General features: G+C 44.8%; 1 protein-coding gene across 2 annotated transcripts; it reads right to left on the bottom strand.

The window, feature by feature from the left end:
• Positions 1–63,694: 63,694 nt before the first annotated feature.
• LOC138491775 (complement C1q and tumor necrosis factor-related protein 9-like) lies at positions 63,695–212,222 on the bottom strand. 2 transcript variants are annotated; one of them, XM_069618479.1, is made up of 3 exons: positions 211,898–212,222; positions 66,673–67,266; positions 63,695–64,888 (listed from the first exon to the last, which is right to left on the bottom strand). In XM_069618479.1, exons 2-3 carry the CDS (start codon positions 67,262–67,264, stop codon positions 63,960–63,962), a joined length of 1,521 nt encoding a protein of 506 aa, XP_069474580.1. In that variant the 5' UTR covers positions 67,265–67,266; positions 211,898–212,222; the 3' UTR covers positions 63,695–63,959. The 2 variants fall into 2 exon arrangements, with proteins under 2 accessions (XP_069474580.1, XP_069474581.1); XM_069618480.1 differs by lacking the exon at positions 211,898–212,222 and having other exon boundaries at positions 66,673–67,292.
• Between the last annotated feature and the right edge of the window lie 76,136 nt (positions 212,223–288,358).

Genomic DNA, 288,358 nt, shown 5'->3' with positions numbered 1-288,358 from the left:
GAAGATCAACATTAGAAGGAAGGGTGGAAAGAGTCCTCAGATCATGACCAAAGCCATTCATGCACTGCACACTTTGTGCACTATGATGGAGAGGGGGATCACAGAACAAGATTGGTTTACATCTATGTTTTCATGGGTACCATGTGTTTTCATGGGTACCATTGTGGATGGATAATATATTCAAGGTGCTGACTCCTTTTCTGTTGCTTATTATTATTTGCACCTGACAGCTGTGTATGGATTGCTGCAGAAAGACAGTAGCCATTGCATGGTTAGAATAGTGCATCCGATTGGTCTACCAGGAACACGTTTAAATCCCCCTCCAACCCAGAGAGCTATTAGGACGAATACATTGATTACACAGGGGATAGAGATTGTTGTTTTCTAATGTGTATCCCAGAGGAATATGTAGAGCAAGAAGGCACCCAACGTAATGTTAGTAAGATATGGGTATCAAAGACTGATGTTGACAAAATGAAAGAAGCATACAAGATAGTTAATGAATTAACTAAAGGGGGGAACAGTAGGATACAGGTGAAATACCCAAAACATGTAGGGAAGTACACACTGCAGAAAGTTTACTAACATGAAGATGTGGTCATTTTTAGTGTTAGTGTTTTGGTCATTTGTTGCAGCATTCCAGACCATTTTTGAATAACATTTGGTTTTGCCACATTCTAGAGAGCACTAGGTTACCAAGTATGTGGTGGAATGATGGGCAGCAAAAGATATTGTTGCTGGTTTCCATTAGTACAAGGGTCTCTTGCCACATTAGCCATAGGCCTATCATTTTGAACTAGGCCCCATCAGAGTTGTAGATTTCTGCCATTAAGTGCACTAGGCTGCAGATCTGAGCCTCTGTCTTCAATTTAATTAAACTGTATTCCTGCTTCCCCCAGTGTGCCAAGGTCCTTGGAGGAAAGGCGAGGAGCAGCACACATATTAGTTATTGTTGCAGGACCTAGCTGTTCTCAGGAGCTTTGAGTGAAATGTAGAATAACATTTTGTGTTGTCGATGATAGCTAAATACAATTGTTAGTGAAGGACATATTTTGGTGTGAACGAAGCCTTGAGTGGAGACATTGCCAAAGCGCTAAACTAGCTCATGGTAATACTGCCCCATAGGGAGGTTTTGGAAAAATGGGTCTGCAATAGAATGGCCTGGTAGTATGAATACATGGAGAAATTAACTTCTGAAGAGTGGAGCCTCAGTTACCTTTTTATGGAGCCACATGGTTCCCATGAGATAGCCAGAAGAATGAATGCCAGGGATAGCAACATGCTTCAAAACGGGAGTTGCAAAAAGTGTTGCAGAGTAAACTACTATAAGGCGTGGAAAATGTCTGGATCGTCAAATTGGCTGAGCTCATGGGAGAGGATGTTACTGTGGCGAATTGTCTGACTTCACTGTTCACACTCACTACATGATTGGGTTTTTTCAGTGGGACTGCACATCAGAAGTTTGAGCGTATGGCCCTTGGAACGTGCATCTGCATTGGATGGGATTACACCGGAATAACCGGACAAACTCAAAAAGATGGCAACTTGCTGTTTTATTAGCAATAATCTAAAACAGGGAGTTTACAACAAACATCAATGGATGTACCCTCATTTTCTCAGCGATTTTCAGAAAAAATACAATTATATACTTATTTGTGTATCAGAATAATGTCATGCTACATGGCAATAGTGAAAAACCTATCAAGCATTGGGATTGGTTAAAACACACATCTAGATATACAATCATATAGGAGCAAAGTTTGTTATTGGCTGTCTGATATCAGGTGGACAACTCATGAATACCTCTTTAACGTGTCATTTTAAGAAAAATCAGTTGCACAGTGTTTCATTGGTTTCGCAAGCTATAAGGTCCTTCGTTATATGGACTATACAATTGGTTTGACACTCTTAAGCCATGTCTGGAAAATTCGGTTGAATTAGCAGCACGTATGCAAAGACCCAGGTGCAAGTAGATAGGATATGAGGCTGCCCTACCAGCCAATTAGCCCAGAATCTCTCAACACATGCCTTCTGCCATGAAATTGTCTTTGTACTTGGCCTTGCAGAGTATTCTTGTCCTGTGAATGCAATGGAAATGAGGGCATCGGTATCGTGTCTGGAACTCCACGTTTAAGACCTATTTCCATTCTCGACTCATGTGACCAGAGACCACGATTCTCTTTATTCTGCAAGCTTTTAAATGCTTTAAATTATTTAAGACTTGGCATCCTTTGTGTGCTTTCTTTCACCTTAACGTGAGAGGATTCATCCTCCACACACATGTTTCTCTTCAGTGTAGACAGTTGACCTCAACTTCTCACTTCTTGACTTCAGGCCAGACAACCTCCCAATGCAGATCCACTAACCTGCTATTCTATTGCAACACAGCCTTTACTTCCTTCTTCATGTTTCCTTGGCTTATTGTTTCGTGATACTAATGTCCAGTGTCTGTACAATGTTGGCTCTCCATGCATTCTATTCACTACTTGTAGCTAGCATATACAATGACTTGAATTATCTTGGGTTTTAGCTTACATATGATGCCATCAGACCGTTTTCTTAGGTCTTTCTCATATTCCTTCAGGGAGTTCCTCCTGCAGGCTGTCATCAACTCGAGGGTACATTCAATATGGTTGTCTTAATTGATATCATCTTCCACACACTCGCTGTGGTATTGATACACCAGCTGGTGTTAGATAGGGCATGGTGTCATGACTCCAATACAGGAGAGTTAGGGGGTAGGATCTCCTACAGATATGTATGTCTGCTCCTCTACCTCCCCCCCTCTGGACCAGTCCTCTACCACCTCCTCAAGATTTCCTGCTTCTCTGAATCTTCTCTTGAAAAAATGTTTCTTTTATATCCATATCTTCATCACGCCCCGCAGGGTGTCCACATTTTTAATATGTTCGGCCACACTCCAGGTCATGTAATCGCATTTGCATTCACGTTCATGGACCTGGAAGATAGACTTCGAATGAGATGGCGCCTCCAGTCCAGTATCTTTGTGCTGAAATTTGGCTTCACATTGATAATATAGACTCTGCGCAGCTAGTTGTTCTAGTGGGTGAGAGCAAGACTGGCATCTCATGAACAAGACTCGAGCAGCGCACCTTACTGAGACGCTACACTTTGGGCCTCATTACACGGTAGGCGGTGAGCCATGGCGCTATTGGCGCCATGGCTCATGCCGGTAAAATACCGGCACCGCCTTGGCGGAAAGGGGATTTACCGCCCCATCCCAAGGTTGGAGGGGCGGTAAATCCCCCTTCCGCCATTGCCCTTCCCCATTCCCATTTCTGCCCCATGGGGCTCTATGGGAATGGGGAAGGCGCTAATTACGGCACCGCAATTTTGCGGTGCCGTAATTAGCTCCGAGGTCCCTTAGCAGGTTGGTATTTAACGCCTGCAAAAAGCAGGCGTTAAAGCTCCAACCCGCTAAGGGACCTCGCAGTAAGGCGGCAGGGATTTACCGGTACCGGTATTTTACCGGTACCGGTAAATCCCTACCGCCTACCGTGTAATGAGGCCCTTTGTCTTTTGCAACACGGGTCAGAAGATTGGATATTACACAAGTGCAAATTAATCAGCATTATCCGGAGTTGGGACATGACAGTCGCCTGACGTCTGACAAATGTGAGCTGATCAACTGTGATGCGGCCCGAGAACATACAGTGCCTTACTCTGAGAGTTCACTATCAACCACCAGACAGGTGGAGCCTGTATATCACTTTAGTGATGAATAATCTGGCTTTATAATACAGAAGCTGCCGCATGCTCTGGATAGCCACTAAGGGGAAGCTATCTTTTGGAGTCCTCTGTCTAGAGTTCCCTGAAAGTAAAGATTGGAATTTCTATGAATTCAACCAATGCACTTTGGCCTTGAGTAGATCCATTGAATGGAAAAGTATCAAGTCACTGCTACTATGCAACGATTCCAACTATAATTCCGCCCCTGATGAATTTCCATGGATTAACCCCAGTAACAGGATGAGGAAAGAAACATGTTGGGCTTGTTTTAACTACTGTTTAAATGTATCATGTGTGAATGAATGAATAACAATTCATGAGAGTGTGTGTGGTACGAATAACGATGAGTGGGAGAGTGATTAATTGAAACACGTTTATGTGATATTATAATGCATAAGCCACTTAACCATCTAGGCCCCCAATGTTGGGACTTACTTGTGGAATTGCTTTGCATTAGTTCTGTGCTGTGATGTTTTCTTCAATCTTTTTATTAGCCCTCTTTTGATTAGTTATGTTAGAGGGTATTTGTACTGTTTATGCATTTAATTTGTGAAATGTACTTGTGTATAATACTAATTAAAATATGCAATTGTTTTAGATCTATCCACAGTGTCTTCTTTCATCTTTGATGAATTTGATATGATTTGAGGACGTAACATAGTCATTCCCGTTACCCCAAGAAAGCGGTAATCTTCAGATTCACAAGCCTTATTGCTGTTGTAACAAGGGTTCTGCCCTTAATGTGAAGGTTTGCTTGGGACTCCATTTTCTCTCTCAACCTCCCTGTGTTCTTTCATGTAATTGCATTCTCCAATTGGAGTAGAGAAGATCCAACGTCCCACATAATTCTTAGGATCTCTTGGATACAGAAACTTTGTTCCCTCAGGTGCCACAATGCTTGCTTTTATGCGGTCTCTAATGGTAGTTTCAGTCTCTGCATTGGTTTCTGTTTCATCCTTTACATCAATCATGATATTCATTCCCACTGCTTTCTTTGCTGTTTTCTGGCATTGTCCAATTATTATCCTTATAACACAGAATCCGAACATTATCATCAGCAATATTGCTCCAAGAAACTTGAATATACTCGCTATCCAGTCGGGAATCCAGGAAAATAGGTATGAGAACCAATCGTCATCTCCAATTGCCTCTGTCTCCTCCTCCATTTTTGTGTGCAATTATGTAAAAATGGTTTTAGCTCCCATCAAAGTCCTTTTCTCACCATCATGAGATGGAAAGAAAGTACAGCAAGAAGGCCCGACCTTGGCGCAAACACTGCCTTTCATTGCTGTAATCTTGTCAAGGATATACCTGTTCTGGAGGGTGATTAACCTTATGGCCCTCAATTCTTCCTTTATGGTGGTAAATCCTTTTATAGTGGCATTGATTGTCTGTAACAGCTCCCATCTGGTAATCAGCAGCCATTTGACATTCATATGGAGTCTAGGCATACATATAGATGTCATTATCATAGCAGTAATGCTGAACAACTTGTGCTCATCAGGAATGTCTTCATAAGGCTTTATTGATTTTGATGAGAAATAATTCTCTTTTCATCCACCGGAGTGCAAACAACCTTCTTTTTCTCAAGTGCTTATCCACTTATGGAAACCCCTTGATCTTCAAGTCACTCTGAGGAATCATCAAGGATGGAACATGGATGAGTACAATGGAACACACTCCTCCGCAGTTCCTGGGCAACATCATAAATGCTCTGGATCCACAGGCCCAATATCGATTCATCTGGACAGCAGTCAATTTCCTCATTCCTGGGACATCAATTGTGTTCTTAAATCCTTTATTCTCGCCAACTCAAACTTTACCTGCTTCAAAAGCAAATTGACGCATTAATCAATGGCTCCACAGCCATTGGTCCTGATTTGTCATCCACCCACGTAAGTAGTTTAGAGTTCTTGACCCGTGATTTTAGGCACTCATAATTCACTTTGTGCACCATGTGCACTGGTAAATGAGCTGCACAGGACTTCATCCCATATTCCCATCCTTTGGTCATAATCACCTGCCCATAGATTCACATATGTGAGCACTCCGAGCATCCAGGCATTCCAGTTTTTTCAGTTTTATCAGAGCAATTCATCCTCTTCATTTCTTCGATTATCACTTTCTCGTGTCCCGTACAAGGATACACAAGCATTTGGTCTGTCCATCCAGGCTCTTTTTCCATTTGCTGTGTCTTGATGTAGTCATCCTGGTATGGGATCGACTGTCTTCATCACCATCGCAGGGTTGCCCAGCTCGCTTGAAACTGTGCTCTGGTAGTACATGCTGCTAGATGGATGAGGCACTTTGCAACATGTGCTAGCATTTCTTTTGAAATTAACGTTTTTACTGTACTCATGGTATAGGGGATGAGAGAGCAGACATAGCCGCTCTCACCGGATACTCTCTGCCCCACCTTTTCCATATATTGGTACCAGAAATTATTCCTCAAGTGAGCTGAATTATCAAGATAGGTATTTATTCACTGGTTATTTTCTTCTGCATCCCTCTTTTGTCGTTTGACATGCCCAAATAGGTCAAAGAAATTATTATCATTTGTACTTATTCTGGGAAAAATCACGTGTCATGTTTTCAATTGTACCATCAGCATGATAAAGACTTCAAAATGTAAGATACTGAAAGAAAAAGAGAAAGCACATGCATATGTATTTCATGCTGGAGTCTAAAAAACATTTTGCGTGCTATGCCATTTCCCGTTGAATTGTTGGTTTCTCTGCAAATTCATTTTCTTTGTCTTGAATCATGTTTAATACAGGTGCTCAAATCACTTTCATAGTTGCACAATCTGCTCAATTATTGCAATTAAAGGTCTTCTTATAACTGGTCCATTCTTTGGATCATGAAGAAGCATGAGAATATTAACATCTCACCTAACACGGGTAGGGTATGACTGGAATATAAACACAAAAAATGCAACTACAAGCCTATGTGTGTCACTATCAGCTGGTGTCATGTATTATTTTTTAAATAGATATGTTCCCAAAAATGAATCTGGGTTTTGAGCTCTCTTCCAATTTCTAATAATTAAAGTATATGATTTTACTTTTTCAAAGAATCTTTAAAAAGTATGTTTAAGCTCGGGAATTCTCTGCTATTCCATGCTCCCCCTGCTAAATTCCAAGGAATGTCCAATGAATTCAAGTCCAAAAGAAATGTTTTTCAATAGCACACTATTTTTTCGTCCTTCTTCCGGGTCATCTATCGAGTCTGCACATGCAGCAATTCCTCTTCTTGTCTTGCTTCTCAATCCATGGGTACTAGAGGGAGGGTCTTGCATTTGTAGATCTTTACGTCACCCAAATGTAACCAAGCTCTTCTTCCAGCCACCCTAACTGCAGTAGGGGAAACTTCCTCTACTCGAAACGGTCCATTAAACCTTGGCTCATGCCATCTATAGGTAACATTTTTAATAAGCACTTGATACCCAACATATAACTTTAGTGGTGGTAATAGTTCACTTGGATTGGTTACTGGGACATCCTCTTCCATGTTCCTTAACCTCTCCCTCCAATGCTCGACTTGATCTGAAATAAAAGAAACACTGTTAGTCATATATGTCAAATAATTGTGCATCTCATCACATAGAGTGTGCGCTACGCTCTGGTTATCACCCTGATGCTAGATGGATGCATAAGGGGCCTCCTCATGCAGTGCCCTGTTACTAATTCATGGGGTGTAAGATGATGATCTGAACCTGGTTGATTTCAAAGGACATAAAAGGCCAGGGTTAGGCAATATAGCCATCCGTTTTTCAAAGTTAATCTGATCTTTGCTATTCTTTCCTTAAGGAGGCCGTTGAGCCTATCAGATATCCTGTTTCCTTGTGGGTGATATGCATATGAAAATATATGCTACATGCTAGATAAAAGCCCTATTTGTTCAAACGGCTGATTGACAATGTGTGGCCCATTATCTGACCTTAATACTTTGCGCACACTTCATCTTAGAAAGACTTCCCGCACTAAGAACTTCGCTTTGCTGGTGGCATCAGGACGTGTACAAGAACCTGATTCACTCCATCGAACAAAGGGGCACACCACCACTAATACCTATATCCATTACATGTCTGCAGCATGTCGATGTAGTCGATATGTAAATGCTGAAACGGGCCATTTGGACAGGGTATTTATTACTCCTCTGATTGTTGTTACTGCATACCCATCTGTAAACTTTGGACACACAATGCCATTCACAATGAACTGTGTAACGTGTTCCAATAGATTGGGAACAAACCAGTCCTCTTCAATAGTGGCAGCAAGACTTTCTCGGGATATATGCGCAGGGTAATGCAGCTGCTCAAGTGCAACTTTTAGTAATGCTGCTGGCATCACTGGCTTTCCAGTGCTTTCCTGTCTGCATAGTGCTTCCGTGGGGGATAATAAACACCCCCTATGTCTCCATAGCTCCTTCTCTTCTTACGGGGCTCTACCGTGAATCTCTGTTAGTTGCGTAATTGACAGCATATTAAACCCCTCTCATACCAGCATGCTTCTATTCAATACTTTGTTAACACTTTCAGTTTTGCAACTCAATATTTCTGAGGAATACGCAACCCTTTTGGCTTCTAATTCTGTGGCTTTGTTTCCGTGAGAAATAAAGTCTGTTTGTTTAGTATGTGCCTCATTTTACGACTGCTATGGCCACTGGGAGCTGTAGTGCCTTAATAAGCATGTCCAATAAAGACACATGTTGCACCAGTGTTCTGTCTGCATGAAGATAACCCCTCCTTTTCCAATCTGACAGCCCTGCTTGTATGGTTGACGCCACATAGGCAAAGTCACTGTACACCGTCACTTCCTGACCTGTGTGTTTCTAGAGCGCAACAATAAGTGCTACCAATTCTGCTGTTTGTGCTGAAAAATGGGACGGTCGTCTGGCACTCAACACTACCTCAAATTTCACTATTCGGGATCTGACAACTGCAGATCCCGAATGCTTCTCCCCACTAGTTTGGTAAATTTGTGTAGAACCATCAATAAAGAGACTATCCCCTCCCGCTAAAGCATTTTCTTTCACATGGGGTATATCATCATAAAATTCAACATTGTTGGCACAATCGTGAACATGATCACCTTCATTATACGTTTAGCTACAAACATGGCTGGACTCACTATGTTGCGTTTTACAATTTTAATTACTGGATTAGAAAGCATCACTTCATATGCAGATGCTCTTTGTGATGTCAATGTACCTTTGGGTTCCTCTAAAATGGCAAATAAGGCATGCTCCACATATAGCGTCATTGCACAGCCCATGGTAATACTTGTCGACTTCGCAAATGCAAATGCGGCCGCAGCCAAAGATTGTTCGCATGGAAAATGGTCTCTCATGACTGGATCTAAAGTCCCACTATAATACGCCAAAGGTTTATACCCCAGTGTCGTTCTTTGTGTAAGTACTGCTGTCATTACTTACCCATTAGTATGCAAAAACAAATACAGTTCTTCACTATAATTGGGGATTCCCAAAACTGGAGCTGTGCAATTTGCTTTTTTTAATTCCTCAAATCCTTCTTCCATTTCTTCAGCCCATTCTATCTTCTCCTTACCAACTTGTGCTTTCTTAAGTGCTTGCAAAAGTGGTTTTGTATATGCGCTGTAGTCGAACACCCAGGCCCTGGAATAATTGCATAAACCCAGAAATTGCTGCATTTGCCTTACTGTATTTGGTTTTGGTGTTTTCATAATAGGCTCAGCCCTCTCAGTTTTCCTTCATGTGAAATTTACTGATCTACGTACAACACCTCTTCCTGGCAATACTGTAATTTCTCCTTGACTACCTTGTATCCCTTGTCTGCCAATATGGTCATTAGCTGAACAGAGTCTTGCCTACATTCATCCTCTGTTTCACTACAGATTCATTTGTCATCTACGTACTGAATTACTGCACTCTTGAATTTGATGTTACCTAAATCCATCTGTAGGACCCTATTACAAATTGACGGGGACTCACAGAACCCTTGAGGTAAACAAGTATGTTTAAGACTCTTTTGGCTGAACGTAAAGGAAGTAAGGTCTTGTGAGTCTTTGTGCAACAGGATTGAGTAGAAACGCATTTTTCGAATTGATCACCGTGAAGTACTTAGCTTCAACTGGGAAGCTACACAATATTGTTGCAGGATTTGGAATTAATGGAAACTCTTCTTCTAAAATCTGATTAAGAGGGCGCAAGTCCTGGATAAATCTCCATGACGCCCCTTTAGATTTCTTAATCGGATAAACCGTCGTATTGCACGGGGACTCTGATGGCACTAGGATTTCTGTTTCATCAATGCTGAAATAGTCTCAAATATGCCTTCATCAGCTTCTTGAGACATGGGGTACTGTTCTGCATCGGGTAGAATTGCTCCTGGCTTCAGTTTTATTTTAGCCTCCTCTATTACTTTTAATATTCCAACATCACATGGGCCGTAGTCCAAAGGACACTTGGCACCTTTTCTATGTCGTCCTGAAAAAACACGGGTCTTTGCCGCATTAGTGCCATTCGCTGTGGGATTTCCCTTTTCTCAATCTTTATACAATATGTTATGCTTATAAAAAACACTACCTAATCATCTATACGTTCATCTCTGAACATAACTTCATCTGTTATGTCAGTCAATCTGTAGCCTCCTCAAGAGCTATTACTGTTCTCCATGTTCTGCCCTCGTCATCTACTCCTTCAAGCATTTCTATTTTCCATCATACTATAGTTGCTTTCAATTCTATAGGAATAGTCTGCCCTTCTTCCTCATTCATAGGTGCATGTGGTGTAAATAAAAATTCATCAGTTATCCTCACAATTTTCCCTACTAATCCAGGTATCCATGTCAATAAAATGCTCACTCCATACTAGAAGACTTCTGGATCTACCAGGACTTTTCCTAGAACCACTTGTCCTGTAAATGCCAGTATAAACTCCCCTACATTTGAATAGCGTATTCCTGGAGTGGAGCACACTATTCTTTGATCATTGAATGAAATCATCATATTAAGTTTGTCATCAAATCTCTACCCAAAATATTAATTGGCGTTTGTCGCAAATATAACAAGTGGACAGACATGTCAGATTCCCCTATAGAAACAGGTAATTTATCAGTAAAATGAACTAAATTCATAGATCCAGAGAACCCTTGAGCATTCATGCGTAAAAGCAAAAAGAGAATATCGAGGCTGAGTACCCCAAAAGGAAATACACCAACACGGGTTTACAAAGATACACAGATCTTTGTTCTACAACTGAACATTTTGCAAAGCACAAAGTAACAGATAGCTATCAGGCCCTCGGTACAACACAGTGAATACCAGTCCTGTTTGGTGTGTGAAGTGAGTGGGACTGTACATCAGAATTTTTGTGCTTTTTATACAATTTGTAACATGATGTCCAGCCCACTTGCAGGTTAACCATTTATCGGGCTAGGGGTTCATTCCGAGTTTGTTCCTAATTTATGCATCTATTCATTTATGGATTATCCTTAATACATACTCCAATAGTTTACAATAGCAACAGTGTGTCTTTGGATTCAACATTAAGCCTTCATACATATTCTATACAATGCCGTTAAACAAGTGTTCACCTTCATCGTTAAAACAGTATCGTGCTTAATATATGTTCATGGATTAGGTTGGCACAGGTAATCCTCGATCTGCAGGTCAACAAATGACAAGGTCTCATTACATGACCCTAACATTTGGCCTACGAGCAGTTTAAGCATTAACTCATGTACAGAGGTCAAGACGGCCATGTTACAAGCAGAACAACACTGTCCACCATTTTAGAACACAGGGTGACTTTGGAGTGAGAATCAAAATGGCGGATGAACCTAAAATGGCAGCTTAATCGATCTAAGGTCAGAACCTTGAAGTGCTGATTTCCTCGCAGAGCAACTATGCTTAGGCCAATATATACCATAAGGAAGGGACAATATGGTTTCCCATCTAACACATGGCAATACCTGACATTAGGTATTTTCCCTCCCTTATACAAGAGTGAGTTGCCGTAGTGTCTACAAGAAGAGAAAAAGATTTGCCTCCTATCATCACATCGACGCTTGCTTCCTCTTGGGGGTCTGTTGTTACTGATAGTACTGAACACATCAAGTCACCCTGTGAGCTGTCCTATTGAGGGTAAATACTTCATCCCTGTCCCTGTCGAAGGATTCCCTCCTAGCACAGTGACTCCCCCTATCCTAGGTGTTAGTATTTGTCCTGTGTTCGCATTATGTTGGGTCTGCATAGGTGCTTTTTGTGATTGCCATTGCTGTGGGTGCATTTGCACTGACTCTGCTGCTGTGTCTGCTGTTATTGCAGCACCTGTGTCTGATAGGATGTGTGATGCTGGGCTTAGCCCTCTTGTGTTTGTGTACTCTATGGTGGTTGATGACCTGTCCCCCCCTCTTGAATTTTGTCCATTCTGTTACATGTTTCCACGGCTTCTACATACACGCACAATATGTTATCCCACAATTCCAACACACTGGGGTGGCCCTCTGGCAAACCCACCATTATTTCCTCCCTGAGTATTCTGACTTCCACCATGGGCATTTTGAAATCCACCTTGGGTGTTCTGAAATCCACCTCCCTTTCCTCTGAATCCTCTACATCTTCCACCTGGCCAAAACCCATACCCACTTTGTCTAGGGAGGTTAGCTCACGGGTAACCCAGGTTCGATCCCCGGGTCCATGCTTAGAAACCTCTGGGTATTAAGCGTGTTATAAATAATCTATCATATCCACTGGGAATACATTATTCACCTGCGATGCACCTGTTATTTCCTGCATTCCTACTCCTTCTCCACTTGTAAATAGCACCCGTTCTATAGCAAATTTCAATATTTTTTTCTGTACTGACTTGGCTTCCTCAACCTTTCTGTTCTCTTTTTCTTTCTATTCTTTTCTTGTAATAATCAGCAATAATGCACAATAGTCAACAGTATCTCAGTCCATGGCTTCGCTTCCATTTCTACATGTTTTTTCATTTGTCTCTGTACTGCACCTGGCAATCCCTGATACAAAATACGAAAGAAACGTGCCACTTTTTTTTCCCACGGTTCACACGTCTCAAGCTGCCATCTCTCTTAAATATCCTGAATATAAGCAATAGGGTCTTCACCTTCCTTCATTTTACATGTCATAATTGCACCATATCTGACGTATCGGGATACTGTACCCTGAGAGCCCTCCAAACATCCACCCTGCAATTATTAAATGGCGCTCCATCATGTGCTGCTTTGTGCTGTCACACTTGCATATCCTGCTAGTCTCCAAATGTAATCAGATCTCTCTCCAGGAATAGCTGCCAATAAACCTTTTATGTCCCCTTTAGCTATCGTATTTCCCCGTCATTTTCTCTAATTCATAGATCCATTTTCCATCGAATATATGGCAGTCTTGCTCCCCCCTTCTCTAGCAAGGGGAACTGAGAGAACCCATCCCATAACTGGATCCCATTATTTGTTTACCCAATGCAGAGGTAATCTCCCTTATTCGTCTTCATGTTGGTAACAACCTTAACCTACTCACATAAGATGGAGTTGTCCTCTCGCACTGCATGATCGCCTTTGGGGAAGTTTGGGGTATGGTGTAGGATCTGGTGTTCTTTCCTTAGGGTGTTCCAGATCTGACCATCTTACCTCCTTATCCAGATGTTGACTTCTCAAGGGGACGCATGTACCCTCCCCTTCTATCTCACAAACTGACTCCCTTTCTTCGTCTGACATTGCTCTACTCTAACTGGTATGACGATCAATCTCCTCTTCTCTATCTAAATTTAATCTACTCAAAGACAGTGATCTGCATTCATCACTAAACATGTTTTCCTCCTCAACACATGGTTTTGGTATTGGGATCGTCTACCACTCCCTTGAGTCACATACTCACTGTTCTGCCTCATTTGTTGATATATCTTATCAGTCCTCTCTCCAATCCTTTCTGCTTCATATATTCCCTCTTCTTGTGCTACTTTAGGTATTTCTTGAGCCATTTCTCTCATTGGGAGAACTTTTCTTATCATGTCCCATCATCCCTGTATTTCATCGTTTGGTATTAGTAATTCTTTAAGAATGAGACTCGCGTTAAGACCTCACTGCCTTCTATTCTGGTTTATTCCTTTGTCTACTTCCATTTACTCTCTTGCGTCTCTTCTTGTCCTCTCTTCTTGCTTTCGTGCTTCCCTTCTTACTGCTTGTCTTTGTTCTTCTTCTTCTGTTCGGTCTTCTTCTTCTCTTCTTCTATGTAATCTTTTTTTCTTCACTCGTTGTGCATCTTCTTCCTCTCTCTTTCTTTCTCTCCTATCCCTTTCTTCTATTTCTTTCTTCCGACTGTCAAACTTCCTTTGTTCCTCTGCTAGCATTTCATCTTTCTCTTGTTCATCTCCATATATCTTTTCCTGTCGTTCCCTGCTTTTCCTTTCTTGCTCATCCTCCCTCAACCTCTTTTCTTGTTCCCTATCCTTCTTTTCTTGCTCGTCTTTGTCTTCCTTTTGCCTAACCTCCTCGATGCTTTTCCGATCTAACTTGAGCAATATCTGTCCTCCCATCCATTCGTTCTTCACAAGCGTTACCACATCTGCCCTATCCTTTTCTCCTTCCATCTCTTAATTTCTCTGTCTATATCTGTTGATATACTCATTCTCTTGCCTAGTTCCTCTTTATCTCATATGAACCTACACTCGTCGTCCTACTTTTTACTCTCTACTGGACTGCCACTGCTACTATAAGCGAGGGTCCATAAATTGGGTTACTATACCCCGCCGCTGCTTTTAATTCTTTTAAATGATAAAATCCTGTCTCTGCTGCATCTACGTTCTTAGTCTTGGGTGGAGAAAGAGGAGCAAAGGGCTCGATGCCCACCCCTTTATGCTGATAAAGCATCCACTCCTCCGGTAATGGGACCTCTTTCTCCTCTTGGCAAATTTTCCAAAGTTCTAAAACTGCCAGTATTTTCTCTAATTTATTTCCCGTGTACGCAGCGTTCACATATGTGGTCATGTGTTGTAATACTGCCTTTGACAATGATCCCCCATGTGACCATGGCATGAACATTTTATCAGCTGTGCCCTTTACCCATTCTGCACTGTACTGTTTGAGCTTCGGCGCATGTCATGGTAATGTTTTCCAAAGGTGCATAAGAGGAGTGTCCTCCATAATGACAAGTCGCAACCAACTGTCGATACCTTGTTTATATTTAATAAATCTCTGCTTATCTCAAGGCTTATTGCTCAACACTTTTAATCTCAAAAACAATAAATATGAGCAAACACCATCAATTGGTGCTCAATCCTCTTTTGTCTCAACAACCTATCTGTCTTCTGACTGGCACTAATCGTTTACTACACTTAACTCAAACCTACTTCACTTTCAACTTTCACAATTTATCACGTTTCAGAACTTCATACATCAACTAATAATCAAAATGATGAACACAATACACATTAACAACCCCTGTGATCACCTTCTCTTTTCCCTATAATCATTTATAGTAAGAGGTATTCTTTCCTGGCCTCCAATTATATTACCGTGTGTGAAGTTTAAGACGTCATCTTCCGTGGTCCTGACTGTGTGTATTCTCTCTCTTAGTATTCCGACTGGAATTTGAGACGTCTTTTTCTATAGCACTTGAAATAGGATTCCCTAGGCGTTCATTTATCCACACAAAATCTCCTGTTACCCACTGATTTTCATAAAATATTACAATCTTGCCCTGTTATATAGCAATTTCCCTTAGTCTACTTACATCCGTTTAATCGAATCGAGGTCTTCGTTATCGACTCCTCCTCCTATTTGACCATTATGCATTCCATCCACAGAGAGCCTGTGGAAACCGAGCTGGGATTTCTTCAAAGAGGGACCTGCCCACGGTCTCGATTCTTCTTGCAAGTTTAGTTCTATCAGCCGCTCTCCACAGGAAACTCCATGATTGTTCGGCTAATTGCGGAGGATGCCGAACCGTCTGAAACTCTGAAGCCAAACTAGTTTAGATTGAAACCATCTGCACTGCTACCACATGAGCTTATGGCCCTTGGAACATGCATCTGTATTGGATGGGATTACACCAGAATAATTCTGAGTCCAAATAACTGGGCAAACTCAAGAAGATGGCAAGTTTCTGTTTTATTAGCAATGACCTAAAACATGGAGTTTACAACAAACATCAACAGATGTACGCTCATTCTCTCAGCGATATCCACAACAAATGCAATTATATACTTCTTCACGCGTCAGAATGACATCATGCAACGTGGCAATAGGGAAAACGTATCAAGGCTTGGTATTGGATAAGGGACACATCTAGATATACTGTCATATAGGAGCTAGGTGTGTTACTGGCTATCTGATATCAGATGGAGAACTCATGACTACCTATTTAAATGTGTAATTTTAAGAAAAATCAGTTACAAAGTGTTTCATTGGTTTCTCAAGTTATTAGGTCCTCCGTTATATGGACTAACAATTGGTTTGGCATGTTTGTGCCATGTCTGAAACATTCGGTTCAATTAGCAGCACATAAGCCAAGACACACGTGCAAGTAGATAAGACATGACACTGTCCTACCACCCAATAAGCTCAACGTCTCTCATCACCCATGCCTTCTGCTGTGAAATTCTCTTTGTACTTGCCCTTGCAGAGTATTCTTGTCCTGGGAATGCAACAGGAATGAGGGCACTTGCTATCGTGTCTGGAACTCCAAGTTCAAGCCCTATTTCCATCCTTAACTCATGTTACAGAGACCACGATTCTGTTAATTCTGCAAGCTTTTAAATACTTCAAATTAATTAAGATTGGCATCCTTTGTGTTCTTTCTTGCACCTTAATGTGAGAGGATTCTTCCTCCACACACATGTTCCTTTCCAGCGTAGATAGCTGACCTTGACTTCTCAGTCCTTGACTTCAGGCCAGACAGCCTCCCAATTCAGCTCCACTAACCTGCTATTCTATTGCGACACAGCCTTTCATTTTTCTTCATGATTCTTTGGCTTATTATTTTATGATGCCAATGTACAGTGTCTGTACAATGACGGGTCCGCCTGCATTCTTTTCACTAGTTGTAGCTAGCCTATACAACGACCTGATCTAGCATGCGTTTCAGCGTATATGCATTCTTTATACTTTGGTTTTATGCAGCATATTTTACAGTGTAATGTTCTTCTTTTACACTTAAAGGTTCACTTGATTCGTTACTTTGTCATTTCTCCTCTAGGATCCATCCATTGTCTTCATTCAGTATTTTAGGACGTTGTGCACACTTTCTTATGACGTCATCAGTCCGTTTTCTTAGCTCTTTCTCATATTCCTTCAGGAGGTTCCTCCTGCAGGCTGTCATCAACTTGAGAGTACATTCAATATGGTCATCTTAATGGTTAGACAGGGCATGGTCTCATGGCTCCAATACAGGGGAGGTAACGGGTAGGATCTCCTGCAGATATGTACGTCTGTGCCTCTACAATGAGGGCATGCCATTTTAGGGAATGTTACATGTATAACTTTAGCCAATCAGAATGGAGAATTTTTTGCTGATTGCACAATGAGGTGATTCGTAGGGGGCTGTACTTAGGATGGTCATGGGTAATATGCTAACCAATAGAGCATGATAGTGTAGGTTGTGCTTCGATTTGTGTATAGGTGCAAGCACATAAGGAACATGGCATTAACATGTACTTGAACCTTGCAATGTATTCAAATGTTGTTGTTTTTGTCTTTAAATACTGTAACTCAAAGTGGGCGGGTAAAGAGCGTTTTCAGTTTTCAGTTCTAAGGAGCTGGCTGGCCCTCTCAGATGTAATTTGCATGTATTAAAGCAGTTTTTCTTGCAAATTGTGCACTCCATTATTGCTCCCCTGGATTGATTTTTCCAATCGGTTTTTGGGCCTGAGGTACAATATCAAAATGGTACGTCCCTAATGATGGCCCAAAAATTGCTTGTGAACTGGTTGTGGTATTTATTGCGTGCTTGTGCTTTGGGTCAGAATTGGCCAGGAGCAGGGTGGTGTGGCACTGTGGGTTGTTAGTGGTGCCACGCATCTGCCATGTATCTGCCCGATTGATTCCCAGAAGTGTCAGCCAGAGCTGGAGTGGAGGGGTGCACCATTTTCAGCCACTTTGAAGAGCTTTTTTGAAAGGCTCCTTCTTTCTTTTTTCTTGCATTCACCCCCCCTTTCGCTTGTTGGGCGCTGGGTACGCAAACTGCCAGCCACCAATCAGACAGAGGTTCTGGTGAGCGGGCAGGAGAATGTGGTTGGCAGCGCAATAATAATTTTTGTGGACCCTAGAGGCCAGTTGGGGAGGGCACTGAAGGATTGTAAGGGCCTGCCTATAGCATAGGTATAGGTTACAGAGTGTAACCAACCATCAGAAGCGGCCATATTGTGCATAGTTTGCTCCCAGGCTGTAGGCTGTAGATTCAGGCTGGTGTCGCTTGACAGTTAAAGTTGTAGCCCCTCCAAGTCCCATCTGTTTTTTTAGGGGTATATACAGTGCTATGGGGGTGAAACTTCAGCCACAGAAGTCTGTTCAAGCAAACGCAAAAAAAGGGGGCTCTGCAGTTAGATGTCTAAGTGCGAGATCTACAGGGTCATGCAAACAATCAAGGCAATCAACAATCAACTGGGTGTCATGCAGCCAGAAGGCCTTGAGCACGGTGGGGACATGTTCTATAGTAATGACCACCGGTGCAAATACAGCCAATGCTGATGCTGATGCTGATACAGATTGCACAAGCTGTTCTATTTTGACTGGTTTGGCCAGTATCTTGTTGGATCTGGTGGTGACCAGTAGGGTGCCAAGCCCTTCTTCAAGTGGGATGAAATCATCCCTGGTGGTGCCAAGCTTAAGAGCCAGTACATAGGCATCTTCTTTTTTACTGACAAATCCAGCTAATATATTGTGTGGCCCAGGGCAAGGTGATCACAGGTACTGGTCCTTTAACAGGCTCCTCTGAAAGATTGATCCTGGAGGCACTACAATACTCTATTGACCATTATTATGAAGAAAACTGTCTGCAACAATTTAACCTAGACACATTGAAAAAAAACAGACAGCCTCCTGGAGTGGGCATAGAAAGAATCACCACCTGTGAGTCAGCCTCTAATTCTGAACCGGAACAAACTAATTAATACAGCAGGTGTCTTAATACAAAGCAAATGATTTGATGGTAGTGAACAGCCGGGGGCTGGTCCTAGAGTGTTTAAAACACTCTGATGATTCCTAATATAATTAAGGACTTATGTGTGAATAGACCTACTTCTGATTGCTGCAACGAGGAAGCAATACAAGAATTACAGGGGTCCAAAGAGCACCTCCTGCTGGACCTCGAGCACACCCCGGACGGCCATCTTCTTACTTAGCCCATTGGTCCAGCAGGGACTCCTCGGTCAGGTAATTGCACCAGTCTGTTAAACTCTGAAGGTTCAGTGAATATTAAAAATTCCAAAGGCAAATCAGAACCAGACACAGATAGGAAGATAGATAATACACCATACCTGGTCAACTATTTAAATAGGCTCTCTGCTATATATATGGATCTAAAAGATTAATTAAGGCTTCTGCAGGATACACGAAAGAGAGATGCTGGAACAATTGATATCTTTCTGGAGATTATTAGTTCCTTAACAAATATGTGGACAAATATCCTGGCCAGTGACTGTGTAATCAAAGAGAATATGGAGGCTTGTGTGGTGAATGGCAATAGTGGTAAGCAGGCACCTAAGGACTCTAAAGATAATCCTGAAAGACAGAACTCTAATGTGGCATCAGAAGCCCCGGGAGATGGTATAAGGGTGAGTGCCGATGGGTCTTGCAAAGTTCCATCATGCAGACCCACGCAGGGTTGGTGCATTATTGCAGATCAGACTACATTGAGTGGTGGCAATATCCCGGTGGAACAAAATCAACAAAGAGGGCCTTGCAGCATGAGCCACAACCCAGACATAGACGGTTTATAGTCTCAAAGTTTGGCTGCATGCTCCACAGGCACTCACATGAATCCACCCATAAACAGGGCAAAGAAGGCCATGCCCAAGGAAGACCCCCTGGCTGAATGGAGGGAAACACAGTTGATATGTTGCTTTAAGGAACTTACACATGGCAACAAAAATGCCTGTAAAAGAACAATGGTGAAAGCCTTCTGTGAAACCCTAAGTGTGAATAAACATATTTTTTAAACCTTTTGTAAGTATTTGCAATTTACCGGATTGAATATTTTGTAAGGGCTGCAATGTTCGTTTTTGTTTTTCTAATCAGAATTTCCGTTTGTGCATTCTAAATTTTTGTGATGCCATATCAGCCAAGGGAATTGAGGTCTTTAAGGATAATAATTTGTACATCTGCCTATGCATGATTCTTGGTATACTTTGTAATCTTCTCTGGAACATGCAGAGGAATTTGGTAAAGGTGACAGGTGCCAGGTGGTGAATCCCTATGCTGCAGTGATAATAGATCCTAATTGCCTGATTATTGATTTGACAAGAATTGGAGGAGTGGCTCAGCCAGTCCTTTCTCGCAGATGACTGTGTATCCAAGCAGGCATCAGAGAAGGTCTATGCACATGTTACACAGGTCCCACTGACAAATCAGCTCTAAGGGCATGCATGCCTGTGGTGGCGAATATGAATGTGACTGGCCTATTGGGCTGTCATTGGGGCTAAAGGTAAACTGGCATATACCGAAATTAAAGTCTATTTTAAATAGTTATGCCCTTATTCTGTTGCAGGAACCATGGGAGGGGGGGAATACATTTTGATGGTTTTAGGGCCTATCAAACAAAAGCAAAAAGAGGAGGAGAAGGGAGACCCTATGGAGTGATGGCGTCTCTCTTTAAGGGATCTCTCAATTGTAGGATAACAGAATTGGCCAGACATTCAAAGGTTCCAATGAAACTTTTTGAATTAAAATTTGAAATGGGAAAACCATTATATGTTTCAAATATGTTATTCAAAAATAATGTTAATATGTGGTGGAGAATTTAATATTAAATTGGGAAATGGCCCACCAGAAGGTCTACATGACCTTGTGGAGGATATGGTGCTAGGCATTCCATTGCCTCACATGCGGGACCCTAGATATTGTGCAGAGGGTATGACCTTTTGGCATTGGCTAATAAAAATAGGGACAAGTTCGACCAATGGTAGGTTAGGTGATGACATCCCAGGACTAGTAAAGTGTAGGAGCAAAAGAGGTAGTTTCACCATTGATGAAACTACCATTGCTAATAAATCATTGATAGAGCAACTATTGAAGCAAAATATGCTGACATGGTTGACCTTGTTTAATGAAGAGGAGAATCCAGTGTCAACAGTATTAACATTTAGGGAACTTACTAGGGATATTCAGGAATTTTGTGTGACCAATAGCACAACCTGTATTAGAAATGGGAAAGTTAAAGGCTGGTTTGATGACAGCTGTAGATTTGCGGGAAGGCACTGTTGACTTTATTGAAAAAAGAAGATGCAACCAGGATTGAAATTGTTTGTACTAGAGCACAGTATACAAAATCATTGGAGAATTGCAAAAACAGAACTAGATAGATTTGCCTGGGAAGCGCTGGAAAAAGCAAGCAAGGACAAGAACTCCAAGGAATTCTGAGAGGCTGTGAGTAATGCGCTATTGTATAAGGTCTAATATTCTGGACTGGAAACCATGATCGTAGACAGCACTTGGGTGGTGCATTTCTCCAAATGTTATAATGGCATAGACAAGAAGGAATGAGGGAGGTAATAGTCTATAGTAATGCAGGGCATAACACAGATAAGGTTTTCAGAACAGATAACAATTGCCCACTGAAATGTACATACCACGAGATTGTAAAAGCCATCAATTATTCAAAAAGAAATAGAGCTTCTGGAACTGACGGAATTCCAACAGAATATTACCTGGACTAACAATGTTCTTGAATGCGATACTAGAGAGCAGTATAATACCAGATGAGTGGAGAAGGACAATTATTGTTCCCTTACTTAAGAAGAGGTGCAGAAATGTACCCCAAGCATATCAGACTATTTCTCTCCTAAATACAATTTGTAAAATATTTGGGAGATATCTTTGACTGTTGTAGAAAAAAGTGCGCCATCAAATGCAATTCTCTCTCCAATTCAATTAGGGTTCCACCCATCACTGGGAACTATGGAGCAAGGTTTGAACCTGTTTATGATAATTGCCCACTCCTCATACATAGGAAAGGAACCGGTGTACCTTGCATTTATGGACTGAGCACTGTTAAGTTAAAGTGATCAGAGGCAAGTTATGGCAGGTGCTCAGGTCATATGAATTTCCAATAGGGGTTTTGAATATCCTCATTTCAATGCATGCATGTATATAATGAGACATGCATAAGGTCTGGGATGAAAGGACATTACACTTCATGGTTCCCCATACGGGCTGAGGTTAGACAAGGGTGCGTTTTAGCCCCGTTATTGTTTTCCGTGCATATTAATATGCTTTATAAAGTACTGCTAGATTGCCACATAGACGCACCTAGAGATAGGAGGCATGTCAATCCCGGTATTGGTATATGCAAATGATTCCGTACTTATTGCGCGCACCCCAAGAACCTTGTAATGTCTAATTAGGAAATACACAACACTCATGGCAGATCTGGACCTACAGGTCATTTCCCAAAAATCAGCGGTCATGATCTGCCATCAGACAAGAAAAAAGGTGCATTTTGCTACAATGTGGAGCAATGCTGATCCTATCCTGAGAGATAGCTCCTTTGACTATCTGGGAATCCGCTTTTCAGAAATATTTTCACCAGAAGCCCACTATAAAAACAGCTGCTATCAATGAGGCAACATAAGCAGCAACCAATGAATATGATCAAGACAATCTATCTCGGAAGAACTTGAGGGGCAGTCAAATATGGAGCAGCATTATCCGGCTATATGGAACAAATGGCCATTCAAAAAGAAGAGAAGGTCTTTCTAAAAAAGGTGTTGGCTTTACCGAAATCTGCACCGAATTATGCCACTCATAATGGGGTAGGTTTAATTTACATCCAAGAAGAATTAGCATTGGAAGCTATCCTTCTATGGATTAGGGTCTGGGCTAATTGGAATGCCTCACTGATCCATCACATTTTGAAAAATGTATTAATGAAAAAAAAGTGTAGAGAAAAGGAAATGGCTGTCATATACGAAGATAATGTTTCATAAAATTCATGCTGGGATACATTTCGAGGATGAAAGCCTATTAAACAGGTCGATGAGTTGTGACATGAAGGAAAAAGCCAAAATCTGTATAAATGAGAAACGTGAGATGCTGGAAATTGGCAATATAGCCAACAGGCGTTTTATGTTTTTACTAACAAATAAAATCAAGATTTATTTGGTATGATCTTCCAGTAAATTTCAAAGGTGTCCCATTACAAGAGTTAATTTTGACTGCCTAGCGCTGGGCAAAGTACTGGCAAGAAAATCAGGTGTGGGTCACCAAGCAAGGTGCCCTGTGTGGAGCAGAGGTGGAGGTTCTTGCGCATTTCCTCTTCTTCTGCCCCGCATATGCAATATATTAAGAAAGCAGCTGTTGGTGCCAGTTTGTAAAGAGAATAGTTTCATGGAGTACCGCCCGGTTTTATATCTTCTACTATGTGCGAAATTGCCACTCATAGCTTGGGCTGTGTCACTCTTTAGATACAGAGCACTACAAGTATGGCAGAGGGAGTTGACCGAGCATGATGTTATTTAAAAGCTAGGTTGCATTTTAATGTAGCTGTTTAAGTATGTGGCGAATACAATGCTTAGAATAGTTTTTGTCGGGGAGGTGCTGTAGATTGATGATCATGCCTCTCCATTGTTTTCTGGCATGTTGTATGTTATGTATTTTATCCATGTCTTCTTGGCAGGGGTTTACAATGGTCTCAAAGAAACCAGTTTAGAGGATGTGTGGCTTGGGCATGTTCACTCTTCGTTCCCCATTGAGGATTAGAGAAGGGTAGGATTCTTCCTTTTAGCATTTGTATGATAATTATTTTTAGGATTTTAATTATTATTTTTCTACTTTATGAGCGTATTTATATGTTTGTTTTTAAAACTTGTGATTGTTGCTGCTTTTATGGATGTGCTTATCCGAATAAAGTTTAGATGACTGACTGGTACGGTCCCTAAAGAATTCTTGAAAAAAAGGTCCATTGAACTATGTAGTGGCCCCACCAGCTAGCAGAAAATCCAAATCTACCATATAAATCTGTTGAAAGAATGGAAGGTCAAGCCACTCTTCTTACTGACCCTGACCTTGACCAACAGTTAATCCCTAACCATCTACCAATCCCCCAGCAAGAAAGCCTTTGCAACCTTTTAGACCAATTTCCAGAAGTCTTCTCTGAGCAACCAGGTAGAGTGCAGAATTTCTTCCACTACATACACGCCCCAGCCAGACAAACAGTGAATCTAAAACCTTATCGGATCCGGGAGGCAAGGAGGAAAATTATCCAGACCGAACTCAATGAGGTGCTGATGGCCAATATCATTGAGCCCCTAGAGAGTAACTGGTCAACCCCTTTGTGTTGGTAGTCAAACCAGTCAAGTCGTGGAGTTTTTGCATAGAATATAGGAAATTAAATTCCATCTCTACTTTTGATAATTACCCCATTCCCAGAATTGACAAGCTCATGGAGAAGTTAGAGTGATCTAAATACATGTCCACTCTCGACCTAACCAAATGATACAGACAGGTGCCCTTTAACCTGACTGATAGAGAACAAAATTACTTTTCTACCCCACAAGGCTTCTTCCAATTTAAGGCACTGCCTGTTGGTTTACACAGTGCCCTTGCCACATTCTAGCAATTGATGGATACATTCCATTATACCTTCTCATTTAGATGATTTTGTTATACATAAGACCTGGCCTGAACACATGCACCATCTTTATGTGATCGCAGGAGCCCTCCGGAGAGCAGATTTAACAGCCAACCCCAAAAAATGTCCTCTGACCCAGTCGACTGTAAAGTATCTGGGCTATTTAACGGGCAATGGACTGATTAAATCCCTGACAGAAAAGGTCAAAGCAGCACATGTAGTCACAACCAAAAAAGGGCTATAAGCTTTCTTTGGATTGACAGGATATTACTGAAGATTCATACTGAATTATTCCACCTTGGCCGCAAATCTTAACGACAAGCTCAAGAACTCCAATCCCCAAAAGCTTGTCTGGGAAAGTGAAGACCAACAAAGCTTTGAAGGCCTCATACACGTTCTCTTTCAAGAGCTTGTCTTAAAGAAGCCTGGCCAAGGGTTTATTCTTCAGGCAGATGCCTCTAAGGTTGGACTGGGAACTGTATTGTCACAAGAACATGATGGCTTGTAACATCCTGTCTTATACACAAGCCCAAAATTCTTCCCTAGAAAACAATCATATGCCAGAGTGGAATTTGAAGACCTACCCATCCAGTGGGCAATCCTAAACTTATGTTACTACCTTACAGAATAAAGGTCCCACCTTGTGACTGACCACTTCCTCCTAACCTGAATGAATCTGAAGTAAAATTAAAATGCCTGAGTCATGAGGTGGTTATATCGATTTTGTTTCTCGGGTAGAACAACGAAAGGGGAAGAAGAAGGCAATGTGACCTTTTTAAGATATTTCCCACTTCCGAATCAAGGCAGAGCCTCTCATTTAACGGCATCATGGTCCAGTGGGGGTGATCAGGTGGAATGCCCCCACTAAGAGACTGTACAAATGCAAGAACTGCAATCTGTTAAACAGTAGACCGGGGACAAAGAAACCTTCCCCCCAAGAGCGCGTCCTGCAGGATTAAAAAACACCTGACAGTCAGGGGCTTGGGTGAAAAGTCAGGAGCAGCGACAGAGCTAGAGGAGAAAGACAAAGGTCATGGGTTACCGTACATTGTTGTATCAACCAAAACAAAACCCTGTCACACCTCCCCTGATGACCCCACTCTTACCTGCTGTGGTTTGTGAAAAAGAGAAGAACCTACTTGAAGAAGGTGGAAATGCAGAGAGTGAAAAGCAAATCCAACAAGTTCCAAGAGTGAAAGTGCTGAACAGGTAGCCCAACCGGAATGAGGGCGCGACTAAAGTTCCAAGAAAGACAATCCAAGCCAAGGTTTAGCAGCAGAGTGTCCCAGAAGTGTATCCCCGAAAGCAGCAGAGCGTCCATAAGTGATCTTCCAAAAAAACTCAGCAAAGCGTCCCAAACTGTATCCCCTAAAGCAGCAGAGCATCGAAAAGTGATGTTCCGAGAAAAAAAAACACAGCAACCAATGAACGTTCCCTCGGTGAGGCAGAGCAAAGCAAACAGCAGATAAGGGAAGTTCTTGATCAACACAGGAAGCCTATATCCCGCGAGAAGGTCTTTGGAAGCTAACGTCCCGCAGTCACACACAGAAGAAAAAAAGAAAAGGTTGAGTGCAGGCGTGCGGCTTCGATGCTTATAGCAGAATCCAGGAAGGTAGCCTCCCGAGACTTGTAGAGGTGGAACCATGTGATGGGGTGGCACCGGGTCATGACAAATGGGAGGGGTGTATGATGAATCTGGAAAATGCTTCCCTTCTCTCCAGAGGGGAGCTAACCCCTTTAAGGCTAGGGAGGTGAGCCCGCTAAGCAAGGTCCTACCTAGAGTTCTGGGTAAATGGGACCTCACTGGTAGTAACTCCCCTCTTGGGGACGAGGACTCCCGTTCCAATAAGGAACTGCCAGTTCAAAACACACTTTCTGCCAATGTGGGTGTTTGCTATCTCCTGCTATGACTATAACCAACATAGACCCTTCTTTCACTCTATTGGCTTCAGGTAATGATGTACATCATCTGTAGTCCATAATCAAAGTAGACAGACATCTTCTTCTTATTCTGATGACGTGTATAAGAGCAGCAGTGACTGCAACTGGAGGGGAGGCACCTACGAAGGGAGGCGAGGCATCGCTACGCAGAGACATGCCTCTGTAGAGTCGGCATCCTAGAGGGTAGAAGGGCATAGCTACACCAAGCCTCGGAGTCAGCAGTGGCATGCGAGAAGCGAGACCGGTTTCTGAGAAGCGGGTGCTCAGACCAAGCAAGAGGCTCCGGTCAGGAAAGGAACAGAGACAGAAAGATAACCATCTGCCCTGTTGGCATGACCAAAGAAGAACAGTGGTGGGCCTAGCACCTGGCAACCAATGCTGAGACCAGGGCGAGAAAAGAATCCCAGGCCCCCAAACTTTACAAAGCAAGTGCCCTTTCCAGTGAGATAAGTACCAACAGGGAAGCAAATGCTCCTAAAGCTAGGACGCTACTGAGGGTTATGTATTGTGGTTTCTGAGATTGCCGAAACTGACAAAGGTACGAGAGTCTGAGAAGACGGAACGGGCACTCAACCCAGGTAAAACAGAGTGAAAGACATATGAAGATTGACTATTAAGGCTGGAGAAGCCACCAACAGTATGAGTGCTTAAGAGAACCGAAATGGGCACCCGTCCATTTCAAAAAGGAATGAAAGGGATATGTGTATTTTATGCCAAGGCTGGGAAACCTGACCAACATATGAGGAATTGATAATGTCAGATGACATACGTCCCATGTGGAACTGAGCGAACAGAGTGTGAACACACTGTAACAAATCTATCGTAGCCAACCAGGTAACGGGAACCTGTCATACCCGTGCAGGCTGAAGCCCTACGTTTATTAATTACTCTGAGAACCACTCACCCTGCCAAAGAGTCACAGGACTTTATCAGAAGACAAATCTTGGCGGGATTTGTCCATTGATAAAAATGTGGAGAGAATGCTATAAGAAGAATTCCTCTTTTCCGAAGGGGGAAGAGAAAGAGGATATACGGGTTTTAATGACCTGTGACATTTATCAATCTACTTAAAAGGAACTTTGAGATGGAGAACAAGTGACATAAGAGTTGGGCCAAGCAGAGGCCCATTCAGAGGCTGTGGTGCAAGCCTCCCTTTTTTCTTTTAGATGATCTAAAGTGGTAAGGCCAGTTGGTCAACTAGGATTTGGACTCAGGGCTCTTTTATTTACTTCAACAAGCACCCTTATATTTTGTTTTAGAAGGTAGGGAATTTCCCTCATAGTGATAGGGTTAGGGTACATTTTTCTTTTAGTATACATGAATCACACTGAAAAGAGGGCCCCAGGAATGCCCCGCCTCACCCCAATGAACATGACAGACCAAAGAGCCAGGAACACTCGAAGTGCACCCCTGCCTGACTCGTATGCAGGAAAGTATCCCCTCAAAGCCATTCTAGCCATGTCCATTACAGATCCTTCCAGATCCAGAGAGCCCATTGGAGATCATGTACCCAGACACTATAATGTACTGCCTCGATTAAGCGCAAAGAAGCCACTATGCTGACGTCATTAGTGACACCAGGACGAAGCACACTCGCAGCCCTCCACTGCATTACACGAACACACATTTGCATACACAAAGAAAATCCTTACATAGTTCTGTAGATAGAGGATGGATACATGTACACACAGTCAATGCTTTTATTACTTTTCTCATTAGCCAAATGCAGTAATGCAGAGACGCAAGGCAACCGGAGATCCTGAGCAAGCTTGCAGATGCTTATGGCAAATAACCCTATGGGATTACAGGAGTATATATGGAGCCTGGTAGGACCATGTATGACTAACATATAAGTAACATAGCACAATAGGAGCATGTAGAAATCACATTATAAGTTTAAGAAAAATTACAGAAGGCCTCAAGCCACAGACCACGAGACAAGAGGAGCTGGTTCAGGCTGCATGAAGTGCAGATCGAGCTCACAGCCAAGATAAAAAATAAACACATTCCAAACTCTAGACGACAAAGGGACCAGCTGCTGGAAAATTGAATAAATCCTCATAAATGCAAACACAAGAGCTCACTTTTGTGGTCCACAACCATGTGGTGCAGCCGAACTAGATAATGGTGGGAAGACAAGCCGATCTCAGCAACCCAGACAAAGAGTGAAACAAGTGTTGCAACATGGAAATGCACTCTCATAGGCCAAGATGTTATACTACGAGATACAATTCAGACACACAGTCATTTGACATCACCTTTAATAGGTGCAAAGAGGGATGAGAACTAAACTTGGTCCCAGGCCTGGGGAGACCAGCTCCAGTCAATCACGAGATAGAAATACAGGGGTGGATGGCAGAGGGCATGAGCCAATGTTAAACCCACTACTCTGCAACAATGTAATAGATAGTTTCTAGGGGATGGGGCAGGTCTGCCACTTGACATGCGAGGGCCAGTAGAATAACCTCTATAGGGGATGTCTATAAGGGTTACCACTCTCAGCACCCAATTAGCAATGGGGATTGTTTTTTTAGGAAGGGCCCAGGTGATGACAACAAACCGCATCATAACTGGGGAACACACATTGTAAAGTGGAGATGTACTGGAGAATCCTGATTGTCTTGTATGATCCTTGTTGTTTTTTTTCTAAAATAACACAGTACTAACATGCCATTGGCTGAGTACTCCATTTATTCTGGGGAAGAGTGTTGGGCCCTTGGGAGCCGAACGAGCCCCCAGACGACCTCTGGCATACCAGGCAACCATCTCAACAAATTGGTACCAGATTCGATGGTTGGGCTACGCTAGTCTGGCACAAAGCCGACTCTCCCGCCACAGAGCTTGCAGGGCTGCGGGACGCCTCCTGGGTTTCGAGAAGCACGCCCCGTGTAAAAGCCATCAGGAGCCAGCCTGGGAAATTTCCTGCCTGTGGTCCGTGAGAAGATAAGCAGACCAGAAGGGCGGTGTGGCAGCTTTGGGGGATGCAGCAGCCGAGCAGCATCAGCAGATCACAGAGTGCAAGTATTGACACATCCGCACGGAGAGGAGGGGGTGAGGGAAGTATCAAGCATTGTTTATTATCATAGACTATTGTCAAGTATTGTCTAGTATTGTCCAGTTTAGTAGGGACAGGACTGTAGGTAGATGTCATTTTCTGTGGTTAGGGCACATTCAGTTTCGAGGTAAAAGGTTCTGTTGAGCAACCTAGACTATTGACTCGAGTGCATGGATGACAGAAGTTATGTAAATTTTGGATTTCCATTGGGACGGGCGTTTTAGCTTGAGTCATAGATTAGGGTATCCCCATAAGGTTTAGCAAAGGGAGCTGGCCTAGATTGCAGAAGGTGATTCGACTGGTTAAGTCTCACGGAGGCAGTTACTTACAAAGCGACGTTGTAGGTACAGATCGAACACAAGAAAATATTGGTATACTCTGCTAGGAGGCAGGAAGACAGCTGTGGGGTTTGTGTTGGGGTTGTGTGTATTTTTTGGGTAACAGGGTTATAGCATTGTGCACGCTGTAAGTGATTTTTAGCACTACCTTTCTTAGTGAATTGTTGACGTCCCTCTTAGGTTTGTGCAAAAGACTTGGCGAGCACGAGGTGGGATGCAAACACTGTTGAGAAATTTGAAATTGATAGAGGATGTTGTCCAGTGGTGGTGCTCGGAAGGTGCATGCGCAAGAGTTGTTGGTGTGCATGAGGAGGCAGAGAATTGTGTAGGGGCGGTGCATGGAGCATGCCTTACAGGTTGTTGTGGAGCCAGAGAGGCTCAGAGAAAATTGAAAGCATTACCATTTTACTGTGTTTTTCCCATAAGAGCGGATTGTTGAAAACCTCGACTTGAGGTCAAGTAAAAATGAAACATAATTTATCAAGGGAAGTGCGGGGGGCAACACGCCCTTACAGCATCTATGTAAGACTCTTATGCCCTGTAAGGGCAAGATTTGTACATATAGCGCAGAATGGACGAAAAGCACTGAGGGTAAATTGACTAAGCTATCACCACAATGTGGAAGTTTCTCCAAGGATGTGCAGCAATCACTACTGACACACATACAGGGTACTTTTAAGGGAGAGAAGTTAGCAAACCACACAGCAATATTTGAGTGTTGGAGGACGTTTCAGGAGTGCGAGGGGGACACAGCAAGGCGTCAATGGATGCAGAGCCAGCAGAAGGCACAGGGGCCCGCACCCTCACCCTCCACTCCCCCACCCTTTCCTGCAAGCGAAAACTCTGAGGACACAGATGATGAGCAGGGGATGTATCCACTACGGGAGCTAAAAGCAGCAGAGGGATATTTTAACCCAATATTTAAACCACCACCATAAACCAAGGAGGAGGGACAGAAAGGAATGGGGCAAATGATCAGCAAAAAGGGAGCGTGCATTGAGGTGCAGAGGGACACGAAGAAGGGGCTAGAGGGCATAGCCACAAACAATTGGGTAGGGCGACAGATTCTCCTAAAGCTAGAAGGGAAGACAATGGGAGAGGCAGAAGGAGAAACCAAAGGAATTAAAGGCCTTAAAGAAAGCAGCGAATCAAAGGACTGAGCAGAAATAATGGAGGAACTAGAAAGAAGGGAGAGGGAAGCAGAAGAGAGATGCGAAAAAGCATGCAGAGACAGGCAAAGGGAGGAAAAGACAGGAGCAGCAAGAGAATGGGGAGGAAGGAGGAAGAAGAGATTGAGAAATGAACGGTAGCATATGAGAAGGTGAAGCAAGTGTTAGTGAACAGGGAACTAAGAAAGCAGCAGCAAAGGAGGAGGAGGAGGAGCACTTGATTAGAGACATAAAAGCACGATGGACAATGAGCACTGGAAGTGACAGAGCAGAAGGGGGCAGACGAGCGGAGCCAACAGCACGACCTCACAGGATAGGACTGTCGCCATATCAGATAGAACAGGCCTTGGGTCGTACGGGGAAGGAGGAAGGCATGACTTGTGTGACATCGACTTCATTGTGAAGCCCAACACAGATACAACTTCTAGGAGACTGAGCTCCATAGATGATTTTTGCAGTAATATGGGCCCTGACTCAGACAATGAAGCAAGAGATAATGAGGAGGAGGGAAGCAGGTAACCCCAGCACCAGTCCATGGGGAAAAGTGCAGACAAAGGTGTGACCTGGGACATGGGGAAAGTATAGGGGCATCTAAGGGAGGCAAGAATGACCGACACCACTATCACTGAATGACTTATGCAACATAGATGACCAAGTCCGATATGTTGAGAGATTTCCAGGATGAAGGAAGGGTGAGAGGGCCCTAGTATGTTTTGTCACTAGGGACATGGGGGGTCTGACAACTGTTCGCGATTGACTCGAGAAGCGCCAGTGGACACATACTCGGCCTTTAGAGACTCTGATAAGCAGATTAGTCTGACTCAAGGAGCGAGCAAGGAGATAGGGTTCACACAGCTGCCTCTAATGGAAAAGTGAATGGGGGACCTCAATATATACCATGGAAACACATTGACAAGGAAAACATGAGACGTAGGCTACCTTTGTTAACCACGGGTGTGGGGAAATGGATATACGAAATGGAAAGAATGACTGCAGGATAGAGATTAGCAGTGGGGGACATAAAGGGACTATTAGTGGCGATTCTCGTGGACACTCCTGATGAAGTATGTAAAAGAGCAGGGATCCCGGAATGACCATCCAGGGCACGGCACATGATGGTTCACTGTTTGCTAATTGTAGAGCTGCCGTATGCAAGCTCTAAGGACACAATTACCAGACATATCAGACATAAGTGCGATTATGACCCGCAAGATGGGGAAAAACCCTTAACACTATATTCAGGTGATTTAAGAGCTTTGGCGCTTTGAAACACGAGAACCGTGGGACAAAACAGCAGCTTTCTTTGACCACATATTGTGCCAAGGGGTTCAAAAAATGTGTAGGTATGGAGGCAAAACCTTGGCCAGAAATACAGCTCACGATAGTACACCATTGTAGGCTATTGCAAGAGCAAATGAGGAAGACGAGCGAGGAAAGGAAACAGGACGAATCAAAGTTAGTGCAGAAGAAATGATCCAAGTATGCCTTGGGAGAGGCGGTACTGACAAGCACAGGAGGACAAGGGACACCACAAGAACAGAATGCACCTTCAACGGTGGGGGGAGGATTCATGGGGTGGGAAACATACAGCACAGGTTTTGAGGAAGAGGAGGGACACCCTGGGGATGCGGGTATGGGCCACAGATCCATCACAACCAAGGGGGGTTCCAGGAGGGTTTCGAGGGTATGGGCAGCAGGTGCAGCAGGGCATAGGGGACTATTCTGGGGTTTTCAAGGGCAAGGGAGGGAGCCACCGCAGTGCTGGTTGTGTGGGCAGATAGGGCACATTTCGAGAGTGTGCAGCAGAAGGGGGGGTACAACAGAGTGGTGGATGCATTGCCAGCCAGCATATCAACGGGAACAAGACGAGTATTACACATAGGACCAAGCACAACAACGAGGACCGACACTGAGCGCATACTCAAAGCCACACCAATCCATGACCCAGGTAGCACAGATGCAAGCACCAATACCACAGTAGTTGCAGGTACAACAGATGCCGCAGACTCAGGGTAATACACAGCACATATACACGGCACAACAGATGCCACAGATACAGAACAGCATGCAACCAAACAATGGGACATGACACGTACAGTCTCCATAGCAATGACCCCCATTAGGAACTTGGGAGGGGTCACCATGTTAGGGAACAATCCATTTTCCTGGGAATGGGATGTCCTTGTACCCTCAATAGGACAGCCCATAGACGGACTTGATGTGTTCCATCCTGTCGAGTACATCCAACCCTGCGAAGGAACCACGCATAGTGGTATTGATAGATTACACAACTTTTTCCTTTCTTGTAGCGACATGCGCAACTAAGTCCTGCATCCGGAGGGAGGCTTTAGGTTGTCAGGCAATGCCATGAATACTCAAGGATTCGATGGGGCTACGGAAGTGGTTCCTCTCACAGACAATATTTTTCTTTCTACAGGAGAACACAATTTATCTTTGCCTTTACTTTACTCTTGACAGACACCTGTAAACATACTGGGGGAGAGACATTATGAGCAGACTTAACATGATGATTTCATTCACAGACAAGGGAATAGTGTGCTCCACACCAGGGATACATTTTCTCAATGTAAGGAAAATCATTTAAGCATATTGTGGACGCAATGTACAGAGGGGGTGCCAGTGGATGAGGAGCTGTTCCAATACGGGACTGATATTGCAATTGCATGACTTTCAGGGAGTCAAGGGTAGATGTGGCACAATCCCAAATGAGTATTTGTTCAGACCAGAGATACCACTGGATGAGGCAGAAGGGACAATAGTGTCACTAGAATTGGAGGCAGTGATTGTGGGAGATGAGTGGATAGCAGTACACAGGATGGACAACACAGGATGATCATGGCGAGCAGTGATCACTCTAGCTGAGGAGTACAAGTTGACCACAGTGACAGACGAAGAACTATACAGAGATAATATAACAGACCATGAGATGGTGTTCGAAATGAGTGTGACAAATTGGATAAAGATGCATTAGGTGACACAGAAGATGGAAATGGCGCTGAAAGCACCAACGCCTTTCTGCTAGGAGGATCTGGCCTAGGTGCCCAGCATCTTACGGACTACAAGTCCCAATGATGTGGGGCTTTTAAAGGGGTGGGAGGAGTGAAGATAAAGCTGAAGCCAGGAGCAATTCTACCCAGAGTGAAACAATACCCAATCTCAAGGGAAGCAGACAAGGGCATTAATGAGACAATTGCAGCACTAGTGAAACAGGGCATCCTAGTGCCATCAGAATCACCATGCAATACGGCTGTGTACCCCGGTAAGAAGGCAAAGGGAGAGTCATGGCATTTTATACATGACTTGCACCCTCTTAATCATATTTTAGAAGCAGAGTACCCTTTGGTTCCAATTCCAATGACAATTTTGTTCAGCATTCCAGCGGAAGCTGCCTGTTTCACGATCATAGACTTGAAGAATGACTTCTTCTCTATACCACTAGATCCAGACTCACAAGACTTGACTTCTTTTCTGTATAGAAACAAGAAGTGGAAACATACAAGACTTTCTCAAAGGTACTGTGAATCAACCTCCTTATTCAGTAGGGTCCTCTAGATGGACCTAGGCAATGTGATATGATGATATGATATGATATGTGTTTGAAGGCGCGATGAGGCAAGGGAGGGGAACAGAGGGAGGACGGACAACGATCCTACTAGGACAAGTGTCATTCAGATCACACAAGTGCGTGGGAAGGGGACAGGGACAGTGCAGTACATGGGAAAGATGATAAAAATAAGTAAATAAATAAACTGCCAGCATGTGGCAAGTGCCTGGGTAAGTGCGGGCATCAAGTGTCAAGGGCTGGGAGGTGGACTGTAGGGATACAGAAACTGTCCCCAAGTGCAGGGGTTGTCAGGTGGGCAGTGCAGGTGTGTGACGCTGGCAGGGGAGGGACCAGGGCCCGAGTTCAGAGAATTTTTAGGTAGCTAGTGCATTTCCGTTTACAGCCTGGAGGTCAGCAGAGTAGAGGAGGAGAAAAGGCAGAAGCAAAGAGAAAGGTTTTGAGGTGCTTCCGGAAGCGGAGATGGTTCTCCTCAAGTTTACGGGAGGCAGGGAGGCTGTTCCAGAGGGAGGCACCAGCCGAAGAGAGAGATCTACCACGAACTCATTGCTTGGAGAAGTGACTGACCTTGAGGGAGTTGGAGGCGAACGAGCGAAGAGCTCGATAAGGAAGATATTTAGGAAGAGAGAGTTGAAAGTATTGAGATCCCCAACACCCCAGAAGGCCTTGTGAATGATGCATAGGGTTTTAAAGTTAATCCTTGCAGCCACTGGGAGCCAGTGCAGAAATTTCAGTCCTAGAGAGATACGATCCCTGGGCTTGAGGCCAAGGACTAGTCTCGCAGTCCTGTTCTGGATAAGTTGCAGAGGGTGGAGAGTAGAAGCAAGCACATTTAGAAAGAGGCTGTTACAATAGTCCAGCCTAGAGATAACCAGAGCTCTGGAGACAGTGAGGTTCTGGGGGAGGGAGAGGAAAGGAAGAATACCTCTGAGGAGGTGTAGCTGGTAGTGAGACTTCTTAGAGACATCAGAGATGTGAGGAGAGAAGGAGAGTGTGGAGTCGAAGATGACCCCCAAGGTTTTTAGCCTCACAGGTGGGAGCAGGAAGAGGGCCAAGAGAGGCCAGCCAGAGAGCTACAGGGAAGGAGGGAGCCAGTGTGCCGATGAGGAGAATCTCAGTTTTACTGGCATTAAGGCAGAGGTCATTGGCGGCACACCACTCGTGGATCTTAGACAGACAGTCAGAGATGAGCGAGGGAGAGGAGGAGGACGATGGTAGCCTGAAAATTAGCTGGGTGTCATCTGCATAGCACTGAAAGTTGGGGCATAGAGTGGCGATGCAGTCGGCAAGGCGTGACACGTATTGGTTGAAAAGCCAGGGAAAGAGGTTAGACCCCTGGGGGACACCACAGGTAGAGAAGAAGATAGCAGAGAGGAAGGACCCAAGTTGGACCGGGGAGGGTCGGTCGGAGAGGAAATAAGTCAGCCACGCCAGAGTCTGACCAGTGATACCCAGGTTATCACAGAGACGGTTGAGCAAGATGGCATGGTTGACAGTGTCAAATGCAGAAAAGAGATCAAGCAAGATGAGGACGCAGGGGTGTTAGAGTCAAGGTTGGAATGCAGGTCTTCACAGATGTTCAGGAGAGCAGTTTCCATGCAGTTTCCATACTGATGGTCCTGAAGACAACCAACAGATTCAGTGTGGAGATTAAGCTGGGAAATGGCCAGTTTCTCCAGGAGCTTACCCAGGAAGGGAGTGATGGAGATTGGGTGATAGTTAGCTGGGCAGGAGGAGTCGGCAGAGGGTTTCTTAAGAAGAGGGTGCACAAGGGAGTGCTTCGGGGGATGGGAAGATTCCAGCGGAGAAGGAATGATTGCAGAAATCAGCCAGGGCAGGAGCCGGGGAGTCAATGTGGTCCTTGATAGTTTTGGAGGAACAGGGGTGAACCTGTTTCGAAGAGACTTTCATAGATCGGACTTGTCTAGAAACCTCATCAGCAGAGAACAGGGGAAAGGCAGAGAAGGAGGGAGCAGAGGTGGATGCAGAAGGGCCAGAGGAAGAGTAGGGGGAGGGAGTGGATAGGAGGAGAGTGAGGACAGGATGTCCTGAGTTTTAGAGATGAAGTGAGAAGCCAGTGCCATGCAGAGGGCCTGTGAAGGGACAGGAAAGGTAGAGACTGCGGTAGGATTGGCCAGTTCCTTGCAGATTTTAAAGAGTTCAGTCGAGTTGTTAGAAGCCGCAGAGACGCAGGCTTGGATATGAGCTCCCTTCTTGGTTAGGACAGAGAGTCGGTATTGCCTCTGGAGCAGGCGGCAGGACAGTTTGTCAGAGGATGTACATGAAGCACACCATTTCCTCTCGGCCACCCTGCACTTGCATTTTAGCGTGACAAGGTCTGAGTCGTAACAGGAGTTGCACTTGGCTTTGGGCTTCAGGCAGATTCTCATGATAGGGGCAAGGATATCAAGAGTATCAGATATAGCAGAGTGGAGTATAGAGAGGGCTGTGTCAGGGTGAGAGTCAGCCAAAGGGAGAGGAGGCGGTGCAGAGGTGGCGGCTCAAGCCTCAGCTGACACGTGTTCATGGGTAGGATGACTGAGAAGGTGGGTGGCAGTGATGGAAGTGGCTTGGCCTGAGGGGTAGGGAGGGTGAGGTGGGTGGAGAGGAGACAGTGATCACTCCAGGAGAGAGGAGTGGAGAGATGAACAGAGAGGGGAAGGTCTGAGGATATCAGAACATCCAGAGTGTGCCCTGCAGAGCTAGTCAGACCAGAGAGGAGAATAGTGAGTGAGAGAGAGTCACAGAGATTGCGAAAGAGTACAGAGGAAGGACAAGAGGCATCCAGGTGGATGTTGAAGTCCCCAAGAAGGAGGAGTTGAGTGGTTGAGGCCAGGAGTGAGGAGGAGAGGTCTGCCCACTCTGAGAGGAAGGAGGAGATCTGACCAGGTGGCCAATAGATAGTAGCCACAGTAAGGGAATGGCTAGGGGAGAGAGAGAGCCTGCAGACGAGGCATTCAAAAGAGGAGTAGGCCTGCGTAGGAGTGACAGAGGCAGGAATCCACTCGGGAAGATCAGGGCTACACCCCCACCAGAGCAGTTGGACCTGGGTGTGGAGAGGATCTTGTAGCCATCAGGTAGGAGCGTGTCAAAGCTAGTGATAGAGCTGGCCATGAACCATGTCTCAGTGAGACCGAAGACATCAAGGTCAAGTTCTTTAAGAAGGTGGCAGATATCAGAGGAGTGTTTGACAGCAGAGCAAGAGTCTAGAGTAGCAATATGGAGAAGGTTGCCCTCCTTGAAGAACTTCCGGGGATGGGTACAGGTCCGAGGTACGCCCTTCGGAAGGTGTGAAGGAGCCCGAGAGGGGGCAGGGAGGGAAGGAGAAGGCGAAGGCAAGGTAGCAGAGGAGGAGGCAGAAGGGGGAGGCGAGGTAGTCATGGAAGGGAGAGAGGGGACAGCAGGAGAAGAAAGGAAGTTGATGAGGTGCGGGAGGCGTCTATCAAAGAGGTGAAGGTTGGCCTGAGGGCCTTGGACCAAGACGGTCCCATTAGAGTAAACATTAATGATGACCTTAGAGGAATGAAAGGAGGCAAGGAGGGCATCCCACCGAGTGCCACCATTAATGGGAGAGGAAGAGAAAGGAGAGAGCACAGAGACCATATGAAGGGTCCATAGCTCTGGCGAAGGAACAACAAAGAGGATGTCAGTGAGAGTTTTCTTGGAGGAGGCACTGGTGTAGGTGTCAACTACAGGGAGGCCTGAGTTGGAGACCAGGATGTCCTTTTTAAACTTCTTCCTACCAGATTTAGTGAGGAGAGCAGGATAGTCAATAGAGAAGCATTCAGAAACGATAGGAGGGACAGAGATCACCATAGCGTAGGTGGGAGAAGGGAGAGGTGGAAGGGAGGGGGGGAGACACTAGAAAGGACAACTACAGCAGGCAGACAGGACAGAGAGAGGCACAAACACACATTTACATACACAAAGAACATGCTTACACAGTTCTATAGATAAAGGACAGATACATATACATACTGTCAAAGCTTTTATTACTTTTCACATTAGCCAAATGCAGTAACACAGAAACGCAATGCAACCAATGATCCTGAGCAAGCTTGCAGATGCTTATGGCAAATAACCATATGGGACTACAGGAGTTTATATGGAGCCTGGTAGGTCCACATATGACTAACATATAGGTAGCATAACACAGTAGGAGCATTATAAGTCTTAGGAAATTTACAGAAGGCATCAAGCCACAGAACACGAGACAAGAGGAGCTGGCTCAGCCTGCCCAAAGTGCAGATCGAGCTCATAGCCAAGGTCAAAGATAAACTGTCACATTCCGAACTCCAGATGACAAAGGGACCAGATGCAGGAAAATGGGACAAATCCACATAAATACAGACCCAAGAGCTCAATTTTGTGGTTCACAACCACGTGATGCAGCCGAACTAGACAAAGGGTATTCACCCGTGGTGGGTGAAGCAACACAGACGAAGAGTGAAACAAGTGTTGAAACCTGGAAACTCACTCTCATAGGCAAAGGTGGTATACTAAAAGATATATTTCAGACACATAGTCATTTCACATCACCTTCAAGAAATGCGCAGAGGGCTGAGAACCAAACTGGGTCCTAGGCCTGGGAAGAGCAGCTCCAGCCAATCACGAGATAGACATTCAGGGGAGGATGGCAGAGCCCACTATTCTGCAACAATGTAATAGATCATTTCTAGGGGACGGGGCAGGTCCACCACCTGGCATGCGAGGGCCAGTAAGATAACCTTTATGTGGGATGTCTATATGGGTTATCACTCTCAGCACCCAATCAGTAATGGGGTTAGATTTTTTGGGAAGGGGCCCAAGTGATGACGACAAACCACATTTTTTGTAATATACCACAGTACTAACTTGCCGTTGGCTGAGTCCTACGTTTATTCTAGGGAATGTTTTTGGACCCTTGTATTTGGATGGACCCCCAGACGATCTCTGGCATACCAGGGAACCATCCCAACAACACTGAAATATGACCCATTGCAGTGCTAGTCCTTCTTCCAGTTCACCACAGTATGCTCACCCCTTCGATAGAGGAGAGATATATGAATTCAGTGTCTGCTCCCACCCCTCTGAGAGAGGAGATATAAAATTCTGTATTTTTTTATTTAGACATTTATGTAGCGCCTTGGGACCATAGGCAAACAGGTGCATGTACAAAACACAAATTCCACAGACAAACATCAAACAGCAATAGCAATAGAAACACAAAGAACACAAAGAACAAAACTAACAAGAAAGGAGCCAAATGGCCAGACTAAAATTCAATAAACTATCATAAAAAAGGCCCAAAAGACATCCATCATAAGCTGGTACTAATAACACCTAAGGCATAGAATTTCAAAAAATAAGGTTCTAAAATACATTGGCGGATGGCGCCAGATGGATGTCTTAAACTCTGCCAAGTACCGAACCCATAAATCATAAAACAACGAAGCAATTAAATTTATAACACATTAACATGGCACATAAAGCACGTTCAAGGTTCTCTACCACATACCTACAACAGTTAAAAAAAGTTAATTAATCAACCACAATATTCGTGTTTGAAGAAACCTTCGTCAGAATTTCACATATACTTAAATATTAAGGACGATTACTTCACCCACAATCCACTACTATGCAGTCTCTACTAGGGGAGACCATCCATCAATTTGTACCGTTCGAAGGACTCTCAAATCATGCAGACTTATGGTCCCATGCCCTACTTTTTGATATAGCCAAGCTAAGTTAGCATCTTATTTCTTAAGGCCTCTCTTGGCTCAGTTCTTACAGGTTTCTTCACTTTAGTAATGATTAAACACAGTCTCCTATGTAACTGTCAGCGATAATAGGCATCTGGGTTTTAACCAAGTGAATATCCCTTGTAGTAGAGAATTCAGATGTTCCATGTGTCATATTTGCAGATCAAGCTGGAGATTGATGAGCCACTATAGAGCCCCAAAGGATTCACCTGAAACTGTCAATGGAGCTGGCATAAGCAATGAGGCAGTTGGGTCACCCGGCCCTTTGACACTTTCTTCCCTAAATGCCCTGTTACTGCTATCTTCTTCCAGTTCCGTTTGACTATATCTATCCTCTGATCTCAGCAGAACTTTGATTACTCCTTGCTCCAGAGATTCGAGCCACTGATGGAACACATTTAAATTGCAAAAACGATAGAATACAATCTTTGGTGAATTGCCAATTAGCTGGAGCAATCATTTCACAGCCCGTTTTAACCTATCTTGGCAGGGCATTCTGAGAGAACTTTGGAGGGGATTTAGGAGGAACCATACCCAGCCCTTTCATTAGAGGCGGCCATGAAGGACACACAATTGCATCTATAAAATCTATGAAACCTCCATGGATCCCTCATGATAGTGCACTCATAGGATGCTGTGAACCCTCTTGACAAACAACATCATTATTACCATTTGGTTTCAACTCTTCCACCTCATCAGTGCCAACAGCCTCTCTATCTAGCCTTCTTGATTCCTGCACTCACTGTCTTCTCCTGGCACTCCTCTCCAGGACTTCAGGGAAACAATTCCCCCTGGATGTACATGTGGCAGAAGTGGTAACAGGCCCTCGTAGAGCCACATTGTGAGCTACAGTTTATTGACCTTCTTTAGAATGTCCATCTCCCACATCCATAACAGAAGTCCTTGACTGGATCAAAGACTCAGCTTCAATTTCCATTGTAAAAGCACCAACATGCAGGGATGTCATATTGGTGTTATGGGATCTTGTAATAGGCATGCTAAAACTTTTTGGGGATTTGGAAGATAAGCCATACTATACCAACTTAATGGCTAATGAATTTGACAGTTTCAACAGATAGCAGCAGGAACTACCACATGCCTTCAGGTCTTCGAACAGGCCCCCCAATGTTCCAAACACTACCTCCTATTAACTGCTTCTAGCACAATGACACAAGCCAGAGGAAGGGGAGGAGAGGAGGAGAGGCAGTTGTGCCAAAAAAGTTATAGGATGTTATAAACTGAGGGGCATTCCAAGTGCAACATGCCACCTGTCTGACTATCATTGAACCAACATATCAACAGAGCTCGGCATTCGGAATCACTGCTTTACCACAGCAAGTGGCAGCAACAGCCACTTCATCATAGCGCAAGAACCCTAGAGCAACACAGCAGGGATCCTCACAGACAGCAGCAACCACAAAAGTGTGCCAGGCGGGACAACACAGGAAACAGCAGAACAGGAGAACACCAGGTACTTGGAGACAGCAAGTCACGCCGTGAGCATGCTCTGAAAGGAACAGGTGTGCACGCCAATGGCCGTTTCCACTAAAATGTGAAACATCTGCACCCCTTATGCAAACTGATTTCTGCCCTGCAGGAGTACAAGGATGGGCACGTCCATCACACCATAAATTGATGAGATCACCCGCAAAACACATTCTATGCACTTAATTCTGTGCATGATTATGCAGTACCAAAATATGGCACACGTGATAGAGCTGATTAGAGCCTTAGACCTATCTAAACTCTATTGTTGTAACTCCATGTACCCTAGGCCAACTAAACATCAAAAATAACACATCTGAGCCATAGGATCTTGGGTTTAACATGACAGACCCCACCAGGTTTGCACTCAAAGCATTCCTCTGTGTGATGAATCCTATGGAGTTATCACAGATTCCCCGGAGGTAATATTCTCCCCTGTTGCCAGGGAATGGCAGCCGCTTCCTGACCTTCGGGGGCTGCTATGTGAGGGAGGATCACATATGAGGAGACAACTACCAGGGAGTTTTCATGACTTCATTGGATGAGACATGGTATCCCCCATTTGCCCATGAAGAAGACCCCTTGATACCCAACACCCTAATGGCCTATTGCCATATATATGCCCCCCCCTTTTAGGGAAAGTAAACCATCTTTTTCTCCATAGCATTCAGATCAACCTGCCATTTGTGGCCTAAAAAGCACAAGCTCCAATTCTCCTCTTTTTAGAACCGTTTTGTTGTGTGAACACAAGTTTCCAAACGCTAGAAATCAGCAACCAACAATGGAATTCAATTCCTACAACCACCGTAGTACTGAGATGTGGAGGATGAAGCAATTGATGCCGAGCAACAAGTGTGATGAGCGTGCTAGTTACTGGATGCAGCTACCGGTGTGCGGGACCTTTAAAAATGGAAACCTAAGGAGCAACGGAGGCATCTCGGGAGAAGATGTGGCTTCTCCAGTACTAGTGGCAGACAGAATCTGAAGGCGCAAACTGGTGTATAGAGGCTGGAGGCATCAGTGTGCCGGAGCGAAGGAGCTCACCAGCAGAAGAGGACTGAAACATGGTGCGAGAGAGGTGAGCCATGGAGATGTCAGGTACCGCAAGAGGAACCCCGTGCATCCGGCGGCAAAGAGAAGCAGCGTGGTCCTTTTCGGGAACAGAAGAGAAGCCAACAAGCAGGAGCAGAGCTACTGGAGAGGTTGGAGAAATGTCGGAGCCGGAAAGACTATGGAGCAAGTGGCTGGGGAACTCCGCATAAGTGTGAGCAAGACCGGATACCACACAGAGCCGGTGAGACTGCCAGAGCAGAGTGGGGATCCTGGGCCATTTCGGCAACAGCGCCAAAGAGACTTAATCTAGTAAAGATACAGAAAGTGAAATACAACAATAATATTTGTGAAGCAAAAGGGCAGTGCGCCAACCCGAACCCCAATAAGAGGTGATTGTAAATGTTGGAGAAGCTTGAATGCGTACAAGTAGATATACCAACCCAAGAAAGTATATGCTACTTGGTTGTAAATAGAGACTATAACTATTGAGAAAGTTCTGGCAAGCATATGTCGGGCAATTGAAAGCAAAAGAAGATAAGTCCTGGCAAGCATAACCCAGGCAGTTGTGAGTGCAAGAGAAATTCGGTCAGGAGAGTATACCAGGAAGCTACAAGAATCTAAAAGGTCCTGGCAGGATAGTACAACAGGCAGTTGTGAGTGCAAGAGGCATCCTGGGAGGAGAGTATAACTGGAAGTTGCAAATATATGAGAAGTCCTGGCAGGAGAGTACACAAAGCAATTTGGAAGTGTATGAAGAGTCCTGGCAGGGGAGTATACCAGGCAAATGGCTAATCTATGAAAAAGAATAAGATCGTGTTTGTGAAACAAAGAAGGCACTTTTGTTGAAGAAGAATTAAACAGCTGTATCCCTAACAGGATTGTTGTGGGCCAAGAAACACACAACAAGCTGTTAGTCCAAGAGACATTGTTACCTCATTGCAGAACCCAGGGGAAGGGAAGCCCCTCTCTGAAACCAAGGTCTTTTCATCTTGGAGAACATTTACGTTTGAATTGTGCTATTTTATTTATGAGCACTTTTTGCAAGCATCAGGTCAAAGACATTTCCCTTTTCACTTTATTTTTTTGTTTGTAGTGTGAGGGCCAGGATACTATGTTTGGACACAAGGACCGCTTTGATTTCTGACAACCTGACACAGACAGTTCCTTAGTTTTCGAATATAGGTAGGGAAAGGGACAGAGAGGTATTTTTCCAACCCAATTCATTTAATTCAAGTCTTTAACCAAAAACATGCCAACTTTGTGTCCGGCTTTCATTTCTGACCCCTTAGAACTGGCTCAGACTTTAAGGTCAGAACCCACCTTTAAGTACAATCTCTGTCATGCCCAGCTCAACATGACTAGGATTTTAAATACATCGGTGCCCTGCTGATCCCCTACTCACTAGCCAGGAACCTCAGGTTACCAGTTGAAAATCTATTGTACCTCAGAAAGTACAAAAGGCAAAGACATAAATTCCCAAACTATGGAACAGTCCATCCTTTCCTAGAACTGAAATATATTACATATTATTCAAACATTTCCTTAAATCAACCCTTTTTAAGGCAGTCTTGCCAACAACTATATCCAACTCCCAGAGCTGCTCAACCAACCCATAGTGAGCCCCCATTTGAATCGCTTCGGTCTGGTCCTTGACGTATCTCAAGATATCCTCCAACAGGGACCCTGCCCTAACTAAACTGACCCTGCATGCAAAGCCTACTGGAATTGTCCTGCAGCCATTCAGGCCACTGTTCTGAGCTCCTGTCCTTCAGACTTTCATAATGGCCAAAGCACTTGACCTTACCTGCAGTGGCCACAAGGCATGACATGTTGCCATCCTTTGGGCACTGTAAGAGTTCCTTCAAAGAACAATGTGTTCTGCTTGAAGCCATAACCACATTTTATGCTTCACATGGCTTGGCTTGTAGCCAGGTCTCTTGCACACCAATCCTACATGCAGTACCTTATGGGCATGGCTGGGACAAGCTTGTGGTCAGACGCTTGGCACAGCGGCTTTACCTGCAATACCTTCATGGTGCCTGGAGCATGCCATAAGGCTATGATTTGGGGTCGGTGATCATACCTACAAATCCAGCAGAGAAATTCTATGCTCATGACCAGCTGCTAATTATCTTGGAGCATACCAAACGTGCCTAACTGCAGTGTCTACTGGGTCTATATGGCCACTATGTCCCAGACACTGTGATCTTATCTGCTGTTCCTGATGGGTATTTGTTGTGCAATGCTCAGTGATCAATGCTCAAAGAAGCTATGATTATCCCTTCATCAAAAAGCATTCTTACACCATGAGGACTTTAGTTACATTCCTCTAATCTCTAAAATCCCCTTGCTTGAAAACAGTCCTTAAGAAGGATGTCTCTGCACAGCTCACATATGTCAGTGAGACAGCAGGCCTGTTTAATCACAACCATTCTGTGTTGAGACCCTTCATCGCATTGAGCTCTGCAACTGCCTCCTTGTAGTGCTCAAATTGCTAATGCTGAACAATTTCTGCCTCAAATAAACAAACACTGAAATTCTCCTGTCTAGCATACCTAATCCTAGTAGGTTACCTTCCAGTTGTGTAGCACACCACCAGCCCAGGGCAAATTGCTAAAAGAAAGACACATCGACCTAAATAAGTACATGTCTTCACAAAACCCATTGAAAAGATCCAGAAACAAATATTAACAACAACAATGCACGCTGCGCATGCTCCTAACTCATGCGAAGTGCGCAGTACAATCCTTTGTAACATATTTTGATACATCAAGTTCTTGCTGTGATGAATCCCAGCAAGTCATCACTGCTTCTATGGGGGAATCCCCTTCCCAAGAGGCCAGGGAGGTGAGGCTGCTACCTGATAGTCCCCCTGGGGGTTTTACTCAGAGGTTGGATCTCATGGGGAGGGAAACCACCTATGGGAAAAGGGGTGACACCTTCCGAGATATGCAGTAGTAATCCCCGATACCCCAACCTCCATCACTACATTACCCTACATGTGACATAACCCCACACACTTCCATGTATGTCTGCAGAATAGACAAAGACACTTCCCCAAGAAAGACTTGGACAAGGAAGAACAGCAGCAGCATAGTGAGGTATAGAGACCTCACTACTGGGACGAGGAAGAGCAACATCAACATAGTGAGGAATACAGACCTCACTGCTGGATGAGGAAGAGGTATGGCTTCATATGGCAGGTTCTGCAGAACCAAAATGTGTCAACTAGATTCCATGGAATGGCTGGTGCCATTCGTCTAATAAAAAAGGAAGGACTCCCAAAAGAGAGAGGCCCTCCCAGGAGGAAGCAGGAGATTAGAACACTTGAAGTCATACAGGAGACGGGATGCTTAGGGTGCCGAGAACAGGACGCTTTCCTGCTGGCGAGATGCGCAGCTCACAGGCAGGGATTCAGAGCAGAATAGCTGCCAGCCGGGAAGAGAAGCTGTGGAAGCCTGAAGCACCCGCGAGCAATGGAGAAGAACCGGTAAGCTCTCCAGTGAGGTTGGGGAGACTGCAACATTAGCGGGAAGGCAGGAAGAAGGCAAGATCACAAATGTGATTTTGGGACTCGTACCCATTTACCGAATCACAGTCTCCACACCAACGCTCATAGTCACAGTACCTGACAGGGGAGTACTTCAGGTTGGCTGTGAGCAACAGAAGAGTACTAGTAGTAGAGAGCCAAAGAAATCTCCATGTGCACATTACCTGCCAGGAGAATACACCAGATGGGCTGCGACCAAGTAGGAGTATTAGTAGTCTTCTTTTCAGTGCAGCAAAAGCAACATTTAGCTGTAATAGCAGAACCACAAGTCTTTCACATCCTATATGTCTTCCTCAGTGCAGCAAAATCATCACCAAATCATAATCTTTTTGTTCTGGAGAGCTTGCCCCCCAGAATGGCTACTTACAGGTGGTTCTGAAGACAAAGAGACTGTCAGACATTCTCTCTTTCCACAGCAATAACCGACAGTCCCACTAAACCACAGTACAAACACTGGCTTTATTTTCTGCAGCAGAGCTATCTGTAACACAGAAAAGTGAATGGACAAGAAAACATTTACTTCTACTACTACTACACTAGGAACTAACCATGTAAGGCAGTGGTATTCAAACTGTGGGTCGCGACCCCTTAGGGGTCCGCGGGTGCATCCCAGGGGGGCCCTGAGAGCTCAGCATGAAAAAAGATATTTTTTTTTTTTTTTTTTTTTTTAGATTGGAAGAAATGGGCAGGGGTGGCCCACATGGGCGGGCCGAAGCATGAAACTGTCTCAGGCAACAATGAAAAAGTGGCCCACAGTTGTAAATGGATATTCATTCCTTTAGTCACAGACTGGGCCTCATTACTACTATGGCGGACCAGTAACAACGGTGCTGGTAAGCTACCGGCACCGTTGCTACCGTTCCGCCATAGTAAGAGTTGTGCTCGTGGGTGCTTGACAGCCCCCGCCAGGTCTGACCTCAGCTCGTCGGATGCACCAGCACCGTTATTAACGGTGCCGGTGCATCCGAGCTCCCCATTCCCATTTGAGCCATATGGGGCTCAAATGGGAATGGGGATCTACCGGCACCTTCGAAAGGGCAATTATCATGTCCGCCTAACTCGGCATGACCTAGTAATTGCCCATTCACGGGTGCCAGACCCGGATGCAACTCCAGTGGCAGCCGTGCCGGTTTTACCGGCACAGCTACCGCCAGAGTAGTTATGAAGCCCACTGTTTCAATAGTACCCAAAGCGGTGCTTTGTGTTAAAATGTAAGTAAATTGTGATATATTCAGCAACAATGGTCAACATTACTAACTGCATAGTTAAGTAACTCATCAAAATGGTCCACATTGGCCAAAATGGTGGCCCATTTTGATTGGCCCAAACTAGCATTTTACATTTTTGGTACAGGCATTGCCCTATAGGCCTGTCCGAGCCTGGCGGCTCATCCATAATGGCAAGAGGCGCCCACCCAGTGGCCCCTCACCCATTATGGTGGAGCTAAGGAGCCAGCCCAGTGAAACAGTGAGCACTCCCTCAGCTGCTTTATCCAGCTAATGGAGTGCTCCTGGGCTGGCTGAACTGTCAAAGGGAAATCGGTATCAGCTCACTGAGCAATGCAAGTGCTGGGGCGTTTTGCTTCGCCAGCATTGCATAGCTCATTGGAAATGCTGGCTGGGGCACTGCATGTCTGTATGTCCGAGGGGGAGCTCCTGCGCCTCCTCGCACATACGGACAGAGCAGCTGGAGCAGGCCGTTTCAGCACCCACACACAGGCCAATGCAGAAGGTACGTTTATGTTCATTGTTTTTATTTAAACAGGTGTATGGATGCGTTATGAGTGAGTGTATGGTGATGGATGCTCATGTGAATGATAGAGTGATTGCTGTATGAATGTGCAGCGCCTTGCATATACACATAATCATGTTCATTGTGTTAGGACCAGTGGGGCCCAGGGGACAGGGATGGTATCTTTTTACCAGACATCTATCATTCAAAACCCTCTGCCTTGTCCACAAGGCTTTCTGGGGCCTGGGTCCAAAATACCTTCAGCTATTCCTCCGCAAATACCTCCCCTCTCGAGCTCTTCACTCCTCTACCTCCAACTCCCTCAGGGTCAGTCGTTTATCAAAGAAACGAGCTGGGGGTAGATCTCCGTCTTCGGCTGGGGCCTCCCTCTGGAACAGCGCCCTGCCACTCTAAAACTTGAGGAGAACCATCTTTCTTCCTGCACTTATCAGACCTACCCTGTCTGCTGCCTTAAACGTAGCACTTGCAAATTGCTGGCTGCACTACCACTGTTTGTTGCCTTTATTATTTATTTATTGTTATTTATCTGTTTCTCCTCTGCTTCGCACTTTCCACTTCTCCCCCTTCCATGCACTTTTCCCCTCACACTTGCGCGTTCTCAATGTCACTGGGCCTAGTAAGATCGCTGTTTTATTCTCCTCTGTTCCCCTCCCTTGCCTTGTCACGCTCTGAAACACTTGTGTACGAGCGCGATAGAAATAAAATATCAATGCCTGCCCCCTGGACTCCCAGCAACAATTGCAAACTGTTTGGCTATTTACCCATTTTTTGTTAAAAGTATGCTCTACAATGCAACATTTTAACCTATTATTTAAAAAAAAGTTCACAGGGGGAAACCCCCCCGAACCTCCCCTTAATGCCCCTCCACTTAAAAAAGATTCACCAGCCGCCACTGGCCCTCAGACTGTGTTGGGAACGGGATGGTGGAACCGAGGGACTATGGTGGGAGCACAATGGGCGGGAACCATGGGATAGTGATGGGAGCAGAGTGGGGAGAGCCCTGGGTGTGTGATGGGGTGGGGAGAGACCAGCGACTGGGTAGGAGTGGGATGAGGGAGCCCAGCGACTTTGATGGGAGCAGGTGACGGCGCGCAATATATACTGTCCATTTGGCATTTCTGGGGGGTCCCGACCTGCCCAAATTTTGCTCAGGGGGGCCCTGGCCAAAAAAGTTTGAAGACCACTGATGTAAGGAGAGATTACCTTAATGTCAATGTGCTCTCTGGTGCTTTGTTAAGCATACACTAATTTCAGTGCCTCACAAATTCCTACACGTGTGTGTTTTTGTGTGTATGTGTGTAGGTATGTGCATTTGTGTATGTGTGCGTGCATCTGCATGGGTGTCTGCGCATGCATGCTTATGCCTATACACAGGTCAGGGTAGACTAAAGGAGTTCTTACAACAGGATTGTAAAACCACAGACCAAGCTTACAAAATGCCTGATCCTACCCACACAAATGCAGTTCTGCTAGCTTTTCAGGGATCTGCAGGCTTCTTCTCTGTGCTGCACATCACCTATTTAAAATGTTTAGCCATTTTTGCATAAGACCAGGGGAGTGCAGCAGCTGCCTAATTTAGGAGGATTGGGATGTACCATCTCTGACATTTCTCCAAAATATCTTACCAACTTGTGTAAAAGTTTTAAATGTAAGAGCACAATTCAGTCAACACCCCAAGTACTTCAAAGAGACATCCCCTCTACCCCTTCCATATTTTATATAGTGTTAATAGCTCTTAGTGGGTGTGGTGGAACATTCCCTGGCTCCAGGAGCCCCCTGTGGGGAACAGCTCACACCTTGCGCAATTGCTAATCCCTGACAGCCCCTGCCTACCCTTGGAAGAACAGCCCTTAGAATATGGATGAATAAAACATGCTGTCTTTGCCCTGCTCCCATCATTTTAGCTGTGGCACATGTAAGGAAAACCCTGAGACCTTTAGCTAGAAAGGTTGCACAGAGACTGCAAACTCAAGATGGCAGACTTATTGGGACGTCCATTGTAGCGGGGGCATCAAACCTCCCCAGCATTCCACCAAGATGGCAGATGCCACTCATCGAAGCAGCCCCACAGACCATAACTGGATGACATCACCAAAGTAATCATGAAGATGCAGCTTGGCTGAACACACACAGACACACACACACGCACTTAGAAGCATTAGACATGAAGCACACAAATTCCTGCACAAAGGTGCGCAGACACTTAGGCCACATTACTCTTAGGCAACGAAAAAAACATGCTTATGACTTAGTTGAACTGCTTACTGACGCTTAATTACAGCTAACATGAACAGCCATGTAAATCAAGATGGAAGCGGCAGCTGAATTGAAATGAATGGAAGACTCTTTAGAGGCCTGCCCCACTGATTTCGATGAGAAGCACAGACCAGGCTGCTAGTGCAGCTATTGTACATAACTTTGCCAAAGACACCAGGAGAGAGAAAGTTTCAAATCCACAAAAAAGATAGGACACCTGCAGGGGAAAGAAGCTGAACATTCTCATAAATGCAAGAAGCTCAAGTTTACGGTCCCTACACACATGATCTGAACCTGGGAAACAAAACCCATTTATTCAAGCCAGGCAGAGACCATTGTTTCCACCAAACTAAAGACAGAAGATACAAAAGTAACACAGCATGACGTTGGAAGCTAGAATGTCCTTGCTCATAGCCAGAGGAGTCAGAGAGTGGTAACCTTGTTGGTAAAATGTGGAACTCTGGGGTACTCCTCCCCACCCCTCATTGTGCTCATGTGCTGGTAATTTTCCCAGACTGAGAATGCTCACACTGGCCAATCCTCACCCGTCTCTAACGCTGCTCACAATTTGTTGCAGCAACCACTCACACCACACCAACATGACATGATCTCACTTGCAACATATTGCTGGTGGTCCAAAACGGAGTTACCCTATATGGCTGGATCAATTAGATCATCTATCCCTATAGAATGTATGTCTATCTATACTGTTCACTCAATCATGTTTCACCTGAAGGTTTAGAATGTATCTTTTGTGTGTGATGTCACTGGGGCTTAAAACCCCCATGAGAGGCCTGTTACTGTGAGAGAGAACTTTGGAAATCATGCGATATATGCAATATGTTGGGCTTAGCCGAGGAGGGAGGGAGGGAAGGAAGAGGTGAAAAGGAAGGTCTTGAGGAGCTTCTGGAATTTGAGGCGATCCAGCTCAAGAAAAAGAGGAAAGGGCAGTTCCAAAGGAGGAAGCCAACTCACTGTTTAGTGAAGCATTTGACGCACAGAGAGTTGGTGCCCAGAGGAACGTAAAGATCTGGAGGGGGAGTATTTAGTGAGAGTCAATTGTAGATAGCGTGGCCCCTGGTGGCCTTATGGATGATGCAGAGGGGTTTGAATTTGATCCTAGCAGCAACCAGGAGCCAGTGGAGAGATTTTAGGGCTGCAGAGATGTGGTCCCTGGGCTCCAGGCCAAGGATAAGTCTTGCAGCCATATTCTGGATTAGCTGGAGGGGTTGTAGAGTCAAAGAGGGTAGATTAAGGATTTGCTTGAAAATTGAATTTAGGTGGTTTTTACATCTGCAGCCACTGTGGTTCATGTGTTTTCAGTCTGCCTTGCTCGAAAATCGAATTTAGGCATTTTTACATCTGCAGCCATTATTGATGATTCATGTGTTTTTAGTGTGCCTTGCTTGAAAATCGAATTTAGGCATTTTTACATCTACAGCCACTGTTGACTCATGTGTTTTTAGTGTGCCTGAACATCGAATTTTGGCATTTTTATGTCTGCAGCCACTGTTGATTCATGTGTTTTTATTGTGCATTGCTTGAAAATCGAATTTAGGCATTTTTACATCGGCAGCCACTTTTTTGTCTGGTTGTGTAGAGTGTGCCTCCTGCCCCCACTCACCTCCTCTCCTTCTTTATGTCTCTTATTTTTTGTTTTGTGCGTTTTAACCTTCACCCCACCTCCCCTCTCTCCTCTCTTCATGTTTATCTCTTGCGTTATTATAAAAACCGTCAGGCACTAACACTATTCATTGTCATATGTTGTAACAGTTTTGTATTCCTCTTGTACTATATTGTACCTCTAAACACATTGCACTTGCCCATTCTGCATATCCAATGTTTATTAATAATGTAAATCCTTGTCCAGCTTCTTACCCTCCCTGCGTTGGAGCACTTTGAAACGCTTAAGTGTATAGGCACTATACAAATGACCAATAAATAAATAAATAAATAAATAAATAGGCTATTGCAGTAGTATAGCTTAGAGAGAACCAGGGCTCTAGAGACATTGAGCTTCTGGGGGAAAGTGAGGAAAGGAAGGATTTCTTTGATGAGGTGGAGTTGAAAGTGGGCATTCTTGGCAAGGTCCGGAATGTGAGGGAGCAAAGAAAGACAGCAGTCGATGATTCCAAGGTTTCTGGCTTCAAATGAAGGAGAAGGGGGAGAGCCCATGGGGGGTGGCCAGAGTGAGGTGAAGAAAGAGGGATCGGGAGTCCCAATGGGAAGCATCTCAGACTTGCTGGCATTGAGGCAGATATCATCGGAGGCACATTAGAACTGGATGGCAGATAAGCATTCAGGAATGATGGAGGAAGAAAGGAGAGGATCAGAGGACAGTTTGAAGAAGAGTTTTGTGTTGTCAGCATAACACTGTAAGTAAGGGGAGAAGGTGGAAATTAGGTGTGCGATCAGAGCAATATAGATGTTAAAGCTCCAGGGAGAATGGTTGGAGCCCTGGGGGACGCTGCAGGTAGAGATAGAAGTGGGGGAGGAGAAAGAGCCCTGGATAACCTGGGATGGTTGATCATTGAGGAACGAGGTCAGCCAGTCCAGTGCCCGCTCCAGGATACCTAGGGTGCTGTGGAGCTGTTTTATGAGTTTAAAGTGGTGGACCAAGTCAAATGCAGAGAAGAGATCAAGAAGAATGAGAACAGCTGGAGAGTTGGAATCGAGAAAAGCAAGCAGTTCTTAACAGGTGTTCAGAAGAGCAGTTTCCGTGCCTCTGGATGCTCAGAATCCAAATTGATGGTTGTGGATGCAGCCAGCTAGTTCAGTGTGCTGGGTCATTTGGGGGTTGATCAGCTTCTCCAAGAGTTTCTCCAGAAAAGGGGTGATAGAGATGGGGTGGTAGTTAGCAGGACAAGACGGGTTTGCAGAGGGGGGTTTCAGGAGGGGGCGCACAAGGGTGTGTTTGAGGGGAGAAGGGAAAGAACCCGTAGCAAAAGAGTGGTTACAGAAACCAGCAATTGCAGGGGCAAGTGAACCAATATTGTCCGTAATGGTTCTGGAGGAGCAGGGGGAGACCTGTTTAGAGGAGACCTTCATGGAGTGGACAACTCTGGTGACCTCATCAGGTGTAATAAGAGAAAAGGTGGAGAGGAAGGCAGAGAGAGAATGGAGGTCATAGGAGGCAGGTGGGTGGTGGTCAGGGAGGGGGAGGCAAGGGTGCTTAGGATTTTCACACTTTTTGCAGTGAAGTGTAAGGCCAGTGCATTGCAGAGGGCCTGGGAAGGAAGAGGTGAAGTGGGGACAGCAGAAGGATTGGCTAGTTTCTTGCAGATTTTAAAGAGTTCAGCTGTGTTGTTGGATGCACCAGAGATGCAAGCCTGGATGTGGGCTATTTCTGGAGAATCAGTATTGCCTGTGGATCAGGGGCAGGCCAGTTTGTCAGAGGGTGAGCCTGAGATCTGCACTTGCATTCCTGAGCTGCAAGTTTGGAGTCATACCAGGTTTAATGCTAGATAGAGATTGGAGTCAGAGGTAGAGTCTGCAGTGGGGAGGGGTGAGTTAAGGTAGAAGCAAAAGCAGCAGCTGACAACCATTTCATTGGGCGGATGTTCGTGAATGAGGTTGGCAGGACTGGGGGAGGTTCAGTCAGATGGCAGAGAGGACCCAAGTGAGAGGAGAAGAGAGAATGGTCTGACCAGGAGAGTGTGGTGGTGAGTGGGGAGGAGATCAAAAGATCATTGTGGAGGAAGGCATTGAGAGTGTGTCCAGCTGAGTGGGTAGGACCATAGGGGAGAATGGAGAGGGAGAGCGAAATGCAGAGGTCATGGAACAGAGTGGACGGCATGATTGAGGAGTAAAAGTGGATGCTGAAGTCTGCCAGGAGAACTAGTTTAGAGGTGGATGTGAGGAGAGAGGAGGCGAAATCAGCCCATTCAGAGAGGAACAGGGTGGTAGAGCCCGGTGGCCGGTAGATAGTGGCAATGATCAGGGAGGAAGTAGGAGAGATGACCAGCATGCAAACCAGGATCTCGAAGGAAGAGTGAGACTGGGTGGGTACGGGGGAAGAAGGGAGTGTTAGGCAGAATCCTGTGCATTGCCCTTATGGACCACTACACACAATCAAGACCACAGGTGGTGAAACTAGTTTTACCTTTGGTACAAGCCTGTACTACTATGTCATAGTGGTAGCAGTGGTGGAGCAGCCAGGCTTATCTCAAGAGTATATGAGCAGTAGCAGAGATTACAGAAAGGGACCACAATTACTGTGACTCAAGCAAACACTGACTGAAGGTTTCAGGTAGAAAAATATAAGTACATTTATTTTTAAACCATTCGTTATAAACACAACACTTCTATTAAACTTCAATAAAAACCACACGTTAAATATACCACAACTAACTAATTCACTTTGTACAGTAACTCTCAAGGTAAGTACCCTGTGTTGGAATGAACCGGTGTTAGGCACAAAAATACGTTACCGCGAATACGAATGCAATCACCTTTTGACAGTTCGGTCTACTAAACAAACGCGTATCCGTGACATGAAATGCTACTCGGGCAAAAACACACTTAGCACCTGAAATACCCAGAGGGAGTTGGAGGCAAAAATCACAGGCGATATTTTGGTTAGGCAGGCAGAATCAAGAAACGGTCAGAGACAGGAGTTCAAAAGTCAAAGGGCCGGAGCCAGGGTCGAAGACACCGGGGCCAGTTGCCGAAGATCACACTGTCTAACAGTTCACGATTCAACAGAGCCAAAAGTACTTGGATATTGTCAATGTTCAGAAGCAAAAGTTATAAGAAGGAGGGAAGACGAGGTCAAGCCTTGGAAATGAAGAAAAAGGGATTATGATATGATATGATATGGCATTTGTAACGCGTCTATACACAAGTGTTTCAAGGCGCGACGAGGCAGGGAGGGGGAACAAGGGGAAGACAGACAACGATCCTACTAGGCCAGGTGTCATTTAGACCGCGCAAGGGTAGGGGGGAGGGAAAAAGTGCAAGGGGAAGGGGGTGAGGGGGAAGTGCAATACGGGGTAAGTAGAATAAAAATAAATAATAGGGCCAGCTGGTGGCAAGTGCAAGGTAAGTGCATAGAAGTGCTGGGAAGGGGGGGCTATAGGGATACAGAGACAGTCCCGCAGTGCAGGGGTTGCCAGGGAGGCAGTGCAAGTGGAGAGTGGCTGGGCCAAGGACCGAGGTCGGTGAGAGTGGCCCAGTTGCAGATTCAGTGCAGTTTCAGTGAAAAATTTAGCAAGGGAGAGGGAGAGAGAAATCAGAGGCAAAGAGGAAGGTTTTGAGGTGCTTCCGGAACCGGAGATGGTTCTCCTCAAGTTTCAGGGAGGCAGGAAGGCTGTTCCCTGAGGGAGTTGGAGACGGATGAGCGAAGGGCTCGGGAAGGAAGATATTTAGGAAGAGGGTGTTGAAGGTATTTAGGTCCCAGGCCCCAGAAGGCCTTATGGACAATGCAGAGGGTTTTGAACTTAATCCTCGCAGCCACAGGGAGCCAGTGTAGAGATTTCAGTCCTGGAGAGATACGGTCCCTGGGCTTGAGGCCAAGGACAAGTCTCGCAGTCCTGTTCTGGATGAGTTGCAGAGGGCGGGGAGTGGAGGCAGGCCGATTAAGATAGAGGCTGTTACAGTAGTCCAGCTTCGATAGAACCAGGGCTCGGGAGACAGTGAGCTTCTGGGGGAAGGAGAGGAAGGGAAGAATACCTCTGAGGAGGTGCAGCTGGTAGTGTGACTTCTTAGAAACGTCAGATATATGAGGAGAGAAGGAGAGTGTGGAGTCGAAGATGACCCCGAGGTTTTTTGCCTTGCAGGTAGGAGCAGGAAGAGGGCCAAGAGAGGCTGGCTAGAGAGCTGCAGGGAAGGAGGGAGTGGGTGTGCCGATGAGTAGAATCTCAGTCTTACTGGCATTAAGGCAGAGGTCATTGGCTGCACACCATTCCTGGATAGCAAACAGACAGTCAGAGATGAGGGAAGAAGAGGAGGAGGCCGAGGGTAGCCTGAAAATGAGCTGGGTATCGTCCGCATAGCACTGAAAGTTGGGGCAGAGAGCGGCGATGCGGTGGGCAAGGAGTGCCAGATTCTGGTTGAACAGCCAGGGAGAGAGATTAGATCCCTGGGGGACACCACAGGTAGAGAAAAAGATGTCAGAGAGGAAGGACCCCAGTTGGACCTGGGAGGGTCGATTGGAAAGGAAAGAGGTCAGCCACGCCAGAGCCTGACCAGTAATACCCAGGTTATCACGGAGACGGTTGAGCAGGATGGCATGGTTGACAGTGTCAAAGGCAGAAGAGAGATCGAGCAGAATGAGAACACACGCAGTGTTGGAGTTGAGGTTCTAGAGCAGGTCCTCACAGATGTTCAGGAGAGCAGTTTCCGTGCTTCTGGCAGCTCCAAAGCCAGATTGATGGTCATGAAGACTACCAACAGATTCAGCATGGAGGTTAAGCTGGGAGATGGCCAGTTTCTCCAGGAGCTTGCCCAGGAAGGGAGTGATGGAGATTGGGCGATAGTTAGACGGGCAGGAGGGGTCGGAAGAGGGTTTCTTAAGAAGAGGGTGCACAAGGGAGTGCTTAAGGGGGGATGGGAAGACTTCAGAGGCGAAGGAGTGGTTGCAAAAGTCAGCCAGGGCAGGAGCCAGGGAGTCGATGTGGTCCTTGATAGTTTTGGAGGAACAGGGGTGAACCTGTTTAGACGAGACTTTCATAGATCGGACTTGTCTGTAAACCTCATCAGCAGAGAAAAGGGGAAAGGCAGAGAAGGAGGGAGGAGGGATGGCAGCAGAAGGGCCGGAGGAAGAGCCGGGAAGAGAGGGAGGGAGGTGATAGGAGGAGAGTGAGGACAGGATGTCCTGAGTTTTAGAGATGAAGTGAGAGGCCAGTGCAGTGCAGAGGGCCTGGGAGGGGACAGGAGAGGTAGAGACTGCAGCAGGGTTGGCAAGCTCCTTGCAGCTTTTAAAGAGTTCGGCCGAATTGTTAGATTCACCAGTTTCCTCAACAGAAACAGTACCTTGTTCCAATGGTGCAGCTGATGTCCTGGCAGTTGTCCCTGTTGGTTTCCCGCAGACCCACAATTCCTGGAGCTTCGTCGAGAAGGAGGACGTCTGAAGGGGGTCTGCAACACACAGGGATGAGGCCAGCAGCAGCGACATGGAATAAAAGGTGCGCTCCTTAAAAACAGGAGAGGCTCTTCAGGTGGCTATCCGGACCACTACAGCAGTGTGCAGCGATTTCGACCACGGAAGAGGATCCTCTGGCTGTAGAAGATGAGCTGGTTATCCCTACCAAGCTCAAGGGAAGAAGACTCCGAAGACTCCGGACTGGATCTCTTCTGAGTCGTTGAAGGGCAGATGGCTCAGGACTGCAGCAGGGCTTCACCGGGACGGGGTAGTTGCAGCAGCCGTCGTTCTCTCCGCTTCTCTTCGGTTCCTCGTAGTTCCAGTGGCGACTGTCTGACTTCTAGCCCAAGAGACCTGCCTTTTATGTGAAAAACCCCCATTCACACAGCCTGGCTGTCAATCACCCAGCAAGGGGGTCATCCAGCCCGGACCACTACCCTGGCCAATCATGACAAAGTGCAACTTGGGTTTCCCCTGTGCAGGGGGTGACTACACCCCTCTCTCACATTCAGCCCACCTGGACACCCAGGCGGCTTGAGGAGGGCTTCTGGGCAGCAGCCCGCCAAAAGACAGTGAACAAAGAAGGCAAACCTAGTTTTCCACGCAAAGTAAAACACAAGAGGGACTTTAACAGAAAGAAATGGTGAATAAACCCAACCGGAGCCAAAAGAAAGACGATTTGGTCAAGCGGGTTTATGGTCGAGGCTAATATAATAGCCAAGAACAGTACCACGTTTATCTAATATTATCGCGGTAGAAAAGGTAGGGTAGATACCACTGCCACCAGCCAAGTCTAAATGTTAAAAGAGCAAAACAATGCTCTAGGAGGTACAGATAAAAAGGGATACGAGTTAACCCTTCCCAGTACTCCAGGGAAGATGGGGTGTACTGGATCTGTGGTAGATTGAGTTAATGGTAACTTTACCCTTTTCTGGGGACAGTAGTCGCCTCAGAAATGGAGTCGAGGGAAGTCTCAAAGACAACCCTGTGCCACGGCACTGAAGGTGCTGTGTGACACACACAAAGAAGGGGGCTACTGAAGTGGTGTACTTCAGAGTCCACAATCAAAAAAACTGATGGAAACACATAGCAAAACACAGGTAAGAGTGGGGGAAAAGCTCTCACGCTTACCAGGTGGAAAGAATTTGACTCCAGAAGTCCAGCAAAGCTGCTGGGGGACTCACTAGGTGAGTGAAATTAGCCATAAATGAGAATCCTCCCATAACAGGGATCAACTCAGGGAAGATCAGGGCAACCCCACCGCCAGCATGGTTAGGGCGAGGCTTGGTGATGATCTTATAGACATCAGGGAGAAGGGAGTTAAAAGCAGTGACTTAGCCTTCATTCAACCGAGTCTCAGTAAGAGCTAGGATATCGAGGTCAAGATCGCAACAGAGTGTTTGATGGCAGAACGGGCATACAGGATTGATATGTGATAGCAAAACCGCAGCATGCTGCAGTTCTGTAAGAATTTGGGGATATTTTAAATTGTAAATATTTGCTGTCATAAAACAGTATTATCATATGGTATGTGCCTAACAAATATTGTCTCATTACCTAAAAGACAAAGATCATTGATAATGGCCATTTACTTGCAATAATGTAATTGGTTTTAGCTGGTGAGATTTTCCAAGCAAATACCACAGCAGAATGCATTATTCCAATGACCTCATGTCATTATGGCGAGATTCCTGCTGGACGTCTGGATGAAGCAAAATTGAAGCATCCATCAATGGGCTCTTTTCAAACTGAAAAGCATTGTCTACTTTAGAATAACCCAATCAATATATCTCTTGTTGAGAAGTGCTGTGTTTTGAGTTAGCAGTTGTGGAAAACCTTTAAAAAATATTTTCGAAAAATCTGGGACTCCTAATTATGGGGATGATCATTTGTCAATCAATGTTATGGGGGAAATAAGGGGGGCTAATTCTAATCAACTCATGCATCTTAACCTTTTACAGGTCTAACGTATCATTTATCCTATATTGTGAATGGACCTGTATCTGTTTATTCAGATGACATTCAGACCTGAATTCTTCCATAACAAATATTTCGCAAACATTATTTGGTCTGTAATTGACATATTTTTCGTTCTTCTTGAAGTTTTCCAAATAAATTCCCATTCCTGGTCCACTGTTTGTGTCATACTATTTGTGTTATCTTTTTTTTCTGTTTGGGGCCTACTTCCACATTTCTTTATATGTCTCTGATCTTTGTGAGAATGATAATGATGTTTACCATCATTAATTTTACGTCTACCACTTCGGCAATACACATTAGGTAGAGTAATAGATGATAGATGTTGATGTCTTATATGGATTCTTCTGCCATGCTACATACTGAATGTGCTAGATAGTGTGTCCTGTGTCAATTGTTACCAGGGCAAATGTATTGCATTTATTGATAGGCCCAAACAAAAGCAGAAGTCTCTCTATGGAAATGTGTTGTTCAGAAAACTTTCACAATAACATATGATTTAGCCTCAAACTATCGTCCACTTCAGGTTGCTTACCACTATTCTTGAGACAATAAATCAAAAATCTGAAATTTAAATTGCTGTTTTGATTATTAAAAATGTGGATGAAGCAACAGATTGGTCAAAAAGACGCAGTGTCAGCTGTTGTGCTTCTCCTGGATGTTTTAAATTATCGGTCGATGTTGACTTAAATAAGAGCATTTCACTATTTTCACACGGTGCAGGAAGTATCAGGACCGGGAATACTTATTTATTAACTAATCTTGTGAAACACACTTAATACCGGAGACCAGTCTCTAAGCTTGCTTCCAAGACAAACACGTTGCCCCTCAGCTATCTCCCTGGCCTGAATCTGTCAGACTTCTGAATTTGTCAGACTAGTGGCCTCAATTATCACATGAATAATGTTTGCATCAATTTCCTCAGTGGCTGCAAATTAACAGTAAGTTGCTTCCTTGAATTCCTGGGCTTGAAGTGTTTTCTTGTCCAAGGATGAGGGGATGTGTTCAGGGATGGACATCAGTCGCTTTCTCCTTTTTAGCCTGAGCCTACCTAAGGTGGTAAATATTAAAGGGTTCTTATTCTTGTTCTCCTAAAGCATGTGGTGGGCTAGAGGTGATAGAAACTAAGAGGGTCCCTCCCCCACACCCATTAGGCATCTCACACCTTCACTCTTTTTCCACGTTTCCAGAACTAGACAGAGTCGAAAGGGGCTTACGAATTGCACCGGTCACGGTTCCTTCATTCTACTATAAAATAGCTGGTTGCTATAGAATACATAGTGAATTCTAGTCAGAAAATGTCCATCCGGCAGACAAGTCTCTTAAAACATGCCTAATAATTCTGTAAAGTGCGGCAAAGAGAGTAGGAAGATCGTATTCGAATTCACTATGGCAAATTTTCCCTGCCCATTTGCAGCTCTGTCGACCTCCATGAAAAAAGATGTACTCAACAAGAAGGACAAATCGCATAGGGAAACCATAGGACTCATGGGCAAATAAGGAATGGAACATTTGCCATGTAATATTCTTTGACCCACATGTTGAGCTGGTTTGGTTTGCAAGCAATAGTTCAGGTTGGTGGATGAGTGCAAAAGCCAGCACCAAAATCATTCCTCTCATTCAGGGTGCAGTGAACCCACTCCAACTGGTTCGGGGCAGCAGAATAGGGAGCTTCAGCTGGTCTGGTACCCCGGCAGCTGTGATGCCCACTCAGATGGACAGGATGCTTCAATTTAGGGTCTGCTCTCCCATCTTTAGGAAATTCTGGTGCAGAGCGACAGGCCCTGGTACATCGGAAATGGTCACCCCAAATTTGCCCTGGGCGTGGGTAAGGGGTGGATCTCTCTTCAGCCTTGGATGGCCCCTTTTCAACTAAGGAGGAGGACTTTGGAAAGTACAACTTTTCCAAAGGATGTCCAGGGAGTTCTTCTCGGGTGAAGTTCCAGAGTGAATCTCGAGTCAATTCTAAGCCATTCTGCCTTAAGGGGTGGAAGACCCCTTCTTTTAAAGGCACAAGGCCCCAGGTGATTGGACTAAAGCTAACCTACTTTAGTGTTCCAACCCTGCCCTTCCCAGAGGTGGACTTTGGCCTTCTAACATCATGCCCAACATGCTTTGTTCCAGAGGAAGTGAAGGGGACATGAAGGAGAGAGAGAGATGCAGAAAGAAACAAAATGGCGGACGTCTCCTTCCCATGAACATAGCCTTCCTGCCTACTCTAATCCCGCCCCTGTCCCATCCCACTAAGAACAAAGGTCTTTAGAAATGCAGCACCCTGGTGTGAGGCTATTCCTTTTGAATGGGTGTGCTCCTTTGATGCCTGGGCCCAGGACAGTGTCATGCTGTGTGGCTGTCACTGACAGAGGGTGTTACCTGCCCTCACCAAGAGATCAAAGAAGAGGCATGGCCATTCATGTTCTTGCCCTGCCATTTGGCATTCTCAACCCGTCTGACCAGAATACACATCACCTTACACGCCAGACCTGGCTCACAGGAGCTGACACATGATTGATATCAATTTGGCTATAGCAGTCATCATCATAAGTAGCACCATGCACTACACTCAGGCATAGCTTTATTTTAGAGTTTTTCCTGCCACCATCATGGATTACTTATGATCATGGTAGTTTTGGTTCTGGGTAGGCATGTCTTCAATACTTCCCCTATGCTGCAGAGACCTGGCTGTTGCTCTGGCTGTTGGGGGGACACCTGTGCTCTCTGTACCTGCTCTGTGCCACTGCTAGAGCAGGTCGGTGTGGATCAGGCTAGTGATGCAGCAGAGTTTAAGCACACTGTGCTTTTGGCATGAAGCCTTCGAAAGGGGGATCTGATCAGCAGATTACCCATTATAGAGATGGAATTACCTGCATCATTTTATCTACTTATTAAAAATATTCTGGGCTTTGCACCCCTGCCAGTTGGCAATTCCATACACTATGCTTATGTGGTTGTAGATAAAACACATATGTTCAATTATGCATTCCAAAGCAGTTTGTCAATTTGATCATATCATGAAGAAAAGCTGTTTTTATCACTGTCTTATAGTATCTAGCTTTAATGTATTCCATTCCGGGTTGGCCCCAATAGTGACCTTTCCTCCTAACTCACTAGATAATAGTAATCTTCTGAACACTCCACTAGAATGATGCCATCGCTGTTTATGATCAAAATAGTGTCAGTGCAAGATCAACCCAAGGCATGGTTGATCATAGCCAACATTTTATGATCTCAGAACAGGTTGCCACAAAACATGTTTTTGATATGTTTACATCTTTCCTGCATCACGTATCTAATGTTTAAGCATCTGGTTGTTCTTTATGTTTTATACAGATAGCTATTTATTGTCAGTATGTTCATTTTAATACTTAAGCTTTATAAAATGTGTGTTCATTTTTTGTTGCTGATCCTGAAACAGATTATTTAATTTCATAACTTTACAATGACACAAACCCAAAGTATCTTGGCTTCTTCAGGAAGGTGCTAAACCTGATAAAACTCAAGCTTGCTAGGTGCTGTGTGCTGGTATGGCACCCCAGTAGTCAGGGTGAGAAAAAGGTGTATTCATCAAGATGAGAAGAAGAAGTATTGACCAGAACAAGAAGTAGATATACAACAGGCTGACAAGAAAGACACAGTATGCAAGAATGAAGTGCAGAGTTTTTTACCCGACGTACTCTGAGTGTCTTTATCACATTTGTCAAGGTTGTGGTGGTGGTCAGTGAGGTAGAAAATGAACGACTGAAAGACTATCGTCTGATAAAGAAGATTCTTTGGTTTTATTTGATGACCATTCGCGATAATTCCCAAACCCTTATGTTTATATTTCATTAATAAGATTTTGTACTTTGTTACTGTCTTTCAGTCCACTATTGGTACCTCGGCTCTTGACAGGTGATAGTCAGATGAAACTCTTCACTTGTTGGACAACTGTCAATAGATGATTTTGGATTCAGTTTGGGCTCGGCAATGATTAACATTTGTCCCCATGCTTTTTCTGTGTAAATGCCTTGAATGATCATCAAATACAAACCAAGTACGTTTTTATATCCATTGAGCATACAGTTTTCCATTTGAGTCGTGTACGCCCCATCATTGAAATTAGAGACATTACAACATTTTTAATTCATGATACATTTTTAAGTGACTTATTTTCCTGTTTGGGGCTGTCTAAAAGAAACAAAAACACAATGTTCACACGTGTTATACTTATAATTGTTTATTTCCACTTTATAATAACTTTATAACTATATAACTCTACATTAATACAAATCTTATATAACAACCTAATTAACCCCTTGTTGATGCCTTTATGTCTAGGTGATGCAGCGCGACCGTTCAGTCTCATATGCTCACCAGATATTGAAATCACTGGGATGAAGACAGCTCCATAAAACGTGCAATGGTTTATTGGCACAATACATGTTCTTAAGGTAAGATCCTCTTGTTTAGTCAGGAATGGGAAATAAGAGCATTCCTGAAAACAGTGAATCTGTGTTTGCATCTGCCATCAAGCCATTTTGGGAAGCACTGAACACCTGAAGATAGATTTCATCATCTTCATCTAGTTGAATTAGTATAGATCCACTTGTTTGTCCGAAATAACTTTCATTGTGTCTAGTCAGAGTTTGCACAACAATCTTGTTATTATGGTAGAGAGCCACCTTCAGTGGTTTGCCCGAGACACTCAAGTGGAAACTAAAAAAGTAGATTCCCTCAATGCTGGCTGTAAATATTCCTGATTTGGTGTTGTAGCCCTTGTTTATGTTGAGGAACACTTTTTCAAATAGCACAGGTGCTCCAGGTGGTGGAAAGCTTTGTTGACTTTGAAGACCAACAGAGAAGGCTATATGTTCTTGTTCTGTGCAGTCTCCCCTTTGTCCTTTTTCTCCTTTGCGTCCTGGAAGCCCAGGCGGCCCAGAGCGTCCAGGTGAACCTACTTTTCCTTGAAACCCTGGATTTCCTTTCAGACCAGAAGGCCCAGGAGGACCCAATGATCCCTTTGACCCTTTCGCCCCAGTCTCACCTACGTGCCCCATGTCCCCCTTTGGCCCTCTAGACCCTTTACGGCCAGGATTTCCTATCATGCCATTTTCACCCTTTAATCCTGGAATTCCATTAGCACCTGTTTCTCCCACAAATCCCTGAGGGCCTGTAGAACCTTTGTTTCCTGGCACACCCTTGTCTCCTCTCTCACCCTTTGGACAGGAGGTGCATGGTTCTCCTGACTCGCCTTTCTGGCCTGGAGGTCCTTGTTCACCCTTGGCTCCTATGAGTCCTTGGACTCTTTTTTCTCCTTGTCGTGCATTTGGTCCAAGCGTTCCACTGGGAGCTTCTATTGAATTAAATACTTTTTTCTCACTGAGCCCAGATTGACCTGTGAAAAAGACAAGACTGTAGTTATCATACATCCTGCTTATCAATAGTGAACAGAACTAAATACATAATTAAACATACATAATAAAACATTCTTTAAAGTCAAAGCGCTCCCAGATGTTACAAACAATGCTCTAGCCTGCACCAATATGACTTTTTTTTATATGTGATTACATTTTATATTTGATTAATATTTGATATTTTAGATTTGTGTTATCAACCCCACTTTGCGGCCTTCCAAGCTGTTATTGGCTTGTTAAAGGCAAAAACTTAAAATCCCAAAAGTCACTAACTATCGTTCAGTCTGGTAAAATTCTGATGCTGAGCAGCAGAACTGATGCTATTGAAAGCTACAGACGAACATAGTCTGACATGATTTCCAGACATTGTGCACTGATTGAACATGGACATGTAGCACCCATGCCCATGGACCATAGCAGTTTAAAATGATGTAGTCTCTTCAGCCATGCTGCCTTTTTTTTAAACAATGGATATGTGCCTACTGGAATCGTTTTATGACGCCTGACCCACTGATTAGTCATTTTTTGGCAATGCGTATGAACATGTTTTGTAATTTTAATTGTAATTTTAATTAAACAAAATGAAGTAGGTATTCATATTTGTGTGTAAATGGTTCCAGGCGAAAATGTCATTGTACTAGATGAGCTCACTGTGACACATTGGGCCTCATTCCGAGTTTGGAGGTAGCCATGGCGCTATTACCGCCATGGCTGCCTCCAAAACCGGATCCGAGTCCGGTCTGATTGAATGGGGACTTACCGGGACATTCCGACCTGTGCGGACACGGTAAGTCCCCATTCAACCAACCATTCCCCAGTCCCATTTAAGCCCCCTTAGGGCTCAATGGGAATGGGGAAGGCGCTAATTACGGGCCCGCAAATAGCAGGCCCGTTATTAGCGCCCTGGTCCCTTAGCGGGAACCGTAAAGGACGTGTGGTCAGACCACACGTTCTTTGCGGCTCCCGCTAAGGGATCTCGGAATTGGCCGGTAAGGGTTTAATGGCACCATTCGCCTTACCGGTGACCATTAACCCTTACTGCCCAACTCGAAATGAGGCCCACTGTCTAGATCTGCAAATATAATGTTGCATTTTCTAGCTGCTCTCAGCAGCCCCACCCAGAGCAACGCATGTACTGCTATGCTGAGCTGTGTGGGTAACACCCGGCATTTGTCAGCACATTCCCAACTATTCTCTTCTTCATGGTGCTATTATGGTCACTCAGTCATCCCCTCCCTATGGTGTAACTATACATAGACCCTCTACTTGCCCACCCCTGTTCCACCTTTTTGTGGCATGGAGGCCCACTGTTATTGGAGTCCCGTATGGATTCTATAGGGGGCTGCTGCATACTCTCTGTTATCTTTTGCACGAGCAATACCACAGATGCAAATCATGCCATGAATGGCAATGAGGTTGCAGGAGATGCGCAAAGCTAAAAAAGTGTGGTTTGCAGACTTTTTTTTTACAGTGAATTGATGGCAATGCTGACTGTATAAACAGTGCTTGGCTTCAGTAACAGATTCACATCTTCATCAACATGCCTCCAACTAGTCATAGGCGGAGCAGATCTTAGAAGTACCGTGCTTGCTCCTGTACTATGGATGTTTTTATATACATATATATCTTTTGATCCAGTTACATGTATCATTCTAGTATCACCTGTCATCCATCTCCAACCTTCCATTGACATCAATGTTTCACAATAAGGAGGACATCGAACCCAAATTGTTTAGCATGTCAATGCATTAAAAGGTAAGATTACCCCAATCGCCTCTTTCACCCTGGTCTCCCTTTTGTCCCTCAGGTCCTGGAGTGCTGCAGAAGCAGGGTATCCCTTCTGTACCATTCTCTTGGAGCATTTTCAAGGAAGGATCAACGTAGTCATCCAATGGGGCGCTTCTGTCCTTCTCCGGTAGCGCGGTGAAGGTGTCATTGTTTCCTTCCTCGTGAGCCGTGCCATCAGCCTCTGTAGAGGCAGTCCCTGTGTCTGTGGTACTGAATGGTTCCAAGAGGATTGGCTGTGTGGTTGCAATAGTGGGGGGCTTGAGCTTGGGCAAGGTGATATTATTTACCCCTCTATCTGCCACATTGTGTGGGAGCGAGGAGTCTGCTCGTGATGTTTCAGAACTCTGGGAATGTCCTTGGATCCCACCATCTGTGGATGGATCAGTTTCAGCTGTCAGAAGTTGCGGCTCCGGGGGAACAGTGGATGCTTGTTCTGGGTCTCCGGTTACTACACTGTTAAGTGCGTCCATTGTGAACAACGGGCTCGAAGTAAGACCAAGGATCGTGGTGGATGTTACTATACCCCAGGCACAGCACAGAAACATTGTTGTGTACCACATGGAAACCATTCCTGTCCAACAAAAAGAAAATGAACAGTGTAAATTACACATCCAGAATGGATACTCCATATGTTTTCATTGAAATAATCTCATTATCGGGAACTAGTGCACTATCATTTACACATTTTTAGCGCATTAAGAAATTGCACATTTGTCATTACACTGCAAAAAATATTTACTGCCATAATTTGAACTTTTAATACTATATGTGTCAAAACGTGTGTCATGACAAGAAAACTTTCTCAAGGCAATATGAGCTGTTCTTGGTTGTCATGCACTAGTTGCTCCTGGCTGATGTAAGACATTAATAAACAAAAGGCATTCCTATTGTAGGTTTCCCCCTGCAGAAAGCGTGGGGACACAGAAATCAAAAAAGGACATAAACAGTTCCCCAAGACAAGTGGCGGTATATCATAAATACTTTATCTCGCAAACAATATCAGTAGACATGACTAAAATAAAGTGCCGGCACTTCTTTTTGGTACTTTAATGGGGTTTCCTTTCCAAAAAGCTTTCAATTGACCTAGAGTCAATTTCTTGTACAACCAAACCACATATGTTTTGTTGGTGCATAATAGTAACGATTGCACACCTTGTGAACAATTCCCTAAGAAATAAAGAGAATAAATCATGCAATATATGTGCTTATTGGTTACTGCTACCTTTCCATACTGGATGGATTGTAGTGTGTGCATAGTTTGGTAGGCATAGAAGGTTGTTCTTATTTATGGTTAGGCCAGCGCCAGAGATGCAGTGGCCTCAACTTTCTGACATCGTCTTACATCGTAGGCCCAAGAAAAAGATAAAACGCTGCAGCGCCTCCCCCCCGCCCCACTGAGCCGACAGGGACCCCAATGCAGGAGCCTCAGTATAGTTTGTTACTCACATCTAAATGCCTATTTCCTAACAATCTCGAGCTTAGCTACATAGTAAACGGAATAAGGTGCATGCACGGGAGAAGGCAGAGAACATATATCCTACATTCATTAATGTCGTATGTATGTAGACACACCTAGGCATGAGGCGGATTTTAAAACTTATCTGAAAAGATGCTAATCTCAAAAAGACAACATTTACGCAATATCCTCATATTTACAACGCAGTTTTGAAGCAACATGGACGCGGCTGAAATGAGCAACATTCAAGCACTTATTTAGAGTCTCAATAATGGTTTCTCTCTATACCTTCATGAGAGGCTCCCAGTGGCACACGAGATCCTTTTTGACGTGGGATAATATCCTAAACCCTTGGGCAATCTATATTCCATTATAACATATTATTATTTTGATTAGTAGTATTATTTCAGCGCAGACCTAGCTTGGGGACGCAACAGGGCCCTTTACGAGTCTAAGGTGGAAGTACACGGCAAGGAAGCAGGTCTCAGGGGATTAATAGAAGGGAGTAGGGAGCTAACAATGAGGGAGCGGGAGCTAACAATGAGGGAGCGGGAGCTAACAATGAGGGAGCGGGACGAGGGCCAATTTGGCATCAAAGTATCTACAATAAATATTGCTCGAGGGTAGAGGAGCTTCCTATCTTGGGTTGATGTATGCCTTATCCTTCTGGAGGAACACTCTGCCATATGCCTGGATCTCAATGGGAGACCACTCTGTGACAGTGTCATGGGAGCGAGACTGCTCTGTTCGCCGTCGCGCATTGCGCACAAAGAAAGTGGGCGTACCGGAGGCGTATTGAGAAACCTCACACTAGAAACCTCACCCCCTCTAGCAGGTTATATGCGGGGGAGATTCAGCCATACAGGGATCCATGTCAGTTCTATATTGACTGGCCTTGAGAAAGGAAGTTGGGCACTGCAGAATTCAGTGCACTGGGAGAGAGGTAGAGTGGCTCTCCTTCGAAAACCAATGTTAGGCGTAGCTGCATTAGGTTCTCAGGAGTGGGTACGGGCTAGCCACACCAGCCTATCGAAACAACATGAGGGGTTTTTGATTTATTTTATTTTCAGTAAACCATCACCAGTATAGCCCTTGTCCTTGAATCCCCAGGGTCCCGAATCCTTCCAGAGACTGTCTGAACTAACCGCCAAAAAGTCTGTCCCTTTAGTGACTCTCCAGGATGGAGCTAGGTGCATGCCGTTGTCATTAGCATTACGGGAGTCCAGTCCCTGTCATATGTGAGAGGAGGCCTAAACACTCCAGAATGAAGATGCCCTCTGACACATGCTTACATGTGCCCTCACCTTCTGTTGCAGGATTATTCTTAACTCACATGATCACCCTCCAAATGCACATGCAGCACTCTTTCACTGTCTCTCTCTCTCTCTCTCTGGATTTAGATCTCATCTAGCCTCTATACCAGGACGCTCCTCTGGGTTTACTCACTCTTCCCAGTTTCTTAAACAGACCAGGCTGGTCCTGGGGATATGACATTATGTATGGCTTGATCTGCTGAAGAACACTTGTGGACAAAGCTAACCATTTACTCACTGGAAACACTTGTAGCTGTAATCAGGGCCCGGATTCTAATTCAAACCCCTGTGTCATGCTAATATCGCTCTTCATTGCCAAGGGGTGGGTGTGGGGATTGCGCATATTAAACTTAGACCATGTCTTTGGGAGCCTACAAACTACACCTTTAACTCTATAAGTGAACATATTTGATTTAGAAAACTTAATATCTATAACTATCAATCACTAATGCAGTGATTAGAACCTGCACCTATTGCATATGTTAAGAACAATATTTTTGAAAGCAATTACGCAACTGGGTTGCAAATGGCACACTGCGATGTAAGTCAGACTTTATGGTAGTTTGCAGGCAAATAAAGCTCCACCGTCCTGCAGGAAAATCTTCTCTTAAGTCTTTATTGCTGTTTAGTAGGTCATTGTATCGAAAGCTTTATGTAATTTTCCATGATTGGTTAAACATACCTGAAATGTACTGTGTGAAAAGGGGCTGATGGAGAAACAGGGTACTGAATTGAAGCAAATGATATATAGTGTTATCTTCAATGTTTCCACAGTCTTTGTGTACCGGGTTAATATGGCCATAGAAGAGGCCCCTTGTGCCTCTTCTCGTTTCCGTTCCTTTCAGCTCCTTGCCCCCATAAACTGGAACTCCCTACCTTTCTCTACCCTTTCCTACCCTCCCTATTCTTCCCTCTGCTCCTCACTGAAATCTCTTTTTTTCATTCCCCTCCCTGATCCACTTCCCACACTCACCCTTCTTTCCCTCTTTCTTGTACCCTTCTCTGTGTTCTCTTCATCTACCCCTGCTCTTCTAAATCTCCCTTCTTCATACTACTCATTTTACCCACTACTCTCTCTCCCCCTCCTTCTTTCTCCATCCCCCCCTCCTCTCCTCTCTCATATGTAGATTGTTCTACATGCTGATTTTCTGGTTTGACTCATGTTTACCGTTATTGCTTCTACTGTTCCATGTTTATTGTATATTTTAGTGTTAATTGTAAAGCACCTTGGATTAAGATGCTATATAAAACAATAAATACAAATTTATTTTATTTTATTTTACAAATACATAACAGTGAGTTTGAAAGTCTGTTTTCTATGTTAATGACTGTCATGTCAGTTGAGACGCTATGACGCCACACCACAGCGCGCAGCACCGAAAGGTGCGTTTCTTTTCTTTTTTTGTGGTATGAAATCTTCTTGGGTACTAAGAGGTAAGGGGAAAGCGGGGAAGGGAAGGAGAAGGGTGGAAGGTGGCGCTGGCCAGCAGCGCTCAGGCTGCTTTGAATGCAGGATTATACCATAGGATACAGCACGCATTTCGGGCATCCTGATTGGCCAGCACCCTCTTCTAGGGAGTGAATTTAAAGTACATATGTAGTGTGTCTTTTACTTGGCATAGGGTCTTACATCTGATCCATGATTTGAACAAGAAGGCGATGGTGCTATCAAAACACTAGCTCAACACAAGAGATGATTTCACAGATATTCTGTTCACTGACAAACCATGTTTTGTACTTAAACATTTCAATATGATGGCGTTTCGGAAGAGAGGTCACCTGCATAGTATGCTGTAGCAAAAACATCCAGTGAAACGTCATGTCTGGGTAGACTGCTCGAAGAATGGTCCACGTCCCAGAGTCTTCTTTGAAGGGATAATGCACACAGGTTTCCACAGAGAGAACAATGCCTTCAGGGCACTTGTGACATGTGCTAAATTTCTATGTCCAATAACAGGACACTCTAAAACTCTGGGTGATCATGGCATATGACCCAAAATGTCCCTCCACTTCAGATTTATGGAGATATATAGGCTGTCTTTTGCATCCGCATTCACAGTGAGTTGTCAACCTTTAATCTGATCAAAGTGGTCTGGGTGCGGAGCAGTGGTTCTGCAAATCATAATCACAAACCCTTGAACAGGGCTGAGTTGCTTGACTGCATCACATATTTTCTGGCATTAGCACCCTCAAAGTACATTTGTTTCAGGGCATTTGGTTTTATAAACTGTTTTCTCAGAAGTTATTGAACGGAATGGCGCTGTGATGAACATGTGATCTTGATTCCCATTCAAATATGAACATTCCAACCTCTCTGCCTTTGGCCTGGGCAGGACAACTGTTGTCATGAATGCCAATTGCAAACTTTTAATTCTCATCACATTTATTGGCAAATAAATAAGCAGTAATGTATAAAATATCACTGCCTCTTCTTGCTGAGCATACAAGAGTCACCACAAAGACCAGGCACAACACAGCACAGTAAGGTGTCATTGTAATGTGTTTCTGCTCGACACAGTCTTTTCAGGAAAGTCGAAAGATCTGGATGGATCTGGATGGAAAATGCATCATACCAAAAAAGAACATAGTTATTGCATCCATACAATCTGTACATAGTGGTCATGTACCATAATTTCATTTTCTGGGCATGCACAATGCATTACAAAAGCCCAGAAGCACAGGGATGCTCCATGTGGCATTGCCCTGGCTTGATTTCCCTCTGAGGGCTCTGCCCCATCAGGCCACCCTTCCTGAGAGTGGTCGATGCTAGACCCTTAAGGTTGGAGTGATGGGACAGATGCCTACTCTTCACCCAGCATCACCCATTGTGGAGGAGGGGTCAGGAGTAGGCCCCAGTGGACGATTCCATCCAATGGGCAGCCTTTAGCAGGCTGCCATGTCTCCTTATCTCATATAAAGGTATCCCTACACGTAACTCCACTTCGATAAAATAAAATACATAAGCAACTATATATATAAACCATAATGATTAAGTACACCCTATACAGGGTGTGAATGTTACAGTCAGCTACACTCAGGGCCCATTACACTACCTTTGTTCAGACGATTGCTCGTGTAATGGGGCTGAGACCGGGCACTATTTGTTGGCTCCTAGTGGCTGTTCCAGGCACTGTTCCTTTCATTGTGGTGCCTGGTCTCCACCACATCACCACTTGTGGCCTGTACCTCCCTAAAGTCCTACGGTGGCCGCATTCATCATATGGGGCTGCTAGTTCACTGCTATGAAATGCAGCACTTAATTTAATCCAGACATGTTCCTGTTGTCATGGGGAAACTGCATTCACCTTCACAGCCACAGGCCCGAAGTCTCAGGACCTGCACAACCGCCCCAGTGTCTGTTCAATGCAGAGGGGCAAGACCACACCCTCTCTGGTGCTCTGGTGTACCTGCTGGAGCAATTTACCTCTGCCATATATACGCGGCATCCTGGACTCGTACCCTTCACCGCCCCACCAGTCTGGCACCAGCCAGGGTGGACATGGATGACTAAGCTCCGCTCCCGCATTTTGCCCCGGCCGCTTCTCGCATATGCAAATCAGGGGGTCTTCCTCTTCTGTGTCTCCCACATCTGGCCCTGGGGCAGGCCGACAAGGTCATGGCTGTGCCTCCTGGTCTCACGCACCCAGCACGGAGATCTTGGGGTTGGACAGTCCTGTTCTTTCCCCAGGGCATCCCACACACACACACCCCACAGTCTTTGCTTCTGGGTCTGCCAAGCCTAGCCCCTGGGTGACCCATCTGCTTGGCAGGCCCCATGGGTGCCCGGGCTGCAACAGGCCAGCAGCCTGGGCTCATGGTAGATGGCAGGCTGCACCTGGCATGCTCAGCCAAGCTGATGAGATTCATTTAGCACCGGAGGGCCACCTGAGGCAATGGCCCCACCTAGAGCTAATAATTGCCACCTCCTTCCTCTTTCCCTGCTCACTCCAGACTGTTTCCAGCAGTGCTTGCTTCAATGTTCTCTCCTCTGTCCAGTCGATCCCTGGTGTAGGGGAAGCTTTGTCCAATATTCTTCTCCTTTTAGTTTTTTTTTTACATTCCATCCAGCCCTAAATGCGACTGGATAGTTTATTGCAATACAACACTAGTAAGCTCTGTAATTAAAGTAAACACATCTACACAAACCATAGAAATAAATAAAGTATTATCACACCCTGATGTCCATGTCTATTTCTTTATTCCCTCAGAGTACAAGCATGTGGCCCACCTAGATGAGAAACTGAGTGACTTTCAAGGCTGGGAAAGCCGTAAGCGTTACGGGAGCCAGGTAACCCTGAATAGAGATAAAACAAAGGTTTCAGGGGGGCAACAGTCTTTGGGGAGCCCTGGGAAACAGAGAGTCAGCACAAAATGAAGAAAGAGAGAATCTTGAGGGTTCCAGCCATTAAGTATCGAATCAGAATATTCGCAAGCCCCAAATCGGAAAAGGGGCTATCGTATGAAGAAAACCTTTGTTGCAGGAAAGAAGGAACCGTTTAGACTCAAGGTTTGACATTCAAAGTTACAGAGAGGTCGAGAAATGTATTGCAAACAATTTAAGAACATTTAAACGTCCTGTGATTAGGTCAGGCAGAAGCCTAGGACAGAGGCTAGTGCTCTTGTCTCGCCTTTTTCTGTGATTTTTCATAAGTGGTGGGGCCAGTTAGTTTATAGGATTGGGAATACAGACTATTTTCTTTTTGGACTTTGACAAGCACCCTTACTTTTAATTGTTTAGGCAGGGAACTTCCCTCATAGCAGTAGGGCTAGATAGGCGTGTTCTTGTTATTTAAATAAAGACCTATTAACACGGCACACCTTAGTCCGAGTTTTTCTTCTGGTCTGCCACAGTATACAATCTCAATATTGCGGGAGGGCACGCCATTTTCAACTAGACAAAGCAGTAGATGACAGAGTAAATTTGTATCACAGTGCCCTTTACAGCAGACATAGGGTAAAGTACTTACAGTATGAATCTAAGTATCAGAGTACATACCTAGAGAAAGACTCAACGGGCAGGCAGTAGAGCAATCTCTACAAGTGCAGACCATTTGGAAGTCAGAGTATGCAACAGAAAGCCCTTTTTGGAAAACATATAGTCAAATGAATATATGAGGCCACTGGGCATTTTACACTAAGAAGCTGCAACCTAAAGAGAGTAATTTTGCAGAATGTGTGCCTTGCGGCCTCAGCATGGATGCAGTTATTGAGGGCAGTATGACGGAGAGCAATACACAACAGCCTAAATGCTGTATATTGCATGACAGAGGCAACCCTCACAGTAAATGCTGCACAATACGGTTGGCACAGTGGCATTGTTTAATGACCTCCTCAATGTATTCAGTTTCTTTACTTATTTATTTTTTTGGAAATGGAGTTGTTGAGAGCAGGGGACATGCTTATGTGTTGAATCAAGTGTGAATAGCCACTGCTCCTAAACTCCCTCCCCCACACTACAGGCAGTTTGACTGAAGACAACTGTATGCTGTACTTGAAGGAAAGGCGGGAAGGGATGATTAATGGCCACTCAAAGCACTGAATGGTGCATCACAACCACCTTAAGATTAGACAACGTTGTTCATTTTGGATGTGGCTGAAGTGGAAAAACATACACAAGATCTGTGAGAAAACGGTCTGTGCATGGTTTACCCCCCCCCACCAGATACTGGGCTACATGTTCCTTGTGTATGTATGCCTCACACACAGAGAATACATGTGTAAACTCCATCCATGTACATGTGGCGAAACGCCACATATTAACAGGCCGATTCATGGAATCAATGTGCGCCGAAAAAACGGCGCACGCGTGCGAAAACGTGCGATTCGCAGTGAAATAGCGAAAATCGCAGTGCAAGTGCGATTATCGCACAGAAAACATCGCACATCAATTCATGGAAGTTGTGCACGCGCAAAATGTGGGATGTGCGCTGAAAAAGTGCGCGGCGCACGCTGGCGCACGCAGGCGCACAGGTCATCGAACGCCGTGCGATAAGGCCACAGCGAGTTCGCACATAGCGCGGCGCACATAACAAAAGTAGGCGTAACACGGGGCGTCACATGCAGAATGGGGAACAACTCGTGAAAATGTTGGCGTCACGGGGGAAGTACAGGAGGCAAGTGCGCAGAACGCCCACACGCTCGCCTGCAACACGTATTCATGGAATCGAATACGGAAAAACAGCGCACGGCCAAAGACGCGCACAGGCCCATACATGTCCGCCACACGAAAGCAGGCGGTAGCGTCCCTGCGCAGGAAAAAAATGTGCATTGGAGAAGGCCCACACGCGATCGGGCCTGGGGGAGCGTGTGCGGGTATCTCAGATGTGCGCGAGAAGTTTCACACCCGATCGGGCCTGGGGGAGCGTGTGCGTGTATTCCAGAGGTGCGCGAGAAGTTTCACACGGGATCGGGCCTGGGGGAGCGTGTGCGTGTATTCCAGAGGTGCGCGAGAAGTTTCTCACACACGATTGGCCTGGGCGCATGTATTTCAGGGGTGCACGAGAAGTTCCACACGCGATTGACCTGGGCGCGTGTATTTCAGAGGTGAGCGAGAAGTTTCACACGCAATTGGCCTGGGCGCGTGTATTGCAGGGATGCGCGAGAAGTTCCCCACGCGATTAGCCTGGGCGCGTGTATTTCAGAGGTGCGCGAGAAGTTCCACACGCGATTGGCCTGGGCGCGTGTATTTCAGAGGTGCGCGAGAAGTTCCACACGCGATTGGCCTGGGCGCGTGTATTTCAGAGGTGCGCGAGAAGTTCCACAGCGATTGGCCTGGGCGCGTGTATTTCAGAGGTGCGCGAGAAGTTCCACACGCGATTGGTCTGGGCGCGTGTATTTCAGGGGTGCGCGAGAAGTTTCACACGCGATTGGCCTGGGTGCGTGTATTTCAGAGGTGCGCCAGAAGTTTCACACGCGATTGGCCTGGGCGGGTGTATTTCAGGGGCTCGCGGGTGTTTTCACATGCGATCCGGCCTGGGGGAGCGGGGTACGTGTATTTCAGGGGCTCGCGGGTGTTTTCACATGCGATCGGGCCTGGGGGAGCGGGGTACATGTATTTCAGGGGCTCGCGGGTGTTTTTACAAGCGATCGTGCCTGGGGGAGCGGGGTACGTGTATTTCAGGGGCTCGCGGGTGTTTTTACACGCGATCGGGCCTGGGGGAGCAGGGTACCACTCACCGTCTGCCTTGCGTGTAGAAGAACGCATAGCCAACACCCACCCGCTGTGAAGTAATAGCGTGTGAACCCCAACGCCTGCAAAACACACGCACCGCACCCCACGAAAAGCAACGCCCGTGCGCGATACATCACAGACACGCATACGCGCTAAAGGCCTTTGGTCCAATGGAATCGTGTATGCGTGCTGACGCGCTTACGCGCTAAGGGCCTTTCCTCAATTCACACGCTGACGTGCAGAATTTTCATGTGCCAAATCACTCCGTATCAAGCTGGCCACGCGTAAGCACACGGAAGACCACGCTCCTGCCCAAAAGGCCGAATTACTGCCCCCCAGAGCCCCGAGCAGCCTCCCACGAGCCATCTGCTGCTGCCGGCCTGCCTGCTGCCACCGTGCCCTGCCATTTGGTGCCTGCACATCAGCCATCTGCAGGGGTCCAGTTGCTGTGTCCACCCCTGCTGGAACAGAACACTCCCGACTGGGATACCATCGCTCCACAGCCCAGCCCCAGGACCCAGTTGCCCACCCACGCCTGCCTCGGGGGTCGGCATGTCGGGGCAAACACCATCCGAGACCACTGACGACCCCCAGCCAGAGGGGCAGAGGGCCACCAGCTTCAGTCAGAAGGAAGTTGGTGTCCTGGTGGAGCTTGTCCTGGGGCATTATGATGCCCTCTTCGGATCACCACGCGCCGACAAGGAAGGACGGGACAGGATCTGGGACGACGTTGTGGTTGCCATCAACGCGGAGGGGGTGGCAACCCGCAACATCAAGCAAGTCAAGAAGCGCTGGGAGACTTCAGGTCCAGGACCCTTATAAAGGCCCGGCGCCTCGTGGAGGGGGGCTGGGGCAGCATGAGTACCATCCAGCTGAGGGTCCTGGAATGCGTACGCCCAGCGCTCCATGCCCAGATCCTTGAGAGGCAGACCCGTCTGGAGTCAAGCGGTAAGTGGCCAAGCATTGCTGTGTGAGACAGGGCATGTTGCAGCGTGCTGGTTGTCTGATACTTGCCTGTATGTGTGACATAGGCCACGTACGCGTGTGTGTGTGCAGGGACATCATGGTCATGCATGTGAGACCAGTAATGTGTGAAGCACACGGTTGGTGTATGTGTTTAAATGTAACATGGGGAGCCCTATGCGGAATGGACACATGAGAGCATGCCAGTCTCTGTTCCTGGACATGGGTGTGGGTGAGGGATGGGTGCTGATGCCATGTACATGTATGGTGTCCATGTCTGTGTTTCTGACCTGCGTGTCTGTGACTTGTGGATGCCATGGATGCATGACACATGTCTGTGACAATGTTCAGATTCACTGATGCAGCCTAGTTATCCTTGCATCCACTGTGTCTGGGGTGTACGAGTCCAGATGGATGAAAGTATGTTGAAGTGTGTGCATGTGATAGGTATGACCCATGATGCATGTGAGTCCAAAAACAACATTGTATGCTTCAAGAGTCCCTTGGACATGTTTGCTTATGTCCATAGCATGCGCCATGCCTGTTACTGCATGTGTTTTGCCTGCACTGACCCATGTGTTGTGGAGGGACATGATGGAAGTGATCTTTGACAGTGCCACTCATCTGCTATTGCTTCCTGTCTAGGGGACCATTGTACAGTACCCTGATGCTTGTGTTCTATGTCTCCCTCTACACAGCGCAAAGTGAAGAAGAGGGCGGAGACGGCGCTGTGGAGCTAAGCGGCGGGGATGCCCCCACGGCTGCAGCGGAAGGGGTGGGTGAGCCCCCACAGGGGCTTGCAATGGCGGAAGATGGTGTGGAGCCATCCAGGTTGGTGGTTTCCACAGAGGAGGAGGAGGCCGCTACTGAGCCGCACATGGGGCCTGGTGGGGGCATCCCTGCTGGTACAAGTGGTGCAGTCCAGGGGCAGGAGGCAGCACAGGTCGCCGTGGAGGTGCCTGTGCATGTCACTGTCCCTGACACTGTGACTGCACCACCATGCACCAGCAGGGATGCCCCATCCCAGGCCCGTCCGCAGGTAGGGGGGATGTCCATGTCATCGGACTCCCCTCCACCTGCGGACGAGGGGACCCCTGGCCGTATGGAGAAGGTCCTGATTGGTTTTGCGTTGCGCACGGCTGTCATTCGTGATGAGGTGCGTGCTTCCCGGGGGGAGCACGCACGTCATCACGAAGAGCACCGTGCCAACGTGGCCAGTTGGGAGCGGTCATGGTCGGGGGTCTCGTACATGTGTCGGGCACTCTGGCGACCCTCTCCTCCTCTGTGGAGGCTATGCGCCAGTCGTACTCCATGCCGTCTTCTGGCCCAGATGCCACCAGGGCCCCCTGTGGACCTGCCCCGACCAATGCAGCCACCTCGGTGGGGATCCCATCCCTGCCACAGTCGGGAATCGGAGGTCCAGCAGGGGTGGACACACCAGCAACTGGACCCCCGCAGATGGAGGATGTGACAGCATCATCGGGCAGGGCACGTGCACGACGGCGTCGGTGGTTTCCATCAGCCTGGATGCCGTTGTGCTGACACATGCAGTTGCGTTGGAGGCAGTGGCAGGTTCGACGTGGGAGGCATCATGGCTCGGGGCCATCAACATCAGGGGTGCAGGCATCGGCCGGAGGGCAGGAGAACCCTGGAATGGGAGTGGCTTCTGTGTGGGAGCGGTTGGGCCAGCAGATAGGTGCGGAGCGGCAGCGGGCAGAGGAGGAACGGCTCACAATGGTCAGGGCGGAGAACTCCATGCAGAGGGCGCTGAGGTGGGCTGAGTGCCTCGAGGGTCTTCGCAGGGAGTTGGAGCTGGACACTACATTATCCCTGTGGGACCTCGGGGCCAGGGAACATGCCCGCCTCCAAGCCATTGAACAGGAGTTCGATGATGCCCTGGCCCATGACAACAACCAGTGAGCCGTCGGACTAGCCAGCTGCCCTTGTAAATAGTTATGTAGTTAGTGTTAGGTTTCCTTTGCTTTTTTATTTATTTTGGACCTTTTGGACAATGGGCCACATTTTTGTATATAGTTTTATTTTATTAGGTAGGATTTTTATGTAGGTTTCATTTCTTCAGTTGGGATCATGGACCCTGGTTTGTTTATCTGTATATAGTTGACTGTTGGATTTAATTTTTTTTTTTTTGATTTACCCATGGAGCAATGGTTTTCGGTTTTGTTTTTACCTTGGATTTACTTTCTTGAACTGTGACTTTGGACACCTTTCCTTTGGATTATGATTTGTAGTTTTTCATTATTTTACGGACATGCTGCTTTTGGTTTTTGATTCCCATTGTCATTTGTTTATTTTTAATTCCATTTATGCTGTTTTTAATACATTTTTTTCATCAAACTTCAATGTGTAGTATCATCTCATTGGTATCATGCATATCATGATATGGGTTTTGAGATTCACTGACACCCATTGGGTGTATGTGAGGGCCATGTGTTCATTTCCAAACTTGCTATTGGGGTTCTATCATGTCATTGCCATTTCTAAGTGGGTGGATGCAATACTCAAGTGGGTGTTTTGCATTTGGAGGCTGACCATAAGGGCCAGGGATCTAGATTGTGATGACAAGTTGGCTGGGGGACATGTGTGGCAGGTGCCCCGCAATGCTGGGGGGTGGGGGTGCAGGGGGACATGAGTGGGACATGAGTGGGGGCCTGCTGGCAGGTACCCCGCAATGCTGGGGGGTGGGGGTGCAGGGGGACATGAGTGGGGGCCTGCTGGCAGGTGCACCGCAATGCTGGGGGTGGGGGTGCAGGGGGACATGAGTGGGACATGAGTGGAGGCCTGCTGGCAGGTGCCCCGCAATGCTGGGGGGTGGGGGTGCAGGGGGACATGAGTGGGACATGAGTGGGGGCCTGCTGGCAGGTGCCCCGCAATGCTGGGGGTGGGGGTGCAGGGGGACATGAGTGGGACATGAGTGGGGGCCTGCTGGCAGGTGCCCCGCAATGCTGGGGGTTGGGGGCGCAGGGGGACATGAGTGGGACATGAGTGGGGGCCTGCTGGCAGGTGCCCCGCAATGCTGGGGGTGGGGGTGCAAGGGGACATGAGTTGGTGATCAGTAGTGCAAGGAGACATGTGCCTTTGCTGGGGGGCATGCCCATGTTGGGTGGGCTGCCTGCGGGACATGACCAGGGATGCAGGGTAGTCCCCTGTGGTGTGGGCTGCCTGCAGGGGCCGTGGAGGGTGTACAGGGGACACCTGGGAGGACCCACACTGCCAAATCACATGTAGGACTCCCCGGCACCCCTGAAATACACGTACCCTGCTGAATTTGCGTGTGAAATTTCTCACGCACCCCTGAAATACACGTACCCTGCTGAAATCGCGTGTGGAACTTCTCGCGCACCCCTGAAATACACGCACACGCTCCCCCAGGCCCGATTGCGTGTGGAACTTCTCGCGCACCTCTGAAAAACACGCGCCCAGGCCAATCGCGTGTGAAATTTCTCGCGCATCCCTGAAATACACGTAGCCTGCTGAAATCGCGTGTGAAATTTCTCGCGCACCCCTGAAATACACGTACCCTGCTGAAATCGCGTGTGAAAATATTTGTACACCCCTGAAATACACGTACCCTGCTGAATTCGCGTGTGAAATTTCACGCGCACCCCTGAAATACACGTACCCTGCTGAAATCGCGTGTGGAACTTCTCGCGCACCCCTGAAATACACGCACACGCTCCCCCAGGCCCGATCGCGTGTGGAACTTCTCGCGCACCTCTGAAATACACGCGCCCAGGCCAATCGCGTGTGGAACTTCTCGCGCACCTCTGAATTACACGCACACGCTCCCCCAGGCCCGATCGCGTGTGGAACTTCTCGCGCACCCCTGATATACACGCGCACAGGCCAATCGCATGTGAAACTTCTCGCGCACCTCTGGAATACACGCGCCCAGGCCAATCGCGTGTGAAACTTCTCGCGCACCTCTGGAATACACGCGCCCAGGCCAATCGCGTGTGGAACTTCTCGCGCACCTCTGAAATACATGAGCCCAGGCCAATCGCGTGTGGAACTTCTCGCACACCTCTGAAATACACGCGCCCAGGCCAATCGCGTGTGAAATTTCTTACGCACCCCTGAAATACACGTAGCCTGCTGAAATCGCGTGTGAAATTTCTCGCACACCCCTGAAATACACGTACCCCGCTGAAATCGCGTGTGGAACTTCTCGCGCACCCCTGAAATACACGCACACGCTCCCCCAGGCCCGATCGCGTGTGGAACTTCTCGCGCACCTCTGAAATACACGCGCCCAGGCCAATCGCGTGTGGAACTTCTCGCGCAGCTCTGAAATACACGCACACGCTCCCCCAGGCCCGATCGCGTGTGGAACTTCTCGCGCACCCCTGATATACACGCGCACAGGCCAATCGCGTGTGAAACTTCTCGCGCTTCTCTGGAATACACGCGCCCAGGCCAATCGCGTGTGAAACTTCTCGCGCACCTCTGGAATACACGCGCCCAGGCCAATCGCGTGTGGAACTTCTCGCGCACCTCTGAAATACATGAGCCCAGGCCAATCGCGTGTGGAACTTCTCGCACACCTCTGAAATACACGCGTCCAGGCCAATCGCGTGTGGAACTTCTCGCGCACCCCTAAAATACACGCACACGCTCCCCCAGGCCCGATCGCGTGTGGAACTTCTCGCGCACATCTGAAATACACGTGCCCAGGCCAATCGCGTGTGGAACTTCTTGCGCACCTCTGAAATACACGTGCCCAGGCCAATCGCATGTGGAACTTCTCACGCACCCCTGAAATACACGCACACGCTCCCCCAGGCCCGATCACTTGTGGAACTTCTCACGCACATCTGAAATACACGCGCCCTGGCCAATCGCGTGTGGAACTTCTCGCGCACCTCTGAAATACACGCGCCCAGGCCAATCGCGTGTGGAACTTCTCGCGCACCTCTGAAATACATGCGCCCAGGCCAATCGCGTGTGGAACTTCTCGCGCACCCCTGAAATACACGCGCCCAGGCCAATCGCGTGTGGAACTTCTCGCGCACCCCTGAAATACACGCACACGCTCCCCCAGGCCCGATCGCGTGTGGAACTTCTCGCGCACCTCTGGAATACACGCGCCCAGGCCAATCGCGTGTGGAACTTCTCGCGCACCCCTGAAATACACGCACACGCTCCCCCAGGCCCGATCGCAAGTGGAACTTCTCGCGCACCCCTGAAATACACGCACCCAGCCCGTTCGCGTGTGAAACTTCGCGCGCACCTCTGAAATACCCACACACGCTCCCCCAGGCCAGATCGCGTGTGAGACTTCTCACGCACGCATGTTCCCGAAACCCGTAATACACGTTCCCCGCTTTGCGTTTGCTGTTTGCCAGTCCGGTAAACTGGTACAGGGTTGGCGCAGCCCTTTGCGATGGTTTTGCGATCTTGATGGCTTTTCCTTGCACAAGGGCGTTCTTGGGGGCGTAACTGGCGCTGCTGCAGGGTCACTGCGCCACTCTGCGCCACGTCTGCTTTTGGAGGCGAGAATCCATGAATACGCTGTGCGCGGAAATTGATTTTATCGCACGCGGCTGGCACAGACATTCGCACGGGCACGCTGTGCCCCAGCCGTGTGCGACACTTTTGTGAGGAATTCCATGAATCGGCCTGTAAATGTGCAATCACTCTGAAAACGCTTGGTATTTCCAAACAGAAAATCTCTACAGCATATAGGACCAATGGCATGAGAATGCACCATTAAACATATTTTACCCACATTTGTACACATAGAAATAGCACTTGCTCAAGCAGTTGTAAACTGGGGTGGTCTTTCACAAAAGGGAAACACCCAAAAAGATAGAAGAAAAAAAACTGTATGGCATATTTGACCAAATTCAAGCTTTCCGAAAATCTCGATCAGCCTAAAAATTCGAACAAATATGTCATACAAACTATTACAGTTAAGAAGGGCAGCGGGGGCTGCAGGTGTGTCCCCCGCACCCTTCTTCACTGTAATGTGTGGCGAGGATTGTGGGGGTGTCCCCCGCTCCTGTCTCAATAAAGTAAAAAAAATAAAGGATAAGCAGTCCCTGTGGCGCCGGTTCCCATACACAAAGAGAATCAGCATCACAGAGGGATGCTGGAGACCAGGACACAAGCAGGTGTGCCGCCCACAGGTAAGTAAGGGTGTGGGAGGCAAGGAGATAGTCTGAAATGTCCGGGGGAGAGAAAACCGAAAGTTATTTTCTGTAAAATAAATTTCAGTCTTTTTTCCCTCAAACATTTCAGCTTCGTGAAAATCACGATAAATCATATAAAACAGCCCCAAATTAGCATAGCAAGCCATGCTAGCCCCTGGAACAAGCCACAAATTAAACAAAGTTGAAATCACATGGTGCGGAAGCGTATAAAGTACAAATCTGCCACAGTCCATTGATGAGCAGAACAATGTTCACTCATAATGAGGCACATTGATGGAATCCCAGCTCAAGCCCTCTTGGAACAGCAGCAGCATCCCTAGCAGGCAGCCCATATCCCTTCTCTAAAGCTACTCCACAGGCAGCTCATCAACCATTCCTAAAGCCCACAAAAAGGCAGTCCACCAATCTGCCCTGCACACCCCATGGCACACAGTTCAGCCAACTGTGCAGCCCCCCTGCAGGCTTCCCATCCACCTGCCCAGCAGCCTGGCCTCAGACAAGCCCCCCACCCTTCCTCCTAGCCCCACCCGAAGCAGTGCCAGGTCAGGAGGAGGGGTGGGCAGCTTAAATGCAGCACAGTCCTAGAGTGCACAGGCCTTGGGCATGACGTCCTTGCCATCTATCACCTGGAACTGCCTACTCTCCTCCACTTCCTGTTAAAAATCTTCAATTGAAGCAGCTCAAAGCCTTCCAGGGAGACACATTCTAAAATACACTCTAGCTCTAGCTTGTGTCATTACCCAGTCCTGCCTATCCTAAATCCTCCCACAGGTATCAACTGCCATGATGAAATGGATATGTCCCCACAAAGACTTCCTTAGTAACTGTGTGGCCATCAATTGCTGAAAAGACCACATTTATGCTGGAGTGGGATTCTGCAACATGATGGGTGCCCTAGGCTGCATACACATGGCCCTTGTATCACTTAGAGCAAGTGAGCAAGTCTGCCAACCAGGATCATGCTGTGCTTCATAAATATGTAAATGGACTGTGATGCTGACCTGCTCATTCACCATTCACCATTGACCCCATGATCCTGGTTCAAAGCAACCTGCCCTGCATCATGGAGTGATTAAACCAATGTCAGTCTTGGGTTTCCGGCTGGATTTGCACATGAATACATATCATCACAAACTCACCCTGCACATTTCCCTAGCACACACAACACTGTTCGCACATGTGCATAAGAGATATGGAGCACATTATGCATGAATGATTTGTGCAATTACAAGAATTACGATCACATGATGTAGAGCTCTTAAGTGTGTTCCTTCCATAGGTCAGTAGTACAGCCAGTCCAGTTTTCATTCCCTGCATTCTGTGACTTGTAATTTCGCCTCACCCATTTCAAATGGAGAACTGTAAGTCACAAAATACAAGGACACACAAATGATTGGATGTTCCACTCAGTCACGGCATGGGGAGAAATGAGATCCATGCATGAGGACACACTGTGAAACAGTAACCACCATATTGTCTGGGAAGGCAGCTGAGACACGTAAGGCCTCATTATAAGTTTGCTGGTCCAGTAACAATGGTACAGGTAAGCTTGCCAGTACCGTTGTTACCGGACCGGCAAACTACAAGTTCTGCTCACGGGTGCCTTCCCGCCCGCCAGGTCTTACCTGGTGGGCGTACCAGCACCCGCGAGAAGAGCATGTCGGATGCACCGGCACCATTCTGAATGGTGCCAGTGCATCCAGGGCTCAATGGGAATGGGGAGCATTTCATTCCGGCGCCCGCGAATGGGCAATTACTGTGTCCGGCAGGGCCATAATGACCCGGTAATTGCCCTTTCACGGGTGCCAAAAAAATATGCAAGTTTGGGGGCAGCCTGCCGGGTTTTCCAGCAAGGCTAACGCCAAACTTGTAATGAGACCCATTGACACCTCCTAGGCTCACTGTGTTATATTTTATTTAATTAAACTTAATGTTCACCATTAAATAATGTAAACTCAAAATGGCTTTACACTGTGTAGGATATTTTGTGTAAATTTGGGGTCTGGTAGTATTTTCTTACCGCCAAAAGAAGAGTGATAGTTTAGATAGATTAGAAATACTTATCCTCATGTTAGATTGGGTTTGGCCTCAGATCATCCTAGAGACCATGGGCCTCATTAAGACCTCGGCGGTAGTCATGCCGCTATTGGCGGCATGGCTGCTGCCGAAATCGCATCCGGGTTCCCAGAATGAGGAATTACCGGGCCATTCCGAGTTCGGAGGGCCCGGTAATTCCTCCCTCCAAGGACCCAGACTCGGACCTTTCCCAATCCCATTTCAGCCCCCAAAGGCGTGCTTACCGTGTCCCGCGAGGGGACCTTGTAATGTGGCGGAACAGGTTTAACGGGTCCGTATCCTTTTGAGACACCCGTTAACCCATTCCGCCAGTGTCGTAATGAGACCCCATACCTTGTTATATCATATTGGCGACCCCAGTAATATGTATTGTTGGCGGTATTTTGTGGTAGTATTACTTAGTGGTGAGCATGATTTCCCTTCCCTACATTTTAACCCCATCATACACTAAACCTTCCTTTTTATTAGAATACCTCCTAGTGATATATAGAGGCCTTGGCCTATGCACAAGAGGACCAACAATTTTACATATTTTACAATTTCACATATAGTGCCTGTGGCTGGTATCACTGATTTATTTACACCAATGATCTAAGCGCCCAAAGGCCTCATTACTGGTTCATAGACCCCCAGTAATCTATATGTTGTATTGGATTTCCCCAACCAACATGCATTGGGGAACACACAGATACACCTATTTATCACTGCTTAGTCTATCTGTTCTTCTATCTGCATGAGCAAATTGGCAAATGTATTACCAAAGAACATGAATCTTCCCCAACTCCCCATATGCAATTCCCACAACAATGAAAACTCTGAGGCATTTGAATATATATATTATATTGCGGACAATTACAATGTCATGATACAGTTGTTACCATTTACATTCCAGTATTACCTGTAGTAAAATAAGAAGAGAAATGAAAACAACAGAAACAGTGAAAATAAACCCTTTTTCAAAATAGGCATCACATTTTATGATTCTACACATGACAAATAAACATGCAGGGGATTTTCTTTTGCTTTGCTATTCTGACTGCCTGGTATTTTTAGATCAGATTCGTCAAACAATCACACAAGATAACCTCACATCGACTCTGGATGCTTCCCAAAAATGTGCAGTTCCCTATCCCACACGACCTCCTTTCACTCGCTTCAGAAGAACATGCCCAGTCAGCATGGATTGCCTCTGTTATCTCGGATGTTTGAAGTGTGTGGCGAAAACATAGAGTTCTCAAGCCAGCGCTAAGTGAGACTAGGCACGTCTGTCTGAGAGCCCAGTCATCCCGGAACTAACTCTCCCTCTGCCCTGGTTCCCCCAGCAAAGCTGTGCACCTTCCCATTTTGCTTATGTAGTAAAACTGCAGATACACTGCTCCAATCAAATTGAAAGAGCATCACCCTTCCTTTAGTACAATAGGCCAGTTACACAGTGAGCAACTGTATCTACTCTCATTTTCCGGTATGCAGGCTCTCTGCTTTCTGCAAACATAGGAATAGAAAAAAATTCCAGTGCAAGTTTGAAAAACGAATTTCAGAATATACATTTTCACCTCATTTTTCACACAGAGATTACATTATAATGTTAATAAATTAGTTCTAGTAATTAGTAATTGTTAATTAAGTCAGTTAGTTAGATGAATAATGTAGTCGCCTGTGCATGAGGTATTTCAAAGAAGAGAGAAAAAAAATTCTGGTGCACTTTTAAACTTGTAGCTTCACATTGCTTTTTGCTGTATTATTGACTGGCAACATAGACTGGCTATATGTGTATGCCACATTATTGCTGGCAACAAAATGTGTGTTAGAGAGAAAACAAACATAACATCATTGAACATTAAACATATCTCAACCTTGCAATAAAATAATATAATTTGCTTCAGCCCCCTTTTAATGATCATCACATATAGTATTTTTATTTACATCTATTCCATTACCACAATCATATCTATTTTTATTTCTCTGGCATTGGGCCCTATAAATAGACCCATGTGCTTTCTTCCACGTATTTAGGGCACTTGATCTGTTTCTACTCGCTCAAGTCTCCTTACTTCATTCATGTTTGGGATGTCAGGGCTTAATTTGGTTAACATTAACAAATTGCTCTGTTACTGTTTCACCCTCAGTTTTTAAAGTTTTATAAACCACTGGAGACACCTTATCTATAATTTGAAATGGCCCCTGCCAGGCTGCCAGAAATTTAGAATGTTTCTGTTTACCTTTTCCAAAATGAAATTTATACACCTGATCCCCTACACTATACTCTTTCACAGATGTCTTTGTTTTTATAATAATATGATTTTGTACCTTCAGCAGCCCTTTCCAAATTCCACTGCACAAAAGCAAATGCATGTTCCAAAATCCTTCCTCAGTTCTTCCATATATTCATGAACTGTAGATGAACTTACAAGTGTCTGCTCATGTGTCCTGTATAGTAGGTGTTGTGGCAAAACCATTTTCCTACCTGTCAATACTTCATGAGGGCTGATCCTGTTGCTTTGGCAGGAGTTGATCTGATTGCCATCAAAACCAGAGGTAAACGTAAATCCCAGCTGGAATCTGCTTCTGCTACAATCTTCTTTAACCACAACAGACCTATCACAACGTTCAACACATCCAGAAGAGGTGGGTCTGTATGCAATATGCAGCTGTCTTTTCACCCCCAGTATCTTCCACACCTTATCATTAAAGCCCTCATGAAATGACTTCCTCTGTCTGATTCTATTCTTTGTGGTAACCCAAATCTTGAAAATATATGATTTACCAGTAATGTAGCTGCTGTTTGCGAATTACAATCTGGTGCAGGAATACACTCTATCCATTTTGACATTAAACAAACCACACTCAAAATATAACGATTCCCCCTGCTCAACCTTTTTACAGGCCCTACATAGTCTATTTGCAAATCTGACCATGGAAGGGTTAAGCCTCTTTTCATCAGTGGGGCCCTATGCATTGGTGAAGCAGGTTTAAATTGGGCATAAACTAGACATCCCCTAGTATATAATTCCACATCTTGGGACATATGTGGCCAGTAAGCATAATCTTTCAGTATCTATAATGCTTTTTGTGTACCTCTGTGTCCTGCAGTTATTGCATCACGTGCATTGTGTAGCATTAGCCCTCTGAACGAAAGGGGTACCACCCACTGTATTTGTCTTGTTGTGGATTCCCTAATCATGAGTCCATCCTGTAGTCTGATTTGTTTTTTATTCTTTAATAACACCCTCAACTCGTCTTTCCCCACACAATCATTTTCTGTTAAAGGATTTGTTTCAGGGTCTATTAAATGATTATAATAGATTCCCAAAATTGGATCATCTCTTTGTGCCTTAATCAGGTCTTGATCTGGTGTATCATAACTCCATTGCACTACTGGTTGTTCTAACTCTTTTGGATTTTTAGAGCGTGTAATTGCATCAATCTGTATTTCACCAAGTAAATGTTCAATAGGTTGCAACTCTCCCATCACAGCCCCAATTTTAGCTAAATGATCTGCCTTATCATTTCCCTCCTTATCCTCTCCTGGAGTTTTTAAATGTCCACAAATTTTCCTCCAGTATATTGTCAGATCATTCTCTGACACCAATTTGTCTATAGCCTGTATCATTTTTCCATGTTTGAGAGGCTTTTTATTGTATGTAATCATACCTCTTGCTTTCCAGCCAAGCAAATATTCCACAGAGCTATTTTGTGCATGATCAGAATCAGTCACCAGGGCAATTAAATTACATTTATTATTAACTGCAGTAGTAAATGCTTTATAAATGGCTGCCAATTCCAGTACTTGACTGCTCCTAGCCCCAATTTTCATCCCTACACTGGGAATATCTTCACATCTCAACCAGACATTTCCTATTCCTGACACCAATTGTTTATTACTGTCATGTTCAATGAGAAAAGCATAACCATCAGCATATACAGTTGGCAAATCCTTGCATGTCTTTTCATCAAAAGCTTTATGTGGTGATTGTCCAAACTCCAGTAAACTAGATTCCACTTCTATTTCATTTGATATATGTTCAGCTGCACAGTTATGTAGATCTGCTAAACCTTGAGCAACTGGGCTCTTTTTATTTTTGCCATACCTCGCTTCTACAGGAAAGCGCTGCAATGCCAGTGTCCATGAAGTAATTCTAGACTGTGCTAGGTTACCTGACCTAATTCTTTTACTCTCTAAAAACTACAATGGTTGATGATTTGTCTCAATTATTACCTTTTCCCCCTGAACAATGGGGCGGAAATGCTGTAGCACATTCAAAGAGCCAATTCACATTCACTGAATTTAATTTCAACTTGGGAAAATGCCTTACTTGCATAAGCAATGGTTTTGTGATTAAAATCATGTTTTTGTGATAACACTGCTGACATACAATGTTCAGAGAAACCTATTTCTATAAAGAAATCCCTATTCTTTATGGGGTATGCTAAGCATGGCTCCTTTATAAGACATTCCTTTAATTTAGCCACTGCCTCAGATTGCTCTTTTTCCCATTTCCAGGGTGTATTCAGCTTCAGTAGTTTAGTCAATGGCTGAGTAATTTCAGCATAATTTTCAAAAATGTTCTGTTATATCCCGTCATTCCTAATAAACTTTTCAAATCTTTCACACTTCTAGGGTCTTTTAGTTTTTGGATGGCCTCTACCTTCTTCTTTTGTGGGTTTAGTCCATGTTCAGTCACTTCATGGCCTAGATAATTCACCTTTTTCTTGCACCATTGTGCTTTTTGTAAAGATACTTTGGCACCTGCCTTTTGCAATTGGCCAAGTACATGTCTAAGAACATGTCTAATTTCATCAAAATGGCTTTTTAAGCTTTCATATTTTATCAGGACATCATCCACGTAAACTATAGTTCCTCTTTCCGCTGCATCAGGCATAGCCTTTCTCAAAAAGGTACGACGTCCTTTCATCGCCGTTTTTTTTTCGCTGCATTTTTTGCCGCGGATTTTTTGCTGTGAAAAAAAAACATTGAAAAATATGGGGGGTCGGTAGAGGGATATAATGTTTCTGGGGGTTTGGGGTGCTAGATTCTAAATAGGTGGGAAGGGGGTTAACTCCCCATAAAAAAAAAATTCTATGAGTTTTCGCAGCAAAAAATCTGCGCCAAAAAATGCTGCGAAATAAAAACGGGTGAATAAATGACATGGAACCCTCAAAAATATGCCAAATTTACTCCCACTATTGACGTACCCAAATGGGGTTCTAACCCATGCGTATTGGGTCTTATCAAATGAAAATGAAAATAAATTCTGAATCTCCTCTGCCAATGGCACACACCAATATCCAGATGTGAGATCTAATGTAGTAAACACCTTTGAGCCATGCACCTGAGCTAAGCCTTGATCAATGAATGGCAGTGGCCATCTGGACACTGGCACTCTTTTATTTAATTCTCTCAAATCTGCACACAGACACCATTGACCATTTGGCTTTAACACACCTGAAATAGGTGTGTTGTATGTGCTATGAATAGGCCTGATAACTCCCCAAGACTCCAACTTTTTAATTATTTCTGCCAGCGATTCTAAAAATGCCAGTGTTAATCTATACTGGCGCACAAATACTGGATTTCTACTACACCCTTCCGGTAATGTGGCAACATGTAAATTAGTTAGTCCACAATGGTATGCATCTTTAGCAAAAACATCTTTAAACTCCATAAATATGTTTCTCAATTCTTTTTTATCTTCATCGTTATCACATGAATCTGCTGACAAAATCTGTTCCTCTACCATTTTTGAGAATTCCGGGAAATCTTCCAGTGGAGGAATCTCTGTGTTTTCTTCCAACTGTGTGGCTGTGTCTCTCTTTAAAGCTGCCACTTTAAAATATTTTGGCATATCAGTTTCCACTTCAATGTGCTGATTTTCTGTTTAACTTTCCTTTAAATCAAATACTATATAATCCTCTTGATGACAGCACACTGTCTCATTTGAATCATAAGGGTACACAGACTGAATTTTAAAGATCCCTTTGGGCTGAGAATCCAAGTATACTGGCAAAACACCCCCTGCATCGACATACCTTTCAGGGATATTTCCAATCACCATGTTATTTAGATCTGCAATATAATGTGATTTTTGCATGGCCATTCATAATGAAGAATTTTCCTCTAAATGAATATCCTGACACCCTTTATTATTCACCATAATTTTTACAGATCCTTCACCCACATCAATCAATGGAATGTATTCATAATCCATGCCTTGCTGTTTCATGGATTCATTCAAGCACAGAAATGCATCAGCATCTTTCATCTGCTGTCCATTTTTGCACTTTAGTGTTATTGCAACCTGTTTGGTGAATGCAGGAGTAAGAGTGTCCTTCCTCAGTTGTAATTCAATGACATATGGGACTAGTTGTGCGCAATGATAAGCCCTTCTTTTGTCTTCAAAGGCCATCACCATACACATTCTGTGCATGATATCATTACCCATGTAAAAGTCATTTTATGTTCCATTCACTATCCATAGATTATGATAAATTGGTTTCTGTCCAATGTTAATCTTTAGCATGCATCTGCCTGCAATTCGGTTTTCAAAGTCTGTACTGTCCAAACCAGAGACATATTGGTTTTTAATTCTAAATTTTGGGATCTCCTCCCTCTCCATTATTTTCAGCAGTAATTTCTCATTAATAAGGCTTCTTTCTTGTTCAAGCGCTAAAATAGCTTTTATCACTTTGGAATGGTCATTTATACCAATGTGAACCCATGGTTGCTCATCTTCCATGTGTATTTCAGCAATATTAGTAATGTGTTTTTTTGGGTCTGTTTTCGGAGTAGTAGTCTGTTTGCATTTCTTCTCTTTTAAATAGAAGCGCAATGTGTGCTCATCTATTTCAGTTTGCCATTTTTTTTAGGGTCTAAATAAATCTGTACAGATTGTTTCTCATTTTCACTTTGCACTTTATCCTGACACATCAAGATAACAATAATACTAGGTATACAGCTACTCTGGAGATATACCTCCACTGCATCATTCGTTTTGGCAACAGTGTGGCATTCATTTATATATCTGTTTTGTGATTTTATTTTCTTAGGTCTCAATGGTTTTGAGGTTAAGGACCACAGTACTCCTATGTTTTCGTATCTTTATGTCAACTTCGGTAACACCTATAATAGGCACCTCTTCACCGTTAAAATTATGCACTGGACCTTCACGTCGTCTCACTGTGATCTGATTCTGTGGAGATGTCCTTTCATTGATACTTTTTACCAATTCTTTGGACATGATTGTGGCCTGTGCGCCGGTGTCAATCTTCGCAAAAGTATTTCATTTCTCTTCTACAGTGATGGGAGCATAATACCTGTCTTCAACTTCCTCTAATACACATAAAAACTGTGAATTCTTACTGATTTCAGGACTCACCTTTCTCAGGCCTTTTTCACCTTTGGCTAGGCGCATTGGTAAATGGAAAGACATTTTTCCCTCCTTCCTGTCCATTTCTGTGTGAGAGACTATATTCATTTCGCCATGTTCAGAAGTTTTCTGGAGTGTGGCCACCATTCGGCCATCCATCCAGGGATAATCCGAGGTCACACTACAATCCTCCAACTGAACATGTGTAAAAACATCACTTGGCAATTTGTCATTTTCTAACTCTGTGCATTTTTAGTTATGTATTATGGTACCAGTCCTTTTAACTTCTTCAAAAATATGTGGCTTAAATAATTCTTCGGGTGATTGACCTATAACCTCCTTTTGAGTATTTATTTGTTCTACCTGTGTTTGGTTAGCGTTTTGATTGCCCAGGGAAGGAGTTATAGCATCCCCACTTATTCCCTGTTCACTGGTATTTCCCATGCATGAGTCATTTTTCTTAAATCTGTCTCTTTGTTCTTTTGGGATTTCAGGTTTTCTTTTCTCATTTGTACAAATCTCCAATGTTTGATTTAGCTCTAGGTTAAACCAAACTATTTTTAGAAGTATTTGCCCTTTCTGTCACATGTTCACTTACTGGTACTTTCATTTTAAAATCATTAGGCATCTCAGAGTCATTATGCAAAATCACATCAGAGCAATCTGTTTTCTTAGCACTGAAGGTATCATAAATACTTAGTCACTTATCAGAAACCCCTCGGTCAGTGCTATGGCCTTCTGCCCCCTCCTTTGATTACTGTTTTTGTGATGTACAGAGCTTTCCTATTTGCTCAGCCAACATTTTCACTTGGGCCTCAAGACACTGCGATCTTTCCATTTCTGTAGAATCCTCTCTCTGTGGCCTAGATCGATATTGAATGTTTTCCCCCTGATTGAATCTATTCTGATACCTCTCAGGAGAATGATTTCTATTGGGATTGTTCCTGAACTCTTGATTCATGTGTGGAGGGACACGGGGTGCACTCATCCTTTTGTTGTAGTCCCCTGATGGTGGTGATTCATTGTATTGATGTGGAGTATAATTCATATTCTGCCTCATGTCCTGTCTCTCATTTTGTGGGCACTGACCCCTATGTTGATTCCCATTATCAGTAAATCGATCCACATATCGGGGTCTATCCTGATTACCATATATCATGGTGTTAGGGTCAAATCTGCTCTGTGTCCCCAATGTCTGATAGGGACCATTATTTCTTTGATCCTCACTTTGCCTCTGGTTATTGTTCATACCTGAAATATCAGGCAGATATCCTGCCCGGGGCCTGTCCCCTAAGTACCTAGGGCTAATGTAATTCTCTCTATTACTAGGGTCATGTGATTGAAACATTGGTGTAGGGAGTGACGATCTCTGTTGATTACCCCTTTGTTCAGGTGACAAATTATTTTTACCTGGATTTTGAGCAGACTCAAGGGTCATTTTGGCTGATCGTATCTCCATCACTGTTGCTGAAGGTTCTTTAGATTTTGGTCTAGTGTCTTTCTTTTTATCATTTCCTCTGCCCTGACAATAAAGTACTTCATATAGTTTTGTACTTTGGTGTACAATCCATTCAAGGGACTTGTCATGGTCAAATTCACAGACTAACTATGATATGATGTCTTTCTGTAGCCCATAGAAGTATGCGGTTTTAAACTCATTGGAATTGGGGTCAAAAGATTCATCAAAGCGAGATAAAGCTCTTTTTAAGTCTTGCAAAAATTGGCGAGGTGACGTATTAGGCCCAGCAGTAATTGTGTAAGCAACCTTTTTCGCCTCTTGCAATGATTGGAAAGGAGAAAAATGATGTCTAATTTCTTTTTCAAACTCTGCCCATGTCATATTCTGCTGTTCATTTAATCCTCTTATAATACTGGCTGTGGGAGCATCTAAAATTAAGTGAAAATATTGCCTGTATTGTTCCTTAGTTATCTGGAGAGCTTTAAATATATCATGCACCGCCTGTAAGTGGTCCTCTATGCAGCACTCCCCTCCTTTTTTAAATGTTTGATCAGAGCTTTAATGGATTTCATTCTCTTTATGGGGCTACTTGTTGCTATGCACGGAATTGCACTACTTTGGGATTCAACTCTGGTTTCAGGTGTATGGGATTGGTGGCGGCCCCCAATAGGTGAATCAAATCCCCCAAGGACACCTCAATCAAGTTCATTCACTGGCCCAGTCACTGGGGCACTAGCTGTCTGTGTAGAAATATAATTCACCTCAACTCCATTGAATGTGGTGCCCTGCCCTCTATCCTGGGACCTGGAAATGCATATTTGCTGTTCCAAATCCTTGCACTTTCTAAGGAGCCTACCTGCCTCCTTTTGCAAATAGTTATTTTCCTCACTAAATGTATTAATTACCTCCTGCATATCGCCCATTTGCATTTGGCATTCATTGAATTCTTTGTGTCTCTTGTCTCTTTCTTGAAACATTTTAACCATTTCCTGTTCAGCATTTTGGAGATCACTTTCTTTTTCACAATGTTCTTTTTGCAAAATCTGCATTTCCAAAACAACCTCATCTTTCTCTTGTCTAATATTGTCTACTAATGCCTTCAAGTGTACCAATTCTTGTTCACTATCCTCAAACTGTCTCTTACTTTTAGACAATTGAGTATCAAGATCCCTACACTTTGACTGCATGTCTTTTTGACATACCTCCAATTCTGCTCTTAACATTTCCTCTTTCTCACTTGCCCCATCTAGATCAGCTTTTAACCTGTTAATCAGCTTAGTATCATTTTCTTGCATTCGGAGGGATCTATTTAGGATAAACCATGTCTTGGCACATAGCCGTTTCAGACAATGGGCCTCATTACGACCCTGGCGGAACGGGTTAAACGGTGCCGTAAAAGGTGCCGGCGCCGTTCAACCCGTTCCGCCACATTACGAGGTCCCCTCGCGGGAAACGGTAAGCACGCCTGGGAAAACCAGGCGTGCTTACCGAGTCCCGCGAGGGGAAGAGGGAGCAAACAACGGGCCATCTCGTAATGGCCCGTTGTTTGCTCCCTCTCCCATTCCCATTTCAGCGTCCGTGTCCGGGTCCATGGAGGGAGGAATTAACGGGCCATCCGAACTCAGAATGGCCCGGTAAGCCCTCATTCCGAGGACCCGCACACGGACGCGATAGCGGCATTGCTACCGCCGAACTCGTGATGAGGGCCAATCTTTCTCTGCATGTTTATCAGCTGCATTTAATAGTCTCAAAAGGCAGACCTGACTTATGCTGCTGCCTTCTGCAAAAAGGCTGTCTAATGGTTCTTTCTGTACTTCACCATAAATGTGGTCATGCCATTCTGTGGCATTATTTGATGACCATGTCCCATGTGCATATAACTTTGCCTCCAGATATTGCACTAGCTCTGGGAATGTGGCTTCCATTTGAGACATTCTGAAATTCACTTTTAGTGTCACACTGCTATCATGAAATGGTTTCCCTCTAATGCACGTATGGTAGTGTGAGACTCACTTGCCACGCTCAGTAGGTGCTCTATAATCACTTTCCCGGCCTGTGCACCATATATGTAGGATATTTTGTGTAAATTTGGGGTCTGGCAGTATTTTCTTACCGCCAAAAGAAGAGTGATAGTTTAGAAATATTTATTCTCACATTTAGATTGGGTTTGGCCTCACATCATCCTAGAGACCATACCTTGTTATATCATATTGGCGACCCCAGTAATATGTATTGTTGGCGGTATTTTGTGGTAGTATTACTTAGTGGTGAGCATGATTTCCCTTCCCTACATTATACCATCATACACTAAACCTTCCTTTTTATTAGAATACCTCCTAGTGATATATAGAGGCCTTGGACCTATGCACAAGAGGACGAACAATTTTACATATAGTGCCACCTACAGCCTGTGGCTGGTATCACTGATTTATTTACACCAATGATCTAAGCGCCCAAAGGCCTCATTACTGGTTCATAGACCCCCAGTAATCTATATGTTGTATTGGATTTCCCCAACCAAATGCATTGGGGAACACACGCATACACCTATTTATCACTGCTTAGTCTATCTGTTCTTCTATCATCATGAGCAAATTGGCAAATGTATTACCAAAGAACACGAATCTTCCCCAACGCCCAATATGCAATTCCCACAACAATGAAAACTCTGAGGCATTTGTATATATATATTATATTGCGGACAATTACAATGTCATGATACAGTTCTTACCATTTACATTCCAGCATTACTTGTAGTAAAATAAGAAGAGAAAAAAAAACAAGAGAAACAGTGCAAATAACCCCTTTTCAAAATAGGCATCGCATTTTATGATTCTACACATGACGAATAAACATGTAGGGGATTTTCTTTTGCTTTGCTACTTTGACTGCCTGGTATTTTTAGATCACATTCGTCAAACAATCGCACAAGATAACCTCACTTCGACTCTGGATGCGTACCAAAAATGTGCAGTTCCCTCTCCCACACGACCTCCTTTCACTCGCTTCAGAAGAACAAGCCCAGTTAGCATGGATTGCCTTTTATCTCGGATGTTTGAAGTGTGTGGCGAAAACATAGAGTTCTCAAGCCCGCGCTAAGTGAGACTAGGCACGTCTGTCTGAGAGCCCAGTCATCCCCAAACTAACCCTTCCTCTTCTGCCGTTGTTCCCCCAGCAAAGCTCTGCACCTTCCCATTTTGCTTACGTAGTAAAACTGCAGAAACACTGCTCCAATCAAATTGAAAGTAAGCATCACCCTTCCTTTGGTACACGAGGAAAGTTGCACAGTGAGCAACTGTATCTACTCTCATTTCCTGGTATGCAGGCTCTCTGCTTGCTGCAAACATAGGAATAGAAAAAAGTTCCAGTACACGTTTGAAAAACGAATTTCAGAATATGCATTTTCACCTCATTTTTCACACAGAGATTACATTATAATGTTAATAAATTAGCTCTAGTAATTAGTAATTGTTAATTAAGTCAGTTAGTTAGATGAATAATATAGTCTCCTATGCCTGAGGTATTTCAAAGAATAGAAAAAAAAGAAATCTGGTGCACTTTTAAACTTGCAGCTTCACATTGCTTTTTGCTGTATTATAAATCCTGTCTCCAGACACATACTCACATGTTATGCTGGCAACATAGACCAGCTATATATGTATGCCACATTATTGCTGGCAACAAAAGGCCATCACATTCAGTGAGGTGCTACACACTGCAAGGCGCTATATATTACTCTACAACTGGAAAAACATAACTATACCAAATGCTTTACTTTAAACTAAATTAGCTAATGCAAACAAGTGTATATCTTTTACATATAACCTCAAAATTGTCAACTTAATATGAGCTCAGACAGGATTGTTTTTTCAAGTGTCAGCTTTATTGAATTAAGGAATGCAAAGGCCCCATTATATATCACTGTAACCAAGGCATTCAAAAGGCTAGTGTATGAGTGTATAAATCTGTGTTTATCAAGGACAAAAGCCATTGTTCCCAAGTTCTATGTCTGGTGGATCAGTAAGTACTTTATTAATAGCAGAGGCCTCGAACAGGCCCTGACCTTTGAATCTGGCAGAATAATCAGGCCTCAAGAAGAAAGTATCTGTTTCACTTAAGCCGCCTATAAAAAATATCTTTTATTTTAAAGACAGCCAATGCATTTATTTATAGAAGGGATAAGAAACACACGTACTTCAAAGTTCAAATTCACAGTTAAATGTGCTGCACAAAAACAATATTTTTTAAATTACAAATGCGATATAGATTTTCAGCTATAACTTTACAATCATTTGTCCAATTTGAATAATAAAAATGAATCAGAATTTTGTGGAACAAGGAGAATCACATGTGTATAAGAAGGATATGCTAAAATGTATAATGTATTAATACATTTACATATTATAATAACTATTATGTATGAAATCGCAAAAAGCATAAAGGATGTCACCAGATTCAGAACATTCTTGCAAATCTGAACATTTAAATCTTATTGATGTCACATGTGCATACTGGGAATTATTTTTAAAAAACATGACTATTTAAGTCCAATTTTGTTTTCACAGTCCTGAGGGCTACATCATAGCCCAGACATATGTTTATAACATAGAGAATTCAATGGGCCAAGTGAAGCAGAGAGGTGGACCATAGTGGGTGTAAATGAAGGGAGCCTATCACAGGCATCGTCCAATCCATAAATAGCTGTGCCAACCTTGGTGCAGTTTGCTAGGTACTCAAACTCAAACACATTATACCAGTGCAAGCAATAAATGCTTCGACAGCATGTGCATAGTTGTTCACTTTATGGTGCACTAGCAGGTGTACCCATGCTTTGCACAGTAATTCCCACCTCAGTCCAAGTATGAAGTTCATTCAAAGAATGAATATAGATGATAAGTTGCATGGTTGTTTGCATTACCCAAATAACAAAGCAATCAATTCTAGCTACTTTGAGTTGGAGCATTGAGATTGTACAGCAACATTATTGGTGTACCGATCCACAGCCGAGGCAGCAGCGACCTCAACCTAAGTGCCGTATGTAAACAGCTGAAGCACGTAAGCTTTGCACTGTTAAGATGGCATGCATTCCTCAACTTCCTTGGGAAATGAAGTTCCTGTAATTATCATGAGAGATTTGCCATGATGTGGCGGAAAATGTCATTGCGGACACTATTGAAGAAACGTGCACTGTTTTGTTTCACCCGTATTACTACAAACGCACCATTTTGTGTCACCCGCATGACTTCAAAAGTGAGTGCAGCTAATGTCAGCTAGAATGCAGATAGTGTAGAAAGTTTAGGAACAGTGAACTGCTGAGGTTTACGTAGAATTACGGTAGAACGATGATGCAAAGAGCCATATGGCAGGGGTATGCATTGCAGTCTGCTTAAAAAATAATTCGTAAAAAAAAAAAGGATATTTTATACTTTTTACATTATCTACACAATGGAACCCACCTACATGTCAAATTTCAGTTGTGTACCACATTGGGAAGTATGCGGAACATTTCTACCAGACACACACACATATCCAAATGTGGCAGGGCTAAGCATTGCCGAACGCTTAAACAAAAAAATCCTAAAAAAGTCTATTTTACACTTTTTACATTATCTACACCATGGAACCTACCCACATGCCAAATTACAGGTTTGTAGCATGTTGAGAAGTATGCTGAACATTTCCAACATAATATAAGACAAAAAGATGTTCCTGTATGGCTAAAGTTCTAGCACAATTTGAGAAACTTACAGTACCTATTCAACTGGTAGTTAATCGAAAACAAATTGTTTAGTTTTAAACAAATGTACTTGTATCACCAGTCATACTAACATTTCCAACAGACACACATTTATATCCACAAATGTCCCTTTTATATATATAGAGACTTGCAGGTGTATCCATGCTTTGAACAGTAATTCCCACTTCAGTCTAGGTTGAAGTTCATTCAATGAACGAACATGGATGATGATCTTGCATGGTTGTTTGCGTTACCTGAATAACAACGCAATCGATTCCAGCTATGTTGAGTTGCAGCATAGAGATTGCGCAGCAACATTATTGGTGTCCCGATCTACAACCGAGGCATCAGCAACCTCAACATAAGTGGATTACATGTAGGGCTGAATTGTGTAAGCTTGAAGTGCTGTACCAGTACGTGTAAGGCTGAAGCATGTAAGCTTTGTACTGTTGCGATGGCATACATTCATCAACTCCCATGGAAAATGAAGTTCCTGTAATTATCATGAGAGATTTGCTACGATGTGAACCAGTGGTAAATGAAGTTCCTGTAATTATCATGAGTGATTTTGCACGTCATTGCAGACACTATTGAAGAGACCTGCACCATTGCCTGTCATGTGGATTACTAAAAAAGCACAGTTTTGTGTCACCCGCATGACTTCATAAGTGAGTGCCACTAATGTCAGATAGAGTGCTGATTGTGTGGAAAGTTTAGGAACAATGAACTGCTGAGGTTTATGTCGAACTACAGCAGAACTACAGCGCTATTAGCCATATGGCAGGGGTAAGCATTGCAGGCCACTTAAAAAAACAAAAAAAATAGAAACATTGATATTTTATATTTTTTGTATTGTCTACACCATGGAACCTACCACATGCCAAGTTTCAGATTTGTAGCATGTTGGGAAGTATGCTGAACATTTTGAACAGGCACACACTTATATCCACATATGGTAGGGGTAAGCATTGCAGACCACTTTAAAAACAGAAAAAAGAGAGACCACTTAAAAAAACTGGAAAATTAGAAAAATGTATATTTTATACTTTTTACATTGTCTAGACCATGGAACCTACCCTCCTGCCAAATTTCAGGTTAGTAGCATGTTGGGAATTATGCAGAACATTTCGAACAGACACACACACACACACACATATCCACATATGGCGGGGGTAAGCATTGAGGACTGCTTAAAAAAACAAAAAGAATAGAAGAATATGTTTTTTATACTTTATACATTGTCTACACCACAGAATTTACCCACATGCCAAATGTAAGGTTTGTAGCGTGTTGTGCAGTACGCTGAACATGTCGAACAAACATGCACAGGTATCTGTAATTTTCCATTTTATATATTACACAGCCTGCGGTAGTGGCTGTGTAGTTATAGTTAAGTTGCTCAACACATTTTGGGCGGCTTGCCGCGCCTGGACAAATCCTCACCAAACAGTGAGAAGAAAGTATATGGCCCCCTCAGATTGATTCTGTGAAGTTTTGTGAGGTTTTGTCCTGGGGTTTGGAAACGTTATAGGCGCAATGAAAAAAATGTGCTCTCTCCTACATCCCAAACCGCTGGATGTATTTTCAACAAATTTGCGGCAGTATCAGTGGCTTGGTCCCGAAAGTGTGCTTTTGTAAATTTTGTGTAAATCCATCCATTAGTTTTCTAAAAAAAAAGCCCAAAATCTGGTTAAAGGTATTAGTGATATCAAGGTTCGGTTTGTGGACTCAGTTCCCTATTCTGTGATTGGATGATGAAAAACATGAGCTGCATCAGATATTTTGAAACAGTCACCATGTTGGATATGCAGACAGCTGCCGTAGTCTGTGGACATCGCAGTAAAAACATAGTGAAAAACACAACATTGCACTTATTAAACTAATGAAACTATCTCTGGGGAGGTTAGGGGTGATGAGGATGGGATGTGGCCATAAAAAGCCCCAAAACAGGTAGTGTTCCACCTCCAAAGTTTGTGAACAGTCTGGCACAGTCCTTTAATGTTCGCAAACATTTCAGAAGTTTGGGGGCATCCATACATATTTTTGCAATACCGGGTTGCGAAAAGCAGTTTTTGGATGGCTTATAACTTCGGCGTCACTGAATGAAACTACATGAAATTTTGTGATATTATTCTAGAACTGACCTTGAATGGTTCTACAAAGTTTGGTGCTGTTTTGCAAAGTAGGAATAAAATTACGGGGGGGGGGGCCCAAAACTATTTGAAAGTCTTATAAATTTAGTGCCATTTCCCAAAACTGCACAAACGTTTGCAAAACGATTTAAGACCCAGATTTGAATGTTCTTGGAAAGTTTGGTGGGATTTTGGGAAAAGTAGTCAAAGTTAGAGGGGAGTTTGAACATTTCTACATTGCTTATAACTTTGTTGCTGTTTCACGAATGTGTAGAAAAGTTTTAGAAATACCCAATTTTGATTGCTTGTGCAAACTCTGAATAGTTTTAGTTAAGTGGGAGCTAAGTTTTATGACTATTTTATGTATGTCCATGTTGACACTTTTCAAAAAATAAAACATGGACGGGTTTGCAGAAAAGTCATGCAAGGAGCATTGGCAAGGACCTGAAAGCATGGTTTTGCAAATGTGCCCGTGTTTTATTTTTTTTAAAGTGACCTAACGTAGGTACAAAAAGAAGTGATATACTTTTGGTTTGGTCACTGAGGTATAGCCTGTGGCCATGGGCAGTGGCCAGATTGTACAAGTCATGGACTGTGGCCATGGGCAGTAGCCAGATTGTACGAGTGAACGCCCATGGCTCAGACAATCTGGCTACTAGCCTTGACCACGAGGGACTGGCAATGGGGTTAAAGTGGGCATGGCCACCAGGGACTGGCCATGTGGTAAACATTTTCAAAATTGGGATAGGTTTGAATGGGAAAATAATGTTTGCCTGTCGTTAAAATTCTGTCCTTTGCTACAGCTCGAAGTGCTGCACAGAAGTGCATCAACAGATCGCCATGACTACTGCTGCATACACTCTGGGAAAATGCTAATCAGCAAATAATTACAGAGGATGCCGAACCAGGTGCCCACGTGATAACCAGGCTACCCCTTCAAATCATTAACCACATTTATTTGAGATTATTTGGTCCACAATCCACACGCATTGAGAAAGACCCTAGAGAGTTGAAACACGTGTGGGCTGACTTTTAACAATAAATATAGCACCAACAATGGTTTTCAAGACTCCTTTATTTCGATAATAGTTACTTATTGAATAACCCAGCGCTACAGTGAACAGGGCTCAGTCTACTATTCGAAACAAAAGAACCCATAGTTAGCAGCAGGGTAATATGTTTAAAGTACTAGACCAAGTGATCTAACCATTCTACTGCCCTGCAATTACTTAATAATCGTGTACTCTGATTTGATAATTGGGGCATGCAGCTTGGTCGAAGCCCTAGATTTGAATGTGAACACATATTTTGCTTGCAGCTACAGCCTGAAGTGCTGTACTGAATCACAACAAACTTGTGTGAGGAGAATCAGCAAGGACGAGAAAGGATCCTTTTGCAAATCTGTCCTGTGTTTTACTTTTTTGAAAGTGTCGAAACATAAGTACAAAAAATAGTGATATAACTTTTCTGCTGTGGGCAGTGGCACAATAAATAGTGATATGAGTTTGGTGCATGGCCAATGGCCCTGGGCCTCGGCAGGGACGAATGACTTAGGGTATAGTGGACACTAAACTAGGATGCTGGGTAGGTGCAGTGGTTAACAGGGGTGGTTTGGTGAGGCTTGGGTCATGGTTGAGCCTCATGCCCTAGGCAATTGAAGAATGACTTGCATCCCCAGCATGCACTGCTTATAACGATACACATAACTATGCAGTGCTAAAATGTTTTTTAAAGGAGGATTATAGTTCTTTCATATATATTAAAAGAGGAATTATTAATAACATATATATATATAGTGATGTAGCATCATAAAACATTTTCATTTATAAAAACCTATTCAATTGACAGAAAAAAGTTGTTAATGGGACGTTACGGTTAAGATGTACCCCACCCTTGGGACTCCTGTGCCCCAGCAGCTAGCTAGTGGCCTTCCATCTTGGCCTCCCTTGGCACTTTCCCCCTGGCCTCCCATGAGCAATCGTCCATCCATACCGCCCTTTTTTATTTATGGAGTTCTCTTACTGCACAATGCATATTTGCATTTATATGAGCACTATGTATACTTTTTTGGTATAAGTATGGGGAATGCAATGCAAAAGATTTGTAGAACATTGTTAAGTGGCAGTTGGTGGGTGGAAGTTTAATATGTTGATAGGCTATATGTAGAGTTGTTTATGTGATTGGTGGATATATGTGTGAATGGATTAAAGCAGGCAATGAGGCAGTGTTACAAACATAACAATACAAATAGTAAAATGTCTGTCTTGTGTGATGGTGTGCATGTGCAATCTGGGTTTTCTAATAAGGCATGGGCTAGATAGGGGAATGCAGAGAATGTGGATAGTCATAAAGGGCAATGGATTTTGGTGTTTATTGTATACTATAGAGAAGAATTTCAGACAGATAATTGTTTTTGTGCTTTTTTCTTTTTTGCAATTGTCCATTATTTCCATTAGCATAGTAGAAAATGCTAATGGCAATGATGGAGAATGTTATTGAATCTACATACTTCACTGAAAAAGTTTAAGTATATAGAGTTTATAAGCTTATTTTTTTGTTCTATGTTTTAACTGTGAAATGTGGTTCCTTAAGGAACCTTTTTTTATAGATTTTTTTGTTTTGTTTTTTGCAGGAGAGGCCAGAAAGAAAGGTGGGGAGGGAAATGAGGAAAGGTGCACCAAACAAAATATGGAGGGGCAGGTGGACAGGGGAAGATGTTGCACGTGTGTTACATCTAAGGTAGCGGGCAGTGTTTCTCATGATCCTTGATAACAGCTTCAAAAGAAGTTCGAAATAGCTCTTATCCGCATGGTGCAGTGTTGCAATATATACAGTGTACTGTTGTCTTTGAAAGATATAGATCAACAGCCTATTTTATCGCTTGCAAGTAAGCTTGTGGGATTTTGTGTTCCACAGAAGTAGACTGTGTGATTACAGTATTAGTTGAAGAAGATGAGGTAGAGAAAGACAGCCTACTACTTCCTAACAAAGGAACAGCCTTTCTGAGAGAATTGTGGTGGTTGGATTTGGTATGGTGGTGCATGGAGGTGGTACCGTAGGGGTACTGCCCAGGTTGTCCGTGACTGAGTACAATGCAGTGCATTTCACTTTGGTAGCTTTAGCGTTTGGTACATTTCCAACAGTGGTAAAGAACTGTTATATATATTGAGACTGCTACTGTGGCTAGTATGAAATGTATGTGTATAGTAGTGTTATTGGAGCGGCCCGTTCGGTTTATGGCTAAGTACTGATTCAAATCGTGGATTCATGGTATTCAAGATGGTCACCACCACTACAAAGAGTAATTGTAGAGTCCTCCCATTGTCACCATGGTTGAAGAACGACCGTACTGGCCACAGCTGTATCGTTATGAGAGAGATTGTTTACATTGTTATAATCAGATCTTGGAGGTCGTTTAAGGTTGATCCTTTCACAAAGGGATATACATAGCCATTCTCGATACCATGATACTGATATGTTTATTCAGTGTAGATGTATCGTTCTGCTCACATTATATCTAACACAGTTTCAAATTGTGGGTTAATCTAGATCAAGATGGCCTCCATCGCTGCAAAGCGTGATCATAGAGTCGTCCTAGTTCAACCAGAGGTGATGAATGAGCCACACTATCCATGATTATAGCGTTACCATAGAGACTGCTGAAGCTATTATATGCAACTCTTTGAGGTCGTGGATGTGCGATCCTTACACGATGGGACGTTTGCAGCGTACTTTAAATTGAGTATTGTGAAATCAATGGGCTCGCAGGTTTGGAGCCATAGTTTAAATGCCCAACAATTTAGATGGGAGGAATTAATATGCAGTGTGTTTTGTTGCAGCACGGTTAATGATGCCATCATCAGACTGCAAGCTAAACCTACATCCATAATATACTGGACAAAGCTACTGCGGTCTGGTTAGCAGACATCGAAGTTCACATAAGGGAACCTCTAGAGCTTCTTTCTTTTGTTCTCTTTTCGATATGTGTGCCATATTTGACTCGTAAACCCAGCGAGCTTGTGGTTAATAGCGGGTTTGGTATTTTTTAATAGCGCTTGGTGTAAAGACTTTCAGCGACACCGCCACAGTTAAATGACGTATGCACAATAAATAAAGACTTTACAGCCTCAGAAGTTCAGATATAAAAAGGTTAATCTGACACCTTTTAAATTTTTGAAATTGTCATTGTCAGTAAAAACAAAAAAACTAACCTAATCATGTCAGTAAACAAAAATAAGTGGCTTGTATATGTGATGTCATCAGTGATGTCATCAATGGCATGTGTGATGTCATCTTTCATGTCCTGATGCCAGTCTTACCAATGCACGGTGATGGCACAAGTTATGGTTGCTTAGCTTACCATGTCGAATTTCTGGGGATTTTTGGTTTTACTTGTAACTATAACTTCCCTTTAACAAAGTTTTTTTTCAATTTCATCGGTTTTTATTAGTGCAACTAAACCATAAGGTCCCTTTAACAATATTTTTTAACTGAATATAGAGATAATACATATGCTTGAGACAGGTTGGATCATCAATTTGTTTAACCAGAATAGATACTTATGTCATCTCTAAATGTATAAATGTACTGTACTGAATGTTATGAGAAAGGGTTTTTGTCAGTGTGTAAAAATGTGAATACCCATGCTTCTAAAATGCTACTGGTATATTCCAGTATTGGAACCTTCCACAGCCCCTAAAAGCTATTTATAAAAACATCACGCATGGAGGCAAATTATGCATTTGGGGTGATGGGGATTAAAACCGTATCAGTGAAGCCATCTCTTGAAAGGAGATCAAGAGGTGGAGGCAGGTGCACTGATGCAAGGGCCACCTCTCACCTTCTATCTCCCTCAATTATCTGGATACGGGATGCAGGGGCTCTTTGCACTTTGGTTTCAGGATCCTGTGCGTAAGATTGAAGGCTTAGAATATATTGTTTCCTTCTTTTTGTATTTCCTTAAACATAGTGGTGTTCAAAGCATCACATGGTGTGGTATGGTTTTGTGATGTGTCAGCATGACTGAGCCGAAAGCATGCCTCTTAGCTATTTCCACATGTGAGCACTGTAACAAGGAGCTAACTCTCCCATTGAAATGAAATGCTATTTTATTCATATTGCGCTCATACACAAGTATTTCAGAGTGCGATTATACCATTCATTTGTCTAATTCTATCTCCCTTGTCAGAGTCCTTAGGTAAGTTAAAGTGGTCTTATATAGCGCATTCCTGACAATAATGTTGGCCTTGCTGTGCATGGGTCGGTAAGAGAATGGTGGATGAAGGGCCTGAGTTAGTAGATAAGTGGATAGGCAGATGCAGGAAAACCAGTACTGTTAATGAGTGCAGGTGTGAAAAAATCATTACCTGTGTGCCAATGTGAACGTTTTGGCTGTGATTTATTGAATTCTTTGCACTGTGGAAAGTGACTTTTCACTGCTGCAAAGTGACTTTGCACTGCTAACAAACACCCTGATTCATGGAACAGTGTAACATTTCTTTTTGCCGTGGTGCAAATTCACTTTGCACATTCAAAAATTCACTTTGCACTGCTCCTCCCTGAATCATGGAGTAGTGCAAACTTTGCACCGTTCCATGGATTAGGGTGTTAGTTGGCAGTGCAAAGTCACTTTGCACCAGTGAAAAACCACTGTACACTGTGCAAAAAAAATCAATGAATCAGGCCCTTAGTGTCCTTGGTAGGAGAGTATAGAGTCGGACAGGTTAGCCAAATCGACCAATCATTTGGTTTGTTGTGCAGGTGCTGTTGTTTTGGTTAGTGAGAGAGAGTAAGAAAAAACGTCATATTTTAGTGTATATGACCTGGTAGGTAAATGTGTAAGTTTGTAAGATTTTAATGCTGAGAAGTTAGTTGGGAGATAATGGGGGGTGGGAAGAGTGGGTTAGTGTCAATTTATTTTACCATCTTCAGTGTGAAATTAAAGGGATGGTCTAGTAAAAATTTTTATTTAAAAAATAGATAGCCCACATAAAAAAAAAATACTAGCATCCTTCGTTTTAAAACTTCCTATGTAAACTTTTGAGCTATTCAAGCTCAAAATTCGAAAAAGCAAGCACAGGGGCGCAGCCATTTTGTGAAATGGAGGCCCTCCTGTGCTGGCTTTTGCTTTTGCGGCACTAATGAAGGAAAAGCCAGCCAGCTGTATTAAACAAAGTCTTTCCCTTCATTAGTGCCGGGACTCGGAGGACGCGGACCGGAGACCAGAGCAGGAAAGCTGCAGCTGAATCTCGGTAAGTGCTATTTATTTTTTTTACAAAAAATAAGCACTAGCTGCGTTTTTTTTTCTAAGTTGTCCGGGCTGGAGGAGCCCGGAAAACTTAGAAATAAAACCGCAGCTTTAAAAACGTTGTATTTATGTTTGTGGTCGCTTTTGAAGCGACCGCAAACATAAATACAACGTTATTGTGTTGGAAAACGCTGCGCTTCGGAGGAGCCTGAGAAACTTGGAAAGAAAAACAGCAGCGTTTTCCAACACAACCGCGTGTGTTTCTGCCTGCTGTGGCTATCACTTTGGGTCTCCGGTGCTCCCAGGGGAGGACCGGAGACCCAAAGTTAAAGCCACAGCAGGCAGAAACACACGCGGTTATGTTTACATGCCGCGTAGTGTTTCTATCTGCAGCTGATTTCCCATTTGGGGCTCTCGGGCTCCCCGTGGGGAGCCCGAGAGACCCAAATGGGAAATGCTAAATGCTGCGTTGTCTGCCTAAATCTGCTTTCCCATTTGGGGCTTTCGGGCTCCCCGTGGGGAGCCCGAGAGCTTCAGGCAGACACAACGCGGTTGTGTTGGAAAACGCTGCAGTTTTTCTCTCCGAGTTTCTCAGGCTCCTCCGAGCCGGAGGAGCCTGAGAAACTTGGAAAGAAAAACCGCAGCGTTTTCCAACACAATAACGTTGTATTTATGTTTGCGGTCGCTTCAAAAGTGACTGCAAACATAAATACAACGTTTTTAAAGCTGCGGTTTTATTTCTAAGTTTTCCGGGCTCCTCCAGCCCGGAAAACTTAGAAAAAAAACGCAGCTAGTGCTTATTTTTTGTAAAAAAAATAAATAGCACTTACCGAGATTCAGCTGCAGCTTTCCTGCTCTGGTCTCCGGTCCGCGTCCTCCGAGTCCCGGCACTAATGAAGGGAAAGCCACCCAGCGGTAGACTTTGTTTACTACAGCTGGCTGGCTTTTCCTTCATTAGTGCCGCAAAAGCAAAAGCCAGCACAGGAGGGCCTCCATTTCACAAAATGGCTGCGCCCCTGTGCTTGCTTTTTCGAATGTTGAGCTTGAATAGCTCAAAATTTTACATAGGAAGTTTTAAAATGGAGGATGCTAGTATTTTTTTTTTATGTGACCTATCTATTTTTTAAATAAATATTTTTACTAGACCATCCCTTTAAGTCCTTGGATTGCAAGATTGAGGTCTGTTTCAGGAATTATATGGTAAGGGAGAGACACAGTCCAGCAAGTGATTTACAGGTGAAGATATTTGTTATCTATCTTCGGTGTATGGACTTGGGTTATTATTAGGAAAGATTCCCATGTATGTGAGGTTTTCCCTCGAGTTGTGTACTCCTCAACTTTTTGCTGCTGTTTAAACACCATAGTCTGACTTTGCCATTGGAGCACAGCCTTCAGCTGCACTCCCTTGGGCTTTTCTCTCACTTTGTTATGGGGGAAACTGACCATGCCCGTAAAGACAGTCCGTACTGGGAGACTTTGTCTCCCTTAGTCCTTTACAATGTTTCAACATTTCTACAACATGTCACAAGTTCACAATGTACCTTACAGTACAGTGCGCTTGGGTCTTCCTGTCATTTCCAAAGGCCCTAGACACCCTCCAATGATTTTTTTAGGAGAAATGCTGATGTGCCTTATACAGTGCTGGTGCCAGCTTATTTTTGCATGTATTTTTGTTCCTTTCTTGCCATGCAAAACGTGATTACCGCGATTGGCACAGAAAGGTGGGCTGGCTCCAAAATGGCCATGTCACGAGGTTCTTTGTCCTGTCCCTTGGCCATCTTGCCCCTTCACCTTCCCCAGGTCGTGCTGACCCGGATCAGTCCTTATTTGGGCATGCATTTTCACAAGAAGCACCAAGCTTTTGCAGGCTTCTGCATGCCTTGTGTGTGTGCCCCCAGAATGTGGGCTGGACTGTCTAGTTGCAATCCACATCCTGGGTGCCAGAGAGTCTGGTGTGCTGTTAATAACTGGGGCCACCGTGGTCTGTGTTTGGTTCATGTCTGGTGTGCTTGTATGTGAGCAGATCTCCCATTGGGTCCTCTTAGTTTTGACGCTAAGGAGATTCTGGATCAGAGAATGCTCCAAATACCCATACCAGGTTGATCTCTGGAGTTCTTACTGAACGAAGGATAGGATCCAAGTATCCTGAAACCAAGAAGCCGAGTCGGGGAACCGCTGGTGTCCCGCTGGAAAGTTTGGTTCCCTGGGCCCGCTGTTCTCCCGCTGGACCCCTCTGCATCTGATCGAACTAGAAGGTCTGCGAAGATGCTCCGACACATTAGATTAGGGGGACCAACTATGCTCAGCACCTTCATTAAACCCTGCAAGTAAGCCTTCTCGGAAGTGTCCGTGGGCCAACCAGTGGGCTGATCAGCTTGCGCAGGACCTTTTCTCTGACACCGCCGCCGTTTTGAGGAGAATCTTGAAACTTGGTACATTGCAAGCCCTTTGTTCACAGTACTCTCACACCAAATTTCGTACACTTGCCATTCCCAAGTCTGGAGTAAAGAGAGAGCACCCAAACCAGAGTAGCCGCGGTTACAGTGTCACCCATCCATGCTGACAAACTTGCAGGTGCCTTGCTGTTGTGCCCTGAAGCCTGCTAGAGTGAAACTGGCCTGATCCATCTACCAGGAGCAGAGAAACTTCCACTGTCCCACTTGGGAATCAACTTCGCCGCTGAAAGCTGCAAAGCCGCAAAGCCACACAAATGACACATTTGAACCTGCAACCTAAGTGGACTCGACTGCCAAAGTTTGGCCTGGAGTGTGCCAGCGGTCAGTGAGTACTTGCAACCTTTACCAGTGGCCCCCTAGTGCATCCATCCACTTTTACGCACAAGTGTCCCCTGAGAGCCACTCTCCTTTCCACAAATAGCCTGAGCTATCGAACCATTCTCAACTCCTGGAACCTGCATGAATAGTGGGAACATATTCTGCATCAGCTCACCCACCTTCCTGAGCTGCTACAGACCCTACAAGAGACCCCGTTTTCGCCCTTCTGCACTACCGTGTGCGCCAGCATTGCAAGTACATTTGAGCAATAGGCTCCACTCTTCGTAGGGACTGGACTGCCTTTTAGTTAGGATTGTGCATACTGCAGAATTGCCTAAACACTATTTTCACTGCTTGCTCCCTTTCCTTTTTAGGTTGTAGACCCATTTCATGTAATAACCCTTTATGCCAGTTGGTCTTGTATATATGTATTTTAGTAGGATTGTGTTGGTTTAAAAGTATTATTGTTGATTATGGCTGTGTGTTGAACTTCAAAGGCTTGAATAAATGTACTTATATTTTTAATATAGATACACCTTTCTGGTAGTGATTTGTAGTGTCCTTTACTCTGTGTGCTCATTGAGGTCATTCAGTCACCCTCACCCCTCCTGAGACCTAGTCTTGACCACCATCAATGCTACCTTGATTGGTCTGGCTTGTCCAGAAGGTTACCCAGTTCCAAGAAACTAGGCTGGCCTTCTGAAACTCTGCCCACCAGGTCAGAGTTCAGAAATCCATCCAAACAAATCGGTGTACAGTGATGGGATAGGACTGAAGGTATCCAGTGTTGCACAATAGTGAAGGTATTTCAGATTACCCCTACCCAGGACACATCGTGACCTTAGTAGTAAGTAACTGTAAAGGCCATAGACCTATCTAGCATAATGGAAACAATTACCAATATAACCTTAAATGCTTCAAAATCTGAAACATTGAGAATGGTGTGTACTGAGAGAGGCTTGCCTGCTAAAGGTGCAAAATTGGAAATGATTCAATGAATTACGGAATGGCAAGTGTTGCAACTCAATGCCATAACCTCTGATGAGAGTGCAAAAGGCGGTGGAGCTGCTTCCACTGACAGAACTGACAGTCCTGACAGTTCTGTCATTGCCCTCGTTCATTGTGCCCATGATGACAGGGATGATGTAATGTCCCAAGATTCCTCTGCCAACTCTGATGCCATGTTGGAATTCAAGAAGCAAGAGCTGCTGTTTAAGCAGAAAGAGCTTGAATTTCACATGGCTAAACTGAAGATAGAGCAGGCAGAAAAAGAGAAGACCAGGGATCACCAGTTGGAAGTGGCCAAGCTTCAGGTTTCCAATGCATCCAAGGGATATGGACATGGGTCTGGGTGCTCCTCTCATCCAAGATTTCCAAAAGATCTGCTCTGTGTGTATGATGAGGAGAATTACATTAAGGACTGGCTGATTGCATTTGAGGTTCAAGAGGTTGTAAATGCTGATATAATTGCATGGTTGCTCAGCAGACTACCCCATTCTGGCAGCAGTGCTATTATGGAGATGTCAAAAACTGAATGAGTAGATATTGCAATGTTGAAGCAAACTCTCATCTTAAAGTTTGGGAAGACTTCTGCCCAATACTGGAAGAGGTTCAGAGGGTACAAAAAGAAAGAAGGTAGTACTTGGGTGTCATATGTGACTGATTCTTTAAATAATTTGACTGGTTGGGTTGAATGCTATATAAGATCTCCACATTTTAGGGTATTATATGTCTTGTCATGCTTGCACAAATGTTTGCGTGTTGTTCCCCTGAGCTCAAGAAGCATATGAAACTCCTTTTCTGCTCTGACAAAACTCCCTCTTCTTCATATGTGTTTGAGTTTAACTACCCAGCAAAATCCATCCATTCAGCATAATTGGACACAGCAGTTTTGGATTAGGTAGAGAGGAAGATAGGTTCCCTTCACTTACTCAGACCCACTCCTTTTTGCATTAATTGGCCCATTGAGGTAGCCCTCCCCCAGGCATATATAGTCATAACTGGACTGCAGTATATATTTTCTGTGTAATTTTCACTATTCTCATGTGATATTAAAAATAATTACATATTCAATTTTGCAGGAATATTCCAACTCTAAAACCATCCTATATGTTTTAGGGATTGTGTCTACAACATAGGTATTACAATGTGTAAATGTATCAATACTTTATACATTTAGATTTGCATTTGTCCTCTATGTTCCACAGAAATGAGATCTATGTTCATTTTTTTCAAACAGGACAAATGGTTCTAAGGTTGTAGCTGAAAATGTGATTCCTACTTTTCACTTTTAAACACATCATTACTTGTGCAGCACCTCACAATTGACCCTGAATTACATGTGATGCTAGGGTTCAGGTATCGACAGAGACATCTGCTGTTATGAACAAAACTCCCTTTTAATAGGCTGCTTTGATAAAAACAGATGCATTGTTCGTGTGGCTGCGTTGCCCTGCCAGTGTTGGGGGCCAGGTTCTTTTTGGGGCATCTGCTATTAAGAATGCACTACACTGATAACCAGATCCTGAACATATTGACCTTCCTCCTTATCATCTTGAAAATACAAGTCTATAGAATTGAACTGAACCCAATATAAAGCTTGAATTGTGTGTATGTATTGACCATTTGGAACAAGTCATGTGTTCTTCAACTTAAAACAGATGTGCCTTTAAATCTTTCATGCATTGATCAAAGTGAATGTAAAAAGGCCTATGCATTCCTGATTTCAAAAACGTGGACCTCCACATAAATATACAGTTTAGATGAACCCAAGTTCCCAGCTAAATGCTATTTAGCTTATCTTTATTTGTAATATCACTTAAGTTATATGTCTCTGTTCATAAATATTCTAAACCTCCCATGCGATTTTAAATTAACGTTCTGTCCATCATTTCCCTGTAGAGAATGCAAGTTGCAAAGTTAATTATATTTCCCTTTCAATTGATGTCATAAATACTGAAGCACCTTTGCATTATCACATTCCGTTTTGTCAGAAAAACATTTTGGGCCTGATTCATGGAAAGTTTTCGTATGGATTGGCCCATTATAAAACACTTCCATGAATCAGGCCCTTTGTCTTGTTATGTTTAACATTAAATACATGATATTTCAATGTAAACACATTCTGAGTCCACATGATCTAATAAAGAGCATTACATTCAATCAGATTATATTTTACACTGCTTCCTTGCGTACATTAGTGTCTAACATGTGCTCACAACACTAATGTATGACAGAATCCCAGCACCTGTATGCTGTATGTTTCACAGGGACTGGCTCTTAAAGGGCCCAATATTGTGGAATGTGCAAAAAGTAATAAAGCATTTCTATCCCTGTTTGAGAGATAGAAATGCAAGCGGGAGAGCAGCAGTTCATAGAAATGTATGACACGGTCAAAAAAGACACGCTAGATCATCTTGTCCCTTGCTCTGAAATGACTTTTGAGAATCTGGCCCAAACCACATCCCTGTGCTTGTTTGGAAAAAGGTGCAAGGTGGTGGACAGTGTTTTTTTAACAGGGTAGTGGCTGAATGAACCGTTGCTGTCGCGTTTGCATTGCTATCCCTCAGACCAACATTGAAATGCATTTTTCTATTTAAAACCATTTCACAGATACAGAACCTTCAATGTCATGACATAGTGAAATGCATTCTGAGCACCCATGTAGTCCACGTCCATTAATATCATTTTGAAAGTTGTAGACCACTGCTTCATTTGAGCAGGAACACATGGGCCGCATTACGAGTTTGGCGGAGTGGCCAAAAACGACAGTAATTTTGTGCATTACTGCTGCATTACCACACCACCGAACTATAGGCTCAGAATGCTGGAGATAATTCCTCCACCTTACTGCCAAAAAACAGCTAAATCGGCAGAATTACCGCCACTGAAATTACCGCCGTCAGTAATTACACTGAAATTCCCATGGAGTTCTACGCCTACCACCACTTCACCAAGTGGCAGTAATGTTAAATCCATTTGGTGGTATTTCAGCAGATTAACTGCCAAAATAGAACTACATTTGTAATGAGGCCGTTAGTTTGGGAAACGGGCAGGTCACCTTTGTGAATAACAAGATCTGCACACAATTAATTGGAATCTGGTCAAAATTATTGAGTTTGTTTTCAAAAATGTCTAAACTGTACAAATATTACAGTTTTGGCGTTTCAAGGTGTGAAAATAGCATGTATTACTCTCAGTGATTTAGCCTTGCTGACTGTTTCAATGAAACTGCATTTCAAACCTATAAACTGGAGGCGACATTCAGATGTCAGCAGTCAACGCTTATAATCACACCCGCCTGGCCTGCTTGAGCAAAGGCTTGATTAAATTCACAATGTTTGATAACTAACAGAATGATTTTTTTGTTTTGTTTTCATGAGTATGATGTTTTTGCTCCTATTCTGGAGTTCTCTGTTTACTAGTAGATGACAGGTCCGAGCAAGATCTGCACAAACTAAATGATAGTCTACTGTGTAGTCTGCTTCATGCTGTGTCCATTCATTATTTAAAATCAGTACTCATGTCTGAACTAAAGCAAATGAAAATAACCTCTTTTCAGTGGCATCGCGTTATTCGTTTCAGGTTGAATTTGTTCAGTCTGTGATAGGATATTATAATAATGGCCAAGTCAGAGGCCACGTCAATATTATCTTGCAGTCTTCAAACCCTGATGCAATCTAAGCAACTGAAATATATAGAACAAATCCCCAAATCACAATTTTGACGCAACTAACTAAAAACTATTGAGCAGTACTAAAGAACTCAATACTGTAAATCTTCTGGAATTATTGCTGGGTAGGCCCTTTTTTCGCTTGACGACACTCACTTTATGAAGCTTAAAATTAAAAAAAAAAGCTCCGTGGTTAGGAGGAGAGCAATAATCATTCGTATTTGCTGAATAATGTATAAGGTAAAAAGATGTGGCTGTTCACTTAAAATTGCCAGCAATCACAGAACAATCATGTTCAGTCTATCTAATGTTACCTAATATTACTTTTGTTCTTACTATAACAATTTAAGTTTTTGCTGCTTTTGATGCATGTATTCAACAAGTAGAAAAAATATGGCCTGGTAAGCTGGAGCTTTCCTTTTAAGATTGGTTCCTAGAATTACCACTAAGAAGCAGTGACTTGATTTTTATTTCCCTTCAGAAAGCCTTGTAGATTCACAGAATGTCTCAGTGTCAATACACATTGAATAGCTCTAATTTTCATGATGGGTAATTCTCACGAAGCCATTAAATGCAGTCTGCCTGAGTGTGCCTGAAAGGGGCCCGTAATGGCTCCTGCCTGCATGGGGCATGACCGAGATAGGGCGCGAGTTTATCTAACCTCTTCCCTGCGGATGCGCTCGCATATGTACTAGCCTCAACTGCTACACCAGCACATTCTTCTTTACATGCAATTTGCATAGGGCTCACGTGATAGACACAGTAGGCCTGTTTGACAGAGCGTTTTTCAATGGGACTTTCCTATGAAAAACTCGCGCATGAGAAAATGCCCTTCATGAATCACATCAGTCAAAATGTGAAACTCCTCTCCCACTTACACAGTGATAACATGCATGTGGAATCTGGTCACAACAGCATACTTTATTTAATGATTTATTCTCTGAAAGATGTGATACATGAAGGGAAGGAGAAGATGAACCGGAAAGTCTTGAGGAACTTCCGGAATTTGAGGACATACGGCTCTAGACGAAGAGGAAAGGGGAGGCTGTTCCATAGGAAAGACTCTGCTGAGGAAAGAGATCAGCCACCAGCCCGCTGTTTAGCAAAGTACTTGACACACAGAGAGTTGGTGCCGGTGGAACGTAAAGATCTGGAGGGAGAGATAGCACGGTCCCTGGCCCAAGACAGCCTTGTGGATATGATAGGTTATTTATAAACCCAGAGGTTTCTAAGAGGGGACCTGGATATCGAACCTGTGTTGCTCCGTGCCGTCTTGCTTCCAAGGCGAGCACGTTGCTGCTGAGCTATCCTCCCAAGATGATGCAGGGAGATTTGAATTTGATCCTTGCAGCAACCAGGAGCCAGTGGGGAGGTTTTTAGGGTGGGAGAAATGCGGTCCCTGGGCTTGGGGCCAAGGATTAAACTTGCAGCCCTATTCTGGATTAGCTAGAGGGGTTGTAGAGAAGAAGAGGGTAGAATAAGGAAAAGGCTACTGCAGTAGTCTAGCCTAGAGAGAACCAGAGCTCTAGAGACATTAAGCTTCTGGGGTAAAGTGAGAAAAGGAAGACTTCCTTTGAGGAGGTGGAGTTGAAAGTGGGACTTTGTGGCAAGAAAGGGAGGAAGGAAAGAGTGGAGTTGAAGAGAACTCCAAGGTTTCTGGCTTCAGTTGAAGGAGAAGGGGGAGAGCCCATAGAAGATGACCAGAATTAGGGGAAGAAAGAGGGAGCAGGAGTCCCAATATAAAGGGTCTCAGTCTTGCTGGTGTTGAGGCAGAGATCATTGTAAGTACACCAGAACTGGATGGCAGATAGGCAGTCAGGAATGATGGGGAAGTAAGTAGAGACTCAGAGGGAGGTTTGTAGAAGAGTTGTGTGCCATCTGAGTAACTCTGGAAGTTAGGGGAGAAGGTGCAAATGTGGTGTGCAAGCAGAGAATCATAGGTGTTAAATAGCCTAGGAGAAAGGTTGGAGCCCTGGTGGACACTGCAGGTGGAGATAGAGGTGGGGGAGGAGAAAGAGCCCAGCATAATCTGAGATGAATGATCATTGAGGAAGGAGGTCAGCCAGTCCAGTGCCAGCTCTGAGATACCTAGGGTATTGTGGAGACGTTTTATAAGGTTGGAGTGGTTGAACGTTTCCAATGCAGAGGAGAGACCAAGTATAATGAGAACAGCTGGAGAGTTGGAATAAAGAGATGCAAGCAGTTCCTCACAGGTGTTCAGAAGAGCAGTTTCTGTTCTTCTGGATGCTCGGAATCCAGATTCATGGTCATGGAGGCAGCCAGCAAGTTCAGTGTGCTGAGTCAGTTGGTGGAAAACCATCTTCTCCTAGAGTTTCCCAAGGAAGGGGGTGATAGATATGGGGAGCGGCTGGACAAGATGGGTCTAAAGAAGGTTTTTTCGTGAAGTGGCGCACAAGGAAGTGCTTGAAGATCCAGGAAGATCCAGTAGCAAATGAGTGGTTGCAGAAAGCAGCAAGTGCAGGGGCAAGAAAGCCAATATTGTCCTTAATGGTTCTGGAGTAGCAGGGGGCGACTTGTTTGGAGGAGACCTTCATGGAGCGGACAACTCTGGTGACCTCATTGGGTGTGATAGGAAAGAAAGGAGGAGAGAAAGGTAGAGGGAGGATGGGAGGTTATAGGAGGTAAGAGGATGGGGAGAGGATGCAAGGGTGCTCGGCATGTGCTGAGTTTCTGTAGTGAGGTGTGTGGCCAGTGCGTTGGAGAGGGCCTGGCAGGGAACAGGTGAGAAGGAGACTGCGTGGCTATTTCCACACAGATTTGAAAGAGTTCAGCCATGTTGTTAGATGCACCAGAGCCTGGATGTAGGCCCTTTTCTTGGCATGGATGGAGAGTATGTATTACCTTTGGAGTAGACGACAGGCTAGTTTGTCAGAGCGTAAGCCTGAGGTCTGCCACTTTTGTTTCACAGCTCTGCACTTGCGTTTCAGGGACGCAAGTCCGGAATCGTACCAGGTATTACGCTTGGAGGTATGTTTCAAGCAGATCCTCATGACTGGGGCAAGAATGTCAAGGGTATTAGAATGGCAAAATGGAGGTTGCTGAGAGAAGAGTCAGAAATAGAGTTGTAGTAGTAGTTGGGAGGGAGGGGGGATGAAGGTAGATGCGAAGACAGCAGCTGACACTCGTTACATCGGACAGATGTTCGTGAATGAGGTTGGCAGGGCTGGGGGAGGTGTGGTCAGAGGGCTGGGAGGACCCTGGTAACAGAAGAGGAGAGAGTGGTCTCACCAGGAGAGTGAAGTGATTAGTGGGAAGGAGAGTGAAATATCAGTGTGGATGAAGGCATCAAGAGTGTGTCTAGCTGAGTGGGTAGGACCAGAAGGGAGAATGGAGAGGGAGAGCAAGGTGCATAGGTCACAGAAGAGAGTGGATGCTGTGATTGAGGAGTCAAGATGGATGATGAAATCGCCCGCAAGAAGGTGTTTAGAGGTGGTTGTGAGGAGAGAGGAGGAGAGATCAGCCCATTCAGAGAGGAACAGGGTGTTAGTGCCAGGAAGAGTAAGGCTGGGTGGGTATGAAGGAAGAAGGGAGTCACACAGGGAAGATCAGAGCAACCCCACCGCCAGCACAGTTAGGGCGAGGCTTGGAGATGATCTTATAGCCATCAGGGAGAAGGGAGTCAAAAGCAGTGACTGAGCTAGCATTGATCCAAGGTAAGAGCAAGGATATTGAGGTCAAGGTCTTCAAGGAGGAGGCGGATGTCAGCAGAGTGTTTGCTGGCAGAACGAGCATTAATTGTGGCTAGATGCAAGAGGTCTCCACCTTTGAAGGTTTTCTGAGGAGAAGTACAGGGGCATGGTACACCAGTCGGGGGGGGGTGCACTGAGATTGAAAGAAGGAGTAGCAGGTGTGGGAAGTAAGTTAATGATGGATGGCAGTCACCGGTCAAAGAGGAGGAGGTTGGGTTGAGGGCCCTGAACCAAGATAGTGCCAGTGTGGTAGTCATTAATGATACACCTGGATGATGCTAAGCCCACCAAGAGGACTTCCCATTTAGTGCCACCATTAATGGGTGAGGATGAGAGAGGAGGGAGAGATGAGATGTGGAGTCCATAGATCTGGATAGGGGACAGAAAAGAGGATATCCGTGAAGATCTGTCTGAAAGTTGCTCTGACATAGGTGTCAGCGATAGGGAGGCCAGGGTTAGTGGTGAAGATATCTTTATTAAGCTTTGTTCTTCCTGACTTTGTGAGACAGAGAGGATAGGTGATAGTTTAGCAGTTGGAGAAGATAGGGGAGCTGGTGAGTGCCATAGGGGTGGCAGAGGATAGTTGGAAGAAAGAGGAGGGGCTGCACAGCACAGTCCGATCACAAACTCACCAGACGGCCTAGTAGCCAAAGCAAACAAGAGACCAGATGCACTAGGAATACCACAGATGTATGTAGAGATGTTAAGAACACACACACCCGACTTTGAATTTGCAAAAAGAGACACCAAATGCAATGCAAAATGGCATGCAGGGAAGTTAAAAACACACAGCAGGCTTCAAAGTTGCAAAAAGCGACACAAAATGTAATGCCTCCTTTTAAATCTGCCTGCCTTTACTCTCCGTACTCTGCAACTCATCCAGAACAGGACATGAAGATTTGTCCTTGGCCTCAAACCCAGGGATCGTACATCTCCAGCACTGAATTCTCTCCGTTGGCACCCAGTGGCTGCAAAGATCAAATTCCAAGACCCTTTGCATTGTCCAAAAGGCCTACTGGGGCCAGGGACCAAAATATCTCTTGTTTTCTCTTATGAGGTATCTTCCTACTCGAGCACTTCGCTCCTCCACCTCCAAATCCTTGAGGATCAGTCGCTGTTCCGAGCAACGACTTGGGGGCAGATCTCTCTCTCCGGGTGGCACCTTCCTCTGGAACAGCCTCCCTGCCTCTCTGAAACTTGAGTAGAACCATCACTGGTTCCGGAAGCAGCTCAAGATGTTCATCTTTGCTTCTGCCTTCTCTCTTCCTCTACCTTGCTGATCTTCTTTCTGATACTGCACTGATTACTTTGCTACCCTCTGAACCACGGGCCCAGGTTCCTGCCCTCCCATTTCCACACCTGCACTGCCACCTGGCAACTCCGCACTTGGGGCTGTATCTGCAACCCTACAACCCCCCCATATTTGCACTCATCTATCACCTGTTTTTCTGCACTTAAACCTTGCACTGCCTCAGTTGGCCGCACTTCTTGTTTTCGATGTTTGATCCTATGTCTTGCACTTGCTGCTCCTCCCCTTCCCCTGGTACTTCTCCTCTTCCCTCTCCCCTGCACTTGCGCAATCTCAATATCACTTGGCCCAGTGAGATTTTTTTTTTTGTTCCCCCATTACCCTCCCTCGCCTCGTCGTGCCTTGAAACGCTTGTATAGAGGCGTGCTATAAATAAAATATATCATATCATATCATGTAAAATAGGGTGCAGAGAAGTTAAAAACACACAATAGGCTTTACATTTGTAAAAAGAGGCACACAATGCAATGCAAAATGGGGTGCAAAAAAGTGAAAACGCTCTCCAGGCTTCGGATTTGCAAAAAGAGACACAAAATGCAATGCAAAAAAAGGTGCAGATAAGAGAAAACCATACACCAGCCTTTGAATTTGCAAAAAGAGGCACAAAATGTAATGCAGAATAGGGTGCAAACAAGTTAAAAACACAGAACAGGCTATGACTTTGCAAAAAGAGACACAAAATGCAATGCATAAAGGGGTGCAGAGAAGTTGAAAGCACACACCAGGCTTCGAATTTGCAAAAAGAGACAAAATGCAATGCAAAATGGTGTGTAGCAATATATGATTCAGGGACCCAGTCAGGGAGTGTAGACTGGAGAAGCACCTGGTTAAAGTTTGGCAGTAGCTGGAGGTTGCAATGAGTTGGAAAGAATGGATGCTGGAGAGGTAGCTGGAGCGGCTGCAGCATGGTAGAGCAGGAGCAGGTGGTGAGAGCTAGTATTTTGCAAGAGGAGGTGGTAAGATCAGGTGTGGCGGAGGAGGTGGTAATCAATGAAGAGACAGTTGGAGGTGGAAAACCGGGGGGTCACTAATAAAGAGGAGATGAAGGTGGTTACAACAAGTGGAAAGGAAGCTGGTACAGAGAAGTAGCACATGGTGACATGGTTAGAGTGTAAGTGGCGGTGGTAATATCCTTTAAAGATGAAGGTGGCACAGAGGAAGAATTGGTGGCAACATCAGCCGGTGGCAGTGCAAAAGATTAAGCAGAAGTCTTAACATCAGGTGGCAAAGGCAGTTCTTAGGAGGTGGAGGTGTAACGTTGTAATGCTTTGAGCTAAAATATGGCGCTGGTGCACAGTGCATTCTGGTGCGCTCAGACCCACAAGGGACATTTGCTCCATTCCTCAGTGAATACTGCACTTGCCGTGAAATTTACATGGATTTTCAGCATTGTTAGCATTATTTTACTGGAAAACATGTTTTCAACATTATTTGTTGCTTTTGTTGGTTTGCATTGCTCATCCAAGGACACGGTGCATGAAAAGACGGAGATTTGCAGGTGCAGGCTGGTACCTGATAAGGTTCCCATGCACACTGTCAAATTTGAGGATGAGTTACAGAGTTGTTTTCTTTGCTGTTTTGAGAAAGGGAAGAGCTCTGCTCCTTGAGGTTACTGTAGGGCAGGCGGTTAACCACCAATGCACATAGGCTCAGTGCAGAAGTTTTGAGAAAATGCCACCCCGCCATTGCGGAGGGCTTAAAATGTGGTACTCCGGAAAGGTCACACACAAAGCCTCAGTTGGAGGGGGGTCATTTATCTCTGGGGCTCTTAGCTGCCGTGATCTCTGTGCCTGGCTGTTTCAGAGTTTTCCATTCTCTTTAAATTACTGTCTTTTGTGTGATTTATTTCTGTTGCAGTTTATTCATTTATGTATGCCTTTTGTGAATGAATAGCCATATAAAGGCTAACTTAACATCTAACTCAGTGGTCCTCATTACGACCCAGGCGGTAAGGGGTTAACGGCGCCGTAAAAGGTGTCGGCACCGTTAAACCGCCTAATTACGAGGTTCCTTTGCGGGTCCCGACCTTAACGGAACCGACAAAGGGACTTTCGAGGTAATTACGGTACCGCAATTTGCGGTACCGTAATTACTGGCTTCCCCATTCCCATTGAGCCCTATGGGAGCAAAAATGGGAATGGGGAAGGGCCAATGGTGAATGGGGAATTACCGCCCCGCCAACTTTGGAATGGGGCGGTAATTCCGCTATTCACCATGGCGAAGTTGGTAAAATACTGGCATCAACCATGGTGCTAATAGTGCCATGGTTAACGCCAGGGTCGTAATGAGGCCCTGTATGTGTGTGTGTGAATCATTGATTATCTCCGTTCAAGGTTTTTCATTTAGTCTACTGGTGCTAAATGATACATATTTGTCTGTGCACTTTTTTGACAAACACCAAGTAGGAAAGGCAGTAAAAAAAAGAGGGATGTAATCCAAAGGTGGGGCCATGAGGCGGAAGATGTGATGGCTCAGAGGTAGCAATATCAGGAAGTGAGGGTGGTACAGATGAAGTGGTAAAATCAAGAGACCGTGTGGTCGGGATAGCAGTTATATAGACAGTCAGGACAAGACGTTTCTGGCATGCCTTCCTAGGCTTAAGCAGGACCAGAATATGGTATTATGAATGAAAATGGGCCACAGAGTTTACAACAGGATCCGAGAGTCAAGAAGGAAAGAAGCAAGAGGGCCCCCACAAGAGACTGCTTGCGGCCTCTCCCTGTCAACTACTCCTGGTGACTTGTCTGCTCTCAAGACACTGCCCCCATTGGTTATGTGACCACAAAAAGAGTGACTGCAACTTGTCTTCTTGAAGATGGGTTCATGAAAACCATAGAGCCCAGAATGCCAAATAAACTGAGAAGGGAGTGGGAACACCATTTATATTATAAGTTTGAGAAGGGGCATATGAGGGGCCTTAAAGGCCCAGGAACAGGGGTAAATGGGCAGACTTTGAGTGACTTCCCGGGGATGGTGAGGTCCATTTGGACTAAAGTGAAGCCATGCTGACAGATTTATATTTAAGTTGACCCATTTTGTCAACATTCTTCAAATAAAGGTTTTGGACTCGATTTACAGTCTTGAAGTACTTCTTGGTCCAAGACCTCCTCTGTCACAGTATGTATGTGAATCATTTATGAAATATATTCCGTTGCATGAACTGAAAATCAAAAAAATTATAAATTGCACATGTAGACAATTTGATAAACTGATTGTGTGTTTGATGTCAGTAGTTTTTAAATATAGCACTTCATTCTGGATTCTTCCCAGTTCTAAGTGTTTAGATTTGTATGTATTGAGGATATATGTATCCCAGCCAAAAACACATATAAGCATGTACAAAAGCAAGAAGGTACCCGGGCAAACCTGACTCATGTGTCATACAATACAAGGGAGTGATCAATGGTTGCAAGTTGAAAGGGGAGAATGATACAAAGATTGGGGGCAGAACACAACATAAACATACATCACATATGACAGGACAGGTAAGAAATGGAAAGTGTGTATTGCTATGGAAGTTATGGTAAATACCATGGAGGTCAGGAAGGAGGAGTGATATATATCTAAGTAAAGTGGCCATCTACCTTGATGAGGCAGTGGAGTTTGAGTGAAGACTGGAACGATAGTATAATAGAAGGGTTTTTTGTATGAAAGGGAATGAATTCCAAAGGACTGGGATGAAGAGCGTAAGGAAGCAGATGCACCAGAGCAACAGGTAGCACAATCAGGACAGGGAACAGAGAGATTGGGCAGGGCAGGATCAACAGAGGGTGTGAAGAGATAGTAGAGTGAGATAGTGTCAGCGAGGTAGGATCAACTCAATGTAGATATTTAAAGAAAAGCAACAGGAATTTGAGGAGATAATGTTTTCCCAAAGAGGGCCTGTGACAAAATTACTTTAGCCCAAAACAAACAAAAAGGGGATAGTTGGACGGTTTTGAATTAATCGGAACATCTGGTTTTGCTTTGGGCAAACCTTCAGACCATCATTCTGCAGCCTGTCACACTATTACAAAAAGGAGAATCACAATATGCAAATCAGGCTTGGTCCCACTCCTAAACCAGCAGTCCAGCCAGAATTGTTTGGTCAGATCGCTTCTGTCTGAGACCACAAGCAAACCCAGACATGTTTTGGCCTCACTCAGCACCCCGTTGCAGTGAAGTTTAGGTCTCTAGTCACAGCAGGTTAAGGATCCAGGTAAGGGCATACCCATCCCCTTCGGTGTGACTAAAGCAAACAAAAGAGGTGATGGCTGGAAGGTTTTGAAATAATCTCAACCTCTGGCTTTACTCTGGGCTACTCTCCAGACACTTGTTCTTGAGCCTGCCAAGCCAATATAGAGAGCGGAAAAACCAGATGCAAATCAGGTTTGGTCCTACTCCTAAAGAGGCAGTACAGCCAAAACTTCTTTCCACATCCCCTTATGCACGAGACCACTAGCAACAGCAGACATGTTTCGACCTCATTGAGCATCATCACAGAGGTAGATCTTGGGTCTCTAGTTCCAGCATGCTCTGGACCCATCTCTGGCAGACTAATTCCACTCAGTGTGACCAAAGTGAACAAAAGAGTTGATGGATGAAAGGTTTTGAATTAATCTGAATCTCTGGCATTACTCTGGTCAACACCCAAAACCATCGTTCTTCAGCCTGCCAAGCCATTACAGAAAGGGAAAAGACCATATGCAAATCAGGCTTGGTCCCACCCATAAAGGGGAAATCCAGCACAAACTGGATGATCAAATCCCTTCTGCATGCGACCACAAGAAAAACCAGACATGTTTTGAATGTTTGCCCTGCAGGAGTAAAAGGGTGAGTAGTGGCTAAAACCCACTCCACCATCAAACGACAACAAGCCAAGAGTGAACCCAATCATAAAGTTAAAACAGACACAGTTAAGAGATATAGCATTGGCTATACTCTCAAGAGGTGTGTGAATGTGTTTCAGTAGCAACCCAAACAGCAACATTACAACAGCACAAAATAAAGGAAATGTCCTATCAAGGTTCTATACAAATAGAAAAACTTTAATTACACATTAAAAAACTTAAAAAACGCATCATCAGCAAAAAAGAACCAAATAGAAATACACTACAAACCCCCACCCCCCTGAGAAAATATAACAGAAATGTACATATAGAAGGATGTAGCTCTCTGGGTAGTGAACCATGGGGGTAAGGCAAGTAAAAACCACAATGTTTGTAAAATATTGTGTTCACATGCAAAAAGGGTTTAAGGGTGAACTAACCAGTCCTTGGGGCCCAAGGAGGGATAAAGGGGGCAGTTAGCAGTGAATGACACCTTCTGTGGTTCTTGCTGGTTCTATGCCATCGAACCAGGATTGTTGGTGCTGTTTATGTGGTTCAACAAGGTTAGAGTGCAGGGGTCACATTGTTCTAGATGGGGAACGCTGTCAAGCGAGTCTCAAACAGGAACTTGCTGTGTTTTGAAGAAGTGCTGATCGTATGGGCCACCAGGGTGGGTTTGACAGTTGGCTCTACTGTGAAGATGCAGTGGACTGGATGTGTGGAGTTTACTGGACTGTTTCGAGGAAGTGTTTGAGGAGCTGAGGATCGCGAGTCCATCATGGCTGGTTTGAGGGCTTATTTGATGACAAAGAGGCTGGAGACTGGTTGCACTATGCGGTCAGAGCGATTTCATGCAGCATTCGAGGGTCAGGGCTCAATGATACACCAGGGTTGGTTTGACTGGCGATGAAGTTCGGCAGCAATGATTCTGTTGAGTTTAGAGGCTGTTCAAAGGTGACAGATGCAAAAAAGAGCCTGCATTTGGAGCTGAAGCAATGACGTGCTAAGCTAGCACAGTGCGGTGTCGAACAAGTTTGAAGGTGCAGTGCAGTGATTGAGGTGAATTGTTTTAGACAGGGAGTGGATGTTGAGCAGCAGAGGTTGAACAGGAGCTTGCAAGATTCTAAGGCAATGGTCAGAGAAGTGCTGATAGTGAGGGTCAGATCAACAGTCAGTTTGAAGGCAAAGACACTGCTGACTGGATGTCTAGAAGAAACACCAGGGGACCTGAAGGCCCTATGGATTTCAGGACAAACTATCTATACACACGCAACAACTTCATAGCTAAAGAATAAGAGATACATAGTTATAAATCAATGTGTAAGGGCAACTAAGTACCCCATATTAAACGAGTGTACGCTGCAACATGAAACACAAATGTGTTTATTCAACAAATTATTCACAAGAAAAAAATCAAACTGTACATATAAAACAGCCCTAACAATACATATAAATACAACATCAGCAAAGAAAATCACAAATATGCTGAGAACAGAGGCGCAACCAACTGATGGCACTAGTCCTCCCAGTCATAGAGGACCAGGAAGCCAACCAGTGTACTGTAAGTACCATATATTATGCAGAACTTCTGGTTTTATACATTTTGAGAACAGACTATCGATCTCTGATGCAAAATATGACAATAAAAATATTGGCAATTACAATACATAACGTAAAAGCATACCGACTCCTCAGGTGTTGTTGCTGGACCAACGAGCTATGTTGGATTCAAAAGTAAACAAGGCTCTGATAATTCACACACTAGTGTTGGTGATCACATATATCAAAACACCTTCCTGAGGGCCACAACGGACTCCTACAGTAGACAAAACAAAACATGCATAACTATCCTAAAAAGACTGTGGGCCTCATTACCAGTTTGGAGGTAGCCATGATGCTATTAGCGCCATGGCTGCCTCCAAAATCGTGTCCGGGTCTGGGTTCTGTGAATGAGGAATTACCAGGTCATTCCAACCTTGGAGGACCCGGTAATTCCTCATTCAAAAAACCCTTCCCCATTCCCATTCGAGCCCCCTTAGGGTTGAATGGGAATGGGGATGGAGCTTTTATTAGCTCTCTGGTCCCCTTGCGGGACACGCAAAGGACGTCTGGTCTGACCAGACGTTCTGAGTGGGTCCTGCAAGGGAACCTCTTAATAGGACGGAATAGGTTAATCAGCACCGGCACCATTACCGGTGCCGGTAAACTCATTCCGCCCACCTCGTAATGAGGCCCTGTGTCCATGTGACACCCAACACTCACATATACAAATGTGTGTCAAAAATCCCTATCATTAATGAGGAAGAAGGCACAGCAATGCTTTTACTGCCATCATAAATGAGTCTCCATTGGCATCATTCTAAAAAACAAAATATATAAATATTAGAGACACAGTATTGGAAGCAATTATTTAAGCTTCATGTAATAAATTAAACCAACATCAATACCATGGCTTGAGCCAACACCATCATGCACCATCCATGAACAAGCCAGTACAATGTTTCCAAAGATGCAAGAATTAAGGAATGGTGAAGAGTAAAGAAGTGAAGGACCACAAGAGGGCTCAAGGAAAGCCCCTATACTTAGTTAAAGACAATTAAACTAGTTGCATGCACCTAACCACTAAGTGCAGCATTGTATAGCCAATCACAAATACATGCTGAACCAAAACATACAAATACGTGAATTATCACATAATCATCACATTATCATCTGAATCGGAAAAAATACACAACCCAGACACTGTACAGTACTGCAGTGAGCCCACCGTGTTTACTGAACACAGTGGCTCTGGAAATAACCTGGCCTTCTGAGGGTATGCACTGCCAATGCCACTACAGGAATGGAAGATTTCAAAATGTGTGTGCGACTCGCAAGAAAAAATAAATGAACACAGAGAAAGGACTAATCCTTATTGTTCAAACACCTGGTGGCAGCCATGTTGCAGTGCTAATAACAAACAAGGGAGTGTTTAGGAAATAGAGAAGCAAGTAGATAGAGATACAATTTACAGAAAAATATAAAGATTGAGAGTAAATGAAAAAACTAAATTAATTACAAACTAAATTACTAAATGTACAACAACCAATGATTTTTGGTAGGCATAATAAACCTGTTTATGCAGTAAATGTGCTAGGAGCTGTTCCCTAGGCAAAAATGGAGCTCGCTTGATTGAATGTTTTAAAAGTTTCCTCGGGTAGCCAAGAGCTGAAAGATGACTTTTCAAAATGTTAACTTGATAGTAAAACTAATTTAAGGAGGTGCAATTCCTCAGAATCCTCAAAAACTGGTTAAATGGAATGTTCTTCTCGAGACTCGTGTGATGTAAAATGGTGTTCCTGTCAGTACTTTTCCAAAATAAAGTTACCTCCAGGTGGTCTTCAACCCAAAAAAATTAGAAAGCAGGATCTGCACTAACTCCTTGGCAGTCCTGTAGTCACCATAACATGACTGTATTTCCTGGCTGTTTCCTGGCTGCAGTCTGTCTATGCGTTCAACAGATCAACAGAAGGAGTGACATTTGCATATAAGCTACACACCGGCATGGAGCTCGCGCGGCCTGCGAGCAGTGTGTTGGGTGTGTTGGGAGTGGTGGGTTCTCACATGGACTTAAACTGACCACTGCCGCGCCAGAGAAACAGTGAGTGGCTTCCTCTTTCATGGTTCCTTTCATAACGAAGTTGAATTCCATGTATGAGTTACGGAGTGGGGGCCCAGGATTGAGTATAGCCTCTGCTTCCATTTCAGATGAGTACATGCTACCTGCATTAGCTTTACATTTGCCACCATCTCTGCCACTCATACGACTCTCTGCTAAGTCTGGTCCACTGCTGAAAGGGCAAAAACATTTGAACAGGACGAGTGATGACCAGAACCAGATCACTACTTTCTTTTCAACACCATCAGATACCATGCTCCTAACTCTACCACTGCTTCAAGTTGCAGCTGCTCCTTGTTTGAGGGATAGTGGGGCACAACTTTGTATTTTCCCTTGTGTGGCAGGTATCGCTGCACCTATCACTGCGCTTGTGGCTACAGTGTCATTACCAATACATATACCTCAGTCTCCAGTGCTCCCAAATAGGAGGGTAAGGGGTACAAAGCTGCATACTTTGCAAAATGGAACAAATACCATACCTGTGACATTGTCTAATAATTGAGAGGTTCAGCTGATGGATCATGATGTCTCTCTATGCAGTGATTCAATGACAGATACGCCTCCTGAGATGTCAACTCAATTTTCTTCTACGCAACACAAAAGTCAGGAGGGTTCAGGAATTGACTTTTTTCATCTTTTCCAGCACCTTCTCCATCAGTATTACCACCACAGAGACTCTCAGCCATGATGTGCAAAATAGAGGATGGGTCACGGGAGAATAAGGAAGGACTGTTTAATTAAATCAATCAGGTATTATGTATTCTAGTCTCTATGAAGGATTACAAAGAGAGACTAAATCGAACACTGTTCTCCTTGAGTCCCTCCTGTTCAAATCTGATGATCCATGTAGCAGCAAGGAACTTTGTTGAATCACATAAAGATATATCAACAGTTGCTCATCAAATGACAGAAAGAGACTCTGGTGGGCCTATGGCCAAATCAGATCAGCAGCAAATCAGGGGGAAAGTGTCAGGGGGCAACGCTTTGGGTTTCTTGTCTCAGGAGTTTGTCCCTCCTCCTCTCCCCTCCAATGATTCAAATGGGACGTTTGACGGGCCTTGTCAATCAACAGGTTCACATAACACTGAACTTTGGAAAAATGATAAAACAGCACTGGACCGATCTGCCAAACAGGTCCACTTTTCAACAGCTCCAACTGTCATTACTCAGGAAGATACTATAGAAACATCAATTGAATAAGTTTTAAGTATGTGCCCGACCAAATTCTCACGAACCCTGAAGAAGCCTAGAGTCTTTAAAAGACTGTGAACACCTATAATGAAGAAAACAAAAAACTTGGTTAAGTAAATCAAATAAAAATCAATATGCAAGACGTTTCTTCAAATCCTTACTATCAAGAACAGCAATGAAGGTAGTGCTTTCCTAGATTCATTTGATGATTGTTAAAGCTCCTATAAGTGCACCCTTGAATGATGCCCCAGGTGTGTGATATCTGGAAATGGGGGAAAGTCAGATATGGACAAAGGTTTGTTCCTGGCAGAGGCTGTAGATTTGCGTAACATACCATCTCTTTTGAGCCAATCACCAGTGGCGATTGGGTCAAGTAACATTTCATCTCAACACTGCCAATATTTGCAAATCTTGGCTGGAGTTCGCCTCCTGAGATTGCCCCTGATGTGTCTATTAAGCCACACCAACCGCTGTCTTTTACTCAGTCATCAGGATCTTCTCAAGCCTGTGGTCCAGTGGGTCCAATGGCCCTACGGACTCTGACCAAACAACAAATTCCTCAAAATGAATCTCTGGCATTAGCCATTGAAAGTGTAATTCCAGAAACTCGCAGGGCAGTGTTGAATCGTTGGCTCTCCTGTCACTTTTACAGGGGGTGCCTGCACTGGCAGCACTTAAGTCAGGGGATGTCAAAGAGCATTCTTTCCAGACCGGGCAAGATTGGATTGTGCAGTGATCATCCTAATATCTATATTAGTGATGGATGCTATTATAAAGGAACACGACAGTCTGCATTGTTTGGGGTATGATCTGCTGCCTTATGTTCCTAAAGTGGATCAAGAGAATGCGCAGAGGAGTGGCCAAAGTGGAGGGAATGCTCATTCACCTCAGAGTGGGCAGAGCTCAGTTGACTTCCACGTACTAACCCTGAAAAAGAAAAAACTGGCCTCTGAGGAAAACCGGAGCTGGTCTTGGCTATTCCCGCAAACTATGCATTAGACTTTTGGACCCGTAACCAGTGACTTAGAGGCAAAAGAAGTACACTGTGATCCTCTACATACCTCTATTTCAATGCTCTCATTTAACTCAAAAGGCTTTACACAATTATTTTCTAATGGTGTACTAACTGTATTGCTTAGAAATCATACTCTTTTGTTGCTACAGGAAAAGTGGCTTAAAGTCCAGCCAGCTTTTGATAGATATGAGGTAGGCACTAACAGGCTTGTCAGGGGAATACAGGCCATCGCCATGGAGGCCTATTAACAATGATCAAACTTTCCACTTATATTAGATTGGTCTATCGGCATGTTCAGAGATTCGTAATTCTGGCAACCAATATTAGATTTCTTGGCTCCTTGCATATGGATCTTTTGGTGTTTAATATATACTGACATGTGGGTATGGTGACATTAGCTGCAGTGACAGATTCTATTCCACTCTGTGTAGCACAATGGTATAACATCGCTCCCAGGGGTCATGTGGTGGTGGCAGGTGATCTTAACTCGAACTGTATTTCACTGGGGAAAGAGTCTCCATTGTCATATGCAAATACAAACTGTAAGATGTGGGTGGAGTGTTTCACTAGCATGGGTCTTATTCCACAAAAAGGTACTGTTAAGGGAGATGTTCCAACTTCCGCACCATGGTCAAGTGGAAATAGTGTTTCTATCAGTGATTATATCTTTGTGAATAAGTGGATGTTGGACAACTTTTCACTTTTTGAAGTCACCAACACGACATGTAGTGATCACTCCATCTTAACTGCTGCTTTAGACCCACATAGATTTGTACCATCTATTCCGCCCTCATTGGTAGGGGGGGGCGTTTGGCCTCGCTTACTACCCATGGCAATCGTCTTAAATGGTCAACAAATATGCTTGTCAGTGTAAATCAATGACCTTTGGGTGCAATTGGTATTGGTAGACACTTTTTGATGTTTTATCTCTAATGTTATCAAACCAATATTACCACCAAGGGTGGAGTAGCGTCTAGGCCATTACCCCATGTACATGTGTAAAATAGGGAGCTGGTATTTAGACGAAGCACTCTGAGAGCTGGAAGGAGGTACATCAACAAAGATCCCTCCATTTCCTCCTGAGATAAAATAATCCATATTAAGAAACTTGAGCAAGGATATAAAAACTGGGAGAAAGGCTGAAAGATGCAAAGACTCCAGTCAGATGGGGAACAAATGTTAGATGCATTAGTGGACAACAATTCTAGAACCTTTTGGTCATGGATTAATGCATCTGGGAATGTCCTATTGGGTAGTCTGGTCAATGATGGATTGACCACTTTGAGGCACTATATGCCCTACCCTACATAAGAAGTAAAGCTCACTTGGATAGGGAGATGTCTCATGATGTATCTTTGGTATTTTATCTCTCAAAGGAGAGAATTGTAAAGTTAATTGGTTGTATTAGTAACTTGAGGGCCCCTTGCCCAAACGGATTAACTGATGAACTTTGTAAGTCAAATCCGAAACAATGGACAGATATTCTGTCTATTCTGTTTGGAGATATTGACAAGAAAGGAAAATATCCTCCTTCCTTGGAGCGGGCACATATTATTCCTATCTATAAAAAGGGGGATAGGTCCCAGATAAGGAATTATCGTCCAATTGCCATTCTGGACGCGTATTCTAAAATTTTCTCACGCCTGTTACTAGAACACCTGGAGGCTTGGGCCAGTAGCCAGAACCTAATATCAAAATGGCAGACTGGCTTTCGAAAGGGAATGGGTAACCAACTGAATGGTTTATTGTTGAATTGCATCCAGGGGCAGGCATGGGCAAAGCAGGTGGATTAAGGTTTTCTTCACTTCAATCAATTTGGCAGCAGCTTTTGATGCAGTTGATTGCTCACTTCTGTGGTCAAAACTTAAGAAATGGGATATCCCTCTGGGATTGCTCCATCTGCTTGTAGCACTGCATAATAATTCATCTATTCAAGTATCATTAAATCATGAGGGTCATCTGTCACTCCCAGTAAAAACCTTTAGAGGCATTAGGCAGGTGTGTATTTTGCCCCCTTTCTTTATACTCTTCATTTTGCTGACTAGGAATGATATTTACATTCTAGGGCATTAGCAACTCCCGGTATTGGAACTATTAGGTTGTGGACGGGATAAGCTGATGATTTCATTGCATTTGACAACACTCCCATTGGCCTCCAAAGAATTTTGCACTGATTTTTAGCCTTTGCTAAGGCAAATTCGTTAACCATTAATGCAGCCAAAACAAAGGTTATGCATTTGACAAATCGCAGGAAACAGACTGACTTCAAGTTGCATGTGAAATCGACTCTGGTAGAGAGGATTGATTCTCTCATTTATCTAGGCTTCAAGATTATTCTAAAACTTCAACCTCTTTAATTAGATCATGGCTGCTCTCAAAAACAACTAAGCTATTAAATCAGCTTCAGAGGGTAGATTCAAAATTTGGGAAATTTTCCGTACTGCCATGCAAACGCTATTATGAAGAAAAAATTGTACCTAAATTACTTTATGGTATAGAGATTTACAATCCATCTGTATTGGACTATCTCCCATATCTTGAAGCCATGATGTGGAGAAGGATCCTCCGTCTTCCCCCTTTGACGCTGCAGGCAATCATCAGGTATGAATTGGGGGTGACTTCCCTTAGGGCATGAGCACTGTGGAAGTATTTAGCTCTCTATGGGAAAATGTTGGCACTGATACCAAATTCATTGTGGTGCAATTTTCCACATGTTTGGGAAGAGGGGGACATTTGTGTAGTTTGGGATATTAAGACAATCACCCACCGACATTTGAAGGGGTTGGGTTACACTGAGGGTGATTTAGTTGGAAATCCGGATAAAGTAAAGAAAGATCTCTATGCTTTAGACTGGGCCACTACGGTGGATGAGTTTCACGCGTATCCATCCCTAGGTCATTTAAAACACGATTACAAAAATTTGGGAACTGTGCTTCGGTATTAATCAATATATGCTAGCGGACCAAAGTGGTCTACCTTTATGAGATTTTGTTTGAATCTACTCCGTACAAAAGAGATTCTTCTGAGGTATCGTAAGGTTGATGGTGATGATATCACCTGTAAATTCTGCAGCCAGTCCAAAGAAACTAGCAGTCATATACTGTTAGGGTCTGTAGCTCTGGAAACAAAAAAGAGTAAGGGCATTTTTAAAGTTTAAGAAGGTTCATTTTTTAGGAAGTAATCAATTATGGAATTATTGTTTGTCAGGCTCAACAACATTAGTTGTGAATCCAGTGTGTATATTTATTGATTCACTTTTTCAATGTAATAAATCTTAATTTGTTGATTATTTAACTCTTTCCATTTTCACCTTTTAATATAGAAGGTATTTGATGTAGTTGAACATAACTTCTTTTCTTTTTCTGCTTTTTCTTTGAATGAACTAATTTGTAATGAATATTTGGATGACATTTTCTTTTATGAATATTTGTTAAAGTTTTAACCAAACAAACAAAAAAAAGTAAGTCCAGAAAGGCTAATTCTTTTTGACTATGCGTCAATGAGAATTTTAAAACTGGAGTTAATCCATTGAGCCATGCAACAAATGCTGCCAGAGTAGTGCAATCACCTTGCCACACGAAAAGGACATCATCTATGAAGTGATGATAGATCTTAATATGGGGTAAAAAGGGATTATCATTGGTATAAACATAGTTATCCTCAAAGTATAGTACAAAAAGCTTAGCTAATGCTGGCACAAGTGCTGTATTCATTGAGGTTCCATGCATCTGTTTATAGTAACTGTCCTCAAACATAACGACATTTTCTTCCAAGCTAAATTGGCCAAATCAACAATAAAATCTGTCAGAACTGGATGCGGTGGCTCTCCTAAATTCAAGGATAATGTAATGACTTCAATTTCTTCCCTTTGGGATATATTTGTGTACAATGATTCCACATGTAGTGTTCACAAACTATTGATAGAGTGATCAAAAGGCATATTTCCTACCAGATTGATGACATCTATAGAGTCTAGTAAATGTGAGACTCCCAATGTGGAAATAGGTTGGATAAAAAAGTCAATATCTTGGCCAGTGGTTCCAATAGGGACGCACGTGCTGACACAATGAGCCATCCTGGTAGCAAAGTTTCAGGCTTATGTATTTCTGGAAGCAAATAGAACAAGGGTGCTTTAGGATATTTTTTATTAAAAAAGTGTACTCCTTGGAGGTGATGTACCCCTGTTCAAATGCCATGTCCATAGTAGTATGGATTCATTGGGCCAAAATACTGGTTGGGTCACTGGTTAATTTGAGATAATGATGTTCATTGGACAGTTTTCGCAACACCTCTTTGTCATAATCCGCAGTGGATTGTATGACAATCACCCCACCTTTATCCGCAAGCTTGATGACAACAGAGGTTTCTGATTTTATTTTTCTGGAGCACCAAGTATTCCGGTTTAGTAAGATTACATGTACATGGTCTCCTATTCTTCAAAATCTTAGTGACACCTTTGGTGACCACTGACTCAAAGGTAAAGATCTCCTTTGGCATGTCTTTAGTAGAACCTTAGATTTAACAAAAAAATGTGAAACAGATGTAACAGTTTCTTCCATGTCATCAAAGAAGAATTTTAATCTAATTTTATGGAGAAATTTGCGGATTTGCCTCTACAAACATATGTTGGAGGGAGTTTGACTAGGGACAAATGAAAGCCCTTTATTCCGGGGTAGTATCTCACTTTATTGCATTGGAATATTAGTCAGATTAAATATGGCCATAGAGGTGTCAGACTTAGTCCCTATTGACGGTTAGCTCTCTGTCTGGTGTTGAACTCAGTGTGAGGATCTGTTTATTCTTTTTGAAATTGTTGTGGGTATTGTTGTGGGTATTGATCTCCCCAGGCTCTGCCTCATCTGCAACCTCTGTGGTTGCCTCTGTCTAAAAAAGGTTGGGTTTGCCCAGTCATATCTTCAAAGTTAGAGACAGAGGTAGAGGGACCTTCTGCATCTAAATCTGAGCTGGAAGAAGTGTCAGAAAAAGTTTGGTATCAGTTGAAAAGATCTTGCCTGATAGTTATAAGTCCACCGAGTTTCGGGTTGGAAAACATCCATCAAATAAGGGTAAACAACCTCATTTCTGAAATTCATCACATTTTTCTTACATTTTTATTTTTTTTCACTTGTGGTGAAGGTTTTGAAATCATCTACTTGCTTTTGAATTGCTATTAGGTGTTCTTTTATTTCTGTTATCAAAGGGTCATATTTAAATGCTGTTCAGCAGTTTCAATCACATCTAGGATTTTCCTACTTTCTGTTTAAGCTGTTGTGATGGTTAATACTAATAAATCATGACTGCATTTGGTAGCAATGTGACTAAATGCAGTTTTGTATTGTGGGTTGTCAAGAAATAAGCAAGGTTGATTCTTGACTTGAAACACTAAGGGTATAATATTGCCTTTTAAGTACTCTTTAAGCAAGTGACAGTGTATCTCGGTGCAAAATTGCTTTTCAAAGTCTCAAAAGATCATCGTTGTTCACTTTGTTGCCATAATTCCTTTCCACCATCAAAAATTGGTCAGCAATCTGCCTCTACCATCCACCAAACTCCTCACTATTAAATTAGCCACATTCACCACCTCCACCATAACCATGCACTTGATTTACCGACCTCCAGGCCCAGCCACTACTTTTGAAAATGATATATCACAACTATTATCTAGCAACACTAAAAGTAAATCCCAAATCATCACCCTAGGAGACTTTAATCCCAGCTTCCTAGATCTGAAAGACACTAAAGCCTGTGCACTTAAAGACACTCTAGCAGAAATAGGATTTACTCAGCGCATAACCAACACTACACACTCTAAATGTAGAACGCTAGATTGGCTAGCTGATCTGAATTGCAATATCAACATACAGTCCAATACTCCTTGTGGCTGGACAGACCATCACCTCATCACGTTCACCATTAAAAAACAAGCTCACTCTACTCCACCTATCTGTTATGCTCACCTGGTCTCTGCGGAGGCATTGGGGTATGGTTGCAGCCCTCCCGGGGATGAGGTCGCTCTGGCCCGACTTCGACCTCTGCGCTTATGTGGTGACTGGTGGTAATAGGTGATGCTGCTCAGAACTGCTCCTGCATGGAGAATAGGGGGCGTGAGTATGCCAGCTTGTCTGCCTGATGCCCTTCCAGACCCCTTCTCCCAAACCGTGCTACCCGTGGGATGTGCTGTCCCTGGAAAGCTCACCTGTTGATTCGTCCTGCTCCTCCTGGCAGGGGCGCTTGTATGATCTGGACCGAGTTCCTTCACTGGTCCCTTGCATGTGGTAGTCCAGTCCTGCTGCGACTAAGCCACTATACTTCAGGTAAGTGTTCCTTTTTGCCTTTGTATTTCCTCGTCTGTTTTTGTTGTATTGTAAAGTTTGTTGTCTTGTATTTCTGTCCGTTCCGCTTTTGATGTTTACTCTTTTGCTTTCTTCCCTTGCAGGTGATGTTGCCGGCCCGGCAGAATCTGTGGAGCTCGAGCCGGCAGCCGGAGTTAACGAGGAATGAAGCTGCAGCGGTACAGTAGCTGGTAAATTGTTAACTAGGGGGCCCGCAGGGTTCAAATGCGGTGCAGCCCTAGGACGGATGTTCTAACCTTGTCTTCCTTCTTCTTCACAGAGTCCAAGCTTGTGGATGCGGAGCGAGGTGCTGCGGCGTTGGGATCAAGATCACTGGATGTCAGGATTGAGTCTGCAGATGAAGCGATGAAGCACCGGTTTCCTGTAGGTGTGTAAGCAGGAGAACACCTGGTTTCAAAGGTAAGTAAACTGGTCCAAGCGGCGGTGAGCGTCACGTTGCATGCAAGTGCACAGTAACGCGAAGCACCGGTCTTAAGGATGGAACAGCTTATATAGCTGAGCTTCTGAAGCCAATCCCACCAGGTTCAGCCTGCCTGCCACATCCTGCCACACCCGAGGAGTCAGCACATGAGGATGTTCTCTGGAATAAAGGCTTTCAGCTCCTGGAAAGTTCTTGTAAACTAAAACCACTCCTGCACTGAAATAAAGTAAAAGCACTCCTTCACTGAAAGAAATTGTTCCTGATCACATCTCTATATGAGCCTGGTGCCAAAGGACTGAGTCCAGCCAGGGCCCCTGTGTTTATGGGTCCCAAAGGGACATAAGTGAGTCAAATGACCCATTGCCCCCATCACTAGATGGTGTGGTTTTGTGTTCTGGGGCCTGTGGCCATGACACTATCTTAGCACCAGCCAAGATGACTAGAAGTAAACGTAAACTTACCCTAGAGACCCTCATACCATTATTACAACCTATCACTAACCCTGGCTTGATGCACTCTAACCCATCTGTTCTAGTTGATCTGTACAATGACACCATCTCAAAAGCCATAAATACTATAGCCCCCCTCAAACTACAGAAAGTTAAACAGAGCGCACATCTTAACAAATGGTACACGCGTCACCTCAAAGCCTTAAGAAAAGTTAAAAGATCAGCAGAATCCTTATGGAAATATGCTCCATCAGCACCCAATAGAGACGCTTTTACAACAGTGTCACTCAACTACAAGTCAGCTATCATCCAAGCAAAAAAAGATAACTTCAATGACCACATAACTAAAGCCAACTCTAATATGAAAGAATTATTCAATATCTTGAAAGAACTGGAATCGCCAGCCCCTACACCTGACGCTTGTACCAAAGACACTGTATGGTGCACCAACATACAGAAAGCTCTCCAGGACAAAATAACTCTGCTCCTAAACAAAATAGAAATGAAAAAAAAAACCTTATCTCTGAAACGAACCCATCTCTGGTTACGCCTCCCATACCTAAATGGGATATCCCCCAATTCAACTTCAAACCCCTCACCATTACTGAGGTGGAGACTATAAAACGGAAACTCAAACCCTCAAACTGCCAGGGTGACACCTGCCCAGCCTCGTTTATCAAGGAGGTGGCTAATGTACTTGCCTCATTCATCACCTCTTTCATTAATGCGTCATTCAAATCAAGTTCCGTTCCTAAAAATCTGAAAGTTGCCTGGGTACTACACCTACTAAAAAAACCTACCTTAGATTCCATGAATCCATCAAATTATATGGCTATGACCAAAGTTCCTTTTTTACTAAAAATACTGCACCGTGCAGCCATGAGGGTATTTGCTCCTTCAGCTTCAGCCATACCCACCCCAGTGACATGCAGGGTTCCACAGGGATCTTGAGTTTCCCCTAATCTCTACAATGTATTTACCAAGCCCCTTTTTGACGTATTGGATTATCTGGGAGTCACGTATACTAATTATGCGGATGATACACAGATACTCATCCCAATCACTGGTGATTACATTGTAAACAGTAAAATTCTTAACGACATCTACATCACCATACAAGCGTGGATGGCAAATCATGAGCTTTGCTTAAATGACGACAAGACCGAACTGCTCCTTTTTGGGTCAACCACCAAACTAAACAAACTAGGATCTTAATTCTCCTCATTTAATATTGACGGCAATATTATTAAAGGTGCTAATGATGTAAAAACTCTCTAGGAATATATATTGACTTCTCACTCATGCTAACGAGACAAACCAACACACTAGCCTCATCAATGGCCTACACATGTAAGCCTATCAAGGCATGCCGCCCCTACCTAGCCACTAATAACTGCATCTCTGTAGCAAGAGCACTTATTTTATCAAAGCTTGATTATTGCAATATGCTCTATCTGGGCACTTCACAACAAAACCTCAACAAAATGCAAATCTTGCAAAATAATGCCATTCGGGCAGCCTGCAATATACTGAGAAAACAGCATATCACTACCACTAGACAAACTATAAAATGGCTTAATGTCAGAAAGACATGAAAGTACTCTCTCTCACCCGTAAATGCCTCTCCAACTAAGTGCCCTTGTATTTGGCCAACATCCTCACACGCCATACGTCAGCAAGACCTACACCTGGCGCTCAGACACACTGGGCCTCATTACACGGTAGGCGGTAACCATGGCGCTATTAGTCGGTATTTTACCGTGTCCGCCTTGGTGGATGGCGGAATTACCGCCCTACTCCAAGGTGAGCGGGGGGGGGTAATTCCCCATTCACCAAGGCCCTTCCCCATTCCCATTTTTGCCCCCACAGGGCATAATGGGAATGGGGAAGGCGCTAATTACGGTTGCGCAAATTGCAGTACCGTAATTAGTACCGAGGTCCCTTTGCGGCACCCTACTTTAACGGCTGGTAAAACCAGCCATTAAGGTCGGGTCCCGCTAAGGGACCTCGTAGTAAGGCGGTAAGGGTTTACCGGTACCGGTACCCTTACCGGTACCGGTAAACCCTTACCGCCTACCGTGTAATGAGGCCCACTGTATCTCCATCCCGCGATTTAACCAACCATGAGTTGGGGTGTCCGCTTACCAGTCTAGCGGCTAAGAAATGGAATACTCTTCCATTATTGATAAGAGAACAACCCTCCTTTTCCAGATTTCGCACCAGGACAAAAAATTGGCTCATTGAACAAGACCTCAGCCCTATTGTTGTCAAGCCCAAGGTCGGGTCTAAGACCTCTTTGTAGGTGCCTCCTGCTCATCTGTATCTTCTTGTAAATACATTTTGTAATCTTTTATTCTATGATTTTATGATTGTACATGTATGCTTCTGTGATACACGTTTCCCTCCGTGGATGTAATCTGTGATTGCTGCTGTAAATTGCTGTAACTTGTGACTTGATCCTGACTTTTGTAAATCCTGGAGTTACCTGCTCATGTAACCTGTAACATGTAAGATTAGCGCCTTGATGCCTCTGGGCTTGGCCGTTCTTTACAAATAAATAAATACAAAAACAAATACAAATGATCAAAAAAGGACGGACCACTGATAAGTGCTGCTATATGTTCTTCAGTATATGAGAGGTCCTCGTTATCCATAATGACAATCTGTTCAAGTCTCCTAATGGAGAGGCAACCCCTGTCAGCTAAAAGCTGTCCTAATGCCTAGAAGAAACACCAGAGATCCTGAAGTCCCTATGAAGTTCAGGACAAACTAGCTATGCACACACAACAACTTCATAGGTAAAGAATAAGAGATACATTCTTGTAAATCAATGTGTAAGGGCAGCTAAGTCCCCTGTTGACTGGATGCGCAGCACTGACGCAGCATTCAAAAGTCATGGTTCAAAGGATCCCACCAGGGTCTGGTTGACTGCCAATGAAGATGAGCTACAAAGAGGCTAGTGGTTTGAAGAGGTGGTTCGGAGGCAGCAGGTGCAATGATGAACTTCAAGTGCGAGCCAGGGTAACAAAGAGCTTGGCTCGCACAGTGCGACGGCAAACAGGTCTGAATGTGCAGTAAATCAGTTCAAAGAGCAAATACGTGCCAAAGGAAGCTCTAGAATGGTGAAATGGTGAAATGCAGTCAAACAAGCTTGAATTGGTTCAATGCCAAAAACACAACGATCCTGGCTGGTTTGACTCATGGTTGCTGTGAGTCCCAATGCAGGGACTCAAGGGTAAGTTTCAGAACTTGTTCTTCTGCTCCCACACACAGGGGAGGCTGGCACACAACATCAGGTGTCACTCAACACAGTGACGTCCTGGTTACCATTGTTTGACTGGCATTGAGGCAGGTCTTCTCCCAACAACAGTTCTCCTACAAAGGTCCCTGGGGTTGGTTAGGGGACTGTGCTCGCCTCTGCCTTGGAAACTCAGCCTTCACCTCATTTTAGGAGTACTTTGGAGATATCAACTCTCCCAACAGAAGTTCAATGATTTCTTCTTCGGGTGTTTGTTTAAGAGTGAATCCTTTATGGATCTTTTCCTTCTGACAACACACCCAAAGTGCTTTGTGCTGAAGGACGTGAAATGGACAGTGGAGGGGACAGGAAGGCAAGCAGTGAGAAACAAGCTGGTGGAACCTTCCTCCAGTTGTAGAGAACTCCCTCTGTTTATACTAACCCCACCCACTTCCCTTCTCAATAGAATCAAAGGATTTAACATAAGCAGCGCCCTGGCATGAGGCTACTCCTGTTGTGAATGGGTGTGCTCTTTGATTCCTGTTCCCCAGATAGCTTTCTGCAGACTGGCTTCTCTCTGCTGAATGTGTTTCCTGCCCTCACAAAGGAGGAACGAGAGGCAATCTCCAAAGCTACAGTCCTGCTAGCAAAGTCAGCCTGCATGAGGAGTATACACATAATCCTTTTACAGTTGTTAGGGTTCAACAGGCTGACATGTTTGATATAAAATTGTTTGGCTGTAGTAGAAACCACCATGGTATGTCTTATATTTAAAGATGAACCTGCCACTAGGAGAGTTAACTCCTAATTATGGAGTTGTGTGCAGGGATGCACTTCTTAAATGCACCCCCTGCACTGAAGACATGTGGTTGGCATACAAGTGTCAAATGGGAGCTTGTGTCCTCTGAACCTGCTCTGTGCCACCGGTAAAGAAGGTGCTGCAGATCAGGAGACTGGTGCAGCAGGGCACAGGTATACACTATGCTTTTGGCATGAAGTTTATGAAAGGATACTCAGATCAGCAGATTATCCTCCCAGAGATTAGAATTAACCATATCATTTATTAATTTAATAAAAATAAAAAAAACATGGTTTCTACATCCTTGCCAAATGGCAGTCCATCACACGAGTCTGCTAGTGTGAAGGCAGATTTTGCAGGTGGGAGAAGAACAGGAAGATTGTGGTGTGTACTGGTGGCAACATTGATCTCCTTAAAAAGTAGTTTGAAGGCATAGAGAGAGAGAGAGAGAGAGAGAGAGAGAGAGAGAGAGAGACACTAATAAGGAGATATGGACAACTGTCCAGGGAGTTGTGTACTAAGATTAGATTGAGTTTTAGTGGAGTTTTAAGTAAGGAGGTAACAGACCTTCCTGATATTGAGTAGGTTTTATCATGGCTGCAGACGCTTTATGAGTGATGAAGTGGTCGAGGTTAAAGGTGAGGGTAAGGTTCCTGTTGAATAGGACCCACAATGTATCAGAGGGAGAGAGTAAGTCAGGTGGAAAACAGGAAGCTTAAGGAAAGAGGTATGAAGGTATGTCACCTCAATTTCAATCTAAGTGAAGTTCAGCATTAGACAGAAAAGAACCTTCCAGTATCAGATAGTGAAATGGTGTTAAGGATTTCAATCAGGCAATACAACCGGGTCACGCCTAGCATTTAAAGCACAGATTAAATATTTATTGTGTCTATAGGTTCAGTATTCTGAGTGATATACCACTCATATCACACCCTTCTCAAAATACCCCCCAGGTCACAGTGGACCAGGAATCAGGCTGGTTGGTAAAGTAAATATTTATTTATTTATTTAAAATTCAAATCAACACAATATATATATATATATATATATATATATATATATATATATATATATATATATATATATATATATATATATATATGGGGAGGCAATCACCAATGTGGTGACAAAACAATTCAGAAAGTAAGTAAAGCAATTGAATTCACTTATAGCAATACAGAAGATAAAACATAGGAAACATAACAGTTTTGGCTTGTGAAAAGATAGTGTTTAGGTTAAAGTTTCCCCTGTAAAGTGCTCAATTCACAAATGAGCAATTCTACACAGATGTAAGTAATCAGCAGTTATTCAGGAATAAGAACAGAGTACAGTGTTCGAATATAATCTTCCCTCCTCAAACAAGAGAGAAAAGAGTTTTTGGGAAATTTACACTTTTTAAAATGACAGTTGAAAATGGCACTGAACAGGTTCTAACCAATAAGCTACAATATGATCAACAGTACACACTTTAAATCAGAATGGAAGTTAAGAAACACTTTGAATGGTAAAAGACACATGTAAAACGTTTTCAAAAATGCAAATTCGTGCATAAATTTCATTATGCAATTTTTAATAAAAACGGGTCAATTACAATGCGGTTTTTAGTTGTGGATGTAACTGAGAGTTGAAATTAAGTCCCTAGCTATAAAATTGAAGAAGTTATGAAAGTTTTAATGAGAGGCGTTTTTGAGAAAAATAGAACAGAGAAAAGCAGAAATTCGGTTTTAAAAATGACAGATTGGTTTTATTTAAACTATATTAATGATTAAGAAAAAGAGAATGCCACCTGTGAATCTCCACAGTTACGCACAGCTGCTTGTAACTCTTCATGTGGCGGCTACTACGTTTTCTTTATGGGAATTACTTTATTTCATCCAAATCACTAATGGCTTATGGTCTAGAAAAACAAATGAGAAAAATTCAGCGCTACACTAGGGATTACAGACAGGGTTGCAAAAATGGTTCTGACAAGGTTAAAGGTTCTTAAGTTAAAGATGGGATAGGTTGAGATTGGGATCGGACAAGGCAAATACACTATGAGTCACTAGGATTCCTATTGATACTTACAGTCCAGTGTAATTTCAGATTGGACCATCAGGTTCGGGTCATCACGGACCAGTCTACAGGCAGCAGGGCACCTCTGGTGGAATTGAATCAGCTGGGCGGTTCTGGTCAATTAGACTGCACCTCAGATTGGATTGGATTGGCCCTTCTGGTCACTGAACACTGTAGATTAGCGTGATGGAGAGTTTAGCAGACAAGACTGGATGGTAGCGAGCCAAACTGGATCAGAATTATTTCCCTTCAGGATTTGGGCCTAGCTGAAAAGAGTTCAGCAAATGCTGAGGCCTGGGTTTTGCAAAGTAATCTGGAATCAGGACAAGATGAAAAGTTCTGGAACAGGATGAAGAAGTCAGGATCAGAGCATCACGCGGAAATCAGGATGTAGTCAGGAATCAGTGTGTCTGTGTGTGGTGAAGTTGCTATATTTATCATGCCAAGTGACATCACTCAGTTTATGGTAGGGGCAGAATTTCAAACCAAACCCCCACGGCTGTGATAGGTCAGAGGCACTTGCCTCTTTCTGGTTGGAAGTCAGAAAGTGCTGTCATATTTTATGATGTGATTTGGGAACTCCCATAATGAGTTGAACCACAAATGAACTTTCCCATGAATGCAAATTTCTATAATTATGCCCTCTAATAAAATCGGACACATACATTACATATTTTGTGAGTTATCCTGACATATAAGTACACAGTGACAGCTAGCTTTGTCGTTCTGTGAAATGTTGTCAATTTTAATCATAACGGTTTGGCCTAACAATTCTTAATTGAGTACATATCTGGCCAATCACCCGTAGAACATGGGTATACAATATTATATTTACAGCATCAATAGTTTTGCCACAATTATTCTTTTTGTGTAACTTCGGTTCCTTATGTAGTACAGGGTTCACTCACGTCTTCACAGAAAGAGCATAAAGTTAGATTTAAAACTATCCATTTTTAGATTTGTCCTCCTTCATGTTGCAAAGTTAAAGGTTTTCAAAAACGGAATCACAAATAGGCATTTTAAACAACAGATATCTTTCAGAAGTTTTTTCTTCTTCTTTCAACTGGCAACAGCTGTCAAATTCCTTTGATCAGGGTGGGGGTCCAGAGGGAAGTTCCCTGCCCCTCCCCTGAAGGGATCAGTGTTCAGCCAGCCATTGTCCTTGGCTGGGCCCCAGACAAATGTCTAAGCAGTTCATTGTTCTCAATATGCAAGAGCCTCCTGCAGCAATTAAGCCTTCCTGCTAGCAGTGGAGTGTCAACATGAAGTGTCATCTTTCCTAGGCTGGGCACTGTCAAGTCAGAATTAATTATTTAATTAACTCCAGACTGGGTTTTGACTTTAAGATTCACCTAAATTTTTCATTTAAAACATATAAAAATGGACACAGTTTATAGGGGATTTTGACATTTAAAGAATTACGCCTTTCCCAAAAACAAGCTTTTAAACAGGCGATTTAACACTGCTTCATGGAAAAAGCGAATTTAAACTGAATCCTTTACATCGGAGTGTCCTCTGCAGTACACATTTTATTCAGCACCAGTTCTCTTAAATGCTGAGATTTGTTTGCAGTCTGGAAGTAAGTATCAAGCCTTTGCTTGGAGTTTTCTCTGCACAGTTGAAATTGTTACATGTTTTGCCATTTTTAGATGCATTTTTCGTGTGGAACTGAAAGAAATGTTGCTGGGCTGCCTTTTTCATGAGATATATTTCTTAGCGGCTGTCAGTCAATGAGGCCACACTGGATGATCTGTACCCCTTTTAATTTCAATGGATCACTGGAAAATAATGGATCTAGCACTAAAACAGCACTTTGAAGATCACAAAGCTGCATTTTAAAAGGCATTTTCGGTTTTTAGCCCAATTCTGTGGCCTTGCTTCATGTTAAATGTAACAGCACCCACTGGCATTCTCCTGCAGTGAGAATTCTGTTGTCACCCCCAATTTGACTGTGTGGCAGGGGTATGCAGCCTTTTGTGATTGTGACCCACACGCAGTTTTGCAGATTTGTGCGCACACAGGGGTTAGCACATCCAGTTTGGCTGTTTTTTTCTCCCTTGGTAAAGTGGCGCAGTGGAGCATACCGGCATGGGTCAAAATATCCCACAATGGCAAGCTGATAAAAGCACATATGCATGTTCAGAGTTCAGGAGTAAATGTAGAGGATCTGAGAATAATCAGTGAAAATCTGATGGCAGAATGTGAAAAAGGGGATGAGCTGAACAATGGAGGATGTTTAAAGGGTGAAAAGCAAGGGACCAAGGACAGAGCCTTAAGGATAACACGAAAGGAGACTGGTTGAGTTGAATTTATTTGTGTTCCAGGAGATTGAATATGATGGGTGTGAAAGATCAGAGGCAATCCAATGCAGAGTGATTACCTGATTTCAAAGGATATTGGAAGGGTACAAAGAAGGGAGATGTGGTTGACTATATCAAAGTCAGCCAAGAAGTCACATAGAATTAGAATGGAAGATAGTTGAGAGCAAAGGGCAGAAGTTAAAACATGAGTGGCATGGGTGAGGGCTGATTCAGTGGAGTCTCAGCTACATAAAAGGTGGTTAGAGGGGGTTGTCTAAGTGAGATCCTCTTGAAGATGAGATGCTCAAGGAATTTAGAGTAGCGCGTGAGAAGGTATAAAGTCTGATATTTGGCAGGCTTGTCTAAGACAGCTGAGGGCTGCTGAGGATAGGAATAACAATTGCTGCATTGAACCAGGCTTGAAAGACGCCAGGAGAAAGAGGGGCATTGAAAAGGCCAGAGATCGTGTGCTGGTGTGGGCAGCAATACCCTTGACATTCTGGGGTACAAAAGAGTAAACAGGGGCTCTGGTGGGAGTATCAGATGAGGGTAAGTTCAAGAGGAAAGTTTGGGGGAAATGTGAAACGGAGGAGGTAGAAGAGAAATTGGAGTGAAAAGAAGAAATTGGGAGAGGGAAAGTTAGGAAAGAGGTCACTGCGTTCCAGAAATGTACAGTTTTAGAGGTTAAGTATTAGGTACAATCATTAGTAGAGAGGGAAGAAGAGAAGAAGAGATTGCTCTGAAGATAGGAGAAGTCAGCATGTCTTGTAGAATGGATGAAAGTGTGCAACGATGAGAGGAAAGAGCAGTGATTACATTGGTGAAATCTGAAGGTTTAGCAGAGTCCAGTGACATGTTAAAGGAATGGATGGTATCCTTGCATATGTGAGCAGAAATGGGGCACGGTTTCTCCACCACATACATAGATTATTATTTTGTTATTATTATTATGGTCTTTTTTAGCATGACCGGGCTTCGAGAAGCAATAGAGCGCTTTACAGAGGTATACAACAATACAGATATATAATGGAGCACTTCACAGAGGTATACAACAGTAAAGATGTATTTCGGATTACTTTTCAGAGGTAACAACAGAACAGATATACAGCAGGGGTTCGGATACAGGGGGGCACAGAGGAGGGGTACAGTAGGGTGTTGAGGAAGAGAGCAGTGGGCGGCATCTAGCAAGTCAGATGTCATGAGGGGTGATGTGATGGCGAGATTTCTTGAAGAGATGGGTCTTGAGTTATGTTTTTAATTGTAAGAGCACAGGGGCAAGTGTGATGCTGAAAGGGAGGAGAGTCCATAGTCTCGGGGCGTAGGCAGAGAAGGCTTGTTTTCTTGTCCTTTCCTTTTTGAAGAAGCGTATTTCATGTCTGCTCATGTCCTGGCTTCTGGTGGTGCACTGTCCACCGGAGATGCAGAGTTTCTCCGCAAGGTAGCTGGGTGACTTGAGGGCGACTGCCTTATATATAATGCAGCAAGACTTGAAGGTGATTTGTGCGGGCATTGGGAGCCAGTGAAGGTCGATGAATGCCGGGAGATGTGGTTGTATCTGCGTAGACCCTTGATGAGGTGTGTGGCCGTGTGTAGGACACTTCTCATGGGCATAAGGGAGGACAACTGGAGGCCTTTGAGGAGTGCATTTCCCCATACAGGTGGGATAGGACCAGTGCTTCAACAGTGGATCTGAAGCTCTCCGGACGGAGAAAGGGCTTGACTTTTCACAGGAGGTAGAGCATATAGCAAGCAGTCTGGGTTTTGTTAGTTGTGTGTCTGAAAGAACAGGTGTTTGTTGATGTGGAACCAGAGGGACTTGGCGCAGGAGGTGAGCTCAGATGTGAATCACTCAGAGTTCATGGTTGATAGTCAGGTCTGTATGTCTGGGTATTCGGTGTTGTTTGTGAGGAGTAGGTATTCAGTCTTGGAGGGGTTGAGCTTCAAGCATGCACTGGCCATCCGAGACTGAATCAGTGGGAGGCAGGTTTTGAGCCTATGGATGTCCTTAATGGAGTGGATTTTGAGGTATAGCTGTGTGTCATCGGCTTATTGATGGATATGGATGTTGTGTGTGGCTTGGAGGGCTCCCCGCGGCTACATGTGTGGACTGAAGATCACTGAGGAGAAGATGGAACCCTGCAGGACTCCATAGGTGACAGGTAGAATTGGCGATCTAGAGGAATCCATCTGAACAAACTGCTGGTGATTGGCGAGGTAGGACTTGAACCAGAGTAGGACGAGGTTGTTGATCCCATGCAATGATGTAGGGTGCCTGTAAGTGCCTGGTGGTTTACTGTGTCGAAAGTACCTGAGAGGTCGAGTAGAAGCAGGAGGCAGGGGTGGCCATCATCAAGGATTTTGAGGGCGTCGTCGACCACCTGTATGGTTGCTGTCTCTGTGCTGCATCTGGGTCTGAACACAGTTTGGTAGGTTTGGAGCAGATTGTTGGTGTTGATGTGTTGCTGTAGCTGTGCGGCTACCGTTTCCTCAATGATCTTACCCAGGAAAAAAAGACGGGTGATGGGACGATAGTTATCAATGTTGTCGGGATCCAGAGTCGGTTTCTTTAGTAGAGGGAGGATTTGCCCTGTTTTTAGGGTTGATGGAAAGGTGCCCTAAGTTAGGGAGTTGTTGATGATCTCCAGGTAGGGAAGGAGAGCTTCAGTGGGGAGGGCCTTGAGGATAGATGCTGGGAGGGTGTCATCTGTTTATGATGTAGCTTTCAGGGCGGCCAGGGATTCTACCAGGTCCTCTGTCAGGTGTGTCTTGAATGTTGTCTGGGGTGTGGAGATTTTGGGAGGTGGGATGTGAGGTGGGTCTGTGGATGCAGAGTGGGTGTCTATGTGCTGGAAAATCTTGTTGATTTTGTCCATGACAAAGGTGTTGATGGTCATGGATTTTTCGATGGAGTGTGGTATGGCAGGGGCAGGTAGGGGGTTGCCGCAATGCTTGACTGCTTTGAAGAGGGCTCTGCTTAGGTTCTCAGCTTCTGCTATGGTGTTCTGATAGTAGGAGGCCTTGGCCATGTTGATGTGTTTTCAGCAGGTTGCTCGGAATTCCTTTCAAGTCGGGTGCGGTCCAGGAGTGGTGCCAGGTTTTCTTTTGTTTCCTGATGACTCCTTTTGCTGAGGTTGAGTTGTTGCGTGTACCAGGGTGCTGATGGTTTCGGTTTGCAGGTGAGTTGTTTCAGAGGCGCGTGCCAGTCGATGGAAGCTTAAAGGGTGGTGTTGAGTTCTTCCAGTAGAGATTTGCATTTCAGTTGGGGGTGTTCAATCCATAAGGTGGAAGTTGGCAAGATCTTCTGTGAGAGCTTCCACCAGGAAGTTCTTGAAGGGCCTGAAGGTTTGTCTGATGGGTTCCAGCTGGGAGTGCTTGACTGGGGTGGCATGCAGGATGTTGAAAGGCATGGCTAGGTTTTCAGACCAATCAAGCGGGAGAGGAGAGCTATCTAGGAAGGGAAGATGGGTGATGGGGCGATAGTTACCAAGGTGGTCGGGATCCAGAGTGGGTATGGCAGGGGCAGGGAGCGGGTTGATGCAGTGCTTGACCACTTTGAAGAGGACTCAGCTTTGGTTGTCAGCTTCTGCTATGGTGTTCTGATAGTAGGAGGCCTTGGCTGTGTTGATGAGTTGTCAGTGGGTTTGCTCGGAGTTCCTTGATGAAGGCCAGGTCGGAAGCGGTCCAGTAGCAGTGGCAGGTTTTCTCTTGTTTCCTGATGACTCCGTTGCTGAGGTTGAGTTCTTGCGTGTACCAGGGTGCTCATGGTTTTGGTTTGCAGAGGCGCATGTCAGTCGATGGAAGATTAAAGGATGGTGTTGAGTGCTTCCAGTAGAGAGTCGCAGTTTGGTCGGGGGTGTTCAATCCATGTAAGGTGGAGGTTGGCGAGGTTTACCGTGAGGGCTTCCATCGGGAAGTTCTTGAAGGACCTGAAGGTTTGTCTGATGGGTTTCTGCTGGACTTGCTTGACTGGGGTGGTGTGCAGGATGTTGAAAGGCTCGGCAAGTTTTTCAGACCAGTCAAGTGGGAGAGAACAGCTGTAGTGGAGGCAAGATAGTGCAGTGATGATTATGTTGAGGATTACCTTTCTCGTGTGTTGGGTCTTTTGTGTGCTTTGTGAGGCTAAGGCGGTCCATAAGGCAGAGGAGAGCTTCCTTTATTGGTTTGGTGGCCTTTTTGCCTGGGAGGTTTAAGTCACCTAGGAAGATGTTGTTGATGTGCGTGAGGGACATGGTGGTGACCAGGTCGGTGAATTCTCTGATGAAGGTAGGGTTTGGGTTTAGATCATTTATAGATGAAATGGAAGGGGACTGTGTCTGTCAGGGAGAGCGGCAATTGGCAGGAGAGGACTTCAAAGGAGCCAATGTCCTCAACGTCAAGTTGGGTGCAAGGCCTTTGCCTGTCTTGTTTGGATAGTATCTGAGTTGTATGGTGTAGAAGTTAGGGACAATGACGACAGTGGATGTCAGTCAGGTCTCTGTGATGAAGATTGCATCACCGTCATGTGTGGTGATGAAGTCAGCGATGTCTGTTGCATGGGTGATAGCCGAGTGGACATTGGCAAGCATCAACTTCCGTATTGTGTGGACGGTGAGCTGGTGCTGATGGGCTTGGGGCTGATGTGGGTAAGGTTTCTCCATTGCCGAGTCCATGTCTTAGAGGAGGGGTGATGCCGTTGACGTTGGTGTTGCCTGATGATGGCGGGGATGGCCTGTGGGGATGGAGGGAGAAAACACATGTCAGTGCATGCTTACCTGTTGTCTGATCAGGGATTCGGGGCCCGGGTCCTCCTGGTCCGAACAGGTCCAAACAGTAATTGCCCTTCACTTCAGACGCCTGGGCAAGAGACGCACCCTTCATCTAAGAGTTAAGAGCAGAACGGAAGGGGCAGGGCTAAGAAAGAGGGTGGGGCTTAGGCCAGGTGACCTACATCTACTTGCACCTGCTCACCATCTGCAAAGTAAAAGAGGCTGGAGGGCTGCTTATCTAGGGAAAAAGAGCAGAAAACCAGGAAGGCACCAACAGACACTGCCTATCTGTTTTGAGGAGGCAGATCCAGACTTCAGTTCAGCTAGGTAGGGAGACAGTTATATTAAAGTGGATGATTGAATGTTCAAAAAGGAAAAGACAATAGTGAGGTTGGTAATAAGGAGGAGGAGAGGACAATGACAAGAAGGTTGCCTTAGAATTTAGTGAAAATATTGTGATGGGAGTTGAGGACATGGTTGGAGAGGAGAGAGTGAGGCTCAAGTTGGTTGGTGGATGGGATTATTGGAGAGGTAAAATCACCCATAGATGTTATACGGATTGCATGGGGAAAGAGTCAATGAGGTGTTCAAGGTCCCTGGAGAATGAGTTTAAATGGCCTGACGGCTGATAAATAATGAGAATGGTGACAGGAGTCAGAAGAAGGAGTTGAGAGGCAGTGAATTAAACGAAGAGTAGTAGGAAGTCTGGATGAGAAAGGGGAGAGGTGCGCTTTGTTGATGAATAGCTCAACCCCCCACCTATTTTGGAGGATCGGGATGTGGGGTAGAAGACTGCAGACCAGTATGTAGGACTGCAGGGGTAAAGTCAAGTTTCAGTGATTCCAAGGGCTCCCAGAGGAGGGTTGTGTCCATATTAGTGATCTGTGATTAATAAAGTTCTCCTGCCAGCAGGCTGACTGGGCAGTTCAGGTTTTTAGAATGAGAGGGGTAAGGCAAGATAGGGGAACAGAGGGAGCACAGAGGAGAAGGTTTGAATGGTATATGAGGTTCATGGAAGTTGGCTTGACAACAGGCCTTCTGGGGTTGGGGTGAAATTCTGGAGTGCTGTGGGCAGAACTTGGAGGGAAAGATGAGTGGGATGGTGTCAGGATTTATGGGTCACCCTCGGTTATGGGAGGCTGTCTTTGCCAGAACAAACCCCGAAAGGGTCTCCTCTTTGAGGGTGACCTATACTATGAAGCATAATCTCACCTAAGTGTACTATGCAGGTGAGACTAAGATTTAAATGAAAGAGCAAAAAATACCACCACGTACAAACACCAGGCTGTAATTGCAAGTAAATGGCTTTAGTATGGAGATATTGAATGCACACACCTGAAATAGCACTAAAATATATGGACTGGACGCTAGCCCAGTATTGATAATGGTGTACAGTTGGTGGCCAAAAAACTCTGCTGTTCGGTTTGGTATTCTGTAGAAAAAACAATATTGTAATGGATGCAACAAGAGGTCAATTTAAATAATAACTACTTTAATATGCTCACCTAGGACCTACAGGAAGGCTGTGTGTAAAACAAAACAAAACTGTAGAATCCAGGTGGAAGAACCAGCTAGCACAACGAAAAACAGGGAAAGGAAGTTAGTAGGGTTAGAAACACCTACCCCCGAGCGCACGAGGATGCTCTAACGACAATGAGTAATGTACACGTTTCTGCAAAGCAGCATAGCGTCCAAATCCACTAATCAAAGCTCCAATTGCCCACAGTGTTTTAGGTAAAAAACTAGGAATCAATTGAGGCAGAATAGGTTGTAAGGGAAATGAAAAAAGCCTTCCAGGGATCAAGAAGCAACTTTTGTTACCAGGAGATCAGCAAGAACCAGGAAAAAACGCCATGAGACTTTCTTAAATAAGAAGCGCTGCTGCCATGGAAGGGAATCTCTTTGTAGATTGCCAGTGCAGGAAGCAACGCCGGGTATCCATGGCAACACGGGATACGCGACAGCGTGGTCACGTAGAAGGAAACATACACCATGCAGCCTCCACTGCTGGAGCAAATGCCATGGCAACCGCCAAGCATACTGGTGGGGAAGCGGAGCACAACAGCGTTTGCGCTGCCAATGGGACGCTCCCCTGTGTATCGTGACTGATGGGCAAGGAGGAAGGGGCCTGAGGGTGGTTTAGAAAAGTAGGGGAAATAATTAACAGTAGGGGTAGTAAGGAAGCCATATTGGAAGGTGCAGGTATCTAACCACAGTAAACAAAGAGCAGAGGTATTTATGTGACCAAAATGCTGAATTATTTTACACAGCAGATAAAATGCATATTACAATTAAGGGGCTAGGGCTATAGAAGACCAACATGCAGAATTACTTTGCACAGCAAGTAATATAAAATGTGCAAGAAGATGCCGTTGCTATAGGCAACTAAAATGCAAAATAATTTTACTCAGCAGACAATATGCAATGTAAGGGTATAGGAATTTAGGTGACCAAGATACAGAAATACTTTACACAGCAGGAAATATGCAGATAACAAGTAGGTGCCCAAGGATATAGGTGACAATCATGTGGAATTATTGTGCATAGTAGGTAAGATGCAGTAGATATCTACCACCACAGATATCTACCACCAAAATGCAGACTTTACATGTTTTGTTATGTTATGTTATTTTACGGTGCATTTGTATAGGACCTTATATATCATTGCTATGATCTCAATGTGCTGTTGATTGAATGCATTTGGGGACCGTAGTCCAAGTCAGTGGAGAAGGTAGGGTGGCATATAATGCTTAGGGTGCACATGGTATGTGTGCAGCCAGAGTTGTTTGAGTGGGTTGGCTGTGTTTTCATGCTAGGTGTGGTTGTGAGACATCAGTGTAATGTGTGCAGCAAGGTGGGTGGTCTCCGAGTCTACATTCTGGCTGCCATAAGGCCTGTGTAGGAGATTTTGTGTGCAGCTAGGCCGATTTTCTGTTGGGTATAGATGCGTTCTAACAGACTGTTGAGGTATTCAAGGAGTAGTGTAGGTATGTGTGCATCGAGGCTGAAATTGATTGACGGGTGTCGCTGTGTTCTATTGTTTGTTGGTGTAAAGTGGATAGTGAGCATATTGATAGGAATTAGTGCTTGTGATTACCTGGACGAGGCCCACGTTCCTGGTTACTTTCGGAGCTCGATGAGCCAGCCGTGTCTGTCCTGGTGGTTTGCAGTAGTGGATTTCCGAGAGAGATACTCTGGCTGGTGCAGAGTGTGAGGTGTTAGCCCAGTTGGACAGTCTGTTTTCCAGAGGCTCTGTTGTAGGTGTCAGAGGGTCCATTGGGTCACTGGTCATAATTTACAGTGGGTGGCTGGGTAGTTCCTGACATGTTTGTGGTAATCGTATCATTCTCTGGAGAGCGTAGCCCGGCACAGTTGTTGTTGCACCTCAGGTGCGGTATTCTTGGCCCTATTCCCAGGTAGGCCACTGTTGCCTCATGTAATCATATACTCCCTTGTGTACTTGATAGGTGGCATTATATGACCCAACCGTAATTGTGTAAACCTTACATTCTTAGTTCTATGAGGCTCTGCATTGCTGACTTTCTGATTTGATACCCAGGGTAGGGCTAGACATGGATTAACAGGAAAGCAGGGCCGGATGTATTTGGCTGGCGGGTGTTCTTGGCCTTATTCCTAGGTAGGCCAGGGTTGCCCCATTTGATCATGTACCACCTTGTGTGCCTGATAGGTGGCATGATATGTCCCAGCTGTAATGTTAAACCATAAGTGGTAACTTGCACTGCATTGCTGACTCTCTCTTTTGATATCCATATGGGCAGGAGTTGACATAGGTTAAGAGGGAACAGGGCCAGCCTTATTGGCTGGTGGGGGGTCTGTGATCGTTGCTTTGTGTGCTAGTTCCCAAATGTGTACAGTTTGACAGGAGAGGGTCCGGTCGCATTTGGCTGACAAGATGCAGATTACAAGGAGATCCAAGGGCCATAGGTGACCAAAATGTAGAATTATTTTGCACAGCAGGTAAAATGCAGGGATTTTTTTTAAGTAGGAAGCACAACTCAGGGCTGTCTGAAAAACAACTCATGATCCACGTAGTACACTGATTGTTGCAGAAGGTAGTGCAGGTGAAGAGTATCCAGTGGTGCTCCAGGTCTGAGCATGGCCAAGCAGATCAATCTGTTAGGGATTACATACATGTTAAGTAGGTGTGGTAAATCAGACCTAGGAAACGGACAAGAAGACATGATTCAAGGGTGTTTATGAAAGAAAAGAAAAACGTGATAAGCTGTAGATCTATGATGAAGGTTCCCTAGCGTCACAGGTAATGTGTTCTTTGCGGGTCTGTGATCATTGTGTTTACAGTTAAAAAAGTTACCATCACCTCCCAAGGGCAAGCCATTAGCATTGGAATTGGGTGTTAACCAATTGCTTAAATAACAATTGTGGCTGAGCAAAGGTGGCATCATTGCCGCTGTGTGTGCAAGTGTCCCGTTAAAGGGTTTTAGAAAGTTGTCCACCCTATCCAGATCTCTCGTGATCTATACATATGGGTACCTGGTCTAATTAGATGAACCTACATATTCATATATTTTAAATGCGTATTCTACTTTCAGTAATCTGCACACAAAGTAATAATAAAATCGCGAAGGTAGTAAAGCTGACAAACTACTGCCAACTTGTCTGCCTATCACTACTTCCTTGCCACTCTTTATTTCTCCAAGATACACAAAAAGAGAGTTGTTCTGGATTGTCCTAGAGGTGTTGGATTTTATAAATAAGGTGATTTTGCATTCGTGTACAGTGCAGTATTCATAATGTGAAAAAGTACCAGAATGTGATATGGTGTTCGCATTAACGCCCAGACTGGTTAACTATTTCCTGCCTGACATGTGACAAATTGAAACCTTTCTTAACTGTCCCTTGAATTCAACATATCTCAAGAATTCAACACCCACCGGAAGATCCAGAGTTTTGAATGTAGCATGCTCTTGGTCTTTTTTTGGACCCAGACGTGCAAGTTGCAGTTATGAATGATGTGAATACGAGTGCAATTCAGCCACAAAGCTGAACAGCTGTATAGGGTTTTTGTTTATGTTCACCTTTGTTTATCAAAGAGAATTCTTACACTTGTCAAGGAAAGGTTTTACACCATGACTCAATTTACGTAAGATAAGGCACAAATGTGTGCTTTATGTAGCAGCATTCCCTCCCACATTTCACTCGATTGGCAGAAGCGGCCAATGCACTAATATTTCCTGGTGCAGTTTGACCATCACGACCTCACACCCATTGGGTCCGCTTTTCTAATCTTCTTACTGTGATTGCTTGTGGCCAGCTTCCGGCTCTCAATTTGAGGACACATTCTATCTGCAAATCCGAGGGACGGCCATGGGGGCAGCATTCGCCCCCAGTATGGCCATCATCTTTATGGCAGAATACGAATACAATAATGTACTGAATACACGCAACCCATTCCTGGACAACATAATACTTTGGCATAGGTACATTGATGACATCATTTTCATTTGGAAAGGAGAGGAGGATAACTTGGCAAATTTTTTTGATTGGATCAATAACTGTACGGAAGAAATAAAATTTACCATTAACAGCAGCAATTCCAGCATTAACTTCCTCGACTTGACCATCAAACCCAAGAATAATCAACTGGAATGTACTATGTTTAAAAAGGAAACTGATCGGAATACAATTTTGCACTACAAAAGCAACCATCCGCGCAATTTAAGAAACAACCTCCCATATGGACAGTTTCTACGAGTTCGTAGAAACTGCACAGACATTGCAGAATTTAAAACAAATGCATCTGCATTAGAAGACAAGCTGAAAACCAGAGGGTATCCTAAAAAACTACTCAGAGATACCATGAAGCGAGCCAGGTTTACACCTCGCGAAGTCCTACTTACACCCAAAATTCACTGCAACCAAGCAGACAACATCATGGCCTGTGTCACCACATTCGGTCCAAATACAACCAAGCTCAAAAGTCTCATAAAAAGATTCTGGCCACTGATCCAGCTCAGTTTACCGAAAGAACCAACACCAAGAATGGCCTTGCGCAGATCAAAGAACCTTAAGGATATGCTTACCCATGCCAGGATGAGCAAAAACAGTACGAGATCTACCTTATGGAATCTCAGAGAAATCAATGGCCACCATCCATGCGGCAATTGTACTGTATGTAAGCAGACCAAGAAAATGACCTCCTTCAATATCGGAGCGAAGGAATGGAAATTAAGGCACTTCTCTAATTGCAAATCTAGTAATGTGATTTACATCATCGAATGCCCTTGCGGGCTCAGATATGTGGGACAGACATCGAGACCGGTCCACAAGAGAATTGGCGAACACCGGTCCCGTATTCGGTGCAAAAATATCACAGCACCCCTGGTACCACACTTCCTTGAATACCAACACAACCCGGACAGCTTTACATGGTGGGTTGCAGACAAAGTATACAACACCAGCAACATCACCAACTCCCTGAACTTTAAAGAATCGTGGTGGATGTATAAACTTCAGGCCATTACAAAAGGCCTGAATGAAGCACAGCCCCAGAGTCAATTATAAAACATCAAACCACTACGCCCAGTATTCAATGTGGGCATTTATTCAGTCTCCTTCCTGTCCATTCATAGGAGTTTACACATTCTCAATTTCATCTGGTACTTATGGAGGATAGTTGACAGTCATTCCAATACAGGCATGTTCACAGCATAGCCTATTTGTGAGGAATTTTATACCCCCGCAAACCCCCTTTCTTCCCCCCCCCCCTTCCCGCTCCTTACCCGCCACTGCTCCGTCCACCATGATTTATAGGCGCTTAGCCCTGCGCTACAATCAAACGAAGGTTGGGCTCAAACTCCTTTGATTAGGACTGTTATTTGTAGTTCACTATTTAATTTTGGAGCTGCATTTGTGGAATTGTTCACCATATAAGCAGCCGAGTTTAGAACTCGGGCGAATAACGGTATATTTCCGCATAACAGGTTGCCAGGCTACTTAGACGCCGACCTGGCAATGCCCCAGAGCGCATGCGCGCAGGATTAGTGTACGATATTAGGTGCACGCTCAGCACTGTTCAACCCTGGCTACCGAGACGCCGACCTGGCTAAGCCCCTCAGCGCATGCGCGCAGGAGCAGTGTACGTAATAAGGAGCATGCGTAGCATTGCTCAGCCCTGCAATGTTGCACAGCTTCCTTCCAAATCGATACAGACAGTCGAAGCTCCGTATTGGTGACTGGCTCCCGTCTGTAAGGTAAATTAGTGCCTTGATGGTCTGTTAGTGTCTGACCTTCTATCTTCCATACCAGGCACTAGTCATGCCCCCCCTTTTCCTCCTGTCTAAACTTCTACCTTTTTCTTTGCTTAGACAGCCGCTTGCTGCTCGTTTCAACTTCAGTAGCAGCGTCCAGCACGCCATATTCTTGTGGCCATTGTACTGCTTAGCAGCCACAGAATTCCATGTGTCTGCGCCGCAGCACCATCTAAAGGTACTTCCTCTCCTTTCCATTTGGTACTCTCTTTACATATTTTGGATTGGGGTGGTTGGAACAATGCGGTACTATAACCTCTCCATTGCACATCCCCTCTATCTAATGCACTAGGGCAGTAGGCCCCTTCAAATTTTGATTTCACTTTCCAAAGGAGTATTTGTTGTATTTTATTATATTTTCCAATTTAGCTTTGACCATCATTTTAGAAATCAAGGCCGATGTGAGGCCAGCTCTGGTACACCATGTCGAGTATTACTAGACATGTATTTTTCAAGTTTAAATTATAGGGTCTTGTTTTCTTGTGACAATGACATGCTTATGTACATATTTCCCATTTTTACCATTATGTGTCCTTCAAAAAAAATTTTGTTACTTGTTTCAAGTAACCCAAGTTCCCTTAATTTTCCATAGGGGACTCGATTCCTTGGTTCCATGAAGAAGGCTGTGACCCATTAAGGCCGAAACGTCCTGGGACTCCCTTACCCTTGCGGTGCGGTGGGGTCCCCCCTAGATCCAAGTAGAGATTCACTTCAGGGACGTCGATCAATTATAATTCTTGGTCACCCTTTAGCCTGGCTTAGTTAGACCTATCCAAGGACTTTTACCTTCGAGGATAACTTTCTACAACTAGAAAAATGAAATGTAGTAGCAGCAACAGAATGACGTTATACTTCTGTCAGCATGCACATGTATGACTTTGTCCTATCTTTCGCTACATGTCTTTTTTCTTTTTTCTTTCTTTTTTATGTTTTACATTTGTTTATATTTTGTATGTGTGACTTTTGGTGAAAAAATGTACACTTGTATATTTTATACTTATAATTTCTTTACAAAAAATATGTAAAAGAACAAGGACAGCCACTTAATAAAAGCTGTTCTTTTACAGACTAACGGTCTAGCACAAGTGGATTAATATGGTTCTCTTATGTACAGTTATCCTTGGTAAATACACAAATGGTGATACCCAAGGATAACACATTGTCGATAAACCTAGGCTGCAAACAATAAGTGGCAGTCGGCTTAGACCTTTCCAGTCAGGACACCCCCATTTTTTGTACACAATTGTTAATGGCCCATAGTCCTGAGTCTTGGTAGGGCTTTCCCTCCCGTATTTTCCGGCTCTCATTGAGCCACAGTCGGATGCTGCTGCTATGGCACACCAACACGGACCGGACCATGAGCAGATCACTGTTCGGGAGAATGCTCCAGAATGGCTAATTTCCCTTACCTACTGAGTCTCTCAGCAGCTTTGCTGGATTTCTAGGATTTATTTTTTTCACCTGTTAAGAGTGTGAGCCTTTTTTTCCCACTCCTACATGTATTTTGCTGTGTGTGTTTAACATTTTTGTGTTCAGAAACTGTGGAGCCTCACCTACTCCACAGGCATCATCTTTTTACTGTGTGTTACACAGCACCTTCAGTGCAGTGACACAGGGTTGTCTTTTAGACTTCCCAACTCAGACTCCATTTTCTGGGACGGACTACTGTCTCCCAGAACATGTAAAGTTGCCATTGACTATATTAGTCTTTTTAAATCCACAGACCCAGTACAAACCATCTTACATGGAGTACTGGAAAGGGTTAATACTTATCCCTTTTTGTCTTTTTCTCTTGGAGCATTGTTTTGCTCCCTTTTCATCAAGACTTGGCTGGTGGTAGTGGTAACTACCCTATTTTTCCTACCGCGGATATCTTAAATAACCTTGGTATTGTTTTAGGCTATCTTGGTAGCCTCAAACTTAAACCGGCTAGACCATATAAGTTTTTACACGGTTCTGGCTGGGTTTATTCACCATTTCTTTTTGAAAATGTCTTTCTCATGTTTTTCTCTGCGCACCAAACCAGGTTTGGTTCCTTTGTTCACCGTCTCTTCGCAGGCTTCTTGTTACGCTCACCTGGTATCCACGGGGACGTCCGTATGCCCTGGTTGCCGGATTCCCCCCAGATGTGCTCAATTCGGGATGATGTCTTCTATGGCAGGTGGGCCTGAAAACACAGGCGGACTGGACTTCGTTTCCTCCCACCAGCCCCTTGGACTCGACCTGATGGCCCCCTCCTCACCTTGTTATGATGTCTGGCGTGCTTTCTGTCCTGCTTTCTGCGCAGGGGCGCGTAGTTTTTGCGGGTTGAAGCGACCGAGTTAACTTCACTGGTGCCAACCCATTCAAGTGTCTTTAAGGAGGTAAGTCCGAATATAGCAGTCTCTGAAGGCCTTTGCTTTTCTTTGGTGCTATTAATGTCTTTCACTGATTGTTTCCCCCTTAGGTGTGCGGAGGTTCGCTGGGTGCGTTGCTTGGGTCAGGATCCTGCCGGGATTTATGGACGCGGAGCGTATGAAGAAAGGTAGGTTCAGGGCGAAGTGTGGCGCGCTAATGTCTTTTGGGCTAACCTGTATTCTTTATTCCTTTTCAGGTCGCGATGGTCTTTCTGGGCGTGCAGTGATTTCCGGAGCAGAACCGGCCAAGATATGCCCAGCCAGGTGAGGAGGTTATGGTTACTGCTGTGATTGCCGTGAGTAACCTGTTTAACGTTGTCCCTTTTTCTCTCTCCCCTCCAGGTGCTTTATTCCGGTGCGTGCGTGATGTCCTGAAGATGCTGCCAATGGGATGGAAGACCGCGTGATGTCCTGAAGATGCTGCCAACGGGATGGAAGACCGCGAGCAGTCGGGATCGAAGGATGGAAAGCTGCAGGTAAGCTGGGACTGCTAATGATGTTCTTTTGTCTCCTCTGCAGGTCCGCGATTCCATGAACGCCGGGTGCTGGTCTCTGAACACACGATGAGCGTCATGCTGCTGGGTGCAGAATAACATGAAGCACGTTCTTTAGCTTGGGTGTGGTTTATATAGCCTACCCCTGTAAAGTAATCCAGGTAAAGTAGTCTGGGCTACCACACCCTAAAACACTGCACCGCACAGTCTGGTTCCTAGGGACTAGACTGTGTGGGTGTCTCCATGTTGGCTGCAGGCTTCCACACAAAAAGTAGTCCCCGGTGATAATGTAAGGCCCTTGGGGCCCCAAATGAACCCTGAGTCCTAACCCTACCTGGCATGTGACCATGCCAGTGGGGTTCTGGGTCACGGGTCGTGACACTTCTACACAGAAGCCCTCCTTAGGCTTCTGAAAGTCTGGGTAGGCAGGATGTGAGGGAGGCGTTTTAGGACCCCTGCCATGGGTTCCCTTGGTAACCCAAGTCACACTCCTGTTTGATTGGCTAGGTGACTGTCCAGCCAGGACAGCCACCCTGCTGTGTGATTGTGATTGACAGCCTGGCTGTGTGAATGGGGGAATACTGCATAAAAAGAAGGTCTCTGGGTCTGGAAAGGCAGAGTCGCTGCTGGAACAAAATAACCGATGAGGAGCTGACGGAAGAGGACCCCTACCATGACTGGACCGCCTGGTGAAGCCCTGCTGCAGGTCTGAATCCTTGAACTCCAATGACAGAGAAGATCCTCCCAGAATCTTCTTCCCCTGAGCTGATGGGACCAACCAGTTTGCCCAGACTGCAAGCCAGGACTCCCTCCTCTGTTCAAATTCACTGTACAGAGCTACAGTGGGCCCGATAGACAGGAAGGTCGGACCCTACTTGGGTTTTAAGGAGCGCACCTTTTATTTGTTGCTTTGGTCTGCTGCTGGTTTCTTCCCTGGGCAGTGCAGGACCCTCCAGTCTTCCTACTGCATGTCAGTTCGACAGTCGCTTCGGGAACCGTGAGCCTGCAGGAACTGCCAGGAACTTCTGCCTCAGCTACAGCTTCTCCATTTAAAGGTACTGTGCAAATCCGGTTGTTCGTTCCATCCAGCCGCGGTGAAGGTCTGTGAAACCTTTCGCCAATCCAAGGGCTTGTCCTTCTCTTCTCTTTAAACTAACTTTTCTGCCGACCAACTTCGTCCGGAACTCTTGGCAAAGACTTAACCGCCAACAACCCTGAACTGTGTGATCTTGAGCAAAAGACTTTTGTCCTATTGACTTTGGCCCTAAGCCTATTTGATTTGATTCCTTCACTGTAGTTCCCCTTTCTAGATTGCCCTGCTTACTTACCTGTTGGTGCTGCTCAAATTCTGCCTAACTTTCTCTTTCCCTCCCTTTTTAATTAGTAGAGTGCCATTTTGCTCCCACTTCATTTTGTGAGCTTAACTTGTCTGGAAACTATTGGGAGTGGTGTGGTGTATTAAGAGTGTGATTTTTTTACCTGCTTTACTTTAGTGAAATGTTATACAACTGATGTGTAAATAAATATATATTCTTTTACTCAGAAACCTTAAGTCAGTGTTTGTTTGAATCATAGTAATTACTGTCCTTTGTGTAACTATTGATACTGCTCACTTACTCTTGAGATAAGTCTGGCTGCTCAGCCATCACTACCACTTTACTGTGTAGTACATGCTTGTACCAAAGGTGAATTTGTACTGTCACTTGTAGTCTTAATTGTATGTGGTGTTCCCAAAGGGTACTGCATATAATTCTGCCTAACAACGACGAAGTGGCCAACTTGAGCAGTTGTGCTTATACTCAAAAAGCGTAATGCCTATACTGCATGTTGAGCAGTATATATATATATACTTTCCTTGAAAAGGAAATATATATATATATATATATATATATATATATATATATATATATATATATATATATATATTGCCTTTTCAAGTGGGTAAAGTACTTTCAAAAGGCTCCAATAAGCGTCTACCACCACGTGTGGAAAGCAGTCTGCTGCGTTCCGTGGCGAGAGCGTGAAAGTGAGAAGGTAAGCCCTCTTTGAAGTATTGTCATGCCCGGAAAAGATACATACAATATACAAACACTATAACCTGTGCAAAGCTAAAGCATATGGCAAACTAAATGGATATAAAAGAGCTGAAAGGGCTGAAGCAAGACTTGCAAATGAAGAAGGAGCGGCCTCCCTTCAGGAACCCGCAACAACAGCAATCAAGGATATTTCCCATGAAACCCAAACGGCTGGTCATATCACCGCTTACTTCAAGCCTGGAGGGAAAACTAAGGGGTGGAAGGGACCCCTGTCTGATAAATTACAAGAAATTCTGGTACCAACATAACAAATGGCATTAGTATAATGTCAAGTGCTTCCCTGGGAGAGATTGATGACAACTCCTTACTTGAGTTATGTTACCGCCTATGCGGTACATCTAGAAATGTTATAAATACAAGTGCTGAGAAGAATACATCACTTTGGAACATTTCAGAATAAATGAATGAAGCACTAAGCTCCCAAATATCATCAACCTCTCCAAAAAATGATTCAACTCCACGTAACTCACTGCCTCCTCGAGTTCCCAGGAGTCGGTGGAACAGGCAATTGACCAACTTGCCGCAGGTGATGAGGAAGCAACTTTGAGAACAGACCAAATGGGAGCGGAAAATTCCGCTGTGACAGGCACATATATACCAAATGCGATTTCAAATTTTACAATAAAAATATTGCTAAAACTGTGCGACTGTTTATTCATCGAAATTCAGGAAAACAGTGATTTATTAAACATTTTAAGCACTCACTTAATATCAAAAACATGTGACGGCGCTCCAACTCCAATGGCGGAAAGCAGAGAAGGAGGGCAAAGCTCCTCACTGATTGTTATTAACACTCAGGAGGGGTGGATGACAGGATAATACCCACTATAAATCAGATTGGTTCCCCACTTAGATATCCAACTCATAAACAGCGATGCAGGAAAAATAAGTTGCGACGACTAAAAGTAAAGGAAAATGAGAAATTAAAACCTCCAGATAGAGAGTTGGAGATCCAACTATTAAATTCAAAAATCGTTTTGGGTATACATTCCTGTGGGAAGATATAAAAGTCGAGGAAGAGGGAGAACAGGAAAAAGAAACGCCAACAACAAAATACAGGTAGACTGACCAGCTCTAAACAATCAAACACACACAAGTCTATGTCAGAAGAACCACAATTGGACCGATCAAACCGTAAGAGGGGTCATTTTGAGATACATGAAATACAAGATAAGTCAGTGAACCATGCATATACGGGAGCCTCAGTGCGACTGCTGCATACGCGGGTTGTGACCATTAGTGAATAAAACAACCTAAAAACAAAAAAACACATAAATAGATTGGCGTTGATGGGGTTATTTGCTAAAATCCCCTCTCTTCACATCTTGAACTCATGTGACTTTGACTTTATAGAACCCATGAAAAAAGGTTTTGGTGTTATATCATGTATTCATTGTGTCCTGCCTGCAACTGCTGTTTTTATATGGTCCCAACACGAATCACTGGAATATCTAGGGTTTGATCTGGACAAAGAAATAATAGATGTGCAGACAACGTCTTGCTGCGTACATAGGTCTAGATAATCAAAAAGGGTGGCATTGGCTGAAAATCCTAATACAGAGTATGGATGGCACACAAAAATGAGATTTAAAATTGGCCTCATTGAATACTAGGGCTCATATTCATTTTTTAAAGAAAGGTTTTTCATTGAATGTACTTACATCTTATCCTGTGTTTATGCTCCAAGAGACATGGTTAACCAATAATTTCTATATGGACGGTTATGTTGTTCATCAAGTCAGTGCAAAAAGGGTCCGAAGGGTCAACCCTATGGAGGTTTGATAGTTGGAGTTAACCAAGAGTTCACCTAAAATAGGGTGAGTTCTATTGACCCCAACGATGTGTTGGCAGTTGAGATAAAATCTAAGGTGTTGGCCGACTTTCCCAATATACTTGTGAGAAATGTATATAATCCCCCAACAAAAACCTCACAAGTGAAATCTTTGATTACATAGATGAACTACTAACCAAGTGGGGTATGTCACCTAACAACAATATGATATTGTTGGGAGGAGACCTGAACGCAAGATGTGGAGTGGCCTCATTAGAAGTATTATACTAAAATGTTGAGGCAATAAACACTTTGTTCCGTTCCAAGATTAATAGCAGGGGAGTGTAATGGCGAGAGTTTATGGCAGAGCGGGATCTAGGAATCCTAAATGGTAGGACCATAAGCAGTACACCACGTCGGTCCATGTGGTCAAACGGAAAGAAAAATGAAATATTGAAATATATCAGTGGCAATGCTTGTCTTCTCCAATATGAGAAAAAGACTTTAAAATCCATGCCTCCCTGTTTAGTGATCATGCTGTTCTTAGTATTCTTTTGAATATATCTGTGAGCAAAATGAAGGACAGGGGTCCGGTCAATCTGATTCCTAATCATAGAGGAAATCTTGTAAAATCGTCCATTACTAGAATATCAAAGATATGTCGAGAAATGGGACAGATTTTAATTGTCACCCCACATGCATTGACAATTAACTAGCAACGAGATGGAGCTGTTGTTTGAGAAACTATCCACCCACATTGCAGTGTTAAAAGCAGGGCCTCTGACAGTCCCAGGGAAAAAGAGCCATACATACTTTGATGTAGAGATCATGGTTGCAAGAAATAAATTAAGGGAAACAACTATGTGAAGCTAAAAGGTCTGAAGGGCCCCCTAATAAGAGAAAGAGAGAATGTAAAAGGTTAGCGAATCAATATAGAAACTGGACCAAAAGAAAACGGAAATTGCGACTAAGTGTCAAATGGCTGCGCATGATGGTGGCTGAGGGAGTTGTAATACAAGCTCTATATGAATATTATTGAATAAAGCAAGGGGAAACCCTGTAGAGAAGATTATTAACCCCATTATGGAAGATATCTGGGTTAAATTCATAGAATCTAAAATGTACGAGCCTCCTTTGGACCAAGTAAAAAAGATTAAATGTATAACATGGCCACTAAATTTCACTCTAAATGACATCAAGAGAACTTTAACTAAATTAAATAATTCCAGAGCTCCTGGTCCAAATGGGCTTGCTGCAATAGTATTGAAAACAGATCCTGTTACCTGGTCTGAAATATTAGTAATGCTGTTTAAAAAGGTGTGTGCACCGGGAAAGTTCCCTCTATCATGGAAGAAATCAATTCTAGTTCCTAGCTATGAAGCTGGGGATAGATTGGCCCCCGATGATTATCGACTAATATCACTTTTAAACACCACAGACAAAATATGTACAGTCATTGCATTATTTAAGCACCTTTTGTAAATATCCTGTAAATATCTTGTAAATATCTTGTAAGTACTTTTGAATGATATGTTCATGTCAGCTGCATACAATGTCCCTGTAACCTCAAGAAATGCACCCGGATGCCTTTTGGCCAGGCGCCCTATACGAATAAATAAAATACAAATACAAATACAAAACATCTTCAATCTTGGGTAAAACAAAATAATCTCCTACATCCCTTTCAAATGGGATTTAGAGCAGGTTCAAGCATGATACACAATATTAGAATGCTAGACGGATTAATGATACAAGCTAAAATATGAAATAATCACCCATTATATGTGTTACATGTGGATTTTCGAGCTGATTTGATCGTGTAGACCATGTCATCCTGTCTTCCAAATTGAAGGGGTGGGCTGCCCCAATTGGCTACTACAGGTCATTATAGCCTTACATGCAGATAACGCTGCCCAAATTGGTTAGATAATGAAGGACTCTTGTCAGCCCCCACAAAGATAAGCAGAGGCGTGAAACAAGGCTGCCTCTTAGCAGCCTTATTATTTAATCTATATGCAGCAGATTTGCCCTCTCATCTAGAAAAAAAAATCAAATTGTTCTCTGAAAATAAATTCCACTCAGGTAGTGTCAATATTATATGCAGATGACTTAGTCATTGTCGAGCAGACCTTTAGAGGAATGAAAGAGATGCTCGAAGAACTGGGAATATATATAAAAGAGAATGGACTAAAACCAAAATAATGTTAGTCTCATCTAAAAAAACCTGAGGCACACAATTATGATTAGCTAGGGAACAACTGATTATACCACCAACTACAAATACCTAGGCATCGAAATGTCCTGTAATAGCAACTACGACCATATAATTGAGATTAAAAACACAAAGAGCTAAGCAACTCACATCATTGATTCGAAGATTTGCTCTCCAATATGTGGGCTATTCGATTGGAGGTACAAAGACACAATATAGACAGTGGTTTGTCCCCATGGTATTGTATGGGTTAGAGGCCCTAGATATAAAAGACTTGTGGATGGCTGGACAAAATTGAGGGCTTTTTCTGGCAGATCAAATTAAGACTACCTTGATCTTGCTCTATACAATATGCAAGACTAGAGTTGGTGTTAACCTCTCTAAGAGCACTGGTACTATTGTGCAGAGGTCTTCTCTCTGTGAAAGCATTAACATCTCCAGAGTGTCTAGTACTGAAAATACTGGGTGAAAGTTTAAAACCACAAAGAAACCGGAGAGACAGAGATCTATATGGGATGTACGTAAATGAACTGTATTCTAAGATAAATTGTTCCTTAGATACGACCCGCTTTAGAAACTACAACATACTAAAGGCAGCATTTGGAAGAAGATTAAGGAGGTGGGATTAGTCATGCAACTATGACCACTTGAGTGGATTGCACAATTATGAACAAATTGATGGACGAGTGCATACATATTTGCGACCGCAAACCTACCTCCTAAGGTGTCCTGACACTGCCTTATGCAAATGTAGACTTCTTATGCGCACAAACCAGCTCCCAGTGAGAGCTATATGGGGAGAAAAATGGAAATTGACAAAAGACAAAAGAAAATGCAGAATGAGTCTATGTAGTACTAACCTTGAAACAGCCACTCCACTGAGCTTTGGTTATACTGTTTAAACACAGATTCATGTGTGCAATGCATATTGCACTTTTTAGGGTATAGCAAAATGCAGTATTGCTTTTAGAAAAAATTTGTAAAAAATAAGATATAATGTGTTGTTCATTGAAAATGTAAAGGTATAAATATACATGTTTGGTTTACTATCATTATATCATTATGTAATATGCCTAGTAAAATGTATAAAATGTAAGTTAATAATAAACTAAACACAACTATAACTATAAATTAATAAAGAACTGAATGCGGTGCTTTATATTCGTATCTATCAATCCTGATTTTAAACAGCAAAACATTAACACTAGGGGAAGTAGAAACGTCTTCAGCGAACAGCCCACATTGTCTCCTGCAGCCGAATAATAAGGGAAGATGTCTATTGAAAAAAGAGATTGGGGAAAGGAAGACATTAGAGCACAGCTCCATGCAACTCTCTAAGTGGTGGCCCAGCAGGGCCTGGTCCATTTCCAGCATGTAGAAGCCCAGACATGGGCTTTTGCCATCCAATGAATGGGGATCTAGTGAGACACGTTTTGTGTATCCAGCTACCATAGAATTCCGGCCATAGTACTACGTTGAACATGCCAATGGTGGTATAGCGGGCTGTGTGTACATACTCTGTTTTTGAAACACAGTGCAGTGGAACTGTATGTTGCAATAGAAATCCTAAGGTTAATTTATAACTTGTTCATTTCCGACATAGGGACTGGCTTGCAATTCACCCTGGGCACGTTCAAATCCTACCATTCCCAGGTCAATACATTGAGTGCTATTTAATCAGCAATAATAGCCTCCATTATTAGGGTGCTAAGAACTAGAATAAAATGCTGCAATAAAAATCCTGGGGACAATTGCATGGTATTAGCATTGGGGCAACAACTACCCTATTCCCAAAAATATATTCTTTCAATGTACCATGGCAAAGTTTGCCTCCGTGATAATACCCTTGCGTATTTGCACTAGGGCAAGCTTTACACTGGCACAAAAATGCACTAACAGAATGGGGGCCTAATTCACAGAAAAAGCGCTAAATCAGCGCAAAGTAGTTAGCGTGAGCGCAAACATTACCCGACCCAAATGTACTGCACTGGAAGGTGATTCAAAGCATGAAATGCGGGCAGAAACCTGCAGCGTAAAGATAAATGATTAGCGGCCATAACACACCAGAGTGCATGAATAAAATAGCAGATGGGTCCGTCCACGCATTCGATAATTCGAAGAAGAAGAAAATAGCGCTGTTGAAGTACTCTGCGCCACAATGTGAAGTGTGACATTGGCTGGATCAATGACAAAGAACTAATACAGGATTACTTACAGCAATCACCATTCCCTCCACTCCTCTACTGCGACCGACAAGTCCTCGTCCCAGTACCTCCACCAATCTGTGTCTTCAATCCTACATAAAGGCCTCACCCACAAGTCCTCATCCCAGTACCTCCCCTAATCTGAGCCCCCCAATCCTACCGACGGGACGCACCCACAAGTACTCGTTCCAGTACCTTCACTAATCTGCACCCTCATTCCCAGTACCACCACTAATATGTGCAACCCAATCTGCATTAGCCTTCCTCATAATACTTCGTCCATCAAGATGCAAACTGACATTCATGCTCCCTAAATGCACATCCTCCCAAAGGCCACTCTTCTATTGCACAGTACTGACACCAGGTGTTTGATGAAATGTCGAAAATCTGAATGAAATACATCTGAATCGGCTTGCTGGAGAGGTCCATGATGAAGCCCCAGTCCACCTTAGTAGATCACTTCCACCCTCAGATGATTTGGCTACAACACCCTCATGACAACAGCTCACTGGATGTGCCCCACATACCCCTTGCACTTAGGAATATAACCATTTGACTCCCACTGATTTACTAATCTTGGTGACTGATGAGCACACAGATCTGTATGCTGGACCACACCCACAATCTCATGTGAAAAGGGTACAGTCACATAACCAACAGTAATGGACATCCACACACACTCACCGACCCACGGAGATGCTGAACATGCTTGTGGGCCTTGATCACTACCATGGTGGTGTCAGCCTTACAATTTGTTTAGGTGCAAGGACAATTGCAGATATGCACCTTGAACAACCATGGCCCAGTCCAATGTTGACCACTTACCTCCATCAGCTCAGGCCTGTGTCTTCCATGAACTACACTCTGCAGATATCTTCCTTTAACATGATCACTTCAAAGCAGTATTGGTAGTACCAGGACAGTTACCTCTACCATGGCTTGTCCTTGGATCACACTCAGCTGCACAACAACAGCCAACCACAAGGTTTGTGTTGTGACCCACTTGCTCATTTACCATTCAGGTGACCTAGTCCTCATATGAGGTGGGGAGGCCATTGAATCTAAGGGATCCAGCATCCTTTTTATCATTCACAATTATGATAAGCTATATCTGTTGTGGAAATCTGAGCACATCTACATGGACAATCAGAAGACAAAGGGCCAGCCCTGCCGACTTGGCAGAATAAAGAAATAAGTAAAAGAATGAGCAATCTGCAGAAGTGAATGGGCAGAGGTGAATGAGCTGTCTCCACATTCATCAAATATCCCAGTGCCGAAGAACATCTGGCCAGACACCTAAATACATATGTAACCATCCTCAATAAGAGACCCAAAACATCTTCATAAAAATACTTACTATCAGAAAATGTCCACCCACATCGCCACTGGTAGACAGATAATTCAAATCCTACTGAACCACCACTGATACACTGATAGCACATATGCAATGCCCTACCACCATGAATGTGATCTTTCAACCATAGCTTGCTACGCACACCTTTGCACTGCTCCCTTCCCTGCTGATGAAACACATGTATACACGGCCATATGGGAAAGTCAGTCAAAGTAAGGCCACCATGCCTACCTCAAATAACCCCCACCATGAATCAACACACATGAAAACCTTCATAAATGAAGTGTCATGCCAAGCACAGCATACATGGTTGACACAACCACGCACACCATATACATCAATGCACATCATGACTGTACACCAAAGCACAGAAGTTGAAAAGCAACAAATGTGTTGCCGAAACACGTGAAACTCATGCAACTCCAAACATGCCACCTCCCTACATCAACCATAGTCCACAGATGTACATTCCCCATGAAGGCATCATACTAAACATCACACACACCAGAAGCATGCACAGAAGTCCCCCAGCAATAGGCCATTACAACTAAAGGGTGTGCCCTAAAACCATCTGACAGCCATAGGACATACTAAGTTGGAGGTCATGTGATAATAAAAGGTGAACATGGCCAAAGAACCACAAAAGCATGCATACAACAGCAAGGCGAGACATTCTGTACTTGGCACAAAGAGACGGGAAACTGTTGCATTGGAATTCAAAATGTGTATGTAGTAATGTTCAACTATGTACAAATATGGAGAATAAAAAAGTAATACGTAACAAAATAAATAGAATAAAGGGAAACCTACCACGACTGAACTATGTACAAAAGTCAGCAGGCTAGTCCATTGAAATTTCAGACAAAGTCTGTGCCAGGGCTGATTCCCCGTCGACATCTGCCTCCTGAAGGCAGGTTTCCATTGTTTCCTGGAGGGCTTCCAGGGCCTCTCTCATCCTTCATTCTATCTTCCAGAATGGCAGCCCATGCCCGCATCAACCTCTCCTCAGACTCAGCCGTGTTCTTGTTATTGCCGGCTCAGGTGCCTGCTGCCTCTCCTCATCCTCCTCATCCTGCTGCTCCCTCCGATTCGATGACATCCTGCATCACAGGACTACCACACCTGCACTGCCATCCCTTGCATGGGATTCCGCCTAAGCCTGTTTCCCAATTTTTTTCTGGGCAGACTCGGTGACCACCACATCTGCCACTGTAGTGACTTCCACCTCCACCAGAGACACAGGCACATCCGGACTCTCCAATGGTGGGACAGTGGCACAGGCCGTCATAGTGTTGGTTGAAAATGAGGCCTCAGGTGAGAATGACTGGGGTATACATGAGGAGGAGGAGGAGGAGTAGGGGGAAATTGCTGTGGCTGGTCCAGAGAGGACACTGCAAAGCAGTGCTGTGGCTAGTTGTGACAAGAGGTGCTCCATCTGACTGTGATGCTGCTCAGGCAGCTAATTTGTCATATGAACAGCATCACAGAGAGACACCTGCTGACTTAAGCCAACCACCAGCAGTGGCAGCACTCCATCAGGGATGTCATAGTCAGCCGAAACTGTGATATCTGTCTGGGTCGAGGCATCACTGAAGGTGGGTACTGCTGCAGCTGATGGTCCTGGGACAGCAGGATGTGCTGACCCCTCCAAGTTGGACTGCTGCTCAGCCTCCTGTCTCATGGCCAGGTGTGCAGCCTGCACATTCCCCTTATTGCCCCCACCTGACAAAGAGGGCATGGCTGCAATGGCCTCCTCCTCCTTCAACCCTGATACATCCAATGAAGTCTCTATGCCGTGGGGCCCCTGTGTAACTATGTTACTGCTACCCTGTCCCTCTGCTGTTGAGGCGTCCACCACAATGATGGGATCCAGGGGCTCCTCCCCAGCAGCAGTGCATTAGGCATTGAAGCTCCTCCAGGCACATCACCCTCCAAGGAGGTGGATGTAATTGGGCATGCCTGGGCTCTGGGGTGGTGTCTGATAATCTTGGCCCTGTCATGCATTTCCACAGCAGAGGTTGTTGCCTCTTCTTCAACCTCTTCAACTGTGGAAAAGGGAAAATACAACAAAGGAATCAATCCAAAAGTGCCAATGCATTTGTACTCCCCTCAATTGTATTAGTTGCATGCAGTCATTATAAGTCAACAACCAACTGCTTCACACACACAGTCCCATGCTTGGAAATCTGAATGAATCCAGTGAAAGCAAAATGATAAGTTACAATGATGACACATACACTTGTGAACATAGCACATTGACGTGTGCCCACATACACATGGCAAGAACTAATTTCACATAATAGCAATGAGGCCGTGACACAAGTGTATACTGCAGGCAGGGCCATGCAATGGGCACCAGGCCTAATGTGTCCAAAGCATGCATGCCTGATAGCCCAACCTGAAAATATGCAACACATACATGCACCTGCTGCTGAGAATCAGGCAGCAATGCTGTTTGTCCGAAAACAAAAAAAGTTATGAAGACAGTGTATGTCCCATAATTCAATGGCCTTTCTGGGCCCAATGTTCAACCAGAATGTCAAATGCACTAAATTGCCATGACCAGACATCCAAACACATGTGTCCGTCTCACCTGCTGAGTGGACATGATGCAATCATCATTCCGTAATTGAACAACCCATACAGGAGGCGTGCATGGATGTACCTTACATGGCCTCAAAATCTTAATCTGGGTTGTGTCTCTGTCGGAAGCCTTGCAGTCCGTATCTCACATTGCATGTACACAAGTATTATTTGTCACCCAAAGCTGCCAGCACTCACTCCTACTCCTGCCCACTTCACAGATGTGTTCCATTACATACTTAGAGTGTATAGATAAGGCTGTATGATTTTTCCAATTTGAGCAACACACATGCTGTAAAAAGCACTAACATGCTCAATTCATGCATACTCATCCAGGACATTAGAAATTAGTGTTACTGTTCACCTTTTACAAACTTACCAGCAGCTTGGATACAGGCCTGCAGGTCAAGAACCTGGTCATGAAATGCTGGGTTTATCCTCTCCAGGATCCGGAGGTGAAGCAGTGTCACTCAGTGCCTTTATGTAGCTCCGGATCCTCAGGTCATCACAGCACGTATTGCCATTGTCCACATTACAGACTGCCACCCGCTCCATGTTGATGACAGCCATGATGTCCTTCCATATCCTATGACCTCCACACGCCTCAAGCTGCTTCTGTGGATTGAAGAGGGAATCATAATGGGTGAGGACCTGCTCACCCTAGATGCCAACTTCATCAGCAGAGAAGTAGACAGCCCCCAGCCTTGCCACCCTGGGGGTGCTGGTTGATGTTGCAGACATGGTGCACAGAGGCTGGTGGGTTGGACCTGGGTCCTGAATATACCTGTATTGTGGAGCTGTGATGGAACTATGGTGGTCTGGAAGTCTGTATAATGCAGATGAGGTGGTCACAGAGCCTGCCAGGGGACCCACAAAAGAACAGGCTATGGAGGAAAACTGGGCGCTCCAAAGCAGTGCAAGTAGTCAGCAACCTGTGACACACTACCAGGCAGCAGGAGATGTTGATGTTTGGAGGCAAAATATGTCAGGAAAAGGCTCAAAATGCATAAGGCAGGAGGAACAGCAAGGCACAGGCGTCTCTGTTAGATCCACGAGGTAGCAGTGACATAATCAGAGGAATGGCCCTATGCACGTAAGTTCCATATAACGCAAGCAGCACATGGAGCATGACACTCTAAATAGCGTGCTTATGTGTGTCTCACACATGCATGTCCTATGCCTGGTATGCGTGGGCCCAGTGATTTTTGGGGTGCCTACCCGAATTCCTGGCAGATGCAGCAATATTTGGGGATACTTCACGGTAAATGTGGCTTACTTTTTTCCTTAGGAGAACTTGTTTCCTTTACCTTTGCATTGCACCATAAATGAAATGGGTCCACAAAGCGGACAGGGACAAGGAATGAACAAGGGTCCACCTGTAAAATGTGGTGGTGAGGCTACAGGTTCCCCAGTACTACCAAGGCCCACTAGGACCAAGAGGGGTCAGCCTGCCGAGCAAGCACAGGCAGAACTCCATGAAGAGCAAAATGTTAGAGAGAAGGGGCCACCAAGGAAGAAGTGATTCACCAATGAAGAGTAACAAATCCTCATGGATTATGTCGATGAAGGCCATTTTGAACTGTACCCTTGGCCTGGCATTACCCTTCTTGTGGCCCTGCGGTGGAGGATGTGGCAGGAGGTCACAGATCAGATAAATGACTATGTGGTGGAGAGGCACACAGCGGAAGAGGTCCACAAAAGGATGGGTGACCTCACTAGGCATACCAAGGAGAATCTCAGTAGTAATGTGGCCTCTGCCCAGGCTACTGGAGGCGGATCACCACATGTTGAGGAGCTAACTCCATTTGAAGAGGTCACCAGAAGCCTCATCACAAGTGAGCAGGTGGTTGGCATGGGAGTAATGGACACCTATCCTGTTATATCAGGTGAGTGCCATGTGTACATGATATATATGCTTTCCTCACCACATGATATGCTATCAAATGTAGTACAGTTGGTTGGCGTCCTTCTCACCCATTCATGAGTACTACAGTAATGCATCCATGGTCAATTCCATTACATGTTGTACATTTTAGAAGGTGATGCTTGATCTGTTTTGGGTTGACATTGATCTTACAGAACACTGTCAGGGGTCAGAAATGGGAGACGGGCACAAGGTTGTGGTATTCTTGATAAAAGACATTTTATTAAATAAAAATGGGTTGGGTATACGTCTCTCTAGCCCTATTCTAAAGAGGAACTTCCCTACCTAGAAACTAAAAACAAATGATCTGTCTGTGTCAGGATGTCACTAACTGAAAAACTGTCCTTGTTTCCAAAACAACCTATCCTGACCCTCACACTATAAACAAACAACAAAAGGTCCAAGAAAAATGTCTTTACCTTGATGTTTGAAAAAGTGTTAAAAACCAAAAGTATAAAAGTATAAAAAGTATTAAAAATTCACTCCAACAAACATTTTAAAGACCCTGCATCAAACATTTTTCTTACTGGGTGTTGAATTTGTACTTTGCCTTGACTGCATTCAAACTTTGTCGGAATGCCCCGGGTTACCCAGCTGCTTTGGGCAGACTCACCGGTCTTTTCTAGCGCTCCGATGTTGCTTGCTCTTCTCCATTATGGCTTCTTCTTCTGCCTCCCAGGTTGGAGCGTGTGGACGCTACTTCAGCACACAGCACGGCCAGCTCTCTTTCTTGGCCTGGGATGAAGTCTACTGCCTTGTCGAGTGACTGAACAACCAGGAGCTCCTGCACTGCTCCTGGTGTCTCCATGGTCCTTCTGGCTCGCCTGCATCATTCCTCTTCCTTTCTCAATGGCCTTCTCTGCTTTCCCAGCTACGTTGGTGTGCTTGGCATTTAGGAGCCCCAGCGTGGATGGCAACATCCCCTTCTGCACTGCTCCTGCCTGAACTTCCTTCCTCCATGGTCACCATTTTTAAATGTCCTGCTCAATGAATGTTTGCAAAAACAACTAGTCTGTGTGTTGTATTGCAAGCTCCTGTGACTTTGCACAAACTCCCTTGTCCTCCTCCCCATCTCAGAACTTGATTGGTTAAGGGAATCAAAGTCCATATTGAATCTTTTAACTTTGGAATTGTTTTTCTTATGAACTTCACATAAAGGCACATCAGAAACAAAAGGTGTTTTATGTGGGTTGTGGGTGGTTGTGTTCAAGGTGGGGGCCTGACTATAATGACAATAGGCCATCAAGAACTTGGGTATTACAGAGTTTTCCTCATGGGGCAAGGGGGGAACACTGTGACTCCTCCAATGGAGTAATGACATCTCCCCGGTAGATACCTCCTCTCATGTGATCCTCCCTCATACAGCTGCCCCAGGGTCAGGATCAGGTTGCGGCTGCCGTCCCCTGGCCACATGAGCAGAGGTCACCACTGGGTAATCCCTGATGACTCCATTGGATTCATCACAACACATTGCTGTATACAGAATTATTTTGTGAGGCCAATACACCTATATGCGCCAATGGTCTGCAAGACACATGTCGTTGGACACACTGACAATGCCAAGCTTGTGGATTGTGCCTTGTGAAAGCTAATTTTGGCTCACATGGAATCACAGTCAGCAGTGGACGTTGTCAGAATAATTAATTGGCTGGCCCTGGCGGCCAGTGGATATGGATGAGCAACAATGTCAGTGACAAGTTGCATGTGGCTGTGTTCTTGACTGAATTGCAGTGTTTGTTCAAACGATATGTGAGCAATGATGCCATTCCTCATTTGGTTGGTCAATTATTCAGTGGACATGAAAGTGCACACTGGTGATGTCCATGTTGTAGTCTCCACATACATGGAAAATATGCTTGTGAGCATGGGTAACTACTATTCTGGCCTTGGGAAATCTGGCAATGGGGATGTTGGCAACACAAAATCCTGTAGGCATGTTTTGTCAGCTCGAAAGAATGTGATATTTAAACATGTTGCATGAATGCATGGATGAAGCAGAGAATGGACTCAGTAATGAATCACAGAACTCCATTTGTGTACTGTTACATCTTCCACTCTCATACATGTCTGTCTGTATGTATGGTCACCTACACCTGCAATCTGTGGCTTGATGCAGGACCTAATGTGCCCTGACGTGATTGCACAGAACATTGAATGTTAGCACCTGTACATTCCACATTACAGAATGCCCAATTTAAATGGCTGATGCATGTGTAGCAGGCCCATTTGTGTCTGTATGCATCTGAATACAAATATGCATGTTCAACTGGATAGGTAGGCCTCTGAATATTGTTGTCTGACTTTGTACAGGTGAGGATGAAACAGATATGGAGGAGGAGGAGGAGGAAGAGGATGGGGCACAGCAATCAACCAATGAAGCCCAGCATGCTGTGTCTGGTTAGAATCCCCTCCTGTTGCAGTCCACCATCAGCAGGCCTGTCGACTCATCTTCCGGTGATGCTGCCGAATCAGATGTGAAAAGCATACTGAGGGATATTGTGGCGGGACCAGCAGTGAGTAGTCCAGATACCATGGAGCTCCTTGAGTTCCTAGAGGCTGCTGAGACTAGGGAGGAGAACCAAGCAACCCTGAGCCTGGCAATGGAGAGGCCTGTATGAATGGTGTATTCTGTGTCTGCAACATTGCCTTCTACCATCATGGAGGCAGCAGCAGACCCTAATGTCAGTGGGAGGGTTGTTGACCGGCAGCCTATGAGGGTGCACTCAGTGCAACAGGCCAGGTCTCCAGCATCCCAGCTTCGTAGACCACACACATGTGGTGGCCATGTGCCTGAAGGACACTTGGAGTGGGAGGCGGAGTTTGCTGCATGCAAGTGCCCAACAGGCCGAGGTCCTGCAAGAGATGGCCAGGGACATCCATTGCCTGACCGATAATGTCATCACCTTAAATGCCGCACACACTGTCAAACCACATCTCTTGCAGCAGGAGAGGAATGAGGACATGCAACAGCAGTGCCAGATGAATTGTGAAAAGGATTCTGCCTTATGGTAATCCCTGCATGATGGGTTTTTGGCCTCAAGGGACATCCTGCGGCAAGATATGATCACCTTGAAACAAACCCTGCATACAGAGCTGTTGGTATCAAGGGAATTCTGCCATCAAGAAATGGATTCCTTGAGACAGTGGGCTTCATTACATGTTTGGTGGTCTGGAAATAAGGGTGCCGGTAGTAAGGCACCCCCTCGAGACCACCAAACTATGAGTCTGCCTGCAGGGGCATGGAAATCCCAGCAGGCTTGACCTTCTGGGAGTTCTGGCCCCTACCAGCAGGGTTTTCACTGATGCACCGGCACCGTTAGAAACGGTGCCGCTGCTTCAGTGACCTCATTCCCTAGGAATCATATGGGGATTTACCGTTCTGCCGCCTGCTATGATATCCCGGTTGAACCAGGTTGTCAGGCAGTGGAAACAGTGTTACGGAGTCAGTGGCAGCCCCCTGCCTACCAATGGGTTCTACTGCCGACCCCGTAATCAGGCCCAATGTCTGCATGAGGAGATGTTGGCCTCAAGGGAATTCTTCCTTCAAGACATGGATTCAATGAGACAATGTCTGCATGAGGAGATGTTTGCATCAAGGGACATCCACGCCAACAAATGGCTGCTTTGTGACAAACTCTCAAAATGCAGTTGGAGACGTTAATGGTTAGCATGCATGCTGACTCTTTGGCCACTCGTGATAGCCATAATCAGGACCTTGCTGCAATTTGGTCGCTCTTGCATGCATCCCTCTCATGAGTGGCCACAGCCAATGAAGACCAGGATTTGGCAATGCATGATCAGAGTGCACCATCCCCAGATCCACCACAGAATAGGGGTTCCAACTGAACCACACAGGTGATGTATTGGCCATGACCCCACACACCCCTACCCTCTTGCCACAACCATGGAGAATTGATTTGTTCTGCCTGTCCAAAGTGGACTGTATTTATTGTGTCATCATAATAGGGCCATAGTGCTCTAGAGGGCATTAACTCATTACCCTGTGCTACTGGGCAAATTATTGAGCTGGGGTACTGGACATGTGGACATGCTTAGTGAAGTCATCTGATGTGGCCATTTGTATATGTGCAGTATGTCAGACAGACTCCTTTAGCTAGTCCAAACAAATGTTCAGTGTCATTTCAGATTTCTGGGCACATCCAGTGCCCAAATACCCTGAGAATACACCACGAGCACTCTATTAACACCAAAGTTCCCATTCCCTCTGATGGATACTGACCCACCCAGCACCGATGCGGAGGCCCAGTGTTAGGTGGAGGTGGTGAGAGAATTAACTGCACAACGGTAGTACCACCAGGTAAGGTTGTGCACCGTCATGCATTAGCATGGCTGGTGATATATGCATCCCAACAGTGGCATGATGTTGCACCCATCGGGTTGAGCATGCATTATTACATATTGTGATACTTGGGTGATAGTCACTGTCACTAAACCTGTGGTTGTCCTACATCATTGAGTGTGTGCATGCCTCCTGGATTGGCTATGCATGTGCTTTGTGTTACTCTTTACACCTCAATGCCAATGCCGATTGGAGTCAGTCTCCTCAGGTTGTTCCTGTGCACATGTTTTTGGTGAAGGGTGATGCAGTTGCTTCTTTTTTGTACAGTATTATATTTCGATTCCTGTCATGTCAGCCTTGTATGCCATCTCCTGAAATATGTCATGTCTAGAAGCCATTCCATTATGCATGAGCATGCAACACACCCGACTCTCAACAATCAACATAAGAGCATGATTGATCCAGTTGACAAATATGCATGTGGATGATGTGTGAAGTATGCTGGGCATTGCTGGTGAGGTGCTGATGTCGGAGGTCGAAAATGTCTTTCTCGTGTCATGTTTAATTTTGCAGCTCTGTTCCCATTAAAGTAAACACAAACTGTTGACATTGAAGGGTGTGTAAATTTACTTAATATTGATGCATTTGTGGGTTTTGTGAGTGGCTACATTGCTTTCTGGGAAATTAGGAGAACATCTTCATGATAGGACAAGGGACATGTTGAGGGTATCAAAGACATGCATGAGGAGGAGGTGAGTGGGCAGGGTATGCCTATGGATTTGTACAATACAAACCAGGGGAGATAACCAGGGATGCGGCTCACACTTTCTCAGATAGGGTGGCGGGTGGAAGGTGTGTAGACGGAGATATCATGGCATGTCTTTACCTTGCACAGGGAGGTCAAATGTTCTTTCAGGAACCTTGACAGTGAGTGTACAGTACATTGTTGTGGGGAGGTAGTATAAGTATTTTCTTACATGGGCTAAGTAGGTCTGCTGGAGCTCACATTAATGTAGCAGCAGGGAAGTACTCTACACTTGTCTTCACTTCAGTTGTGGTATGGTTCTACAGAGATGCTGAGGATGTGATTGACAAATCCTATTGATTACAGGCTGACAAACTTGCAGAAGATACTGCAAGAATTTAAGGTGTAGTAGACTTTCAATGGGTCAAAGTACAGGTATATATGACTGTACAATTTATGTGGCCTCATTTGCAGAGTACATTGAAGGGCGGTGCAACTGCATGGGGGACACATCTCTGAGGTAGGAGGTTGTTAGACAGAAGGGATTGCATAGGGTTGTGTCAAACACCCAGGTTGGAGATCAGCCTGGGAACCTGCACTGGGTGGGGTGATGTTACGGTTCTACGTGATTTTGCCGACCTATTTTTGGTCGTGGTACTTTTCATCGCCGGATTTTACATCGCCAGAAACCCTGTTTTTGTTTTTTTTTATTCTGGGGGGTTCCCCCCCCCAGACCCACCCCTTACTATTATAATAATACCCCAACCCCAACAAAACACCCCAAAAATAAAAAAAATAAAAAACGAGGTTTCTGGCGATGTAAAATCCGGCAGTGAAAAGTACCACAACCAAAAATAGGTCGGCGAAATGCGTGTATACCGATGTTACTACTCTTTGAAATCAGATTTCACTGTCAGTTATTGGCACTTCACCCACTCTGCCCTCTTCCTCTTTCCATTCATGAACATCTGAGTTTGTAGCATGTAGGACCTGGTGTGAGTGTTCAAATGATATATCACCTGACATATTAGGATAAGTACTGCACATCTGGGTGATACATCCCATTTACAGGAAGAACAAAAGACACTTGCAACTTGCCTGCTCAGGTGCCCTTTACGACTTAAGTTTTAACTGTCACATGCAACTGATTGTGGGGCCATCCATGTGAACTGCTTGTGGGGATTGAAGGTGAGCAATGTGGCACAGCCAACAGGTATGTCTTGCACAGCGTCTGACAGTGAGGGTAGAATCCACCCTGAGACACGTTAGGCTAGGCACCTCATACGATACATACCTGTATTGTCTTAAAAATAAACAGACACTGGACATGTGCTGAGAAATACACACCTGTCATCCATCCATTGGTGTAGGAGGAGTGGCTGTCCTCACATGATGTGAGCACTGTTGCAAATAATCCTAAATTGTATCTTCTATTGTACATGTCATGCAACCTATGTCAGAGGTGGACTCACCTATATAGTTATATACTAGGAGAAGGTAGAGGGACAAATGGGTAGTGGAAGCCGTGAGCCAGTACATGGAAGGTTCATTGTGTAGTGTACACAATGTTTCTTGTTTGCCCTAAGGTGTTCTTGCAGGTGGATGAAGGAGTAACAGTGCATCCTGCCTATGAGTTGGCATTTCTTTCTGGTGAAGTGGGGTGAACAGAGGGACTCTCCACAGACTTTTTCTTGAATAATTGTGTGTTTTTGTTGCTGCATATGGTGTAAGTGTGTCTGATCCATGCCTGTATGAAGTTCTGGTACACGAATGACGCATGTGTTGGAGCCATGGACATCCAGAGGTAATTGAAGTGGTTTTCATGAGTTGCCTTTCAATATGAATGGCCTGTGTAGGATTGTCGGACGGCAAATCTGAGCCCTGCAGCAGGTCATTCTGAACTCAGCCATTGGGTAGGGGCTGTCACACAACATCAGCAATGTTATAGTACATCTGTGTTAGGGAGAATTCTCAGAAATGTGCTAATTCCCTTCTACCGTAGAGACCCCCAGCTCTTTTTCTGGACTTTAAGACTTTTCGTTTTTATACTGGAGAGAGTGAAACCTTTTTCCCATTCTCTCGTGTATTTTTACTTTGATTTAAACACTGTGTTTCTTTTGGTTTTGGAGTCTGACAAACTCCATAGGCATAATCTTTTTACATTGTGACACACAGCACCTTCGGTTAAACTACTGTTTCCAAGAGCAGTAAAGTGAAATTGACTTTACTTACCTTTTGTAATTTGGTAGAACCATCACACACTATCTTACATAGAGTGATGAAGAGGTTGCTTAGTATTACCTTTGTCTACTTTCTCATGCAACATTTGTATGTTACCCTTTCTATAATTAATGGCTGGTGGCAGTGGTTTACTTTTTCCTACCATTGTTTGTTTTTTCCGCAGGCTGCCTTCGCAGCTGCAGTATAGCTCCCATGGATGCCAATTTTGTAAAAATGGCCCTGGTCTTTTATTTTTGTCATTTCGTGCTGGAAAGGTCCTTCTTGAGATGCACCAAACAATGTTTAGTCCCTTTGTTCACGTTGTCTTTGGCGGGGTTCATTGCTGAAGCCCGTCTCTGGTTCCAGCTTGTCTGGCAGCGCAGGAAACGAGGGAGGTTCCCAAATCTCCCTGTGCTTAGTCTCCTTGGTTACAGGAAAGCACCAAAAGGTGATTGGCCGGCTGGCTGCCCTTGGAGGACAGCCACCCTGCTTTGTGAGTGACAGCTAGGCTTCGAATGAATGGGAGAAACCTGCATAAAAGGCGAGGTCTTTTAGACAAAAGGCAGAGTCAACCACTGGACGAATGAATCCGAAGACAAACTTGGAAAAGAACCTTGCTGCAACTCTACGACCATTGGTTTGCCTGGTGAAGCCCGGCTGCAGTGCTGGAGCTCTGAATTCGCCTCGACTAGAGAAGCCCTGCAAAGGATGACTTCTCCCCTTTGGTTGGTGGGACCAATCGACCCCAAGACGAACTCCACTGGAAAACCTCTCTCTGCTGGCTGTACTTCCATTGCTGCTGTAGGAACCTAGTGCCAGGGTACAGGAACACTAGAATCAAGTGCATTGTTTTAAATCCGGACCCAAACTCCAGGAAGATCCTCCTTCGAAGCAGAGTGCTGGACCCCAGAAGCAAGGAAAGGCCACAGGGTGTCCAAGAACCACAGTGGTGCTATTCGCGAGAAGCTGAAACCGCAAAGTGCTGCTGATCTGAACTTTGCCCATTGCTGCCGCTGAACTTTGAATCGTACTGCAGGAGTCCCCTGATGCCCTCCCTCTTGTCCCCGCAACTGAGGCCCAGGAACAACAGGCTGGCTCTGCCATATGTAGTATCTGGAGTATTGGTATGCACTGGGTGCACACTGTGCAGACAGTAGATTGTAGTGATGTCACTTAGAACATGATGGGTCATCAAGGTTCCAATTGTTACAGTTGGGATCCTTCAGGATGGGAGAGCTTACTGAGAAGATGTGTCAGACATAGCTCCTGTCTCATTTAACCAAGCTTATCCTGTAACTTACAATAAAGCTTCCTACATATATATATATACATATATATATATATATATATATATATATATATATATATATATATATATATATATAAATAAAATGAAAAAACGTTGTAAAGGGGACATTATGGTTAAGTTGCACTAATAAAAACCTATGAAATTTACTGAAAAAACTTTGTTGAAGGGATGTTATGGTTAAGTTCGACTAATAAAAACCTATGAAATTCAATGAAAAAACTTTGTTAAAGGGATGTTATGGTTAAGTTGGACTAATAAAAACCTACGAAATTCAATGAAAAAACTTTGTTAAAGGGACGTTATGGTTAAGTTGCACTAATAAAAACCTATGAAATTCAGTTAAAAAAAACATTGTTAAAAGGACATTATGGTTACAAGTAAAATCGAAAAAACCCTGAAATTTGCAAGTTATGGTAAGCTAAGCAACCATAACTCACACCACCACTGTGCACTGCTAAGACTAACACCCAAGACATCAAATATGGGCAGAGGGGTCCCGAAAGCGTGCTTTTTCAAATTTGGTGTAAATCCATCCAGTAGTTTTTTATAAAATGACCAAAATGTAAGGCAAAAAAATGAGTGATATCTGTGTTCACTTCGCGGACGGACTTCCCTGTTCGCTCCGCGGACAGCACCCCGATTGGCCCATGGCCTTGTGTCATGTCCGCGGACATGCAACGTGTTCGCTGATTGGACGGCGAGGGGCGTGGAGCGCGTCAGATTTTCTGTGGCGCCCGCCATCTTGTATTCGCCGTCGACCGCGTACAGCGCGGTGAAACGTGGATAAAAAATTGTATTTAGTGCCGTGTGTTGGTGTGTAAGAGTGTTTGGGGAGGGTGGGGGAGTATGAGATAGGTTCAATGTTTTGTTTTTTTATGTGCTAGACGTTTTTGTTGCGTTCGATTTGTCTGCGGAGAACACGGCTGTTCTGACATTTTGTAAATAAACTAAATGGTGGGGTGTTTAGAGGACGGAGTATGTGTCATTTTTGTTCGCAAGTAAGGTAAAAATGAGCCATGAACACTCGCAGTGTACTTAATTGTTCGTAAATACACAAACTGGGGGTGTCCTCAGTACGCTGTCCGTATTGTAATCTGTCTAGTTGAATGTGTTCTAAGAACACTCGCGGTGTCCCGAAATGGTTGCAATTACACAAAATGGGGGTGTTCTTAGAACGTTGTTTGTATTTCTTCGTTGTCAGGGTGAAAGTGTTTTAAGACCACTCCTTTTGTCCGGTAATAGTACAATTTCCTATGGGCGTCAACCGACTTTTTGTCCACTAAAGAAACAATAAATCCGGCTGGTGTGCGCTGACATTATGTGATAATCCTATGACTGGCGCTATTGACCTGGCTGACTTGCTTTTGCGACACTAAATCATATCTCCCGCCCCTAAGCCTGATATTATCAAAGCATTCATATTCCCCGCCTCTCTCCGTGACGTTACAGAGTGCGTCATCAAACGCGCCCAGTCCTCTGCAGTCCTAAGTGACTTTACACAGAAACCGGAAGACAACACATATTATGCCACAACACAGCGCGCCACAATTTGGAATATGAAATAGTGATTTAAAAGCAAACAGCAAGATTGTACATTTTGTAAAGTACATTTATTTGACATCAAATGTTTAGAGAATATTCAGCAATTTGCATTTGTCTTTGTTGTCGATCCGCAAAAGTTCATGTTGAGGCACGCGATGTTCCTTTGCGGTACAGAGGGTGTTAGATCAGCTTACAACTCAGTGCGCCACAATTCGGAATATGAAACTGTGGTTTAAAAGTAAACAGCAGGATTGTACATTTGGTAAAGTACATTTATTTCACATGAAATGTTTAGTGAATATTCAGCGATTTGCTATTGTCTCTGCTGTCGATCAACAAAAGTTTATTTTAAGCCACGCGTTGTTGCTTTGCGGTAGATAGGCTGTTGGTTTATGATAAAAGCAGTAAATGGTCGCTCTGATAATCGGAAGGTTGCTCCAACAACGAGCCATTAGACCACCCTATTGGTTGGTATGTTGTTTGTAGCCGCTAGTACTGCGTAAGGGCATATTGGTCCTTGGCGATTGTCCCATAAAATGGTGAGGGTCATGAAGTTGCATATTTGGACCTGCACCTGGCAGTTGAAGACCCCATCCGCTGGAGTCTGTAAATTGTGGCATAGGCAAAATGAGGCCACATACCTGTTTTAAAAAACATAAATTAGTCTCACCAGTCGATCTTCATTAAAAATCATCATTTTATTTATTAGGACGTGAAACTATTTGCTATCAAAGATAGTGCAACGGAGTATGTTAATAATAAAATAATAATATTTCCCATTCATATAGCACTAAGAACCGTGAGGTATCTAAGCAGTGCTTATTATTAACCACGGTGTGTGGTGCTCATTTATCGACCACGGAAAGATGAAAGGCTGAGTTTGGCCTTGCCGGGATTTGAACTTGCGTTAGCAAGCTGTACACGGATGTCAAAGCGAGCGTTGTACTCGCTGTGCCACTTGACAGGCTACAGTGAAGTGGCACAGCGAGTTGAGCGCTTGACCGCCTATAGACCGGTTAAATTATTTCTATTAACCCACCCTGTGTCGTCTGCCTTTTTCAGAGGCCTCTAAACGACAGGGGATCAATTCGGCGGTGATAGTGCGCGGTAGAAAACATTATGCCACTTTCAACGAACAAGTTCAACTTGAGCGCTCTTTAATGCTACGCTGTTGTAATTATATTTGGTATAAAATAATCTAAAGGGTTACTTACAGTACAATTGCAATTTCCATTGTCTACGAGTAGTGCAGTCCCAAAATACGACTCCGCGTGTGCGAACGATCTTTTGCATAGTGATATAATATATAAAAGTGGTTTTGTTTCAGAAATGTCATCCTTATCTTCTCTTACGTTTTAGCAACACTCCTTCAAGAGAAGTCTTTCATCACAATCTCTGTCTGTCAAGGTCAAAACACAATACAACCTTATAGTCCGCTTTGTGAGCCTCTCCGGGGCCCGAGAAAAAAATGGAAGCAGCTGACCTTCACTGTGAACGAGCATAAATTCTTACTTTGCAACATTCTGTATAAAGCCATCTGTGAGAAGTTGGTTTTTGCACGCCATGTTTGTATATTGTTTGCGTGATATTAAAAAAAGTTTGTTTAAGGGATGTTATGGTTCTAAGTACAGCCGAAAGACCCTTGAAAATCGCAAGTTATGGTAAGCTATGAAAAATAACTCGCGCCACCACCGTGTACTGCTAAGACTAACACCCAGGACATCAAAGATGACATCGCAAATGTCATTGATGAAATCACTGATGACATCACATGTGTATGTACTTTTCATGGAATTTGTGTACTAGGGATTTTTATTATAATGTTGCGCAAAAAAGTGTCAAGGATATTGCAATAAATATCATACCGTTATTAGTGCTTTGAACGATGTATTGATATAAATAGCATTGTTTTATGGGATTCTATCTAGTATACTGAGCTACTAATGGAGAAACATAGCATTGTATGCAGAGTACAAGATGAAAGTATAATATTTGTAATGTTAATATGTTGAATAATGAAATGATAATTGTCCTGAAATGTTCGAAAATTCACAAAATGGGGGTGTTCTGAGGACGTTATTCGTATTGTGTGATTGCTTAGCTGTATGCAATGAGGGAATGGCACAGAGAGTAAAGTGGACGCCGTCCGCAGACACCGCGGCTGTTCGTGGACAGGGCGTGCTACATCCGGGTTTTTCCAAGAAATCCAACATGGAAAGAAGACTGTACGGATCAGCCAATCAGATGTCGAGGTTGTGGATTTGTGTTGAAAGAGACTGTGTGTGGTGAAGATGCCAGAAGTAGAAAAAGTCAGGGTGTTGGTGCTTGGAGATATGTTTGTGTATGGTTTACAAAAGTATGCTCAATGCAGGCACGTTGCAAAGAACTTTGATGTGAAAGGAGTGGAGGTGGTGTGGAGCACTGTGCCTGATTGCAATGTACAGGGAATTGTACAAGTTTGTGAGGATATGGCCACGATGAACAGTCCGCATGTGGTAGTTTTGCACTATGGTGCTTTCCATTTGGGCAACGTCAGTGCCCCTACTTTGTTGGCTGATTTGGAACGCTTGGTTCAAGCCGTAATGAAGATCCTTCCAAATGCGAAAGTAATTTTTTCTGGATTACTACCTAGGGCAATATGGGACAATAGTTCAGTTTTTTCTCCTCAGCAAAACATTGCTAGGTGTGTCATCAACCGAGGCATGTGTGCCTTCATGCTTAGAGCTGGTATGTTCTTCTGTAATAATGACAATATTGATGCCAGTAATGCTGTTAATTTTAAAGAAGATGGCATTTCTTTATCTTTTACGGGAAATGCCTTTCTATTTTGGAATGTAAGGGTTGCTTTGGAGAAGGTTATGTGAAGATTTTAGGTGTAAAGTAAGAAAAAAAAACAAGAAAAAAAATACAAAATAACAGGTGTCTGTCAAGCATCTGTAAAAAAAAAACGGCTCTTTTCAGTGCCAACTTCAAAGGGAAAATGGGGCACACTATTTAAATTTACATTCACCATGCTCAGATTTTCGATATGTCCGCGGACATGGCGGTAGTCCGCGTACATGAAAATCACTATGTCATCTTTGATGTCCTGGGTGTTAGTGTTAGCAGTGCCGGTGGCGCGAGTTATGGTTGCTTATGTTACCATAACTGCCGAATTACAGGGGTTTTTCGGTTTTACTTTGAACCATAACGTCCCTTTAATAAAGTTTTTTCACTGAATTTCATAGGTTTTTAGTAGCGCAACTTAACCATAACGTCCCTTTAACAAAGTTTTTTTACTGAATTTCATAGGTTTTTAGTAGCGCAACTTAACCATAACGTCCCTTTAACAAAGTTTTTTCACTGTATATATATATATATATATATATATATATATATATATATATATATATATATATATGCTTCCAGTCTCCTACCTGCTTCCTGATGCTTCTCAAGTGCTGTGGAAAAAAACAGATGGCAACGAGAATGGGATCAGAAGGCGTTTGCAGATCCCCATCATGAGGGAGATTAAATGGGGAGAGCCTGCTGATCCCTTATGTGATGAAGGCCCCACAGGAGAAGATGCTCATTCCAGAGTATGAATAGTTGAGGGTCTGCTGATTGCTGAGTTAGTGAAGACCATAGAGGCAGTGATCCAAGATAAGCCCAGCAGAATTCAAGCATGTATTGAGTCAGCCAGCTGTCCATCAGTTAAGTTCCCATAATTAAAATCTGCGTAAGGTATAAGCCCTGTCATGACGTTGGCAGGCAGCCAAACCGCAGCACATGCTGCTGAGAAAGATGATGATTGCTTATTTTGAAGGTACTGTGCATGCTAGCTGGGGTGTTGCAGCGAGAGATAATTCTGGGCTTCGCTAGGGTGCCATTGCTATTTTGGCTATGGACAATATGTATTCTGTTCTGTGCGCTGCCTATCTATAATTAATTTTTCGGCTATGTAACACCTTTTATGGTGTGTCGCAGTAACTGTTAACGTTGCCCCAATTATGGCTCTGGAGATCTGCTTGGCGCGATGGATTGTAATTAATGATGACATATCAGAATGGTTCAGGATGTTGGTGGAGAGCTCAGTATGCTGTGTGCTGAGTGTTCCGATGCGTTGTATAGTTGAACAACATTTGTTATGCCTCTCTGTACAATTGAATCTAAACATTAGAGGAATGGCTGTCGCGACTTGACATTGCGTGATGACACCTACAGGAAGACAAACACTTTCCGTATACTTTTCGTAACGTGGGTGAATGTCGTTACGTATGTGCAAGGTCTACAGTGGATCCCAATGGACGGACTGTGATAGAAGCTCCATCCTGTCCAAAGAAGATGTGTCTTGGACCATGAAAAGATTATAATAATTAATGTTGTGGCTGCGTACAATGGGATCTGTGTTTTCTTTTGGACTGCAATACTCAGCATTTTACTGGTACTTTCGGAGGAACTATGCCACATGTGTGGTTAAGGGAACCGGACCGGAAGATGAATTACAGAGCGGCCGTGTGCTGTAGTGGGGATAGACTCACCGGCAGGGCGGTTTGAATGACATTTGAAAATGTGCCTTGCACAAATGATTAAAGGTGCATTTTGCTTCTGTTTTGTTTCCAGATCTGTTCACTTGCCTCAAACCAGCCAGCAGCAGTTATTAATGCAATCATACGGGGGAGCACTAGCTATGTTTTCTCTTTAGATGGAAAAATGTTGTTTGTTTATCTTGATTGCCTACTTCAAATGTTCTACGTGCAATTCATGGACTACAGTCAGTTTTTACTGGGATGCAGCTGATTTTGCTTATTGTTTAGTCTTTTGAAGGCATTTAACTGTATTGCAGTCAATATTATATGCAATTGTAAATTAAATGGATTTATATTTATATTGCGGTTTAAGCAGTTGGGTGATGCCATGATTTTAATGAATGATGAGTCATGTGCCAGTGTTTTTGTGGGTCATGATGTTGTGAATGTTGGTGTGTCTGGCTGGAAAGGTGCATGGTTGGATTTGATGTTTTTCTGAAGGTGCATGGTCTATGTATACTATATGATTCACTTAAGCAACACCAGAACAAACAAAAATAAAAAAGGGGTAGTGTTTAACAAATTTAGCAGGATTTGCAGGTGAATATATGGACTGCAACTGTGGACATATAATACTATGAATCTGCATAATAACATTATTCCGTTTTATGAAATGTTATGTTTGCTCTGTTATGTTTATTATTTAAAGAGCAATGATGATATGATGGCATGGGCATGGGCATGGGTTTAATGTTACTGACACTGCATCGCTCAGTGGTCAGGTGATATATGGGTCTGTGTGTTGGCAGATGTGAAATATGGATGGAACATATATTATGAGTAGTGACACTGCATGTTTGGTATAAACTGCGCTAGTGTCATGAAGGTTTTAATGAGCCATATGCCAATGTGTTATAAATGATGATTAATTACCCGTATGTTTTGACCGTATGCAAAAGATGTTATTGCAAGGGAGTTGGGCGTATATGTAAGCATGCTATGAATGCAGGATGTTACGTATTATTTATATTAATTTTCTGAACCGGTACGTGTTGGCCATTACTTTCTTGCAAGTTTGAATGCATTCAATTGTTTGCATGAGACCTGTTTGCACTTGGACGGACCTCCTGATCAGTTGTCTGTCGCAGTGCTTTTTTTTCACGCACTGTTTTCTTTTCCAGTTGCGTCGTTTTCATGTGATCTTTGTCTTGTTAGTACCTTTTCTATTTTTCCTACTTTTATGTGGTTTTCTTCGAGGCAGTGGGAGTGTGTGCTGACGGTACAAATGGAGAATGCAAATGATGGGTGTTTCTTTGTAGAGAATAGTGGTGTGATTGGTTATGGTTGTGATGTGGTCAGATGTGTGTTGACAGTATAAATGAAGAATGCAAATGACGGGAATTTCTTTGTAGAGAATAGTGGTGTGATTGGTTATGGTTGTGATGTGGTCAGATGTGTTGATGTATAGTTGATGGGTTATCGAGATGTTAGTTCGTGTTTTCTGATGGTTGAGTGCGTACGCGGATGTGCTGTGGGTGTGGCAGACCCCAGTCTTCATGTGGTAGATGAGGAGGAATGTGATATGACTTGATGGATGAGGTTGTGGTAATGATTGTTTGCGCTTGCAGGTGGCAGCTGCAAGTCCCGGTGGTGGCAGACCCAGGCAGGTGGTGGATATGTGTATTTGGTGGCATTGGATGTTAAATTCATAAATGTGGTATACGCTTGGAGAGTTGTGAATGTGGTTTGGTTGTTTTATGGTAGATAAGGTTGATCCTATGGTTGTTTCAGAGTGCCTGTTTTGCAGTTCCTGTTTGTGTATTCCATTCCGAAGAAAGGGAGATGTGTAGTATCTGGAGTATTGGTATGCACTGGGTGCACACTGTGCAAACAGTAGATTGTAGTGATGTCACTTAAAACATGATGGGACATCAGGGTTCCAATGGTTACAGTTGGGATCTTCAGGATGGGAGAGGTTACTGAGAAGATGTGTCATACCTAGCTCCTGTCTCATTTAACCAAGTTTACCCTGTAATTTACCATAAAGCTTCCTACTTTTATATATATGTATATGCTTCCAGTCTCCTACCTGCTTCCTGATGCTTCTCCAGTGCCTTGGATACTACACCATACTACAACAGGAACAGAAGCCAGCTGGAACCAATTTCTTCAGACCTAAGGTGCTGTCAACTAAGGGGTACTTACCTCTTGTTGTGTAGTTTGCTTACTCTCAGTTGAGACTTGCATTTGCTGCCTTTTGCAGAGTTGCTTGCAGCTTTGCTCTCCACAAGCCTCACAGCTTGTGGCCCAACAGTGATTTCTTTTTCTACAAAACTCTCTATAACATTGTGCAAGACTTTTTACTTACCTTCAAGAAGTGCCTCAGGTCCCCTAGACTTTGCTCAATTGGCATTGGCTGTCCTCGCTCCCTGAAGACTCTTCTAACCTCTGAGTTTGCGTTTTGATCTGTCCCTCCAAAAAGTCATACATTATTTACTTGTGTAGCTGGGAAAGGGTTAAGCTACATTGCATTGGGGGAGGGGGGGTTCAAAAGTGCTTACCTGTTTGAGAAACTTGTTAACCATTGTTTCCTTCCCTGACCTTTTCGTTTTTGACACCAAACCCAGTATTGTTCTAAATGTACCAGTGATATATCAATGTCCACAGTGTCCTAGTTATTGCAGTCACCCCAGGGTGTTGGAAGTGTATTTGTGCCACCCCAAAAGGGTATCTACTGATTTATTGAAACTGAGAGTGTGTATTTTGAAGTATGTTTAAGTGTTACATATTTGCTCCCTTCCAAAGAAGGTTTATTTTCAAACTGACTGTTAAATTAATAAATAATTGTTTAATCAAGAAACCTTGAGTATAAGTTTTATTTGAATACTTGTCACTGTGAAACTCTATGTTGCAATCCTACAGCTCACATTGACCCCTCTTGAGATAAGCCTGGCTGCTCAGTCACTCTACCAATTTGTGAAGTACAGACGTATACCAAAGGTTGGGTTAGCTATTGCCAAGAGGACAAGGCTGGTGCAGTCTCCCACAGGGTACTGCATAAAATCTTGCCTAAAAATCTGCCTCTACACATATTGTCTGTGTTACAAAGGAGGATAATCTGGGAATTATGTTGGTATGGTCTTCACAAAGCAGGCAACACCCTTCACCATTAGTGTTGTAGGAGTTGGCACAGCATGGCGCACATGTGTGTTTCATTTGTCAGTGATGTGTTGAGGTATGTGTGGATGTTGAGTACCCCTCAATGTTTTTTTCCAGCTATGAAATCACATATAACCAGTTGGTGTCAGCACTGGTAGGGCAGTTGGGGTTTGATGGGGGATGCCTCAGATGTGAGTGCACTGAGCGAGGGAGCACTACAATGATAGGATATCAACCAAGAGGAGGAGTGTGTAGACACATGGAGAGAAGAGAAGCAATTGGGAGCAGGTTTAGTACGCAGGATTTGACATGGAGATTGGTGATGGTACGGGCCTGACAGAGGTTGTGGGTCCTGTGTTGAGAGAGCATGGGGGCATGGCAGTAGGAGAACACACAGGAAGCAGTAGGGACATGGTAAGGGGCTGAAGACAAATGTGCCACAACTGTTAATGTATAGGGGAATAGGGTGCCCTCTGGGGAGAGGGAAGGAGAGTGGGTGTATGGACATTTGTGGCTCAAACATGGCCACAACTGACAGGCAAAGTGATCCAAATCTGCCAGCGGTGGTGGAACGGCCGCAGAGGGGGAGTGGGGCTACAACATGGTTGGAGACACAGGTGGGTCCATCCGGTGGTATGCACACACATGCCATGTGCACCAGAGTAGTGGCTAGGCCAGTACACACCCAGGTAGGAGCACAGATGCGTGCGAATCCCCCACAGTGAGATGTGGAGGAGGCAGTAACTGGGCGTATGGGGATATGAAGTGGCACAGAGTGCTACAGGAGTCGAGACAGGCAGTGATGGATTCATAGGAAGGGCACGCTGATGACTGGGCGAGGTACAGGGCATTGAAGAAAGTTACATCGTGAAGATGGGGTAAGTAGATGTAAGTGTCAGTGGTAGGGATGGTATTGGGGGAAATGGTGAGAGGGAAACGAAGGTTAGTTGGTACATGGGCTGGGCAGCTTTTGATTTTCCCCATTGCAGCAGCACGTTCATGGCAATGGTCAGTGGAGGTAAGCCAGACCATCAGAAATGATGCAGAAGGACCAAGCATCAAGATGGCAGTCAGGTGAGACATTTTTGTTGCACTTGATGCATGCGACTCAGGGGAGGACATGCGATGGAGCCATTTTTCCAGGGGCTGGCTTTGACATTTTAAGAATTTTGTCTGTGTGACATGGACACTTTTCTTCCAACTTGACATGAGTGTGGACATTGTTTGTGCACTTTATGGCAAAGATGTTAATGAGGAAGGAAGTGTACTTTTAATGTTATGGGGCACACAGTGTTTTGCAATCCAACAGCAATTCTGCTATCCAGCTAATCTGTAGTATCCAGTAACCAGAATTGCCAGTCCAGTAGTGCTACCCAGTAACCAGAACTGCCCAGCTCATCCTTTCCCACTGATTGTGTCCTGCTGTCCTTTGTTAGACCAGATACGTGTGGTGACCAGAATGCTGACTGTCCAAAATCCAAAAACTAAAAAGTGGACTGTGAGTATCAATTGCCACCCCACCTAAAACCATAGCCTATCTTGTCTTTGTCCTCATCCCACTCTCTAAGCCATCCTATCCTTACCATGATAACTTGTAAAACTGTCACAATCATTCTTGCAACCCTGCCATTGATTTCTAGTGCTAGTGCCATCTCTTTAGTCATTTTGTCTCATGAAATCCTAAGCTATTAATCCTACTTCGAGTGATCGGACTGGTTCCAATAGGGCGGGCGCTGAGGAGCTGGGGTTGAACTCGCGAATCAACCCCAGAGCTTCCTGTGTCCCTCTTTGGTGGCCTAGCCTGAATACTCTAGTGTAGAGTAAAACTGTTCTTGTCAAAACTGATTTCCTTTCCTTTTTCACTGCTCCATTGTACTCAAAACGCACCTAACTCTATCGTGCATAAGTCACTCAATTTACCAGCTAGAGACCTAATTTTTACTTCCGTATTGTACCTATGATCTATAACTACACCCCAACACAAAAACCACATTGCGATTTACAATATTACACCTGTTTTTTTATTAAAAATCGTTTGGTAATTTCAGGCGGGAATTGCAATGTTTGCAAAGTTTCCCACGAGTCATTTGCTGCAATCTGTTGTAAATCTTCCACTCACTTTTCGAACTGTATGCTCTTGCTAATCCATTGCTTGTGATTTTTAGTACATTTACATTGTTGCTTTAATGAAGAACTTTATTTGTTTCAAGGTTTTTGGACACATCATTATTTTATTCATCCAGTTCCGAGTGTCATTTTTAGCATTGCCAGGGTTTAAAATCAGTTTTTTTCTCTTTTTTTGGGGAAGGGAGGTCAGATTTCAATTCTGTTTCCTATTTTTCATTCCTGATTACCTGCTGCTTCTCTTTATCCACTCCAAATTGATTATTTGTGGGTTGATGTAACATTGGAAGGGGAAATTCTAACTCAAGTGCTATCTTTCCTAAAATCAAAAAGTGCTCCAATTCCCTGGTGTTTTGTAGATGTGTCAATAGAAGGTTAAACTAAGTGCCTTGCTTACATTCCTATTGTTATTATCACCCCATTGGCGATTGCTGCCCTATATTAAAAAGTGTATGATTTCTTTTAATTTTCAAATGAATAAATAAATATTGTATTTTACCAACCAGCCTGGTTCATGGTCCTTTGTGACCCGGGATATTTAAAAAGGGGTGTGATATGAGTGGTGTACCATCTCAATATTGAATCTAACATAAAAACCTAAGCATTTAAATCATGCGCTGCATACTAGGCCGAGACTAAGGTGTGCGTCGCCTGATTGAAATCCTTAACAAATTTGGGGGCTTGAGTCCGGGATTGATTTTGGTTGCCATCCGTGACAGTCTAACACAGCAGACTAACCTGCAGGGTAGTAATACTTTGTGTGGTGGGAATACTGTGTTACACTGTACAAGCACCTCCCAAAACAAATACTCTAAGTACCAGGCCTGTCTACAAAAGTAAAATCAAATCAGCCCCGAAATAATTAATAAAGAAAGAACATTTCCAAAATGGCTGTTCCAGTAGAGATCAATATGGCTAGAGAGCACCCCCTACACAAGCTATTTGTCAGTGGTGAGTGGCCAAAACAGGATGAGAATGTCTGGCTATAAGAAATAACACAACATGTCACTGCCATGGACCTGGATACATGGCAGGACGGTGTGTGAGATGTTTTAACCCACTAGTCTATGCCCTGCAACATCACAGTGTGCTGCTTGCTTCAGAAACAACAGAATGGCTGCTGAAAAGCCTTATATGCGCTAGAAATCTCGGAAAGTGCGCAGGAAAACCTAAAAAATAGGCCGCCAATCCATTTTGCCTATGTCAGTGGTAACCCAGGAGACGGCTGCCAAAACCTATCATTTGGCTGCCTCCAGAGGAAAATGAAACTACTTGAAAAAGCAGTGCTGCATTGCAAAGGAAAACCCAGAACTGCTTTAAAAATCTGGTTTTCCTTGGCTGTGGAAAGTGCAAAAATCATGGTTCCCAAACCTCACAACAGATCCAACATCCTTGTTGAGTGTTAAACATCACTTTATTTAAAGAATTCACCTAAGCACAATGTCAGCAGAAACATATTTTGTCTGAAGAAAATCCACATTCAAAGATGATTGCTTGGAAAAATATATTAAAAATGGGTGCAGTACCGCCTCTCGCCTGTGTCCGAAGCCAGCATTTAATTATACTGTCATTTAAACTTGAGCCTTAAAATCAAAGTATGGAAAAGAAGAGACTTCCCATCAAAAGCAATATAGGGTGACAATTCAATCTCTATGTTGTAGTGAAAGACTATTTTAAACATTGTTTTAAAAGTAAGTTGAAGCCAGCCACACTGAGCTTCAAAGACATTCCACAGTTTCTCCCAAACAAAGGAATCTTCCCCCCTGCCCTGTACTGAAGAACTGGCAGGGAGGTGTGAAAGGAAATGGGAGGGGACTTTGGCCTGTTGCTCTGACAAGAAATAAAAGACTCCATTGAATGAATGGAAATGCAAATTCTGGTTTGACAGAAAACAACTGCTGGCAGGAAGAAGCCTGGGACTGCTCTGGCCCAGCCAAAACCTTGGGGGTGGAGACAGACAGTTTTGTTTATTCGGAGAGCACAGAAAATACCTTTTTGAAAAAAGACTCATAGAAAATTGAGCAAAATTGGTAAAAATCTTTAAATATAGTGTTATTAAAATGAAATTTCTGCTCACATTTTAAAATCACTCTGGAATTTGTGTGATATTCAGAGACAGAACTATCAAAATGTGGACTTTGTAGCAGTTGTGATAATGCTAAAAATATGAAACTTCACAGGAGTATGCCCAGATGTTATGTGCATGTATCTGGAAAAACGTGTACAGATCTGACACTGGGCAACCAACCAAAAGCGTGAAAAACTTTCATTTGTGAACCAAAACTCTTAAAAAGATGGGACTTTGCTAGATATGTGCCTTATTTAGTCTGTAATCTAAATATGTATTATTAGCAAGTTGGTGATATTGGAAATATGTTTTATATGAAAAACAGATTTTTTTGTGTAGGAACAAAGGGGAGGTTTTTCCCTGGATTGTAAATTGCAGCAAAACTATGGCACATTATGACACACTGTTTCCTTCTCAAATCAGGAGAGAGGTAAGACTTTAACCAATAGGCTTCTTAGAGGGTTGGGCTTAGTATAATCAGCCTACCCACCCCTTTGGGAAATACATAAATAGGGACTGTTGAGGACACACATTCACCCATAAACTGATTTGCTGGCAAAGCGCTCTGCAGGAAGAACCCAGACCAAGACTCCAGAACCCAGATCAAGACTCCAGAACTCTGAAAGCAGAAGGTCCAATTCAAAGCTGAACCCTTCTCAGCTGGCCTTTAAAATCTTGCAGCTTGATTTTAACCCCAAAACTTCCAAGGGGCACAACCAATTCAACAGCCGTGCTGTGCTGTTTTTCTGCTTCTTGCCAAGAACTCTTGCTAGAATCCAGAGATCCAAACCAGTAGAGCAGAGCTGTAACCCAGAACCAACCCGTCAGATCCAGAACCAGAAGCCGTGCAGAGACCAGAGTGCCTTGCTGAGTGCAGAACCAAGCGCCTGAATCTTGTCCAAAACCCATGACCAGATCTGACGGGCCTATTCCAAAACCATAGTTGTGAGTATTTATCATAGGATTGCCCATAGCCAATCTCTTACCCTTAAGTAATCCTATCCAACCCATTCCAACATATCCAGAACTGCATTGTAGAACCTCTTTTGTCTGTCCTGAATCCTTCTTTCATCCTTATAATCCTGTGATAATTGTAGTGATAAATCATCTTTGCGCTAATATATATTTGTTCACCAACTCTCTTTTAGGAGGTTTAGTATGTGGGAAGATGCCTTAGCATTAAAATGTATCTGTGCTCTGTAAGGGCTGGAGCAGCTCCAGATATATGCCTTCACTGAGCATTCCATGGGCTTTCAATAAAAGATACTGAGTGGTCTGCCAACTTAACATTTTGCCAAAATCAGAGGAAAACCATAGAGCTGTATTTTTGGGCGGCAGAACATGGCGCCACACGAGCAGTGCACTGCTATGCTATGCTAATGGGTTCACTGCTTACCATTAAGGTCACACTGTGTCATAACTTCCTTCATGCTGGATTTCTCCGGCTTCTAAGTCCTGCAGAAATAGGTGCAGTGTCGTCACGAGGGCGTGCAGGGGGGGAAAACTGCCCCAGTCCTCAAACCTGCAGGAGGCCTCACGGCCCCCTCTCCTAAGTGGAAGGCAGCACAGTCTCCTGTGTCCTTTATTCACACGGGGACTGTGCTGTCTCCTCTCTGGCCCTGCAATGATTTTACTGTTTGTTGCGAACCCGTTTGGCTCTGCAACAAACAGCAAAATAATGGGAGACAGCAGGGATCAGAAGTGGGCTCTGCTGCCTCCCGTCATTCAGCTGAAAACATGGACATGCTGAATGACAAGAGAGGACTCCTCTCCTGTCAGTCAGTGTGTTCATGTTGCTCAGTGTGAACACACTGACTGATAGGAGAGGACTCCTCTCCTGTCAGTCAGTGTGTTCATGTTGTCAGCATGATCACGCTGACTGACAGGAGAGGAGTTCTCTCTTGTCAGTCAGTGTGTTCACGTTGCTCAGCGTGATCACACTGACTGATGGGAGAGGAGTTCTCTCTTGTCAGCAGCATGTCTACGTGTCGGCTGCGTGGATACTTTTTAAGGGCGCATGGAGGTAAGTTAAGTGTTTTTTATTTCAAATTAAAAGTGTATAAGTGTATTTAAATTAAATTAGTATGTATATGTGTATGTATGAATGCATGAGTGCATGTTGGTGTTTGTGTCAATGCTGTGTTTGGTTTTATGTATGCATGTATGGAGTTGTGTAACTGGTGGATGAATGCATGGGTGAAAGTGTTTTTTGTGAGTGTGTGTTCAGCACCACCCCTAAATGTAGCCGCCTGGGGGCCACTTCATTAAGGGGTGGGTTCATGGTATCAGAGGTGCACCTATGCTAAAATGTCAAGGTGGAAAGGGGACTAACACTTCAAATGTTGGGAGAGGCGCTAACATCAGAGGTTGTGAGGAAGGGCCAAACTTCCTTGTATGGGGGCACCTAACATCTTTCCACATTTCGAATGAGACTCTTCAGGTGAAGCTTCAATGATACAAGCAGCTACCTCTTGCTTTCATTTCTGAAACATCACACTTAAGAACTGCTGTGAGAATGAGATGCCTCATGTCTCCGCTTCCCTTCTAATCACTCCCCTAGCATGCAAGTGCTAACCCCACATCACGATTTAAATTAGCTAAAAATGTATGGATATGAATGCAGGTGCTAACAGTGAAATTACTTCTCATGGCCATGCTAATCCCTACGGCAATTCTCACCCAGTTCCTGCCCTCCCCACCCAAAACACCTCCTCACTGGAACTCTTTGAGCTAGCTTTTAATATGCCTTGCCATCAAACTTGGCCCTCAATGTGCCTGCAAGTGTTTCCTCAAAGGAGTCTTCTGAGAGTTCATGACTTCATTGGAGTTGTAAACACGTAACTGGTGTAATAAAAATGTCTTAATCAGGTCTGCCTTAGGCCACTCAATTTAAAAACACCCTACATGTCTTTCGCTGAAGTTCTTTTAAAAATAAGCATTGGCAAAGCCAACAGTATTGGCTTGTGTATAAGTATTAGGCATTTACCAGGCACTGCTGCTAGCTGCTCAGGTACTCAAACCATTTTGCACTGGCACTATCAATGGCCAGCTAATACCAATACAGAAGTGCCTTTCCCATGCCTACACAAATGCCCAAACTGTTAGCATTGCCAGTGCTCTTTTTGCTTCACCCTTGATGCACAGGACTATGCATCAAATTTAAAGCAAACATACTACTTGGCTAAATTGGCCCACATTGAATGTAGGCCAATCTAGCCAGTATTAACACTTATGGTACAGAGTCAGCCTGGATATACTTTCTGTGGCATGGCATTTTTACTGGCTCAGAGTCCGTACATGGTAATAATGACATATATTGATGCAGCCCGCATCGACATAATTAGAACAATCAGCATGAATATATTTTTATACTAGCATATCTCGCGTGGAAAGGCAGCATGAAATGTATTGGAAAATGTTCCTATGCACAATTTGCGATTTGCAACTATTTCCATGTGCTTCCATACAAAACCAATTGCAAACTGTATGGATTTATACCCAATTTTGCAAAGAAAGTGCTGTAAAATGCATACTTTTAACCCAATGTTTCAAAAAAATTCTTGGGAGTGGGAACCCCCCTCAAGCAACCCTTGTTTGGTTTGGGCTCCCTCACTGTGCTCTGTTGATCCTGCCTAATTGGCACAAACATTTAAGCCTCTTAAGATCAGAAATGTACCAGCCTCCACTGTACATCATTTGTCACTGTGTATGATGTGGGTTTTAATGTGCACACAGGAGCAGGGTGCTCTTTAATAATATGATATGGCATTTATAACGTGCTTGTACACAAGTGTTTCTAGGCACAACAAGGCAAGGAGGGAGAAACAAAAGAGTAGGACAAAACACAAATCTTACTAGGCCTTGTGTCATTCAGTTCACGCAAGAGCATGGAAGGGGGAGGGGAGAAGTTCCGAGGGTGGGGTAGGATGCAGAAGTGCAGGAACAAAGGAGAAACAAGAGTGCAGCCAACGGGTGGCAAGTGTGGATACTCATAAGTGCAGCCAACAGGTGGAGAATAAGAGCAAGGGTGGGGACTGTAGGGTTACAGATACAGACCACAAGTGCAGGGGAGCCCAGAGGCAGTGCAGTATTGCAACAGGACAGGCAGGGACCTGGGCCTGAATTCAGATCTTGACCGGGTGACCAGTGCATGGATCAGACAGGTGATCAGCAAGGGAGAGGAAGAGGGAAGGCAGAAGCAAAGAGACAGGTATTGAGCTGCTTCCAGAACCACAGATGGTTCTCCTCATGTTTCAGGGAGGCAGGGAGGCTGTTTCCAGACGGAGGCCCCAGCCAAAGAAAGAGATCTGCCCTCAACTCTTTGCTTGGAAAAGTGACTGACCCTCAGAGAATTGGAAGTGGCGCAGTGGAGAGCTCATGCCATCTTATATATATATTTATTCATATGATAAGAAAGTTAGTCTGGCATGAACCTTTCTTCAGTAGAGAAATCTAACTATGCTGTAGTTGATTTGGAGTTGTAGTAATAAACCATATTTGGGATCCTGCACACAAACTCAAGGGTACATTTCTCGAGTCTCCTGTTTGCGGATGTGCCGCCGTGGCCGAGTGCAAAAAATTGTAAGGGGGCCTCACCAAATGTTTTGCCCCGGGCCTCACCACATCTTCTGACAGCCCTGAATAGGTGTTATCATTACCAAACTTCACAGTACTTCATTTATTTGGAAGGATGAAGGGCTGAGTCAGCACAGCCAAGAATCGAATCTGTTCAATGGTGGCTTAAAATAGGTAAATGGAGCAGGCGCATAACTCGCTGAGATATGTTAAACACCAAACCGCCTGAGCTGGCAAGCTCTTTCACAATGTATCTGCACCAAGGAATACTACATTTGCACTAATGTCCAGCCCGCTTTTTGTTAACTTTATTTCTTTACGTTCCCTGCATTGTTCATCATCTTTTCCAGTGTGTGCATGTGTGCGAGTGTATGTGTGTGTTTATACGCACAAGAGGTGTATTCATAATTCATAAATGTAGTACTACAAGGAAGCACACAGGAACACACATCAAGGGTTGGGCGGAGCAGTAGAAATGTGCAGTAATAGCATTCCCGCCGCATTAACGCTCCACCCATTTAAGCTGGAGGTAAATATCGCCACTTTCTGTCCATCTGAGGCGCTATTACTGCAGTGCAAAATGCACCGTAGTAATAACGCCCATGTCCCATAGGGTCCAGTGGACCAGTTGGGAATGGGGACTCCACCCTCCCCCCCCACCCAACAGCTCGGGATCCGGCACTAATTGCGCCCGACCGAGTTGCGGTAACGCTATTAGCATTGGGCCGCATCTCTGCGCATTTACCGCTGGGATACCGTCGGGCCCCTGATGAGGCCATTGTCTTTACAATACACACAAATATTAGTAGTTGACACATCCCTGGAAAGATTGGCTTGATCGAAGCTGAAAAGGGAACCGAAATTTAAAAAACGAAACGAACAATGTACAATGATTGCAGGTGACCTGCCTTGCAGATTGTTTATATGAGCAAAGCAGAAACCTGATCCACGATACTTATCCGTCATACACACTGTTCTTTGCTCGCCAAAGTATAGGGAACCATTATATTTCATTAGGTTTCAGGTCAACCATGGATTTCTGGCTAAAAGATAGATGTCTAGTCTAAGTAATAAGTGAGCAGTGGTGTGTATCTTGTAGGGCTGGTAGAGAAGACAGTGGGTATTAATGGTTTTCATGGCAGAGGTAGATGACACAGGAGAGATCCTTAAGAGACACCATGCATGAACTGACAGGAACTGTACAAGTAGCATTCTTGGACATAGAAGCCTGCCTCTTCTTGTGAATATGCATTTATTTCTTTTATTTATTCATTTATTTATAATGCGCTGAAAACCTCAAAGAGGCAGCAAAGCACAAAAGTTAATAAATACTTAATCCAATAGACAATAACTGAGATCAGATCCAAATCAGGCGACAGACAAGATAAGAAGTCAAACGAAAAAGAGCAGTCTCAGCAAAAAAGCAATGTCTTGGGTCTCTTCTTAAACGTTGCTAGCTGAGAGATGAGGCTGAGTTCAAGTGTGAGTTGGTTCGAAAGAATTGGTGCAATCAAACATCAAAAGAGTGACCTCCCCAGTGTGGCAACTTTCAGCGTGGAGTCAGTAACAACGCTTTGTCAGAAGAGCACAGTGATCTAAGGTGCCAATAAGAAACAATGCGATCCTCATTTGGTATTGGTAGTGAGTAAAGAGAGCAAACACTTGTGAAGTTCAGTAATGAAGTCAGACTGATCGCCATTAAATGGTCTGTATAACAAGACAAACATTATTCTGCTTTTAGGATTAATTGTAGGATTAATCGTTAATTTAAGTACAACTGATTCACAGGAGGAGAGCTGTTGATGTTTAACAGAATGAGCAGAAAGGGAATTGTTAACGAGAAATGCAACACTGCCACCAACCTGATTTTGTCTATTCACAATAAAAATGGTATGTATGTATGTATGTATGTATTTGGAATTTATATAGCGCAACTTACGCCCAAGGGCATCTTGGCGTTCAGGGCAGCACTGGGAGGAAAACAGGGCGTCAGGGAATCAAACAGGTGAGGTTTTAGGGCTCTCCTGAAAGAAAAAATATCCTTAAAAACACATAGAAACGTTGGAAGAGAATTCCACATTCTAGTGGTGGCAACAGAGAAGGTCCGGCCACCAATCCAGGTATACCGTGCCCAAAGCACAGACTAGTGGACCGCAGTGCTAGGGCAGGGGTATAATGAGCCACATTCTGTTGCAGATACCCTGTTCCCGTGCGATAGTGTGCCCGGTGGACTCAAAAGAAATCTGCTTGTGGACCGGGAGCCAGGGCAGGCAACAGAGGATTGGAGTAACATCGGAAAACGAGGAGCAGAAGTGGCCAGCCTAGACGCTGAGTTCTGAAGGACCTGAAGTCACCTGATAAGATAAGCAGGTTTCCCCAGGGACCGGCCGTTACAATAATCCAGGGCGGACAGCACCAAGGACGCCACCACTAGAGCCCTGAACTGTAGCAGAATATAGGGAATGACCTTCCTCAAGATGTTCAACTGAAAATGGCTTTGTTGGCATACTGAACCAATCTGCTCATCAGCAGAGGGGGTGGCTGAGATCTTAACATCAAGGTCTTTTACGAAAACAACTGGGGCAGTGAAAGGTCCAAGAGAGAGAGGCCAGAACATAGGGGTCCAAAAAGCCATAGCAGAATGGGGGCCCACCACCAATACCTCAGTTTTCTACCATTCACCATAAGCCAATTAGTTCCCCATGGCTTCCAGGCAGGCCCCATAATGAGAGGCAGTCTCCTCTGATGAAAGATCCAGACGCACAATGATTTGAGTATCATCGACGTAGGAATAACAAAGGAAGCTGGCTGGGAGGAGATGAGCTTAGCCAAAGGCTGAATGTATATATTAAACAAAATGAGTGAAATGGCGGAACCCTGGGCAACACCACAAGTGAGAGGAACAGGGATGGACTGAAACGGGGGAATAGAAAGGGACTGAGTCTGGTCAGATAAAGAATAGCCGAACCATGCCCACACAGTTCCAGCGATACCTGCTTGCGCAAGGCGATCCACCAGGACAAGATAGTTAACCATGTCAAAGGCAGCAGAGAGGTTCAGTAAAACAAGAGCTCCCATGCCGCCCTGGTCCTGGAGATGTAAAAGATCATCCACTACGACAAGAACCATTCCCTCAGCCCTGTACCCAGGCCAAAAGCCAGATTGAGAGACATCAAAGAAGGAAGAACTCTCCAGAAATAGACTAAAACAGGGGACCCAGGGATTCAAGAGGTTTAGCCAAAAACGGGAAATGAGAGATGGGGTGTAAATAAGCTTATATAGAGGGGTCCAAAGTGAGTTTTTTCAAGAGAGGAATACCCAACGTGTGTTTAAGACTAGCCAGAATGGTGCCCATGTTAAAAAAATTATTAATAGCTAGGGTAACGAGAGGCACTAGAGGGCATTATACCCTTCATCACATGAAGAGGAATTGCATCGCTCGGAGAGGCAGACCTAAGCTTTGCTGTGTCTGTCATAATATCTCGAACAGAGAAAACTGGAAAAGAAGACCACAGGCTACCAGACTGCTCGGTCTGAGCAAGAGAAATAGTCTGTTACACCTGCATACCAGAAGGGCAGATTTGTTTACGGATTATGTCAATTTTTCCCAGAAAATAATGTGCAAAGGAATCACACATAGCCTGAGAAGGGGCAGCAGCCTCAGAGGGGATGGAAGAGAGGGAACGTACAATACTGTACAGCTCTTTGGGCCGGTTAACAGAGCCTTCAATTTGGGTGGAGAATGGGCGCATTTGGCTACACGGACAGCCTTAGAATAAATGGAGGAGGCCAAGCGCAGCAGCGGCTTATCCTGGGGGCCATAGGTGGATCAGCACTTACACTGCGCTTGCCTCCTTTTAAGGCAAAGTGCCCAGAGAGAGTGATTGAACCAAGATTCCGAACGACGAGCTCTAGATTTAGAGCATGTAAGAGAGGCCAGGCATTCAGCCGAGGCAAACAAGCCCAAGAGACACAGTCCAGATCTAATAAAGATGCTATATCATATCATATCAAAGGGTAAACATCACAATGAGCAAATAAAGAGGTAGCCATTTCAGCAGGGGGAACAGCACACCACCTGTGGTGGGCTACAGAGGGAATGTTAGGCCTGATAGCAGGCAAAGAAAATTCCAAACAAAAGGAATATGAAAGTGGTCAGACCAGGTCACAGGGCAGGGGGCGAAAGTGGTAGTGCATAGTTCGGACGTACAGATAAAATCTAAGGTATTGCCCAGTTTATGTGTCAGATTCATCACCAATTGAGGAAGGGCAAAATCAAGCATTGCAGAGATCAGACCATTATCAGGGGCATTATGAGGATCAGTAGGCCTAAGATTAAATTCACCCAGAACCCGGAGGTTGGAAAAACAAAGCTGGAGTTCAGAGACCAGCTCAACAAATAGTTTAGAGAACTTGGGGTCAGAGCTGGGCGGGGACGGTAAACCAGCAGAATATGGACGGAGACAGCAGGGGAGAGGGCAAGCCGAACCAGAATGGCTTCCATTCTAATAGTATGCTCCAATGCCAGAAGAGTATCTGTAAGCTTAAATCCAAATAAAATAGCAACTCCTCCTCCAGGGTGCACGGATGGCCGATCCAAACTGAGTATATTGAACCCTGGTGGAAGAAGCTGGACCACTGTAGCCCCCAACCATGTTTCTATTACACACAGGATATCCAGAACATGCTCACAGAGGAGCTCATAACACTCAAGGAAATGAGCGGTCAGAGAGCGGGCATTAATTAGCCCACACTTAAGGTGGGAGTAAGTAGAGCTAGAGGCACGAGGCAAAGAAATTTCACCTGACACAATACCAACTAACCTATAATCAGATGGAACAGAAGATTGTACAGCAGGGTGGTATGGACCTGTAACCAGGTTTCAGTAATCACCAACATGTCAAGCTGGGTTTTGCAAAGCCTGTCACATAGTTCAACATTGTGTTTGACCATGGAAAGAGTGTTCAGGAGCCTACATCTAATGGCACCACCAATAGCACTAGAACGTATGACAGCAGAGTTGGCATCTGTACCTATCATTTTAAGTCCAAAAGAAACATTATCACAAACCGTTGAATCAAAATTGATATTCATGCTTCCTGTTACAGATATGTCACCCTCACCAGCACTAATAACAAGGTTAGTCATGTTTGGCAGGGCACCAATGCAAGTTTGGACAACAAAATCCCCCTCCCCTGTCAGACGCAACAGCATCATTTGTTTTGAAATGAGCGTGTCAGCCACTTCTCAACATGGTGCAATAACTGACAAAGGCTTGATGTCATCCAGACCCTTGTCACGAGGAATAATATCTCTGTTGTTTAGAGTGTACGAACTTTGCAGTTTCAGTAGTGGCATAACCCTTCAATCTGTCCCTTACCTCTGTGATTATAGCAAGTGGTTTGGCTGGGCTTACAAACGAAAGTTTACCAAGACCGTAAAGAAACCAGGAAGAATCACCTGGCGACAAGCCGGCGCGCCCAGACAAAAACCGGCTCATGTGCGGGCGCTCACACACATGGTTGGGAATTAGAAGCAGCACCAAGCACTCTAGAAGTTGTAATTCCTACAGTGTAATAAATAGCCAAATGCAGATGCAATCAACAAACAGTCAAACTTCCTAGTGAAAAAGGTTCAAATGTGTTCAGCAAACAGAGCGCATCACAACAAACTCAAATCTAGCAAATAAATAACTCAGACATTCTTATATACTGGCAAAAATCAACTCCTATGCGCCGGCGCTCCTGTCCCTTGTTAGGAATTAAAAGCAGAGCAAAACGCTCTAGGAGTTATAGTTCCCACGGCGGAGTATGATGCTGAGTCACATCTCACCGGAAATCCAAATTATTAATTTTGTTCCCATTCATCAAAGAACTAAGTCTGAATTCTTAGTTTACCTTGCAAATACTAGCATAGGCCGAAATCCATCCTTGACATATTCCCAAAACACACATCAAACCGAAAATAGAGATCAGCAAACAAAAGATGATTACTTCCATCTAAAGTCTGCCGCACAAGGATAGACGGTCATGCCTTCTCAGTTCTGGCCAGCAATCGCTGGAACATCCTTCGGTGCAGACCTGTGATTTAGACAATCATCTAGTCTTCAGGGGCCAGATTATCTAACATATGCCAATGACACACATCTATACCTCAAGATTAACCCTATCAAGGACTTTCACAGGCTCTTAAATTGCCAGTCCCTAAACCTTTCAAAATTGTGAGCCCTGCAGAGTGATTTCCTTTTCAGGATATGATCTTCAAAAAAGCTGCACTCATGGTTTTACTGGGTACAGTGTTGCTTACCCTATAATAGTGAGCATTGATAAATTGCACACTACAGACATATGTTCCTTTGATCTCTAGTGACGAAAGAATTTATCACAAATATATTATGAAATATGAGCACATCCAGCCCTGAAGATGGATGAATGTAATCCGAAACGCGTTGGCACCAAACATCACCTAGGAGTGCTTTTTTATGTTGAAAACTCCAAAAAGTTATTACCAATGATGTAATTGTGATAAAACTTTATACATTCTTTTGATTGACCTGGTTTGGTTTACCCGAGCATCTCTACAGCTCAAATTGTATCATTGTTGTTTTTAAATCACTGTCTTGTGACAATCTTTACTGTCTATACACTGCACTGTAGAGTTAACAGTGCAATACAGAGAGACTTTTATATATAAACACTTGCGTTCTCTGTTTAACCTGTCTTGAGACATTTTGGTTGATTTCCACTCTTTACTCCAGCAGGCAGACAGAAATATTGAAAGATGATTACACTTTAATGACTATGAAATTATGATTAATTTATGAGCACATGTGCATAGTGCTCGCCACAAAATTACAACTTTACTGCCTCAACTATTAGGGATGACTGACTCAATGGAGTAACGGATCCCCCCCTTTTCAGTTGAGATATTTGACCTGGTATATTATCCCGTGAGGAGTGCAGCATTGGGTTCCTGGTCGCCAATGTCCAGGGTGTGTTCTGCACTTTTATAAATATACAGGTAGATATTTGCAAGTCAAGCTTAGAATAATGGCCTAATTTAACTCAGAGATAGCTTGCTTAGCAAAAGAAATACCCTTCTCAAAGATATTCAAAAATCACAGACACGTTTCCTACTGGTTACCACGTGCCTGATTATGTCGTTGTTCCACCTTTCCAATGTGCAATGGTTCACTGACACACTCCCATGATGAACTGGTCACTAGCTCAACCATTCACTTTGTTCGAGTTCACACTTATGGCAGAAATATGGTGCATTACCGCAGTGAAATACGCACCAGCGGAAATGCAGTGCAAGCATATTTTCTCATTTTCTCATTTAAGTGAGCATGCGCAAACGCAGTTCACGTTCATTCAAATGTCGTGTGTGCATACAGGAAGTACCGCATTACTCCCCGCTAACGCGCACAGCAAAAAATCTCTCAGCGAGGCTGCAAGACACACGTGTTGGGTGGCACTTAGATCCTGTACTTCCCCGTGGCCCGGAAGGCTTTTTTTTTCCACGTTCTACTCTGACATCATCAGAATCGGGTTTCATTTCGGGGAGGTGTTCTTTAGATACATGTTCAGTTCAAGAATGCGACCCTAAACAGCGAAAAAGGTTTTCCTACATTACATGAAGATGTACAAATCTGACCTCCCACTTAACCTGCGTTGGTACACCATGGCAACGAGAATGCACATTACAGGAAAGCTTAATTCGTAGGCATAATTCCATCCTCGTCCCGGGAGGATAGCTCAGTGGCAACGTGCTCACCTTGGAAGCAATACCACACGAAGCAACACAGGTTCGATCAGAAACCTCTGGGTATTTAAGCGTGTTATAAATATGCAACTAAGACAACAACACATTCTGTAACAGCGCCTCGATGCACCCGGGCTGTGTGAGCGCTTTAAAAATGCAAATATATTAAAATAAGTCATGCCATGTGGCAGGGCTACATGTGGGATGAATATCATGAATAGACATGGGATGCAGAAACCACTAAACACATGCATGACAAGTTCATCGATTAACGAATTGCATGGGTTAAGTCAGTATTAACGAAGACGGCACAGCATGATCACGTGCGCATAGGTGTAATGTATATTGCTCACAACAAGCACACGTGGCAAATGTATTGTTGTCAAATTATTTCTTCCTGCTGCGATTTATTTCCCCAGTGCTGTCGCACCTTCCTACACACATGCTGCCAATTTGATAATATCTGGTGCACATTTCCACGCCGATTGCTTCTTACAACCTAGATCACAACACGTGTACACTAGTACTGCAGCAGCTAAAGTGTGACACGTGCTTGCAAATGTGGTAACACCCCTGAAAGCCACGCCTTGTGTCGGCTGTTCCCCGGCACTTGCTCGGCCTCTTCTAGGCCCTCTGTGGCTCCACCGTCAGAAGGCTTGCTGTTGCCGATCTGTGTGTGAGCTGCAGCGTAGGCACCCGCACAGGCTGTTCATGTTATACTTACAGAGTGTAGATGCACAATTTGAGTGTCAGGTGTAACTCATAAATATTTAAATAGTCATAATTGTACCAGGGAAAAACAATTATAAGTTGGTGCTACTGTCCTTAAATAACCACTTTTATTAAAACGAGTAGATCAAACTAAATCTATCACTGTGGTGGAAACAGAACGCCTGGTATTACAGCGCTTGGAGGCGTAGGTGTTTCAGCGCTACGCAAGCAATTCTTCTTATTATCATCGCCGATAGGAAAACTCTTACCTGAAAAGCAAACCTCTTCTTCTTTTGTCCTGGTTCTGGAAACGCGGTCCCATGTTCAAGGTTTTAAATAGCGAAATAGTGACAATAGTGGCAATGCTCGGGTATAATGCACAATCGAGATATTTCCGCACGGCTGCGTCGTCGCAGCAAATCATAGCGTGTGTGAAGCTCACAGGGCGGTCCTGGTTCTTGCATCGCTGCCCGCCTATAATTGAACCTATTCACAGCTTCCTTAGAAGCCAGGGTTCCGAGCCATCATTATCCCCGATACGTGCTATTTACAGGAGAGATAATGGGCGGCCATTTTCTCCATATCCCCCAAAATGCTTTTCATTGTTCAGTCATGACGTTATCATGTCATTTTCCAGGAAGCTGCTAGAGCTTTATTAAACTAATTATTATCAAACCACTAAAGGAAATGCAGACGCTGTACAACATAATGACTTATTCCTAATAAACATCAAATGCACGAACTTGTAAGGTTACATAATAGTCGACACAAATATATAGCATTAGAATAAAATGAAATTTAATACTCGGGATTTGCATGACCCCCAGTGGGCATAATAAGATGCAGGTACATATTATATTTTATTATTTCTTGTTACCCCTTCTTAACCAAGCCCCCCTCCCCCCACAGCCTCTTCGGGAAACGGGAAACTGCAGTCTTTATAGAGATTGTGCCAAATGAGAATTTTACAGAAGCTGTAGATGCTTCGAGGGCATTTCTCATTGGGAGTGACCAGGCTCGGACTGGCCAATAGGGCAATAGGCCCATGGCCGAACCAAGAACACAAAATGCTGGCGTGGGCCCGTTTTTTCTGGTCAAAGTGGGTCACTTTATTTGGCCAATATGGGGCAGTTTGATGAGTTACTTCATTATGTGGCTAGTAGTTTTTACTGGTGTTGCTGAATAAATATTCTTTAAAATGCACAATTCGCATCACCTCTCATCAAAAAACTCCCTCTTGGGTGCTATTCAAACAGTGTCACAAAAGGAATGAATAGCAATTTGCAACGGTGGGTTCACTTTTTCATTGGTGCCCGAGACAATTTTATGGCCCAGTCCGACCCTGTGAGTGACCCCCTATACACGTGTTTGCAGTAAACAGTCAAACTAAGGACCTCTATGCAAAAATACGAGTTCCCAATATTCAATATGCCTGTGAACCTTTTCCTCAGTCAGTGGAGATGTGGCTGACATTGTGACGTATTCTAAAACGCCATCGCTGGTTTCTGGTATTTCAACCATTTGTTTTTACCCATTAGAAGGAGGTCGAAGTAAATTAGGTGGATTTGCAAGCAACCTGGATTTAAACGGCACATTGGAGTTTCAATGGACATAGAGGTCGGTATTACAGAGGAGTGAAAGATGCGCATGCAGCCCGGTGTACTTTTGGGTTAAATAACTCCCTAAGGTATGTTATAAGGATATTGCAAGACACCAAGGAGTTCAATGATCAAATAGAGGAACCAGTGGCTGGTGGTGAACTTTTTTAATTGGAGGGGTGTAAATACTTCCCACAAATATGCCAGAGTGACCGAGTGTAACACCGAACCAAACAAGGGGGATTCGGAAGGGGTATCCTCCTGAGAAAATGTGTTGATTAGTGTGTTAAAATATTGCTTTATGCAGCATACTTTCTGTGAAAAATTGGATGAAAAAATAGTCAGTTTGCAACTGTTTTTGAAGGGCAACTCAATCAAAAAATGCAAAAGATGCAAGTCACCAACAGTACACAGGAGCATATCCCAACGCATTCTAATGATGCCTTTGTCCACAATATATGGCAGTAGAAAAACATGTTCATGCCGACTGCACCTGTACATGTCCATAATGGCTACGCCAATGTATGTCAGTATTCCCATATGAGGACGTATGTATGTTTGCTTTGTGCATATTTCCAGTAATGATACTTTTAGAAAACATGCCCACCGTGGCTCTGCTAATATATGGCAGTAGCCCCATGTAAGAATATACTCCTGTTGGCTTTGCCTTTCAAAATGCCATATCACAATAAGAAAACATGTCCAAACTTGCTGCACAAAGTAGACCAATCTAGAAATATAATAGCACATAATGTATGCTTTTGATGCAAAGTAAACAAAAACCACCATGCCACAATAATCTATAATAAATAGCTAGACTGGCTGCACTAAAATGCCAGTCTAGCCACATAATAACTCTTATCATCCTTACTTTTTCATAGATGCCGAGAATAAAATACCATGCCACAGTTAAAAATAGATAGAATGGCATCACCAAAAATGCCAGTCTAGCCATGTAATAACACACATGTTTGGTTTATCATAGATGCCCTTTAAAAATGTCATGCAACAGGAAGAAATGGCTATGCTGGCTGCACCACAATACCAGTATAGTCACGTGATAACACTGCACGTGTGCTTGCTTTATCATAGATACCCAGTAAAAAACATGCCATGCCACAGTAAGACATGGCTAGACTGGCTGCATAATGTCTACATTATACCACTTACCATGATTGATTTATCACAGATTCCCAGTAAAAAATGTCATGCCACAGTAAGAAATGACTGCACTGGCTGCACCAAAATGCCATTGCAGCCACATAATAACACACATCATCCTTGTTTTATCAGTAGCAAGGGATACTATGGGATCTATGATAGACTGCCGAGTTAGCAAAGCACTCTCAGCCATGTATGATCCATTGGACATGCATGCTAGAGACCTAAACTGTCAAAGGAAAACCATGTTTATGGACATATATCTAATTGGATGTGTGTCTGTGCAATTCCTATTCAATGATGCCACAATGATTACCCCTCCATCTCCCAACCATTACTGCATAATACAACACATTCTTTAGTCCAGCTGGGATTGCTGCATCCTCGGTTATTGTTCACTTTTTCATCATTTCTGATGAAAATACTTTTTCTCACATTCAGTAAAAAATACAGGCATAGGGTGGTGTTTCACAGAGTATATCTATGGCCTTTATGTATTACACTTGATATGTATTCCCCTATTGATATTTCCATATGAGGTTCTGTTTGCTTCTTGTGTATATACATACTCGCAAAAAGTACCAGTACTCTAAACGGGTTCTCGAGACATTATAACACTCTCATCAATTTTTGTAGGTCGCTGTTCCAAGTCGCTTATCGCTTAATGTGCTTTGCACTCTGAAGTAAACTGCACTAAGAATCAGCTTGTGTGGCTGACCTACATACCTCTGAGCAGAGGTGGATGTGAGGCGAGAGTTGGCATGCTGCAGCATACCGGGATCTTTAGTGCACTACCCCCACCTATCGTTGTGCGCTCTCCTCACCTGTCGCCTCACTCTCGTGCAATGCTGTGTGTTGCGATGCCTTGTGGTGTAAATATCTCTGAAACAGTGTGTCCTAGTGCCTAGAAACGTGGTTTTAACCTTACAGGTGTGTTCCAGGAATCGAGATGCATAAAATGAGCTTTGTTCAGTCCTTCTATAACCACATTGATGTTTCACCGAGTTTGTACGTTGTGGTTCAAATATCTCAGAAACAGTGCATCCGAGGGCCTTGAAACGTATTTCTTTGGTCCCACATCGTGTTTTGTACCTGACATTGAGATGCTTAAAATTACCCTAGCATGGTTCTTCTATGACTGCATTGAAATATCGCCAATTTTGTGCATTGTACTGCAAATATCTTAGAAACCGTGCATCCTAAGGCCTTGAAAAGTGGTTGTTGGGGTCCCAAAGGGAACTCACGTTTTGTGCTTCACATCGAGACATTTGAAATGACGCTCACCTTGATGATTTGCCGCTTCAAGGGAACGGTGTCATGTGTGCAGGGACTCAAATCCAGGGAACTGGGTGGCGTGTCCACATGTAATGTAGCCAGTGACATCCAGAGGGTCCTCACAGGTTACTATGCAGCATTTGGTTCAGATTGGTGGAACGGTGTGGAATTGCATAAGGGACAAACAAACTAACAGATTTTCTGTTTTATATATACATAGATAGATTAACAAGAAACATGTGTTTTTGTATTAATTGTTTTATTTGCTACTGTAATGTGTAAGGTTATCTTGTTTAACTAATTCACATAAGAAATAAAAAAAATACTCTTTCTTTTCTTGGAATTCATGATCAAGCCCTTGGCGGGATTGAATCCAACCTGGCACCTCACCAATTCTCTGTCTACTGGAACAACATCACCTATGAACTCACTGCTCCAACGTTTGGTGTTGCAAAGGCTATGTTTTGGGTCCCCTCATCTTTACACTCTACACATCTGATCTTGAGGCACTAATCTCCTTATTTGGGTTCATGTACCAACACTTTGCAGATGACATCCAAATCATCTTCTCTCCTCTGATCACTCTATGAAATGTCCAACTGTCTCTCTGCCATTAAATATTGGATGACTTTTCAATCTCAGATGTTAAACTCTACCAAAACAAAGGTTCCCTTCTTCCCTGCCAAATACTCTCTTTCATCTCTTTCCTTGCCTATACAGTTCCCATCTGACACTCTCCCCTACAAACCTCAGCATCATCTATGACCCTTCTCAAACTTTCTCTACTTTCATTTCCGAAACTGCAATAGTGGCTCATCTCAACCTCCTAATAATTAGGAAAATTAGGTGCGTCCTTCCTTTTAACACTGCCAAGCATATCGTAACCACTCTTATCTTCTCTGAACTGAACTACTGCGCCAGAATCCTCTTTGGTCTCCAAAAATATGTTTGCTGTCCCCGCGACAAGATCATTAACTCCACTGCAAGGTCGCTCTATGAACTTCACCAACTCACACCTACTTCCTCATACCATCACCAGGCTGGATGGCTGATGATGCAAAACAGGGCCAGATTTAAAAGTCTTCTCCTGGTTCACATATCTATCCATGGTAAATCACCACTGTATCTATCCTCCTCTATCCAACTCTACAAGCCTTCTGGTAATCTCCTCTCTGCTTCCGTGACTACCCTTGTGGCACCCCCCTCCCAGTGCTTCCTCTCACTTCCACTCTTCCTCTCTTCTTGCTTCACTTGCATGGAATTCTCTTCTCCCACACATTTAATAAATAGTCCACGCTGATTTGTTCAAAACCAAATGAAAAGCCTACCTCCTTGCCTCTGAGTTACCCTCTTAACCTACCTCTCACCTGCCCTCTAGCTAAAATGTTTCCTATCTTCTAACCTGCCCCTGCCCCTCACTTTCTCTGCCTCCACTCTAGCAATCCATTTATCACGTTCACATCCATATCACAGCTAGCCGTACCACCTACCTGCACCTGAACCTCTCTAATGTTGATTGTTTTTAAACTATGTAAGTCCGACCATGTATCTGCTCTGGTGATTCTTCCATTTACTCCCCTCCATAACCTGGTCAGAATGCCACTCAAACTCACCCCCATTGTAAGAAGCTCACTGCTACACGTTAAATCTGATGTGTTATCAATTGTATGTTCTTTTGTGATCAAAAGAGCATTGTTCCTCCTTTATATAAATAAATACCCTGACCCCAGGATAAGATCCAACTTCTTGCAGGTGAGATTGAATTTGGTCCCCACAGGGGAGGTATTGGCAATAAGAAATCAAGAAGAATCTGCAATCAAACTATGCAAAATATGCTCCAACCCAAGACTCCAAACACTCCGTCATATTCTTATGGAGTGTGAAGGGACCTGGGCCCTGAGGTTAGCGAAATTAAGAAGATTCACGCATGAGGAGGAGGGTTTAATCTCAGACCATTTTTGGAAGAGATTGATTGCAGGGCACGAAGATCAGCTCACCGCAACAGTTGTCAATATTCTTGAAAATTTGAACCTGTTAAACTAGCGCAGATGAGAAATGCTCAGGTTAGGGCAAGTGGGAAAGAGGGGTAATTGACACTTATACTGAGGAAAATAGCTTCACGCAAATAGCGCTGATGCGCATTTAAAATATGGTCAATGACAAATGTATTTTTATGCCAATAGGAATGCAACCTTTGAATAGAGGAAAAGATGAACTTGCCCCAAGAAGGGCTTAAAGAAGTGGGGAGAATGAACCTATTTTATCGAAGTTACTGCTTCTTAATGGTTATTGATTGCTTTTTAGTCATTTCCTTTTTTAATGGTTTATTTTCTCCATTTCTGGGAACGTTTAAATCTGTTTTAAGATTAATAATTATAAAGGTTCTAATGTAATGTTAATTCTTCTTCTTGAACCAAATACAATAAAAAAATATATATATATATGTCAATAAATAAATAACAGTAGTATCTTGCATACTAGTTGCGCAAACTAGTTTGAAGTCCCATGTTAAACAACAAATCGGACAATCACTTGAATTCATCTTTCGTTTTTTATTGTATCATATCCTTATGCCAAGACAATTTTTGAGCTCTGAGTTCTTCTTCCAGACTCCGTTAAGCATTTTTCATTTAATGTTGATGTTCAAGTTTAGTTTCCCTAATGTTTGCAATCGGGTTCTTCTTATAATGTAAAGAGCCCCTTGAATGTCTTCGATTTCATGAGGGCACATCAATCTTCTTGTTGTGCCGCATTTAAAAAACTATTTTCCCTTCCCACAGTCCATGCCATTTGCAGGAATGAGAAGATTAGCGCTATGATTGAATGTGAAACACCTAAAAGGAACGTATTATGAAGAGTTATCTAGCACTAAGGAAGATGTGCTGTGTTGGCACAATGATATTATACAATAAAAACAGAAAAATTAATGCAACACATTTTCCGATTTGTCATTTAACATATGATTTCCAATAAATTGGCATAACTTGGTACCCAAGATATATCTCTCGGCAGAAGGTGTGCCTTTTCTTGTGAATTCCTAAGGAAGCAAGAACATTCAATCAATTGTCTGCTACAACAAAGCCCAAATGCATAATACAAAGCCTTAGCCACTGGGTCTTCCCCTCCACCAACTTTGCCCATATGTGAACTCCCCTGTTGCTTCTGCTCTGATATCTCTGTATGCACAACATTGCCTGGTGCGAAACTGTATACACCTACTTCACCCTTACATTACTCTGGCACTGCTCTATGCTCAAAGAGGGTATAAAGGGCACCCAGTGTACAGTGATGTCCATGTGTCCACACGTCCAGATTATGTGGCCAGCAGGCTGCTGTTGTACCCATCACTTGAAGCATAATTATGCTTTACAAATGCAGTGCTGCTTTTTGGGAGAAGAAAACAGCAGCCGAGAACCCTGAAGTGATCATCTTTTCCCATAAGCTGCCAAAATCCATTGTTCTCCCAAAACGTGTAGGACAAGAGCTCTATTGACAACCATTATTGTTTAATGGTATGGGGATGGTTCCACCTCTTTTCACTTCTTTTCGTGTCTGTGCATGGTGCCACATCAATTACAAACCGATACAAACCAACAGGGGATGCCTAATAGGCAAAGAACAGTAAGATTTGGAAACACATCTTATAGTTCAGGCAGCTCAAGCAATGACAGTATGTCTAATCAAAGAGGGTCAAGAGGTTTTAAGAACCGTGGCCATAATCAGAGAAGAGCAGGGTGCAATTCACGAAATAGACGGAATATGTGTCCTGGAAACCAAGGTTCACTACCGCCTCAACAACAACTTCCTTTTTTAAAACAAGGTGCGCCACACGACGATTGGGATTATGCCCTGAGGCAGACACACAGCCACCAGATCTATTAGTTGATCTTTCAGAATATACACCGAACAAAGATGAGGTTGACTTGTTGAATAAGGGATTGGGTTTCGTCCCTATGGCGAATTACGTCAAATTCAGAATCTGAGTAGGGATCCAACAGTTGTTACGTAAGATGCATTTACAGCAGTTTTTCTACCACAAAGACTATGATCAACAACAAAATGAGAGTGGTTTACGTAACTGCTCCTCTTTCTGTCCCCCTACTACGAGCGATTCCCTGGAGGCAGTTGTGCTTGCCAAAAGAGTCTGGCATGATTTACATCAATTGGAGACGTCCATTAACAGTAGACCTTTTCAAAATGTAAGCAATTCCGAATATGTTGCTGTTAAGAGTCTTTCTAACAACCACAATGTTATATTACGCAAAGCAGATAAAGGTGCAGCCATCATCATGCTAGTCCGACAAGCATATATTAATGAGTGCAATCGACAGCTAGAGGACACTTCCTTTATGAAGAAATCTTTGAGGATCCAACGCAACGCCTCTCTACACTGATTCATAAAAAATATAGGTCTATGGAGGCGCTACATAGATGATATACTGGTCATTTGGGACAGAGATTAAACATCCTTTCTGTCATTAATAGATTGGATCAACCAGCAGAATAATTTTCTGAAGTTCACTTCAGTTCACAGTTGGTCAGAGGTGAACTTTTTACATTAACGATCTGGGTTGATACGAATAAAAACATCTTACATGTGATACTGTTCCATAAGCCCACCAACCAAAACTCTTGTTATTGTTTGACAGTTGTCACCCTCGCCACACCAGAGAAAATCTCCCATTTTGGCAATTTTTGCATCTCAAGAGAAACAGCTTGTTGAACAAGACCTTGCATTCAGAAGCTAGAATAATAGGCCAGAAACGGAGGACTAGGAACTATCCAAAAGCGATTGTCAAGAAAGCCCTCAAAAGGTCGTCTAACAACAACCGTGAGGCACTCCTTGAATATCGGAGTAAAACAGCAGAAAACAAAGGAATAGTGTTTGTGAGCACATTCAACCCTCTTTCGAACCGGGTAAATAAGATAATTAAGAAAAATTGGCATAGCTTAATGGGAGGGGAATGCCCTTTGAAACAACCACTGTGTGCCTTTAAACGAGGACCGAATTTAAAGGATCTTCTTAACAAAAATGACATCTTGAGAATAGATCAACTGCAAAGGAGTATTACAGAAATGTGGGGATTACCTAATGTCACGGGACATGCCCCATGTGGTATGTGTATCAACTGTACCTTTACAAAAAGAACCAAAGAGATAGATTTAGGACTCGCTAAACCATGGGTCCAGAAACAATTTATTAATTGCAATTCTAGAATGGTTGTCTATGCAATATGGTGTCCCTGCAACAAGTTGTACATTGGTATGACTAAAAGAAAAATAAAGACATGTATATCTGGGCATAGAACCTACATAAAGAATAGGGTCATTACAGTCCCTTTGGTGAGCCACTTTCTCTCTATGGGACACATGAGTGATACATTGAAATGGTTGGTGGTACTTCAAATCCCGTCACTCCACAATGCAGAGACTGATAGAAAAAAGATTATACGCCAAAGAACAATGGCTAATCTTTCTATGTAATACAGCGGAAGAAGGTCTTAACGAAATGGTCGACTTGCACAATCTATATATATACGTACATAATCTGCGGTATACTTTTTTGCAGCCTACTAGAATAACATTGTCACAGAACATTAGACTTACTTAACAGTACTTTGTGTACGGTGTAACCAGTTGAAGAAATCTACTGCCCACTTGTAGATACCCACATTGGATTCAGCGCGATTAGTAGCTAGAAGAGGCATGAATAAGCATTGTGGTCTTCAGTAAACTATCATGTGGAGGGTAATTAATCGAGACAAGAGTTTGACATCGTCGATCGTCGACTACTAAAAACGTACACAGCTTGTGTTAAGTTTTCTATGAATAACGTGGAGTTGTCTTGCTTCTTAAATATCTGTATCCATGACCCGCAGGACCACAATGCCCGGTACGTACTAATGTTATGACAACAAACTGAGTGTTATGAGTAATAGCTTGCTCCATTGAAAGATGGCTGCCAGAGAGGTCACTTTACCTGAGAGAGAAAGAAATAGTTAAGGGACTTAAACCCTTACAAGCCACGCCAATACATCTTAGATGTGCTGGCTCCCACAAGGCTGGTTACGTTACACAGCTGCTTGTTATGGCGAGACAGACTCCAGGCTGATTGCGAGGGAAGATGTATTAGAATATAGGAAGGTGAGCCCTGTACAAACAATTATAATTCGGGAATACAATGGTTAGCGGTCATTTGGACTGACTATCCTATGGGTTGTAGTGTGAACGCCTACGGTGACACAGTGTTGTTCCTTTTGCCCGTATCTCACTTACTACAGTTACAGTGAATACTGATGGTAGTTAGGTAAAGACGCAGCGATATTCAACTGGGCCATGCTGCACACGAGGATACCACGAGTGGTGCTTCCTAACACAAATTGATTTTGGAAAATTGTAAGGTAAGACAGTGATGTAATCCAAGGGTAGCATTTTTCTAATAGGACAGTTATGCATTCACCAGTTAAAAGGTAGTTTAGGTGCTAGTGTCTCAACGCTTATGGCATTACATCACAATGTTTATACAGGAACATCTGCTGATATTACTACTCATGTAGTAGTTCTACCATAGACTTTTGCGTTCATAATAAGTTGAACTGAGGTCCGAATTGAAGTCCTAACTGTAAGCAGGTTATAGTGATTCAGTTAGGAATGGCTTGCTCATTACTTTTTATATACATATAAAAAAAAGCATTCTCCTTGAATAGCCTTTCGTGTTATATCTCTACAGATTGCTGTCTATTGACGAGACGCTTTAACTACACTGTGTTTTTTTCACAATAGGATTTCTGTCACAGTGAGTCCCCATATGTTATTTATCTTTCTTATAGTGGTAGACTTTTTTTAGAATTACAGCACTAATGAGAGCTGTTTGTATTGTCTCCTTCAGCCTCAAACAGAAAAGCTGAGATCAAGAATCAGCTATTGTCCTGTTTTTGCTAACGTAGAACACTGCATCGGAAAAGTGTGTAGACTTTACACATGTTGGTGGGTCCCCTGTGGAAGTTCTAGAAAACATGTAATAAAAGTATAAGAACTAAATATGTTGTGTATTCGTAGTTACTGTAATGACGAACACTGGTTTATATCAATCTATTAAATTGGTTTAGGACACCGGGAAAAGGATCCGCTAAAGATACTTTTGTCTGTTAAGTAGGGAATAGCTGCGAACCAGAAGGGCATTCTACTCTAGGCCAACGATGTATAAGTAAAGCATGATAGACTCATGTATTAACAAGATAGTTATTCTTGTATTGCACATTGTCACTTTTTTGGCATTATTGTAATGCGTATGATGTTTACATGTTTTTATGTGTTTTTAATCCGTTTTTTGATGAATAAGAATACAATTTAAAACTTTTTTGCAGACTCTGTTGTAGACAAAATGGGCCTCATTACAAGGTTGGCGGTCCGGTAATAATGATACCGGTAAGGCAATACCGGCATCCATTACCGGACCAGTGTATTACGACCCTCGATGCCGGTGCTGCTGGCAGCACCAGGGACCCGTTGTGACTGGGTAGCACCAACCCGGAATGGGCGGGGGCACGCGGCAGCTGCGCCAGTAACTACGGCATGCCGCAAAGTAGGACACATTACGAGTAGCATGGACAAGCACTTACCGGCATCCAGATGCAGGTAAGAAGGGCCACCACGATGCTGGTAACACCGGGATCACGGGGCAGCCGTTAACAGCAATCTGCTGTGTTCAGACCTGCCACAGGTGCACACAATCAGCACAGGTGGAGGCAATGGAGTCAGGCCCAGCACAAAAGGAGTACACTCACACACCACACCCCTTCCATGTCCAAAATGATACCACTAGCAATTGCTATACAGGAGCTTGAGGACATGCCTGCACTGCTACTCCTTGAGCAGGAAGTAAACCATGCTATGCAGAGGAGGCACAGGAGGAGAAGGAGGGTGAAACTTGGACAGCACATACCACCAGTGCAGACAGTGGTACCACGCAGGCAGCCACCAATCTCACGCATAAGGGCCAGTCCATTAGACTTAACCCCTCCACAGATCCACACCCTGTACCGCCTGGACAGGGACACCATCACCACCATAGTGGACCTCACCCAAGATGACCTTGTCAGCCCGATCAACATCCATACCGCCATCCCCCCTCTGCTGAGGGTAGTGTCTGTTCTCTACTTCGTTGCCACAGGCACCTACCAGCACACAGTGGGACATCTGCATGGCATCTCACATCCATGCTTCTCCCGTGTGCTCAACCAGGTGCTGGATGCACTCCTGAAACACACAAGGCACCACATATCACTGCCACGGACTGCGGAGGAGGTGAATGCCACCAAAATTGCATTCTATGCACTGTCAGGCATGCAAAACATCATTGGTGCCATCGACTGCACTCATGTGGAGCTGGTAGTCTGGCATGCCGTGGAGGTAGTGTACCGCAACCTGGAAGCTCTATCACTCCCTGAATGCCCAGATGGTGTGTGATGCAGGCAAGATAATAACACATTGCAGTGCCAGATTTCCGGGATCCACATATGATGCAATGGTGCTGCGCAACTCCACGCTTCCCCGCTACATGGAACGACATGCTGCATGACGTGCCTGGATGCTAGGTAAGTCCAACCACAGGGCCATGGGGGTTGTTGTTGGGGGGGACCACAAGCATGCATAACCTTTCTGATTGGTGGGCCAAGGGGGTGTTGTTGGGGGGGACCACAAGCATACGTAACCTGTCTGCTGTCTGGGCCATGGGGGTTGTTGTTGGGGGGGACCACAAGCATACGTAACCTGTCTGCTGGCTGGGCCATGGGGGTTGTTGTTGGGAGGGGGGCACAAGCATACTTAACCTGTCTGCAGGCTGGGCCATGGGGGTTGTTGTTGGGGGGGGACCACAAGCATATGTAACCTGTCTGCTGGCTGGGCCATGGGGGATGTTGCTTGGGGGGGGGGACACCGTCCTGGGTGCCAAACACATGGGTGAAGGCGTTGACGGACATGTACATGGCGTCATCATGTATATGGAAGCATGATTGGCAAAGCACTGTGTATCATGTTGCACATCAGGGAAATCTATAATTCAGTGTCCTACATGCATACTGGATCTTCCACTGCAACACAGCCATCACATGTGAGCACGTCATGGGCCTACTGACATCATCTGTGTGAGTGCTGTATTGGGTGTCAAGCTCCCTAGGAACTGAACGTTACCCATGCTCCCCTACCGTGGATCAACATTGAGTACACCAACCTGAGTGTTGCTCCAATTAAATGGCAATAGCTGGCAGTGAAGATCTCTTGCATCGGACCACGAACAATGTACATCCAGTGTACACAAGGAATGGCAAAAAACCTCACAATTAAATTCTCAATTGCTCCCATACAGGTGATGCTGGGTATCCCCTGAAACCGTGGCTCCTCCCCCTGTCAGGCATCCACTCACCAGGCTCGAAGAGGACTACAATTGTGCGGATGCACGCACTCGTGTGATGATTGAGCAGACTTTTGGGCTGTTGAAGGCACGGTTTTGCTGCCTCAACGGGTCTGGTGGGGCACTCATATACAGCCCTGAAAAGGTGGGGAAGATTGTACTGGTATGTGCCATGCTGCACAGCATGTGCATCCGGCGCAATGTACCCCTGCAACCTGACATGGACCAAATTCCACCGGAAGATGAGGAGGATGATGGCGAAGATGCTGCATACCAGCCACAGCAGAATGTGCCTGAAGGATGTGCTGTACGCCAATCTTTGATTGCACAATATTTCGGATGTATTGGGTTACACAAGGCACTTGGAATGTTGAACACTGGGCACTGTTGACAAATAAATTCACACACACTCAATAATCAATGTCCAGTCATGAGTTCTTCATATGCACACAAGTTGTATTAAGGAAATGTGAACTATGTACAAATAACAGGTATAGATGTGGACCAAACCCTTTGTTGCCCTACAAAGTGCCCCCACCCACACCCCTCCATCCCTCAACTCCCCCACACACCCACGCCCCCCACCCACCACCCCCCATCCATTAACTCCCCCACACACACATGCCCTTGCACCCAATCCAAGTCCAACCAGAGTCCCTCCTGCATGTATGTCTGGCTACTGACGGCCCCTTTTGGATGGTGGGTGTTGCTCCTCTGGCCGACGCAGGCTGCGTAGCGACCTACGCACCGGGCTCGTCTGGGTTGAGCTTGCCGGGGTTGTGCTCGCCGATGGTGGGGGTTGTGGCTCGGCCGGTGCAGCATGTTGGGCCATGGTGGCAGCCAACTGTGTGAGCACCTGCGTTATGGATTCCATGCCTTTGCGCACCCGCCTAGCCATGTGGTACACAGCACACCGTTGTGTTGTCATGATGGGCCCGGCATGTGGCTTCCCCTTCTGTGAGGTATTGTCTCACCATATCGTGTATGGCCTGCTGGCGCTCCTCAATGCAGCTCATGCAGCCCTCAAGGTCCCGTATCATGGGTCCAGCTGGTGGTTGTACAGAGGGTGGAGTGGGACTCCTTTGAGGGGTGAATACATCTCCAGGCATCTCCTCTCCAGAGCTGCGACCACCAGACCCATGTCCCAAGGAGTGTTGTAGTGTGGGCGGCAGTGATGGTGTTGCCTCAAAGTCCTCTGACATGCATTGGCCTGCTGTGTCTGCCTCGTCCTGAAGTGGGAGAATGGGAGAACAAGCTCCCCCCAATCTCATCACGACCATGGCCTAGAGGATCACGGCCCAGGCACCCCCCACGGGATGAGTTTGTCTATCTTTCAGATGGCAAAATACCCTGGTTCAAGAACATAAGGGTATGCCACCAGCCTGCTCGACTCAAGCCGACACCTGCGGCATGGATGAACTCGACAAAGACAGCGGCCACAAGTATCCACATCGTTAGAGATGCCATAACGACCTAGCCAACTGCCAAGAACACACGTGCTACCATGCACACTGGTCGCTCACACACCAACCTACACGAAGAACATATTCAGTGCTGTGACGTAGGTGACTGACACACCCACTGACGTGCATCGTTGCTATTTTTCACATAGGCCTTTTTATAGTAGTGCAGAAATGCAAGACGCTTGAAGAACTTGTGTATACGCTTGCTGACGCTTCTCCCACCACTCGCCCTGTGATGACGCCATCATGTATACCTAACACTGCTTGTGACGCCATGTCAAACCGCAACCTCCGTACAATGGATTATGCATCGCCACCCATGAACTAGGCCCGAGTAGGCCGCAAGCAAGAGCCTCATCATGAAAACCCTTCTCAGAGCAAGAGTACAAGTGCTGATTCTTGCAGAACTAGCCCCAGCGAGAGCTCATAGCCAAGGCCACGATGTTACAACTCGCATGCTACCAGCCGGCGCCAAGGTTACACCTGTAAAAAAAGCCAAGCTCACAGAAACGAAGAACAAATCTAATGTGCCGAATTCTGCTCCAGCTACGGCCTCTCCACACGTGACCAAGCCGATCTGACAAGGTGCCAAACCCACGAGACAGAAAGTCGCCTGGGTCCCACGTCTGGGACACAGGCTGCAACAGTGAAGCCGCAAGACGGACACCTACGGCGATGGAAACGGCCCGCTCACAAGTCTATGAGCAGACATGTACGTTGTCTGCACAAACACATAGTTGCACATTGTTGCTAATGACAGGTACACCGCGAGCTGGGAACGACGATGGTCCCAGGCTTGGGTGCTCACGAAAGGACCAATCAGAGCGCAGGGGGACTCATCACTGATGCCACTAACATTAGCCAATCATCAGGGGTCCTCTTGTAATGATTTTCAAGTATCTAATAGTAGGGACAGCCCAAGTATACCACCTGACTCATCCTTAACCACTAATATCCTTCTCTATATATATCCTATACTAACCCTACCACTCGGGAACCAATCCGATGTAGCAATAGGTTTTTTGCTAACTTTCCCAGGTAGGACGCAAGTAGCGCATCATACTGCTGTAAAAAGGGCCTGCGAGCCCCACTAAGATTGAGAGTCTGGACGGACGCGTACGATCCAAGACCCATCCCTGCCGTTGTTATAATAAACAGCAGAACCACCTTGCTCCTTGTGTGTGTCTCATACTCATTCAGGGAAGCACGGGAGGAGTTGGGGCCTCCCAGCCCGGAGGTCCGCAGACGTCTCAGCGACCCCGAGATAATCACCCCGACAAGTTGGAGGCACTGCTGAGATCTCTTTAAGGTCTACCCTTTTGATTTTTTGATTTTTCCAAGGCCTCTCGTTGCGAGGAGGCCCGGCGGCGCGGACCCCTCTGCCGCTGCCCCCTTTTGAGGACTACAGGACCATCGCGGAACTGCGAGAAGACCGGCCAGCGCAATCCGGATATTGGCCCTCGGGAGCCAGTTGAGAAGTATCCCGCCCAGGGTTGGCGAGTGTCCAGACGTGGTCCAGACGAGGGGAGGTGGCGAGCCGCTTGGAGGGGTGCACGCAATCGAGCGGCCCCGCTTCACGAGAACTTGGTGAGTATGACACACCCAACAAGCAATGTGAGATTGTGAGGGAGGGGGGAGGAGTTGTAATAAGGGAGGGGGGAGGTGGTTTTACAGTGTGTGGCAAAGATTTGATTAATAAGTGTTGATAGACGAGTGAGCGGTCACGGGACAGGCACGAGGGCCGTCCTCTACCACGTCACGGAAGCAGGGTGGGTGGAGCCAGAGGGCACCACGTGTGGTTGCTCGTAGACACTGATTGGTCTAGATCGTGGGCACCTGTAGAGGGGGGTGTATGTGGCTTTCCTACGAATTGGTGTTCTCGATCAATGAGTAGATGAGGATCCCTATTGATCGAGCAGTGAAACTCGATAGATAGATGACGTTTTCCTGTAGGAGGTAGCTAGATTGTTGCCAAGTATGAAAGATAATTGGCTGGTTAAGCCCTCCCGGTGAGGGGCGTGTCACACGCGAGGCGACGCAGCATGCGCTGTCCGATTATAAGAGTGTATTGTTGGTTAGCTTGTTCCGGGCGTAACAAGAGGACAGCTGTGGGGTTAACGGGGACAAGGAGTTAAAACTTATTGCGCGCTCTCTTGAAGTGTAAAGATCTTACCGGGAGTAGGTTGGTGACGTCACCCGTAGGGCATTCATAGGACACCTTGACCACATCGCGTTGTTGAAGGGTGGTAGGGGAGTAAGCAGAGGACAAGGGCAGTAAAACCGAGGTGGGGAGGGTGCGCACAGAGACGCCGGCCACCCCAAATACAGGAAGGTTGGAAAGGGGGAAGTGACCATGCACGGAGAACACCGGCCATGCTGAGTAAGGTGGAAGAAGGAGGGGAGTGGAAAAGGTGGGGCGGCTGTACAAGCACGTCACACAAGGCACGCAGTCGCAGGGGGCTTTGTGCGCCGTGGCCGCAGGGGGCCGTACCAACGGTATCAAGGAAGAAAACAAACAGAGGAAAAGGACTGTATACTTGTAATTGTTATACTTGGTTGTTTTACTTTTAGCGGACGGTCGAAAGTCCCCAATCTACGGGGCCTGGTAATGACGGCTGTGCTGAGGGGAGTTAAACGCACAGTATAACCATGTCATATGGGTCGGGATCTGGAGGGTGGGGGAACACTCTGACTACCCCCTCCAACATATTTGCAAAACCCTGTCACCCGATAGGGAAAAACTCATCAAATATAGCATAGAATGGACACAAGGAACAGACAACAAAATGACGACACCATGGCCGCCTAACGGCAGTTTTGACCCGTACGTCCAACACTCACTGCTGACACACATACACAACATGTACAAAGGGAAGAAGTTGGCACATTATGTGGAGGTGTTTAAGTTGTGGAGGATGTTCCAGGGATCCCAGCCAGGACCAACCGGAATGTTCACTGTGGAAGGGACGACTGTCGTAAATCTCCCCCGTCTCACCTGTGATCGGGATCTCCCTTGTTCGGCCGCAGGACTCTTCCTGTGGATCGTTCGGGTCTTGAATAGGCTCGCCCGAGCCTCGTCAGGTTGCAGGACGTGTTCAGAGTTCCGGGAAGTTCGTGGTTCCAGGGTATCCAGGATTAGCGATGAACGAGTAAGTAGGGGGGAAAATCCAGGAACAGGATAAAAGGCAAGAAAGGAAGTAAGAGGATCAAAGGAAACCAATGTAGAGAGTAAGCACAAGTCGGGTCACTACCGAAGATAGCGTTGAGACGCGCGGACCCGCAGGGGCATGACCAATTTATAGTACGTGCCACGACGTGAAAGCTAGTGCGTAGCACGGAGCTTGGTACGGCCATGTTGGGAGGAACAAGGAGTACAAGCCCTTCGTGACAATGACCATGAGGTCCAGAAGGGGCAATTTCGCCGGATCATGACAGCATGCCCCCTCCGAAGACTGGTTCCACCAGGCTTGCCTGGGTGAATAAGATGGAATCTTCTGAGCAAATGAGGGGTCTTTAAATTAGAAACTGGTTCCCATGTTCTCTCGCTAGGGGGGTAACCTTTCCACTCAACCAGATATTGTAGTCGACCCCTCCTATACCTGGAATCACATATCCTGGACACCTCATATTCCAACTGGTCGACCACAACAACAGGTGTGGGTTTGAAGGGTTTTCGAGTAGAACTAATGTAGGGTTTCAACAGGAAAGTATGGAAGACTGGATGTATCTTCTTCCAGGAATCCGGGAGCTTAAGTTGGAAGGAGACAGGATTGATGATCTCCTTTATAGAAAATGGACCATAATAGCGAGGAGCTAATTTGTTTGGTCGTAGATGTCGAGGTAACATTTTCGAGGCTAACCAGACTTGATCGCCAACTGAATAGGAAGGTGATGGTCTTCTCTTAGAGTCTGCATATCTTTTGGTTCGAGTCTGGGCCTGTTCTAACTGATCCTTTGCCTCTTTTTGTAAGTCGATCAGCGTCTGGTCCCAAGAGTCAAGGGTAGGTACCAGAGTAGATTCTGGAAGAACTGATGGTAGAACAGACGGGTGATAACCTTGACTGCAATAGAAAGGGCTGATCTTGAGAGCTGAATGATCTGAGTTATTGTAGGAGAATTCGGCTAAAGGTATAAGGAGAGACCAATCGTCTTGAACCTTGGTGGCAAAACAACGAAGATATTGTTCCAGGGTTTGATTTACTCGTTCCGTTGCCCCATTGGTTTGTGGATGATAGCCTGAAGAAAGGGCACGTTGGATTCCTAGAACACAACAGAGATGTTTCCAGAATTGTGAAATATACTGAGGTCCCCGATCCGAAATAATCTTGGAAGGAAGGCCATGAAGACGAAAAATATGTTCCAGGAAAATTCCAGCAAGTTCTGAGGAAGATGGTAGTTTATACAATGGTGTAAAATGAGCTAGATGAGTGAACAAGTCAATGGTTACCATGATGGTTGTATATCCTCGGGAAGGTGGTAATTCAACAATGAAGTCAGTGGCAATAACTTCCCAGGGTCTGGTTGGCAACGTAGGTTGTAGAAGCAGACCCGCCGGCCTCTGATTATCGTATTTGTTCTGACTACAAATAGCACAGGTCTTGATGTATTGAACTACACTGGACTTCACCCCTGGCCACCAGAACTGTCTTTGTATAAGACGGAAGGTGTTGGTTACTCCTCTATGGCCAGAGTGAAGAGTATCATGGTATAGATTCATACCTTCTGTTGAAGTTCTTTTGTCGGAATGACCACTGATTTGTTCTTGAATAAATATCCTTCCTTGATTGTCAGACGCCAGAGATTTTTCTTCGATATGTCCTTCCAGAGTTCAGATAGTTGAGTCTGTGCTCTGATTTCTTCCAGGAGATTGATTGCTTGAGCTACAAAGATTGTGGGTGGAAACATTTTAGGATCGATCTTAACCTCCAAGGGAATGTAATCGGGACGCCGAGAAAGGGCATCGGCAATCAAGTTTTGCGATCCAGGAACATGTGAAATTTGAAACTGATATTGAGCAAAGAAGTAGGCCCATCGAGCTTGTCTACTGTTCCTGCACTCCATGGATTGTAGGACCTGAAGATTTCGATGATCAGTACAGACTTGAACTGGATATTTAGCACCCAGGCGTAAATGTCTCCATTCAGTGAAGGCATGACAAATAGCCAATAACTCCTTCTCCAGAACTGAGTAGTGAGTCTCGCTGGTGGTCAGGGTCCGTGAGAGATAAGCAATGGGATGTTCCAACTTATCATCGGATTCTTGTTTTAAAACTGCTCCTATGGCGTAATTGGAGGCATCAGTTTCCACTAGAAAAGGACGATTTATGTCAGGTTGGGCCAGGATGGGGGCCTGAGTGAATTCTTCTTTCAAGCGTTGGAATGCCTTGTCTTGTGGTATAGACCAGTTAAATGGAACGTCTTTCTTCAGGAGATTAACAATGGGTTGAACAATCTCGGAAAAGGTGAGAATGAATTTCCAGTACAAGTTGGCAAGCCCCAGGAAGGATTGTATTTGCTTAACAGATGTTGGGGCGGGCCAAGCCAGTATGGCCTTCACCTTTGAAGGGTCCATACTGATACCTTCTGAACTAAGGACAAATCCCAGATAGTGAACTGATGTAACATGAAACAAAACATTTTCTGGTTTGGCTAAGAGTTGATTTTCACGGAGACGTTGAAGTACTGCTTTTACATGTTCTTCATGTTTCAAGGAGTCCTTGGAGAAGATCAATATGTCATCCAAGTAGACGATAACATTGAGAAATAACATGTCAGAGAACACCCTATCCATAAAACGATGGAAGACTGCGGGAGCATTAGTCAGACCGAAGGGCATGACTAGGTATTCAAAGTGACCAAAGGGTGTTCTAAAGGCTGTTTTCCATTCGTCTCCTTCCCGGATACGGATCAAATGGTAAGCACCTCGGAGATCCAGTTTCGTGAATATCACTGCACCTCTCACAGCTTCAAGGATATCCGAGATCAGGGGTAGTGGGTATCTGTCTTTCAGGGTGTATTGATTTAGGCCCCGATAGTCCAGGCAAGGTCTGAGCTCTTTGGTATCCTTTTTTGGAACGAAGAACAATGAAGCACCAGCTGGTGATTTTGAAGGTCTTATGGTGCCGTTCTCAAGATTAGTGTCTAGGTATTCCCGGAGGGCTCTCTTTTCGGGTTCTGATAGGATAAACATCCTGCCAAAAGGAATCACTGCTGAGGGTTCAGTATCTATGGCACAGTCTTCGGGTCTATGTGGAGGTAAGGCTTGAACAATGGCAGTAGGGAATACATCAGCACACCCTTGATAGATCTCTGGAACTTGTACAATATTGGAAACCATGAATGGTGTCTCTGGACACCTTGGTAGACTTATAGGAGCTGTGACTGAGGTATCCAGGTTTAAACAATGGTTCATACAGAACTCCGAGCCCAGGAATAAGGATCCAGCCGTCCAGTTAATACATGGATTGTGCCTTTGTAACCAGGGCATGCCCAGAACCAAGGGGTAATGGGCTGATTTTATAATGTCAAACACAATCCTTTCTTGATGATGATTTATGGAAAGATGGATTTCCCTTGTTTTCAGACTTATGGGTCCTGAGGAAAGAGGTCTTCCGTCAATTGCTTCCACTGGCTGTGAAAAACTTCTTGCTTCATATGGAATGTTATGGCTTCTGACCCAATCTTGATCAATGAAGACTCCCATTGCTCCGCAATCCACCAAGGCCAGTATGGGGTAGACCTTGTCCTTGGATGGCGATAAAAAGGCCTGTAATATCAACAATTTGTTTTGTCCAGGAGAGTTCAAGGATGGAATTGATGTGGAGCAAACATCGCTCTCCCGAAACCGTGCTCCATTTAGGATCGGGAGCTGGCGTTTCCCGAGCGTCGGGGAGGAGCCAGAGGACACTCTTTAACTAGATGTTTATCTGAGGCACAATACATGCATAAGCCAGTGTGTATCCTTCTTAACCTTTCCTGTGGGGAAATTGGTCCACAAAAGGCTCCAAGTTGCATGGGTTCAGAATCAGTGCTCGGATTCTTGGCAGATTCTGTTCTTGTAGTATTCTCTGGGGAGTTTCTTTGAATTGAGACTTTATTCTTTTTCTTTTCGGCCTTTCTTTCTTGGATTCTGAAGTCTATTTGCATAGACAAGTCCAGGAGGGCCTGGAATTAACTAGGACGTGCCACCCTGGCTAATTCGTCCTTAATCTCTTCATTTAGACCTCTGCGAAACAAGGTAAAACTAGCTTCCAGGGGCCAGTCCGCCTCTTTGGCTAGCTGTTTGAATCTGGTAACATAGGTCAACATATCTTGGGATCCTTGTTGGAAGTCAAGTAACTTCTCTTGAGCACCGTGGACCAGCTCTGGACGTTCGAACATGGTCTTGAGTTCCGCGATGAACCCTTCATAATCATCCAGGAGAGCGCCCCCTGAATTGAGTAAAGGAGTGGCCCATGTAACGGCATTACCGGAAAGATGCGATATTATGAAGCCCACCTTAGCCCTAGGAGTTGAGAATTAGTAGGGCTTGAAGGTAAAATGTGCCAAACAAGAATCCAGGAATCCACGTAAGGTCTTTGTTGAACCGTCGTATTTATCAACCACCCCTCCCAATAATACGCTGTCCTTGTTCGCAGAGTCACGTGACAAGACAAGCTGTTTTAGCACCGCATTCTCGGCTTTTAAATTCTGCATCTCTGTGGAAAGTTCTTGCATTCCGCGCATCAGGTCCTGAATAGCATTCTCCATGGTAGAATCCGTATTGATTGTTTGGCGTCTCAAACTGTCGTAAATCTCCCCCCGTCTCACCTGTGATCGGGATCTCCCTTGTTCGGCCGCAGGACTCTTCCTGTGGATCGTTCGGGTCTTGAATAGGCTCGCCCGAGCCTCGTCAGGATGCAGGACGCGTTCAGAGTTCCGGGAAGTTCGTTGTTCCAGGGTATCCAGGATTAGCGATGAACGACTAAGTAGGGGGGAAAATCCAGGAACAGGATAAAAGGCAAGAAAGGAAGTAAGAGGATCAAAGGAAACCAATGTAGAGAGTAAGCACACGTTGGGTCACTACCGAAGATAGCGTTGAGACGCGCAGACCTGCAGGGGCGTGACCAATTTATAGTACGTGCCACGACGTGAAAGCTAGTGCGTAGCACGGAGCTTGGTACGGCCATGTTGGGAGGAACAAGGAGTACAAGCCCTTCGTGACAATGACCATGAGGTCCAGAAGGGGCAATTTCACCGGGTCATGACAACGACAGAAGGGAAGGGGAGCGAAGAAACAAAGGAGGGGAAGGAGATTAAGGAGGAAGAAGGAAACGGGGAAAAGGCGACCAGTAGCGCACAGTGCACGGGAAGAGACAGGAAGGGGGATGAAAGGCCTGGTACTGTACATGAAGTAGAATTAAAGAAGGAAGGGACAGAAGACATGCCCCTAGCGAAGGTAGTGAAGAAGGAGGAAGGTGGGTTATATCCTGTGACAGAGCTACGAGAAGGAGCAAGGCAACAACTGATGGCAGCTGAGGTGTACTCGAACCCCGCGTACAGCCCTCCACCATATACCGCTACAGGTAGCTACCGGGGGGGAGGAGGTGACAAGCACGGTAGGTCTGACTTGCACGCAGGCGCGCACAAAGGGAGGGAATAACAGCGAGGAGCACATTTCAAACATAGGATAAGACGAATGGGTAGCAGCGCAGGTGCTCTTAAAGCTGCCAGGGACATTAACAGGAGAAGAAAAAGAGGTGGTGAGGAGAATGAATAAGGACGACGCGGGTAGCACTGGAATAGGGGGTGAGGAGAACAACACAAATGAAGGAGAGCTGTCACAAGAAGAGGAGGAGATGTTGGAGGAACGATTGGCTGAATTAAGGGATGAGCGTGGTGCACTGATTAAGCAGCTCGAGAAAGAGGCACGAGGATGGAGGAGGGAAAGGAAGGAAAGTAGGGATGAGTTAGAGAGAATGAAGGAGCGTACTGAAGAAAGGAAAAGGGAAGCAGAGAGGATGAAGGCAATAGCGGAAAGGGTATCCCGAGCAGCACAGTGTGACATGAAGAGAGAGGAGGAAGAGAAGGAAAAGGAAATGGAACTATGGAAGAAGAAACTACTCTCTGAGAGCACCAGGAAATACGAAGAAGGTAAAGTAATAGAAAGCATATTAGAAAGGGAGAAAGAGAAATGTGAAAGGAGGAGAGAGGAAGAAAGGATATTAGCGAAGGTAAGTAGTGAGGTGATGGAGGAATTGAAAAAGAAAAGAGAGGTAATAGGTGGTGAAATAGTGGAAAAGAAGGAAGAGGAGAGAAGAGAGAGGAAAGTGGGGAATGGGGTAAGAACATATGTGCGTCGGGATGCGGAAGTAGCTACAACATCAGCGCAAAGGTTTGTAACTGGTAGAGGAGAACAGGAAGGAACAGATTTAATAGACTTAAAAACTGTGACAATAAGGGGGAAAAGGACAGATTGGGGGTTGTCGCTCCTGGGTGAATTTTGCAGCGAAGAAGAAGAGGGAGTGGGGAGAGAAGGAAGAAGTGGTGGTAGGGAGAGCTTAGATAAATTGTACATCACACGCGCTAACGGGGAATCACCATGGGCATGTAAGAAGAAGGAAGAGTGAAGGGAAGTGAGGAGCAGGTAAGAGAAGTGACAGAAGGACCAACACGCGCAGTTACATCCACATCATTACGCTCAACACGCCATCCCACATCCGCGCCTGAACACACACCATACATCGGCAGGCTCAGAGACCTCCCAGGACGCAGGCAGGAAGAACGGCCACGCACACCTGCAGTAAACCAAGAGAGCAATAGGAGAGGGGGGAGATACAAAGCAGAAGATACAACAAGTAGCGGTAATATAGATATGGCAACAGATTTACTTGACACTGACGAAGAGGAGGAGTACACGGATTCCACCCTGCGACAAGGGTACAATGTAATGCCACTATTGGAGAGGGGAGGGTTTAGACCACAATATGTCCCTTGGAAGCATGCTGATAAGGAGAATATAAAGTGCAGGCTACCATCATTAAGCGGAGGAGCAGGGAAATGGATATACGAGATGGAAAAACATACCGCGGGACAGAAACTAGCAGTGGGAGACGTGAAGGGTCTATTAATATCAATATTAGGGGACGCGGCAGATGACATTTGGAAGAAGGCAGGATTCCCCGGAGTAACAATAACAAACACGTCACATGACGGGGCGCCATTTGCCAACTGCAGGCATGCATTATGGCAAGCCCTGAGGGTGCAGTACCCAGACACATCAGATATAGGAGCAATTACATCACGCAAGATGCGTGAGAATGAAGATCCTGTTGATTATATCCAGGAGATTCAGGAGAAGTGGTGCTTGGAAACTAGAGAGCAGTGGGACAAGACACCAGCAATCTTTTACCACATACTAGCACAAGGGCTTCCGGAGGCAGTACAAAGACAACCGAAGAAGATAGTGGGAATGGAAGCTAAGGCCTGGCCTGAAATACAACTAACAATAATACACCACTGTAGGATGTGACAAAAAAAGATTAAACAAAAGGAAGAAGATAGCAAAGCGGAAGAGGCAAAATTAGTGCAGAAAAAACTAACTAGGTATACCATGGAAGGAGCACTAATAACTACACTGACAACAATGACACCAAACCCCACGCAAGTAGTGGCTGCACAAGATCCCACACAGCAACAAATAGCACCATTACCACAACCACCACAACTTATAACACAACAGATGCCACCACCCCCACCATACACGGCTCCCACAGGAGGAGGGTACATGCTACCGGGAAATAGACATTATAACAACACCAGGGGATGGGGCGGAATGATGAGAGGGAGGGGATATGGCCAACCTGCACAACAGCAAGGGGGAGTATTTCGGAGTTACTACCCCAATGGGCAACAAGGGTACCAAGACAATGCGGGGAGTTTCCCATGGCAGGCCAGGGAACCATCTGTATGTTGGGTTTGTGAAATGTTGGGACACATGTCACGCACGTGTAGATCGAGACCCACCCCACCAGCCTGGGGGGGAATAGGGACCACAAGGGCCTCTGAGGGAGCAGAAGGTTTACCAGCAACTGCAGGGAACACAACAGAGCAACACACAGCAGCAAGTATCACCACAACAACAGTTGCAGACACACAAACCACCGCAGCAGCAGGTGACAATAACACAACAACACCAAGTGCAACCGGTACAACAGCTCACTCAAATACAGGACCATAAAATGACAACCATTGATACACCGCTACAACAAACACAGTTAGGGAGGGTGACTATCTTGGGACACAACACTTACACAGGAAGCGGTCAGTCACTGTACCCACAATAGGACAGCACACAGACATCCTTGGTGTGTCCCATCCTGTCGATAACACCTAATAGTGCGGAGGAACCAAGCATTGAGGTAGCGATATGTGACAAAAAATTCTCCTTCCTTGTTGACACTGGGGCAACCAGGTCTTGCATAAGGGAGGGTACATTTAAAATGTCAGGCGAGGCCATGCACACTCAAGGATTCTCTGGGGCTAGAGGGTTGGTTCCCTTTACTGATAACATCTCCTTATCTATAGGAGATTATGACATGTCTGTTCCACTCCTGTATTCAAAGGAGTTGCCAGTGAACATACGTGGAAGGGACAAAATGAGCAGATTAAATATGACACTATCCTTCACGGAGAATGGCATAATTTGCTCCACACCAGGAATAAACATGCTTACTGCATGACAGATACTGCTAGCATACTGTGGCTAGACAGTAGCTCGAGGTGAGCCTGTGGATGGCAAGCTGTTCCAATATGGAACAGACATGGCATTTACATGGATGCCAGGAATAGAAGGGAAGATTTGGAGGAGGCTAGCAGCATATTTGTTCAGGCCTGAGACACCAGCTAGTGAACAAGAGGGGAAGGTGATTTCGGTGAGCATTGACAGCATTATAGCGACTGCAGATTATGTCGCAGTACATGCCCAAGACAGGGAAGGGAGAGCGTGGAGAGCAGTTATAGCACTGGCTGAGGGATGCAGGCTCACGCAGGTGTCTGATGAAGAGCTCTTTTCAGAAAACAAGGGAGAAGGAGAGATGGTATTTATGATGAGTGTCGGCATCTGGTTAAGAGCAACATACAAGCAAGAAGCACTGAAAATGGCTATGGCACTCGAGGCACCTGCATCTACCCCAGTACCCTTTTACGAGGAAGACATGGCTAAGGTTCCAGCATCACTGTGGACCACCAGTCCCTATGACGTGGGCTGCATAAAGAGCATTGGAGGAGTAAAAATAAAGTTGAAAAAGGGCGCAATACTACCTAGAGTGAAGCAATACGCACTATCAAAAGAGGCAGATGAGGGCATATACGAAACCATAACAGCACTGATAAATAATGGCATATTGGTACCATCAGAGTCAGCATGTAACACGGCTGTGTACCCAGTGCGCAAGGCTAAAGGAGGGGCGTGGCGTTTCATCTAGGACCTCAGGCCTTTGAATTACATTGTAGAGGCAGAATACCCCATAGCAGCAAACCCAGCCACGATACTATGTGGAATACCAGCAGACGCATCACGGTTCACTGTGATTGACCTCAAAAATGCCTTTTTCTCAATACCTCTGCACCCAGATTCACAAGATTTGACAAGCTTCACATACAGGAATACAAAATGGAAATACACAAAGTTACCACAAAGGTACTGCGAGTCACCCTCAATTTTCAACAGAGTAATACAGATGGATTTGGGAAAAATTGAAATGGAAAGCACAGTGCTGCAATATGTTGATGATATAATAATTTGCATCACAACTGAGGAGAGGTGCAGGGAAGACTCAGTAAAAATGCTGACAGTGTTGGCTGAAAAGGGGTACAAGGTAGACAAGGAAAAGTTACAGTACTGTCAGGAACAGGTACTATACATTGGTCAACTAATATCCCAGCACGTAAGAAACATTGCACCACAAAAAGCACAAGCCATAACCAACACGCCACAACCACAAACTGTGAGGGAACTGCAGCAGTTCCTGGGCCTATGCAACTACTGTAGAGCATGGGTCTTCGACTACAGCTCATACATAGGACCCCTGCTTGAGGCATTGAGAGAGGCACAAAAAGGGGACAAGAGATTGGGGTGGACAAGAGAAATTAAAGAGGCGTTTGATGAGTTGAAACACATCATATCCACAGCTCCCGTACTAGCCACTCCAAATTACAAATATCAATTTTTCATTTTTTCACATTGCGACTCAGCAGTAATGAAAGCAGTATTGATTCCAAAAACTAGCATGGGACACAAGCCAATAGCCTTCCACAGCGGTCACTTGGACCCTGTCATGTTAGGACATTTCCCTTGCGAACAGGGTCTTGCCGCAGCTGCATTTGCGGTGGATAAATCATCATCGATAACGATGGGGTGCCCCACCACATTATTTGTGGAGCATGCACTATTTGCAATTTTGAACAAACCTAAGTCCACGCTGACCACACAGAGGGCATCAGGTTATGAGATTATCTTATCTAGACTCGAATTGACAATTGTCAGATGCAGTACCGTAAACCCAGCCAGATTCATAGCGGAAGTTGTTTAGGAAGGTGATTATGCTCACGATTGCACACAGACTATTGAAATGTACTCCAACACAAGGAAAGTGGAGGAGGATGCCCTTAAAGGGGGTGAGATATTGTACATTGATGGTTCGTCAACAATTGACCAAAGAGATGGGATAAGGAGAACTGGGGCAGCAGTAGTAAAAATGACAGAAGTGTTGATGTCCCAGTAAAATGCGTGCAATTACCGCAGCATTATTCGGCTCGGGCAGCGGAATTGGTTGCACAGATTTTGGCACTAAACGAAAGTGTTGACAAAATAGTTACTATATATTCTGACAGCTCATATGTCACATCAACGGTGCACTCCGGGTTGATAAAATGGCAGAGAAGGGGGTTTTGAAGAGCTGATGGCACCCCAGTGCAACATGCCCTCTTGCTAGCAGAATTAATTGAAGTAATTAACAACCCCCAAGAGATAGCATTGGTTAAATGCCCAGCACACACTAATGGAGATGACTATGGGCCTCATTACAACCCAGGCGGTAAGTTCCCTACTTTACCACCATGGTGTAAACTCTGTTTACACCATGGTGGATGGCGGATTTACCGCCCCATTCCAAGGTGAGTGGGGCGGTAAATCCCCATTCCCCATTTACCCTTCCCCATTCCCATTTTTGCCCCATAGGGCATAATGGGAGTGGGGAAGGCGCTAATTACGGCACCGTAAATTACAGTGCCGTAATTAGCACCAAGGCGGGTTAGCGCCTTGCATTTTAACGCCTGCTAAAAGCAGGCATTAAAATGGTAATCAGGCGTTAAGGGTTAACGGCGCCGACGGCGCTGTTAAACCCTTAACGCCTGGGTTGTAATGAGGCCTAATATCTCGAAAGGAAATGAAACAGCAGATGCACATGCCAAGCATGCTGCATATTTTGGTGAATTATGGACCCCCCCAGAATCAGAGAGCGGGAGGGGGAGGTCAACGGTAAGACAGATGATGATGAAGGAAGGGTACACTCATCTCCCTGTAACACACATAATGGAATTGCAGGCAGCCGCACCAATGGCAGAAAAGGAACTGTGGGTAAAAAGAGGATGTACGATGTCCCCAACAGACGCGCTGTGGCGTCAAAATAATACTGGAAAAGTGGTCATGCCGTTGGCACTGTTGAACACCGCCCTGGCCCAGCTTCATCATCCAGCACCCACAGGAAAGGAAGTGATTGCAGCACGAATTAGGGAGGCATGGTTCTGCCCCGAGTTAAATTCTCATGTTACTAATTGCATCAGCAACTGCCTCACATGCCAACAGTTTACGGCCGGTCACACGCTGCAAGTGATAAAAGGTACTATACCCCGGCCCAAAGGACCCTTCCTACACCTTCATATTGACTACGTTGATATGATCAATGTATGTCAAGGACATAGGTACATGATTGTAGTGGTATGTCCATTTTCCAGGTGGATCGAGGCCGGACCCTGCTCACACGCGGATGCGTTTAGAGCAGCTAAATTTCTAGTGAGAGAGGTCTTCCCCAGGTGGGGTGTTTGCAAAGTGCTGCGGTCGGACAACGGCCCACACTTTGCTAATGAAATGTTTCAGCACATCACATCTCTGCTGGGTATTAAACATACATTTGCATGTGCATACCATCCGCAGGCCAACAGCGTCTGTGAACGCCTGAATGGCCTATTGAAAGAGGAAATTGTAAAAATTCAGCAGACAACTAAAAAGAGCTGGTTGTACTGCCTTCCGCTGGCTCTATTTGAGCTGAGGAACAGGCCAGGGTCTGATCACCACCTCACTCCCCACGAGGTGGTGACAGGACGTCAAATGCGCCTTCCTTTAACGCCAACATCAAGAGCATTTACTGACCATGAAAACACTGCAACTGTTCTTGGTGACGAATGTATCAATCTGTGTCTTCCTTGATTACAAGTGTCGCCTTTGTATCTCAACAGCTCGAGCGCAAGCGGGGTGGGTCGAAGAGTTCTCAACAAGAAGACACCAACGAGGAACAAGAAAAGGAAGGACTATGCACTATTGCGGAGGGCGATCATGTACTTCTCTGCAACTTCAATAGAAAGTGGAACAGCCCACGCTTTACCGGACCCCACTTGGTAGAGGAAGTGGCTCCCAGAGCAGTGAAACTGCACGATAAGCGTGCCTGGAATCACCTACACGACGTAAAGCCCTACAAACATCAGACCCACCCTAACGTTGATGACAGGGCCATTGCATGACCAACAACATCAACAATGTCGGCTACAGAGAAGGATACAGCAACCACCGCTGAGGACAATTGTGACACTGCACTCGACCACTCCCAAGTCACAACCACTGCCATAGACATTGGACACTTGCCCATAGCCCACCCTATGGTCACAAGATCCAAAGTAAACAAACCTCTGCCCAACCCAGCCCCGGTCCCCCCTCCAAGGCCACCACCGATTGAAGGACATTGTATAACAAACTTTGATGTTACACACACACATATAAAACATTTGTATGATTTCTCTATTCTCTCTCGCACATGCAGGTACCGCATATAATTGTATTGTTTAGAAAGTGAAGTAACTAACAGTGTGCTCTGCCCAGGAGTAGATGCTGCCCGCGGATGATAATGCCCCTGAGGCTCTATCACACCAATTTGTATATCATATAAGAAGGCCGAAGTACCTAAAAAAAAGAAGGGTACGCGTATATTACACCGCATTTGTTTTGGCCATAGAACAATCATTTCCCCATCTTCACGAGCACTTACCGACTCTAAGAGATAGGTCACTAAGATTAGCGTGGGAACAGCTCTTCGCCTGGGCACTGAATGATTACTTGATAGGGAGAGCTTAACTAACAAATACTAACAATAATAACGAGCACATTAAGGATTTTCAGGCGGGCACCTTTAATGTTGCAAGAATAAGCTGCCGGACTGCAGCGAGGTAAGAACAAAATGCTGGTGAGACTAGCTCTTGTAATAAAATTGATAGGAGTGTTGGTCATCACTGGTCTGTTGGCTGCCTCTGTATGGCAGAAAAGCTATGCTACCAATTTTGTGGCTGCACCCAGAACTAACATACCCCCTCCAACTGCTGCAACAGGTATGATATCAGGTGGTACTAGCAACCCTAAAGGTAAGGGAGGTATCGATAATTACATAACAGATTCAGCACACATCTCAAACAATATGTGGTACCAGCACATGACTCAAATTGGTAAGCAGACAACGGAGGATAACTGCTATGTGTGCTCATTGATCCCATACGCTATGAGCGCATCAAGAACATTTGTTGCCACTGAAATACTCCTCTTTAACACAGAGGAAGTGTGGAGGGCCATTGAGACTCAAAAGAGTGGAAAAGCATCTGGCCCAGACAGAATCCCCTTAGACCTTTAAAAATATGAATCACAGATCTGGTGTGTAATTTTGTGAAGAACTTTTAATGCAGTGACTAGAATGGGTACTGTGCCTGCCTCTTAGCAAAATCCGGTAATTGTGCCCACAAATAAAAAAAAGGGGAAAGGGCAGACCCAGTTAATTACCGGCCCATCTCGCTTTTATATAGTGTGCAAAAAACGATCTTGTTCCATTTACAGACTTGGGCGGATGAAAATGATATTATTAACAACCTGCAGACAGGGTTTCAAAAGAAAAAGAGCACTGTCGACCAAAGCTTTCATCTATTGCTGCTGTTCCACAAGTACACTGTGCTGCTCAAGATGAAGTTGTATGCTGTATTTGTGCATCTCAAGACTGCCTTTAATAGTGTTTCACGGGATTCAATTTGGCGGATTTAGACGGCTAGATGAGCACATCTAAATTATTTCCACCATAGTCTCTGTACACTGAGAACAGGTCAGTCTTGCATTTTGGCCTAGCTGGGGATGAAACTGATCCATTCGATGTGGTGAAGGGAGTAAGGAAAGGTTGCTTCCTTGCCCAGCTGCCTGGAAAGACATTGTCCAATTAGAATAAAACCTTCTTTATCAATTACAACGTGAACGATGACAACAAAGTTAAATTATGTATTTTGGGCTGTCCATTCAATTATGTCATGTTTGAGGAGTGGTATTTTCATGGTCATGAGAAACAAAACTGCTAATTATATTGCTTAATGTTTAGAGTTCTTTAGGGGTTGAGTGATGAGTAACCATTGGAAATGTTAGAATTATTAATGCATTTGTAGAACATGTTGTTAGGAAAGATTTCTCTGTACTGTCCCTTTCCTTCCATTTTAATGGACCCCCAAACTTTTTGCTTTTATTTTTTATCCTGACCTGTACTTGTAACAGTGCAGTGAATCCTTCAGCTTCACTACACTATATTTTGCTAATCTGTTATGGGGAAACTGGCATGTCCTTCATGCTGTCAGTACTGGGAAGCATTGTTTCCCTTAGTCTTGTTACTTAGTTACTACTTTTAGTAATGTGATACCACTTGTGGTAATTTTTTCTCATTGTACAATGCATCTTACAAAGCAGTACAATGGGTACACTTTTGTGTTTACCCTACACTAAAACTCAGAGGATTTACTCTTGATGTGCTAAATGGAAAACTGGTGGCAGCAGTGACTTTTTACCATTTGTTGGTGCTTTCCATTTCAGCCTTACTGTGTTTACTGTGTTTGGCCACTAACTGTGGCTAGTGACCAAACATGGGGATGCCACAACAATTATTTTTTTTGCTTGTCCTTTAGCCATCTTGTTTTTTAGCCTTCTTCCTGGCTTGTGAGGCCAGGAAAATCCTTATATGGACTTCCAGTGCCCTGGAAAGCAGAAGCTTTTGGTGGGCCAGTGGAGGGCTATGTGTGTTTGCTGGCAGGATGTGGACTGGGACTGTCTGGTCCCAATCCACATACTAGTTTCAGTGTGCCTGAGTGTTATGAATGAGTGTTCCTGCCAGTGGACCTGATTGGACCACCGTAGGGGTGTGTGTGGGGGCTAGTTCTGCTATTGGCTAGTGGGAGTTTCTGCTTCTACCTGGGTTTTGGGATAAGAAGAGGACCCCTGCACCCACTCTAGAGATCCTGGAGAAACCTGAAAGAGCCAAGATTCCTGTCCAGCTGTGAGACCCACGAGGAGACCGGAGACCTGTCTGAAGATGGCCTGGCGACCAAATTCTGTTGCTATCCTGGAAGAGCCCGGTCTTGCTATTGATCTTGAGCAGTCCTGTGAGGGAGCTGTGACCTGTTGAATGGAGGGAACATCCATTCCTGACATCTGATCGGTACCCTGCAAAGAAGAGCCTTCAGAAATGCCCCGGTACTGCCCTCTGGCTGTCCAGCTCTGAGTTTGGACTATCGTGCTGCTGATGACACCATTCAGCGTTGAGGCCTGTAACTTGGTGGGTCCTCGGCTTGTCCTACAAGACTTACATCAGCACAATTTCAGAGTTCTAGCATCAAGGGGACTCAAGATACGAGGGAAAGTCTGACAGCGACACATGAGTCACTTTGGGTCACCGTGCTGCGATGACCGGAGCCCGAAACAGCTTACCTGAGCCAAGTGCAGTCCTGAGAGGGGTCCTGAATCATGTTTTTCTGCATTCTGCTACTGAGAGTCCTTGCACCGGCCAAAGACACCGACCAGAGATCTGCTCAAACCTGCAACCCCTGCAAATCAAGGACTGAGGCTAACAGCGGGAAAAGTGACCTTGGACCTTCTTCCATTGACCTACTAAGTCCTTGAAGAATTGGAGTACGGAGGGTGAGTTACAGTGGTCCTTACCTGCCCCTAAACCCTTTAAAAGATGTGCTAGCTTTTCTAAAACTTGTACTTTAGCTTTGCCATGGCTTTCTCGTGCAAGCCTTCCAAAAGTTTGGGACACTTTGGTTAGTTAGAATAACTTGTCCTCTAACCCTTGGAATCTTTCACTAGACCCGAGAGACCCTACCTTCATTTATTCCAGTGTTACAAACTGTGTTGGAAGTTTTCCTGAACCTTTGGGTAGAAGGGCCCAGACAATTTAGGGAAGGATATTTGAAGTTAGGGATAATTATCTGTGAACCTGAAGTGCATAAACTAATCTACACTTTCCTTTACAGGGGTTTGAGCTGTCTTATGCCCTACTCTAGTGACTGTATGTATGTATTCTATTATTATTGTTGTGTAAAACGTCTACCTGTTACTAGTCATTTTTCATAGTGTTGCTTGGCCATGAATAAATAACTATTTTATAAATACTGTCTCAAGTGTCATTTGTGACTCCTATTGAGTGTACTCGCTGTGTACCCTTTACAAGCTCACCATCCCTTGAGACTTAGCCTAGAAATCTTGTCACTGCTACCTTGAACTGGTTTGGCTACAGCTACCAGAGTAGTCCCTGTCACCATATTGGTTGGTCATCTATACATCTGTTCACCAGGCCAGAGTATAGACAATCAGTCCTAACAAATTGGTGTACAGGGGTGGAATGACCCTGTCCACTTAACATCTGGGTGTTTCATGAAAAGGATCAGTATTGGGTACCTCAGTGTAGTGCACTGGTGGTGTGTCCAGATAAAACTTACACAGTAGATTGTAGAATATCATATTTACAAAGGCAGACATGTAGAGTGATCAGTTACAGATGGTTAGTAGTGGGGCTAGGGATGGACCCAGCAGCAGTAATGGAGTTGCTGCCACTGCAGCTACTAATGGGGAGGAAGAGGAGGAGGAAAGTGAGGCTTCTGGACTTTTGTTTGTCACAACCTCAGATGCTGAGGCATTGTTTGACCTAAAAAAGGAGAAGTTCAGGCTTAAGGAGAAAGACCTTGAGTTCAATATGGCCAGGTTAGATTTTGAGAGAGTTGAGAGGCAGAAGGACGGAGATCCCCAGATGGAGCTCGCCAAGATTCAGGCTTCACAAGGTTCATCGAGAGGATCTGGAAATGGTTCTGGGTTCTCTTTACATCCTAGATTCCCAAAAGATCTTCTTAGTATGCATGAAGATATGAATGACATCATTGATTGGCTTGTGACTTTTGAGTATGCATGTTTAGTACAAGGAGTGGCTGATGCTGATAGAATTGCATGGTTGCTCAGCAGACTGCCCCATTTTGGCTGCAGTGCCATTATGGAAATGTCCAGTGCTGACTGGCAAGATTTTGCAAATCTTAAGAAAACTCTCATCTTAAAGATTGGGAAAACTCCTGCCCAATATTTGAGGAGATTTATAGAGTACACAAAGAAAGAATGTATTCCCTATGTGACTTTTGTTGCAGATTCCTTAAAAAAACATGCGTGGCTGGGTAGAAGGTTATAAGGTAACGACCTTTGAGGGCATGATTCATTTGGTCATGCTTGAGCATATGTTTGCCTCTTGTTCACTAGAGCTTAATGTCATGATGCCTACCCCCGGGGATCCAGACAAGTCCAGCAACACCGGAAGCAGGCATCAAGTTATTCCAAGAAAGCCCAGCAACCCCTGCTAGGGGCTATTTGGGTGCAGTCCTGGCATCTATGGCGCCAGGCTCATATGGAGAGTCAGTCCTGGCGCCATAGGCGCCAGGCTCATAGATTAAAACTTATCTGATGCAGAACATGCTGCAAGAGCTCCAAGCCAAAAGAGGCTTGGAAGGGACTACTTTACCTGGGGACTATTTTTTACTCGGGTGGGGTCGAGGAGGAATACTTACCTCAGACTACTTTGGGGGCTATTGAAACCACACCCGAAGAGCAGCACACGCTTCGCATTATTCTGCATCCAGCAGCGTAACGCTCACCATGCCTGCAAGTCTGCATCCAGTCTTCTTCCACGCCCGCCTCGAGTCTGGAGCTCCTAGAAAGAGGGAGAAAGAAGGAGAAAAGGTTAGAACAAGAGCAATACCTTTAATCCTTACCTGAATTCCTGATCCACCGCGCCTTCGAGATGGAAGAAAGAAGTTATTTTATGCACGTCGCCTCGCCTGCTGAAGCGCCACGCTGAACTCACCGGCCTTCGCAGCATCTTCACCATCCACCGCATCCTTCTGCATGTTCCCGCCGCACTCCGGCACCTAAGGGGAACACAAGAACAGCAAGGTGAGCCAAGGGAATAAACAGAGGCAATATTAGTTACCTCCCACAGACTTACCTGATTTTACTGCCGGGGGTACTATTACTCTTCACGGGTCGGCGCAGCCTACACCGCATCTTCGCCGCACCCGGGCCCCTAAGGGGAACAAAAGGACAGCAAGGTGAAACAAAGGGACATCCTTCTCACCACAATAGACTTACCTAATTTTACCGGCCGAGGCATTATTCTCCGAAACTTCATAATTTCTCTCAGCACCTGAATAAGGGAGAAAGGGAGAAAGCAACAGGTTAGATACTGACATTATTTTATCGAACTGTGTTGGATAATACAATCCTTACCTGAATGTTACCGGTTGCCACGAGGAACTCTTCTCTAGGGTCAAGCTGCAACCTGCAAGGAATCGGACAAGAGTGAAAGTCAGACATTTGAACTCTTATGAACTATATACTTACGGCGTCTCGCCGGAAATCTCAGAGTCAATATATTCTATTCTGGAACTCACCAATTCCTTTGAACCAGTGAAGCAACTGGTTATCTACGGGCCCCTGCGCTCAATGCAGGATGGAGAGCTCATCTTTCCAAACCATCAGGTGAGACTATAAGAGGGGACATTAAAGGTGATCGGTGGGGAGAACAGCAGGGGTGGGGGGTTAACACTCAACTCCACAGGTGGTTAAATCCCTTTCTCCATTTGCAGAAGAATACTCCTACGGGTCAAGCAAACAAAGCTAGGTGGGCCAGTCCAGTCTGTCATCTCGGCACTACGCGTCACATTGGTGGAGACCGCAGCTGTCCAGTTCAGATCGACGCCCCTGTGGGAGCCAGGTGAGCGTAACAGAACGCAAAGCCTACCCACAAATTCCCACCCGGGTGTTATGGATACCTCAGAAACTGACCAATTGGCCCAATTACTAGGGGAACTGAGGGCTGAAGTGCATTCCGCCCGTCAAGAAACCAGTGCTCTTAGGAGAGTACTAATTTTGTCAAAGGAGCGAACTGATGACCTTGCTAGGCAACTACTGCAAAGCCAGGCTGAACAAACACCCCTACCAGGACTCGGGGGAAATCCAGCTCCTGTGTCATCGAGTAACCCTGTGCAAATAAACCTACCAGGAACTATTCCATTAGCTCCGCCCGAACGCTTTGCCGGGGACCCCAAAAGGTTTGCCGTGTTTATGAACCAATGCCGCTTGCACTTTTTATGCAGACCTGGAGCCTTCCCAAACGATCAAGCCAAGGTAGCCTTTGTATTGTCATATATCAGCGGAAGTGCAGCTGATTGGTCAATTCCACTAGTTAATCAGGATGACCCAATTCTTCGGGATTTTCAGGGCTTTCAAATGAGCATGGAAAGACTATTTGCCCGGCACTCCCAAGGACAGGCCCTGGATAACGAACTTTTGTCCCTACGACAGGGTAACCAGGACCTTCTATCCTACATCGCAACCTTTAATAGGTTGATAGTGGAAACTGGATGGCCCGAGGTAAAACGAATCACGTTATTTCATCGAGGGCTTCGAGGAGAACTCAAGGATGTCTTGGCTCAAGTTGTGAACCCACCTCAAGACTGCGCTGAATATATAGACTTAGTGGTCCAGTTAGATCACAGACTTCAGAACAGAAAGGCTGATCGAGCCAAGTTTGAGAATCGGGTGTTGGTCAAAACTCACGCTAACCCCAAAGGAGCAGATGCTTCAGAACCCATGCAAATCGGAGGGGTTAAAGGACCCTTAACCCAGAAGGAAAGAGAAAGGAGAAGGCAAATGCAATTGTGTCTATATTGTGGAACTTCTGGGCATTTTCTACGGGATTGCCCTGTAAAACCACCCAAGAAGGTGGTAGGAGCTGCTGATAAAAACCCTATGGAGTCAGACTCGGGAAACGACCACGCCTGACAAGCGTAGAGGTCCGCTTGCCGAGCTTGAAGAAGGATACTCAGACCTTGCATTTCATCATACCAATGGCCCTTGTAGATCCAAGGCAGCCATCACGTATGCACGCAGTAAGGGCATACATTGATAGCGCGGCCACAGGAAACTATGTGGACTACAAATTGGCTTCCAGGATGAATCTACCTCTCTGCCGAAAGACCACCTCAGATGTCATCACCACAGTCGATGGAACTGAAATTGCCTCTGGGCCTGTAAATCATTCCACCGCAGAGATGACACTTTTGGGTCAGGATGGGCATCAAGAGACTATTGTGTTTGATCTAATCAAAGCCCCACAGTTCCAAATAATACGGGGGATACCTTGGCTGGAAACACATAATTCTTGTATTGATTGGCGAGAGAAGAGAATAACCGTCCTGGATTGTGCACAAACCTGTTACCCAAAGAAAAACTTGAACGCAGGCCTGGCCACAGTCACCACATCAGTCGTGCAATTACCTCTGGAATATCAAGAATTCCAGGATGTCTTCAAAAAAGAACAGGCAAACACCTTACCACCTCACAGATCGTACGATTGTCAAATCGATCTCATACCCCTTGTAGCATCATCTACACCCTTACGGAACCTGAGAACCTTCACCTACGGCAATACCTAGACCAGTACCTTGCTAATGGCTTCATTCGCCCATCCAAGTCCCCTGCATCTTCAGCTTTGTTCTTCGTGCCCAAAAAGGAAGGTGACCTCAGAACGTGCATAGACTACCGCGCATTGAACCATATCACTGTTAAGAACCGATACCCATTGCCTCTGATCCCCGAACTACTAGACCAAGTAAAGGACGCTTGCATATACACTAAGTTGGATCTCCGGGGGGCATACCATCTGGTACGTGTGAAAGAGGGCGACGAATGGAAGACTGCTTTTCGCACTAAGTATAGGTTATTCGAATACCAGGTGATGCCCTTCGGGTTGTGCAATGCACCAGCAGCCTTCCAATACTTTATGAACAATGTCCTTCGTGAACTCATTGACGTTTGTGTTGTCGTATATATCGATGATATTCTAGTGTACTCTTCAGAATCTGACCATGTGAAGCACGTCCGAGCAGTCCTTGAGAAATTGCGCCAGCACAAGCTATATGCAAAACTGGAAAAATGTGTTTTTCATGCCACGGAAGTTGAATTCCTTGGGTTTACCCTGAGTCCAAAATGTGTCCGAATGGACTCACGAAAGATGGACGCAATTCTTAAGTGGCCATCACCAAGTTCAGTTAAAGGAGTACAAAGCATGCTCGGCTTTGCCAATTTCTACCGCAGATTCATCCCGGATTTCTCACATGTTGTACATCCCATCACAGCACTCTTGCGAAAAAACAAACGCTTTATGTGGACTGAAGAAGCTGTAAATGCCTTACAAGAGCTGAAAGCGAAATTCACGTCTGCACCTGTAATAAAGCACCCACGCCCTGAAAAGTGGAAACTGATGCATCCAGTTTAGCCATGGGAGCTGTCCTGTCCCAAAAGGACCCTGAAACTGGCCAGCTTCACCCAGTAGCATTTTGATCCAGAAAGTTCTCGGCACCCGAGTTAAACTATGCGGTTACCGACAAGGAGTTATTAACCATTAAATCCACCTTCAAGGCTTGGCGGAACTTCTCGGTGCCAGGCATACCATTACTGTGATCACCGATCACCGGAACTTGCAGTATTTAAAGACAGCCAAGGCTCAATCGTCACGCCAACTCCGATGGGCATTGTTCTTTGCCGAGTTCGATTTCGTGATAACCTATCGACCAGGTTGCAAGAATGGTAAAGCAGACACCTTATCCCGAATAGGGATGGGAGAGGCAGAAGTGAACCCAGAACCAGTACCTATAATTTCCAAACAAAGGATTCTTGGCATGACTACTCTACAGACACTAGAGGACATTCAGGTAAAGATCCAGCAACTCTTTGATCCTACAGCCCTGCAGGACTGGGTAAAGAAAGGTCCGGACTGCTCTGTCACCAATGACCTGCCTTATTACCAAGGGCGGCTATTTCTGCCACACAAGGAACTACAAGAGCTAGTTATTTCCCATTATCATGACACCCTAATGGAGGGGCACCCAGGTATCGCAAAGACTGAAGCTAAAATTAAGAGACAATTCTGGGGGCCCACCTGGCGAAAGGATATTAAATCATTTGTAATGTCTTGTGGCATTTGCGCCCAAAACAAAAGTCAGAAAAGAAAACCAGCTGGACTCTTACAACCTTTAGACATTCCGCCTACTCCATGGCACACCTTATCGTTAGACTTTATTACTGATCTACCTCCATGCAATGGATTTAACACTATTCTAGTTATTGTGGATCTTTTTTCCAAGATGGCCCACTTTATTCCTTTAAAGGGATTACATTCAGCTTCAATCCTGGCCAAGGAGTTCCTCGAAAACATTGTTCGCATACACGGATTTCCGTCCGTATTGGTCTCTGACCGGGGCAGTCAATTCATTTCACATTTTTGGAAGAAATGTTGTCAATTGGCACAAATCGATGTGCGGTTATCGACCAGTCACCACCCCCAAACCGATGGTCAAACAGAGAGGACCAACCAGACTCTTGAACAATACCCGCGTTGTATGTTACATCAGACTGAGAGTAATTGGAAAGACATTCTTTGGATCGCCGAATATGCATACAATAATTCAATACATTCTGGAACTGGACAAAGCCCCTTTTATACTTTATATGGGCACCATCCTCGAACCTCAGACCTTGACTCACCCCAACACTTAGAAATGCCTGCAGTGGACCATCTGCACGCTACAATTACACAAGCCTTTAAGGAAGCAACTGAACATTTAAAACAAGTGAAAGAAAAATACAAGAAAAATGTTGGTTAGCATAGAAGTGATACTCCACAATACCAGATAGGGGACCGAGTATGGATGGCCACAAAACACATACCTATAAAGGGAACACAGACATTTAACACCAGATATTTGGGACCTTACTCTATTAAGGCCATTATCAACCCAGTGGCTGTCAAGTTGGACTTACCTGCTAATATGCGAATTCACCCCGTCTTTCATGTGTCCATTTTGAAGCCAGTGCAACCAGGGACAAGACTAACCAAGCCACCAGATCCCATCCTTATGGACGGGGATCCCGAATTTGAGGTTAAGAACATCCTGGACTCCAAGATGGTGAAGTCAAAGCTTTTTTATTTAATCGACTGCAAAGGTTACGGACCACAGGAAAGGTCATGGGAACCTAGTGACCACGTTCATGCACCCGATTGGTGAAAAAATTCCACAGAAATTTCCCAGACAAACCAAAACCACGGGGAAGAACGACTTTAGGAGGGGCCGTGGGGGGAGTGCTGTCATGATGCCTACCCCCGGGGATCCAGATCAAGTCCAGCAACGCCGGAAGCAGGCATCAAGTTATTCCAAGCAAGCCCAACAACCCCTGATAGGGTCTATTTGGGTGCAGTCCTGGCATCTATGGCACCAGGCTCATATGGAGAGTCAGTCCAAGCGCCATAGGCGCCAGGCTCATAGATTAAAACTTACCTGATGCAGACCATGCTGCAAACTTACCTGATGCAGACCATGCTACAAGAGCTCCAAGCCAAAAGAGGCTTGGAAGGGACTACTTTACCTAGGGACTTTTTTTTACTCAGGTGGGGTCGAGGAGGAATACTTTCCTGGGACTACTTTGGAGGCTATTTAAACCACGCCTGAAGAACAGCACACGCTTTGCGTTATTCTGCATCCAGCAGCGTAACGCTCACCGTGCCTGCAAGTCTGCATCCAGTCTTCTGCCACGCCCGCCTCGAGTCTGGAGCTCCTAGAAAGAGGGAGAAAGAAGGAGAAAAGGTTAGAACAAGAGCAATACCTTTAATCCTTACCTGAATTCCCGATCCACCGCGCCTTCGAGCTGGAATAAAGAAGTTATTTTATCTGCGTCGCCTCGCCTGCTGCAGCGCCGCGCTGAACTCACCGGCCTTCGCAGCATCTTCACCATCCACCGCATCCTTCTGCATGTTCCCGCCGCACTCCGGCACCTAAGGGGAACACAAGAATAGCAAGGTGAGCCAAGGGAATAAACAGAGGCAATATTAGTTACCCCCCACAGACTTACCTGATTTTACTGCCGGGGGTACTATTCCTCTTCACGGGTCAGCACAGCCTCCACCGCATCTTCGCCGAACCCCGGTCCCTCAGGGAACAAAAGGACAACAAGGTGAAACAAAGGGACAAACAAGGGGAATCCTTCTCACCACAATAGACTTACCTAATTTTACAGCCGGAGGCATTATTCTCCGAGACTTCATAATTTCTCTCAGCACCTGAATAAGGGAGAAAGCAACACGTTACATACTGACATTATTTCATCGAACTGTGGCGGATAATACAAATCCTTACCTGAATGTTACCGGTTGCCACGAGGAACTCTTCGCTAGGGTCAAGCTGCAACCTGCAAGGAATCGGACAAGAGTGAAAGTCAGACATTTGAACTCTTACGAACTATATACTTACGGCGTCTCGCCGGAAATCTCAGAGTCAATATTGTTCTGGAACTCACCAATTCCTTTGAACCAGTGAAGCAACTGGTTATCTACGCGCCCCTGCGCTCAATGCAGGATGGAGAGCTCATCTTTCCAAACCATCAGGTGAGACAATAAGAGGGGACATTAAAGGTGATCAGTGGGGAAAACAGCCGGGGTGGGGGTTAACACTCAACTCCACAGGTGGTTAATTCCCTTTCTCCATTTGCAGAAGAATACTCCTACGGGCCAGGCAAACGAAGCTAGGTGGGCCAGTCCAGTCTGTCATCTCGGCACTACGCGTCACATTGATGGAGACCGCAGCTGTCCAGTTCAGATCGACGCCCCTGTTGGAGCCAGGTGAGCGTAACAGAACACGAAGCCTACCCACAAATTCCCACCCGGGCGTTATGGATACCTCAGAAACTGACCAATTGGCCCAATTACTAGGGGAACTGAGGGCTGAAATGCATTCCGCCCGTCAAGAAACCAATGCTCTTAGGAGAGAACTAATTTTGTCAAAGGAGCAAACCGATGACCTTGCTAGGCAACTACTGCAAAGCCAGGCTGGACAAACACCCCTACCAGGAGTTGGGGGAAATCCAGCTCCTGTGTCATTGAGTAACCCTGTGCAAATAAACCTACCAGGAACTATTCCATTAGCTCCGCCCAAACGCTTTGCCGGGGATCCCAAAAGGTTTGCCGTGTTTATGAACCAATGCTGCTTACACTTTTTATGCAGACCTGGAGCCTTCCCAAACGATCAAGCCAAGGTAGCCTTTGTATTGTCATATCTCAGCGGCAGTGCAGCTGATTGGTCAATTGCACTAGTTAATCAGGATGACCCAATTCTTCGGGATTTTCAGGGCATTCAAATGAGCGGTCTTGGAGACCACAGCTGTCCAGTTCAGATCGACGCCCCTGTGGAAGCCAGGTGAGCGTAACACTTAAGCAGAATTTGGCTGACTAAATAAAGTTAAATAAAGTTAAATCCAAAGAGACTAGCCATCGCTGCTGGGTTATGGGTCTAACATAGAGTGTCCCATAAGGTCAAGTCTGCTTCATGTAAGCAGGAGGAGGGAAAGAAGCAGAAGGAGAAAGGGGGTGGGGGTACAGATAAACCTGTGTCTAAGAAGGCCAACAAAATGTTTAATATGTGGAAGTCAACAGAGTCAGGTCAGGGTAGTGGGACTTAACGTCCCAAGCATGAGAGTGGTTTCTCTAAGCCTCCCTATGTCTCAAGATCCAGTGGGACCTGTTTCATGTGTGGAGCCAGTGACCACAAAAAGGGGGACCCCAAATGTAAGGGTAAGACCTTGTGGGTCCACTCTGCAAGTCTAGCCTTCTCTCAGTATGAGGAAGAAGAGATTGCAGGGGTGTCCTTCCCTTTAGATTACTTCCCCACAGGTGCTCTCATCCCACACCTGCCCCTTAGTCACATGTTCTCTGAGGATTGTGTTCAGGTAGTAGGTGTAATTACCTCTACTGTTAGGAACACTGGGCCCAGTCCTACTGAAGTAGCTTCTTCAATGGTAAACCCACAGGGCCTTGCCAGAAGTCCTGTGGATGATACTCATTTGACTGGTGGGCCCTCCCTCAATGTTCCAGTAACACCTGTCAGTAGAGCTGGAGTAGTCAGCTCATCAGGGCCTCTGTCAATATTAGGAGAATAGTTATGGGTGAGATCAGTCTTCAAGACTTGGGTGCTGATAGACACTCACCAGATGCTTTAAGCACTTGGTCTCAGAATCAGGCTACTGTAGCCAAACCTGGGCCTAAGGGGAAACTAATGGCCAGAGGAGTCAGAAGACTAGGGAGAGGGAAAGAGAATATTTCTCCTGTCCTACCTACAAAATCCGTTGAGGTAGTTGGTAGAGTCCCTATTCCTGGTTTGGAAGAAGAACTCCCAGAAAATCTTCGATCCTATAGGGCTCTTGAGCTATCTAGCATGCTGGTAGAGGTGAGACCTAGAGGAGAGATTATTTTGGGCCAACAAAGAAGGAAACCTTCATACCTAGGCTTGTGGAGAAAGGCCTGCTTCCAGTGGGAGGGTTCCCCTCCAGAGAAGCAAAAGAAATAACAGGAAGGTAGGCTACTAGACAATAAGCCCACAGAGCCCACCAGAGAAAACCTTGAGAGGTTGGAGATTTCTCAGAGGGTGAGGCCCTTCCTCCTACAGTTGGGGTGTGACATTCCCTTAGTGCTTCATCCTAGTGTCAGGATACCACTAGAGTGGTCTACCACACTTTCTTGCTGACCCATGATGGGGGTCCCAGGAGAAACCCACTATAGGAGTCTCCTACTCTGTTATCAGGTTGGCAAAAGTGAGACAAGTATTCAGATACTCCTGAGTTCCCTTTTAGGGGTGGACTCATTTGTACCAGAGGCAAGGCCTACTTTGTTTAGCCCTGTGACCCTGGACACCTCAGACAGTTGTAAACGTATGCCAGAGGACCAAGGTTTGTACTTACACTCTGTGATCCACTGACGCAGCTCAGCCACCGGCTCTCCCCAAAGCTGCCACTTCGCTCTTCTGGTTTGCTGGGCTTCTCACAGACCAAGGGAAGGATTTTCTTCAAGGCTGCTCATGACGGCCTCTGCACGGGGTGCACCTCTGTGTGACACTTGTGCTCTGTGGTTCACCTCACAATCCTCCATGCATTGCGCCAGAAGAGGAGGTTTTGTGCCGAAAAAACATAGCAAACTGGTCTCTGCTACCAATTGATAAAGGTATGCCAGAGGATTGAGGTTTGTGCTACACGGTCACCATTCAGCAGAGTACCCAGGGCCCAACAAACTATCCCCCACCAATGACGAAGGACTCAGCCAAGGGCAAGTTAAAACTGTAATTTATTTACCATAACAGACACAAATCATTCAGGAAAAACAAATTCTCCAGCAATCACAGCTCCTGAGCCTGTGTCACAAGCTTTTAATACACAGTAGTGACACACAAGCTAACCTGTCCTAGAAAACCTAAGAGCCCATTCTATTGGGTGTTTTGGGTAGTAGTACCTATGGAAGTCACATATTTGAGTGGCCTAACTGGTCCTTCCATGTCAGGTGGTCTCGCCTGAGACTTCCCCAAAAACAATCTATTACATTGTTGAAGAGTCACAAGACTACCATTGGCCCTTGTCTGTTACACACCACCCCAGGATTTAGGTTCCCTGATTGGCTTGAGCGGGTCTCCCCAGGTCTGGGACTCTGCTCTGTTCCCAGCGACCAGTGTACCTACTCAAGGTAATGAGAAAGACTGTGTGTCCCAATTGTTGCCACTGGTATAGCCGTCTAGCCTGAGAGAGTCCCTGCGGATTGCAATGTTTGTGGGCAACACATGTATCAGTTCTTGTCTGCTTCTCTGGGAACAGCTTCCCTTCCCACCATGGGTAAAGGGCTATTGTTCTGCTTGGCTTAGTCATGTGGGTGAGTACTGCAAAACTGTGCTTTTCGGTCTGCAATTAGTGAGTATTTATTCCGTTATTTTGTAGGTGGCCCCTTGCTCCTGCAGTGAGGAATGTTCCACCCTCCCTTGTCATTGGCTGTGAGCACTGGCCCTTTGCTTCGTACTGTAGAATCTACATCTCTTCGTTCTTTATTGTGATGACTCTGACTTTGTGCAATTTCACTACAGTCGTTATATGGTTTATATATATATATATATATATATTGTATTGCTTTCTCTCGAGGTTATTAGTATTCGGCTCTTCCAGGTTCCTTATAGGTCCCTGAAGTTCCATACGGTTAGTTGCAATAACGGCTGCAAGCTTGTTTTGTGTGACTCTTGCTTTCTTGCATTTCTGTATTTGGCTAATGAAAGAAAAAAGCTTCTGACAGTATGTACATGTATCTGTCCTCTGTCTACTGAGCTGTGTATGCATGTTCTTCGTGTGTCCACATGCATGTCTCTGTAACCTCATGCAGGGATGCAAGTTTGCTCCGTGGCTAACATTACTACATTGTGGTGTCACTAATGATGTCAGCACGGCTGGAGATTTATCATTAGTCAACTTGGTCCAGTGATGTGGCATCTGTGTCCATGAAGACATCAGATGCATAGGGTTTGAACGGTTGTCTGAGAGAATATCTGCTCACATATGTAGAATGTACTGGTCCTCATGGGAGCTGGCTGTCACAATCCCTTCCACGCACACACCAATACATCATGTGGTCCCCAAGGCGCTCCCCCACCCCCCGTCTCACTCTTCCCTTTCTCCCTCCCTTCTCCGGGACTCACGTGGACTCTCACACGCTTTGCGAGCGCGCCCGTGCCTGGTCCGTAACAGGACTACTGTCAGGCTACGGCCGTTTCTTCATTGGCAATTACCTTGGCGCCTAGGATCGCGAAGGGCTAGCATTGAGCTTCCGCGTCGCGGGACTGTAAGGTCACGTGACGCTCTTGCCCGATCACGTGACTCAGCCGCGCATCATGTGATCAGAAGCGCGAGTACTTAAACACGGAAACCCAGGTACTCGTTGCTTCACAGCTGTGCTCTGCATCCTGTTTGGCGTTACGTACCTTGGAATCACTGACTGCTCATGGAATCGACCTGGCCTGCTCTACTGGACTCTTCTTGGATCTACCCCTTTGGATTTGTTTGCATAGTGATATCCGGCTCTTGACCACGGACTGTTATTGGATTGCCTCCTGGATCTCCCTCTTGCACCTTGGCTCTTTGGACTTCTTGTCTCATAGCTCCACAGTTCCTGCTAACAGGCGAACAACTGAGGACTACTCCTCTTGGGGTACTTCAGTCCACGTGGGTCCTGGACCTCTCCACTAGGTTCACTACCTCTTCCTTGACCCTGATTGGTAAGACCTTTCCGTTTCTCCTAAACACTGTGGTTACTGTTTATTGCTTGGTACTTAATCCGCATTTTCTTGCAGCAGCGTGGGGTCCCAGAGGTTCTCGGTCCCGGAATTGAACATCTTCGCCTGTGGCCTCAACGGCTGCACAGAGAGTGGCTTTAGGTTCTCTCTGTGCGGCATTTGGGGACAGAGGCCTCTTCTGCCTACACGACACTCAAGTCACAACAGACTGTGAAGCCGATTGTCGTGTAGGCAATGGAGTGGAACGCTGAAGACCCCATGACTGCTATAGTCCAAGCCATTACAGTGCTACGAGCCGATATGGCAGCAGCCAACACGGCTATCCATCAGCGTCTCGACAACATACAAAGTGTCAGACACCCTTTACCCCCAGATGCAGAATTCGGAGACACACCCCCTTTCTCCCAACCCGTTCCACCTCCGATTCTCCCACCTCAGAACCCCGTTCCCGTGGTACTACCTACTCCGTTCCCGTTGGCAGCCCCTGAGAGATACCATGGGGATCCCAAGAAATTCAGGACCTTCCTAAACCAATGCAAGTTGCATTTTCTGTGCCGACCTCAGGCTTTCCCAGATTCCACCACGAAAGCAGCGTTCACCCTTTCCCATCTGGCTGGGATGGCCGCTGCATGGGCCAACCCCTTGTTGGAGAATGACAACCCGGCCTTATATGACTTCGATCTCCTCGTCACCGAGATGTCCAGGGTTTTTGATACTAGACACAAGGTCCAGTCTCGAGATCTGGAACTTCTGGATTTGTGTCAGGGTAGGGGTTCCCTCATTGAATACATAACCCGTTTTAACCAGCTCTCCGTTAAAACTTTCTGGCCCGAGGTCAAGAATGCAGTAGTCTTCTATAGGGGTCTCAGTAATCCCATGAAGGACGCCTTATCAGTAGTACCCTCGTTACCCACTGCATTCCAGGATCTGGTTGACTTGTTGCTCCAGGTGGACGCACGTAGGTCCGAAAGAAGGGCGGAAGCAGGTTTCGCTCAGTCCTCCACACCTCACACGGCAGTTCCTTCCTCTGACTCCTCTCAGGGACCCATGCAGATCGGGGGCGTCAGGAGCCCGTTATCTCCCCTAGAAAGGGAACATAGGAGGGTGGATAACGCCTGCTACTATTGTGGCACTTTAGGTCACTTTGTTAAGGAATGTCCACGCCGTCCCAAACTCAAGCCACATGGTTTTCAGATAGCTCAATCATAGTACCGGGGACGGGATCGAGCTATACCACGTACACCCCGAATCCAACACCCTCTTTCGGGCGTATCCAGCCCATCATGTACAAGCCACTCTACAGCCCACAGCGTCCGTTTCACATCCTGTTACTCTGATAATCGATTCAGGGGCAACGGGTAACTTTATCGACATTTCCTTGGCCCGTTTATTAAATCTGCCCCTCTTGACCAAGACCAGGCCTGAACCAGTACAGGGTATAGATGGCTCTTCTTTGATTTCGGGCCCAGTAAAACAACAAACAGCCCCTTTGCTATTGACCATACAATCCAGACACAGGGAGACCATAAGTTTTGATCTCATTACCATGCCACAGTTTGGGCTCATTCTGGGAATCCCTTGGCTTCAGGAACATAACCCCCTCATTGATTGGAAATTGGGTTTGGTTCACTTTGAGTCGGACATCTGTCAACATTTCTGTCTTCCCACAGACACACTCAGCGACAATCCTGCTCAGGCTATAGCTCAGCTTACGGTGCAGGATCCGCAAGAAACACCATCAGAACACGTAGTCGGGCTAGTGGTGACAGACGTTCCCCAGGTATACCGAGATTATGCGACTGTGTTTGATCGTGGTTCCTCTGAAACACTGCCTCCACATCGCCCGTACGATTGCCCCATTGATCTACTCCCTGACACTGATTCCCACAGGGCGGATCTATTCCCTCTCACCATCTGAGGAAACGACTCTCAAGGAGTACATTTGGAAGGCCTTGAGCCTAGGGCACATACGACCATCCACCTCGCCTGCAGCAAGCCCTATCTTTTTTGTGCCTAAAAAGGAAGGCGATCTGCGCCCATGTGTAGATTATAGACGCCTGAATGCTATCACGAGGAAAGATCGGTACCCTATTCCCCTCATCACGCCCTTGCTTGACCGACTCACACACGCTACCATTTTCACCAAACTGGACCTCCGCGGAGCCTACAACCTGGTCCGCGTCCATTCCGGGGACGAATGGAAAACCGCTTTCTGTACCCGGTACGGCTTATATGAATATACAGTCATGCCTTTTGGGTTGTGTAATGCCCCGGCGACCTTCCAGAGGTTTATGAATGACATCCTGAGCGATATCTTAGATGTCTATGTCGTGGTTTACCTCGACGACATCCTGATCTTTTCTCAGTCTCTGGAAGAGCACGTGCGCCACGTTCGTGAGGTGTTATCACGCTTACAAAAACACTCGCTATATGCCAAACCGGAAAAGTGCATGTTCCACGTTGATAACGTTGACTTCCTCGGGTTTTGTATCACTCCCGGGTAGTTGTCCATGAACCACTCCAAGGTTAAAGCGGTTTTGGATTGGCCTATTCCTGGGAACCTGAAAGCTCTTCAGTCCTTTTTGGGTTTTGCGAATTTCTACAGGAGGTTCATCTCTGGTTTCTCTTCTATCGTGTCTCCCCTCACCGCATTAACCAGTCATAATGTTCCCTTTCTTTGGTCTGATACACAACAGAAGGCCTTTGATTCACTGAAGACTGCTTTCACCACAGCCCCTGTCCTCCAGCATCCCGACTCAGAAATCCCTGTTATCGTGGAAGCCGACACCTCCTCCTTCGCTCTTGGTGCCGTCTTGTCCCAAGCATGTCAGTCCACGGGTCGTCTGCACCCGGTGGCATTGCATTCCAGCAAGTTCACCACCCCCGAGTCACACTACACCGTGACCGAGAAGGAGTTATTAGCGGTTATGGACGCATTCCGCGTGTGGCGACACCACCTCTTGGGCGCCAAGCATCGAGTCACGGTGTTCTCTGATCACCAGAACCTGCAGGATTTGGCGTCCCTGAAATGTCTTAACAGTCGACAGGTGAGGTGGCATCTTTTCTTCGCGGCATTCGACTTCCAGATCCTATATCGGGCTGGTTCCGCACACGGCAAAGCCGATGCGTTGTCCCGCTCTCCCGGGGGGTTTCTCTGCCGGTATTCCCTGACACATTGTTAGACAACACTAAGGTAATTTGTCTATGTACCCCCTCAGTGCCCTTAGTGGACGCGGTACGCAAGTGGGTGTCCTTGCATTCCGACCAACTATCAGAGTGGGATCCGGTATTCCAGGATGGTCTCCCGTTTGTGCTGAACCGTCTATTCTTACCCACTGCCGATACATGCAATATGGCCAAGGAATGGTCGCACGATGCCCCTGTGAATGGTCATCCTGGCCAACGCCGTACATTATCCCTCCTGAAACGTTGGTGTTGGTGGCCGGGCATGAAGAGGGACGTTGATTGCTACGTCAATAACTGCACCATTTGTACACAATGCAAAACCCGTAGGGGACGCCCATATTAGGCCTGCTTCTCCCTTTACCAGTACCCCCGAAACCATGGCATACATTAACCATGGATTTTGTTACAGAACTTCCTCGGGTACAGGGTTACAACACTATTTGGGTGGTGGTGGACTCCTTCTCAAAGATGGCACGCTTCATCCCCTGTAAGGGTATTCCCTCCGCTTCCGTCCTGGCCACCTTGTTCTTTGATTCTGTCTTCTGTCTCTTTGTGTTGCCCTCTGTCCTTATATCTGATCGGGGTTCTCAGTTCACTTCTCGCTTCTGGCGCGCTCTGACCAGATTAATGGGTATTGATGTCCGGTTCTCTTCGGCCTACCACCCGGAGACGGATGGTCAGACCGAAAGGACGAACCAGACCAAGGAGCAATATCTCCGCTGTTTGATCCTGCAGCAGCAGTGCTCTTGGTTGCGTGCCCTCCGACACGCTGAATTCGCCTACAACAATGCGGTTCATGCATCCACTGGGTTCTCCCCCTTCTATGTCCTCTATGGCCAACATCCCCGCACGCTGCTGGTCCCTGACCTCGCGGCCTCCACCAATCCGGCCGCTAGTGCCTGTTTTAGGGATCTGTCCTCTATCCACGCCCAGACTGCATTACATCTCCGTGAGGCCCAGTCTTCCATGAAGGTCCAGGCAGATAAGAAGCGGCTGTTGGCCCCGGCTTTCTCGGTGGGTTCCCGGGTGTGGCTTTCTACCCGTCACTTGAGGTTAGTGGGTTGCAGGAAACTCTTGCCCCATTTTGTGGGTCCCTATGTGGTGTCCCGGGTAATCTACCCTGTCACGTACCGCCTGGTTCTCCCGGGGTCTTGGAGGGTCCACCCTGTGTTTCACGTCTCCCTTCTCAAACCGTGTCCGGCCCCTTCCCGGTTGCGCGCCTCTGCTGCCCCGGTGTCCTTGGCATCCCTGGACGAGTACGAGGTGTCCTCCATCCTGGGCTCCCGGGTCTGCAGGGGGCCCTTGCAATATCTGGTTGATTGGGTCGGTTATGGGCCGGAGGAGCGCTCTGGGGTCCCTGCTATTGATGTCCACGCTCCCCGGTTGGTGGTTCGCTTCCACCGGGATCACCCTTCCTGCCCACGGGGTCGTGCGCCTTTGGGGGGGGTTCTGTCACGATCCCTTCCACGCACACACCAATACATCATGTGGTCCCCAAGGCACTCCCCCAACCCCTGTCTCACTCTTCCCTTTCTCCCTCCCTTCTCCGGGACTCACGTGGACTCTCACACGCTTTGCGAGCGCACCCGCGCCTGTTCCGTAACAGGACTGCTGTCAGGCTACGGCCGTTTCTTCATTGGCAATTACCTTGGCGCCTAGGATCGCGAAGGGCTAGCATTGAGCTTCCGTGTCGCGGGACTGTAAGGTCACGTGACGCTCTTGCCCGATCACGTGACTCAGCCGCGCATCACGTGATCAGAAGCGCGAGTACTTAAACACGGAAACCCAGGTACTCGTTGCTTCACAGCTGTGCTCTGCATCCTGTTTGGCGTTACGTACCGTTGAATCACTGACTGCTCATGGAATTGACCTGGCCTGCTCTACTGGACTCTTCTTGGATCTACCCCTTTGGATTTGTTTGCATAGTGATATCCGGCTCTTGACCACGGACTGTTATTGGATTGCCTCCTGGATCTCCCTCTTGCACCTTGGCTCTTTGGACTTCTTGTCTCATAGCTCCACAGTTCCTGCTAACAGGCGAACAACTGAGGACTACTCCTCTTGGGGTACTTCAGTCCACGTGGGTCCCGGACCTCTCCACTAGGTTCACTACCTCTTCCTTGACCCTGATTGGTAAGACCTTTCCGTTTTTCCTGAACACTGTGGTTACTGTTTATTGCTTGGTACTTAATCCGCATTTTCTTGCAGCAGCGTGGGGTCCCAGAGGTTTGCGGTCCCGGACTTGAACATCTTCGCCTGTGGCCTCAACGGCTGCACAGAGAGTGGCTTTAGGATCTCTCTGTGCGGCATTTGGGGACGGAGGCCTCTTCTGCCTACACGACACTCAAGTGACAACACTGGCCAAACAGCAACTGGCATCATTCATTTCTCATTCTTCGGGCAGTCATGCGAATGGGGGACAGGAGGGCCATTCCAGTGACCCTCTCTTCAGTCCCCCCTCTCGTCGACCTGTCGACCACATCTCCAAATGTATTCACTGTCACTCTCGGGAGTCCGATCTTTTTCCCTCCTCCAAGATGTCCATGGTAGTTTGTATGGTCATCCATACTCCATTTCATATTACAGCATTCCCCCTCCGGGTTGCACCACACCCATTTAGCCCAATATTTCTTGTAGTCTTTGGGATCGTTAAATACTATCATTTCAGTTGGGAGTAGTGGATACTCTTTTATTTGCATCCTTAATGTGTTTCCTGCTTCCACTATCTTGTCTTCCTCACCATTATTATCCACTAATACTTTCATCCATACTGTCTTCTCTGTCATTTTTCTGCATTGTGTGATGCATATCCTGATAACACACCGTGTCACTAATACTAGTATTAGTGCTGCTAGTAGTACTTTTAGTCCATTCTCCATCCATTATTATATTATTATTCTTATTATTATTATTATTATTATTATTATTATTATTATTATTATTATTATTATTATTATTATTATTATTATTATCCATGTCGGATCCATGAGAATATATATGACAACCAACTTTTACCTCTTCCTGCACCTTTTGCTTCTTCCTCCATTTTGGCATGCCTCTTCGATAGTCTGGTAACTGCTTCACTAAATGTTCCATTTGCTTCATCAATTGCTGGAACAAATGTGGAGCAAGAAGACCCGACTTTGGCGCAAACTGCTCCTTCCACTGCTGTGAGAAGATCCAGAATGTATCTGTTTTGGATGACCATCAACCTTACCACTCAAAGCTCTTCTTTTATGGCGCTGAATCCGTTGACAGTTTAGTTTATTGTTTGCATCAGCTCCCACCTCATAATCTGGAGCCATTTTTCATTTGTGTATGTCTGTACTGCTGGTACTACTGATGCAAAGAACATCTCTGTCCTGCTGAAAAACTGGTGTTCAGGTGGTATGCAATCCATAAAAGCTTCTGATGCTGACGAAATGTAGTTCTGCCTTTTCACTCTAGTCAATTCTACTGACCTCTTCTTTCTTCTGGCATCCTCCATTTTAGGGACGTCATCCGTTTTGATGTCTTTCTGTGGAACCACTCGTGCTGGCGTGTTGATTTGCACCAACAAGCAGACTCCTCCCCAGTTCGGTGGCAGTTTCTCATATGCCCTAATCCATAGGCCCAGTAGTGATCGATCACTACTGCTGTCCCAGCCTTCAGTTCTGGAGCCTTTATTGTTCGCTTGCAGTCTTTGTTCTCTCCAACCATTACTGCTCCATCATTCTGGAAATATGATGCTGCTTTCTTCAGTGGTATTATGGGCATTGGTCCAGCTTCATTTTCCACCCAGGTCAGTAGCTTCGCACTTGCATCCCATTCTTTTAGGCATTTCTCATTTTCTTCCCGTACTGTATTCACTGGAACTGTTATATTCTTCTTGTAATACATTTGTTCGTAAATAGTTCCGCGCTGTGGACGAAGCCTCCATTTCTAAAATGACCCCAAAATAAGTGGCGCATTTTGCTTCTGCATCCACTGCCTTGTTTCCCCTAGAGACGGGATCCTCCCCCCACGTGTGGGCCTTGCACTTCGCCACTGTCATGCGCAGTACGAATTGGAGCGCCTCTATTAGTTTGCCCAATAGGAGTGTGTGCTGCATTGCTGACCCATCAGCACGTCTGAACCCCTCCTCAGCCAGTGTGACAACCCAGAATGCACTCTGGATGTGACATAGGCTGAATCTGAATACACTGTCACTTCGTTGGGTTTGCTATGTTCCAGTGCCAATATTAGAGCTACTAGCTCTGCAGCCTGTGCTGAATAATGTGACGGCAAACGTGCACTCACCACTTCCTTGCTCGTCCCGTCTTCTTTTAATCTCACAACCACCGTCCCAGTATGTCTCTCTCCTGTCGCCTGATAAATTGTTGACGACCCGTCAATATAAAGGATGTCTCCCCCTCAAGTGTGTTTTCCTGTACTTTTGGGATGGCGTCCTGGTTTTCAATGTTGGCAGCGCAGTTGTGCACAAAGTTGTCATCCTCTATGGGTTCCACGATGAATGTCGCCAGATTGACAAATTGGCACCTCACTATTTTGAGAGCTGGGTTTGACAGTAGCACCTCATACCCCGAAGCTCTCTGTGTTGTCGATGTACTTTTGGGCCTTTCCAGTATTATGAAGATAGTATGCTCCACAATAAAAGTGGTGCTGCATGCCATGGTAATACTCCCTGACCTGTCCACTGCGAATGCGGCTGCAGCCAGTGCCTACTCGCAAGCGTAGTATCCTCTCATTACAGGGTCTAATTTCCCACTGTACTATGCTAATAGTTGGGGCCCCATGCTTGTCTTTTGTGTCAGTACTGCAGTAATCACTACTCCGTTGGAGTGCTGCGAGAACAAGAAAAATGTGTCTTGATAGTCTGGGACCCCTAACAAGGGAGCTGTACATATTGCTATCATCTGTTCTTCAAATGCCTTTGTCATTTCTTCTGCCCACTGTAAGGTGCCGCCCCTTCTTTGTGCTTCTTTCAGTGTGCTTAACAAGGGCCTAGTGTGAGTGCTGTAGTCAAATACCTGCGCTCTGCAGTAATTACATAGTCCTTGAAACTGCTGCATTTGTCTTATGTTTGTGGGCTTTAGAGTCTTGTGTATTGCGTCAGGTATTTCTGGCATCACTTGTTTGCCCATCTTGTGTTATCAGCTGTGTAATTTGCCGCTGTCTACCTTGTACGCTTGCCTGCCAGGACAGTCAACATGTGCACTGTGTCATCCCTACCCTGTTTTTCTGTTTTTCTGCAAATCAAGTTGTCATCTATATAACAGCACTTTCCAACTGTACATTGCCTAAGTCATTTTAAGGACCCTGTTGAATATGGAAGGTGACCTACAGTACCCTTGACAAAGTCCAGTATGTTTCCACTTCTTACTTCTACATAGGAATGAAGTTAGGTCCTCTGAATCTGGATGTAGCAGTAGCGAGAATAAGGCATTATTCAAGTCTATAACTGTGAAATAGGTAGCATCCGTGGGAATGCTACACAGAATTGTCGCTGGATTCCGAACTAAAGGAAACTCTGCCTCAACAATATGGTTCAGAGGGCACAAGTTCTATAATAAACACCACAAGCCCCCTGTTGCCTTTATCACAGGGTACACCGATGTGTTGCATGGTGATTCTGATGGTATTACGATGCGCATGTGCGCTTTGCTTCCCACACACCTTCTTTCCATCCTTCAGCTATGTGTACTTGGCGGTACACAAGCATCTGTGGTCATTCCCAGCATCCTTTTTATCCTCCTATTTCCTTGGGTAGCCTCATTTTTGTCTCTCCTTTTAATGGGACGTCAGTTCTTTATTGTATAGCCTGCTCTTTTTTCCAGTAATTGTCCATCATGTCAAGTGTTTTTTTTAATATACTATCTTCATAGGGGAATGTTCATTTGGACATCCATCTGAATGTTTCTGTTTTTCCTTGGAACGGCCCTCAGGTAGTACACATCGACAGGTACATAAGGCAGTGCGCTCTTGCTGCTGGTATTTCAGTTGTCATAAATGTCCTGGATGCACTCATGCCGTAGGAGCTAAGCAACTTAGCAGCTCTCTCCTGTGGTTTGTTTACCCACTTTAGTCATGTGCTTGTACCACATGTTATTAGATACTCGATCGGTAACAGTGAGATAACGATCAACCCTTCCCATATCTACATCAGCACTGTGTCTACCTCTTCGTACTGAACCAGCAGTGCTTACCTCTCCACCTGACATGGGAGTTCCACCTGCCAAAACTGAGGTTGTGTTAGTAGGGGTTACAGCTTTATTTTCTATAACAAAGGGCATTCGCCAAGAAATAAGAGCATAGATACCAAACAAAAAGAAGGCACAAAGACACAAGACAATAAGCACACCTTTAATAATGGTACCCATTATTTAATCTGCTTTGGAATCTTGTGTAGCTTTGAAGATGTTTATTGACCCGCTGCAAAGCGCCAGAAATGTGTTATGCTCAGCGAACATGTTGTTGTGTCATTGCTAGTAAGAATAATTGTTGACAGACAGTGCATTTTCTAGGGTCACGAAGGGCACCTGACGGCGACACTGATCATCCCCTTTTCACTCACAATTCCTTCTCCTCTTTCGGTGCTGCTTTGTGCAATTCCATAATTTGTGTCACTGGTAATTTATTATATTCTTCTTGTAATACATTTGTTCGTAAATAGCTCCACGCTGTGGACGAAGCCTCCATTTCTAAAATGTCCCCAAAATAAGTGGCACATTTTGCTTCTGCATCCACTGCCTTGTTTCCCCTAGAGACGGGATCCTCCCCCCTCGTGTGGGCCTTGCACTTCGCCACTGTCATGCGCAGTACGAATTGGAGCGCCTCTATTAGTCTGCCCAATAGGGGTGCGTGCTGCATTGCTGACCCATCAGCACGTCTGAACCCCTCCTCAGCCAGCGTGACAACCCAGAATGCACTCTGGATGTGACATAGGCTAAATCTGAATACACTGTCACTTTGTTGGGTTTTCTATGTCCCAGTGCCAATATTAGAGCTACTAGCTCTGCAGCCTGCGCTGAATAATGTGACGGCAAACGTGCACTCACCACTTCCTTGCTCGTCCCGTCTTCTTTTAATCTCACAACCACCGTCCCAGTATGTCTCTCTCCTGTCGCCTGATAAATTGTTGACGACCCGTCAATATAAAGGATGTCTCCCCCTCAAGTGTGTTTTCCTGTACTTTTGGGATGGCGTCCTGGTTTTCAATGTTGGCAGCGCAGTTGTGCACAAAGTTGTCATCCTCTATGGGTTCCACGATGAATGTCGCCAGATTGACAAATCGGCACCTCACTATTTTGAGAGCTGGGTTTGACAGTAGCACCTCATACCCCGAAGCTCTCTGTGTTGTCGATGTACTTTTGGGCCTTTCCAGTATTATGAAGATAGTATGCTCCACAATAAAAGTGGTGCTGCATGCCATGGTAATACTCCCTGACCTGTCCACTGCGAATGCGGCTGCAGCCAGTGCCTACTCGCAAGCGTAGTATCCTCTCATTACAGGGTCTAATTTCCCACTGTACTATGCTAATAGTTGGGGCCCCATGCTTGTCTTTTGTGTCAGTACTGCAGTAATCACTACTTCGTTGGAGTGCTGCGAGAACAAGAAAAATGTGTCTTGATAGTCTGGGACCCCAAACAAGGGAGCTGTACATATTGCTATCATCTGTTCTTCAAATGCCTTTGTCATTTCTTCTGCCCACTGTAAGGTGCCGCCCCTTCTTTGTGCTTCTTTCAGTGTGCTTAACAAGGGCCTAGTGTGAGTGCTGTAGTCAAATACCTGCGCTCTGCAGTAATTACATAGTCCTTGAAACTGCTGCATTTGTTTTATGGTTGTGGGCTTTAGAGTCTTGTGTATTGCGTCAGGTATTTCTGGCATCACTTGTTTGCCCATCTTGTGTTATCAGCTGTGTAATTTGCCGCTGTCTACCTTGTACGCTTGCCTGCCAGGACAGTCAACATGTGCACTGTGTCATCCCTACACTGCTTTTCTGTTTTTCTGCAAATCAAGTTGTCATCTATATAACAGCACTTTCCAACTGTACATTGCCTAAGTCATTTTAAGGACCCTGTTGAATATGGAAGGTGACCTGCAGTACCCTTGACAAAGTCTAGTATGTTTCCACTTCTTACTTCTATATAGGAATGAAGTTAGGTCCTCTGAATCTGGATGTAGCAGTAGAGAGAATAAGGCATTATTCAAGTCTATAACCGTGAAATAGGTAGCATCCGTGGGAATGCTACACAGAATTGTCGCTGGATTCTGAACTAAAGGAAACTCTGCCTCAACAATATGGTTCAGAGGGCACAAGTTCTATATAAAACACCACAAGCCCCGTGTTGCCTTTATCACAGGGTACACCGATGTGTTGCATGGTGATTCTGATGGTATTACGATGCCTTGCTTTACTATTGCTGCAATTGTCTCATAAATGCCCTTGTCTGCCGCTGTTGACATGGGGATATTGTTCAGCTCTTAGTAGAATTGCTCCTGGTTTAAGTTTTATCTTTACTTCTCCTATTCCCTTCAGAAGCCTCATGTCATAGGGACGTGTGGTCCATTAGACGCCTGGGACCTTTGCCAGGTCTTCCTCGAGAAATGGTGGCAGTGCTTGTAGCATCCTCACCATCCTCTGTGCAACCTCCATGTAGTCTGTCTTCACCCAGTATGTAATGCTAATGTCAAACACTACTTCATAATCTGAGCAGTTGTCTTCCATTACAGTAGTTAACCTGTAACTTTTTGCTACCACGATCAAGGACCTCCATGCTCTTCCGGTGTCATCCGTCCCATGTACTGTTATTCTGTCCTCTCCCATTTTTACTGCCTCTAATTCTAGTGGTATTACCGTCCCCTCTTTTTCGTCTAGTGGTAACTGTGGTCTGAACATGTACTCCTTTGGAAGGCGCCACAGTTTTCCCTGTTTCCCGAAAGCCATGCTATTATTGCCTCAGCTTCATACCGAAATAATTCTTCATCCATGTTCACCCCCCTCTGTACCATGCATCAGCAATAAGCTTTGATGATCTCCCTCACATTCAGGAGGTGAATCCCAAGTGTGGAACACACTATCCCTTTGTCAGTGAATGAGATGGTCAGGGTAAGTTTACTCATGATATCTCTACGCCATTAGGTTTACTGGTGTCTGTCGGGAATACAAAAAGGGTAGAGCAAGGTCATGTTCCCCTATAGAAAGTGTAAGATCGTCTGTGAAAGGAACCAATTCCGTCTCCCAGAAAATCCCTGCACATTCATGGCATAGCCTGACATGCTATACCTCACTTCCTGGATGCAGGATCTAGTTGCCCCTGTGTCTACAAGAAAGAGAATGGCCCTCATTAGGACCCAGGCGGTAAGGGGTTTACGCCGGCGTAAACCATGGCGCACCTTACCGCCTGAGTACGAGTTCCCTTAGCGCCATGGTGATTTTAACGCCTGCTTTTAGCAGGCGTTAAAATCCATGGCGCTAAGGGACCTTGTTGTTAATTACGCCACCGTAATTTACGGTGGCGTAATTAACGCCTTCCCCACTCCCATTATGCCCTATGGGGCCAGAAATGGGAATGGGGAAGGGTAAATGGGGATTGGGGACTTACCGCCCCGCCAACCTCGGAATGGGGCGGTAAGTCCGCCAACCCCCATGGCGGAGTTGGCAGCTTAGCGCCATGGACCATGGTGCTAATAGCACCATGGTCCTCCGCCAAGGTCGTAATGAGGGCCAATGTCTTTTCACCTTTCGTTACCCCTATAAGTGGTTCCTCTGCCGGGTTAGGTGTAATGTATAGGATGGAACACATCAGGTCTGGCTGTGGGCTGTCCTATTGAGGGTATAATGACATTCTGTTGCCTGTGAATGGGTTGCCACCCACCATGGTAGTCCCTCATAGTTTCTGAATGGGAGTCATTCTCATGGAGTCTCTGCTCATCTGTGTCCCATCACCTTATTGTGTTGAATACAGTGGCTGTGTATTATTCTGCATCTGTGGTACATGCAGTGCCTTTGGGTATGATTGTGCTGGCACTTGCATTTGTGGTGTCTGCGTTATGGGCTGGTATGGCTGCGTGTATGCATTTGATGTCTGTCCTTGTCATTGTGTCTGATCCTCAATATAGTACTCAGTCTGTTCCCCTTGATATGTTGGCTGGTATTGCATTCCCCCATTCTGCTTCATCCCCCCCACACACTCTGGTGATGTACCCTATTTGTCTGCATACCCAACAAAGGGGTGGTTCCCTCATTTGCCTTGGTTACCACCCTGGAAAACCTTCTAGGCCTTGTTGTATTGGGTGCCTGAACCCATAACCCCTTGATGTCCCCCTCTTCCCCTGAACCCATGATGCACATCCCTCCACCCCATGAAACTTCCTCCCGTCGGTGGCGGTGCATACTGCATTTGTGGTGCATTTTGTCCTCCCACACTTGTTAACAGTGCCACATCCATGGCATATTTTGATAGTTTCTTATGCAATAATTTAGCTTTTTCCTGCTTTCTTTCCTTATACTTTTTTCTTGCGTTTTCTTGCATTAGCTTGCAATAGTGCACTATAGTGAGTTGGTTTCGCTTCCATCCCCACTAACATTTTGAGTTGCTTTTGCACTTGCTGTGGCAACCCTTGACATAGTAAATGATAGAATAATCCCATGGTCTTATCCCACGGTTCTCACATTTCAAAACTCCATTACTCTTTAATAGCCTGAATATACTGTAAGGGATCTTTATCCTCCCTCATTATGCCATGATCACGCTAATGTCTGGATACTGCACCCATAGAGTAGCCATATAGCCGCTCGGCAGTTGTTAAGTGGTGAACCATTTTGCACCTTGTTCAGGGCGGTTACTCCTGGATAGCCGGCCCTTTTCCATATGTCATCAGCAACCTCCCCGAGAATTGCTGAGAGTAAACTTTTCATGTCCCCCACTAGTAATGTCTGACCTGCCGTCAGTCTTTCCATCTCATGTATCCATTTAACCGCTCCTGCAGTCAACGAGGGCAGCTTACACCTCAAGTTGTCTTTGTCTATCTATTGTCATGGTATGTACTGGGGTCGCCCCCTCCCTTCTCTAGTAAGGGGAACTGTGTCAGCCCAATCTCTCCCTCCAGTATCCCAGTGTCTTTGGTGGCGCTGAATGCCCTTGCTAGTTCTCCCCTCCTGCGCTGGAATGTTTCTAAGTCTATGTGTATATGGGGTAACGCTCTCAACGCTGCATGATGCAGCCCTAGAGTGGTGTCCTCTCATCCTTGTTGCCTCATCATCCACCCTTATCGTTGTCTAAACCCCTATTGTGTGACGGTTGGTGCCCTTCCCTAAACTCCCCTGGGCAGGTCGTCCTAGTCGCTCATCCTCACTTCCTCCGAAGTCATTGTCTAACTCAGTGTCTCTGCCGTCACTGTCAATATTGTCTTAGAAACTGCCCTCTCAACACTGTGCCTCCCCGCTGCCCTTCTTCTATATCAATCATGCTCCTGCAGTCCCCCCTCATGGAGGACCCGATATTGCTTTTGCTCGGCAGCATAGCTGCCCTATTACACCTCCTATTTCACTCTCTATCTACTTGCTCTTCCCTCTCCCTGTTATCCTCAAAACGTGCTAATCCAAGCTTAATCTTCATTTCTCTCACTGCACGTTTTTCCTCTCTTTGCATCATTGCTCTCTTACAAGCCACTCTTTTTCTAACTTTCTGTTCTCCCTCTTTATCTGTACTTGCCTTTCCCTTCTTCATCTTCCCTTTTCCTTGCCATCAAGCTCAGCTGCCTCTGTATCTCTCATAGTTCATGTTCTCGTGCTTCTGCCTTCTGTTTTTCTCTTCGCACCCTTTCACATTCTTCCTTTTCCTCCTTCTCTCATCTGTCTACCTCTTCGATTATCTCTGCCCATTCCCTAGCTTCACACGTGTGCTTAGAGCCCATTTTATTGTTGGTTGGTCCTCCCGCTTCTCCGCTGTTTTCCCATCTAGTTTAAGCAATATCTGTCCTGTACCCACTCATTCAATACTATATTCTCCAGTCCTTCCTGTCTCCCGTGTGTTTCCAGGTAGTTCTTTTTTACGCACGTTTGTATCTCACTGCACTCTTTATTTTCATCTCCTGTGCTCTCTGATCCTGCGGCTGGTTGTCCGGCTTCGTTCTGCTCCTCACTTCTGCTGTATGCTGGAGGAGCAAATATTGGGTTTGTGTACCCTGCTGCTTCTCTTAATTCCCTTGCTGGATATAATCCTGGTACTCCTACTGCTGCACCTTCGTTCCCATGTTCAGGAGGGGGAGTGGTAGCAGGGGCCGAGCATTTTTCACCAGGGCCTCCTGTTGGTTTAGCATACATTGATGCCACGCCACATCCCCTCTGTGGTCCTGGAACATGCTCCACAATTCAAATATCACAATTCTTTGCTCAATTTCTACCCCTTGTAGACCTCTTGTATATGTGTACGTAATGGCTGCTGCTCATAGGTTGAGATGCTCCCACCCTTTGGCCATGGCTTAGGCAGTTTACCTTCAATGCTCTGTGTTCATTCCACTCAATATTTACACATTTTGTCCTTATATCGCGGAAAGGACCAACACATGTTCTGGAGGGGTTGTCCCCTATGTTACTTCCATGATACATTATTCTTGATACTTACTTGACCCCAAGTCGGGCATTTTGACACTTCTACTGTCACTTAATAAATACACTTCACTTCAAAATTTCAACTGTCAGTTCTTTTTACAAATTGGCAAACCTCTCCGGCTCTCAATCAATATCCTGTGAGTGCTCTGCGCACCTCCCCTTCATAACCCTCTGTCTTTTCAGCTCATCCACTACTCTTGTGCATGCGCCTTCTTCACACCAACTCAAAACGGTTCCATGTAATAATGTCCCTGCAAAAATGTCTCCTAACAAAAAAGTCGCTGTTTTTTGCAGAGACATTATTACATTGAACATGAGCGGGACATCCCAGCAACCCCCAAATTATTATTATTTCTTTACAAGGGGAGCAGGGGACCTCCCCACAACCCATCCCCATACATAATGTTACCATATATAATGTCGCCAATAGCCTTTCCCGTCAACATTATGTATGGGGACATTATGAGGACATTACCTGATACCCTTAGAACTCCACACCTCTGTCACACCTTCTCATGCTCATCAAGTCCTATACAGAAACCTCACTGGTGACGTCACCTCTACAATGCATAAGTGAAGGAAACAAACTTCTAACAGAGCTCACAATACCATTGCCTAATGACACTGCTATTTTCACGAACACAACAAACATATCCTGCCTCCTAACAGGGGATAACAATATTTCACATGCTCAATCTGTACCTACAGTGTCGCCTTGTAGCTAAAACATCTCTGCGAAACTTAACCGGAAGAACACCTTCCGCTGTTAAAGCTAGATTCAGTTGCTGAGCCCTATACATGGGATACCATCATCCATGACCCGAGCTACAACACCCAATCTAAAGGGAATACAAAATGTACATAACTTTTGTCATCCGTACCCTTCAGTCAATAGTCTAGGGTAACTGGCACAACCTTTTACCTCAAGATTGAATGTTCCCTAACATCATCAATAACCTATTCTACAATACTCTATAATACTCAACACTACTCAACAATAATTAACACTACTTTACAATGTTCAACACCACCCCTCACACAGCATCTTTTTGCCACCTTTCTCACTTGCTTTGTGGCTGAGTCAATACTTACACTCTGTGAGCCGGTGATGCAGCTCAGCCACCAGCTTGCCCCAAAGGTGCCACTTCGCTCTTCTGGTCTGCTGGGCTTCTCACGGACCGCGGGCAGGATTTTTTCCAAGGTGGCTCCTGACGGCCTGTGGTTTGGGTGGTAGTACCTGTGGAAATCGCCTACCTGAGTGGCCTAATTGGTCCTTCCAGGTCAGGTGGTCTCGCATGAGACTTCCCCAAAAACTATCTACTACATTGTTGCAGGGTGGCAAGACTACCATTGGCCCTTGCCCACTACACACCACCCCAGGATTTAGGGTCCCTGATTGACTGGAGCAGGTCCCCTCAGGCATGGGATTCTGCTCTGTTCCCAGCACTCAGTGTACCTTCTAAAGGTAATGAGAAAAACTGTGTGTCCCAATTGTTGCCACTAGTGTAGCCGACTAGCCTGAGAGAGTGTCTGCGGATTGCAATATCTGTTGGGCAACACATGTATCAGTTCTTGTATGCTTCTCTGGGAACAGCTTCCCACCATGGGTAAAGGGCTATTGCTCTGCTTGGCTTAGTCACGTGGGTGAGGACTTCAAAACTGAGCTTTTCGGTCTGCAATTAGTGGGGACTTATTCTGTTTTTTTGCATGTGGCTTCTTGTCCCTGGAGTGAGGAATGTTCCACCCGCCTTTGTCCTTGGCTGCAAGCACTGGCCCTTTGCTTTGTGCTGCCGAATTTGCATCTTTTTGTTCGTTATTCTGAGGTTATTTACTTCGTGCAATTTCACTACAGTCGTTCTATGGTTTCTCTCTCTCTTTCTCTCTCTCTCTCGCTCTGTCTCTCTCTATATATATATATATTTTGTATTGCTTTCTCTCGAGGTTATTAGTATTTGGCTCTTCCAGGTTCCTTATACGTCTATGCAGTTCCATACGGTTAGTTGCAATAATCGGCTGCAAGCTTTTTTTGTGCGACTCTTGCTTTCTTACATTTCTGCATTTGGCTAATGAAAAAAAAAATCTTCTGACAATATGTACATGCATCTGTCCTCTGTCCACAGAGCTGTGTATGCATGTCCTTCATGTGTGCACATGTGTGTCTGTGAACCTTCATGCATGATGCGAGTTTGCTTCATGGCTAACGTTGCTATGTCGTGTTGTCACTAATGACATCAACATAACTGGATTCTCGTTGTTAGTCAATCTGGTCCATCGAGGCATTTCGATGCATGATCAGTGTTCAGGCACTTGTATCCATAAAGACGTTGATTGGATAAGGTTTGGATGGTTATCTGAGAGGATGCCTGTTTGCATATGTAGCTGTCACTGGTCCTCTTGGGGGCTGTCCAAACAGTCTTGTGTTCTTGGCTTTTGGGGCTGTCATGGGGGTGAGGAGGGGCATTCCAGGGACCCTCTCTATACCGGCTTAAACCCTGTGGATGCCCCTAGACAATTGAAATGTTGGGGCCCCCTCCTTGCAAATTAGCTCTTAATACATTTTAAATTTTCTGCACCGCTTTATTTTGAGACATTGTCGCGGGTGGGGGGGGGGGGGCTGAAAGGAGTGGGGCCCATAGGCCGGTGCCTACTTGGCCTAATGGATAATACGGCACTGCTAGCCATCCTGATTCAGAAAGCATTTTTGCAGCTGCAATGTAGTTGCAGCCACAAACTGCACTTGGGCAAATTGTACCTGATTCAAAATCGCACAAATAAGTACACGTTTATTTAACCACTTAGAAAATGTGTGTGCACAAATTGATTCACGATGGTGCACCATGATCACACACGTTGTGCCTACATTAAGACACACTTTACATTTGCAAAATGAGTGTTTCCAGCTAAAGGGGACTGCAACTTGCGGCTCGTCAAATCTTTTGGATTCTGCTGACTAAGACTGATGAGAGTCGTAGCCCAAAACATTTGGAAAGTTAAAGGATGTAGCCCCCTCGTATAGCAGATTTGTATTCCCCGGCCAATGGAAATGAGCAACGCTGCGGCCTTCCCGCTAGAATCACGCCATTAATCCATTCTGACTTCCCATAGATGTTCTTTTAAAAGGAAAGCGGCAGGGGAACACTGATTTCGGCAATAGTGTATAAAGCATGTAAAATAAAAGCCACGCTGCAGTTCTGCCCTTTTCCGCTAGAGGGCGGCAACAGACCACATATTTCTATTTGTTCTTTGTTGTGGAACAAATTTCACATCAACCAGAACTGACTTGCATACATTTTCCGTTCATTAGTAATTATCTGCGGAGGAAAATGATGTGCACATTAAGGAAACAGTTTGCTGTGAAGTTCTGATTACATTAAAAAAAACATGGACTTTTTCTGTGATCGGAAGGAAATCAACATAATCACAATTTATGTTAACAAGCACTCAGTGTCAATTTAAAAGCGACACTGGGCCGCTGTATTTTAAATAATTGGAAGATTTCGCATTATCATAAGCATTTTGAAGCCAGTTGTCATTTGATAAGTGGTCTCATTCCGCTCCGGGAGTGTTGCTATAATTTAAAGATTGAGGGTCATTTATTTTCTCGGTTAATGGCCTTAGTGGAAAGTTCTCCAACTAGAAGAGGTGACTTATAAGAGGAACGATTGTATTGCATTAATGGAAATTGGGAAATAATGACTCTGAGTTGCATTGATTTATAGCCTCTGATTACCATTGGCCTCTGCATTCCTTTACAGCTAGCAATCAAGCAGATTTCAGTTTAATAGGTGTTAAACTCTATCTCTGACCACCTTCCGCAAAACCTTGAAAACCACCCTGTTTGCTTGATTCTCTACCGTCTCTCATGTACACCCGCCGTATGTATACCTGACCTGTGTACGCCTCTATGCATATTATGTGTTACGCCTATGTACCCAACCTGTAACTTATGCATAATGTAACTAAGTTGTCTGCAAGTAACAGCGCCACAATGCCCTTGTGCTGCCTGCGCGCTATACAAATGTAAAAAATTAAAAATAAAAAATAAATAAATAAATAAAGCTAGATTAATGCGAGCGAGTGTGTGTGCTCGTGTGTGTGAATGCCTGGATATAGGGTTGCACCTGCAGAAACCTATTCAAGGAACAGAATATATCCTGCGTCCTTACCAAGGACGCCATGCGTAAGAGCTTTGGCTGTTCACAAGCACAACCAAAAAATATTGACCATTTATATAGGGGACGGACACGTTACGTAAAAATAAATTAAAATAATATTCCAGGTCGGTTCGGAATTCTGTGACCAGATGCATTAGAAAACACATCTAGTGTCCTTATAGTGTCACTGAACTCTGAGGGCACTCACAATAGTCTGTGAGGGTGCAGAAGAAAGGCTCGGACACAATGGTGGCGTGTTTTTGGGCAGAAACTTTTCGTTATATGAAAAAGGGTTGGAAAAATGCCCCTCTGCTCCTAAAACTAAGAGGGGTTTCCCTGCCTCCAAGAAAACGAAGGATATTGCCAGAATGACCAAAACTGTACTGTTGTGTCTCAAAAAGCCTACCTGTGTCCCTAACACTAATAACTTAAACCAACTGTGTAAGGATGATCTCTTCCCAAAGAAAAGTTCCTTGTCTCTTGGGTAATCAAAAGTGATAAAAATAAAGAAATGCTCAAATCTGTAGGACTCCAAGGATAGGGTCATAGTCCTTCCAGGGCAGAGGTATTTAAATGTTTTTCTTGCCTATTACCTCTGCTGCCTGATTCCCCTTTTCTTTCCCCTTCCTACCTCTCTCCTCACCCTCTTCCAGCTTACCAGTGCACATGGGAAATTCATAATAGGCATGTTGACTGCATCAGGAAAAGCAGCATCTATTAGTCACCTTAGGGGTAGCAGTGACTCTTATTGTATTTTTTATTTATTTTTTCGATTGAAAGATACGGGCAGGGGCGGCTCACATGTCGGACTGGACCATAAAACTGTCTCAGGCACCTATGAAAAGTGGCCCGCATTTGCAAATGGATATTCATTCCCTTAGTCACAGACTGTTTGGTGTTTTTTGTTAAAATGTAAGCAAATTGTGATATTTAAAGTAGATTTATTCAGCAACTATGGTCAAAACTACTAGCTGCATAGTGAAGTAACTCATCTAACTGGCCCACATTGGCCAAAAAAGTGGCCCATTTTGACTGGCCTATACTAGCATTTTGCGTTTTTGGTACGGACATTGCCCTATCACCCTATAGCCAAGTCCAAGCCTGGTGGCTCATCCATAATGGGCGAGGGGGCGTCCACCCAGTGGCCCCCTCACCCATTATGGAGGAGCCAAGGAGCCAGCCCAGTGAAACACTGAGGACTCCCTCAGCGGCTTTTTCCAGCTGACAGAGTGCTACTTGGCTGGCTGAACTGTCAAAGGGAAATAATGTTTCCCCTTGACATCTCAATTCCCCAGCCACACATGCTCACTGAGCCATGCAAGGCTGGGGTCTTTTTGCTTCGCCAGCCTTGCATAGCTCATTGAAAATGCTGGCTGGGGCACTGCATGCCTGTATGTGCAAGGGGGAGCTCCTGCGCCTCCTTGCACAAACAGAAAGAGCAATCTTGAATGGGGCATTTCAGCATCCATGTGCAGGCCCTACAGAAGGTACGTTTATGTTTACTTATTTTTTTATTTAAATATGTGTGTGGATGCGTGTATGCTTGTGTTATGAGTGAGTGTATGGTGATGGGTGCTCGTATGAATGATAGAGTGATTGATGTGTGAATGTGTGTGTGTGTTTGAGTGTGTGTTTGTTTTGGTCCGTTGAGCTGATTTTGGTGTGGGGGAGGAGGGGTGTACAATAAAGGCATTAAAAATGCCTTTGTTGCACAATCCCCCTACCCACCTGCCAAAATCAGCTCTCCTTCTGAGGCACTATGGGGCCCAGGGGACAGGGATGGTATTTTATTTATCTATCATAGATGTCCAGTCAAAAATACCATCCTTTCCCCCTTGCCCCCCCCCCACTGCCAATTGCAGACTATTTGGCTTTTTACCCATTTTATTTTAAAGTATGCTCTAAAATGCAACATTTTAACCCAATATTTAAAAAGAATTCACAGGGGTAAACCCCCCCGAACCCTCTTTGATTGGTTCGGGCTCCCTCGCTACACTCGGTCGCTATGGCATTTTTGGGGGAAATATTTATACCCCTCCAAGTCAAAAAATCATCAGCTCCAACTGGACCCAGCAATGTGTTAGCAACGGAGTGGGGTCGGGCCCCAGGAACTGTGGTGGGAGAAGGGTGGGCGGGAGCACTGGGATAGTGATGGTAGCAGGGTGGGGAGAGCCGAGGGTCTGTGATGGGGTGGGAAGAGCCCAGAGACTGGGTAGGAGTGGGATGAGGGACCCCAGCGACTTTGATGGGAGCAGTTGGGGGAACCCAGGGACAATACTGGGAGTAGGGTGCGGTGATAGCACACAATAGTTCATAGCCATTTGTACATACTGTCCATTTGGCTTTTTTTGGGGGGGCAGAAATCATATCTCAGTGGAACCTCCATTTCTGTAGGATGTTTTAACTGGGCGAAATTTAGTTCAGCGAAATTTTCTACTCATCCCAAACCAGGTACGCATAATTCTCCTTTACTTAATAAAGTTCTTTTTTATGAATCTGGACCCGCAATTCAATAGAATTAATTCCCCATACCTCCCCTCACCTCTAGGACAAGAAACACACAGGGTTGCACAGAAGGTGTATTTATCAATCAAACAGAAATAATTGGATCAGATTACAGATAAACAAACAGTTTATTCACAACAGGTCAAGGATAAGAAATAATCAACACACTAGTCACTTCAATTGACATTTAATTTGACTGAGTCCTACCCTAAGAGGGGGTAATGAGCAAGTGAGGAGCTATCACTGGCATCCTTCCCCTCTTTTTTACCTAGACAGGCGTGAAAGTCTTTTATGTATGATGATCGAGTCTACATTCTTGTCATGTTAATATGATTTATACTTACCAAGCACCTGGTGATACAAGCAACATAATGCCTTACATAGACAGGTAAACCCTGAAAACACTATGTACTAGAAGGGTACATCACACAACATGAAAAAGCTTAGGCCCTAATTTTAATGTTCATTTTTTTTAACTGCCTATTCTGCACTGCACAGATAAAACGTGCAATGTGCAGCTTAGTTCTGGGAGAATGCAAACCATCAATGTATTCTTATGAAAAGGGAATTCCTATGGTAGCTCACAAGAAGGAACCATGTGACCTAGCCTTGGGGAAGCTTTGGACTTCTGTACCATCAAAAATCACTCATAGCCATCTCTTTAGGGACATAAGGACATGAATTCAGCACATTCCTTGATAGCGTCTCTGACTGCAAGTGCAGACAGAGCTACGTCAACTGGTGTGACATCAGTGAGGGAGAATTATACAACAAACCTATACATTGCGCCAGCAATTATTGCAGTTAGGGGTGTGGCAAGAGAGGGCATTGGAGCCACTGCCACATAGGATTGCATTGGAGAACCAACAGCCAATTAACTGTCACAGCCCATAAAGAAACCAGCCTTAGAGGATTTCCATACCACAAAGTAGGTATAAATGTGGTCAGATTTGATTAGTGGTAGCGCAGTTATCATGTGTTATTGAATTAGCACCTGCCCTCAGAAGAGGAAGCAATACGCTTAATATTTGTGAGCAGGTGTTTGGAATGCTGTGATCGAATTAACTGAATTAAAATGTTCTTTTGGTCTTGACTAAGTGGCTTTTGGTTTAAAGAATTGGCCGAAGAATTGGATTTTATAATTTTATAACAAAATGTATTGAAAATACAAAGATAATAGCGCATTTTCTTGAGTTCAAATTTAATTTGATATGCTGCTGTCAGAAAATAAATGCCATATTGTCCAGTATGTGTTGTTCACATTTTAATGCATTGCACTGAGGTACCACAAAGAGAAAGGCCTGTCTGAATTAACAGAGCCTTCCAGGGTTGAAAGATTGTGCTTAAGGTGGGCTAAATATTATATCCCTTATGAGTACTATGTAACAGGATGCTGACTGGTTTCATGAACCCATGATAAATAAATATAATTTCATTGTAATCATAAGGAATTGTGCTCCCAGGCAAAGAGAAATCTCTGTTTGCACATGGATTCTACAATCTATGATGCCTGTTTTTTAGAGATGGCTAGCTTCCTTCTGTGACTGAGTTACAGGTGAGGGTGCCTCTGTACCCCGATTGGAGGCAGCAATCCTCAGCTATCTGGCATTTTCCAGTAGAGGAAAATATGACACCGTTTTCAATGCCACAGATATGAAAACAGAGACTTAGTAGCACACAATTCACCAAAGGTATCTATGCATTTAATTCACCCTGAGCACGGAGGTACAATGGATGGGATTCATGAGAGTTCAGGAGTAATCTTTTATTTGTAAAAACAACCAATTAGTTAAAATATCCCTACCTATCCACTTCTCACTACTTACTTGTTATTCAAAATACCCCCTCCCCCTTAATCGATAGACAGGTCAGAGTTTCAATTCAATTGTAACTAACTATTGGACCTTCGGGTATGTGAATGGCATGTAGAAAAGAAAATGTATGTTCATCAGTGTGTTGTCAAAATTCACTTAAGTGATGTGTCTATTCAATTACTGTCTAAAATGTACCTTTCTCCCTTTTGATATGATATGATATGGCATTTATAAAGCGCCTATACACAAGTGTTTTAAAGCGCAACGCGGCAAGGGAGGGGGAACAGAGGGAAGACAGAGACAGCAATCCTACTAGGCCAGATGTCATTCAGATCGCACAAGTGCAGGGGAAGGGGGAAGGGGAAAAGTGCAGAGGGGTGGGGACAGTGCAATACATGGGATAAATAGAATAAATAAAAACAATAAGTAAAAGTACGGCCAGCTGCTGGCAAGTGCAAGGGTAAGTGTAGACATCAGCTGTCAAGTGCTGGTAGGGGACTGTAGGGATATAGAAAACAGTTGCCTGGCTGCAGTGCAGGTGTGCAACTGGTGGGGGAGGGGACCTGGGCCCAAGATCAGAGGGTGGCCAGGTAACTAGAACAGGTTCAGTTTCAGCCAGGAGTTCAGCAGGGTAAAGGAGGAGAGAAAGCCGAAGCAAAGAGGAAGGTTTTGAGGTGCTTCCGGAACCTAAGATGGTTTGCATCAAGTTTCAAGGAGGCAGGGAGGCTGTTCCAGAGGGAGGCCCCAGCCGAAGAAAGAGATCTACCACCAACTTGTTGCTTGGAGAAGCGACTGACCCTGAGGGAGTTGGAGACAGATGAGCGAACAGCTCGAGAAGAAAGATATTTAGGAAGAGCGAGTTGAATGTATTGAGGCCCCAGAAGGCCTTGTTGACAATCCAGAGGGTTTTGAACTTAATCCTCACAGCCACTGGGAGCCAGTGAAGAGATTTCAGTCCTGGAGAGATACAATCTCTGGGCTTGAGTCCAAGGACAAGTCTCGCAGTCGTATTCTGGATGGTTTATGGTCTTTACATCGAAAATCAACCATCGAAACGAAAATCCATCGAACAAAATGCAACGAAAATAAATGCATCGAAATGCTATCTTTTACATTTAAAAGTACATATCCATCTACACTTGTCCATCAAATATAGGAATGGACAAGTTTCGATGGATATGTACTTTTAAATGTAAAAGATAGCATTTCAATGCATTTATTTTTCACGTAAAGACGTTACATGGAGCTGTCCAGTACTGAAATCTTTAAAGTATTTCGGCACTGGCCATCTTCATGTAATATTTTCTTTATTGGGGGGTTTCCCCCAACCCCCAAGGGCACCCCCCCTAAACCTAAAAGTAACCCCAACCCTAACCCAACCCTAACCCTAACCCTAACCCCAATCGAAATCCAACTAAATGTATACAATGAAAGCGCATTTCGATGGAAATGGCTTTCAATTAATATATTTAGTTGGATTTCAATTTGATTAATTTATTTTTGATGGATAGTCCAGATACCGTTCTGGATGAGTTGCAGAGGGCGAAGAGTAGAAGCAGGCAGATTTAGAAAGAGGCTGTTGCAATAGTCCAGCCTAGAGAGAAACAGAGCTCTGGAGACAGAGAGCTTCTGGGGGAAGGAGAGGAAAGGAAGAATACCTGTGAGGAGGTGCAGCTGGCAGTGTGACTTCTTAGAGACGTCAGAGATGTGAGGAGAGAAGGAGAGTGTGGAGTCGAAGATGACCCTGAGGTTTTTAGCCTCACAGGTGGAAGCAGGAAGAGGGCCAAGATAGACTGACCGACCAGAGAGCGACAGGAAAGGAGGGGGCGGGTGTGCCGAAGAGGAGAATCCCAGTCTTACTGGCATTAAGGCAGAGATCATTGGTGGCACACCACTCCTGGATAGCAGAGAGACAGTCAGAGGTGAGAGAAGGAGAAGAGGTGGCTGAAGGTAGCCTGAAAATGAGCTGAGTGTCATCCGCATAACACTGAAAGTTGGGGCAGAGGAGCGGCAATGTGGTGGGCAAGAAGTGCCAGGCATTGGTTGAACAGCCAGGGAGAGAGGTTAGACCCCTGGGGAACACCACAGGTAGCGATAGAGATAGAGGAGAGGAAGGACCCAAGTTGGACCTGGGAGAGTCGAACAGAGAGGAAAGAAGTCAGCCACGCCAGGGCCTGACCGGTGAAACCAGGTTATCACGGTGACGGTTGAGAAGGATGGCATGGTTGACCATGTCAAAGACAGAAGAGAGATCAAGTAAGATGAGGGGGTGTTGGAATGAAGGTTGGAGAGCAGGTCTTCACGGATGTTGAGGAGAGCAGTGTCTGTGCTTCTGGCAGCTCTGAAGCCAGACTGATGGTCATGAAGACAACCAACAGATTCAGTGTAAAGATTAAGCTGGGAGATGGCCAGCTTTTCCAGGAGTTTGCCCAGGAAAGGAGTGATGGAGATTGGGCAATAGTTAGCCGGGCAGAGGGTTTCTTAAGAAGAGGATGCACAAGGGAGTACTTCAGGGGGGATGGGAAGACTCCAGTGGCGAAGCAGTCATTGCAGAAGTCGGCCAGAGCAGAAGCCAGGGAATCAATGTCGTGCCCGGTGGTTTCGGAGGAACAGGGATGAACCTGTTTTGATGAGACTTTCATAGATCGGACTTTTCTAGAAACCTTGTCTGGGGAGAGCAGGGGAAAGGCAGAGAAGTAGGGAGGAGAGGTGGCCAAAGAAGGGTCAGAGGAAGAGCCGGGAGTAGAGGGAGGAGCGGGAGAGGAATAGAGAGATGTCCTGAGTTTTAGAGAAGAGATGAGAAGCCAGAGCCGTGCAGAGGTCCTAGGAAGAGAAAGGAGAGGTAGAGACTGCAGCAGGATTGGCCAGTTCCTTGCAGATTTTAAATAGTTCTTCTGAGTTGTTAGATGCCGCAGAGACGTAGGCTTGGATGTGAACTCTCTTCTTGGTGCGGACAGAGAGTCGGTATTGCCTTTGGAGCAGGTGGCAGGCCAGTTTGTCAGAGGATGTACCAGATGCACACCTTTTCCTCTCAGCCACCATGCACTTGCGGTTGAGGGTGACGAGGTCTGAGTCATACCAGGAGTTGCACTGAGCTTTGGGCTTCAATCGGATCCTCATGACAGGGGCAAGAACATTGATAGTATCAGATGTAGCAGAGTGGAGCATGGAAAGGGCTGTGGTCAGGGTGTGAGTCAGCCAAGGGAGGGGTGGTGACGAAAGCCTCAACTGACACACGCTTCGTGGGTTGGATAACCATGAAGATGGGTGGCAGTGCTCGAGTTGGCTTGGCCTGAGGGGTAGAGAGGGTGAGCTGGGAGGAAAGGAGAGTGATCACTCAGGAGAGAGGAGTGGTAAGAGGGATAGAAAGGGGATGGTCTGAAGAGATCAGAACATCCAGAGTGCGCACTGCAGAGTGAGTCAGGCCAGAGGGGAGAATAGAGAGTGAGGGAGAGTCGCAGAGCTCACGAAAGAGTCAAGAGGAAGGACAGGAAGCATCCAGGTGGATGTTGAAGTCTCCAAGAAGGAGAAATTCAGTGTTCGAGACCAGGAGGGAAGAGGAAAAGTCCGGCCATTCAGAGAGGAAGAAGGAGATCTCACCAGGTGGCCGATAAATAGTAGCCACAGTAAGGGAATGGCTAGGAGAGAGGGAGAGCCTGCAGACGAGGCATTCGAAAGAGGAGTAGGCCTGCATAGGAATGACAGAGGCAGGAATCCATTTGGGGAAGATCAGGGCCTCACCCCTTGTGGAACGGTTGAACCTGGCAGTGGAGAGGATCTTGTAGACATCAGGGAGGAGAGTGTCAAAGCTCGTGACAGAGCTGGCCGTGATTCATGTCTCAGTGATACCTAGGACATCGAGGTCATGTTCCTCCAGGAGGTGGCAGATGTCAGAGGATTATTTGACAGCTGAGCGAGAGTTAAGAGTGGCAATATGGAGAAGGTTGCCATCCTTGAAAGTCTTCCGGGGAGGGGTATGAATCAGAGGTACTCCCTGCACAGGTGTAGAAGAGGTCTGAGGGGGGCAGAAGAGGATGGAGAGGGCAAGGTAGCCAAGGAGGAGACAGCAGGGGGAGGCAAGGAAGCTGTGGAGGGAAGAGAGGGGACAGCAGGAGAAGGAAGGAAATTGATGAGGCACATGAAGCGTCTGTCAAAGAGGATAAGATTGGCCTGAGGGCATTGGACCAAGACGGTACCATTCAAGTAAACATTAATGATGACCTTAGAGGAGTGGAAGGAGGCCAGGAGGGCCTCCCACCAGGTGCCACCATTAATGGGAAAAGAAGAGAGAGGAGAATAGTCCATAGGTCTGTTGAGGGAACGACAAAGAGGATGCCAGTGAGGGTTTGCCTAGAGGCGGCACTGGTATAGGTGTCAGCGATAGGGAGGCCTGGGTTGGAGACCAGGATATCCTTTTTAAACTTCTTCCTACCAAATTTAGTGAGGAGAGAAGGATAGTCGATAGAGAAGCAGTTAGAAAAGATAGGAGAGACAGAGAGCACCATAGAGTAGGTGGGAATCGGAGAGAAGAGGAAGGGGGCATAAGGGCGGGGAGAACACTAGGGAAGGACGCAGGGATGGGCGCAAGCAGATTAGACAGGGTGAGATGAGACAATGGGCATTTAGAACAGCGGAAAGAAATGGACAGCACATAATCACCCTCTGCCTTTTATCTTGAACAATTTAGCTTTAACAAAAATATTCTACTCTATGGTATATCAAGGAAGTGACTTTAAGTACTTTATTTGTCTTGGTATGAACACAGTGATATGTCCTATGC

The sequence above is a fragment of the Ambystoma mexicanum genome, chromosome 10, assembly GCF_040938575.1.
Source record: "Ambystoma mexicanum isolate Mex_15411 chromosome 10, UKY_AmexF1_1, whole genome shotgun sequence".
Classification (NCBI taxonomy): Eukaryota; Metazoa; Chordata; class Amphibia; order Caudata; family Ambystomatidae; genus Ambystoma; species Ambystoma mexicanum.
This window is presented reverse-complemented; position numbering and strand designations above follow the sequence as displayed.

Coding starts and splice junctions, on each gene's coding strand:
- LOC138491775 (XM_069618479.1), bottom strand. CDS start 67,264: ATGGTTTCCATGTGGTACACAACAATGTTTCTGTGCTGTGCCTGGGGT. Junction 64,889..66,672: donor GGGTGAAAGAGGCGATTGGG/GTAATCTTACCT, acceptor TCTTTTTCACAG/GTCAATCTGGGCTCAGTGAG.